Source organism: Hippopotamus amphibius, chromosome 7, assembly GCF_030028045.1.
Source record: "Hippopotamus amphibius kiboko isolate mHipAmp2 chromosome 7, mHipAmp2.hap2, whole genome shotgun sequence".
Taxonomy (NCBI): domain Eukaryota; kingdom Metazoa; phylum Chordata; class Mammalia; order Artiodactyla; family Hippopotamidae; genus Hippopotamus; species Hippopotamus amphibius.
This window is the reverse complement of record NC_080192.1, coordinates 38,190,087-38,478,444: the sequence shown is the minus strand read 5'-3', so window position 1 is coordinate 38,478,444 and position 288,358 is coordinate 38,190,087. Positions and strand designations below refer to the sequence as shown.

At 36.4% G+C, this 288,358-nt stretch overlaps 1 protein-coding gene across 2 annotated transcripts; it reads left to right on the top strand.

Moving 5' to 3' along the window:
* The first annotated feature begins 141,284 nt into the window (after positions 1 to 141,284).
* OTOGL (otogelin like) lies at positions 141,285 to 284,199 on the top strand. 2 transcript variants are annotated; one of them, XM_057742452.1, is made up of 58 exons: positions 141,285 to 141,363; positions 142,444 to 142,483; positions 143,441 to 143,489; positions 148,026 to 148,092; positions 149,762 to 149,860; positions 150,912 to 151,066; positions 156,365 to 156,486; positions 159,619 to 159,824; positions 164,609 to 164,736; positions 165,100 to 165,206; positions 168,941 to 169,047; positions 169,816 to 169,941; positions 171,177 to 171,285; positions 172,385 to 172,431; positions 172,922 to 173,067; positions 174,183 to 174,306; positions 175,782 to 175,959; positions 179,100 to 179,224; positions 185,173 to 185,382; positions 187,220 to 187,385; positions 188,146 to 188,220; positions 190,720 to 190,772; positions 192,384 to 192,546; positions 196,436 to 196,543; positions 197,298 to 197,436; positions 211,822 to 211,956; positions 216,656 to 216,805; positions 218,907 to 219,026; positions 221,696 to 221,812; positions 222,715 to 222,871; positions 223,536 to 223,562; positions 228,203 to 228,370; positions 230,174 to 230,452; positions 233,753 to 233,870; positions 238,083 to 238,162; positions 238,470 to 238,538; positions 242,373 to 242,449; positions 247,231 to 247,408; positions 247,648 to 247,790; positions 248,035 to 248,058; positions 248,153 to 248,245; positions 250,239 to 250,428; positions 253,487 to 253,701; positions 257,716 to 257,857; positions 263,534 to 263,719; positions 265,144 to 265,356; positions 265,834 to 265,938; positions 266,539 to 266,646; positions 268,366 to 268,467; positions 268,976 to 269,080; positions 269,164 to 269,204; positions 273,409 to 273,472; positions 274,539 to 274,717; positions 275,176 to 275,280; positions 277,601 to 277,720; positions 278,919 to 278,964; positions 283,370 to 283,449; positions 283,999 to 284,199. In XM_057742452.1, the coding sequence occupies exons 1-58, from the start codon at positions 141,285 to 141,287 to the stop codon at positions 284,197 to 284,199; spliced, it is 7,065 nt and encodes a 2,354-aa protein (XP_057598435.1). The 2 variants fall into 2 exon arrangements, with proteins under 2 accessions (XP_057598435.1, XP_057598436.1); XM_057742453.1 differs by lacking the exon at positions 211,822 to 211,956.
* Positions 284,200 to 288,358: the final 4,159 nt, after the last annotated feature.

Below are 288,358 nucleotides of genomic sequence, written 5' to 3'. Positions count from 1 at the left end.
GACTGAAGAATGGTCCTCCTCTATCAGGGAAGGTCGTCCTCTTCGACCGAGTGCGCAGCTTCGGGAGGGACGCACATGGAGCGGTGAGGGAGGAAGGGGACACCTGCCTAACCAGCCAGATCAGCCGAATCAACCCTGGCGATCAATGGGGTGACAGATGTCGCAGCCAGATCGCCCTCACATCCTAAATGTATCTTTTTGAATTAGAGTTTTCTCCAGATATATGCCTAGGAATGGGATTGCAGGATCATATGATAACTCTATTTTTAGTTTTTTAGGAACCTTCGTACTATTTTTCCATAGTGGCTGCACCAATTTACATTCCTACCAATAATGTAGGAGGGTTTGTTTTTATCTACACCCTCTCCAGCACTTATTATTTGTAGACTTTTTAAATGATGGCCATTTTGACTGGTGTGAGGTGGTATCTCATTGTAGTTTTGAATGTTAGTGTAATTTTAAATAAGACAAGTGTTCTAGGCTGAATTGTATCCCTGTCCCCTCTCCCTGCCTCACAAATTCATATATGGAAACCCTAACCCCCAGTACTTCAGAATGTGACTGCATTTGCAGATGGGACCTTTATAGAGATGACTGAGTTAAAATGAGGCCTTTAGAGTGGGCCCCAATCCAGTCTGATGATTCCTTTCTCAACTCCTGGCTATGTCAACTTGTTTTATTGTAGGACCACACTATTGGTCCCTAGACTGTGGCGTGTGGATTAGAAGCATGGATTTGGTGTGAGTGTTTGATCTTAATTCCAATTTTGGACAATCCACTGACTTTTAGTAATCCAGCCTACCCTCACAGCTTTGAACAAGGCCATCTTAATCCCCCCAGGCCTGCTCTAGGCGTGCCCCATGCTCTGATTCCACTTATTTGTGGTAAGTTTAGTTAACCTTTTCCAGAATGCTGCCTTAATTGACCTTTCTTTTGTTGGGGTGTACCACACGCCCAAAAATTAAATCTTATAAAAAGCAAAAATCTTCATCTTTTTGAAAGTTTTAACCTTTGTCACCACAGATAACTTTCTTAACCTCTGTGTATCTTCCTTCTTATACCTTTAAATGTAAATGTGGCTATTGTTCCAAGATGCAGAAATAGGCAAATATTTTTGAATTTTTGCAATTCAATAAAAGTTCATTTTTCTCTCTCTTTAGAACACGTTCTTAATATTAAAGTTGATATAGGATAGGTGGCCTTTTTTGGATACCAGATTATCAGGAACTCTCAAAGAATTAAGACTAAAAGTATTGATTGGCTTCTCTTAGAATTGTGGTAAAGTGTTGGATGCTTGTTAAGTCCAGAAGCTGGGTGGAAAGAATAGTGCTCCAAAGTAATCACAGTTCATAAAGGCATGAATGAAAAGCTGAGTTATAGCAGGGTATTGGTATCAGCTCACAAACACGTGTGTAAGAAATGTAACGTGTAATTTTTCTGTGATTGAAATTAATACTCATTTTGAGCACTAGTTACATGGAGTGGCTGAAACATCACCTCAGTCTGGGTTTCACCACCGTTTTCCCCAAGCTTGTGGCCAGTTCGCAGCACCATTAACAGAGTATCAGTGCAGTAGTGAGGAGCTTTTACACCTGGATTGTTTTAACCAATTCACATGGGAATGTACTGAGGTGGACATTATCTGGTCCTGTCCATCAGTCCTTGCAGGTTGCTACTAAACTGTCTCTTGCTCATGGTCTAGTGGGAAGGAGAAATATTTGTTGCTAGTTGTCTTCTCTATGAGCTATACGATCCTTATGAGCTGTCTTAGCCTCTTTCTGCCTGCATTTTCTCTTTAGCCAATACAACTCCACTGGTCCTGCACTTTACTGAACCCTAGAATTTCAGAGTCTCCCTGTTTTCTTTAGTATTTTCTGAGAAAGGGAACTCCAAGCTTCTGTCATTCTCCATCTTCCCTGTTCCCCTGCCCCAATCCTAGAGTTGGTCTGTGGGAAGAGTTAGGACACCAGACTCCTACAGAGACCCAGAGTTCACATTCTTTTCCCTCCATCCTTCGAATCATTATCTTTCTCAGACCTAATTTCCAAAGAGAGCCCTAAACACTGCCTCTAACTGATAATATGATCTCACAAAGATATTCTTTATAACATATATTTATGCCCTGAGCTCTTTATTTAGCTACTTTTGAAGTTGTATAGCTCAGGTCCCAGAAACTCAAAAGTTAAAAATGTTGACAGTTCTTTGTTCTGAACTGCCTCAACTGCTGCCTAAAGGGAGAATGGGTCATATGTGAACAGGAAGTATGGAAAAACGAAATCAAATTAAATCAACCAAAACACACAAAGTTGGTGATTTTAACAAAACTAGAAGAGTGCATAGAATTGAAACTTAACTACTAATTCAAATCCATGAGCCAAAAATTTAAAATTTCAGTTGCCGTAACTAAGAAGATAGTTCAAACACCAGACAGGTTATCTATCTATCTATCTATCTATCTATCTATCTATCTATCTATCTATCATCTATCTATCTATCTATCTATCTATCATCTATCTATCTATCTTTTAAAATCCATGAGTCTAGAAAGATTTAAAAAGGTATGAATTGAAAATGAGGTATAGTGATCAGTGGCAATGAGAGAGGACCAGAAGGAGGCCTAGAATAATTTTAAAGGTTCTTTAAAGGCAATGACTTCTTGCCTTTTATTTATGTTCAGGTCCTATGGGTCATGGGTGAGGGGCATATTCTTTTTTTTTTTTTTTTAACACAGACCTTTTTTCCCCAGTTTTATTGACATGTAATTTGACATACAGCAGTGTATAAGTTTAAGATGTACAGCATGATTTGACTTCATGAAATGATTATCACAAGTTTAATGAATATCCATTATCTCATATAGATACAAAATAAAAGAAAAAGAAAAAATATATTTTCCTTGATAAGGGGTAAGTTTTGAGTGGTTAAAAGCAAAGAATGGATAGACGCTCTGGCTACCATATCAGTCTACAAATGTCCAGTGGAACTGACTTGGATCCGGATATGACTATAGCAGTGCCTGAAAGGGGTTCACTCTTTTAAGCTCAGAACTTTATAATGACAATACAGTGGATTGAGAGTGGCTGGAAGCACACTGAAGAATAGATTACATACAGTTTACATTGACTGTAAACTGTAACTCAAATGATTATAAAAATGGACCCTAATGTTCTATATAGCTTGGGCTAGAATCTCTGTTTTATCACTTACAAACTTTTTCATCTTGAAGAAATTACTTTGCCTCTTTGAATTTCTGTTTCTTTATGTGCAAAAATGGTAGTTACAATAGTAGCTACCTAACAGGGTAGTTGTCAAGATTCAAAGTTTGAATGAATGAGTTCACTTAAGATACTTTTATAAGTCCTCAATAAAATTTAGCTATATTATCATCATTATTATTATATATGATCCTTATCATTATTGTATGATATACTATATATTCACAACATTAACTTCCAACCCTCCCCAGTAGAATACTGGCAAAATTCTCATGGAGGTGTCATTAGGAGAAATTTGTTGACTTTTTTTCTGTATTCTTTTCTAAGTTAATTCCCATGATTCTCAGCCATTCACTGATTCTGTTCCAATACTAGTTCTTCATCCATTCTTGTTTGTGTCTGAATGGTTACTCTGCATTGCTGGAAACATCCCTACCTCCCTCCTGCTTACAGAGGATTATCTATCAGGCTTTCCATAAGCACTTGCTGAAGTTTCATCCTTTCAGTTGTCCTCAGCATCACTTGTACTTCTGTAGCTCTCTTCCTGCTTAGGACTGTCCACATCTGTGCAGTTCCTGAAACTTATAGAGGTCAGAGCTCATTCACAGACTCCTATTTTCTCATCTATAAAAGGGACCAGTAACTCTCACCTTGATTGGTTGCTTTAGGAAGAGAGTTGATGACGCTACAGTAACTGATGCAGTGCCTCAAAGTTACCCCGCAAAATGGAACGTTATATTGAATTGTGCAGTTGATTCTATCATCCTATTGCTTTTGTTCCTGGTGCTATAAAAATCTATCAACATTTATTGACTATTTGCCATGCAGTTTCTGGGCACGATTCAGAGATTAAGAGAAAATATCCAGATGGCATTACCCTTTGGGTCAAGGAAAACCAAGGAAGAAAAAAGAGAGAGAGAGAGAAAGAGAGAGAGAGAGAATGAGAACATAGTAAGAGAGATCATAATCAGGGACTTTTTTTTGTTGTTATAAGACTTAAAAGCCCAGTCAAGCTAGCTTAAAGCAATATTAATTTATTATAAGAATTCTGGGATATCTTAAAGGATCCAGGGTCAGAAAATATATCTGCTGCTTCATGAAGAAATGGAAAGATATCAGTAATTAAGAAAGATTTGTTCTCTCTTATATTCTTGGTTTTGTTTTTGCTTTTTCTTGTCATGTGGCCTCATGCCTCTGCCTGTTTCTGAATCTGTTATTTTGCTTTTTTCTCTCTGAAATCTGATTAATTCTGCTTCCTCATCAGCATAATTACACCCAAATGGCCACTCTTATTCCTGACACTACAGTATCTTTTTAGCTCCAGCTGACTCCCAGTTACTGGGTTCTTAGTTCAAGTTCTCCGGTGAGAGGGTCTGATGTGACCAGTTCAAGGGTCAGATGTCCACTCTTATCTAATCAGCTCCCGGCCACGGAGGAATGAGGTCGAGTGATATAAACAGCTGGGACTGTAGACGGATGAGGCAGCTCTCAGAAGAGGGCATGAGCTGGGCAAGCACCCTAGCTGTGTTGATGACAAGCAGTAAGCTGAATACCCAGGACAATTTTAATTCAGAGTGTGGTTGCTGAGAAACCATTTGGAAAAACAGCTTATGGCAGAGGTTCCAAATGGGGTGTGTGTGTGTGTGTGTGTGTGTGTGTGTGTGTGTGTGTGAGAGAGAGAGAGTGAGAGAGAGAGAGAGAGAGAGAGAGAGAGAGAGAGAATACAGAATTCTCATTATAGAAACCCGGCCTAAACAGGAAGGAAACTAATCTTCAAGATACCAAAAATGGGTCTAAGAACAGTAGGTTATCCTAGAGCTGGAGGATGGAAATTGTTTAGACTATCTAGAAAACTGAACCTGGAGGACAGTACCTAGAGGCAAAGCCTTCTGAGGGGTGTGTGTGTGTGTGTGTGTGTGTGTGTGTGTGTGTGTGTGTGAGAGAGAGAGAGGCTCTTAATAATAATTTCTTAGTGCAGCTTTAGCTTATACATGTACCTAGAATGGGGTTCCTGTACCTCTAAGGGACTTAGACCATTCCAGCCCTACAGCCTTTTATGTGAAGTAGAAATGAGAATAAATAATAAAAACAAAAGAAAGTTAATAGAAATAAAGAAATGATGGGGGGAGGGGGAGAAGGAGAGGGAGAAAGAAAGTGGGAGGGGAGGAGGAGACAAAAGGGAAGCAGGGAGAGATTGTTTGGTACTTTAAACTTAGATTACGTTAAGTTCTGGGAAACTGCTTTAGAAACATTAACCTTTTAAAAATGTACACCGAGAAGCTCCCATCTCACATGTTCAGTTAGTTGAGTCCTTGGACTGAGTGCACATGCTGTTCAGAAATGGAAGAATGAAGTACTATGAGAGAAGAGCCGGAAGAGAAAGGTTTGGGTCCAGGGATATAGTTTTTTGCTGGGGAAAAATTGTTCTTTAAAAAGAAAACCTCTTGGTTAGGTGGTAACATTGTGTTGAAGCTCTAACAATAGATGAATTGGGTGTCAAAATCTAAAAGGCCAGCTTCCAAGCAGAATTTAAAAACATATATATTGAGAAGAAAATGTTAGCAGTGATTATTCCTGGGGAGTATGATTGAACTTGAGGAGAGGGTAGGAAGAGGTATGTTACTTTTCATTTTGTACTCCTTTGTCATGTCTGACTTAAAAAAATATTTTAAAATTTTATGATAGAAGAAAACAAAAATATCTATGTTAAAAACTCATGCTAATGGTGAAATACTGCCTCTCAAAATAAAATAATATATTGCAGAATGAAAAAAAAAAACTCATGGAAACACATTAATAGGGACAAATATTTATTTCTAGCTTGATTGGAGTATTGTTTTTCTGTAAGTGGGTTTTGTTGTTGTTTGTTTGTAAATGTCTGAAGTTCATCCTTCTTCAGTAGCAACATTTCAACTATTTTGAGGGAAAATCTCTTTAAGGTACATGCTGCTCCCTTGCCTTCTTAAAAAGAGAATATTTGATGATTCAGGGATATGATGATTAGAGTGTGTAGAAACTCAGACAAAAGGTTACAAAGTTCAGTAACTTGAATTTTATGTGGATTTCTAATTTAAAATAGAAATATAGCCTAACACACAGTTGGAACGTAAGTTATTCTTTTAAGAATACAGTATGTGGTTCCAGGATTCTAAAATAAGTATATGGAAACAATGAAAAAAAATCTGTTAAGTAATAAAGACTTCTAAAGCCAACTGTTATTAAATATTGTAGTATTAAATTGAGAAAAAGGTGACTATTATAATCATGGCAGTAATATTTAGAATGACTAGAAACCAAATCAAACCCAACATGTTGCCTAGTAACCATGAGAAACAAACATTTTACTTTGTTTCTTAAGCTAACTGACATTAAAACACTACCAAAGATTCCTAAAAATACCTGCCTCCAAGTTCAGTTCTTGGTTAATCTTTTTAGTTCTCAAACACAGTTTCTTCCCCATTAGAATGTGACATTAAAATTCCTAAGACGCAATTTAGCAATTATATCGGTAATTTATCAACTTTTAAAATCTTCAAGTTATTTTAAATTGCTTTCAACATTAGTACTCTAAAATGACAAATCAAATATCTGCAAACATGAATTAATAGGAAAACTTTTCTTTCGACTTAATTGTAAGGGAGATGGTGTACAGCTGACAAGTTTTGGTGCTATAGATGTGTATTGAAGAAAGAAGTAATAGTTCTCAGTTGTCTTTTACAAGTGAATTTCCAGTAACTGAATTCATGCAGGAGGAGAGAGTCTTTATAGCTTCATCACTCATGCTGTGTTATTAGAGCAAGATTATAAGACGTTATGACTTCTAGATGAGGACCTTGTCTAAATAGGAAGTCTAGAAATCACCTAAACAAAGAGATGGCTATGTGACTCCCTGGAGGAGAGTTAGTTTATACTCCTGCTATCAGAAATATCAAGTCATTGTTTTTTTGAAAATATATTTTTAAAATATTGAATATCTAACAAGAAAAAATTATCTTTTGTCTCATTTGCTTAGAGATAAATGGAGATAAATCAGGTGGAGAAGATGTAATATGGGTAGAAAGATAACTGCTGTTTATTTAAATTTGGATAAATAAAAATAATGATGCTAGCAAATAACTCATTTTAAATATTTAGAATGAATGGATAGAAAGTTTAAGTATCTTGCCCAAGGTCAACACACAAAATGTGGCAGAACCAGTTTCAAACCTAAGCCTGTCTTGGTTCCAAAAGTCTAGTTCATGCCCATGAAAGTACATTTAAGTCATCATTTATTGTTTGGTATTAGGTAACTCGTCTATATTAATAGGTTTGTATTCTATTTTGAAGTTTTATTAAGATTGCCAGATAGTCAAGAGATTAGCAAATTACTGGAAACTAGACCATTAGTTTTTGTTGAATTTGAGTTAAGGCTATACTCAGTAAATCTTATAATAAAGCAAAGAGTGGCTTCTTGTGTGTGTAGGCTATGTACCAGCTCACCTTAGTTTCCTGCTGTGTTTTATATAATTTTATTTCCCTAGAGCTTAGCTCAGAACCTTAAATATAAGTGCTCAATGAAAAATTGTTGAACAAGTGAGCCTAGTTTATATTTAGCCATTAAATCTTTTATGTGTTGACTATGTCAAACTGTGAATCACAGTAGTAGTAACACATCTGTAGTGTTAATTGCTATGTATATGTTAGCTCATCAAATCCTTGCAATAATCTTATGAGATGTGTACTAGTACCCCTGTTTTACTCTCAGGAAACTGGGGCAGAGAGAGATTAAGACATTTGCCAACATCATATAGCTTGTCAGTAGTGAAGCCAGGATTTGAACTCAGGCTACTTGGCTCCAGAGACTTATGATCTGGATAGCATTAAGAGGAGAAGAACTGAGTAGTACCAGGTTGCCTGGGAAACATCAAAATGTTTTTTCTTTCTTTTTCCCTTCATCCAACCTCATATTCTGCTCCACAACTCACCCCACTTCTTTCCCTCACTCCCAAAAAGTACACTTAGGATGGTCAAACTATTTACCATTATTGAGAGGGACACTTTTGAGAGTAAAAGGTGGTGCTAATTGGATGGAATGCCAGGCCAAAAAGCATAAACACAGACTGTACTGGAAACCTGGATTTTGGGTCATTGTAAATATGATGTGCCTATGTTTCGCCTTTTTCGTTGTTGTTTGGAGATGCATGAAGTAAGCACGATGAAATAGATGTACCTACTTTGATTTTGCCAGCCCCTATTACAGGGTATTAAGCAGTTGCCAATAGTTTGCTTTTTTAAAAAAAAAAGCTGCAGTGTATAATCTTATGCCTTCATATTTCATACCTATGTGTGACTAAATCTGTAGGATGATCTTTGCTGGGCTAAAGAGTATGCATGTTTGTAGCTTTGACAGACATTGCTGTAATTCCCTCCAAAGAAGATGTACTGATACCTATTCCTGTCAACGTGCATGAAAGTGCCTGTTCCCAATATAAGTGCCGACAGAGTATGCATAACTTTAGAGCTTTGCCCGTTTGGTAGGTGAAAGATGACATTTCAATGTGAAGTTTACTTGCATTTCTCTCATTTTTATTTCCTTTTTATAAACTGTCTATTTGTACCCTTTTCCTATTTTTCTTTTCCTGTGGGGTGTATGGCTTTGCTATTTGACTTGTGTGAGCCCTTAATACAGCCCTTTGTGATACTTGTTGAAACGTATTTTCTAAGTCTGTCATTTGCCTTTTCATTGTGCTCGTGATAGTTTTTGCTATGCTGAAAATTTTACTTTCTTATGGTTATATTTATTTGTATTACGTGTTTAGGTTTTTAATTGGACTTAGGAGGTCTCCCAAACTCTAAGTTCGTGTTTTTAAAAAAAATCCCAACATGGTTTCCTCTGAAACTTTTATACTTATTTTTTACATTTTAATAATTTGTCCACCTGAAATTTATTTTGTGTAAAGGTGCTACAGGTAGAATAAACTTGTTTTGCAGATGACTGCCTAGTTTTCCAACACCATTTGTTAATCCATCTTTCCCCACAATTTGTGATGCCACTTTAATTATACACTAAATTCTAGTATGTATTTGACTCTAATTCTGGGCTTTTTGTAGTGTTCCATTGATCTCTCTGTCTAGTTGTGTACAGGTAAAGATTGTTTTAGTTATCATACATTTACAATATGTTTTAAATATCTAATAAGGTTACTTCCTCCACTTTATATCTTTTTTGCAGAATTATCCTAACTGTACTTTTATGTTTATTTTACATATAAACTTCAGAATTAGCTTATCCATTTGTGTGGATACATAAAATTCTTCTCCTGAAGAATGGTGTATAAACACAGACACATACATCTCAAACCCAAACCCACACATAAAACAAGTTCTCTCCTTCCAAAAAACGTTATTAAAGTTATTAGAGTATGTATGTTTGTACACAATATACAGACAACATGTTATTTTATGGACTTGAATATTCAGATAAACAAGAGTATGTAAGGATTCAATATCAAAACCATCACAAATACATTACTATTTGTATATTTCTTTAAGCTATCACAGGGCTTTCCTTCCATTACAGTTAGGCTGTGAGTTGTCTCCAGTTTGTTAGGAAGAATACTTTTTCGGCCAGCTGGTGAAGTCAGGAGAATGTCAACTTAAATTTATTTCCCTGTCTTTTGTTTCTATCTCCTCTCCCTCAGTGGTGTCAAGATATGTCAGTGACATCAGCCGGTATATTCCAACTTCTTTTAGAAGACAAAAGAAGGGAGAGAAAAACAATTACCCAAAAATGCATTATCCAAACTCCTTGGGTCCTTTTAGTCCCAGTGGAAAATTTAGGGAATTGTTTCTTTCTGTGAAATAATCTTATTGGATTGAGACCATATTTACTCAATTTATTCTATGATTAAAAAAAAAGAAATGTCTTTGCTTTCGATAACAACTGTATTTTATCTCACATGATTCCGTAATCGTTGTTGTGAAATACAAACAGAGTTTTGTGTTAAACCGCATGGCTCCCTTCCTACCCACAGTTATCCTGCTTCCTAACACCATCTGACCATTCTTTTTAGTCATCCCTGTTGGACTCACATGGCTCAGTTAAGATTTTTTTCTTTTGCCTTTCTTGGTGACTATACCAGCATGGCTTCTAGAAGGAGAGGTGTGGACACATAAGTGATGTGTCTAATAGTTAGTAGTCTTTTTTTTTTTTTTCCTGAAGCTGGCTTTGTTTAATTTCTGCCCCACAGGAGGTTTTTAGAATATATGAGGAAAATCTCTTTGGTAGAGAAAACAAAATTTCAAAAAAGAGTTTTTCTCATCACTGTCCAACATCTTTGTGATGATTTTGTTCCTGAAGATAACTTTAGAAAATCATCTCTGGACCATGAGAACACAAATTTGTTCTAGTTCTTGACAGCCCAAAGTGTTCAAGATGAGGACTTCTCTAAACAAGTAGCTTAACGTGAAGATAATTATGAATGTTTGGAAATTCCATGCTGGATGTGTGGAGGGGAAAGTGTCACAGTGTTAGGAGGTGAACATTTCTGCTTGTACTAAATGTTCACTAATGTCTTGCAGAGGAAACATTAACTGTGCAATAGCTAGGAATGGAATTAGGATGTGATTTTTCTTTTTAAGCCAAATACTGCCTTAAGGTAGGTTTGGAATTCAGACAGACCTGGGTGGGAACTCTGGCTACACAACATATAAGGGTCATGAGCTTGGGTACACTGCTTAATCTCTCTAGACCTCAGCTTCTTCAGTCATCTTAACTCTGTGTGTGTGTGTGTGTGTGTGTGTGTGTAAATAATAACTTTGTTGAATTTGCTAACATATACAAAAACATCAAACCAACTGCTTAAAAAAAATAGATACTATTTTAAGTTTAAAAATTGGCTCTGGTAAGAGCGTAATATAAACATTAAAAAACCTGGAATGTATTAAGTACCATCCCAGAGTCACTTATAAGTGGAATCTAAAAAAACTGAACCTGTAAAGACAGAGACTAGAATGGAGGTTAGTGGGGGCTAGAGGTTGGGGAAATGGGGAGATGTTGTTCAAGGGTATAAACTTGCAACTAGTGGGTAAATAAGTTCTGGAGATCTAATGCACACCATAGTGATTATAGTCATCAATACTGTATTATAAGCTTCAGAGTTGCTAAGAGACTAGATTTTAACTGTTCTTAATACAAAAAAGAAATGATAATTGCGTGATATGATGAAGGCGTTAGCTAACACTACAGTAGTAATCATATTGCAATATATAAATGCACCAAACCAAAAAGGGGTTAGATAAAAAGAACCAAAATAAGTCTACAAATGGAAATTTATATAACTGATAACATAGTCTTCATCTTTTTGTAATTAGCAGAGTACTCCTGGTTTCACCTCTTACTGGCTTTATTGCTTTGGGTAGGTGACAATTTTGCTATACTTCTTTACATAGCTGTAAAATGGGTATAATGATTGCATATGACTTACCAAAGAGCAAGAATAGAGTAATGGTTAAGAGCATAGCTTCTGGGAGAAAGACTTCCTAGGATCAAATCCTACCTCCACCATTTACTTGTTTGTGGTTTGTTGTGACCTTGGGCAAGTTACTTAATCTTTAGATGGGTGTCTTGGTAAAGTGTATTTGTAAAGTGGTGGTAATAGTAGTATCATCTTATAAGGTTGTCATGCATATTGAGTGAGTTTACGTATTTAAAGCTTTTCACCTAGCAAGCACTATGTAAGTGTTAATATTTATTGTGATGACCTTATTCATTGCAAAGGGAATTAACTAGAATTCGTATCATAATGCCTTCTTCACATAAGCATTCAGTAAACGTTAATTGCTGTGGCTGTTACTGTTTGGGTCTAGTTCCAGCTCTACATTGGTCTTTGGCATACCACAGTCAGATTAATTTTATTAAAGTAACACTTTTGTCATGCTTTACTCATGGTAAACACTCTCAGTGGCTGCCTGTACCTGTAAAGAGGTCCTCCTTAGACTATCTCTATCCTAATCATTTTAATCTATTCTCCAGGCATGCCTCACACGATCACTTCACCTAGTTAAAAGATCTACTCCTCACTCATTGTTCGTCAAGAACTGTGACTAGTCTGAGATTTTAACCTCACTTAGAAGCTAACAAATTAGCCTGCCACAGTTTCATGGATGCTGGCAGAAGACTTGAAATTCCTGGGTTATTACTCACAGCACAGCAAGCAGCATGAGCCTCATGCTTGCATACATTATTCTTACTCCCTAAATCCCCCTGGGGGGTGGGGCGGTGGTGGCGGGGGTGAGGGGATGGGGAATGCAGAAGAGCCCAGGTGGGCACTCTTCATGCAGTGGGCTTGTGTCATAGCTGAGGAACTCCAAGCTTAGGATGCCTGATATTCTTTGATAACAAATCAGGACTCAATAAATAGCAGTTTCATAGAGCTTAGTTGGAATGTAGAATCTGAAACAATGTTTGTTACTATGTTGCATTAAAATTATCTTGCATCTTAAACTAATCTTTCACCCATGTATGATTTTGTGACATACTGGCCTATCGAAAAATATTGATTTCCTAGGTTGTGTCAATCTCCCAAATAGTGACACATTTTCATACACAATATAAAAGATTACATTTGTTAATATCATTATTGACCACAACAGAAAAGTCTTTAAATATTGGGAAGCAATGAGTCTCAAAGAATCAGATATAAGATTTCTAAAATTTGAATTTTCCTAATATCCTAATTATGATGAATTTTATGCTTTTCTAATATTCATGAAAAAAAGTGTTTTAAAAATTCAACCTGAAGCTCAAATATTCACATAATTGCTTTTCTTTGAGACTAGCATTGTTTCAATATGTCAGAAATGCTTTATGTGTACTTTTAATTTCATCCCACAGAATACTTAAAAGGTGGGTACACAAGAGTTGAGATTTTGAAAAATCAATAATTTTTACTGCTTCATCAAAGATATTCTAAAGTTATGGTGGTGAAAAATGCAATAACATTCTAGTATAGTTTGCTGCCACTGACTTATTCATGCTAAGTTGCCAGCAGTTGTACCACCATTGTTTTTTGCACCATTAGTGCAAATGTCAATACAGTGAAAATGGCAAATAACATCTTAGTAGTATTATGAAGGTAATTTTGACCTTGCAGACGCCTGGAAAGGGTCTCCAAACCTTTCCAAATGATCTTGGATCGTCTGTGAGTACTACTGAGGTACAGAGACCTGTTAGGGGCTGTTACAGAGGAAATTAAAGGGAACTTGAACATAGAATGTAGAGCATGAAAGAAAAAACAATTTGAGAAATGGAGCACACTGATTCTAAGCTGTCTGTGGAAAGTTCAGGTACAGATTTCTGGCAGCCTTTAGAAAATATGAGTCTGAATATAGAAAGTCTGATTTAATGATCTATGTAATGGAGGCATCCACACATAGGCTGGAGTCATTGGACTGTGCATAGCATAGTGGTTTAAGGTATAGGCTTCTTTGTTTTAAATTCTAGTTCTGCCACTTTTTTTTAAATTTATTTTTTTATTGAAGTATAGTTGAATTACAGTGTTGTGTTAATTACTGCTGTACAGTGAAGTGACTCAGTTATATATACTTTTTTATGTTCTTTTCCATTATGGTTTATCACAGGATATTGAATATAGTTCCATGTATTATACAGAAGGACCTTGTTGTTTATCCATGCTATATATACCAGTTTGCATCTGCTAATCCCAAACTCCCAGTACTACCCTCTCACACCCCCACCCCCACCCCCTTAGCAACTACCAATCTATTCTCTTTGTCCCTGATTTTGTTTCTGTTTCAAAGATAGGTTCATTTGTGTCATATTGTAGATTCCACATATAAGTGATATCATATGGTATTTGTCTTTGTCGTTCTGACTTACTTCATTTAGCATGATAATCTCTAGTTGTATCCATGTTGCTGCAAATGGTATTACTTTGTTCTTTTTTATGGCTGAGTAGTATTCCATTGTATGTATGTACCACATCTTCTTTATCCATTCATCCGTTGGTGGACGTTTAGGTTGTTTCCATGTCTTGGCTATTGTGAATAGTGCTGCTATGAACATAGGGGTGCATGTATCTTTTTGAATTATAGTTTTGTTTGGATATATGCCCAGGAGTGGGATTGCTGGATCACATGGTAATTCCATTTTTAGTTTCTTGAGGAACCTCCACACTGTTTTCCATGGTGGCTACACCAACTTACATTCTCACCAACAGTGTAGGAGGGTTCCCTTTTCTCCATACCCTCTCCAGCATTTGTTATTTGTAGACTTTTTAATGATGGACATTCTGACTGTCTGCCACTTTCTTAATCAGTTTGTGTGTTGGCATCTTCATCTGGAAAATGGATATAATAATAGTATTTACCTCAAATGGTTGTTAACGAGGAGTACATGTGTTAATATTTACAAAATGCTTAGAACAGTGTTTGACATATAGTAATACACACATATGTATATTAATTCATATATGAAATCCATGTTTATAGTAACCCATGTATATATAATTTTTAAGAATAAATGAAATAAAAAATGGGAGTATGTGAGATTATTCTGGGAGAATATTGGGAAAGAAGAAGGTTGAGGATGATTGAGGGCAACTGGTATCAGTAGAAAAGCAAAAAAAAAAAGGAGCCAGAGAAGGAGACAAGGATGAGAGATGCAGGGGAAAACTCTGGAGAGTGGTCTCCTGGAAGCCCAGGAGGAGTGTAGCAATGTGGACTTAGGCAGGAATGTAAACCTTGAGATGGCAGATGCTGCATCTGCTTTGTTCTTGGCTCTATTCCCTGGACTTAGCATCGTGCCTGATATACAGCAGGTGCCCAATAACTATTTGGTGAATGAAAATTGTTATAGAGAAGTCAGAAAAGAGAAACGCCTGAATATATTCATGATTAGCAAAAAATAGGTCAGTTGGGGACTTAGACCCTCTATATCGTGCCAAACTAACATCAGAATTAGATGTTAACATCTTCTTACTCTGTGATTTAACCCTTAGAGTTGTTGTGTTTTATTACCATGGTTTCATTACAGTTTTATGAAACCAACCTGAAGTCTCATTTTTTTAATAAGTAAATTCTACCCATGATCACAGTAATATTTTTAGTCTTTTTTCCTAAATGCCGGAATTAGTCATTAGATAGAAGTCCTGATCATTAACCAGGCCACCAGATGAGTCAAAATTCCATCAATTTGACCTCATATTGAAAATATGAGGGCCAAACAGAGTTTGTCTGACAAGTAGCACTGCAGCAGTCTTTTCTGCTTTTCAGTTTTACTCTACAAGAAAAACATAATCAGGTCTAAAGCACTGGTTTTCCTTTTATTTGGACCAGTGGCAGTATTTTGCTTTTCACTGAGAGTGAGATGAGATTCACTGAGGTTCTTACTGGCTATAAAAATCTCCGCATGAGGAGGTGGTTACAAATAAATACCAGCACCACATTTTCTTGGCTGCTTAGACCAATGGATTCCATTTAACTGGTGTCAGATTAAATATCCCTAATTATTATGTTAATTTTGCTACTTTCTTGGTCAAAAACTTTCTAGGGCGTGTACATTGAAGCCTCTTTAATCTGGCTACGTTACCTTTCTGAACTCCCCCTGCAGAAAGCCTATACTATAGTCACATGAGGCCGTATTCTTTTCTTTTCTCAAACACTTCATTCCCCTGCTTGTTTAACTGTTGTTAAATCTGTTCTTAGAAATCTTATAGTATTTGTTTTGAATGGAATATTTTTTGTTATTTACCTAATGGATTATTACTGGTGCTTAGGAACGTGTTATCAATTTTTATATGTTACTCTTTTATCCTTAAATCTCCTGGCTTTTAAAAATTGTAATGGCTGAATATAGAGGCTATTGAATTTTCTGTGTAGACAGTCATATTTTCCACAAATAATGACACGTCTCTTCCTTTCCAATTATTCTGCCAAAAAATTTTATTGACTTGCATTTATTAGAACTTACACTAAAGTGTTCAGTAGAAGTAGTGATAGCTGGCAATCCTGTCTTTTTCCAGACATTTAAAAGAATGCTTCTCAAATGTCATCACTAAACTACTTAATGAATAAACGTACATGTGAATCAGCATTGCAAATGGTCATGAGACAGGGCTCTGGACCAATCTGCCTGGGTTTAAGTTCTAGCTCTGTTATTTACTGCTGTGTTATATCGGACAAATTAACTCTGGCTTGATTTCCTCATGTGTAATAGAGAGGATGATAGTACCTAATCATAGGGTTGTTGTGAAGATTCAATGAGTTAAATACTCGAAAAGTGCTTACAACCATCTGGTACATAGCGTACATGATATTGTGTTCCTTATATAAATATATTGAATTGATCATTTGAAATTTCTCATTCAATATATTACTTTAATGTATATTATTATCTTGAATGGCCTTTAAGTTCCTGAGATAAATCATATTTGATTGTGAATTTTAAAGGGAATGTAAATTGGTGTGGCCACTATGGAAAACTGTATGGAGGTTCCTTAAAAAACTAAAAATAGAGCTACCATATGATCCTACAGTCCCACTCCTGGGCATATATCTGGAGAAAACTGTAATTTGAAAAGATACATGCACCCCGGTGTTCACTGCAACACTATTTACAATAGCCAAGACATGGAAACAACCTAAATGTTCATCGATGGATGAATGGATAAAGAAGATGTGGTATATTTTTATAATGGAATATTACTTAGCCATAAAAAAGAATGAAATAATGCCATTTGCAGCAACATGGATGGACCTAGTAAGCCAGATAAAGACAAATATCATATGATATTGCTTATATGTGGAAATTTAAAAAAATGACACAAATGAACTAATATACGAAACAGAAAAAGATCCGCAGATGTAGAAGACAAACTTATGGTTACCAAAGGGGGAAGGGGGGGTCGGGATAAATTAGAAGTTTGGAATTAACATTTACACACTACTATATGTAAAATAGATAACCCACAGGACCTACTGTATAGCACAGGGAACTATTTTCAATATTTTGTAATAATCTATAAGGGAAAAGAATTTGAAAAAATAGACATATATGTATGTATAACTGAATCACTTTGCTGTACATTTAAAACTAACACAGCATTATAACTCAACTATGCGTCAATAAAAATTAATTAATTAAAAAATACATGGTTCACTTCTATTCAATACTATACTGGGGGGTCTAGTCAGGGCAATTAGACAAAAGAAGCAAAAGGCATCTAGACTGGAAAGGAAGAGGTAAAATTGTACCTGCAGATGATGATATCATATACGGAAATCCTAAGGAATTCACACTAAGGAAAAAACCTACTAGAACTAATAAGCAAATTTAGCAAGGTTGCAGGGTATATGATCAATATACAAAAATAAATTCTATTTCTATATATTCAGCAATGAACAATTAAAAAGGAAATTGAGAAAATAATTCCATTTACAATAGCACCAAAAAGAATAAAACATTTAGGAATAAAGTTTACAAAAGAAGTGCAGTACATATACACTAAATACTATAAAGGATTTTTGAAAGAAACTAAGGAATATCTAAATAAATGAAAAGCTATCTTTTGTTCATGGATTGGAGGACTTATTAAGATGGGAATGCTCCCAAAACTGATCCACAGAATCAATATAATCCCTATCAAAATTCCAGCTGCTTTTTTAAAAAAAATTGACAAAATAATCCTAAAATTATGTGTAAATACAAGGTCCCAGACTAGCCAAGCCAATCTTGAAAAAGACCAAAGTTGGAGGACTCACATTTCCTGATTTCAAAATTTACTACAAAGATATAGTGATCAAGGCAGTGTGGTACTAGCATAAGGATAGGTATATAGATCAGTGGAATAGAATTGAGAATATAGATATAAATCCTTCCATTTAAGATCAATTGATTTTTTTAATAGTTGTTATTTTATTATAAGATTTGAGATTGTTTGGTATATGGCAATAGAAAATTGATATCCATTATTCCACATTACAGAAGAATTTATTCATACTTTGTTCCAATTCTGTGGTTTCCTTTTCTTTCTTTCCTTTTTTACATTTAACTCTGACCCATTTGAAATTCACGCATACTAGGAAAGGGTTTAATTTTTATCTTATTGCCTGTAGCTAATCATCTATCTCCACATTAATAATTTTTAAGCTCTTTATTGGAGTATAGTTGCTTTACACTGTTGTGCAAGTTTCTGCTGTACAACAAGATGAATCAGCTGTATTTATACATATATCCCCCATCCCCTCCCTCCCGCGACTCCTTCCCACCCTCCCTATCTCACCACTCTAAGTCATCACCAATCATCGAGTTGATCTCCCTGTGTTATGCAGCAGCTTCCCACTAGCTGTCTATTTTACATTTGGTAGTGTGTATATGTCAATGCTACTCTCTCACTTCATCCCAGCTTCCCCCTTCGCCCCCCACCCCCAGCCCCACGTCCTCAGGTCCGTTCGCTGCATCCTCATCTTTATTCTTGCCTCGCCACTGGGTTCATCACCATTTTTTTAGATTCCATATATATATGTTAGCGAATGGTATTTGTTTTTCTCTTTCTGGCTTACTTCACTCTGTGTGACAGACTCTAGGTCCATTCACCTTACTCCAAATAACTCAATTTCATTCCTTTTCATGGCTGAGTAATATTCCATTGTATATATGTGCCACATCTTCCTTATCCATTCATCTGGTGATGGGCATTTAGGTTGCTTCCATGTCCTGGCTATTGTAAATAGTGCTGCAATGAATATTGTGGTACATGTATCTTTTTGGATTATGGTTTTCTCAGGGTATATGCCCAGTAGTGGGCTTGCTGGGTCATATGGTAGTTCTATTTTTAGTTTTTTATGGAACCTCCATACTGTTTTCCATAGTGGCTGTATCAATTTACATTCCCACCAACCGTGCAGGAGGGTTCCCTTTTCTCTGCACCCTCTCCAGCATTTATTGTTTCTAGATTTTTTGATGATGGCCATTCTGACTGGTGTGAGGTGATACCTCATTGTGGCTTTGACTTGCATTTCTCTAATGATTGGTGATGTTGAGCATCTTTTCATGTGTTTGTTAGCCATCTGCATGTATTCTTTGAAGAAATGTCTATTTAGGTCTTCCGCCCATTTTTGGATTGGGTTGTTTGCTTTTTTGATATTGAGCTGCATGAGCTGCTTGTATATTTTGGAGATTAATCCTTTGTCCATTGCTTTGTTGGCAAGTATTTTCTCCCATTCTGAGGGTTGTCTTCTTGTCTTGTTTATGGTTTCTTTTGCTGTGCAAAAGCTTTTAAGTTTCATTAGGTCCCATTTGTTTATTTTTGTTTTTATTTCCATGATTCTAGGAGGTGGGTCAAAAAGGATCTTGCTTTGTTTTATGTCATAAAGTGTTCTACGTTTTCCTCTAGGAGTTTTATAGTGTCTGGCCTTACATTTAGCTCTTTAATCCATTTTGAGTTTATTTTTATATATGGTGTTAGGAAGTGTTCTAATTTCATTCTTTTACATATAGCTGTCCAATTTTCCCAGCAGCACTTATTGAAGAGGCTGTCTTTTCTCCACTGTATATTCTTGCCTCCTTTGTCAAAGATAAGGTGCCCATATGTGCGTGGGTTTATCACTGGGCTCTCTATTCTGTTCCATTGATCTATATTTCTGTTTTTTTGTGCCAGTACCATACTGTCTTGGTTGATCAATTGATTTTTGACAAGGGTGTCAAAACGACTCAGTAGAGAAAGAATGGAGTTTTCAATGGATGCTGCTGTGACAAGTGGATATACACATGTAAAGGAACGACATTGGAACCCTACCTTACAACATACACAAGAATTAAATAAAAATGAGTCAGTGATCTACATATAAGAGCTAAAATCATAAAAGTCATAGAATAAAACATAGATATAAATCTTGTGACCTTTAATTAGGTAATGGTTTCATAGACATGACATCAAAACATAAGCAACAAAAGAAAAAAAATTACTGAGAAAGTGAAAAGGTAAGCCACAGAATGAAATAAAATATTTGTAAATTATATTTCTAATAAGGGATTACTATAAAGAATACATAAAAATGCTTACAAAGCAACAATTAAAAGACAGATAACCCAATTTAAAATGAGTATAAGATTTGAAGATTTGAATAGACATTTCTCTAAAGAAGATATAAATGGCCAAAAAGCATATGAAAAGATGATAAAAATCACTAGTCATTAGAGAAATGAAATGAAATACCACTTCACATGCACTAGGATGGCTATAATAAAAAAGACAGACAATAATAACTATTGATGAGGATGCAGAGAAACTTGAACACTTGTACATTTCTAGTGGGAAAGTAAAATGGTGCAGTCTCTTTGCAAAAGAGTTTGGCTGTTCCTCAAAAAGTTATATATAAGAGTTACCATATGATTCAACAATTTTACTCCTAGGTATATAGACATTGAAAACATATGTGCACTCAAAAACTCGTTTACAAATGTTCATAGCAACATTATTCATAATAGCCCCAAAGTGAGAGCAACCCAAATGTTCATCAACTGATGAATGGATAAACAAATGTGGCATAACCATATAACAGAATATTATTCAGCAGAGGAGAAGATACTTGCTGCATCAAGTATCAGTAGCAATGGATGAACCTGGAAAACATTATGCTAAATGAGAGAAGACAATCACATAAGGATAATAGCAAATGTCCCGAATAGGTGAATTCATAGAGACAGAAAGTAAATCAGTGGTTTCCAGGGGCTGGGAGTAGGGGCTGGGAGTGACTGTTTATGATATGGGATTTCTTATTGGGGTGATGAAAACATGCTAGAAGTTTTAGAGGTTGTACAACTTTGTGAGTATATTAAAACTGACTGAATTGTATACTTCGGGTGAATTTTACTATATATGAATTACATCTCCTCAAAAATGTTTAAAGAATACATGGTTGAATTTAACTTTTTAGTATTTAATTTAGGATATTTGCATATATGTTTATGAGTGAGATTGTTCTTTACTTTTCTGTTCTCACACTATATTTAGTTTTTGTATCTGAACCCAAATAATCTGACTTCTCTCTTATCGTTATGTATGAACTGTCCTTGTTTCTCTCCAAGTCTAATTCCACTTTTGCACTAATTCCTATCCCTTCTTGCCTATTTAAGGACATAATTCTAGCAAAGTTTCCCTCTCTTCCCTACATCAATAATTTTTCCCTTCTATTTGATAATTCCAAATGAGTATTCAAAAGTGATGCAATATCTCTTATTGTGAAAGCACCTTCTCTTGACCCCACATTCTTCTCTAGCTACTTCCATGTTTCTTTGCTTCTCATGATAGCAAAACTTATTGAAAAATTTACTTATGGTCAGCTCACTTCTTTCCTCTGATCCTCTCTTGGATCCATTTCAATCAGGCCCCTGTCCTCATTTACGTGCTAAAGCCACCAGTTAACTCCATGTTGTTAACTTCTAATGATCAGCTCTCTGTTATCATCTTACATGAACTATCAGAAACATTTTTTACAATGGATAACTCTTTTGAAATATTTTCTTCAGTTTACTTCTGGAATGCCACTTTCTTGCATGGATGATTGAGGATCATGGCTTTTTGCTGGTTGCCAGCTGAAGAGCAAGCTCAGGTGCTGGAAGACCACCCACAATTCCTTGCCATATGGGTGTCTCCAACATGGCCACTTACTTCATCAAGATCATAAGGAGAATCTCTGACCTCAAGGAGAGCCCAGCCACCTTCACCTTATGTCTTTTTGTCTGATTAATTCAAACCCACCAGATGATCTCCCTTTTGATTAGCTCAAAACAAATCAATTTTGGATCTTAATTACATCTCAGTACCTTGACCTTGGCCATATTCTTGGCTAGAAACATGTCACAGGTCTTGCCTAACCCTCAAGGAGTGGGAATTATACCGGGCATGAACACTAAGGGGAAGAAATCATAAGGGCTATCTTACAATGACGCCTACCACACTCATCTGTTTGATCTCTAAAATGGGAATTCCTCAGGACTCAGTTCTTGGGCCTCTTCTTTGTCTATTGTGCTGAATATCTTTCATTTGCCTCTCCACATTTGCCCTCTCTCCTTCTCTTCTTTGATTTGTGCCCTAAAAGGTGATTTGAGTACACTGTATCAACAGATTCCCCGGCCTTTGTCTTCCTCTTGGAGGCTGGGAAGAGAGTGGAGTTGGGGTATTTATTCCTCTATCCTCCTAACTGTTGTGTTAACCTCCCTTGACTAACGGTTACAGCTCTTTCCCTTCAGCCGTCTCCTCTGTGTTCCGGTTAACTCCTCCCTCCCTTACCCCTTTAAGCTTCCTGCTGTTACGGTAGTGCATTATACTTTAGCCTAAAATCTGCCACACCATTTAAATAGACCCTTTATTAAACTTTTCTCAGACTGTATGGCTGGAGTGTGCTGCATGGACTGATGGATAAATCTACATGCTCTCCTTCACTGATCTCATCTAGTCTCATGGATATAAATTTCGTGATACCTCTGATGACTCCTAAATTTCTGTCCGTAGCCTGCACTTCTCACTTGGGATTTCTACTTGAAGTTTCCACTTGGATATCTTCTTTATTCCACAAACTTAACATGTCCCAAGCCTTCAACTCTATTCTCACCTAACTTCCAACCTTAAACATAATCTCTCCACATAGTTTCCAAGTTCAGTAAATGGCAATATCATTCTTCCAGATGTGGAGGCCAAAAAATCTGGAGTCATTTTTTACTTTCCTCTTTCTTTTACACTCACCATTCCATCTAACAGCAATCCTCTTATCTCTATTCAACATATATTCATATTTCAACCACTTATCACCAGATCCACTGCTTCTACCTTGGTCTGAGCCATAATCACCTCTGGCCTGGATTACTTTAATGGGTTTCTAATTTGTTTCCTTGCCTCTTTTCACATTTCACTCCAGCCTTTTCTCAACAAGGCTGTTGTACCCATCTTTTCAATATATGTCACATTGTATATCACTTATCTCCTCAAAATCCCCCAGTGGCCTCTCATCTCACTTGGGAGTAAAAGCCAAAGACCTTAAAATGGTCTAGAAGGCTCTATGTGATCTGGCCTTCTGCTCTAGTTCCAACCTTTGCTTTTACTTGTCTTCTTTGCTCACGCCACTCTTGTCACACTAGTTCCCTTGATGTTCCTTGAACATGTGCTCCTGCCTTAAAGCCTTTGAACTTCTTGTGCCGCCACCTTCTCACCCGTTCTTCTCTGGCATTCTCTATAAAAGAACTTCTTTGCACTTTGGCACGCTCCTTCCTCCTTACCTTAGTTTACTTTTTCTTCATAGTACAATACCTTTACCCTCTGAAATATTATATATTCTTCTGTGTATTTGTGATCTATTTCCCACACTGCCCTCTCCCCTGCAGTTAGAATGTAAGCACAATATGCAGGGACTTTGTTGTGTTCATTCATTTTTCTCTAGCACCTAGAATATTGCCTAGCATGTCATGCTGCTCGATAATTGTTGAGTAAATAATTGAGTAGATTAACGAAAAAGTTTGTGTGATTATGGAATTATCATACTGGTTTGGCAGACCATAGTGATAAAATCTCTAAAGTTGTTTTGTTTTGGGGCTCCTGATCCATGGTAATATTAGGGATAGTACAGATATTGTTATGGAGCTAGAGGGGCTTTGAATCAGTTTCTGGTCTTAAGACTGTCTTTTTTTCCCTACTTTCTCAGATCTAACACGTCATAATAAACCACAGTCCCTAGCAGCATGTGAGTTGTTTTTTAAGCATCCTGCATGTGCATGGTAGTTCCAACCCAGCTGCAGTTTCAGGCAGGGTGCCTGGTTCTGGCTACTCATCTGCCTGAGTCTTGCTCACTGCGTGGCCTTTCTGTTCTGTTTCTGGCCTGTGGAGATATTTATCTTGATTTTGTACCCAGCTAATGTCATAATGCTTTTATCTTTTTATGCATTTCCAATCATGGCTAAGGGTTTGGAACAAAGAGGGCGTGGTAATTTATGAACTCACTAAACCATCGCAATTAGAAGTCCCCATGCATTTCCAAACAATGTTCGAATTGTTGCCAAACTTAATATCCAGGAGACAGCACATAAAAATTCAGATTTACAGTTTATCTTGAAAATTTGGAACATCTGGCAACACTTGGCCTGCATTTCTGCATGTGACAACTGAGGGGAGGTAAGTAAATACTAAGACCCTTCAATGGGTCATGTACTGTATGAGTTGCCAAGTTCTCACCATTGCATATTTTCTTAAACTTGACAGAAAAATGACTTAACTCCTTTGCTTTATCTGCCTAACCCCTGTAGGTATTTTGGTTTATGATCCCTGTTTTGGATACATGATGATCTAAAGCATCAGGTAATTTATTAAGAGGTTAAAAAACAAAAGCCATAAAACAAAAAACGTAGTGATTATTTTGAATCGTATATAAGAAATAGAGCGAGTTTTTTCTTCTATATATTCAGGCCCCAAATTTCCAAACCTACTAAACCTGCAGCTTTTTCATTTTAGGCCAGACTTCTGGCGTTAAATTTTTTTTTTTTCTGGGTTAAACTTTGTATTAGCGAATGCCCTGGTATTGAGTGATGCTGTTACACAGTGACTAACGCAGCACTGAGAATGTCATGCGTCTAATCTTCTGCCAAGGTAAGATCTCTCTAATTCAATAAAGAACTAACTCACTTGATGATACTGACAAGCTTTTCTTCTTAAATTGGACTGAGTAGTTATGACAATCAAATTTTTAATATATGCAAGAATTTAGGTAATCAGTTCCTTTTTGCCCAGCTACCACAGGTATTCTTCCCAGAATAATCTGTGGCCAGTTTCAAATTTTGTTACACTTATTGAAGAATAAATTTCTGGTTTATACTACATAGTGACTTCTGTCTGAAATGTACAGGTGTACAAGACTAACCAGGGAATGGGCGTGTGCCTAATTTATGTGATTTGTAGAGTTTCAGAAAAACCTGTTGCTTCCCATGTTTACCAGCGGGTCATGGTGCCAAAAATGACTATATTTCTCATTTATTCAGGCTGACTCAATTAAGCTAATGTTGAATAGCAAGTAAATCCTCTTATGTTTGTGCCATTTGTCATCTCATTAGAGATTTCAGGTTTGCAACGGCAGTTAACAACAGTGCTGCTTGCTACATCCTAACTACTCTTCCAGAAAACTTATGGCATCTCTGCTTATTATATACACTTATTACTTACCTGTGCGTATGTGAGGGGGCTTGCTTATGGTCTAGAGAGTTTAATTTTTGAAGTATGGTTTGAAGTTATGGTTGTAGCCTGTTTATCTGTTCAGTTGTTGTTTCCCTTCCATGAAAGAACTCTTTCTTCAAAACAAACATTTGCTAGTATCTAATCACCACATTTCCAAGGAAGGGTCATTACACAGGACGAGATTTAAAGAAAATCAGATATTAAGTACAAATTTTAACAATAAAATGAAATACTATCAGTATTTGTTTAATCTGACCTTGTTTTTTCTCCTAAGCTTGAGTTGCATCAATTTACTGAGTGACAAATACTGTTTTCATTTATCATTTTTATTATTTTGTTGTTGTTTGAATACAAACCCTGATGGTTGATTCCACTCAGCATTTAAGGAAATCTTTAGCTGCTTACTCAGACACTATTTAGAAGGCAAGTTACAATTTCTTGGGAACAGTTGGTTTACAGGAAGGGACAGAAAAGTGGATTTTGTGGACCAACCTATATCACCTGAGCCTAAGGTTAGATAATCTCATTTGAACCCTCTAGATTCAAACGTCTTCTCTTAAGTCAGAGTAGGATCTTTCTTTCTAAAAGTTCTAACAGTTTCCATTTCCGTTCCTTACTGTTCACATATGTTTAACTCCAAAACACTCCAATTTTTTTCTTTTTGATCACCTACCCTATCTTTTGGGGCTCTGGGAATTTCATCTTAAAATTCTAATTCAAATAGTTGTTTTTAAAGACCAGTCCTGCCTTTTTACCTTCCTAGTAATAGTGTGGATATCCTTCCCACACTGAACTACCACCTAGCTGAACAGGACCAGCAACACATCTCCTTTAGTTAGATTTGCTCCAAACCAAGACAGAGAGTCATTCAGGCAATGTCATGTGAATGGGCATATCCTGGAAAGATGTGAGGGGATGAACATCAGTAGAGGGAGCCTCCTTAGCAGCTGTACAGAGTGTCCTTCATGGAATCTCATTCATCGTTGTTCAGTGTTCAGCTACTGCAGCTCTAGTGATCTAAAGCATCTTTGGTAACCTGGTCATTTGCCTACCCACAGAAGTGGGCATCCATTGGTCCTCTCAGATTTTAATGCCTCAGCTTTCCTTTGTTTCTGCTTCTTTCTTTTTCAGATAAATTGTCCACTTCCTTTTTTCCTATTGTTTTTGCTTTCTTGTGATTCATTCATTCTCTCTCTCTCTCTCATATTCTCAAATTCAAAACTACTTTTAATCTTATTTGAACTTCTAATGCCTTGCTACTCAAAGTCTGGTCCTTAGACCAGCAAATCAGCATTAACTTGGGCCTTGTTATAAACAGTAAATCTAAGGTACAACACCGCCCCCTGCCCCCCCCCCCCCCCCCCACAGAGTTGAATCACATTCTACATATTAACAAGATCCTTAGATCTGGAGAAGTATTGCTCTAATGTGGTAGCCCCTTTACTTTCTCCCAGTCTATCAGCTCCCATCTTTTATCATCATTATTTAATTTAGACCCCACAGTCCTTTGAGTAACACTCTCACCAATACTGTTAACTCCCTTATGCCTTCATCTCTTAAACATTGATTTAAAAAATTTACTGACAAAAGCCGGACTCTGGATGAATGCTTCTATGTGCCTTCTCTATACCTACAACTGAACAGCCTGGCACTGCCAAAAAATTGACTTATCAGACACATTGGTTCCAATACATTGGATTCTTTGTGTCTGCCAATTCTTCCATGTTTCCCTGGTAAATTCTCTCCCTCTATTTTCAAAACTTGTTTTAAACATTCTACACTCTAGTCAAATTTTAAATATTCTTAACTCCTCCTCATTTTCAGCAGATGACTTCACCTCCTACTTCCTGAAGAAAATAGAAGGCATCAGATGGGAACTCCCTCAGCTTCCTGCTACCAAATTCATACAGTTCCATCTGTACTCATGTTCTTCACTTTTCTCCTGTTTTAGTATAGGATATAGTCTCCTGATTATTTAGGGCCAATCTTTCCACCTGTGTTTTGAATCCCTTCATGCCTTATCAAAAATCTTACATTATCAATTCCTCCTCTCCAACTCCACTCTGCTATTTATTCAGCATATCCTTCTCAATTGGATTATTTCCAGTTACCTTTAAACCTGTTCGTGCATTTTCCATCTTAAAAGCAACAACGTTTTCTTGACTCCCGTGTTACCTCTCCAATTCCTTTCAGTCTTTTCCATTTCTTTAAATCTAAGATTTCTAAAGAGTTTTGATTATTTGATAAGTTCATTTTCTCATCTCTAGCTTACTCTTCAGTCTTCTTCAGTATGGTGGTTGTTTCTAGCACTGAACCAAAACAACTGTTGCTAAGCTTACCAATGACCTCCATGATTTAAATCCAATAGGCATTTTCCACTTATTTTTTCTGATCTTCCAGCACTCTTGCCTACTGTTTGCTTCTTAAATATGTTTATTTTGGTTCCCGGGACCCCATGTTATCAAGTTTTTCTGTCTTACTTTATAGTATTTCCTTCTCTGTTACTTTGCAGATTTACCCTTTTCGTATTAGTTAGTTCTCAGTACTTTCCCCTTTCCATTTCGTTCTCTTTTATAGGTTGGGTCCTCTAGATCAAATGTTATGATAGAGTTTGGGGTGTAAGACATTCATTATGAATCAACACCTGGGGAAGGAAGGTTAAGATGTGAGAAAGAAGTTGAACTTTGACACAGTCCTGACAAAGCTTTGGCCAACCTGAGGGTGGAGGGAGGGCATTTTGAATCTTGGATGCATCCACCCTTGGATTAAAGTGTCTGAGCTGCATACTCCTGCCTTACTCATTTACTAGAAATGAGGTGCCCAGAAAAGGCATGAGGTCCTGTGAAGAGGTTCTCTCAGCTGAGGCAGATGCTGAAGGAGCTGAGAGCTGGAGGATGTCTGTTGGGAGATGTGAGTGGTGCATCTTTGTGTCTATTGCATATTCTCTCTCTAGATGGTATTTTCCGTATCCATGGAAATCTCAGTTTTCATCAATTTGCTAATGATTCCCAAATTTATACATCCAGACCGGATCTCTGACCTCCTGACACATACACTCAATTGCCTGTTCAATATCTCTACTTGGATGTCTCAAAGAGTTCGTAAGTTTAACACGTCTAACCCCCATAACAAATCTTGTCAAATTTAACTCCTAAATATCTTGTGAATCCATCCACTTTTCCCCTTTTCTACTGCTACTACTTTAGTCAACACTGCCATTTTCTCTAGCCTGCACTCCTGCAAAGTCATTCTATTTGGTCTCTCCAAGTCCACTCTACCTTTTTCATCAGTTTATTATATTGCAGCCAGAGAAATGTTTTATACGATTTTGAGTACGTTACCTCCTCTCTGTGTCCAACACTCATCCCTTCAGGGACTTGCCATTGTTGTTTTAATAGAGACCAAAATAATGAGCATAGCCCCCAAGGGCTTCTGTGATTTGGCTCCTATCTGTGTCTCCAGCTTAACCTCGCTCTTTTCTTTTCCTCAATCCCTGCATTCCAGTGGCACTGATTGATTGATTGATTGATTGATTGATTGATTTTCTAGTGGGTTTACAAGAATCTCACAATACTATTATTCTCTCTACTAGTAATATTCTTCTCCCCTTCTTCAGCTTGTTACCTCTATTGCACCTTCATTTCTCAGCTCAAGCCATTTTTTTTTGTTTTAGATAAGTCTTCCTTGAGCCTCTCATGTTGGGTCAGGTTTTCATAGCATTGTTTTACTTCCTCATAGCACATGTGTTAGAATATAAACGTATGCTCATTCATGTGATTATCTGACTAATATTTGACTTCCCCTTTAGTAAGCTCCATGAGCACAGAAAACAACTGTCCATTCTTCAGCATCTGCAGCACTTGGTGCCTTGGCCGACCCAGAGTATGTCCTCAGTACATACATGTTGAAGTGTCCAAAGCTAGAGCACCTGATAGGATTGTTAGCCACCATCCAGTTTTTTGCATCATGCAAAAAAAATTTTTTTGTCTTTATTGGAGTATAATTGCTTTACAGTCTTGTGTTAGTTTCTGCTGTACAACAAAATGAATCAGCTATATGTATACATATATCTCCATATCCCCTCCCTTTTAAGCCTCCCTCCCAACCTTCCTATCCCACTCCTTTAGGTCTTCACAAAGCATCAAGCTGATCTCCCTCTGCTCTGTAGTAGCTTCCCACTAGCCATCTATTTTACATTTGGTAGTGTGTATATGTCAATGCTACTCTCTCTACATCCCAGCTTCCCCTCCTCCCAGTGTCCTCAAGTCCATTGCGTCTGCATCTCTATTCCTGCCCTGCCACTAGGTTCATCAGTACCATTTTTCTAGATTCCATATATATGCGTTAGCATATGGTATTTGTTTTTCTCTTTCTGATTTACTTCACTCTGCATGACAGACTCTAGGTCCATCCACCTCATTACAAATAGTTCAATTTCATTCCTTTTTATGGCCATCATGCAAATTTTTCGTTTCAGGCTACCTACAAGGCTCTTGGTTTAGCCCGTTGGTTGCTTCTGGGGAGGAAATTGGTTGAAGTCTGTGTAGTCTAATCACACGCAACCAACCTCAGACAATCTTGCATTAGGAGTTACATGTGGTTGCTTTTTCAGAAGTTACCTATGGATATAGCAGGTCTTGGAGAATGAGAGACACTTTTCTAGCTTCAGACTCCTAGTTTATTTACATTTGAAATTAGATGACATTAGATTAGAGTCTTTGATGGATATAAGAGAAATAAAACCTACCCATACTTCTCTTCCCTGTTATGTTAGTGCCATTTTAAGCACAATTTTTAGTAAGCAAGACCTACTGAATGTGCTGTTAACTCTGACTGAGTAGAGTTGTAGGAAAGTTACCTTAGAAATGTTCATTGTAGCTAATTGACATTGTACAAAATCTAAACATTTTGCTCATATAAGTGCATGAATACTAATGGCTTTCCTTTGATTGGAAAGTTCTCAGTGATTTGCCAATGCACAGAAAGTTCGCCAATACCAGCCAGGTCTGAGACTGCAGTGGGGAGCAGCTGGGGGCAGCTGTTTAATGTAGCATGATTAGGCCTTTTCAAAATGCAAACATGAAAGAATACCTTATTCAACTGAAACTTCAAGGAAAATTTAGAAAGGCAAATGTAATTATGCAAATTGGACAGCTGCCAAAGAAGGAGTTGGCCAACATCTTTAATTTTGCAAAGAGAGCTGTTATCAATTTATATATATAAATCTCCATCTGCCCCTGGAGAGATGAGTCCTCTAGGGTACAAAGTGAAGAGATGTTTTTCATGGAGAATTAGTAATATGTAAACAATAATGTTGATGCCAAGATACGTATAGCATCAGCTATCAAGTAGACAACTATACTGCATATAATTAGGCAATGCTAAGAGTGGCCAAGGTCTAAAATTTTTATTATGCATGATTTTTTATTTTTGTAACTCTGGTGATAATGGACAGAAGAGAAACAAATTACTTAGCATTTTGTGTCTTGAAAAATGGCTTGGAAGAAATCTAATTGGAACACACACAACCAATGTTTAGAAAATAAATGTTAGTAAATATATACTTATAATTTTTCTTACCCCCAAAGTGAAATCCTGAGCTCAGTAAGAGTTCTTTCAGCTTCTCATATAGTCTTCTTTCTTTCTTCAGAATGCAAGGGATCAACTGAAAAGAGTTGATTATTTTTTATATCAAAATTTATAAATAAATTGATTGGTTCATTCAACATGTATTCATTTTATTGAGTACCAAGAATGTGCTAGACAACAGATTGGGTATTAGGGATACAAGAGTGAGCAAAACTAGACTACGTTGGCATTTATAATACAGCAAGTATGATAGACTATAATGAAGTAATCACACAAACAATTGTAAAGCTACAACTGTGTCAAAAGATGTCAAGGAGAGGTACCCAGTACAGTTCCAAGAAAACTGAAAATTAATCTAATGGGTGGATTGATGTGGTCAAGGAGGTCAGGAAAAGTTTCTCCTCCTCTGAAGATGAGCTCTTTGAGCAGAGCTCTGAAGAATGAAAACAGAAAAACTTGCCAAGCAAAAATGAGAGCCTATGTGACAGCCCTGTGATGGGAGGTTGCCTAGTATGTAGGAATAACTGAAGGAAGACCAGGGACGCTGCCGTGGAGGGAGCATGAGGAGGGTATGACATGGTGTCCAGCAGGAGCTGGACTGTGCTGAGCTCCACATGCCATGTTAAGTTGTTTGGCCTTTCCATTCAGAGCAATAGAAAATGTTAGTGTCCTAAGCAGAAGGCAACAAGATCTAATTTGTATTAACTCCTCAGATTAATGTCAATTAAATTTAGACTGCCAATATATATATACTGAAATATGTATGGAATAATATATGTGTGCGGGATATCAGCACCTTTTACTTCATACCATTTCCTTAAATATAGGGAGATAGTTTGAAAATGAATTTCGATACTCATCACCATTTTGAGAATGATTAAATCAATTAAATTAAATTCATTGAAATTCATTGAAAAAGCATAAATGACTTTGCTTTTTAAGTGCTGAAACAATTTTGGTCAATGAAGGATTTAAGAAAGTGAAGATTAATAAGTATTTTGACTGTAGGTGAATAGAGGGTGAGAAGCAAGGAACAGAATGATGGCGTGTATAGAGGAGAAAGTAAAGAATATAAAATTAAGTTTGGGTATTCAAAAATATAGAAAATGTAATGGTAGGTCTGGGCATTGAAGGACATGGTTAGTCTGAATGCAAAGGAGACACTGGACAGTAAAATAAATGAGGATAAGTAATGTGCTTTTGAGTTTTTCCATTTTTTCTGTTTTGCTATCCCACATCTCTTGCTTTTGGAAAAGGAGTCCCTTCTACACTGATAGTTCATGTAATTTGGGTGGAACTGACCCCACCCACCAGCTCTGAGGGTAGCCAATCAGAGTTCTCCATTTCCTGGGCCACAAGATTGATTTAGGAATGGGCCTGTGATCCAAGAAGATACAAAAAGAGTCATTCCTTTAGTAATTTCTGAAACTAATGGGAAAGATGTGCTCTCTTTTTTGGGAAGATGGCTAGTGCAACAATGTATTAAGATTCAAGTATTCTCTTTTGCAATCAATGAAGAAGAATTTGCCTGGAAATGACAACAGAGAGTGAAGCAGAGTCAAGAAGTGGAGAAAAAGACAGATTGCAATTGACAATGGTTAACCCCCTGGAGCCAGATATACTTTGAAGTTTCCATTTATACAGCCTGATCTTTTTTTTCTTTTTAAATAGGTTTAAGCTAGCTTGAGTTAAATTTCTGTCATTAGAAACCATGAGACTTGGCTTTGCACCAAACCTTGCAGAAAACTTATACCTGGATCAATCTAACTGTCTGTCATCTCTGTACACCTGGGATCTTAAAAATAATTGTAGAGTCATTGTAAGAATACCTCAGAGATGTAGAGGACTTCTGGAGCTCACATGAGCTATAGGTTGGTGCTATGAAACAGTCGTGGATCACAGCACAGTTGGGACTTCTACACTGCTTGACAAAACATGTATATATTTGTCTCTCTGGTAAGTGTCTCTCCCATTCTTCTCAGTAATTTTATTTTTATTTTATTTCAAAAAGCTCATTATCTCTATTCTATTAGTTCTGCCTTCACACTTGGTGGATGATGTTTCCTTTTACTTCACTGAGAAAACTGAAACCACCTGGTGAGAATGTCTCTCTATTTACCAATGGCTCAGCATCTGCACTCATTCTATCTTTTTCTCTTGGGACAGCACAGGAAAAGGTTTTCTTCCTCTTGCTTGAGATAACTCTATATTGTGCTTTGGTTTCCATTTTCCTCACCTCCTTGTAGACCTTGCTCTGTTGATCATCCTGTCTCCTGTGTTATCAATCTCTCTCTATTGGTTCTTCATGTGTAGTCTCTCCCATTGAAAATAACCTTCTCAAGACATAAGATGGCCAACAAACATATGAAACGATGCTCAACATTATTAATCATTAGAGAAATGCAAATAAAAACAACAACGAGGTATCACCTCACACCAGTCAGAGTGGCTATCATCAAAAAATCTACAAACAATAAATGCTGGAGAGGGTGTAGAGAAAAGGGAACCTTCATGCACTGTTGGTGGGAATGTAAATTGATACAGCCACTATGGAGAACAGTGTGGAGATTCCTTAAAAAACTAAAAATAGAACTATCATATGACCCAGCAATCCCACTACTGGGCATATACCCAGAGAACACCGTAATTCAAAAAGACAGATGCACCCCAATGTTCATTGCAGCACTATTTACAATAGCCAGGACATGGAAGCAACCTAAATGTCCATCAACAGAGGAATGGGTAAAGAAGATGTGGTACGCATATACAGTGGAATATTACTCAGTCATAAAAAGGAACAAAATTGGGTCATTTGTAGAGACATGGATGGACCCAGAGACTGTCATACAGAGTGGAGTAAGTCAGAAAGAGAAAAACAAATATTGTATATTAATGCATGTATGTGGAATCTAAAAAAATTGCTATAGACGATCTTATTTACAAAGCAGAAATAGAGACACAGACATAGAGAACAAATGTATGGATACCAAGGGAGAAAGGGGGAATGTGGGATGAATTGGGAGATTGGGGTTGACATATATACTCTTTTGATACTATGTATAAAATAGATAACTAATGAAAACCTTCTGCATAGCATAGGGAACTCTACTCAATGCTCTGCTTTCCTAAATGGGAAGGAAATCCCAAAAAGAGGGAATATATGTATACATATAGCTGATTTACTTTGCTGTACAGTATAAACTAACAGAATACTGTAAGGCAATTATACTGCAATAAAAAAAAAAACCTTCTCAATTTCATATCCTCCTCCTCTATCTGTGGCACCTTCTTTATTTATTTATTTTTCCTTTACAGCCAAACTTCTTGAAAGTTACTTAGATATCTCCACTTCCTCACCTCTCATTTGTGCTTTAACTTACTACAGTCTGACTTCTGCTCCTAATTCAGTCGTCTGTTCGGATAAAGGTCACTAGTGACTTTCATATTGGCACATCTTTTCTCTCCTTATCTTTCTTGACCTCTCTGCAGCACTTGACATTGTTGATGGCCCTTGCTTTGAAATGATCTTCTTCCTTATCTGCCATGAGCCTTCTCTCCGGTGATATAACTTTTAACTCTCAGGTTGTTTTCTTCTATAGCTCACCACTAAGGGATCAGCCTGCCTCAAGACATGCACTGATTTATTAAACACATATTTTGTGCCTGGTTCATTAGCTATGTAATTATAAATATTCTTTTAGGTAGGCACTGTTATTATCCATGCTGTACAGATTGGAAAATTGAGACTAAGAGAGGTTATATAACTTGCTTAAGAGAATGCATCTTCTCAGATGTGGGGTCAGGACTTGAATCCAGAGTCTGCTTTGTACTATTTTCACTAAACTTTTTAATAAAGTATAATATACAAATAGAAAAATGGATAGCTTAATGAACTTTCACAAAGTGAACACATCTGTGTAACCAGAAAACAGATCGAGAAACAGAATGTTTCTAGCACCCCCAAAGCCCCCTCATGTCATCACTGCACCTCCATAGGGGATAACCCATGTCTAGACTTATAACACCATAGATATTTTACTTGTTTTTCAACTTCACATAAGTGGATCATGGAATCATTCGTTAAGTTGTGTGTATGAAAAGCTCATTCATTGTTATTACATTATTATATTTTAGTACTTCGTTGTGTAGATATACCACTATTTGTCCACTCTACTGTTGAATGGAATTTGGGGTTGCTTCTTATATTTTTTTCTATAACAAATAGTGCTGCTGTGAATGTTCTTGTATACATCTTTTGATGGACATTATGTGCATTTCTGTTGGCTGTAGGCCGAGGAGTAGAATTGCAGGTCATGAGGCATGCTTATGTTGGTTTTCACAGACACTGACAAATGATTTTCACAACTGATTTTATCTTAATAATTGACTATTTCAGATTTTATATGCTCAAAATAAGCCTGTTATCTTCCCAGTAGAATAGAAAGGTTTTCTTTGTTTATTGATCATATCCCTTACATGTACCCTTCATGCAGGATTTATTTTTATATGTATGAAGGATACTTTATCTGTTCCAGCATCCACATTTATTATTATATTGATAAAATTTTTATCTCCTTTATTAACCCCGAAAGTAGAATCTTGGTCTGAGTAAACTTCTTTTTAGATGTGCTTTATTCTCTTTTCTTTTTATCCAAAAGCAATGGGCGCATTAGCTAGAAGTCACTACATTGTTATGTGCTGTGAATGTGGCTGCCTTTCATTTGCCCGTGCTTAAACGCTGTTCATGGACGTGGTCGTCAAAGACATCATAGTCACATCCTTTACTTAACCATTTTCTCTATTAAGGGGAGGGGGTGGGTTTCGCTTCAGTTAGTGCCACAGCAAGTGATTAGTGCCACAGCAAGCAATTATTACTGCACAGTGCTCTAATTGTTATTCCTACTTGGACCAGCTGAATCAAACCCTAGAAATTCATGTGTGATGGAAAACATACTGCTAACCCAGTGGTTTTCTGCAGAGGAAGCCCATTGTGAGGACTAATTTTCACTGTGCACTTTTGAATAAAGCCTCTTCATTCTTCGAGAGATTCCTCTGTCCCACAGATGTGCATAAGTTAAAGCCTAGCATTACCCAGCTGAAATGTTATGTGAACATATACAAGTAAAAATGCCCTAAATAATATATGCGTGTGTTTGGCTGACTTATATTTACTTTCTCTTCTTTGCCTCACTCATATGCTCTGGCTGTCTCTTCTACCCATTTTATCAAGTGGGGACTTCACTTGTTGGGGTCATCATCTCTCATGGGATAAATAAGTAGATATATACATAGGTACATAATATATTTTTATGGAAGCATATTTGATATATGATATTGTGTTAAGTTTATGGTGTACAACATGTTGATTTGATACATTTACACATTGTAATGTGATTGCCATTGTAGTGATAGTTAGCACCTCTGTCACGTTACATCGTTATCATTTCTCTTTTTTGTGTGGTGGAAATAGCTAAGATCTAGTCCTTTTGCAAGTTAGATGATTATCATCCAATATTATTGTCTATATTCGCTATTCTGTAGTTATTAGATCTCGAGGACTTTACTTTTATTCAAGTCTTTATTGTTTAAAAAAAAATCATTGTCACAAACACATATACATACTTATATGTAGATATACACCTAGGAAGAAACATAAATATGACAAACTGTATCAGTAAACAGGTTTGAAAAATGTTTCTTAAAATGTTATTGTGTACTGTATAAACCTTAAATAAGAAAACTAGGGTGTAAGATAATTATATCCTTCATTTTCACTCTCATTACTGGTTACATTTTTTTTCATTTGTTTGTAGGGCTTATTTAATAGAGATGTAATATTAAATAGTTTCTCAGTACTTTAGAAATATGTAGTTTGTGATCTTTAAACACTTTGGAAAAAATACTCTTTTCTTGAGAATGAATGCTTTAACTTTTTCTATATAAATGATGCAGAAAAATATGTCTCTAGAAGTAAAGGCACTTTTCACCTTTTAAAACTAAGCTTAATATTCACATTTCCTGTGATTCAACAAACCGGTAGGAAGTAAGAAATTTCATGAATTGATTTAATGTTTGATTAGTTTTTTAAATGCTAAAATACTGGCTCAAGGCAGCCATATGGGCAAAAAAGCGAGAGTTATGCATTGACTGTGTTTGTTTTAGTCTAGAATGAATTGGTTGTGTCTGATGACCAGTCCGTTGAAGTTTGCCTTTTTCCTTTTGCATGATGTGACGAGTGTCTATATTACCTGTGTTCTGAGGATTGAGTAAATAGCAAATAAGAAGGATTTTTTTTTTGCCACTAAATTGTTCAGTTCTGTTAAAACTCTGTAATTTTTATTCCCTCTCCTCTTTTCAGTAAGTTATTTGAAAATCTTTAAAATCTCCCTCCACTGTTGTCTTAAAAAAGACTAGACTATTTAGAAGAGTTTTTAGCTCTATTCATAGGGCAAGGTTTTCTTCTTTTTATATTTCAATCTTCCTGAGAAGGCAAAATCTGTTGCAGGTTGATAGTTGGTACAATTAAAACCTCACTTGGATATCCATGGAATCAAGCCATGGTTTAGAGATCCTGGTTCAGTCTCTTTATTGTTTTGTCTTTATGTTCAGCTAACTTAAATCTATCAGATTCCTCATTGGTAAAATAGCAACTATAATAATGGCTTATATTTATTAATCCAGGCACTAGTCTTCATACTTTACATACATTAATACTTAATATTTGTAAGAATTCTTTGTGCAAGCTAATATCAATATTATGATTCCTGATTTAGAGATAAAGGAAAGATACTATTATTATTCCAATTTTACCAAAAAAAGAAATTGAGGCCCAGTGAAGATGACATTAAGTTACTTTCCCAGGGAACACAGCTAGTAAATGACAGAGCTAGAAGCTGAACTGGATTATATACTATATTGTCTCTTACCTGTCAGATCAGGTTGTGAGAATTAAATAGCTAATTCTAGTAAAGCAGGCATTCTTCCTGTATTTGTTTTCTTCATGGCTAAAAATACACAAATTTGTATGCATATGGAAAAATGCATGTTTGACACTCAACTTGGTATATATGCTATGAATAAATCATGTGTATTTTGATATAAAATTCACTAAAACATCAGAAAGAAAATCAATATTAGAATCAATAAAACTTAAGTTTTTATTTTCTTGGAGACAAATTCACCACTGTTACTTTTAAATATCCTCAAACATAAATTAGAAATTCTAATGCAATAGTTTTCTACTAATGTTGGTAATTAACAACATTTATATGTTTATTATATGCCAGGTACTTTCAAGCACTTTCCATATTTTAATTCATTTAATCCTCATCACAGATCTATGGGGTAGTTATTTATTATCCTCATTTTAAGATGAGAAAATTGATTCACAGAGAAGTTAAGTAGTTTTTCCAAGGCCACCCAGCTAGTAACAATTAATTAGTTAATAAAACATTTGGGAAAGCTTTTTTGTGCCAGGCACTATCCTAAGCACTAGGGTACAAAAAAAAAAAAAAACAGAAGGCAATAAAGAATATTGAGGGTTTGCAATTTTTGATAGGGTAGTTGGGAAAATTTTCATTGGAAGCGTGAAAATTTACTTAGATAAACATTTGAAGAAATTAATTAAGGAAAAAAAAAACTTTTTTTGCCATGTGAAAATAAGGAAAAATTCTAGGAATGGAACCCTATAGAGGAGTACTATTTGGAGATGAATCAGGTTGAGTTGATGATTAAGTATAAAATATTTATATCTACTGCAGTGTTTGCATTGGGTATTTTCTTTTTACCCCTCCAGATCCATTGTCTACTATTCTCCAGTCTCCTCTGTGCCCTAGGCACTTGAGAGTATGTGCTATTTTAGTGTCCTTGTCCTTTGGCTTCTGGTTTGGCCAGTGGGAACCCCAGCAAGAGTAGAAAGGTGGGAGGAGAGAGAGGTCAGGTATTTACTGCCTTGTGGCTTCCCTGCGGGGTCCCCATGGGCTGGGTGCTTCCCTCTACCTAAGTTTGTGACCTCCATCAGGTGTCTCTCTCTACAAGCCTCTATCCTTTTGCCTCTGATAACTGCTCCCTCCCCACAACTTCTGGCTTAGGGTGGTAAAGATCTCCACCTGTTATTAGCTATAGATACTGTGCTATTCCTTGTGCTTTCCCTGGACTCCATCCACTCCTTTGGAAAAGGTCCCTTTATGAAACTCTCTCTAAAGATTGCCTAATTTGAGTGTGCTCTCCTCTCCCTGGTGTGATCCTAATGGACAGTCACCATATTAGCTGCATGTATGGTACTCCAAATCCTGTCCGTAAGGATTCTGAATTTGCTTGTCACCATAAATTCCTCCAACCATGAACATAAGTACAGTGTGTATTTATTAGATATCTAATGCACCCAATGCTTGCATTTTCTCTCCATTCAGTCCCATCTTTTAATAAGTATTTATAATTAACTCTGAAATCCCTTTAACTTTTAATCTTCTTTTTCTTCAGAGTGTTTTGGGCTCAACATCCCAGGGCACTGTGGATGGACATTGTTGAAGTAAGGAAGTACTCAAATAAGTGGTCATTTAAAAAAATAAGTAGTACTTTTATTTTCAGGGAGCAATTTTAGGAAATGCTAGGAAGTTGGAGACAAATTATTCCTGAAAAGTAAGAATAATGGACTTCTTATAGAATAGCAAATGTATTGTCTTACCTTAAATACCATCAAAAGGTAAAATTGTGAGAAAATAATTTTTCATATTTGAATAATTTCAGAATCATAGATTATAAATGATATATAAATTACAGAGGCTGTATAATTCAGTGGCTAAGCATATGGGCTCTGTAGACAGAATGCCTGGGATTGAATCCCCTACTCTGCCACTTACTTGCTGTGTGACCTTGAGCAAGTTTCTTATCCTTGCTGTACCTCAGTAGAGATGAGGTAGATGCTCTACCTCAGTGAGATGAATACCTCTTTGCATTCATCTATGCAGTGGGGTTAACTTACCTCAAAGGATTGTTGTGATGAACAAACAAGTTAATACATGAAGAGTAATTAGAATAGTGTTTGGCATTTAATAAACACTATGAGTGTTAGCTATTATTATTATCATAGAGAATGCTGGATATTTTCAGCATTTTATAGAAAAGTCTGAGTAGGAAAAATAGGTTTGAAAGAGACATTTTAAAGTTATACAAATGAAATAATAAGAAAATATGTAGCTACAGAAATCAGAAAACTATAACAGCATTTCAAAATATATTCTAAGGACTACCCGGTGTTGACAGTTTATTTTATTATATTAATTAAATATGTCTAAACATTAAGCTTTATTTAAACTCTCAATGCTTATGGTTCTTAAATGACAGTAAAATTAACACACATGCCCAGAATTATAAAACCAATAAAATGTAAATTAGTGATGTTAATTTAATGTGTTTTGCTGAAAGGAAATTGTCACTTGTTATGTGTATACTGACTATTAAAGGATAGGATCTTTTGAGCTTGGTATGCGTATAATATAACATATTTTATGATGACTCAATTTTGCCACCATTTTTTACATGTTGAACTATAAAGAAAACTTTGTACAGCCTACCATGATGTCATTTGGTCTTCATTTGGCACAGATTCATTATTTAGGTATTAAGTCAATCTCTGTTCTTTTTTCATTGAATAGTGACAATTAAAGCAGTACTCTTTGTTGACAGTGTAGTCGTAAATACAAGCACAAACACAGGCAGTTAAGTTGAGTGGCAGTATTGAGTTATAAGATCATTCAGGTGTTCCACAATCTCTTTTTAATTGTGCTATTTTAACATCAAACTAAACATGTGGCATTAAAGAAAAAATCCACAGAGCCCTCTCAGACCCTTGAAAAGATTCCCAAGAATCAATTTGAAAAGCAATGATTTATAGGATTTTTCTCTCAGAGACTATAGATGTCCTTTAAACTCTTTTTATAAAAATTTATGAAAACATGTCTAACAGCGGTTAAGGTATAAGGGAGCAGGGAAATAATGCATACTTTGAAGGAAAAAAAAATGTGTAAAACAGATTTCCTGGAAAGAATGTCACTGGCCAGGAACACATTATAGCTAATGTGATTTTCTAAATAATTACAAATACACTAATATAATATTATGGTAATATTAGATATTTCAAGATAGCACAGGCACCGTAAAAAATTTTTTAAGGTTCTGATCCCTATTACTGTGTTTCTAGAGTAAACCAAGAGTAAACTCAAATATACTAAGTAAAATGAATCTTTAGTACTCTTTCTGAAACACTGAGTAAGATATTAGTCTTGATTTTCTACCAGGATCATTGTAGACTTTGTCCAAGTGGGAAAAAAGAAAAATAAAAATTGGGTCAGAAAGTTAGACTTTTAACTGATATTTTTAATTTATTGTTAGATTGACTTGCCAGTAAGAGAAATATTCCTAAGATCCAATAAAAAAATCAATACACAACAAAAAGCAGCAAAAATTTCAATATCTTTATCAACAAGCAACATTTCTAACTAGCAGCAGCTCATATTAATTGATTGTCACCGAATGACAGGCACCATGCTAAAGGCATTGTCTGGATTTTCTCGTTTAATCCACACAATAACCCTGTGATTATGTTCTGTTATTATCCCCATTTTGCAGATAAAGAAGTAGAGTAGCTTGACTGAGGTCACATGGTCAGTGAATGACTGAACTGGAATTTGAATCCAGGCAATCTGAGCCTGTACTTGTGACTCTAGGCTGAGAAACTTTCTAAAATACTTCACTGGTTGGACCAATATGGGCAAGTAAAAAATTTTTTCTATCCCCTTAATGACCTCCTTCTCAATTTGCATTTTTTACATGGTTAGTAGCTTAAATAAGGCCTCTACTATTTTTATTTCTTAGATTTGTTATTTATTTCTTAGACTGAAGTACTGAAAACATCATTGCCAGTGAAGTATACGAAATGGCATTCATTCCTCCTATTTACTATATTTAAACAGTAATTGAGAATACTAACTCTTAACAAAAGGGAATTACTGCATAAATTTGACAAGTTGCAGTTACACAGAGAATTAAGTGAATTAATTATTGTTTTAAATAAATTTATTCTAACATTTTGTTAAAATTTTATATTTTTTAAACATTAACTTTGGACACAATGAACTATTAGCTGTGTGGTGAACTATTCCTTTGCCTGAAGTGATTGTCTAATTAAAACATTAACCAGAAGCACTGCAGTGTTGGATGCCAAAAGCAAACCTGGAATGCATATATTTCACATAGTCTAACAAAGAATTCTCAAGAAGATCAACCAAACAACTAAATAAGGTGGTATTGAAAGTACTGAATATAATATATCAACAAAGTAATTTTGAATTGTCTCATAGAATTCAGGGATGGAGATAAACAAGTAGGATATCATGTCTGTTCTTTGCTGGTGAATAAGTATTTTTAAACAAATGAAATGATAAGGAAAAAAATCAAACCAAACCAAAGCACTGTATGTTCTTACTTAGTGTTTTATTTTTTTTAAGCCTATGTGTTAACTTTTGATGGTGATGGACTAGACAGGAGGGCAAGACATGACTGTCATATTAAAAATGTTATATATTTCTTCCTGTTTATAAAAGTAAACTCTGATCCTATACAAGAGTATAGATTTATGGTCTTTCCCCAGGGCTATATTAACTCTCTCACCATCTCTCTTAATATAGTCCAAAGGGAACTGGATCATCCGGACATTCTGCTAAACATCTTCATGGTCCACTACATTGACAACATCAAGCTAATCAGTTAGATGTGCAAACTAATTAGACTGGATGAACCAAACGTGGCAAATGAACTGGAGGCCTTAGTAAGACTCATGCATTCCAGAGGGTGGGAGGTAAAAAGATTCAGGGGGTTCCCACGTCATTGAAATTGTTAGATGCCTAGTGGTCAGAGTCATGCTGGGGCATCCCCTTCAAAGTAAAGGACAAATGATTACATCTGAGCCTCCTACTGCTAAGAAGACAGTCCAATTCTTGGTTGACTTCTCTGGGTTCTGTAAGCACCATCAGAGTGGGCACACAGAAAAGGTCAAATATGATGAAAGGTGCTTATTATTTTTTCCTCTGGGGGTGATGGTTGACACACTGTATTTTCTTTCTATAAAAATAAAGATTATTTATTTCCTTGATTACTGTCTCTTCTGCCCATTAGACTATAAGCTCCTTGAAAGTGGAAACTGTATCTCAGCATCTAAAATTATGGCCAGCACATAGCAGTCTCTCAGAGAAATATATGTGATTGAATGAATGAATGAATATATGTAGAATATAAGTATAATAAAAATATACTCATGCATATATAAATATATAATATACAGTGTATATGTGTAACACATAAACACATACATGAGTGTGGAAGGGATATATCTCTTTGTTTCCTGTAGATTTATGTCCTCCTTTACTTTCTTATTGGTACCCGAGAGTACCCCTGGTTTAGAAACAAATACTCAAAGAAGCTTCTAGCTTAAGTATGAGACAGAAGGATTTTGCCACTTGCCTAAAGAACCATATTTTCACCTCCAAAAATTAGACATGAGGTGGGAGGAAGGGACCAGGGCATGTAGATACAACTGGAGAGAGGAAGGTGTGAAGGGAGTGGAGTTAGAAAGATAAGAAGGAGGAGGAGGAGTTCCCATGGGTGGTAAGGACCAGGGAATAGAGTGCAGCTTTCCTGAAGCGTGGATCACCTGTGGATATCCTGCTGTCCAACAGTCCTGAAAGCCCCCTGAGAGAGGATGGGGATGTAGATGCATGTGAAGGAAGAACCTTCCTCCTTGTTTAGGTTGAAAGTGGACAGGACCCAGGCAATGGCAGGCACACAGCCACTGTTAATAAACATGACCATCTACCTAGAGCACCTACCATGTCCCAGGACTGTAGAAGTATTAGCTTAATAATCATTACAGTAACTCTATTTTGTAGACATTAAAATAAAAAAAGAAGGATCAGGTCAATTATGTAATTAACACAAGGTCATAAAGCCAGCCAGAACTATGTTTTGAATTAAAACTCAGCTGTCTTAATTCCAGAATTAGGTTCTTAACATACCACAGTGTACCACCTCATTGGGCTCCTGGTTCTGGTTTTTTGGATAGGGCTTTCTTTCTCTACTTGGACAGGAACAGTTTCTATGGAAATATGGCTATGACAGTGGATAGCAGTTCAAATCTCAGGGTTCAAAGGGTGAGCTCTTCTCTGATGTGAGCTGGCCTTGATCTCTAAGTGCCTTATTCTAGTGGAAAAGGAGTAGAGGTTTCCTGGAGGCAAGGAAGCTGCATTTATTGACTGCTTATTATTTATTGTGCCAGATTCTTTATATTTATCTTATTTCTCACAAGAAGTCTGTGAGCTGGATAGTATGGTCATTATTTTGAGGAGAGGGGTGGAAAAATGAGACTCAGGAAGATAATTTAGTTGTCTAACATTTACTAGTAGCTAGTAAATGGAGGAGTTGAAAGTCAAGCTTGGGTCTGTCTGACTTGAGAATCGTGACATGGTCAGCTGTTCTGGTTCTGGCCCATCTGTTCAGTTTGAAGCACATCTCAGCCAGTGGTGGAGGGACCAGGACTGTATTTGGTCACATGCCCATAGAATAAGCAACATATCTCTCACATCCAGTTACTCCTATTTTTCAAACATATATGGCTGATTTTACGATTAATAGGAGATAAACATTTCTTTTATAAATTCAGAGTTCCCTTTTGTCATTATATAGCAACAGATTGAAAAAGTATACTCATGGGTTGAAAGCAGAATTGGGAAATGGTTAAGAGCCCAGGTTCTGGAGACAGAATACTTGGCATTTAGATCCTGGCTTTGCTACTTACTCTCTAGGTTGGTGACACTGGGCAAGTTACTTCATTTCTTTAAGGCCCAGTGTCTTTAACCGTAACAGAAAGATATCATTGATTTCATAAGATTACTGTGAGCCTTAAATGAGTTGATCTATGCAAGTTGCTTAGACAGCACTTTGCTCAGAATAAGCGCCTAAGTTTTCTCTATTATCATATCTGGTCTTCTACAGGGACTTAAAGTTTTTTATTCTAAGAGGGAAAATACTTGAAATGGGTAAGAACCTCTACATTAGACTCCAACTTCATCCCTTAGGAGCTGTGACTTGGAAATTCACTTAAACTTTCTCTTATCAATATTCCTAAATAGGGTGGTTTTAATGAGTAAAATGAGATTGTGCACTAAACACAGTGTTTGAAAAATCATTAGTGCTTACTGTGATAAGGATGAGAAACATGATCATTATGATTTACTCATTAGCCATAATCGAAAATTTACTTGGATGAAATCACTTTTCAAAAATATTCATCTAAGGAAATGTGTGACAGAATGAAGACAGCAAAACCACAATTTTTCAGCGAGTTTTATGGGCCTGTCTCTGTGCTAAACAATATTATACAGTAAAAAATGATGAGGTCCCTGTCCGTAAGGAGCTTGCCATCTAATTTGGGATATGATTCACCCACAAATGGGATAATATTTGTAAAGCTCTCAGTACTTTGTCTGTCACAGAGTGGGAGCTCAATCACTGAGAGCTGATATTATTATTAGGTTTTTATTTATCAAAAAAACAAAGAGCTAACCAATATAATACCAACAATTAGAGTCTAAGGTTTTGTATAATAAGAGGCTGACTAGGGAAACAGTATGGAGACTCCTCAAAAAATTAAGAACAGAACTACCATGTGATCCAGCTGTCCCACTTCTGGGTAGTTTATCCAAAGAATACGAAAACACTAATCTGAAAAGATATATGCACTCCTATGTTCATCACAGCATTATTTACAATAGCCAAGATATGGAAACAGCCTAAGTGCCCATCGGGGATGAATGGATAAAGAAGATATGCTATGTACATATATACATACAATGGAAATACTACTCAGCCATAAAAAAAGATGAAATCTTGCCATTTGTGACAACATGGGTGGAACTTGAGGGTATTATGCTAAGTGAGATAAGTCAGAGAAAGGCAAATACCATATGATTTTACTCTTATGTGGAATATAAAACAACAAACAAACAAAATGAACAAACTAAACCAAGCAGAAATGGACACATAGATATAGAGAACAGAGTAGTGGCTTCAGAGGGTAAGGAGTGGGCAGGAGTGGGAGGGTGAAAAGGGTAAATGGGATCGACTGTATACTGTTGAACTAAATTTTTGGTGGTGGCACGCAGTAGTATATACAGAAGTAGAAATGCAATGTTATACACACGAGCCTCGTATAATGTTATAAACCAATGCTACCTCAATAAAAAGTAAATTAAAAAAAAAAACCAAAACGAAACAACCAACACCCTCACCAAGGACCGACAAGTGGATCTCAATTCCACTGTAGACAGTAGTAGTATGTAATCTGTTAAAATTTTATATATAAAATATAAAATAAAAAATATAAAATAAAATAGAATGTAAAAAAATAAAGACACCTTGTTACCGACCAGGTCCATCTTCCCAAGTCTCAGATCCACCTCCCTGATGGTGAGGGAGTAGGATTTTTATGGGATAAGCAGGGTGGTCCTAGGCATGGGGAAAGGTGATTGGAGGTAGGAAAAAAGTGAGGTAATTGGTGTTCTGTGCAGGTGCAACTGTGTTACGTGTTTCTGCACATTTTAAATTGGTGGCACTTAGTACAATCGAGGGTGGAGTTTTCCTCCCTCTGATGTCAAAAAGCCAGTCGTTGGACGTACTCACAGGCCCAGTTTGAGGGTCCGTGGTCCCAGCTATCCCTAGCCAGCTTGCACTGGGCAGGAGTTGACTCCAAGTTCCTGCAAAACAACTGGGCTTCGTGAAGCTGTGAAGGTATGCAGTTAAAGACAGGGGAAAAAGGAAGAAAGGAAAAACAAAGCAAAGCTGAGCTTAATCCATGAAGGCAATTTACCAGTAAAGGGGTTTTAACAAGCTGTTTCCCTATCTGGTGTCCTGTAAGACAAGCTCACAGACTTATTAGTTATCAGTTTCTGTTAACTCTGTGGGGCATGATTTCCACCTCATTTAATATATATTGTTGATTCATGAACATTGACCTCACAGCCAAAATAGCACTATAACTCGTATCTGAATGAAGACAGTCTAATGTGTGTTCTCTCTGTAAGGCATCACAGCTTGCTAACACTTAGGAATACTAGACAGCTTTTTAGTACTGTGCTTGGGGGTTATTTTAAATGGCAAAATCACCAACAAAAAACACAAAAAGGCAAAAAACATGGCATTAAATAGATGACAAAAAGGACATGTTTACAATAGAACAGCTGAAACAACAGGTATAGTGTTGCCTTGTTTGACCACAGCTGGGAACATGCTGCTCTGTATATGTCATAAATGACTGAAAGCATCACAGCTATTGGTTTCAGGGCTACAAATAAATTTTAGCCAGCACTGTAGGTGAATTTGCAAATACTGAATCTGTGAATAATGTATATTGTGAATCTGGAGGACTTACTTCATAGAAGAGGGGAGTTTTGAGGTAAGCCTTGAAGAATGAGCAAATAAAGGTGGGAGAGATAGGGTGGGGAGAGATACCAGCCTTTATGGGGTCTAGTTTCAGTCACCCTCTTACCTTCCTGACCACAGATTCTTTGCTTACTCTAGGATACCATGCTGGTTTCCCAGGCTGAATCTTGGAGCTTTATAATTTCCTGTGTTTTAAAGAAGCAGTTTAATAAACACAGTGAGGCATCTAATTTACAGAATAAAGTATTGTTAGAAGTCTCTCTATATCTAACTTTTTTTTTTTCTATGAATGAAAATAGTCTGGAGATTTCACACTTGGGTTTTTAACTGATAGTTAAAAACTGGCATGCAACTAAATCTGCAGTCAGGACAGATTATTGTTATTATTTTGTTGTCTTACATCTACATTAGGCAGAGGAGAGATGGAAAATTGTGGTTAGGGTGACCAAGGAGAGCTTTTCAAATCTTATAATGCTTCCCAATACCCAAATTAACATATGTTGCTTTTGATTGTCTTTAAGTGGAAAAAAATGATTTCCTCTTAATCCGTAATTCAAACATTGTCTTCTCAAAAATGATAAAAAGAGCATGTAGGTATTAGTCAAAGATTTGCTTTTGCAAGATTTGGCTGAAAACCAGACTAAAACTTCCATGTGCTCCAATAAACCCAATGTTTCTCATAGGTTGCTATTTCTAATCCTTGTTTCCATGGAAATGGACTTTACATCAGCAAAAAGGGGATGAGGTACTGAGTGATTTATACCCACTGTTTGGTGTATTAAGTGATTCGCCACTGTTCTTTTCCTTTTCTGTAGAAATTGTATAAGGATATTTTCCTTGTAGAGCTCTTAGACCTTCAGATTAAAGGAGCTCTAGAAATATAACCCTTAAGGGGTAAAGCCACAGCTGGTACCTTCCTGATAAGACAAGGTGGGGGGGTGGGGGAACAGAAGATGATGTGGTTGTAAGAGAACAAACCTAGAAGCCATGGTATTTGGCTGCTGTACTCAAAATGGTTTAATGGAAATGGGAGATTTACAAAGCATTTACAATATATCCTACAACAAGCTAGGATAAAATTATTATTAAAATCAGTAGTTTAAAAATGACTTATTTTTCCCCTGTAGGATAATCCTGCCTTTGATAAATCCAAGAATCCCTGGGGCTCATTCGGTTGCAAGTATCAGTGGTTTGGTTCCAGTCACCTTCCAGAAAGGAAACTGGCAATTCTGACAGGTCTGTTGTGGACCTGGGCTCTGTGGCCATTGTTGCTGTTGCTCCTACATGAATGGGAATAATTCATTAATTAAAACTCAGTTCTCAAAGGGTCATTTACACCTGCTGCCTGCCAATTTCCTTTTTTTCTTAGACTATATTTCCCTGCTTCCTGAGTCTGGAAAGTAGGGATCCCTTGACAGGTTGACACTCTCAAAGTTTGTTTAAGAACTCAGGACTTTTAGCTGCCCTATTGGTAGCACTATTTTTTTTTTAAATTTTTTATTTATTTTTTGTTTTTATTTTTAAGAACTTTTATTGAGATATAATTGACATACAGTGAACTGCATATATTTAAAGTGTACAATTTGATATTTTTTTCTTATTAGTAATGTATATATGGCAATCCCAATCTCCCAATTCATCCCACCCCATCCTGCCCCGCTTCCGCCCCTTGGTGTCCGTATGTTTGTTCTCTACATCTGTGTCTCTATTTCTGTCTTGCAAACTGGTTAATCTGTACCATCTTTCTATATTCCGCATATATGCGTTAATATACGATACTTGTTTTTCTCTTTCTGACTTACTTCACTCTGTATGACAGTCTCTAGGTTAGCACTATTGTTAATTTTAAAATATTGTTTATACTAAATAGTGAAGTCCAATATAGGCTCCTATAGTCGATGTCAACGTTAAAGAAAACACATGGTTTTTCAAACTGCTAGAAACTGCCTGACTGAATTCACTATGTTAACCTGTGTTCGAGTGTTATGGGAAACTAGTAACAAGCTCACTATTTTACAGGAGTTAACCTTTTTTCTTTTTCCTTCAAGCTGGTGTTGGTGAGCCATTCTTACAACTCTAGAATGTTTATGCAAAGGAAGAATGATTCAGTCTGACTGTAGTCATTGTGCTAAGATGAATAAATCCTTTCCTACTTTTGTTTTTCCAGTTCCTCTACTTTCACTTTTTCCCTCGGTGGCTGTTTCCCATTTCAAATGGAGAAAATAATAGTACATTAGAAAAAATTCCTTTCTGTTACCAAGGCAACTTTTTTTTAAACTCCTCTCTCCAGCACGGAAGCTCCTTGACATTCAGTAATTATTCCATTTTCTTTACATAGGAATATATTTCTATAGCACTAGGTTCAGAGTTGGCTTTGATAAAGCATTAAACGAGAGCTTGAAGAAAATTTTATAATTCCTGCATACTTATGAATAAACATCCAATGAATGGCAAAATGGAAAGCCCCAATTTAAAACAGTGAGTGTCTCTCGCTGTGATTCGAATGTTTTCTTTAAAAGCACTTAAGAAGTTCCTGCAGAATCTCTTGCTCTCTCATTTTAACAAATCCTACTTGCTCCTCCTGCATGAAAGGTTGATGTTCCACAGGAGTTCAAATAGAATGGTGTGGTACAAGTCAGTACATGGCAAATGCCTCTAAGTTCTTTTTGTGGCGGTAAGTGGGTAGAATACATATCCAGTTTTCTTAACGCAGAGAATTCTAAGTACTTTGAATATTTCAGCGTAAGAATCAAGGTAACAACGTACCTCCTCATTTTGGAACGTTTTCCTTCTCGCCACTCCTTCCCTACAATGTCCTCCTTTCTGATGTTAAGGCTCTTGGATGCTCTCCAAAAACACGGCTGAGTGGAGACTGTTATCACCCCTCTTTTACAGTGTATGCTTTCCTACAATTGCATTATAATTCTGTTTATATAAAATAAGCAAAATAATTATTTGTAGTAATAATTATTCATCAGGAGGCCATGTGTAGAGAGACTGTAAGAAGGGATGGTTTTAAAAAATAGTGCCTAATCTTGTGTGTTTGTTATGTCATCTAATCATTATAAGTGTGGAAGCAGTTAAAAAAAAAATCGACACCTAATAGATGAAAAAACGGAGTCTCACGCTGGTAAGGCAGCTTTCCAAGGGCACAGAGCTAGTTATAAGGGGAACTTGAGGTTGGGCCACATGTTTATCTGAGTCCCTACCTAGCATACATGTAAAGGGGGTACTGTTATAGGTAAAATGATGTGATATTGATGTCTCTAGTGCAATGTAACAGAAAGTCATTTGGGAAGGCTCCAAAATTAATCTGCTCCATTTCAAATTTTTTATCCTGGAGAAAAAGGGTATTTGGTCTCCAAGGACCAACTGAAATTAAGTACAGTTGATGCTTGAACAACATGGGGGTTAGGATCACCAACACCCCATGGAAAAACCCTGTATAATTTTTGACTCATCCAAAATTTAACTACTAATAGCCTGTCATTGACTGGAAGCCTTACCAATAACATAAACAGTCAATTAATACATAATATATGTATTATATACTGTATTCTTACAATAATGTAAGCTAGAGAAAAGGAAACATTATTAAGAAAATCATAAAGAAGAGAAAATACATTTAAAGTACTGTACTATATTTATTGATACCATAAATAAAATTGATATCTTGTCTGTTTACAAGATAAATCATCTGTTAATACCTACATTAATATTATCTTATATGATACAAAATGCTGTGTTATACATATTAATAACACTAGACATCAAAAATAGAGAGAAATGAAATGAAAAGATAATGTGAAAAAGAAATTAATATTTATTTACAGGTGTAACAAACAATTCATGTCTTAATAATGAAGAAGCAGCAATATGATTACTTTGTGGTAGCTTAGTGTAATTGATGGTACCATGTTCAGTCTGTAAGTCTGTAGGTAAGTTTTGGTAAATTTTAACTATTTGTTATAGATTTATGTATATTTTATTGGAGTAAATGATAAAATAGTATCTACATATATTTTATGCATTCATGACATATCTTTTTCTTAAATTTTTTGGTATTTCTAGGCTATGTGGTTGGTTTGTGAGTTTTTTCAAATTGTTGCAAATCTCCCCCCAAATTTCCAATATATGTATTGAAAAAAATCTGCATGTGAGTGGACCTGTGCAGTTCAAACCTGTGCTGTTCAAGGGTCAACTGTAATGTTCTTAACTCTGCAACACAATCTTATGTTCTCTGATGTAACAATGTATCCAAACCAGACTTCTATTAATTCCAGACCTCTGAATCTACTTGTCATTTCACAAACTGGCCCACAAACAGAGAGGCAAAGAGAGACCAAAGAAAGAGTCAGGCAACTCCTGATTGGTAGGTGGAAGTATTAATAAGCAAGGGAGGCTTGTCCTGGGTGGCTGCAAAATACATGTATCTCTGCATCTGCCCACTGGAATCTTAAAAGTTTACATAGGGGCCATAACTGGGTTTGATCACATATTTAGCCCAGATGGTCTTAACACCAGTAGTGTTAGAGGAGGTTATTGAGAAGATGTGACTGTCAGTTGACCCATGAACTGGACCAGGACAACTACAGGCTCCTTATGCCCAACCTTATCCTTGGAATGTAACTTCCACCCACCATTCCCATATCCAGAGCTGTGGACAAAATTTCAAGGACACAGCCTTGAGAGAATAAGTTGTTGTTTAGACCATCTGAAGCACTTGAGAATCCAGATTCAGTAATTTGTGGTGGGGCCAGGATTCTGACTTTTTAAAAAGCTCCCCATGTGACTTGCATAGTTACCCAGATGTTTTGGGGATCAGTGTTTTGTGGCTGACGTTAATAATATTCTAAATCCTATGTATGACATTATGTCCTGGCAGGAAGGGACCACAAGACAGGATTATTTTATAAATGAAACAGTTCCTACATTAAGTGTGCATGCAATAAACAGATATTTGTTGAATGTTTATAATGCCATCCCTTTAATATTGTGGTAACTAGCCTCCTTTAAATGGGGCACAAGACAGATATACCATGTGAAAGCTCAAGGCTAACGTCTGCTCACCAAGAAATGTCACAGCTCCACAGCTCTCCCGTGATCCAGACTCTGTAAAGGGGTGTCAGAAAAGCCACAAGCATGTAGCTCTTCCATTTCTCAGCATTCACTGCTCATTAGAATCAGCTGGGAGTTCTAACAAATTGATACTTGGGCTCCAGTCAAGACCAGTTAAATTAGAGATGCCAAGAGGGGCATATTCTGTGCTAATTGTGGCACAGAGCACTTACCTAACTTGGGGAAAGACCTAACTCTGTCAGCTAGTTGGGACCAAGGATACAGTTAATAATAAAATGGCCACAGTGTCTTAATTCTTCACTGCCTTCTTTATTCCTTCAAGAAGGCATACCTTGGATCAGGGAGGTGAGAGCAGGGTTGTGAGTGGGGTTGAGGGGAGCTGTCTGATCAAGCACATCTTAAGGGCAAGGCATTATTTTAGGTGTCTATAGATTATGTCACACAAAAGCTTTAGTAATAATTGTATGTTATCAATCTTTTAAGAAATCTGGTGAATTCATAAAATTCAAAATTATGAACAAAAATGTTAGAAAATAAAACTAAAAATAAAATTAAGAAAATATGCTGAGAAAATAGTTGTGACTAAATCAGAAATTTCCTCTTAGGATAAAGTTTATTTATTTAGAATTATTCTAAGAACATATGCAATAGAGGTAACTGTGGGTTTAAAACGTCTGTGAGACGAAGTCACATCAAAATGAATTTAATTTTCACTCAGTTACAAAATGCTAGAGGTAAAAGACATCTGGGGTTCATCCTTCATTTTAAAGTGAAGTTAGGGTACTTGTCTAAGGTCACACAGCTAGCTATTTTGGGAAGTTTTCTCATATACCAGCTAAATTTCTAAAGGAAATGGAAATAGTGATACCAATTCAGAAGGCATTCTTTCAAGATATCCCACAAATTGTCTTTGCATTGAATATTTTTTATTGTTCTCCGACAGTATTCAGATTTTTCTAATTAAGACTTTTTCCATCTGGAGAGTAAAAATAGTAAAAGTATTAATGTTTTTAGCCTAGCCAATATAAATGTTTGACTATATATCAGGAATTGCAAGTATTGTGAAACTTTATTTTAATAATTGATAATAACATTTTCTTTCCTATTCCCCAAATCCTGTCTCTCCTTACCACACCTGCCTTTTTTACCCAGACTTTATGATTCTGGATAAGAAGTGGTAAATTGATATCCCTGGCATGACTGCATTTAAATAACTATTTCTGAAGATGGTTTATGGAAAAGTTTGCAAAGCAGTGGAACTTGGCTGTGAATACATGAGGGTATTGACAATGGAAATCATGACTGTCTTGGTTCCAAAAGGTACTGGGAAAAATAACATTAACCATTTGCAGATAAAAACATTTCCATCACAATATGAGCAGACTATTTTTTGGATGTGTTCAGAGTTAGTCATAAGACCAAATATCTTATCATATGGTTAAAAATAAAAAGAGAATCATTCCAAGACCCACAAGATTGGATGGATGCAAATTGTAAGTGCTGGGGGTTATTAATGAAAACATTTGCTGCCTCCAAGGCCATGGTGTCTCGTCAGTTGTTAAATTCAGATGTCATCAGTCACTGTGTGTGTGTGGCAAAATTTACACATGAGCCAGTGAAGGAAGATTCTTCAGCTCTTGTCAGCTTCATCTTCTTATGATATCATCACTTCTTCCTGTCTTCTTTTGGAACAGAATGGTCTTTACATCACCAGGAACAACCTCTTGCTGACACTGTTGTATCTTCATGGTATTCACAGACTATGTCCAGGGTCCCATGTCACTATGCTAGTAATCTGGTTTAGGTTTATTTCCCAATAGATTGGTGACCACCTTTGTGTTTGTTTTATCTCTCCAGAGGTTGAGTGTCCACCTTCTTTATTTCCCTTTCCTTTATCTTTCCTCTTCTTTTCACCATATATATATATATTTTTTACAAATTCCTTCTCCTTCATGTATTGCTTCAGCTGATGCACATTCTCAGATTTTCAAGCAGCTGGTACGTATTCTACAGGGTATGAAGATTTTGCAGCCATCTTGTGAAAGATACATATGCACGTGCATATTCACATGTACAATGCCTCCCCCCGCCCCAAACACACATGACCCTATTCTCCATGCCTCACTTATTATGTATGATACTTAAGATTGAGTCATTTCTTATTTTATAACTTCTTTGGCTGTGTTTGATTTATTCATTACTGTACGGAAGGCAGTAATAGTGGGCATTAAACTCTTATTTGTAGTTTCTATCATTCTACATATAGTTTTGAAACATTTCATTTTACTTCAGTGAAATTGCTAAAAATTGTGTTGAATTACCAATCTGACAGATTTACCAAGTGCTTCAGTTTACCAAATATATGCATCTTTTAACTATTTATAAATGTTATAGCAATGTATAATGTGTAAGGTGGTTTAATATCTGGCTGATATTGGCTAGACTTGCTTAAGTGTCTGAGCTCACAGAACCGCTTGCGTGTAGACTGTACAATGTAGACTGTAGAATTACTGTATTTGTTCCCTATTGTTGCTGTAAAAAATTGCCTCAAATTTAGTGAAATGCTATTCCAGTAGTTAAAAGAAACATACTCTTTGTAAATTGCTAATATTGGGAAGTTGGCAAGTGGACTTTTAAAATTTAGCCATTTAGCTGATTGAATTTCAGTGAACTGGCTTTAGAAAGTTTTATTTTTGGCATATTGATGTGCTTTCCTTTCAGATACCTTACATGACTTGAAATTGACAGTAATTCTGATTTATTATTCTGCAATCATTCTGAATAATTTTTCATTTGTAGTGCCAAGTAGGTGGAGTCATATCCAGTGTTCTTAACACAAATTATTCTAAGCACTGTGAATCATATCAGGATGCACACATATTGCCAGTTTGTCCCATAATTGGTGATATGAAATTTGATCTCTTGGCTAAAGTGGCATTTGCTAGTTTTTTCCATTGTTAAGGTACTTTTTTTCCTTACTGCAAACCATGGCAATCTATGTGAGAGATGCTGTGAGAATATGTAAATATCCTGTTCAGCAAACTTCCACCCAATGGTTTTAGCATCCATTGATGATTTTGCTTAAATCAAGTATTACCTTGTTGATTGCACAAAGGTGTTTTTCTTTCCTTTCCTTTCCTTTCCTTTTCTTTTTTCTTTTTTCTTTTTTTGGCCATGCCTAGTAGCTTGCAGGATCTTAGTTCCCTGACCAAGGATCGAACCTGGGCCCCCAGCAGTGGAAGCGTGGAGTCCTAACCACTGGACCACTAGGGAATTCCCACAAGGATGTTTTCTAATTCTAGTATTCATTCTACATTTATTAGCTGGCATTTTTCTATAAAGAAGTTCTCTCCCACTCCTCTTTCCTTAGTATTACTTTGGATAAATGGATTTTTAAAAATAATTCACTATAATCATTATTCTTCCTGAGCTGAAATTATCACAAATTTAGCTTTAGGTTAGCTCTTGTGTCCTCTCACTTGTCTCTATCAGTTTTTGAGCCTTTCTCTGTTTTATAACATGATAAAATACTCAAGGCTCATCTTGTACTCTCTCTGCCCCAGATCTGGAACCACTAATTTCTTTGAGAAGACTGAGCATGGAAAGGTGTTTAGAAACAAAAATCTAACACTAAGTGTTTTCATTGCTACTTGGCTGTTGCTTCTAGGCCCTTGCAGAGGTCAGAAGTAGAAATATATTAAAATTAAAAAATGAGTTCATATTGATACCTGTATTTAAAATCAATCAAAATAGGGTTCTTCCTTAACTTCTTCCACTCCACACTTGCATTTTCTTTCTCCCTCAGTGAAAACTCTGGTTCCCCAACCATTAATATATTTATTTATTTGCTTTATCATGCATTTTTAAGTTTATCATGTCTTCTCTAAAACAAGTCCTTTTTCTGACTCTAATTTTTTCATTAATGGCATTTGAATTGTTCTTGTTTAGGTTTAAGACCTTGGGGTCATCTGTGACTCCCGCTTCTTCTTACTGTGCAATGGCTGTTAAAATCCTAGTCATGCAGAGCCTAACTCCACAGTGGCTCTTGAATCTGTTATGTAATTTCCATTTCTAATGCCATCACTTTAACTCAGGCTCAGCACATTTTGCCTGAAATAGCCACCCGATGTTTTCTGTACTTCCCACTTCTTTCTCTTGTTCACTCTGAAAACAGCTTGCCAGAATAATCTTCCTAAAGCATCTGATAATGCTTTTTCTTCATAAAGTCAACTGCTTCCAAAATTCTATCAAATTAAATTTAACTTTCTTTCTGTAGGGTATAGAACAATCCACAAATTAATTAAACCTGCCTTATCTACCTGGTTCTGTTTTGCTAGTATCCATGTACCCAATTGCAACCAAATTAAATTTCACAGGTTTTTGTGGACATACTGTACTTTCTTGATATTATTCCTTGCTCATATTTCCCTCAATCTTTTTTTAAATTGAAGCATAGTTGATTTACAATATTGTGATAGTTTCAGGTATACAGCAAAGTGATTCAGTTTATCTATCTATCTATCTATCTATCTATCTATCTATCTATCTATCCTTTTTTAGATTATTTTCCATTATAGGTTATTACAAGATCCTGAATATAGTTCCCTGTGGTATACAGTAAGTCCTTGCTGTGTAGTCATTTTATATATAGTGGTGTATATCTGTTAATATATACAACAGCGTATCTGTTAATCCCCAACTCCTTAATGTATACCCCCCACCACTTTTCTCCTTTGGTAACCATGAGTTTTTTTCTATATGTCTGTGAATCTATTTCTGTTTTGTAAATAAGTTCATTTGTATCATTTTTTTTTAGATTCCACATATAATATTTGTCTTTGTCTGACTTACTTAACTTAGTATGATAATCTCTAGGTCCATCCATGTTGCTGCAAATGGCATTATTTCATTCTTTTTTTTATGGCTGAGTAATATTCCATTGTATATATGTACCACATCTTCTTTACACATTCATCTGTTGTTGGATATTTAGCTTACTTCCATGTCTTGGCTATTGTAAATAGTGCTGCTATGAACAGTGGGGTGCATGTATTTTTCAAATTAGAGTTTTCATTTTTCCAGATATTTTATCAGGAGTGGAATTGCTGGATTATATAGTAACTCTATTTTTAGTTTTTTAAGGAACCTCCATACTGTTCTTCATAGTGGCTGCACGAATTTACCTTCCCACCAACAGTGTAGGAGGGTTCCCTTTTCTCCACACCCTCTCCAGCATTTATTATTTGTAGACTTTTTGATGGTGGCCATTCTGACTGGTGTGAGGTGATACCTCTTTGGAGTTTTGATTTGCATTTCTCTAATAATTAGTGATGTTGAACACCGTTTCATGTGCCTGTTGGCCATCTGTATATCTTCTTTGGAGAATATTTCCCTCAATTTTAAATGCCCTATGCCCTTCCTGCTACTGCTTTTTATTTCAAAATATTCACCTTCCTTCCAAGCACATCTTTAAAATTATCTCCTTCAGGTAGACTGGGCTGTATCATCAAGCCTTCTGTTTTTATCACCACCAGTAGCCAATCTCTTGCTTGGGTGTTCTTCACTTCTTATTTGGGCTATGTTTTACCTTCCTTTAAGGACAAGTGTGTATGTGTTGGGGGCAGTGTATGTGTTGGGGGCAGTGTGTGTGTGTGTGTGTGTGTGTGTGTACATGTGCCTATTATATTATCAGTGCCACACTCTGCGTTGCTGTCCAATTTAAGAGCTTAGCCCAAGGGAGGGAAGAGGAGAACTTGGCAGGCTCAGATGAGGAAAATTGGAGGCGATTATGCAGCAAAGATACCATGTTCTGTACTCCTAGATTAGCTTTTTGATCATACAAGTCTATGGAAAGATCTTTCTCAGCTTCTTGATCATACAAGTATATAGAAAGGTCTTTCTCAGCTGCCACCAGGCTATGAAGCATGAGTGAGACAGATTGATGCTGACCAGTTTTGCAAAGACAGTAAACTGCATCTCTGCTGTTTGGGATAATCTGGCAGGACTGGGAAAGTGTCAGAAGAAATGTCTTCTTTCTTCTGATGGCTTAGGAAGGTGAAGGGGACATTGAATCTCATGTGCCAAAAATGTTTAATTATAAACAAACCCTAAATTCAATTACGTTTATAAAATATGGTAAACAATAACTCAACCAATAAATCTCTGCCACAGTCCTTTAGAATAATGTAAAATATTGTTTGACACAGTTTCAAACACTCAAATATCATCTGCTTTATTTGGGTGGAGTTATTTACTAACAAGAAACTTGGGGAGAAATGACATTGCATATAAGCTAACATTTTGTACTAGTGAGAGTATATTTTGGTAGGAAAAAGATGATGGCTAAAAATAGCAACCTGGAAAATTCATTTTTATCAGGCAGATTCTGACTAAGAGAGATCCTGAAACCCTTGTCTTAAGAAGTGTTTAATCTTAGATCTATTTTTTTGGTCATCTTAAGAAAAGGAACAGGATTGTCTCTTGATATTGATATTGGATATTAAACAAGGTTTCTGGTTTCAAAGTAAATAGAATTTTATTTACCGAGAACAGGCCTGCTTATGAGGAGGAAGCTGGCTAATTTTGGCCCATTTCTCTGGAATCACAATTTCCTATCTGATGGGAATGTGAGGAGCATGATTGTTTATACTCCAGAAAAGACAGTGGGAAGAAGAGAGGAAACAGCATCAAGGGACTAACCTTTTGACCCAGCTGACAGCCAAAGAGTCCAAGATATTAGAATTAGGATTGCAGTGCATCAGGGGTGCATCTTCCTAAGGCAAATGAAATATGATTCTGAGTTCTGTGAAGAATGCAGGACTCTCTCCCAACTATCTCTTAAATCAGTTTTCTCCTCTTCATCATTTCTCCACAGGATACATGCAGCAGCTTCTTAGCTGGTCTCTTTGCCATCAGATTCATCTGGCTTCAGTTCATCCTACAGTTTGCTACTAATGTTATTACTGGAGTCATAGAGATTGTCTATCTTGTTCACCAAGACAGTACCTGGCAGTAACAGATAAATAAAGACATTAAAAAAATTAATGAATGAATGCATTTTCCAAAATAACAAGTTCACAAATTTGTTCTTGGACTCTGGGGTCCTTAGGCAGTGGCAGAACAAAGGATTATTTGAGGCTAAGGAAAAGGGATGGCCTTTAAACCCTCTAAATCTTTGTTATCCACCCCTGTCAGGGATACTGTGGTTCATTCCCCAGATCCTGCCTTCACCACCAAGACCCTCATTCCCTCAAGGGCCAGGAGTGTTGGCTGTTGAGGGTTCACAATTGATTCCTTCCCTAAAAATTTATTTTGGCTGCCCAAGGTTATATCCCATTCCTGGGGACATGTTTCCTATGATTAGTTGGTGGGGATGGACAGGGTGTGTGAGTAAGGAGTGGGAAGAGTACAGAGACCCAGTTCATTGTTTCAATTCAGGTCATATGTGAGGGGCCATTCTGGCTTCAGAGAAGTCCATGGGATGGGATGAGGCCTCTGCTGCAACTGCATTGCAGTTCAACTTCTTCCTCTGCCCTATTCTGCTTCCCTTACTCCCTTACAAGTGTTGTTCTTTGAATACTGCCACAATAAACCATCTGTATGCAAGTCTTTGTCTCAGGAGCCAACTCATGACAACCTTTAAAGCCACCATCAAGTAGACACTTAATCTAAACAAAACCAGAATGATTTCTATGGTATGAAGCTTTACAATGAGACTTCTAGGCCTGCTTTTAAATCAGACTGTTGCTCCTTAAGCACCTCCATCAGATATTCTAGAAGAGAAACTCTTGACTCAAACATAATATAGGTATTAAATATCTGCAACAGCCTCTTCATCCTTGGAAACCATCTTATAGAAGTCTCTCTTCCCTCCCTACAGGGAAGGATGAGAGTACACAGAGTGATTTCAACCAGTTTAGGTAAGAAAAAAATCATAGCAGCAGCTTGAATGATCTGTTTGGTTTTCTAAACTGACCAGGTAAATAGAATAATTGACACTAAAACTCTTTGCTTTGTGTCGTGTAGATGGTCTAATATTATGATATCTAGACTTAGCTGACATTATGAGGATGATAGGATAGTATATATCCATAGTGGGAGGTTCCCTGTGGGTTTATGTGGGACTAATGACCAATCCTTTTACCCCTCAGTAATCTTAAACAGGAACAATTAGTACTGAGTTACAGTAATCAGAGGTGTGCTTTAGTTGCTGAGGAGTAAGACTTCAAGAAATGCACAGAGAATATATGGGATGACACACACTTATAGTTTATACTTAGTTTCAGATCATGATTTTATAAACATAAGAAAGCAATAATTGCAAAACTATCATACAGCTAGTATAAATAACTCAGGCCAAAAATTCATCTGAGGCTCAAATGAGCTTATTTAAATCACTTTAGATTGATTCAAACAAACAATTGTCAAAAGCATTCTTTTCTTTTGAGTTGTGTAGGTAGCTAAAAAGAAAAAAGAAGTACTTGAGATCACATTTAAGATTGACATACAGACACACTTCTACATTATGAACTTAGTTCTAAGATAACATTCCCATAACAAAGAAGAAAAAAATGCAGTCACCCAACACTAAAATAATTTTAAGTGCCTCTGTGTTCCCTCTGCATGGCCATCATGACATATCTTGATAATCAGTGGAAGGCAAAAATTATTGTCCTTGTTTATTTCACAGGGCTATGGCAAAGCTAAAATGAGACTAGCAGGCAAAGAGGAAGTTGAAAGTAAGGGATGATACAATGTATGTTGCATTGGTAATTTTAGCTTATTTAATGGAAGAGGGGAAAACTCTCCTAGCTGGTCAACATGTGGCAGTGGAGAAAAAATCCAGATGTAGCTTCAGAAGATAATTTCTTTGCATAATCTTTGCTGACTATGTTTATAGAAGTAAATGTCAAGGTAAGCTTGGCAAGGAACAAAAGAGATGAGTCACATTTCTCCAGTCTCATTCCTGAGATGTTATCTTTTACCTTTCTGAGTATGTGCAAGGCTGACATTGGGTTTCTGCTCCTTTATGGGAAACAGTATGCAAACACTCAAATAAGAGCAGGACAGTCATTTTTCATATATGCTTTGTTTTCATTTCTATGACTTGGAAAGAGCAAGTTTCCAAACGTAGAAATCCATGTAATTGCCCTGCAACTCAAGTCCTTGCTTGCGCTCTGGACTTTATAAAGCAATTAGTTTTAGACATGCTCTTGGAAGAGAGTATAAGCTTTGAATTAAAAACCATTTTCTCTGTGTCTTGCTTTCATATCAAACAAAACCAAGTTCATTTAGAAAGTAGAAAGGTATGAATAAGACTTGTCAGTACCTCAGTCTTTTTTGGTTTTAAGTATATTTTCCTATGTTTCTAAAACAGCTTCTATATAATCAACTATTATGTCATAACCTGCCAAGCCAACAGGTTTTAACAGCAAGAAATTGTGCCACTTGCTTTTAGGATGCATTGACTTTTATGGTTAAAATCTTGACTTATTATACTAGTAGCAAAGACTACTTTACAGTTTCCGTATAGCTTTATAATGAGGGTGGCATGGCCCTTCCTCAGCTTAGATATCTTGGATCGTTGTCTCATTTTTTGTTTCTTTTACTTCCAAACTTCCTTAAAATATTTTATATTTGTCACCTCTATTGCTTTCCTATTCATTCTTTGTTTCCTTATAGTCTGAATTCAGCCCCGCTACTATCCTAAAATTTTCTTCATAATCATTAGTAACCTTTTAGGAAATACATGTAAAGACTTTTAAAAACTGACTCATTTTTTAGACCTTCCTATAGTGTTTGCCTTGCTGATTGCCCTCACTGCCTTAAACTCTTCCTTTGTTCTCTTAACTTCTGTGATGTTGTACAAAACTGATTCTCAAAACCAGCAGATATTCTCAATTTCTCTATTTTGGTCATGGCTTAAAACCATAAAGTTATTTTGTACTCATCTCCATCCCTTTTCTACTAAGTCTTATCTATTTTTCCTTTGTAATATTCTTTCTCCTTTTTTCCTTCCAAATCCCACTGTTACCACCCTTGTCCAAGTTCTATGTCATGCTTGTTCTTCTTTAACTGGCCTCTTTGTATTCAGTTTTTCCTCATTCCAACTGTTACTAAGCTACTGCTAGATTTTTTCCCCCAAAACACTTTTTTTTAACAGGTCACTCCATCATTCTTAGTGCTTAGAAGTGGTTGGATTCAAGCCAGTTGGGAATGCATCTGTTCTGATGACGTATTTCTCTTAAAACTAGACAAACAGTTACAGTGACGATGCAGAGAAAACACATCAGTGGTTGTCTTGGATGTGAATGCTGAGGTAGGCCAATTTATTCTGAAGCTTGGAGTTGGATTTCATAGGCTAGACATCAGGGCTGTGCAATCAAAGGCAATTTAAAGGGTGAAATGTAGCCTGTACAGAAATGTGTTGAAGAATATTAGGGGCTTTAAACCAGAAAGCACAGGCCAGTCTGAAGACAGATGAGGATAGATGTTATGGCAGGTATTCAAAGGAAATAGCCAAACAATGGACTAGGTTGAATAAATTTTGGTTCTTATACTATTAGAGATGATATGGAGATGAAGGGGGAGTTGTCAAACTGAGTTCTATAGTTTCTGCCGTGCTTTTTGCTTACAGAGTAAAGTTGTGCTCAGTGGCCTTAGGAAAGAGGCTAAAGAAAGAGGCTAAGGATTTCCTAGGCTGATTTGCTAGAGGGTGAGTCTTCCATAAATTCCCTTATGTGAACCTATTGTTTTAACCAAATGAATGTAATAATTGTTTCTCAGCCCATTCTCACATTTCTGCTATATTCCCTGTCACGCCATGATCTTTCTTCTCTACTTTCATGAATTCTACCTTTCCTTTAAAATTCACGTGTTTCATCTATCAGATTGTTCTTTGTTCAAAGAAATGACAGTGAACAATGGCTAACTGAAGCTGTCCCTTCCCCTCCTACCCAAAAAGGATGGCGAGTTAGAATTTCCTAGAAGGACTCATAGAAACCACAGAAGGCTAGGTGTTAAGGATTGGGACAGCTGGAACTAAGGAAATTGTGGAAGGTCAAGAAGCAGGAGACATAGCAAGCATCTCACAGCAAAAATAGCCTGGTAAGGACTCCATCACTGCCACTGCCACTGCCATGACCCTGACCTCCAACTATCCCTTATCATTCCATCCCCCTCAGAATTCCAAGACCTGATATAGAGCATCCAGTTGATCCAGACTAAGTCACATGTCCACTTGTTTGGTCCAGTTTGATCTCTGTTTTCATAGTGTACAGAGAATACTAGCTCCAACCAAGAGTATACACAGTGGGGGCTTTCCCCCCAAAAGAGTGAATATTGCTAGAAAAAGGAGGGTCAGATGCTGGAGACCCCCCAAATGATAAACTCCCACTATCAAATTCCTCCACTAATTGCTCCTGTACCCCAGCTCAAAGTGACTACTGCTGTCCCTTAAAGCTTTTCTTTTCCTTCTCTGCTACTCATTTGGTGTGTAGTTCCCAGCAGTTAATTCCATTTCTATAGATCCTTTTTTCGTAAGAAGATGTAAAGATCTTGAGGGCAGAAAACTTATCTCTGTATTCTAGCACTGAAAAAAGGACTTTGCACACAGCATGTACTAAATAATTTTTTTAAAGGATGCTATTGATCAACTGTTTCATTTCCAGTGGAGGGTAGCCTATGAAAATCAGCTTCATGTTTTACTTGGTCTAATTTGGGATGAGCCAGAAGAGGGCAACTTGCATTAACCTCACACTTACTGTGTGTTAGGTATTGTGCAGGATATTTTCTCTTGTAATAATAATGGCAACAATAACAACTGGCCTTTATTTAGCTTTATTGTACCATGCATGAAATGAAGTGATTTACATACATTATTTCATTTAATCCTCATAACGACCATGTGAGATAGGTCTCATTATTTTGGCCATTTTACAGATGATAATACTGTTGGTTAGAGAAGTTTTAATTTTCCCAAAGTTTCACAGCAGGTAAGTGTAGAGCTAGGACTCGAAAGTCTTCCAGTCTGATTCCAAAGCCCTTTTACTGTATTGCATTGCTTAAACTGTAAGAATAAAGTTTGAATGAATATACAATTTCAATAAACATTTCATCTCTTTCTTTATTAACTACTCCAGTTTCTCAGTATCACTTGGGAACTTGTTTGAAATGCAATTTCTCAGGCCCCACAACAGACCTGCTGAATCAGAAACTCTAGAAGTGCGAGCCCCAAATCTCTTTTAAGGAAAAAAGACCTGGATGATTCTGATATATGTTAAGGTTTGAGAACTGCTAACCTATCTTCTCTCTCACTGTCAACATCTTTGTGTGGCTCTACACCTCTATAAATCCTGCTGAATGCCTGCTGTTTATGTATTGTATTCTATTGTATGCCATCATTTAAATTGTATTTGAATTTTCTCTTCTATTTTCCAATTCCTATTTTTAATTTATCCTGTGTATTCTTTGAGGCTGCTCTTGGTGAATGAGATCTCACATAAAAAATACAAAAATATATGTAGAGTGTACTTATGTGAATGCCAGTTACTATGTTTTGGTATAAGCCTCAGGTCTACTTCCCCAGGGTCCTAGACGTTTTGTATCTACTGGGAGGGAAACATAATGAGAAACAAAACTTAATCCATGCAGGCAAGATTTATCTCTGCCACTTCATGTCCTTTGCCAGGGGAGCTAAATGTTTTAGTCATTGATTTTACATTGCCTTCTCTTCCGACCTTTGCTGGAGCATCAGTAAGGATGTCAACATATAAATTATGATTCTGCATCTCTCAAGCTTGCCTGGGATTTATTGGAAATCTGCCCAGATGCTCAAGATTTGATGATACACGAGTTAAATGTTCATCCTGTCTTCTCTAAAACATAATGATTGTCTGCTGGCCATTTTAGCCATCACAGGGCCAGGTATCCATTCCAAGTGAATGAAAGTTTCCTGCACTGCTCTTCTCACCTGTATCAAGCAGACTGAAACTTATGGAGGTGGTTTCAAAGATAATGTTAGGATTTATGAATGTTTTCTCCCATTTTCAACAGGGAAACGAGTCAGAAATGGCAAAATGACTAGTTACTTTCCCTTCTCTTTATGTGTCTTTCCTGTTACATTTATAATAAAAGTGTACTTTACTTGAGTCTAATTCAGTTCATTTATTCTCATCTTTGAGTTTAAAATACAAGTAAAGTGATTAAACTAGTTTAAATTGCCTAGATTATGTTTTAGTTACTTCTTTTTCATGTATCTTTAAGAAAACCAACCCTAATGTTTATCGCTTGGATCTTGCTTCTGTATTTAAAATTTGCTTAATAAAAAGATTTTCTTTCTTTTTCCTCTATCTCTCCTCCTTCATCTCCCCTCCTTCCTTCCACAGCTCCTGGCTCCCCTTTGATTATTAAAAAAGAAAGGAAAAGCCAACAAAGCCATTTGTTGAGCATTTGCTCTGTCGTAGGAACTCTACTCACTTGTTCAAATTCTTTTTTCAATCTATTTTACTCATGGTAATCTTTTCTACTCCCACTGGTTCAACCATCATCTTTCTACTGAGACTTTCATTCCCTAGACAATGTGTCACCTAGTTCTAGTGACTCAACTTCATAAACCTCCCTTAAATCTATCCTTACCACTCTATCATCACTGACTTACTCAGCTTTCAGCCTGAGTATCTAAATGAACTAACTGGTTTCCCTGACCTCATTTTCTCCAGCCGTTAGTGCATGTATATTTTTATCACTATCAAAATAATCTTTCCAACATGCAAATCTAGTCAGTGATTCATTCAGCAAAAATTTATTGTGTGTCTACTGTTTTTCCAGATGCTTTGTGCTGTGAATACTCATGAGAATATGACAAGGTTTAAAACCTCAAAATGTTTCCTATTTGGCAGAGGAGACAGATGTATAGTTGGACAATTACTACAGAATGTGATATGTAAAAGGATAAAAATTTATGCACAGTAATAAGGAAGTACTAAGGAAAAGTATGAATCTTGGGCAGTGAGTTGGCGGAAAGATTTAGGAAAGACTTGCTGGGCAAAATAATTCCTGAAAGGCATTTTGGAAAATAAATAGAAGATAATTTAGGGAGGAAGATGAAGGTTGGGCTGGGCATGGGTGCTAGAGGAAAAGGACATTCTGAACCCAGGGGTAATCTTAAGCAAAGGCAACAAAAAAGAAATAAATAGCTTGATGTTTTCAGAACTAAAGATATTCTGTTTATTGTTAGTTTAAGCTGCTAATTTGGGGGATAGTATGCAGCAATAAATAACTAATGCAGCAACTGAAGGGCTGTTTACAAAAATAGTACAAAGAAAATCTAAACTGGATTGGTAGCTGTAGAGATGGAGAGAAAGATGGGGACATAAGAAACCCATAGGAATTAAAATCTTTAGGATATGGTGTTGACTGGATGGTAGTGAGGGTGAGTGAGAAAAGAGAATCAAGGAAAACTCTCCAGATAAGTTCCAACTTGACCATGACATAGACATTACTCCCCTGTACTTAAAACCCGTTAATGGTTCCTCGTTATTTCTAGTAAAAATATCAAACATCAGCAGAGACTGCTCTGACCTCTACAAGCTTGCTCTTTCTTACCTTACCAACTTTATCACCAGTTCCCCTGTTTCACCCCCCCGCCCCACCCCTTCTCATGCTATGGATTTTGGAACATATGCTCTCTTGCTTTTTTTTTTTTTTTAATTTGCTTGTGATGATTCCTCTTCTAGGAATATCTTTTCTTTTCAACCCAGCCTCAACTCTTCACACATATTTCAACCACACAAATCACTCTTTTAAGAATTCCGTGTTTCTCCCATCCCTCCACTCAAGTCAAAGTTGTTAAATATTTGATCTGTGTTACTGAAACATTTTACATTTATCTCTATTGTCATGTTACATCATAATTATTTATTTACATGTCTACCTTTTCTTCTGGACTCTTCAAAAAATGCTCAATCTTACTTTTTTTGGTGTAACTGCCTATACTAGAACCTGATATATAGTAAGTGTTTAACCAATGTGTATTGAATTTATAAATGAAAGAATATCTTCTAAATCAATGAAATATCATTATATCTTTCCTGAATTTTTAAATTCTTCACTTTGAGATATATATTTGAGATGTTTACACATGGAATTTACCTGAAAATTAATGTAGCTTTACAGAATCTGTGATCACCTGTCCTTGATCTCTCCACAGCCTAATCATTCAATCAATTTTTAATTGGTTTGTACTTTTTTCTTTTTTTTTCATTACCCAGCGTAAAATATTTTCCATTTCTGTCATTTCTTCATATCCCAGTAGTCCAAGGAAGATGAGAGGCACATGGAGCATCCCTGGATCCAATTTACAGCTTGGACCTAAACCCAGTAAAGCCTAGGCTACGTTGGTCAATCCCTAGACAATGCACAGATGTGTGATCAAGCAAAAATATTGCTTTTTAGAGCCACCAAATTTCAGCATTGTTTGTTAAATAGCATTATTGCAGCAATAGCAACTGATAAAATCAGTTCCTTTCTTTCTTTCCCTTCCATTCTCAATGCTACCATCCTCTTTCTTTTATTATTCACCTGGAGTATTGCCATAGACCACTGAGAAAAGTCTTCCAACCTTTCATTTCTTTTCCTCTCAACTCATTTTATGTACCACATCAGATTAATCTTCCTGTTCTAAAACATTCAATGGTTTCATATTATTCTTCAAATAAAGTCTAGATAAGTAGTCTATCCCCATTTATTGAAATTCTGTCTGTCCTTCAACGTCCATCTTAAATGCCACTTTCTTTAGAGACCAGTCTTCCTCCCAGCTGATGAGCTCTCATTTTTCCTTTGGACTTTAGCACCTCTCCAATTCTCCCTTGCCTCAGCACCTAGTAACCACCATCTGTTCTCTGTTTCTACAAGTTTGGCTTTTTTAGATTCCACATATGGGTGAGATCACACAACATTTGTCTTTCTCTGTCTGGCTTATCTCACCAAGCATAATGCCCTCAAGATTCATCTGTCAAAATGGCAGGATTTCCTTTTTTTGCTCATGAAGGATGCATGTATTATATATTTATATATATATATATACATACACATCTCCTTTATTCATTTGTCTGTCAGTATCTCCAACTTCTAAATATTGAAGTTCTCCCGCATTTAGTCAATGAAAATACTCTATTTTTTGTTCATTCTGCTTAGAACTTTTGATCTTCTTGAATCTATGGATTGATATATCGCGTTAGGTTTGGAAAAGTATTGGTTATCACCTCTTCAAATATTGCTTCTGCCCTCTATTTGTAAATCCAGCTATATCTGTTAGACTTCACAGTGCGCTCTAGCCCTCTTACCACATGCCTTGGTTTTTCTTCTCTGGATTATTTTTTTCTGAGCTTTTCCAGTTCCCTGTTTTTCTTTTCAGCCTAATATAATTTTCTTTTAAATCCTTCCACAATTTCTTAATCTTGGTAATTACATTTTTAGCTCTTTTCAAATTTGCGATGACTTCTTTTTATAGTTTTCAGTTGTCAACTTCCCGTAGTCATGGTTGTCTTAAAGTCTAATTATGGAAATCCCAACACCTGGAGCTCCTATGGATCTCTCTGTTGTCTGCTGTTTCTGCCATATCTCCTTGTGTGCTTTATTATCTTTGATTGTATATCAGATATTATTTGAATTTGGTTGTAGGAATACTTTGAGGCCTACATATATGTTATACTTGTATTATACTTGTATTCCAAGTTCTTGAGGGCACTAGCAATCTAGTATCATCTTAATTTAGTGTCAGTTTTGAGATTTTATGGATTACTCAAAAGATTTGAAGTCTGAATTTTTGATGCTTTTTTGAAGATATGGATGTTTTTATAATTAGATAAGCATTTACTTTTTCGCAAAAAGTATTTTGTCTACCTTCTTGTTATTCTTACTCTCATGCAATTGTATAAAACCTCATGGATTTAAATATTCTCAGCATATATGTTGGTGAGGCATGTTTTTTTATCCTGGACTTCTCCCTTGAATTCCAATCTTGTACATCCAGTGTCTTCTCTATGCCTCAATTTGGATGTGTAACAACAATGTCAAAGTAAACCTGCCAGAAAATAAACTCTTGCTTTTCCCCAAAGCATGCTCTTCTTGAAGTCTTTTCAGTCTCTGTTGATGGTGATTCTATCCTGGATACTTAGTTTACAAATCTTAACACCATCTTTTTTTCTCTTTCTTTCACATTCTATTTCAAATCATTTGGTAAATTCTTTTAGCTTTACAGTTAAAATATATTTAACTGAGTCTCGTCACCTTCATCACCATTACTCTGGTCCTAGCCAGTATCCCTCTTCACCTGGATTAGTACAGTTGCCTCTTACCAGGTCTCCCTGCCTCCACATAGAGAATAATATGATACCTTTTTGACCTCATGAGGTATGTACCACATGATATATTTTTGACCTCTTCTGCTACTCAGTTCCTAGTTCTTAGCTGGTTTTCAGACATTCCAGGAATGCCTCAGGCTTTTGGACTTGCTCGTCCATCTACCTGGACTGTATTTTCTCCAGATAGCCACAAAGGAAGCTATGGGTCTTTCTTTGTTCAGATGTCCCCTATCAAGGAGGCTTTTTTTCTGACCACCCTGTTTACAGTTGCTGTCTTCATCCCTTTCTAACCCTTCCCAATATCTCATCATTCCCTGTAATTTTTCTCCTGTATTATTTTTTAAATAGCATTTATTAGCCTCTGATATACTACGTATTTTATTTATTTATGTGTATTTCTCATTTTTCTGTCTCTCCTTCCATTCCATTAGAATGTAAGCTTCACAGGATAGGGATCTTGATCTGTTTTCTTTACCATCACACTCTCCACACCAGGAATATTGTGTGGCACATGATAATGGGAAATAAGTACTTGTTGGCTGGGTTAATGTTCCCAGTCAGTGGAAAAAAGTGCACATTTTTGATCAGTTTCAGAACTGAAATCCTATTAATGCAAAAGGCTATTTTCCTTTAGAGTAACAAGACAGGATTGCTTAAAATATAATCAACAAGAAATATTTAATCTCTCAAATTTAATCCTATTAAATCAATTGTAGATGTCCAATTTATAATGGAATGGCAGTAGTTACTGTAATTTCATGTTATAAAGGAATTTCTAGGGAGCACATTAAAAATGTTACTGAATTGATATCTACCAAAAATTTCAACTACCATCTAGTTCCCTATGCTTCTGGCATAATCAGTTGTGAATACTTAATTTTTGTGTTTACACAATGGAAGACATTGGTGTGGTGTTTCACATGGATCACTTTAACCTGCCTAGACAGTATTTTGATGAACTTGTGAGAAATGGCAGTGACGAAAATCTCTTGCCAAATTAGATATTTGACCCAGGACACATCAGGACACTGATTTGGATGTTTTAACATTATTTTACTCACGGCTTATACCTTAATATGCTTTCAAAACATTAAATGCTAACTAAGTTCTGGGAATTTATTTTTAATCCTGATTTTACAGATGAGGAAACAAATGGGGAAGAAGTTAAATGGCTTATTTAAAGCTGCGTCACAAATTAACAGCATACTGGGACTTTGTGCCAGGCATTCTTGTCTCATGTTTCTAAGTTTATTAATGTCATGATCTAATGCCAGGATAATCCAGGAATCCAGGCCTGAGGGACATAATTTATCTTCTGGGGATGCTGCTGTGATGACTGGAGACTTCCCCGTTAAAATTCAGGGTCTGGAACGAGACTTGGTTCACGTTGATAAAAAATGGAGCTCTAATGTCTATTTCTGTCCTTTGGGAAGAAGTATCATTTTGGTGTTTCCCAGCCTTTTAGATAGAGGGGCTAAAATAATAGGCTTAATGGAAAAATAAAGAGTTACACATGTTTTGATGCTAGTACAATGGAGTATTATGGTTTAGAAATAGAGTTAGAATTTCCTTCTCCAAAAGGGTAGAATTAAGTTAGGTATCACTTTTCTAGACAACCACACACTCAGTTATACATATGTGGAGTAGCTTGTTGTGAATCAAAATGCATGAGTTCTTTATTGGGTATAGGGGATTCTTACTGCATCTTGTCCTTGGGCAAGGACTCCTTTCTTTATGTTAGAAAGAGGGGCTTAGAAGTATAATTATACTTGGTTAAAACTGCCAGTTGGTTAATATGATTATTTTCTTATTCTCTCATATTCTTAGTTTCCTCATCTGTAAGATAGTGATCACTGTAGAATCCCTCTAATAAAGTTGTTATAAGAATTAAATAAAATAATCTAAGTTGAGTGTTTGGCACAGTGCCTGGCACATGACAAGTGCTACATAATTGTTAGTGTTGTCATTCTTCTCCTCTTCCTCCTTCTCATTATTACCATTATTAAATGATGATGATTATTAAATGAGGATAAGAACATATGTTCTCCAGATGAGTGTGATGGGGATAGTGAGGAATTCTTTTCATCTCCTATATTTCAAAGACTGGCTATGAGAGCTTTTGCTACCAGATGCAAGATAAGAACATCAACTACTTTAGTAGTCAAATGACTCCAATATGGGAAGCCAACAACTAAATTAGCATTTTAAAGCAATAAAAGCAAATGTCAGGAAAATATTAAGTCATTTTTACTTAGATTAAAGAAATGGCAAGAGTATAATAACAGACTGTAGTTGAATAGTTAATTGGTGTGTTCTCAGAGAATAGAACTTAAAGTGAAGGTAGAAATGTAAAACTAATGTTGATTAGTTAGTGACACATTGTTAACACAGAAATGTTTTTTGGGTAAATGAGTAAATGAATTGGTGGGTGGATGGTTGGTTCCTAGCCTAATCACAAGTCTCTGAAAATGTCCAGTGTGGCAGACATAGTAGATTGTCTTACCCACATCTTTTCCAACTTTCTTTTAGTGTGTCTTTTGTATTGCAGAGATTGGAAAGCGAAAAACCTTATCTCCCAGATTATTAAATGAGGATGCCAGATGTGATTTAGGCCTTGTCAGTCAGGTGAACTCACATGAGATTTGAATTTGGACCTGAATTATGCCATAAAAAGAAGGGCAAGAAGTATCCATTTTTCTGGTTGAGATTGTTGTAGAGGTGGATGGTACTGGGGCTGGCATTGAAAGTGGCTGCTCCTTGATTGTGGTAGGGAAAGCAGCTGTCTTGGAAGTCCATTCCTGCAGTGGGAACTTGGGAGTTGTTCCTGAACACTCTGCCCAGAGTTTATTCATTTAGTATTTCCATTTACTCTGTGAACCTTTTAATACCTGGGATTTATAGCAATCCCTTCTTATTTAAAGAAGCCGGTATGGATTCTGTCCTCTGCAACTAAAACTTAACTAACACAGTGGTTCCTTCTACCTCCAATGCCACAACTTCATCCTTCTTATTCTTTTTCTATCTTGCCTTTGTGCCATGCTGCTTCCTTTCTTAAATATTTCCTGATCTCCCCAGCTAATGGACTTTATTTGATCCACTAGAAGGTTTTGTGTTTCTCTTATGGTTTTTGTAATATTCTGTCTTGATTTCCAGAGTTAGTCTTCTTACTCTGAATGCAATTTTTTGAGGAGGTGTAAAATTAAAATATGCTTCAAGGCCTTTTTGAATTTCCGCAGTGCCTTAGATATAGTAGGCACTTAATGAATATTTGCATGTTCAGGAACATCTGAATGTTCCTCTCACAACCTAAGACAAACACTTCCCAAACTGAATTTATCATCTGTACCCTTAACCCTGCCTTTCCTTCCCAATCACAGACTGATCTTCATGGAGCAACTCTTGTCACATTCTTTGAGTTCTTTTTCAGCTTTACCATGATCTTCTTTATTTCACCTTTAGTGTCAATGCAGCTACGTGTGAAGTTCAGAGGTAAATTACTGGCTTATATGGTTCATTTTGAGAAACTATACCTAGAGTCCAGTTTTAAGGCTGATTTTGATGTCTGCTCTGTTAACTATTTGTGCCCAGTTTTGCCAGTAGGATGTAAGTTTTCAGACAATCTTACCATCATTAATTAAACAAATAAATCACATCAAGTGTCATCTATTATTATTATTTTGTTAAGAAGCAGAGTACAGTGTTGAAAAGTGAGGGCGTGGAGTCAGCATTAAGTGGGTTGGGATCACCCAGGTTCTGCCTGGTGACCTTTGGCCAGTTTCGTAATCTCTTTGTGTATCGGTTTCCTGATTTTGGAAAATGTGGGTAATGATATCTTCCTCTGAGTGTTGTAAGCATTGAAGAGTCAGTATACATAAAGTACCTAGAATGGTGCCTCGCCTGGAGTATGTCTGTGGCATCAGCTATTATCTTTCCTATTTATTAAATGTGAATTTGAGCTTTTAAAGTATCTAAATGATGTGATATGCTGACGAGTCAAGAGAGGACAACTAGTAATTCTAGGAAAATATGTGGACTTCAGTGATTTTAGTAATTGAGTAACTTTTCTCCCCATTTGTGAAATAAACATACATAAAATAACTTTTTTTGAGTTCCCCTAAAAAAGCAGTGTACATAGATTAAATCATCCAGATAATTATTAATATAAAGTAGTTTGTTCCACAAGTCATAAAAAAACCCAGTAATATTTCTGTAGCTCTTGCAGATGTTTATTGGAACTTAATGATCTTTTTTATTCTTATACCTTTTTTAAAAAAGAAGTAGGTAATTAATACTCTGTCACATTTCCTGAGTTCTTAAATTATATAAAGTAGGGTGGTGATTTCAAGGGAAGAAAGGCGAAGGTGTATTTTATTAGCTATAGAAATAAAAGTAGGCTGTAGAATAAGTTTTCTCTTTTTTTGGTCTTTTAGCCTAATTTGTGGAACATTAACATCTATAGTATCTTATCTTTATTTTTCTCCTCTAATGGAAAGATGACTATTAATGATTCATTTTTCAAACATCAAGGTATATCATCAGAAGGTGACAATGTTCAGGTATGGATACATAGGAAATCAGGCACTTCTTTATTGGCATTTGCTGTTGAGGGGAGAAGAAGTCTGCCTCCAGAGAACTTGTGTGTTCTGAGTACCCTGCTCAGCACTCACACTGCTCCACTCCTGGAGGTGCTCAATACAGATTCACTGAGTGAACAAAGAGGTGAACTTCTTATAACAGGCAGACTTGTTATATCAGGCCTTGTCATGCCCTGGATGAAATCTTCCTGAAGGACATCAGCTGCCTTTTGCTTTCCTTCTCCAGTCTTGTTCCTAGGATCTCTGAGACTCAAATAGAGGATAAGCCACCATTCAAGATTTTTTATGTCAGTTCAACAAAGGAACATAAAAGTCAAGAATTTCAGGTCGCTCATATTCTATGGAGAATATTCAAAGTTAATGACTGATAAATCTATTTTTCTATGTGTATATTTGTAGTAGAAAGAATATTTTTATATTTTATGGTCAGCAGCAGAATTCTTTTTTGGGTAAGGATAGACTCTGTTTAAGAAAGTACCCTGAGAGCCACTCTGAGAATGATATGGGAAATTGTCCCTGACACTCCCTCCTTCTCCTCCCTTCCTTGTTTCTCAGGTGGGCTTCGCCAAGGTAGGATTGACTGAGATCAGGAGGGAGCTGTATTGCTTGCTTCTTATGGAATGGGGGAACTTTTGTGTTTCTGAAAGAAGATCAAGAGAGACAAGGAGAGAGACTCTTAAGAGGGAGGAAGAGATGAGAAAGATTTATATCAGCACTGTCCAATAAAACATAATGTGTCGTATAGTTATATGATTTAAAATTTTCTAGTAGCAAGGTTTAGACAGAAAAAGAAACAGGTGAAATTAATTTTAGTAACATATTTTACATTAACAGCATGTCCCAATTTGGACTAGCCAAATTTCAAGGGCTCAGTGGCCACTTGTGGCTAGTGGTGATTGGCAAATGTTTTTTTCTCTCTTTCCCTTACCAGCCTTCATATCTTTCATTCTTTGCTGTTTGTCCTCTACCTCCTGAAGTCCTGTAGGGTTGTGTATGGTTCTCCACATAAAATTCTATGATTGTTGGGTAGCTGGGAGAAACTCTTGAGTCTCAAAGTAAGAGATGTTAATCAAAAGTTTACCTCAGAGGTTTTTTTTTTTTTTTTTTTAGCAAAAGAGATTGTTGGACTCAGGTTGATTATGTTTAACTGAGTGTGTTGCTTGATCTTAAAGGCATGTAAAAGGTAGAACATGGGCAGTAAACATGTGCTTGACGTTATGCATCAGTCACTATTTTATATTTAGCAGTGATTCTGATCCTGTTGGAAGAGTAAGCTATTCAGATATACTACCTAAATCTAGAGGTTCTTTCATCTAAAAGAGCTAATAGTACTCTAGATGGGGCTAATTTATGTGTCTTTAAAAAAACTTTATTGAAGTACAGTTGATTTACAATGTTGTATTAATTTCTGCTGTACAGCAAAGTGATATACATACACATGTACACACACACATTCTTTTTCATATTCACATCCGTTACAATTTATCACAGGATATTGAATATACTTCCCTGTGCTATACAGTAGGACCTTGTTGTTTATACATTCTATATGTAATAAGCTTGCATCTGTAAGTCCCAATCCATTCCTCCCCAATCCCTCTCTCCCTTGGCAACCACAAATTGGTTCTCTATGTCTGTGAGTCTGTTTCTCTTTTGTATATAAGTTCACTTATGTCATATTTTATTTTATTTTATTATTTTATATTTTTTAAAACTCTTTATTGGAATATATTTGCTTTACACTCTTGTACCAGTTTTTGAGGTACACCAAAGTAAATCAGCTGTATTTATACATATATCCCCATATCCCCTCCCTCCCGCGACTCCCCCCCACCCTCACTGTCCTGGCCCTCTAAGGCATCTCCCATCATCAAGTTGATCTCCTTTTGTTATACAGCAACTTCCCACTAACTATCTATGTTACAGCTGGTAGTGTAAATATGTCTATGCTACTCTCTCACTTCATCCCAGCTTCCCCTTCACCCCTCACCCAAGCCCCATGTCCTCAAGTCCATTCTCTACATCTGTATCTCCACTCTTGTCTGTCACTGGGTTCATCAGTGCCATTTCTTCAGATTCCATATATATGTGTTAGCACACAGTTTTTGTTTTTCTCTTTCTGGCTTACTTCACTCTGTATGACAGACTCTAGGTCTATCCACCTCATGACATGTAGCTCCATCTCATTCCTTTTCATGGCTGAATAATATTCCATTGTATATATGTGCCACATCTGCTTTTTTTAAAATTTATTTACTTATTATTATTTTTTGAGGTATACCATGATCAGTCATCTGTAGTTATACACATATTCCCGTATTCCCTTCCTCCCTCGACTACCCCCCACCCTCACCATCCCAGTCCTCTAAGGCATCATCCATCCTTGAGTTGAACTCCCTTTGTTATACAGCAACTTCCCACTGGCTATCTATTTTACAATTGGTAGTATATATATGTCTATGCTACTTTCTCACTTCATCTCAGCTTCCCCTTCACCCCCCGCCACCCCAAACCTCGAGTTCTCCAGTCCATTCACTGTACCTGTGTCCTTGTTCTTGTCCTGTCACTGAGTTCATCAGTACCATTTTTAGATTCCGTATATATGAGTTAGCATACAATATTTGTCTTTCCCCTTCTGACTTACTTCACTCTGTATGACAGACTCTAGGTCTATCCACCTCATGACATATAGCTCCATCTCATCCCTTTTCACAGCTGAGTAATATTCCATTGTATATATATGCCACATCTTCTTTATCCATTCATTTGTTGATGGGCATTTAGGTTGCTTCCATGTCCTGGCTATTGTAAATAGTGCTGCAATAAACATTATGGTACATGTTTCTTTTGGGATTATGGTTTTCTTTGGGTATATGCCCAATAGTGGGATTACTGGATCATATGGTAGTTCTATTTTTAGTTTTTTAAGGAACCTCCATGCTGTTTTCCATAGTGGCTGTACCAACTTACAGTCCCACCAACAGTGCAGGAGAGTTCCCTTTTTCCCACACCCTCTCCAACATGTATTGTTTCTAGATTTTGTGATGATGGCCATTCTAACTGGTGTGAGGTGATACCTCATTGTGGCTTTGACTTGTATTTCTCTAATTAGTGATGTTGAGCAACTTTTCATGTATGTGTTGGCCATCTGTATGTCTTCTTTGGAGAAATGTCTATTTAGGTCTTCCTCCCATTTGTGGATTGGGTTATTTGCTTTTTGGTATTAAGCTTCATGAGCTGCTTGTATATTTTGGAGGTTAATCCTTTGTCCATTGCTTCATTGGCAAGTATTTTCTCCCATTCTGAGAGTTGTCTTCTTGTCTTGTTTTTGGTTTCTTTTGCTGTGCAAAAGCTTTTAAGTTTATTAGGTCCCATTTGTTTATTCTTGATTATATTTCCATGATTCTAGGAGGTGGGTCAAAAAGGATCTTGCTTTGATGTATGTCATAGAGTGTTCTGCCTATGTTTTCCTCTAGGAGTTTTATGGTGTCTGGCCTTACATTTAGGTCTTTAATCTATTTTGAGTTTATTTTTGTGTATGGTGTTAGGAAGTGTTCTAATTTCATTCTTTTACATGTTGCTGTCCAATTTTCCCAGCACCACTTATTGAAGAGGCTTTTTTCCATTGTATATTCGTGCCTGCTTTGTCAAAGATAAGGTGCCCATATGTGCTTGGGTTTATCTCTGAGTTCTCTATTCTGTTCCATTGATCTACCTTTCTTTTTTTGTGCCAGTACCATACTACCTTGATCACTATGGCCTTATAGTATAGTTTGAAGTCAGGAAGCCTAATTCCATCAACTCCGTCTTTTCTTCTCAAGATTGCTTTGGCTATTCGGGGTCTTTTGCGTTTGCATGCAAATCATAAGATTTCTTGTTCTAGTTCTGTGAAAAATGCCATTGGTAATTTGATAGGGATTGCATTGAATCTGTAAATGGCTTTGGGTAAGATAGTCATTTTCACAATATTGATTCTTCCAATCTAGGAACATGGTATGTCCCTCCGTGTGTTTGTATCGTCTTTGATTTCTTTCCTCAGTGTCTCATAGTTTTCTGCATACAGATCTTTTGCCTCCTTAGGCAGATTTATTCCTAGGTATTTTATTCTTTTTGTTGCAATGGTAAATGGGAGAGTTTCCTTAATTTCTCTTTCTGTTCTTTCATTGTTAGTGTATAGGAATGCAAGAGATTTCTGCGCATTAATTTTTTATCCTGCTTCTTTACTAAATTCATCGATCAGTGCTAGCAGTTTTCTGGTAGAGTCTTTAGGGTTTTCTATGTATAATATCATGTCATCTGCGAAGGGTGACAATTTTATTTCTTCTTTTCCAATTTGGATTCCTTTTCTTTCTTTTTCTTCTCTGATTGCTGTGGCTAAAACTTCCAAAACTATGTTGAATAATAATGGTGAGAGTGGACACCCTTGTCTTGTTCCTGTCCTTAGAGGAAATGATTTCAGTTTTTCACCATTTAAGATGATGTTGGCTGTTGGTTTGTCATATATGGCTTTTATTATGTTGAGGTAATTCCTTCTATGCCCATTTTCTGGAGAGTTTTTATCATAAATGGATGTTGAATTTTGTCAAAAGCTTTTTCTGTGTCTATTGAAATTATCACATGGTTTTTATCTTTAAGTTTGTTAATATGGTGTATCACATTGATTGATTTGCGTATATTGAAGAATCCTTGCATTCCAGGGATAAACCCCACTTGATCATGGTGTATGATGTTTTTAATGTGCTGTTGGATTCTGTTACCTGGCATTTTGTTGAGGATTTTTGCGTCTATATTCATCAGTGATATTGGCCTGTAATGTTCTTTTTTTGTGACATCTTTGCCTCATTTTGGTATCAGGGTGATGGTGGCCTTGTAGGATGAGTTTGGGAGTGTTCCTCCTCCTGTTACATTTCGGAAGAGTTTGAGAAGCATAGGTGTTAGCTCTTCTCTAAATGTTTGATAGAATTCGCCTGTGAAGCCATCTGGCTTTTGTTTGTTGGGAGATTTTTAATCACATTCTCAATTTCTGTACTTGTGATTGGTCTGTTCATATGTTCTATTTCTTCCTGGTTCAGTTTTGGAAGATTGTACTTTTCTAAGAATTTATTCATTTCTTCCAGGTTATCCAATTTATTGGCATATGGTTGTTTGTAGTAGTCTCTCATGATCTTTTGTATTTCTGCTGTGTCCGTTGTTACTTCTCCTTTTTCATTTCTAATTCTGTTGATTTGCATCTTTCTCCCTCTGTTTCCTGATAAGTTTGGCTAATGGTTTATCAATTTTGTTTGTCTTCTCAAAGAACCAGCTTTTAGTTTTATTGATTTTTGTTATTGTTTCCTTCATTTCTTTTTCATTTATTTCTGATCTGATCTTTATGATTTCTTTCCTACTGCTCACTTTGGGGTTTCTTTGTTCTTCTTTCTCTAGTTGTTTTAGGTGTAAGGTTAGGTTGTTTATTCGATATTTTTCTTGTTGCTTGAGGTAGGACTGTATTGCTATAAACTTCCCTCTTAGGACTGCTTTTGCTGCGTCCCATAAGTTTTGGGTCATTGTGTTTTCGTTATCATTTGTTTCTATGTATTTTTTGATTTCCTCTTTGATTTCTTGAGTGATTTCTTGGTTGTTTAATAGCATATTGTTTAGTCTCCATGTGGTTGTATTCTTTACAATTTTTTCCCTGTAATTGATATCTAGTCTCATGGCATTGTGGTCAGAGAAAATGCTTGATATGTGTTCAGTTTTTTTTGAATTTACCAAGGCTTGATTTGTGACCCAAGATGTGATCTATCCTGGAGAATGTTCCATGTGCACTTGAGAAGAAAGTGTATTCTGTCATTTTTGGATGGAATGTCCTATAAATATCAATTAAGTCGAGATGGTCTAATGTGTCATTTAAAGCTTGTGTGTCCTTATTTATTTTCTGTTTGGATGATCTGTCCATTGATATAAGTGGGGTGTTAAAGTCTCCTACTATTATTGTGTTACTGTCAATTTCCCCTTTTATGGCTGTTAGCATTTGCCTTATGTATTGAGGTGCTCCTATGTTGGGTGCATAGATATTTACAATTGTGATATGTTCTCCTTGGATGGATCCCTTGATCATTATGTAGTGTCCTTCCTTGTCTCTTGTAATAGTCCTTACTTTAAAGTCTAATTTGTCTGATATGAGTATTGCTACTCCAGCTTTCTTTTGGCTTCCATTTGCTTGGAGTATCTTTTCCCACCCCCTTACTTTCAGTCTATATGTGTCCCTTGGTCTGAATTGGGTTTCTTGTAGACAGCATATATAAGGGTCTTGTTTTTGTATCCATTCAGCCAGTCTGTGTCTTTTGGTTGGAGCATTTAATCCATTTACATTTAAGGTGATTATTGACATGTATGTTACTATTACCATTTTCTTAATTGTTTTGGGTTTGTTTTTGTAGGTCTTTTCCTTCCCCTGTGTTTCTTGCTTAGAAAAGTTCCTTTAGCAATTGTTGTAAGGCTGGTTTGGTAGTGCTGTATTCTCGTAACTTTTGCTTGTCTGTAAAGCTTTTGATTTCTCCATTGAATCTGAATGAGAATCTTGCTGGATAGAGTATTCTTGGCTGTAGGTTTTTCTCTCTCAAGACTTTCAATATATCCCGCCACTCCCTTCTGGCCTGCAGAGTTTCTGTAGAGAGATCAGCTGTTATCCTTATGGGTTTTCTCTTATATATTATTTGTTGCTTTTCTCTTGCTGCTTTTAATATTTTTTCTTTGTGTTTAATTGTTGTTAGTTTGATTAATATGTGCTTTGGTATATTTCTCCTTGAGTTTATTCTGTATGGGACTCTCTGTGCTTCTTGGACTTGATTAATTATTTCCTTTCCCATGTTGGGGAAGTTTTCCACTATAACCTCTTCAAATATTTTCTCAGACCCTTTCTTTTTTTCTTCTTCTTCTGGGATGCCTATGATTCAAATGTTGGTGCACTTAATGTTGCCACCAAGGTCTCTGAGACTATCTTCCATTCTATTTATTCTTTTTTCTTTTTTGTGCTCTGTGGCAGTTATTTCCCCCATTCTATCTTCTAACTCACTTATTCGTTCTTCTGCCTCAGTTATTCTGCTGTTTATACTATCTAGAGTATTTTTAATTTCTGTTATTTTGTCATCTAGTACTGTTTGTTTGCTCTTTAGTTCTTCTGATTCCTTATTAACTGTTTCTTGTATTTTCCCTATTTTGTTATCAAGATTTTGTATCATCTTTACTATCATCACCCTGAATTCTTTTTCGGGCAATTTTCCTATTTCCTCTTCATTTATTTGGTCTTGTGTATTTTTACCTTGTTCTTTCATCTGTGGCGTATTTTTTTGTCATATCATTTTCCCCCCACTTTGGATGGGCAGGATTGTGTTCCTGCTGGGTCTTGGTGTTAAGGTGAGAACCTCTGGGAGACCTCACGGTAAAGGATATTTCCTGAGAACTGGATTTCGCCGTTAGTCCAATGTTTTGGACTCAGAGCTCCCACCTCAGGAGCGCCGGCCTGACACTGGGCTTGTGTATCAAGATCCCACAATCTGTGTGGAGCAGGGAAAACAAACAAAAAAATAATTAAAAAGAAAAAAAAAAGGTAGGAGAACAGGAGAACAATAGCAAGCTAAAAGATACAATAGTAGGAAACTAACAGATGTGTTAGAAAAAATTTAAAAAAAATGATGGAGCAAAATCTGGAAGGTAAAACAACTGCAGTATCCTAAGTGAGCGGGTGGGAAGAAAAAAAAAAAGAAAATGAAAAAAGAAAAAAAAAAAAAAAAAAGCCAGAAAAGGCCTTGGCTGTGGGGACGGGGCTTAGACAAGGGCTGGGGTGGGGGGGGTAGTTAGACAGTGGGCAGAGCCTACCCTTAGAGAAGGACCTGGGGATGGTGGGAAATGGGGCTTAGGCCCAATGAGGTAGAAGGGCCCAGAAATGCCTCTGGTCCTGGGAGCAAAGGACCAGGTCAAGGTACCCAGCGGGCTCCCTGAGCCCAAGCTGGTGGGAGAGATGCAAGCACCTCCCCTAGTCCTCCAGTCTCAGAGTGTCCCTCCCCCTTGGGTTCTCTTCTTTCCCACCCCCTCTCTCCTATTCCTGTAGAACCCTTACAGCTGCAGGGGGCACTGAAAGGCAGGAGACCAGACTCTGACGCCCAACAGGCTTCCCAGGGCCAACTGGGCTAAGGTAACACCTGCTGCACTTCCCCACATCTCCCAGTCTGGTAGGGTCCCTGTCTGCCTCTCTTCCTCTCCCCAGACCCCCACTCTCCTAGGTTCTAAGCAGCTGGAGGGGGCCCGGAGAATGAAGGACCATGTCCAGGAGCCCAGTCAGCCTCCCTGGCCAAGAGAGTAGGCGAAAAGCCCTCCAGCCTCCCCCGTCCCCCAATCTCAAAGCTCCCACCCCCTCTTGTCTGCCTCTCCGCCTCTTTGCCCCTCCTCCCTCCTTCCCACACCCCCAGGACCCAGGCAGCCCGGAGGGGTCCTTGGAGGGTGGAGGACCTCACTGGGGAGCCCAGCAGGCCCCCAAGCTGGGGAGCTCAGCAGGCCCCCCAGCCTCCTGGGCAGGAGAAACCCAGTTGCGGTTTCCCTGATCTCCCCAGCCCCCAGCAGTCCCTCCAGGCAGGAACCTCACCCCTCCCCCAGCCAACCCCCAGGAGCGCCAGTCCAGTCAGGCTTCCCCTTCCCCGCCCCCCCTGACTTCCCCCAGGTCCTACCCAGTTGCTGCGGCGTTCCTGCGGTCTGCTTTGGCCTCACGTCCCCCACTGGCCTCCGGTAACTGTTCTATTTGTGGGGAGATGCAATCTCCATGTCTTCCCATGCTGCCATCTTGACTCCGCCTATGTCATATTTTAGATTCCACGTATAAGTGATTAGATGGGGCTAATCTGTACTCAGAGAATAACTTACATGGCCAGAGAGATGTGTATATTTCTTCTGTGTATTCAGAGGTATCCATGATGTTCTAATATTTTGTCTGTCTTTATTTTTATTTATTTATTTATTAAAAAATATTTATTTATTTGGTTGCACTGGGTCTTAGTTTCAGCAGGCACACTCCTTAGTTGTGGCTCACTGGCTCCTTAGTTGTGGCACACGGACTCTTTATGGGGAGCACATGTGGGATCTAGTTCCCTGACCAGAGTTTGAACCCAGGCCCCCTGCATTGGGAGGGCAGAGTCTTAACCACTGTGCCACCAGGGAAGTCCCCTGTATCTTTCTTTATGTAATGTCTGATACAAACTATAGACAGGAGTTTGCTCTCTCTCAAATAGAGAGTCCTGCATGACCAAAAGTCTTTGTTCCCCACAAATCTCTCCAGATTATTTTTTTCTGTTTATCTTACTGAGCCAAACTTCTTTCAAGAATTATATCTCTCCTGTATGTAATATTCATTTTGAAAATGCTTCTCTTTCTGTGCAGCTATGACAGAATAATGTGTTCCTTGCTGAAGAGAATGCAGAGTAATTTCTTATCCAATAAAAATGAAAAAATGAAGCTGTTCAAAAGAAACTTCTAAATTGCCCTGCAAAGGAAACTGCAGAGAGATACCCCAGTAAGCTGGGAGATCAAAGGGTAACAGTCAGGACTCATCCATTTGCATTTATCTTTCATCTGGGCAGCGAGTGATGTGCCAGTCATTGGCCTTTTGCTGTTTCTAAGGCAGCAAACAAATATTGCAGTTACTGAAGAAAAGACCTACAGTCTTGTGGTTGATAAAAGAAAACTCAAAAGTAGGCCTTAAGTTCACAGACATCCTTTGTGATTGGTTTTCAGTCAGAGACCATACAGAGCAGTAATTATTGGCCAGTGCTGAGTCATGGATTATCACAGAAGGGTAAGGACCCTTTCCCCAGAAAGATGCATGCACACACAATTTTATATAATTCAGCTGTAAGTGTATGGATTCTCTGAAGCCTATGTCTGTACCCCAGAGTAAGTCTAGAGGGAAAAGCATAGAAAGCAAGTATAAATATATGTTTAAAATTTTTTTTAACATTTAAAATCTGTTTCTGGAAAATGATGCTTTGTTTTGTATTTGTATCTTAAAGGAATTCCTAAGAAAAAGTAATGTTCAGTTATTTAATTCTGGAATCATATGTGGCTGAAAGAATAGATAATAGGAATCACAATAAGATTAATTTCAAAATCCTGGCGGGACAAACCATCTTGAGATTTTTCCAAGGTCTAAAATGTCAGCTTATCTGGAGACACTAAAAGAAGAATTTCTGTCCGAGAAGACGCTGTGGAGTAGAGTCACCTTCCTTATACCTGAATTATTATTGCCCTTCCACAGCATGGATTTGGACCTTGAAATATTTGCTGTCTCCTTTAGATAGGCTTCTTGTAGACCGTAAATGCTGCAGACTAGAGGGAATAATGGGGATGGGAGGTAGGGGAAGCGGTTAACCAGTTGGTAATATTATTGTGAATGGCTCTCCAACTTTAAAGACATTAAAGAATTACTGTTAACTAAAGAGCATCATGAATTCCGTACCTTACAGAGTCCAACAATACTATATAAACGTTAACTTTCTAGGGCCTTGAAATTCATTTTATGGGCAATTTTCATAGCTATTATCATATTTCATTCTCTTTACAACCATTTATGGTAAATAGTATTACCATTCTTATATTTCGAATGAGGAATTGAAGGTCAGAGAGGTCAAAACTTGCCCTCAAATCCTAGTTGTGATAAATCTGGGGCTTCAATCCAAGTTTCTGATTTCCCTCCTTTTGACTCAATCAAGAACAATACATTCCACGTCAGAGTCACCTGGCACTGCCAAGTGTTGGTCTGGTTATCACTATCTGTGAGAATTTGTAAAATGACACTGATTTCTTCTAGGGCAAGAAGAACCAGGGTCACATGGGTGTACTAGGCTCCTTGTCATAGAGGAGCATGGAACAGTGGGGCATGGTGGATGGGGAACACTGGCTCTTGGGGTCTGGGAGTTTGGTAGCAAAGAACATAGAAAATAGAATCCTTACTTTCCAGTTCTCTCAGTCTACTCCAACATAGCACAGTTTGGTGATGACGTGAAAGAAGTCTTTAGGAATGAGAAAAAAATAAAATAAAAAGCAGAGGCCCAAACAACCTTGTGCTTCATTCTTTGCTAAGGAAGATGCTAAGGAGATTTTCCCTCCCAAATTCCAGTTTGAAGCTGAAAGGTCAGAGGTACTAGAACAAATAGTGACCAAGGCACGGTATGTTCTAAACCTAATGACAAAGTAGATGCAAATAAATAGCTGGAACTGGAGGGCACTCATCCAAGAGTGCTGAAGGAGCTCAAGAGTAAAAGTCTGTGGGTCTAAGGCAATTTATAGTCACAGATCACCCTTGAGTGTTCCTCGAGTTTGAGGACAGGTAAAAAATCCAGTTCCCTGTTACAAAAAATTCAACTTTTGTCATTGATTTGTTTTTATTTCTGCGTTAAAAAGTCAATTCACACATGTTCATTGAGTATCTAGTGTTAGACATTATGACATGAATATTTTTGACTTTTTGAATTGATTTTACTAGATTTCCAGAGAGCTCAGCCCATACCTAGAGGTTCCACAAGAATCCTTGTAGACTTAGCAGCAGCCTATTCAGGATTTTAATCTGTTATAAGTTAAACAGCAATAATTTAGGGAAATAAAATCACAGACAAATACCCAAAACCCATAGCATAGTTGACAAACAAAACTGGATTCTTCTTTCAGGTAATTTAAAAGATGATATTTTGTGTACATATTCTAAATAGGAATGATAGTTTTTGAATGGGGTTTACAGGAAAGTATATGTTTATTTCTTTTCTGTCCTGCTAAACTAGAAATGATTCTCTAATTTTTTTTTATAGAAGCATGGAATGGCTTTGAATTGAAACTTTTAAGTCCTTTAATTTCACACTTTTCAGTCAACCTGCAAAACAATCAGAATCAGAAAAAGAATTTTGATAGAATCTTTGGGAGATATTCCCCCCAAAGAAAAGCAGGATGTAGGTGAAAAGGTACTTTTGCTGATGGTTGTAAAAATGCAACAAGTCAGGCAACTATAGAAGTTGCAAACTTTGTTTTTTTCTCCTTAAATAACACTGACTTGTGAAAGACAGCTGGATTTCTGCTCCCTCCTCTACCTTTCCGTGACTTTTAACTGTCAAGGGAAGACTGAGGACCTATAGAGAAGAAGAGGGAAGGAAAGAAAGAGTCACACTTGGGTATTCTTAATATTAGTTGAATTACAGCCCCCTGACTGTTACTGAGGCCAGGATAACAATAGCCATAACCAGTCTTCAATATATTTGTATATCTTTTAATTTTGGACCACATAGTATGATTGTACATTCCTAGAAAACTCCGTGTAATGGTGGGTCATTTAGTAATAAGATTCTATTTTATCTTTTTCATTATATATATTACCTAGCTTAAGAAGTGAGTCTGCCTATTTTTCTCTCAGTATGTTTTTCATTGGTATTCTTTCTTCCTCCTTTTATTGTAAAGAGAAGGAATTTAGACTTTAAGGAATTAGAGGAGGGCTCGTTTGACCTTCCTAAATCATATTCATTCTCAGAGACTTGTATTTTATAGATGGTAAATAAGGTTTTTCTTATATCTGAAAATTAATGTTGGCCTTTGAGTGAGAAATTAATATGCTCCTCAGAAGTTGCTGCTACTTATCCGGCAGTTTCCCTCACATGGAACAAGGAATCAACATTATGTCTAAATGTAACATGAAGATGGAGTTTATGAATGTGCTTGTCATTGGAACTACCGTCAGAATTATGGAGGGTCAACACTTGTTTTTTTCTGCTCTCTGAAATACTGGTTGAGCTGAATAGCATTGAGTTGAACAGTGTTCTAACTTAAGGCTTTCGTTCACATTTGTATCTCCAGACTCCACCCTAGAAAGTGTTCAATAAACAAACATCTTGAGCATCTATTAAGTTCTGGGATGTGGTGATATTTAGGAAGATAGGCTCTACATATAGAACTAGATTGCCATTGTGGTTCCACTGCTAACTAGCTGTATAAGTTCTTAACCTCTTTGTATCTCAGCTCTTTTATTTGTGAAAGAAAATAATAGTGCCTTCCTTATAGAAGTGTAAGGGTTAAGGAACATGATGAATACTATCAGGCTAGTTTGGGGATTGTTTGCATTCAAATCCATTCCTCGCCCTTCCCCAGCTCTATTTTATGTCACAGAGGGGCTAACTCCTCTGAGCTGCATTTCCTTAGGCTCCTGTGTCAATAGACTTCTGGCTGGTAAAGAATCGAAGGGGTAGAAAAAAGGGAGAAGTCAGGGCATTTCCCCCGCTCCCTCTCTACTTCAGGGATATTCTTAAGCAACAGCTACACCTTCTCCATGGCACCAGCTCCTGCTGGACAGACCCATCTGTCTTCCTAATTTCTTCAGGTGTCCCCAACCTCTGGGCTCCCTCCTCCTCATGTCTCTCCATCCTATGGGTTATAGTGGCTTCCTGCCCCTGGTGTTCCTTGGCTCACCTCACTCTTCCCCATTCGGCTCCCAGTTCCTCCAGTCACTTGTACAACTAATTCCCTGAATTAATTTCTCTGTTGTAAATTCTTGATGTAGTTTCTGCTTTCCTGGTAACTTCTTTATTGATGCATGTATATAAAATATTTAGTATAGTATCTGGGCAATAGTATGTTATCCTTGATGATAGGCATAAACAAATATAAACCAAGTAGAAATTAGTAAATCTGTAAACATTTTAAGTATAAGGAAAAAAAAAGAAAACCACAGCATCCTTATCCATAATTCCAAAATCTATAAACATCTAAAAACTTGAGTTTTTCAAAAATAAGTTTGTGGCAAATTTATTTAATTGCAAATTCTGACTTGAATTGACATGGAGTATTTATTTATCCCACTTAGGGTGATTTTATTTATGCTTTATTGCATAAAAATGGATATGTTTGATCTCAGAAGACTGGTCAGGCTGCACTGGGAATGTTAGGTAATAAATGATATGTGCATATATTCTTTGTATAAACTCCCCAAAATTATGCATTTAGAAATTCATTGGACCTGGACTTCCCTGGTGGTGCAGTGGTTAAGAATCCGCCTACCAATGCAGGGGACACGGGTTCGAGCCCTGGTCCGGAAAGATCCCACACGCCACGGAGCAAATAAGCCCGTGCAACACAACTACTGAGCCTGTGCTCTAGAGCCTGTGAGCCACAACTACTGAAGCCCATGTGCCTAGATCCCATGCTCCGCAACAAGAGAAGCCACTGCAATGAGAAGCCCGTGTACTGCAACGAAGAGTAGCCCCTGCTCGCTGCAACTAGAGAAAGCCCACGCACAGAAGTGAAGACCCAACGCAGCCATAAATTAAAAAAAAAAAGAAAGAAAAGAAAAGAAAAAGAAATGCATTGGACCCAAGGGTTTGGAACAGGGGATTGTATGGCTGTATCAGATTTCAGAAAAAGTTGAACGGCTTTGAAGAATGGAAGAGATAGGAGATGGGGAATTGTGAGTAAAAAGGCAGTTATAAAATTGTGGAAAAAAAGGAAAAAATGAGGTGAATGTGAAAAATAGTAAGTAGGAGGAGGAGAAATAGAGAATAAGTAGGATACAAATTATACAAAAAAATCTTCAAATGTTGGATTTTATTGTTAAGGAATAGAGAACCCTTGAAGCATTTAGAGCAGGAGAGTAATTTAAATGATACTATGCTAAAAGGGACATTAAAATAGGTAGGCTGGCATAAAGGAAAAAACTTTTTGGAGATGGAGATACATTTAACAGGCAACTTTAATAGGATGAGTAAGTGCAATTGAAGTGAGGTAGTGGTGTGCCAAAGTACAAATATAGAATCTACAGGACTTGATAATTAACTGGATACGGGGGAAGGGAAAGTGTGATGGTTAATTTTATGTGTCAACTTGACTGGGCTAACAGATGCCCAGATAGCTGGTAAAACATTATTTCTGTGAGGATATTTCCGGAAGAGATTAGTATTTGAATTAGTAGACTGAGTGTAGAAGTTTGCCTTCACCAGTGTGGGTGGTCATCATCCAATCCATTGAAGATCGGCTAGAACAAAAAGACCAGGGAAGGACAAATCTGCTCTCTGCTTTCTTCTCCGGCCCTTCGACATTTGCGCTTCTGAATCTTAGGCCTTCAGACTTGGGCTAGGACTTACCTGCTGTCTTGGTTCTCAGACCTTTGGGTTTGAATTGAATCTACATCACTGACTTTCCTGTCCCTTCAGTTTACAGATGGCAGATGGTGGACTTCTCAGTCTCTATAATTGATCTTTTTCTGTATACCTTTATATATCCTATCAGTTCTGTTTCTCTGGAGAATCTTGACTACTACAGAAGGGTATCTAGAATAATTAAGTTCTTGCCTGGGCAAGTCAAAGAATAGTGCTGCCATTAGCAGATATATGCAAGGCAGGAGGAGGGGCAAGTTTGTGCAGAAGATAGAATGTTTAAGTTTTGACATACTGAGAGACTCAAATATTAAAGCCATCTGGAAATGATAGAATGTTTATTCAGATGGCAAGTAAATATCAATTTTGCTAGAGTCATTTATGGATTCATGAGATTTTGAGAAAAGCAATTTCAAGTATGCTCTTCATTTGAAATTAATACGTAGAAATCGGACTGCAGAACTGATGGATTTACTTTGGTAAAGCTCTTCAAAACAAAAGCCTTGCCAATGCTAGAATTTAAATAAATACACTTTAAATAAAACTAGAAATTTCTATTTTTATATTAGCAATTCACTTCCCTAGCAAATATGCCACAGTTCCAGAATTACAAATTCAATGAACACATAATTATGAAAAAAATTCCAAATTGACTTTTATGGTTTTTCCTTCTTGTGAATTTGGAATTACCATTTTAAGATATGAAAATTCTTATTCTTCAAAAGTAGCTTATAAAATGGACATTTATCTCCTTTTTTTTTTGTGAAATGTGAATCACAAAACCACAGTCATATTTCATCATTGCTCAAGTACCACTGACATTGTGGTGTCATAGAAACAGATGCATTTCTCTAATTATAGAGAACGTGCCTTGCTTAAAGGCAAACAGTCTTCACATTTACAACTAGCTCCTTTTTATTAAGTAGGTCTCCTTGTGGCTGGAGTGGGATTAACTGTGGTAAGTGTACACAGACACCTGTATTAGTTTGCCAGAGCTGTCATAACAAAATATCACAGACAGAGTGGCCTAAACAACAGAAATTTATTGTCTCACAGTTTTGGAGGCTGGAAGTCCAAATCAAGGTGTGAGCAGGATTGGTTCCCCTTGAGGTCTGTGAGGAAGGATTTGTTCCAGGCCTCTCTCCTTGGCTTGTAGATGGCTATCTTCCTTATGCATGTCTGTCTGTGTCCAGATTTCCCCTTTTATGAGGACATCAGTCATATTGGATTAGAACATATTCTTATGATCTCATTTTAATTTGATTACCTCTTAAAGACCCTATCTCTACATAAGGTCACATTATGAGGTACTGAGGGTTAAGGGTTCACTATAGCTTTTTTGGGGGGACACAATTCAATCCATAACAACACCTCCTCATAAGTAAGGTATGTTCCTATGACTCAAGGACCCCTAGGTCCCACTTTAATACAGAGAAAGGCTATGGAGTTTCTTGAGAACTAGATAGAAAGCTAGCTGGCAAGCAGATGTAGGGACCTCCTGGTTGGTAGGCTGGCACAGATCTTTCAAGGAGGAAAATTAATAATAATTGAAAGATGATTATTTGCTTACCGAGTCCTCTTTACTTTTGGAGTAAGGATATTATCTCCAAAAAATTAGAGCCTGGATGCAACATAATTGTCTACCTATGAGTAAAAGCAATAACTTTGATATGGAAAAATTTTTGAGAGGTACTTTTATTTAAGTATTTGTCTTAATTAACTTTTATTTACTTAATTATAAGTTTCTGTTGACAGGGCTTTGTCTTATACTTGACATGTAGTAAGTTTGTCAAATGAGTGAATAAATTAATGAGAAAATTATATTGTTATAAAGCATTGCATTATCATTTGGGGAGAAGAATAGGGAAGAGGAAATAAAAAAATGGAATAATAGAATCCCCTATAAATAGAATTAAAATTAAATCATAGAACATTATAACTTAGAGACTTTGGAGATCCTTGTAAAAGAAAAGTTTAGTTCTTCCTTTTACAATGGAGTTTCAAAAATGTCAATGTTTCTGGGGCAGGGAGGGTGGGGGGGACTCGGGGGGGGAGTCAAGGAAGGGAGGGAATACGGGGATATGTGTATAAAAACAGATGATTGAACCTGGTGTACCCCCAAAAAATAAATTAATTAATTAATTTAAAAAAAAAAGTCAATGTTTCTGAGATCACAGGACCAAATTAGCAATGTGGTGTAGTGGAAGAGCAGGCATTTTGAAATCAGAGTTTTTGTTGTTTCTGTTTTTTTAAACAGTTATCATTAATTTGGCAGATCTGTAGGTCAACTGAAGATTGGCTGGTCTCAGCTGGACTTGGTTGGTGGCTCTTTTGAGATTGTCTGGCCTCTGCTCACATATCTGGAAATCAGCTGAACTAGGCTGCACTTGACTTTGATTCCCCCTCTTCAGTGAAAGGAGCTGTGAAGTTACATGGCAAATGCCGTGGATGTGGGGGGCAAGTTATGAAGAATTGGGGCTTTAAAGTAGTTCAAGTGATGAATGTTGGGGAGTGTGAGATAGAGGGTGGGAGTTTGTGACTTTTTTTTCTTTTTTTTACCAAGAATAAGGCACACAATCTTGGCTTTACTGCATAGCTTTGAGAAAATTGGCTGTCCTCAGCTTCTTTATCTATGAGCAGGGATTAACAATATCTGTATTACTGGACAATTGTGAAAAATAAAGAGGCAACACTTATAAAACATTTGTTATGCAGTATGTTTTGAACAGAGGTCCCTTCCCTCTTTTTTAGAGTAATTTCAGGGTGTGCATCCCTAAAAACCGAGAAGACCCTCATAAAGAAAAAAGCAAATAAACATATAATGTACTAATGCACATTAGTGCATTAGTGTAGAAGAGGAACAAAATAAGGGAAAAGTTTCTTGGCCTGAAAAGGATATTCAATGAGGATTAGTAGAGAGGACTGGAGAGGGTATTCCAAGGGTAGAGGGGAATAAAACAAAACGTGGGGGTGATGTCAAAATGAATATATTTAGAAGATCGTCTCACTACAGTGTTTTTCCCCATGTGGGAGACTAGAGAAAGAGACCTGTCCCAGGTGGGTCCTTAAAAATTTTTTAAAAATATCGCTTCTCTCACTTCCATCTGGTCCCTCCCTTTTTGTCTCCCAGGATTTTTTAGAGACTTGTAAAAATGGAGAGAGGACCCAGGGAGGCTAGGGTTAGATGTGCTTTGCTTTTCTCCTGTCTTCTGATCTTTTCTCACTACTTATTCTAATCTTTGCTAAGAATGGACGTAGCATTTTTTTTTTATTGTAAAGCATGTATTGATGGCCAGCTCTGTGCAAGGCACTGTATTTGATGCTGAGTAGAGGTGATGGAGTAGTGGTGGTGGGATGTGTTACAGAGATGTATGAAAAGGGTTTCTGCTATCAGAGAGCTCTATATTCTCGATTTGCCCTCACCCCCGATAATCTCCACTCTTTTCTCCCTGCACTGTGTCTCAGCCTGGCCTCTGTTGCCTTCTGGCTTCCATTGGAGTTCAGTCATTGAACCACCAGCAGGAGGTTAGAGACTGGGAGATGAGAGTTTGGTTCCTGCCCTGCAGTTTTGACAGTTGGCATTGGCTACACTCCTAAGAGTCATTGCTCCTCTACCCTTTCCTAGAGCTATGGATCCAGCTTCCCCCACGTTCCGGTAACTGCTCCTTCTTACCCCTTTAGGCCGAGAGCTGGTAATAGCTTTCCAGTGTTACTAGTCCTGGGGTGCTTCATCAGTACTTGTTGGTTTCCCTTAATCCATCCACACGTTTGTAGATACCCCTTCACTTCTTCAGTTACTCCTTCTGATTATGCCGTCTGTGTTCTCTCAGGACCCTGACTGATACCTTCCTACTATAAAGTCAACATGGGAATTGAGAGGCAGGTGGTTCTAATGTGCTTTCTTTCCAAAAGGAAGCTTTGCTGGATTAGTGATATCCTATTTTTTAAATATATACTTCATACATTTGCCTTTTTGCTTGGAAATGCTTTCATTAGGGCTATTTGTCTTCTCTGAGATACTGAAGATAGCATGTACTCTGTAGTATAGTGGCTTTTCCCCTCTCTTCCTCTACTTTTCCTTCCTCCCTTCTTTCCACCCATCTTTCCACCCTTCTTCACTCCCTGCTCCCTCCCTCCCTCTCCCTTTCCCCTTCTTTCCTCCCTCCTTCCCTCTCTCCCTTTATTTCTCTCTTTCTTTGTCCCCTTCCTCCCTCCCTTCCTTCCTTCCTTCCTTCCTTCCTTCCTTCCTTCCTTCCTCTTCCCTCCCTCCCTCCATCTCCTCCCTCACTCCCTTCCTTCTTTCCTTCCTTTCTGTTTACTTGCTATGTGTTTGAAGACAAGAGAGACAACATTTGAAATCCAAGCAATGTTTGGATGAAACTATAGGGCTGGTGTTTTGAGGAAAAGGATACCACTGAAACCAGATAATTTGGTTCCCATTTTATATTAGGAAAAATTAAAATGCTGGCATTTCTATTTATGCATTATAACCTTCTCATGACATACTTCTAAACTAAATACCAAACTCTCAATAACCACCCTGCCCCCTTGCAGTCTAGAGCCAAATTTTATATATATTACTTCCACGATATCTCAAGAATTGATTTCTTTGTTTCTGTCTGTACTATACATTCTTCTTAAAATCTTACTCTATGGTACATTTGAAATAGACACAAACCTGAGTGTATGATGGCTTAATTTAATTTTTCTTTCCATAGCCAAACTCAGCTTAGCTCATGAATCCCATGTACAATTTTGGCAGAAATTCATTCTTGTTAATTCAAGGTTAATACAGTCATGCCGTATATTCCTGGGTGGAATATCAGACAAGGGCCTCCCCCAGTGTCTGGATTCTGCTTGCTTTGCTACCTGTCTCATCCTCTGATGTTCAGTCACTGTTAACATGGGGATAGGCTGGACCACTTGCAGTTCTTCAAACAGTGTATTTATTTAATGCTTTTTCTTACCTTTGTTTTCAAACATGTAGTTCTTTTAGCTGGATAAGCCACGTTGCCCTTTCTCTCTCGTCACCTTCTTTACTTCAAGTGAATGAGTAAATGTCTAGTCTCTTTATTTGACCTCTCTTTCAAAAAATTCAGTAAGTACCTAGCTTATAAATGTCCTATGGAAGTAAAGTTATTTCCAGTCCAAAGATAGAGAAGTTGATGCTCAGAGATATGCCCAGCATCATAAAATTGATAAATATATGAGTTGTGCGGATGGAGTGGAAATTTCTATTTCTGACTGAATTTTGGGTCTCACTCTCTACCAGAATAACCTATTTATTCATGTAACAGATATTTGTGAAACTCCTAATATGTATCAATCACTGGGATACAGAGATCGTTTAAAAATTCTTACAGTTCACTGGATATGGTGTGTAAGTGGAGAGAAGCATAACACCATTTGGAGAAGAATTAGAGGCAGTAGAGTTAGAGGCAGAAAAAAGTAAAAGTGCCACCCTCTGGGAAGGTGTGAGAATACCCTCAGAGAGATAACATTTAAGTTAGTCTTTAAATATGCGTAAGACTTTCCTAAGCAGAATGAAATTCAGGCAGGGGTAACTGATACTTTATTTAAAATTCTGGTCGTTTGTTTATTATGCATTTTTTTTACACTGACAGATTTTTAAAGATATTACATTGAAATATTTGTCTTGATTTTTGAGTTTTTTTGGTGCCCCTTTAAACTTTGTGTTTTAAGCAGCTGCTTTGCTTTTCTCATCCTGGTCCTTTTCCTGTAACAGTCATGGAGTTGGAAAAGGTATACTTTTCCAGTGAAAGATGACAGTATAGACTTGGTAGAGTGAAAGGTGTGAGTTGGTGTCAGTGGTGGGAAGGTGAAGACTGTCCAAAGAAATGGCTACTGCTGGATTGTGAAGTGGCTGAGTAGCAGGCTAGAAATTCTGGTTTTGATTTTTTAAATGAGTCTTTGGAAGTCTTCCTAAAAAATTGAGTGGTAAAGTCAGATTTAATTTTTGAAAGATCTTTTCTAGAGTACTTAGTGGAGGGGGCAAAACTTGAATGTTGCAATAAATTAACAGTTGGTTTCATCAAACAAGATAAATATTGAAAGTCTAAATAAAAGCAATAAAGATAGATATTGTATTGGGAGTAATATGATCTTATATTTAATCTTTAATTAAAAATTTATCTTACTAATTATATAATTAATTTTTTTCTTCAAGGGATGCTCATTTGTCCAAGATTTTTAAAAGAAAAATCATCTTATCTTCTACCTTTTAATATTTTATTGGCTCTAGCTAAGCTATAAAATGATGGTGAAGTGCCACTTTACACTTTCACCCCATAATGCCTTGTCTGATGAACACTGCTTTATGTGTTCTCAAAAAAATCAACAGCAGGAAACTTTAGGGTTGATTTTGTTTAGCACTTCACCACCTAGTGAAAAACACAGACACACACACACAAACACACACACACACACAAAATAAGTGCAAAAAGCCTGAACAATTGAAAGTATCTCCCAGTCACTCAAGAATTGCCTCTTATAGTACTTGACAAACCTTTTCAGCCCTAATAAGGAGAAGGCTCCTCCACCACATGAATGTTTAACACATTGTAGTGTAGTTTTTTCATTTGTTGACTTAGTAACAGGCTTTGAGAGTTAAAAAAGTAGGCTATAAGGAGTAAACATTGATTTACCTAATCAAATAAGCATCCTCGAAGAAAATTAGTTCAAAACCAGGTCATCCAGGGTATGTCATGTTTTATTAAATTGTGCTAATTTTTTTGAGAGGGGTCTCAGAGTAACTATACTGGGGAACTGAGATATGAAAATGTGACGGCATTTAAAGTTCGTGATCAATTTGCACCATGTCATCAATAAGAGTCATAGCTATAAAAGTATGAAGGTAAAAGAATGGGGCAAAGGCTAAGGTTAAGTTTTGTCCTGGAAAAATATGAATTACTCTGGAAGGTAATAAGTAAATTTATTTTGGCAGTGACTTCTGGCCAACTTGGAGGATATCATTTAATAGATTTTTCTGAGTGTTCCTAATAGGGCATCTTCATCATCAACCTCAATGCTAAGTGCCTTATCTTGGAAGTTATCATCTCTTCTTTCAGTGGACAGAGAAAGATCTGTTAAGAAGCCCCTCTCTAATTTGGTAAATAGACCATATTTAAGCAATTAGATAAAAGGAATATCTATCTGTAACAGATGTTAGGCTCTGTCATCATCTTCCCTTCCCCCATCTTTTGTTTTCTTTCACAGTTTTATAGTTTTATATTTTACATTTTGGTCTGTGATCCATTTTGAGGTATTTTTTGTATAAAGTGAGAAGTGCAGGTTAAGGTGTTTTGTTTTGTTTTTTGCATATGGATGTCCAGTTGTTCTTGCATCATTTGTTGAAAAGAAATCCTTTCTCTATTGAATTGCTTTTGCACATTGCCAAATACCAGCTGACTATATTTGTGTTTATTTTCCATTTCATTGACCTTTGTTCTTTCACTAACATCACCCTGTTTTGATCATTGAAGCTTTATATTGTCTGAAAAATCAGATACTGTGATTCCTCCAACTTTGATCGTCCTTTGTCTTTTAATTGTTTTGGTTATTCTAGTTCTTTTACTTTGTTAAAAGCTTTTAGAATCAGCTTGTTTATATTTTCTGGAAAGAAGAATCATGCTTCTTCTGGTTTTTTGATTGGGATTTCATTACATCTACAGATCAATTAGGGGAGAATCGACATCTTAACAATATGCTATCTTCCAATACATGAATACTGTATATCTCTTCATTTTTTCTCAGATCTTCTTCAATTTCTTTCATCTGTGTTTTGAAGTTTCCAGCATATATATCATGCATGTATTTGTCAAATTTACACCTCAATATTTAATCCTCTTTGGAGTTGTTGTCAATAGTACTTTTTTTTTTTTTTGAGCTACACCAAAGTGCATCAGCTGTATTTATACATATATCCCCATATCTCCTCCCTCCTGCCCTCCCTGTCCAGGCCCTCTAAGCCATCACCCATCATCGATTTGATCTCCCTTTGTTATACAGCAACTTCCCACTAGCTATGTATTTTACAGTTGGTAGTGTATATATGTCTGTGCTACTCTCAGCTTCCCCATCGCCTCCTGCCCCCCAACCCCGTGTCCTCCAGTCCATTCTCTGCATCTGCATCCTTATTCTTGCCCTGCCACTGGGTTCATCGGTACCATTTTTTTTTAAATTCCAAATATATGAGTTAACATACAGTATTTGTTTTTCTCTTTCTGGCTTACTTCACTCTGTATGACAGTCTCTAGGTCTATCCACCTCATTACATATAGCTCCATCTCATCCCTTTTTATAGCTGAGTAATATTCCATTGTATATATATGCCACATCTTCTTTATCCATTCATCTGTTGATGGGCATTTAGGTTGCTTCCATGTTCTGGCTGTTGTAAATAGTGCTGCAATAACCATTATGGTACATGTTTCTTTTTGGATTATGGTTTTCTCTGGGTATATGCCCAGTCGTGGGATTACTGGATCATATGGTAGTTCTATTTGTAGTTTTTTAAGGAACCTCCAAACTGTTTACCATAGTGGCTGTACCAACTTACATTCCCCAACAGTGCAGGAGAGTTCCCTCTTCTCCACACCCTCTCCAGTATTTATTGTTTCTAGATTTTTTGATGATGGCCATTCTGACCGGTGTGAAGTGATACCTCATTGTGGTTTTGACTTGCATTTCTTGAATGATTAGTGATGTTGAGCATCTTTTCATGTGTTTGTTGGCCATCTGTATGTCTTCTTTGGAGAAATGTCTATTTAGGTCTTCTGCCCATTTGTGGATTGGGTTATTTGCTTTTCTGGTATTAAGCTTCATGAGCTGCTTGTATATTTTGGAGATTAATCCTTTGTCCGTTGCTTTGTTGGCAAGTAATTTTTCCCATTCTGAGGGTTGTCTTCTTGTCTTATTTATGGCTTCTCTTGCTGTGCAAAAGCTTTTAAGTTTCATGAGGTCCCATTTGTTTATTCTTGACTTTATTTCCATGATTCTAGGAGGTGGGTCCAAAAGGATCTTGCTTTGATGGATGTCATAGAGGGTTCTGCCTATGTTTTCCTCTAGGAGTTTTAGAGTGTCTGGCCTTACATGTAGGTCTTTAATCCATTTGGAGTTTATTTTTGTGTATGGTGTTAGGAAGTGTTCTAACTTCATTCTTTTACATGTTGCTGTCCAATTTTCCCAGCACCACTTATTGAAGAGGCTCTCTTTTTTCCATTGTATATTCTTACCTCCTTTGTCAAAGATAAGGTGCCCATATGTGCTTGGGCTTACCTCTGAGTTCTCTATTCTGTTCCATTGGTCTTCCTTTCTGTTTTTGTGCCAGTACCATACTGCCTTGATCACTATGGCCTTGTAGTATAGTTTGAAGTTAGGAAGCCTAACTCCACCAACTCCATCTTTCCTTCTCAAGATTGCTTTGGCAAGATAGCTTCCTCCACAAGAGGGCAGACAGCAGTATCAAGCAGTATCAGCAGTATTTCGTCTTGTGGAACTGAAAACCACAGCCACAGAAAGAGGGAGAAAATGAAAAAGCAGAGGACTTTGTACCAGATGAAGGGACAGAATAAAACCCCAGAAAAACAACTAAATGAAGAGGAGATAGGCACCCTTCCAGAAAAAGAATTCAGAATAACGATGGTGAAATGATCCAGGACTTTGAAAAAAGACTGGATGCAAAGATTGAAAAGTCTACCAAAGACCTAGAAGAATTTAAGAGCAAACAAACAGAGATATGCAACACAATAAGTGAAATGAAAAATACACTAGAAGGAACCAATAGCAGATTAACTGAGGCAGAGGGCGAATAAGTGACCTGGAAGACAGAATGGTGAGAATCACTGATGCAGAAAAGAATAAAGAAAAAAGAATGAAAAGAACTGAAGACAGCCTAAGAGACCTCTGGGACAATGTTAAACGTGCCAACATTCGCATTATAGGGGTCCCAGAAACAGAAGAGAGAGAGAAAGGACCCGAGAAAATATTGGAAGAGATTCTAGTTGAAAACTTCCCTAACATGGGAAAGGAAATAGCTACCCAAGTCCAGGAAACGCAGAGAATCCCAGGCAGGATAAACCCAAGGAGAAACATGCCAAGACATATAGTAGTCAAACTGACAAAAATCAAAGACAGAGAAATGTTATTAAAAGCAACAAGGGAAAAATGACAAATAACATACAAGGGAACTCCCATAAGGGTAACAGCTGATTTCTCAGCAGAAACTGCAAGCCAGAAGGGAGTGGCACGATATATTTAAAGTGATGACAGGGAAGAACCTACAACCAAGAATACTCTACCCAGCAAGGATCTCATTCAGATTCGACAGAGAAATCAAAAGCTTTACAGACAAGCAACAGCTAAGAGAATTCAGCACCACCAAACCAGCCCTACAACAAATGCTAAAGGAACTTCTCTAAACAGGAAAGGTAAGAGAGGAAAAGGACCTACAAAAACAAAAACAAAACAATTAAGAAAATGGTAATAGGAACATACATATCAATAATTACCTTGAATGTAAATGGACTAAATGCCCCAACCAAAAGACACAGACTGGCTGAATGGATACAAAAACAAGACCCATATATATGCTGTCTCCAAGAGACCCACTTCAGACCTAGGGACACATACAGACTGCAAGTGAGGGGATGGAAAAAGATATTCCATGCAAATGAAAATCAAACTAAAGCTGGAGTAGCAATAGTCACATCAGATAAAATAGACTTTAAAATAAAAAATGTTACAAGAGACAAGAAAGGACTTTACATAAAGATCAAGGGATCCATCCAAGAAGAGGAGATAATTATAAAAATATATGCACCCAATATAGGAGCACCTCAATACATAAGGCAAATGCTAACAACTATGAAAGAGGAAATGCAAGGCAGAAATAGAGACACAGATGTAGAGAACAAACACATGGACACCAAGTGGGGAAAGCAAGGAGGGTTGGGGGGGAATGAATTGGGAGATTGGGATACCAAATTGTACACTCTAAATATATGCTGTTTATTGTCTGTTAACTGTATCTCAATAAAAGTTATAAAAAAAAAAAGATTGCTTTGGATATTCGGGGTCTTTTGCGTTTTCATACAAATCACAAGATTTCTTGTTCTAGTTCTGTGAAAAATGCCACTGGTGATAGGGATTGTGTTGAATCTGTAAATTGCTTTGGGTAGTACAGACATTTTGACGATGTTGATTCCTCCAATCCAAGAACATGGTATGTCTCTCCATCTGTTTGTATCATCTTTGATTTCTTTCATCAGTGTCTTATAGTTTTCTGCATACAGGTCTTTTGCCTCCCTAGGCAGGTTTATTCCTAGGTGTTTTATTCTTTTTGTTGCAATGGTAAATGGGAGAGTTTCCTTAATTTCTCTTTCTGCTTTTTCGTTGTTAGTGTATAGGAATGCAAGATTTTTCTGTGCATTAATTTTGTATCCTGCTACTTTACTAAATTCATTGATTACTGCCAGCAGTTTTCTGGTAGAGTCTTTAGGGTTTTCTATGCATAATATCATGTCATCTGCAAAGAGTGACAATTTTACTTCTTCTTTTCCAGTTTGGATTCCTTTTATTTCATTTTCTTCTCTGATTGCTGTGGCTAAAACTTCCAAAACTATGTTGAATAATAATGGTAAGAGTGGACACCCTTGTCTTGTTCCTGTTCTTAGAGGGAAGTCAATAGTACTTTTAAGAATTTTAGGTTTTATTTGTACATTCATAGTACATAGAAGCAGGGATGAATTTTTATATTGATGTTTTATCCTGTGACACTGCTAAACTCACTCATTGTTCCCGGAGCTTTCTTTGAATACACCTTGGGATTTTCTACATAGAAAATCATGTCCACCACTATTAGAAGTAGTTTTATTTCTTCCTTTCAAACTAAGTGAATACATTTTCCTTTTTATTCTCCTGCTTTTTTCTATGGCTGGAATCTCCAGGAATACTGAAAAGGAATGGTGAGAGCAGACCTCTTTCTTTGTTCCATATCTTAAAGGGAACACACTTAGTTTTTCACCATTAAGTATTATATTACTTGGTATTTTGCAGATTCTCTAATCAAATTAAGGAAGTTTTCTTCTATTTCTATTTTTTAAAGTTTTTTTAAATTATGAATAAAGAGAGAATTTTGTTGAAACCTTTCCTGCCTTTTTTGATATGATCATGTGGTCATTCTTCAGTGTGTTAATAAGATGCATTACATTGATTTTTTTTTTTTATTCTTTACTTTGTCCCAGCTTTCCCTTCACCCCCCGCCCCCCCCGACTTCGTGTCCTCCAGTCCAGTCTCTGCATCTGCATCCTTATTCTTGTCTTGTCACTACATTGATTTTTTGAATGTTGATCCAGCATTGAATTCCCAGGATAAACCCCACTCAGTCATAACGTATTATTTTTTTTTGAAATATTCCTAGATCCAATTTCCTAATCTTTTCTTGAAGATTTTTGTATCTATTGTACATCCATGAGGCATATAGATCTGTAATTTTATTTTCTTGTACTTTGATATAAGAATAATGCTGGCCTACTAAAAGTAGCTTGAAAGTATTATCTCTACTTTTATTTTCTGGAAAAGATTGTGTGGAATTGGTATTATTTGTTCCTCAAAAGTTTAGTAGAGGGACTTCCCTGGTGGTCCAGTGGTAAAGAATCCGGCTTCCAATGCAGGGGATGTGGGTTCAACCCCTGGTCAGAGAACTAAGATCCCACATGCCGCGGGGCAACAGCCCATGCGCCACAACTAGAGAGAAGCCCACATGTGTCAGTGAAAGATCCCATGTGTTGCAACTAGGACCAGATGCAGCCAATAAATAAACAGATAGATAGACAGACAGACAGATAGATAAAAACAAGTTTCGTAGAATTTGGCAGTAAAACCATTTGGGACTGGAATTTGCTTTGTTGGAATGTTTTTGAATTTGATTTCTTTAATAGATGTATGACTATCCACGTTAGCTATTTCTTTTTGAGTGAGTTTTAGTAGACTTCTTATTTCAAGAAATTGGCCTATTTTTATCTAAGTTGCCCAATTTTACGGCATAGTGGTTTCTGTTTCTCTTTTTCTCTTCGTCATTTTGCCTAGTGGTTTATCAATTTTATTGATCTTTTCAAAGCACCATCTTTTTGTTCTGTAAATGCCTTGCATTGTTTTTTACTTTTCAGTTCCATTGCTTTCTGCTCTTTATCATTTCCTTTCTTCTGCTTGCTTTGGGTTTAGTTTGCTCTTCTAGTCTCTTAAGGCAGAAATTAGACCTTTCTTCTTATCCAAGATAGGCATCTAATGCTGTAAATTTTTCTCTAGAAATGCTTTGCTTGCATCTCACAAACTTTGATATATTTTATTTATTTTCATTTTTATTTGGTTCAAAATATTTTCTAATCCAACCTCCCTTTTCAGTCTCATCTTCTAAGACTTCCCTCATGTACCTTGTGTTGCAGCCATACTTGTTTGATTTTATGCTTTTGTTCCTTTGCTTTTGATGTTTCTGTTACTGTGAATGCCCTTTTTATTAGTTCAGTCTATCAGTCTTACCCTCCTCAAATGTCATGTTCTTCACGAAGCTTTCCCTGATCACTTCCTGGGGAAGTGATATCTCCTTCTTTGAGCTCCCAAAGTATATTATACTTTGCTAATGTCATTTAATAACTATTTCCTTATAGTTACTGTCAACTATAATCAATTTTCTTTGGCTCCAGAGGAGGATTGGTGGCCTTACTCTGGATAACGTAAACAATGGTCAGAGGAAACAGTTTTCCAGATTCTTTGATTGCAGTATTTCCCTGAATGGTTTCTTTATGTACTTGATTACTCCTACATGTGCCAATATACCTAAATATGTGGTGGTGGTAGAGGCAGCGTCTACTGACTCTTCTTTGCCAGCTAAACTTATACCCAGAATGCTGAAGAATGTTTAAACGGTTCTTTGCTCAATGCTTCCCGTGATAGAAATCTAGAGTGTATACCTTGGGCATGTTTGTGAAAAATTATGCGTTGCACCTATAGTCTGACTCATCCCCATGTACCAAATAAGAATCCATTTTCTTTCTTTAAGTCTTCTCCTTCTTCCTCTACCACTGCCCTTCCCTGCAACACACTCTGCTTTTGTCCTTTTTATTCCTTCTCTTCTCTGGCTCCAAGTCACTACCTTCCCTCCTGTTCCAGGTCACAGCCCTTCTCCCAGCAGTTAACAAGGCCCTTGCCTTACCTCATGTCTTTCAAATCATACACTACTATGTATAAAATAGATAACCAACAAAGACCTACTGTGTAGCACAGGGGACTATACTCAATATTTCGTAATAACCTACAAGGATAAAGAATCTGAAAAAAATAGATGTATATGTATGTATAACTGAATCACTTTGCTGTACACTTGAAACTAACACAACATTGTAAATAACTATACTTGAATTAAAAAAATAAATAAAGCTGGGGAAAAAACTCAAATCATATGGATAAAGATTTGGCAATGTGGGAGGAGAGAAAAGATGGCGGCGAAGTAGAGAGACGTGGAGTGCATCCCTCTCCACAGATGCATTGGGAATGCACGGAAGGACACAGTCATTCCCACAGAGAACCAGCTGAATACCAGCAGACGGCCTCGGACACCACAAAGGACTGCGGGGAGCCCGACATAGCCGGTAGGGAGGCATCTACGAGGGCTCAAAGAGGGTGAAGCGGCGGAGCTGTGGCAGACGGGAGGGAGTGAGAAACATACGGAGGGTCCGCAGCGCAGCTCAGCGTTCCCGGACCGAGACATCGATCCGCGGCTGAACGGAGGGTCCAGGAGTGGGAGCGTGGGAACCGGAGAGCTGGTTCAGGGGGAGAAACATTGTTGCCGGTAGGGTGACGGACTGAGAGGACAGGAGGGAGGAAGTCCGGGGAGAGGAGTGCCCGTCCCTGAGAGCTGCCTGGCCATGATGGCGGCAGGAGGCTGCAGGCTCACGGGCGGGGGTGGGGGGAGGAGCCGCGCGTAGCCTCTCTCTCTCTTTTGGCGCCTCTGCAACAGGCGGTGGAGAGACGCCCTGCGGGCCACCTAAGGCGCTCAGGGATGACAAGCACCCTCAGGCACTCGGGCGGGGCTAGATTAAAACTCCTTGCAATGCCAGCAGCAGGGAGGCTGCCGAGAGAAAAAAAAAAAAAAAAAACAGCATCAAAAAGAAAAAAAACCCCGAGAGAGGCCCAACTCTAAGACTTTCTGTGTACGCCTGAGCCACCAGCGCCCTCTGCAACAGGCACCTCCAAGCCTGACTGAAGCAACAGTGCGCCACTGCTCACTCACTCCCAGGAGAAGGAGCCACTATTGTACCCTCTCCCTCTCCACACACCAAAGCTTACAGACGAACAATAAAGGAACCTCTGCTGGTCACAGAATAATGCAAAAAAAAAACCCAAGGCAAGGAAAAGGACACTTACAGCTGAGACGCTAAGGAAACAGAAATAGTAGTATCAATACTTATTGAACTGGTCCATTCTGGGATCAATTCTGGAGTTTTTTTTGTGTGTTTGTTTTCTTTTTCTTTTTCTCTCTCTCCCTTTTTATTGTTTTTTTGATTTATTAAATACGATCTTAGCCCTAAGGGATCTACAAGTTTTATAACATAATTTTTTAATGATATTTTTTATTCTTTTTTTTTTTTTTTTTTTTTGCCTTTTTATATACTTCTGTATCTAGCTAAGTTTTTGGTAGTACGGACAATATATCTCTCATACTTTCCTTTCATCCCTATTTTTTATACATTTCTATTCCTTTCTTTTTCTTTGCATATTTCCAACCACATTACGCTCTTCTGTTCCCCTTTCTTCCAGCCATTTTAAGTTTATTTTATCTTAACGTACTTATAAGCAACACTATCAGTCTGCTCAGACTCCTTGCTCTATTCTCCAGATGACACACTGCCTTGGTATTTAATATTAGGCTTTTGTCTTTATCTTAGTTCTTAGTACAGTTGTCTAATTACATTCTGAGAATCTCCATTCTCTCTGGTGGTACTCTGGCTCTTTTCTATATTTGATCCTAGCTTACAAAATCTCCCTGGATTACTGTTTGTATGTGTAAGGTGTTATTTGTTTGTTTGTTTGCTTTTGCTTTTGTCTCTGATTTGTTCTGTTTCAGTTGTCAATTTCTGTTGGGTTTCTCTTTGAATATCTGATAGCACACTGGGGTTCTGTCAGGTCTTTCTAGAGCCTTATGTTCTAACGGATTCAGTAATTGTGTGTCTTATACATGTAGGTGTTTCCTAGACTTAATATTCGTTTAATCCAATACTTGGACATTAGTCTGAGGCTTGGACAGTCTTCTATAAACACCTCTATTGCCAGGACAAGCAACTCCAAAAATTTGGACAACCATGAGGAAACAAAGAAACACCATGCAGGCAAAGGAGCAGGAAAAAAACCCACAAGACCAAATAAATGAGGAGAAATTAGGAAAAATGCCTGAAAAAGAATTTAGACTAATGATAGTAAAAATGATACAAAATCTCAATAACAAAATAGAGAAAGTACAAGAAACAGTTCATAAGAACTCAGAAAAACAAACAGCAATGGATAATAAAATAACTGAAATTAAAAATACTCTAGATGCTATAACCAGCAGAATGACTGAGGCAGAAGAATGAATAAGTGAGCTGGAAGATAGAATGGGGGAAATAAACGCCATAGAGCAGGAAAAAGAAAAAAGAATAAAAAGACTAGAAGACAGCCTCAGAGACCTCAGTGATAACATTAAGTGTACCAACATTCGAATTATAGGCATCCCAGAAGAAGAAGAAAACAAGAAAGGGTCTGAGAAAATATTTGAAGAGGTTCTAGTGGAAAACTTCCCCAACATGGGAAAGGAAATAATTTACCAAGTCCAAGAAGCACAGAGAGTCCCATACAGAATAAACCCAAGGAGAAATACACCAAGACACGTATTAATCAAACTAACGACAATTCAACACAAAGAAAAAATATTAAAAGCAGCAAGAGAAAAGCAACAAACAACATATAAGGGAAAACCCATAAGGATAACAACTGACCTTTCTACAGAAACTCTGCAGGCCAGAGGGGAATGGCAGGATATACTGAAAGTCCTGAAAGAGAGAAACCTACAGCCAAGAATACTCTACCCAGCAAGAATCTCATTCAGATTCAATGGAGAAATCAAAAGCTTTCCAGACAAGCAAAAGTTAAGAGAATTCAGCACCACCAAACCAGCCTTACAACAAGTGCTAAAGGAACTTCTCTAAGTAGGAAACACAAGAAAAGGAAAACACCTACAAATACAAACCCAAAACAATTCAGAAAATGGTAATTGGAACACACATGTCAATAATCACTTTAAATGTAAATGGATTAAATGCTCCAACCAAAAGACACAGACTGGTTGAATGGATACAAACACAAGACCCTTCTATATGCTGTCTACAAGAAACCCACTTCAGACCAAGGGATACATATAGACTGAAAGTCAAGGGATGGAAAAAGATATTCCATGCCAATGGAAGTCAAAAGAAAGCTGGAGTAGCAATACTCATATCAGACAAATTAGACTTGAAAGTAAAGACTATTAAAAGAGACAAGGAAGGACACTACATAATGATCAAGGGATCCATTCAAGAAGAACATATCACAATGGTAAATATCTATGCCCCCAATATAGGAGCACCTCAATACATAAGGCAAATGCTAACAGCTATAAAAGGGGACATCGACAGTAACACAATAATAGTAGGACACTTGAACACCCCACTTACATCAATGGACAGATCATCCAAACAGAAAATAAATAAAGACACACAAGCTTTAAATGACACATTAGACCATCTCGACTTAATTGATATTTATAGGACATTCCATCCAAAAACGACAGACTACACTTTCTTCTCAAGTGCACACGGAACATTTTCCAGGATAGATCACATCTTGGGTCACAAATCAAACCTCGGCAAATTCAAGAAAATTGAAATCATATCAAGCATCTTCTCAGACCACAACACCATGAGACTAGATATCAATTACAGGAAAAAAACTGCAAAAAATACAAACACATGGAGGCTAAACAATTCACTCTTAAACAACCAAGGAATCACTAAAGAAATCAAAGAGGAAATCAAAAAATATCTGGAAACAAATGACAATGAAAACACAACAACCCAAAACCTATGGGACGCAGCAAAAGCAGTTCTAAGAGGGAAGTTTATAGCAATAAAGTCCTACCTTAAGAAACAAGAAAATGATCGAATAAACAACCTAACCTTACACCTCAAACAACTAGAGAAAGAAGAACAAAGAAACCCCAAAGTGAGCAGAAGGAAAGAAATCATAAAGATCAGAGCAGAAATAAATGAAAAAGAAAGGAAAGAAACCATAAGAAAAATAAATAAAACTAAAAGCTGGTTCTTTGAGAAGATTAACAAAATTGATAAACCATTAGCCAGACTCATCAAGAAAAAAAGGGAGAAGATGCAAATCAACAGAATTAGAAATGAAAAAGGAAAAGTCACAACGGACACCTCAGAAATACAAAACATCATGAGAGACTACTACAAGCAACTATATGCCAATCAATTGGATAACCTGGAAGAAATGGATAAATTCTTAGAAAAATACAATCTTCCAAGACTGAACCAGGAAGAAATAGAAACCATGAACAGACCAATCACAAGTACGGAAATTGAGGCAGTGATTAAAAATCTCCCAACACACAAAAGCCCAGGACCAGATGGGTTCATGGGCGAATTCTATCAAACATTTAGAGAAGAGCTAACACCTATCCTTCTCAAACTCTTCCAAAATATTGCGGAAGGCGGAGCACTCCCAAACTCATTCTACGAGGCTACCATCACCCTGATACCAAAACCAGGCAAAGATGTCACAAAAAAAGAAAACTACAGACCAATATCACTGATGAATATAGATGCAAAAATCCTCAACAAAATACTAGCTAACAGAATCCAACAGCACATTAAAAAAATCATACACCATGATCAAGTGGGGTTTATCCCTGGGATGCAAGGATTCTTCAATATACGCAAATCAATCAATGTGATACACCATATTAACAAACTTAAAGATAAAAACCATGTGATCATTTCAATAGATGCAGAAAAAGCTTTTGACAAAGTTCCACATCCATTTATGATAAAAGCTCTCCAGAAAATGGGCATAGAAGGAAATTACCTCAACATAATAAAAGCCATATATGAAAAACCAAAAGCCAACATCGTTCTCAATGGGGAAAAACTGGAAGAATTCCCTCTAAGAACAGGAACAAGACAAGGGTGTCCACTCTCACCATTATTATTCAACATAGTTTTGGAAGTTTTAGCCACAGCAATCAGAGAAGAAAAAGAAAGAAAAGGAATCCAAATTGGAAAAGAAGAAGTAAAATTGTCACTCTTTGCAGATGACATGATATGATATACAGAAAACCCTAAAGACTCTACCAGAAAACTGCTAGCACTAATTGATGAGTTTAGTAAAGTAGCAGGATACAAAATGAATGCACAGAAATCTCTTGCATTCCTATACACTAACAACGGAAGAGCAGAAAGAGAAATTAAGGAAACTCTCCCATTCACCATTGCAACCAAAAGAATAAAATACCTAGGAATAAACCTGCCTAAGGAGGCAAAAGATCTGTATGCAGAAAACTTTAAGACATTGATGAAAGACATCAAAGACGACACAAACAGATGGAGGGACATACCATGTTCCTGGATTGGAAGAATCAACATCGTGAAAATGTCTGTACTACCCAAAGCAATTTACAGATTCAATGCAATCCCTATCAAATTACCAATGGCATTTTTCACAGAACTAGAGCAAGAAATCTTACGATTTGTATGGAAATGCAAAAGACCCCGAATAGCCAAAGCAATCTTGAGAAGGAAAAATGGAGTTGGTGGAATCAGGCTTCCTGACTTCCAACTATACTACAAGGCCATAGTGCTCAAGACAGTATGGTACTGGCACAAAAATAGAAAGGAAGATCAATGGAATAGAATAGAGAACTCAGAAGTAAGCCCAAACACATATGGGCACCTTATCTTTGACAAAGGAGGCACGAGTATACAATGGAAAAAAGAGAGCCTCTTCAATAAGTGGTGCTGGGAAAATTGGGCAGCAACATGCAAAAGAATGAAATTAGAACACTTCCTAACACCATACACAAAAATAAACTCCAAATGGATTAAAGACCTACATGTAAGGCCAGACACTCTAAAACTCCTAGAGGAAAACATAGGCAGAACCCTCTATGACATCCATCAAAGCAAGATCCTTTTGGACCCACCTCCTAGAATCATGGAAATAAAATCAAGAATAAACAAATGGGACCTCATGAAACTTAAAAGCTTTTGCACAGCGAAAGAAACCATAAACAAGACTAAAAGGCAACCCTCAGAATGGGAAAAAAAAATTGCCTATGAAACAACGGACAAAGGATTAACCTCCAAAATATACAAGCAGCTCATGAAGCTTAATACCAGAAAAGCAAATAACCCAATCCACAAATGGGCAGAAGACCTAAATAGACATTTCTCCAAAGAAGACATACGGATGGCCAACAAACACATGAAAAGATGCTCAACATCACTAATCATCAGAGAAATGCAAGTCAAAGCCACAATGAGGTATCACCTCACACCAGTCAGAATGGCCATCATCACAAAATCTAGAAACCACAAATGTTGGAGAGGGTGTGGAGAAAAGGGAACTCTCCTGCACTGTTGGTGGGACTGTAAGTTGGTACAGCCACTATGGTAAACAGTTTGGAGGTTCCTTAAAAAACTACAAATAGAACTACCATATGATCCAGTAATCCCACTACTGGGCATATACCCAAAGAATACCATAATCCCAAAAGAAACTTGTACCATAATATTTATTGCAGCACTATTTACAATAGCCAGGACATGGAAGCAACCTAAATGCCCATCAACAAATGAATGGATACAGAAGATGTGGCATATATATACAATGGAATATTACTCAGTTATAAAAGAAGGATGAGATGGAGCTATATGTAATGAGGTGGATAGAACTACAATCTGTCATACAGAGTGAAGTAAGTCAGAAAGAGAAGGACAAATATTGTATGCTAACTCACATATACGGAATCTAAAAATGGTACTGATGAACTCAGTGACAAGAACAAGGATGCAGATACAGGGAATGGACTGGAGAACTCGAGGTATGGGAGGGGGCAGGGGGTGAAGGGGAAACTGAGACGAAGCGAGAGAGTAGCACAGACATATATATACTACCAACTGTAAAATAGTCAGTGGGAAGTTGTTGTATAACAAAGGGAGTCCAACTCGAGGACGGAAGATGCCTTAGAGGACTGGGGCGGGGAGGGTGGGGGGGACTCGAGGAGGGGGGAGTCAAGGAAGGGAGGGAATACGGGGATATGTGTATAAAAACAGATGATTGAACCTGGTTACCCCTCAAAAAAAAAATAAAAAATAAACATTAGAAAAAAAAAAAAAGATTTGGCAATGTGAGTCATTGTTTTTCTCAAGGCTGGCCCTGGAGAGGTAGATGTTGGCTCAGGAGATGGGGAAGGGCATTGGATTGCCTCTACATTGGCTTGCTTTTCTTCCCCTGTCTTATTTTTTCTGTCTTCCATGAGTATTTTAAAAAGGTGGTAATCTTACATCATTCATGTTGAGTTCTTATAAATAGCTACCTTATAAGATTCATATGTTCTCTTTTATGTATCTCCCAACTCTATTAGCTTAATTGAAAGATACCATGTCTAACTACCTTTTCCAAATTTCTGTGTTTCTTTTCTCCTCCCAAATGACTACAGTGAACAGAAGGAAAGGCACTTCATCACGTATGATATTGTTTGTATACATATATCCACTAGGTTAGAATATTTCTTCAGTGTGTAGATTAATTAATATTTTTTATTCATGTGTTGCCCACTTATCATTACTTACCATGGTGCTGGATATTAATTTATCCTCAATTAATGAATAAAATTGAAAATGAATGAATATAATTAAGGCATGGTAAAAAAAAAAAGCAAGTAGAATGCCTTGAAAATGAAGAAAATCTAATCAGATTTGCCAATCTGTTGAGTCAAAGAATGCAGAAGGATGTCTTATTAGAAATACCAGTTTGGCTCCAAATTCATAGAACACATGAAAGAAGAACAACACAGTCTTCCACAAAGTTGGCAAGCCTATTTCCTATTCTCCAAATAGAATTTCCATCCTCAATGGAAATAAAAAACAAGGAAGTATCTAAGTCACTCATAATAGATCTATATGGTAGAATTCGATGATATGCAGTGCTTAATTTAATACCTATTTATGAAAATTAAGGCTTTCAAAACACATCTATCATCAAAGGGTTAGATACAAATTTCTCATTTTTAGGTGTGAAGCTCTCAGGTGAATACAAGTTGAAAATAGTATTGGCATATTGAAATAACTCAGAAAATTATGTTATATAAAAGAAAAGCTTCTTATTCAGGAAAATGTGCTGAACTGTGTTTCTAAAAGTGAATCAGTGTTGGTCCAAGAGGACTTAATTGAAGTTACCTAGGTCATTGCCTTACTCTATTAGGAGCCTTTCAGATTAAGACTCTTCAGGGAGATTATAGAACTGAAAGGAATAAATATGATCATTTTTATTCAGGGGGACTTGTATTTCTTCACCTAGGAAAGCAAATCCTTCTTTTCATGCATCCTCAGGTTCTGCCTCTAAGTTTTTTTCACACTGAGCTCTTCTTTCATAACCTGTGTCAGACTGGGTGGCTTGGCAACTCCACTTCGGGTGTGGTCCTTGTCTGGGCGTAGTGATGGAACTATGTCAGGGTGACTGTTATCTTGGCTTGCTCAGTTAGCTCTTGTCTATACCAAGATGAAGATTGAAGTTTCATTTCAACAACCCAGACAATTGTATCTATTTTAGCAATGGCCAAGTGAAGTTCTTTAAAATAAGGCTTTGGAATAATTGAGGTTGATTCTGAAGACACAAAATAAGGCTATCAGTAATTTAAAGATGGTTTTAAAATACTAAGTGTAGGCTTGTAAGTAACCAATAACAATATGTACACTCAGTAATCACTCTTCATTAGAGAAGAGAAAAACATTTTAGCCATGGATGGCTAGAAAACAAGGAGCAGTCCCACTTTTTCATTCTGCTGTAATTTTTGTCCAAATTTGAGCAGCTGGTGTTCATCTTCTAATAGAATTATTCAGAGTCTTAGTTTCAGAAATTCTTAGAGCTCTCTGCATTTGCTGAAACACCATTTTACATATATAATACTTTTTGCCAAACTCTGGTATCATTTTTTAAAACAATTTTATTGAGATATAATTGACATTTATTAAACTACATGTGTTTAAAGTATAATATTTGATAAATTTTAACATATGTATAAACCTATCAAGTCATCACCACAAAAATAATGAAAACTTCAATCATCTCCAAATGTTTTCATGTGCCTTTTTATAATCTGTCCTATTCTCTTCAGAACCTTCTTCCCTCTCCCTAGGCAATAGCTTATCTGCTTTCTGTTATTATGGATGTCTGTATTTTCCAGAACTTTACAAAAATAGAATAGCAAAGTATTTTTTTTTTGGTCTGACTTCTTTCATTCAACATACTTTTTTGAGATCTATCCATGTTCTTGCATGTATCAATTATTTTTCCTTTTATTGCCGAGCGGTATTCCATTGTATGGAGACACCTCAATTTGTTGATCCAGTCACCTGTTGGTAGACATTTAGGTTGTTTTTAGTTTCTGACTTTTACAAATAAGTCTAAATTCCATAGACATCCATGTATAAGTTTATGTGTGGATTAATACTTTCATATCTCTTTGGTAAAACCTGGGAATAGAATTGTTGGGTCATATAGTAGGTATATATTTACCTTTTTAAGAAATTGTCAAATTGTTTTCCAAAGTGATTGTACCATTTCACATTTCTAGTAGCAGTGTATGAGAATTCCAGTTGTTCTCCATCATTGCCAAGAATTGGTATGATCAGTCATTTTAATGTTAATCTGCCTTTCCCTAGTGACTGATGATGTTGAGCATCTTTTGATGTGCTTACTTGCCATCCATATATCTTCCTTTATCTTCCTAGGTGAAGTGTCTGTTCAGTTGTTTAGTCCATTTTTTTAAATTGCTTTTTTTGTCTTATTCAGTAATAGAAATATACTTATTACTAGACATCTAGATCAATGTCCTTTTTCAGAAAAATGTTTTTTTAAATATTTTCTTCCAATAGTTTTTGAAGGTAAAAGTTTTAAAATTTGATGAAATAAAATGTGATGATTTTATAGTTTGTGTCTTTTGTATTATATTAAGAAATCTTTGCAAAAACAAGGTGATGAAGATCTCTTAAGTTTTCAGCTGGAAAAATTTAACTCTTAATTTAAGGCCCATAACCGATTTCAAGTTAATTTTGTATATGTTCCCTAACCATGGGGCTATCCAGTTGTTCCAGCACCGTTTGTTAAGAAGATTCTCATTTCCCCATTGAATTGCCTTAGCACATTTGTAGAAAAGGAATTGATCATGTATGTACTGGTCTATTTCTGGATTCTCTATTTCATTTTCCTGAGCTCATTGTTTATGTTTTCAATAATACCACATTGTGTTATCTATTGTAACTTTACAATAGGCCTTGAAATCAAAAGGATAGATCCTTCAACTATGTTCTTTATTAAAGTTGTTTTGGTGATTCTCTGTCCTTTGAATTTTTCCAAAAAAAACTTGTTGAGATTTTGTTTGCGATTGTATTTAATCTATAGATAGATCATTTTTGGGGAAAATGACATCTAAACAATATCAAGTCTTCTGATCCATGAATATGGTATGTCTCCACTTAGGTTGTCTTTAATTTTTGCAGAATGTTTTGAAGTGTTTAATGTACAGGTCTTACACATATTATATTGTTCTTTGAGGTTGCTCTTAAGCTTTGTTAGAATAAATCAGAGCAACCTTTATCCTAGGGTTAATTTGCTTCACTACCGAAGTAATACTCTTCTGAATACTTTACCCAATACCCTGTGGATTACAAGGTTTTGCACTGTGTCTTATGGGAACGTGAACTATTCCTAGCCCTAGGCTGGTTTTATTAGTTTTTGTTGTTTTTGCCAGCATCAGATAGTTTATACTTACATGCATGTACTAGCCAATACTGAACTTCATATTTAAGGGGGACTTTCTGCAGATCTCAGGAACGCTCTCCATTTTTCAGTACTCTGCCTTGCAAACTGGCTTTCTTGGCCTGCTGTATCTTTCAGCTTACCTCCCCAACTCAGAGAGATTACCAGCCTCTGCCTGGGATCCCCTTCTCTACTCAGACACTAAACTGGGGCAATTAAAGTGCTCACCACACTATTTCTCTCAGTGATCACTGTCCAGTGTTGCCTGATGTCCAATATCTGAAAACCATTGTTTCATACATTTTGTACCAGTTTTTAGTAGTTTCAGTTGGGAAGTTAAATCTGGTTCCTGTTACTCCAGTTTTGCCAGAAACAGAAGCAATACTACTTTTAACATCTTCCATCTACCCTTAGCTTTTTGCATTTGTACATTTTTATTTTGAAAGTTATTTCTCTCTACCTAGTATGGAAATTATGACTTCTTAATTTTAACTATTGCTTTTGAAGTGGAAGTTTCAGGTAAGACTTGAATCCCAGTAGAGAACTGAGATATAATATAGAAACTGTTGTGCATTTGGAGGCTTATTACTCACACAATGAGGCTTCTTAAGGAGAGCAAAATAGGCGCCCAAATAGATCTGAAAATGGCTTGAGAGAGCAGGGAAAAGGAGACTGGCTTGGCTTTTATTGTGATTGGGGGGTGGGGCTGCTCACTGGAGCAGGCTTACATGGTTTGAACTTGTGCTGGAGCCAGGGGAGAGCTCTCTTATCAGCTTGCCCACATGTGGGACAGAAGAAGCAGGAGTGATGAGGCTTGAGAGCTGTCAACGGTCAAACATCAAAAATGGAGTCAGACTCTTAATTTACAACTCACTCTGATATTTGACTGATGACTGAAATGGTCATGTTTGAATTTGACCTTAAGTAAGTCGTTATGGCTCTATATAAGTCTTGTAGCCTGAGGTCAGTAAGGGAGGTGAAAGCTTCATTAAATGCCTTTTACAAGAGCCCAACATGGTGTATTTTGAGGAGTGAAATGAGCATCTTGACCACTTTCAGTAATGTTTGGGACTCTGAAGGGGGTAGGGAGTGAGGCCTTGTATTGTGGCTTTAAGTATGTGCAGAAATGTGTGGAATCTTGGTTTATATTTTGGGTATCTATGAGGTTTCCAGAGCTCTTTACTCTAAATAAAGAAAATAACCTCAAGTAAGAAATTGTTCTTGCTGGACTAGGTGAACAGACCGATAACACTGGCTTAACAGCTTTTAAAAACGTGCAAATGGTGCTGAAATTTGGCCAGCGCATCCAGTGCACAAAGTTTTGGATTGTGTTGGCCCTTGGGTCCCATTCATGATTTGGGATATCCTAGTTAAAGCAGGAGCTCTTCAATGAGCATCCATCACATGCTGGTGTTCATAAAATACTGGTCATAAAACTGTTCATTAAACACGTAAGATACAAGAAACCCTCCCTTTGCTATTCACTTAGCTGTTCCCAAGGGACTCCTCAGATAGCCAAGGGATCTTTGAGAAGCTGACTTCATCTAGAAATGAGGCATTTGGTAAGGGATGAAGGGGAGACCACGTCCTCCAGTAGATAAGATATGCCAGAAAGGCCGGGTTTGTCTCTATCCTGTGGTTACCATTTCTATTTTAGCAAAGAGGCCTTGGGGGCCTTGCTGAGCTTGCAGGGTGTTGCTTTCATAACCCAAGGAGTAATGGGTATGGAGGATTATGGTCAAGGTCTGTGAGAGCTTTTGTTTCCAAGAGGACCCAGTGTACAGTCAGTGATTGTCCCTTTAATGGGGCAATTTAATGTGGCTGAGAAGGGCATTTTTTTACCCCAGAAGTCCATGGGCAACTTGTGGCCATCATGGATGGTCCACAGACTTCAACAGGCATTAGAAGGAGTTGCTAAAGCCTCAACAGGGAGGAGTCTCTGGGGGAACACTAAGGAGAGTGCTATAGTATTATAATGTGGACAGATTCTAGAGCTTTTTATCGTGGGGAGTCTCATTCAAGGTGGGTCAGCTTGTGAAAAACAACATAAATGGGATTAAGAAGAATTTAAATGAGGAATACGTTGCCATGAGAACCTAACTAGGCCTAAAAGATGTTGAGCTTGCTTTAGTGATGTGGGTGCTTAGAGGGTTGATAGCTGTTTCTTGACAGTGTCAGGATAGTGGTTTTTAGAAATGTGACAGCAGCATGTACCACAGTGGCTACCCTTCCTCACATAAGTGACCAACCATAAGTAGTCTGTGTACAACATGAGTGGGCCTGTATATTCCACACTGTATTAGCCTTTCTCCTGGGCTCTATCTAGAATTAGAGCTGATGCCTGGTGGAGACATACAACCAGTGGTCACAGGGTCAGAGTCATTCTCCTTAGCTTAGAGTTAGTCACAATTTATGCTGGAATCAAACTCATGATTCAATCTGAGATACACAGATAGGTCTGGTCCAGGATTCATGATCCAGGGTCACTTTTTAAGTAGGACCCCAAACTTATACTCCTGTCACTAAATGTTAGTTTTCAGAACTTTCTACTTAGGTCAGTTAAATCTGACAGAGGCTCAGTAGGACTCAGCAAATGCAGCACAAAGAAGCACAGCTCAAAGTGCAAGCTTGCCAGCAGGCAGCAGCGTAACTCAAAGAACATACTCGACAGCAGGCAGTAGAGCCAGTTAGCCAGTTGTTTGACCCAATACATTCCCTTTATACCAATTTGCATCACCACAGGAAAAGAAAAGTTAAATAGTACATGGTTATACTAAACCAAGGAGCTTCTGATTTAGTATATCAGTTTAAAAAAATAATTGTATTACAATATGATTGGTAGACATAGAGGTAGGATGAAGGCACAGAAGAGTGAAATCATCTTTTCTAGGATACAGAAGGATTTAAATAGAAGGGAACACTTGAGCTGGTCTGGAAGAAAGATTAGAAGTCTTCCAGGTGGAAAACTGGTGAAGTGGGGATGGGTTTGATTGGTGTTATAAGCTGAAAGAATTGCACATGCAAAGATGTGCAATAGTGCATGTAAATAATTATAAGAAACTCAGGGTGGTTAAAGCAGAACACTGACATCAGCAGTTAGGCTAAAGCAGTTAACAGAGGCCTGTGTGTGCCACTGAAGGAAAATCATGATAAAGTTTGCATTTGGAAAGATCAGTGTTGCAGCAGTGCATGAATGGCTTAGAGGAAATGTCTAGAAGCAAGGAGGCCCAAGGCTATGGTCAGCCACGTGGAACTTTTATGCAAATTAGATAATGGTATCCTTTCTTAAGGTACTTTATTTATTGGAAAATATTCATATCACTAATTATAATGGATGTTTTATTGTGCAGTGAGAAAGTTTTGTAAAAAACATATAAATCTGTAGTGTCCATAAAGTAAATGGTGCCTTCATCCACAATCTCAAGTGTGGTGAGTGTGCAGAGCACAGACTGTACAAACATGCATATCTATCATCCAGCAAGGCCAGTAGCAGCAATTTTAAGATGATATAATCCAAGGGCTTGGTGGTCTATGGTTACTCAGACTCGAAATTCTAGATGTAAAATTTGAAAAAGTAGTGGGACTCTTAAGAAGGCTCCAATCCTGCCCTGTCCTTGGAAAATGGGTAGATAAATATGTCATCCAAAAGATGGGATAAAAAAGGAAACAGGGTGGTGGTTGGAGGGGTATATTGGAAAATGATAATTTGGTTTAGTTTTAGACATACTAAGTTTGTAGTGTTTTTGGACTTATCTACAGGCAATTAGATATATTAATCTGTAGCGCGAGACAAAAGAGTAGATTGAAGTCACAGACTTGAGAGTCACCAACATATTGTGAGTCATAAAAGACATGGGAATATGACATGCCTAATTACAGAAATTGGATGGCTGGAAGAACCAAAAGTAAGCATGGCTTAGTCTCTCTCTCCCATTTTTTCTGATATTGTGACAGGGTTCTTGTATGATTTCATACAGGGAAAAATTGAGTCTCCCAGACAACTGGTATTGGATTGTCTTCCTTCTACCCTGATGTGTGGGGACTCGGAGACAGATTTAATTCAGTTTTAGGGAAATGAAGCAATGTGCCTTGTCTTGAATCTGCTAATTCATATTCTATATATAGAGGCAACAAAGCTTCCTGGTTGAATACACTGGCTCTGGAGGCCAGTGTTCCTTCAACGTGAGAAAGCAGCATCGTAAAGTGGAACATGGCACATGTAGAGAAGACCCAGCAAAATGGGGATAACACAATAATAAGGGCAATTGGACAGAGAGACAGTGGGTGAAGTGGTTAGGGACGTTGACTCTGAGATCAGATTGCCTCGTTTATAATGCAAGCTCTGCCTCTTGCTTGCTATATTAACATGTTAATTCTCCTCATTGGGTCAACTTCCTCATCTGTAAACTGGGATAATAATGGAAAGACCTCATAGAGTTGTTTTATTAATCATAGGATTAAATGAAGTGATATGTATAAAAATTTTAGTTTAGTGCCTACCACATTGGTTTTTAGCAAATGCTAGTGATGTGCATTTTACATAAGCAATCTGTGTGCTTGCTGTCAGTGGCTGTGTCTTTACAGTCTGTATAGAAAAATATTGTAACTATAATTGATTAACTGATGCTTATTCTAATTTATTCACAAAGGGGTTTGATGTGGCACTATCATTAGATACGAATATAAAGAGATTAGAATAAAAGGACAAATAAGTTGGGTCATATAAAGCCAAGAGGACACAGAAACACATGCCATAAAGTCCAACACTATATCCGCAAGTGGCCGTATATTCAGCTGAACAAAGTAAAAAGGGTGAAGTATACATTTTGGGCTACTTCCCTCCAAGATTGTTCCTGGGTTCTTGCCATTCCTGTATTTTCACGCTGCATTCCTTGCATCTGGGCAACAGAGTAATGTTTCACTTTCCCTGGAGAGAAAATGTTTTCCAAAAGATCTTTTCTTCTATCTTCCCAATTTTGGTTAAGTGTCCTACCATATGCCCAACTCTCAGAAGTAAAACTTTGGGCATATCTTGGTTCTTATCTCCCTATATCTACTCCATTAAGGACATGTTTTCCTCCTTTGCAGTGCCTCTCCCATCAGACCTCCCCTTTCTGTTCTCAACGCCATCCCGCTGGTTTAGATCTTCATCACTACTTGGATGTGCTTTCCCTTATTTTCCTATCTGTTTTCCCCTCTGCTGTTTGATCGCACCCTATTTCAATCTCTAGTACATCCCTAGCGGATGCATCAATAGCTGCCCCAAACAGAGGTCTAATCCTGTTACCCACTTGCTCAAAAACTTTGAGTGGCTCCCTAATGCATTCCAAATAAAAGATAAACACTCGACGTACAAGGGATCCTCACAATCTAATCCCACTTTTTATTTCCAGATTTATCTTTTATCATGTTCCAACTCATAGCTGTGTTCTAACTGCTACCCCAGTGCTTTCTTCTTTCCCTGTTCCTGCATGTTTAGAGCGGTGTCTTAATCATCTCTGTATTCCATGAAACACAGAGCGGAGTGCCTTGCTTAAGGTGGAGAGTTCAAGTAAAAACTGGAGTTTTGCTTTTTGTGAATTCAAAACCCATGGAGTGCTGCCCTCTTTTGGTTACAGTAGCCCAGAGTTCATACCACCAAATAGGGAATGATGCTGAATGACTCATCTTTTCCTTTTGGTTAGAACCCTCATGGAAACAAACAAGGCAGGGTGAAATAATTCCATCCTCTTTTCTCATTTTATCTAGCTTCAAAGATTGTTTGTTTAGGGAGATAGAAAGAAGATAAAATTCTGAATAGAAAACTTGGATCTCTACTGATTCAAATCATGTATTATATGTAAACTCAGAGCTGGAGTAAAGCCAATAGTACTTTGAACATTTCCAGAACTCCAAGAATATTCAGGCCTTAACATAGACTTTTATGTAAGAGCTAGGGGATGATCGAAGACCATATATTCCCTAAAGGCTTTGCAAGGCTAAGGACAGCCCCTGGATTAAAGGGATACTGAAGCGAGAAGCAAGGTGGCTTTTTCACACTGGTACTTGATGTTTGGTCAAGTAAGAAATAATGTGGCTTGCCCTAGAAGATAAAGAGTACTTCTTCTTTTTTTACTTTAATTTTTTATTGGAGTATAGTTGATTTACAATGTTGTGTTAGTTTCTGTTGTACAACAAAGTGGGTCAGTTATATATGTACATATACATATCCACTCTTTTTTAGATTCTATTCTCATATAGGTCATTACAGAGTATTGAACAGAATTCCCTGTGCTATACAGTAAGTTCTTATTGATAAAGAGTACTTCTGTAGGACCTTGCTGGGTTCCCAGTTTGTGACTCCACCTGAGCCAGTCTCGAAGCCCCAGCAGAAGTAGAGAGGAAGGATGATTCAGAGTCCAGAAAGAATGACAGTCACATTTTTAAGAAGGGATGACAGGGTGATAGATGCACAGGAAAAAGATCCCAAGTGAATGAGGTCTCTTGATTACGATATGAAGTCTAGGTCTGTTAATTTTAGAGCTTTATAACCATGTCTTTGTTATGAATCACATTGAACCTCACTAGGTATAAAGACAGGGAATAGTAGATAAGCATGCACTATAAAGAACAGGAAGTCTCAATTAAAGCAGGCCTTGAACTTTATCTCAAATGTCTATAAAACCAAACTTCCTTGGATCTGAAAGGGAAAGGCATTCTAAAACTGAAACTCAGCGGGTGACAGGATGCTCCACACCTCTTGGAGAAGGACGGAAAGGTTGTGGGCTGGTGCCTGATGTAATCTTGGCACCATCTTTGATTAGGAGCTAATGTTAGCAGAAAGATCAGGTGTCAGTCATGACCAGAGTTGTTCTTTACTATCTTGAGAAGGTCACCGGATTGCTGCCCCTTCTTTTTTGAAACCTGATCTGGGGACCACAAACAGCCACAATGAGTTGGATCACTGCCATGTGTTCTAAATTGGGCTGACAAGGCTGACTCAGTGCCAGGAGTAGACACAGGATGCAGCTTGAAATATTCAGATGGAAAGAGGGTTGGGTTCTTTTTCATTTTCAGTAAAGTTATTTGAGGAGATAGGATTGTACATGAACATCAAAGAGTAAATTAAATGAGATTTGTCCTGCCTTTGGATAGAGGAGATCCACAGAAGTCTGCCAGTTTTCCATGTTAAATTTTAGGTTGTGGATTACCTTGCTGTCGTGGGAGGCTGCTGTTCCTCCTTTCCAATGTGGTGAGCCTTCTCTTTAACACTGTAAATTTAAAATTTGTTCAAAGGTCCGTAAGAAACAATGGAAAATCCCGCTTGTGAGTAAGGATATGTACACAGCCATAAATATAGTTTCTTTTATTTCTGTGTGAATTTGCAAGCAGCACCTCACTGGAGCTGAACTTTCTCTATATAAATAAAACCATCTGGTGTATCCAAAGAATTTCAGTCTCTAGAGAACAGGATCATAAACAATTGATTCTCCGCAGAACTTTCAGTATGTTAGTTTGAGTGAAGCTTTCCCACAGCACTACTTTAATTATTTTATCTGTCTTTAATATTCTAAGGATTTTATAATTTGGTCTCTTTAATGTTTTTTGTGGGTGTATAAGGAAAAAAGTCTACCCCATCTCTTTTGACAATGTGAAGAAAAATGCATCCTTGAAGGCATTTTGCTGAATGGATCACAAATAGATACTCAGGTTAAGAGAGAGTTTGGAAGACGGAAGTATATTATTCCATTTTTCTGATGGGAAAATGAGACATAGAGTAATAAGTTCAAGGTCCCATGTACCACAACTGTTAACTGCTAAACATGATCCAGATTTTGTGAATCCCAGTTGAATAATCTTTTTACTCAACACTGTCTTCAACTTGATGTTTATTTTCTTCAAAGGATGGATAGCAAGCATGTTTCTTAGTAAAACAAAGAGAATCCAATCTTTGACCAATTGACCAAACAAGACCCACCAGCTGGGAAATTGGTTGTCTCATAAAAGTGAAATTAGCTCTCTTCTGCTTTTCTCTTCTCTTTAACCTCGCCTGCCCTCTTTAGCAGAAATTGTTTAGTGTTATTTCATGGAAGAAATCAATTTCTAGGACGTTTCTGAAACTAGAATATGTTTGTTCAGAAGACCAAAAGGGATTGATCACAAAAGTCTTATCATTGAATGCTGGCCAGAGAGTGTCTCTATCCACAAAGCTGAATTAGACCTTCCTGGGGAGCTTAAAAATGAAACTAATGCCTGAATCCCACACCCAGAAAGTAGCATTTCTTTGGTCAGGGTGGGGCTCTCTAAGATAATTCTAAATGTGCAGGCCGGATTGGAGAACTGCTCTTTGATGCACCTTATTCCACAGGGACAGCGAGCCTATGGATTCCAGTCTTTCTGCTAGGGTGGTCTCCTTGGAAATAATTTTAAGTGAAGCTAAGAAATCAGATGGCAATATGGAAGGAGGATCAGGAGGGATAGAAAACAGCTGACTGTAATGGAAAGACACTACAAATTGGTTTCCGCTTTTCCCTGAGGTTTGCCTAGACCTCCAGTAAAGCTTGGGTGGTTGGAAGTATGGAACACAGATTGACAGTGCCTCCTGACCATGGCTCCTGCCAGAGCTGGCTGCAGCTCCTCTGGCACCATTTTTAGAGCCGGTTGAAATACTATGGACTCTGCCTTTTTAATTTGGATGTATAAAAATGCTGTTGTTTTTATGATTTACTTTGGCACATAATGGCATTAATAGCAAGTATCTTCACTGAAATGTGTGACTTAGGCTGTTCTGTGTGCACACTGATATTTGCTGAGCTATTTGTTTGGGAACAGGATGTGCCCTGCATCTTAAGTGACCATGAGCCTCCCCAGTCCAGTAAAATACACACTTCAACTTGTACAATTTTTAAGTATCTTAATGTTTAGAAGTAATAAAAGAGAAATTCAAAGTATAAAAAAACAAAGCTGATGTCTACTTTTTCTTCTGAACAACAAGGTATCGCTGGTGACAAGTCAATGTTTGCAGTTTGGGAAGAATCTATTCATGAGTTTATTTTGTGCCAAAACCGTGGGCAAAGTGAACCCTTGCAGCTCGGTATAAGAATTAATCCAAGTTTTGTTTAGTGTTAGTATTCTTAGTGGTTCCTCTTTAAAAATAGTTCTTCCTTTACTTTGTAGTTCGTGCTTTTCTCAGGCTGGTGCGGAGGAGCCTGGTAAGGCTGCAGCAAACACGGAAAGGACAACTCTCCACCTAAGGCTTTCTGTCGGCATAAGGGAGTGCACTGGGAGGAGGAGAGGGGAGTTTCATCTGCAGGCCTGAGGTCACTACCTCTTTACTTTCTAGGATAGATCCGTTCTGGCCCTAAGACATACTTTATTTTTATATTGTGGCTTTAAAAATACTAGATATTGCCAGATACGTACCATTTTAGAACAAGGCAGGGAAGTGCTAAGTGAATTAAAAAAACAAAACAAAACACTGAATGTGTTTCTTTCTTATTTATTTATTTATTTTTATTTATTTATTTCATTGGCTGTGTTGGGTCTTTTTTGCTGTGCGCAGGCTTTCTCTCGTTGCAGTGAGCGGGGGCTTCTCTTCGTTGTGGTGCGCGGTTTCCTCATCTCTGTGGCTTCTCTTGTTGCAGAGCACGGGCTCTAGGCGCGTGGGCTTCAGTAGTTGTAGCACATGGGCTCAATAGTTGTGGCTCACGGACTCTAAAGTGCAGGATCGATAGTTGTGGCACATGGGCTTAGTTGCTCCGCAGCATGTGGGATCTTCCTGGAGCAGGGCTCGAACCCGTGTCCCCTGCATTGGCAGGCGGATTCTTAACCACTGCGCCACCTAGGAAGCCCCTTAATGTGTTTCTTAATACGTTATAATTTACTCAAAATAACCAAATATGGTAAGGATTTATAAAGTTTCATTCTGTTTATTATTTCTCCTTCAAAATAAGAATGCCTCATCCAGATAGTTAACCTCTTACTGAGATGGGACATTAAGAATTTTTTTTGACAATTGGTTCTTTAAAGGCTTTGGTGTTAAACTAGTTTATAAACGATTCTGTTGTAACAACGTGAAATAAAAGAGGGATGCTCAGGGCCAGCTAGTGTGAGTGAGTTCTGGTCCCAGCTCCACTGCTCACCAGCTCTGTGACATTGAGCACATTATCTTGATCTCTGTTCGCAAGGCGAGAAAGGGCACAGGGACTGCTACACCAGCTTGAAATACTACGGTGCACTGAAACACAATTTACATTTGAATGGAGAATTTTTAAAATGAAATTTCGTACAGATTTGCTTTCAAGAAAGCATCTCTGTGTGTAAATTATTACATTAGTCATCCCTTAGAAGAACCACAATTTATACTCAAGAATATGTAGCAAATGGTTTGTGCAAGAGATTTCAAGAGGGGCCCCCACCCCCCCCTGCCCCGCCCACGCTTGCTCTTTCCTTCTATGGGAAAAATCTACTTCCCTGGCCTGTGTATCTTGGAAGTTCTGATACATTATTTCATCTCTCTTGGATACCCTCAGGACAGATGGTAAACTTTTTGATGAAACTAGTATAAGTCAGACCCCAGAGCAAAACTTTCTGCTTGGTGATTGTTTCCGTTCTCACAGACCTTGCTGTGCAGCTGTTGTTTTTTTTTTTTTTACCTCCAACAAAACTAGTGCAGTAACGTGAGGGCCCCAGCCTGCTTGTCCAGTCACGGTGGCTGCATTGACCTGACTGAGATGGCCTCAGTCCAGGATCAGCCAGTCCCACCCCCACCCCCGGCAAATTCTCTCTCAGATCCTTATTCTCTCTGAGTCCCTCCTTCTTTGCTTCACCACATGACCTTACTTTCTCACAGAATTTTATGGGAAAACAGAGGCTATGTATGTGCTCCATTTGGTTGAAAGTGAATTTCCGTGCAGGAAATGTTGCTTTCTCTAAAATAAGGTCCTGGATTTTACATAAAAAGGAAGTTTCTCCAAGATTCTGTGAAGCCCTACCCAACTGAAACTCTTGTCCCTATAAATAAAAATAGCATGTTCCCTTGACAGGTCTTTTTGAAGAAAAATGCTATATAATTCTAAGTGAAAAAGGACATGTATATTTCTGTCCAATGTATTATTATATTTTAAATGAGGGGAAATAGCTGTCAAATTAAAAGATTCTGATAATTGGTGAAAATAATTAAAACCTAGTAAGTGATTGTTAGAAATTATATTTAAAAGTTTTTAGCTATGAAACTCCTAAAAGTAAGCACAGTGAGTACATAGTATGTATCCAAATAGGTCATGAATAAAAAGAAAGTTGTTACTTAGACAGTTGAAATTCGAGAAAATGTCTTCTTCACTGTTACACAGTATGGGCTTATTCAAAATGTCATATATCTATATATCTATGTATCTGTATATCTGTGTGTATATATATATATGTTGAGTTTTAGAAAATTATTGGTAGAGTTATCACAGCAAGATTTAGAGAATTGGATATCTGTAATGGACCCTCTCACCCCCTTAATCTGGAAAATACAAAGTGTCCTCTAGATGGAGCACCAGGACTTTTCTTTGTTAAGATAAATAAGTCTTATTTTTGTGAAAGGAACTTCAGAACTACATTTTAAAGAGAAAATCATTTAAAGAACCTATTCTTAATTTTGGCATGTGTTGCCGGGAACGTCTACTATTCGATGAAGGAAATGTTGTATTTCAGACAATTTATCCTTACATGTGCTGGAGTGAAATGTGCTTGATTTTTGATTCTCCAAGTGAGATCCACTGCGTCCTGGAGACTTGCTGTGGCACGTGCAAGAGCCAGAAAAGCAGCAGACGTTCTCTGAAGACTTGAGTATAAGTGAGAGGGAGGGATGGTGAAGGCTAAGAGCCACAAGGGTTAGGAAAAGTCCCTTTGCTAGATGGAAGCATTCTCCAAAGGTAGCTTCAGTGTCTCCGCAAGAAGCACTCGTGAATGTGAATGACAGAAAGGAAGTTTGAAGTCATCTAATGCATTCTTCTCATTTTACGAAAGAAGAAACTGAGACCCAGAGAAGTAGATGTCTTTCTTTTATAGTGGTGCAGTTAGTGATGTCACAGTCAAAACTAAATAAGTAGTTTGGTGAAGCTTTGTGGTTTCAGATGTCTAGCATCCAGTCCCTCTTCCTAAAAACACTGATTTTCTTTTGGGAATTATATTCCCCAAAGTGTATGGAATCTTGCAACGGAAGCTGACGTGCCCCATGAAATTCGTCTGTGTAGCCGAGGGTTAGGCATGTGACCCCATCAGTTTTTGAGGGACTTCAAATCTTGAGCAGAGTTTTTGTGCTAAGATAGGAAACAGTTGGAATTCATTTATCTTTAAGGTAACCTTATAACCTAATATTCATTTTACTAAGCATGATTCTTTTTTTCCCTCAGCTTTACTGAGATATAACTGACTTATAATATTGTGTAAGTGTAAAGTGTACAACCTAATGATTTGATATATGTATACACTGCAAAATCTAAGCATGATTCTTCAGCCTTCCTATTAGTTCTGTGAGATCTCCAATGACCTTCTGATAATCCCCTTTTGCTTAGGTTGGCCAGAGTTAGTTTCTGATACTTGCAACTAAAGAGCCTTGTGATTGCAGCAACTACCATCCACCCGACAATGAAGCAAGACCTTCTTATTATCAATTTAAATCACCCAGCAGAGTTGCCTTAAGTCATCAAGAGTAAATTCAAATTGCCCTGACCACAAACATAATCAGAACACTATGTTCTAGCTCTTTTAAACAATGCCAAATTTTGAAGTCTAATCAGATTAATCTGACAACACTATTGTAATAAATATTTGTGGCCTCAATAAGTTTTCCCTTATATATTATACTAGAGAATACTGTAAAAATATATTTAAGATAGCATTTACATTCTTTTCTGATGATAAAGGTAATACTGATTTATTTTGCTCAGGTTTTTCCCTAAATCTAAAAATTGTATAAAATGAATAAATTGTTGCTTCTTTTCCTATTAGAAATGAGGAAAAAATTCTCCAAACTGGTAAAGTAATACAAACGGTAAGCTATAGAATTATGTGAGTCAGACTAAAATAACAGTGAAATACTATGGCTGCTGAAATTTTTTTACTCATTCAAATTCCTTCTCAAAAGCATTTGGCTTAACCCTGCTATGTAGAAAATGTGTACAAAAACCTCATTTTTCTTGTTAATGTAATTTCTTTTAATATACGCAGCAAGTAATCACTCACTCCCACCCCCAGTATCTCAGAATATAATTTTTAAAGAAGGAGTTTGATGTTTATAAAAGTTTCTTGGCTATTATAACTAATCTTCGGAATAATGCAGTAAAATATGATTTATAAGCTGACAAGTCTCGTGTTTTAACAATGAAATCTACTAGAAACAGGCCATTCTTATCTTAATGATATTTTAAGGCAAAATTTGCAGTTTGGCTCAGCTTGCAAAGCAGGGGAAAAGAATGCTCTGAAGCCTGAGAGCAGGCACATTGGCTTTCAAAAGCGAGCCAGCAGAGGGCTTTTCTTGGCTTGTTAATGGCAAACATAGAGCAACTGAAGAAAAATTACCTCATAAAATATAAACTCAGATTAAAGGGAAATTAAATTTCCTAGATATAAGCTACCTTATTAAATAAAAAGAAAAGAAAAAGGCTGGTTAGTAGATTGAAATTTTTATGATTTAATTCAACCTAATATTTGACTTTTTAATGTAACATCCTTTTGAAGGTCACAGTGTGTGTTTATCAGGTAGAAGTGCAAGTAAAAACTCACCAGATTGTGGGGTCCATCCTATTAGATTTTGATATAGGTTGGGCCCTACTGTGGCTTTAACTGGGCTGCAGTGTAGTGAGGCTGGAGCCAGCTCGTACTGTCTCATGAAAGCCTATTATTAAATTTGCAGAAATTCAGCGAGTCAGTTGGAATCACATTTGTAGCTCAAAATTGGCTGTGGTGGGAGTATTTACACCATGGAAATCTGCACACTAAATCTGGGCCCTCCCCTTCCCCCGAGCTCATTGTTAAGCCCTTACCAGCACATCTCTGGATATAACGAAAAGGGGAGATTTTCTTAAGAATTGTGCCATTTCACACCATTTTCATGCCTGTTCATGCCTGCTCTGTCCAGGCTGGCTGAGTGCACAGAAAGTCATTCTTGAAGGTTTGGTTCTAGTGTCTTAGATATTGAGAGCTGAGTCTGGCTCTTTCTTCATCAACAAGTAGGTGTAATCTGGGGTTGGGGGGGGTGCTCTGGAGTTTCCTCTGGGGTTTGGTGTGCAGGGGGATGAGTGCGGATGAGACACTGAGCACAGGCCTCGGTGTGTCAGTGAGCGTTGGGCTGCAGCCCCTCTCTCTTACCCACTGTTTATTTTCTCCCTTCTGGTCTTTCACAGGATGTAGTAAATGAGATTGTCTCAGGCAAGGTTAACCTGTGTTTCAGTCTGTCTTCAAAAATGCTATAGCCTTTCAGCTTCACACCTCACATGGCATCTGTCATTGCTGATGTAATAATATTGTTATTGATAAATGTGGTGGGGCCTCAGATTTATGAACACCACATGCAGATGTGCATTGAAAAATTAGGTTCTTTTTTTCTGTAGCTGAGCTTATGACCACCATCCACAGCTCTATTTGGTTGGCTCAGGTAAATGTCCTTCAGAATTCCAGTTCCTTCCCTGGCTGGCATCAAGGTGTGGGGTGTCACTTGTCCTTGACTGTCTTTGGGACACTGGCTCTGAGGTCTGTATAGCATTCTCTGAACTAGTGCTGGTCTCTGCTGGGAATGGTTGGTGTGGACTTCCCGGTGGGCTGGCTACCTTTGCTGTACAGTTGGTCTTATCCCTGGTGTTTTGCTTATGTTTGCAACTGCTGATGGAAGCTGCTGTAACTCTTGCTTTGTTCTTCTGGTTATTTTCTCTGATTATTTTGGGCTCTACTTCAGCTCTTACCGGCTTTGTGGGACCCTTTGAAATTTGTGGATCCTTGGCCATGAAGTCCAACCTGCAGACTGCTACTTCTGAGGTGGTTCTTTCTTAAGATAGCTGCCCTCTTGCAAGCTCTGAAGTCAAACTCTCAGCAACCTTCCACAGCATTCCTGTGAAGGCATGGTCTCATTTGTCAAGTGGAATCTGAGGGCTGCCAGGAGAGCTGCACTCAGGTCCTCCCTTTGCTGAATCCATACTTTGCTTCTACCTTCAGCATGTCCTTTGCGGAGCCACCTTCTTTCCTACCTTCGATTCTTTCTCCTCCCCACAGTCTTTCTGGCTGCACGCCATGGCCTTTAACTCCTTCTTCCTCTTACTGCACTGCGAACTCCATAGAAAACTCTAAGACCTAACACCTAAGTCTTGACTCTAAATATATAAGAGGGGAGATAAGTAGTATAGAAAATCTCCTTCTTTGTTGGAAAAGCTTGATTTTTAAATTTATGATCTTTTTGTAGGCAAAATATTCTATTTTGTAGATTTGAAGCTGAGTATTATACTTTCCTTTTTTCCTCTGAATAATGTGAAATCCCAAATGCAGGTGTTCGCCTCATTCTAACTTGGGAGAAGGTCATGCACATAAAATTGCAAAAGAGAAAAAACATTAATATATTTAAAACATTATCCCCATTACATACATGTAACTTCGCTCACCCTCTGGGTTATATGATCCATGAGAAAAGGCTCTCCTACTGCTTAAGAACTGTTCTCCACTTTTTTTTTAATTTAAAAAAAATTAAAAAAAATTTTTTTGGCCATGCTGCACAGCTTGTGGGATCTTAGTTCTCCAACCAGGTAGTGAAAGTGCTGAGTCCTAACCACTGGACTGCCAGGGTACTCCCCAAGAGCTGGTCTCTTTTGAGCAGCCTTTAGTGCCTGTGTTTTTAGTATCTCTCTCTTTGTGGTATTATCCCCATCAGCTCTTAAATAAGTACCTGTATCCCTTTAAATGAACAAACAAGACAACTCTCCATGGACTTCACATTGGTCCAAACTTGCCCTTTCTCTAGTGTTTCCTCTCATTAATGACATCACCACCCACTCAATTTATCTTGCCAGATAACATCATCCTTTACACCTTCTTTCCTCTCATGTCCCATGTCTGATTAACTAGCAAATTCTGTTACTCTACTTACAAATGTTTCTTGAATTAGTTTCTTTTCTCAATTCCGACATCTTTCACACTAATCCTAATTACCCACATCTCTTAACCATCTTTTAACAATGATCTCCTGCAGCTGTTTTCCTGCATTTGCCTTTGTTCTCCTTGAATGTAGAGTGGTATTAAAACAAACAGATAAATTGAAAATGTATCATTTATCACATGCATGTGTATATTTATGTGCATATATTAATATATGTGCATGTATACATACACACATATTATATACACACACACACACACACACATATAAAATCCTGTTTATGTTACTCCTTTGCTTCAAACTCTCCACGTTTCTGTTCTTCTGGGGGTAAAGTCCAAAATTCTTAAAATGGCCCAAAGCACTTGAATGACCTCACTTTGCTGTTCCCACATCCCAGCCTGACAGTGTTCTCTCCCTGGCTCACTCTGCTCCAGCTGCACTAAATCTTTTATTTCTTCAAATCTGCTATGCTTTCTCCTTCTTAAGGCATCTACGTAAGTTGTTTTCTCTGCTTGGTAAAACCTTGGTTCTCTCTGGTTAACTCCAGTTCTCAGTTTAAAAGTAACTTTCTCTTGGAAGTTCCTACTGACCCTCCCCTTTCTTGCAAGACTCTCTCAAGGCATCTTGTACTTTCTTTAAGGGCACATATCACAATTGCAATTAAATAATTTTGTAATTATTTTAATGTTGTTTACTTCATTAAGGAAAGAGGCTGTCATATTCACTTATCATTTTTTTTGCCTAGAATTATAACGCCCACTCAATCAGTTTAAGAGATGATTTGAATATTTTATCTTTATATGTTTTATCTTCATACTACCTAACATAGTGTTTTACCCATAGTAAATGTCCTAGGACTTATACCAATAAGTAGTTACAGTTTTTATTTTCTCTGTTCCTCTCCCCCCTGCCTCCTTCTGTCTTCTCATCTATAGGAAAAGGAGAGTTCTTTGTGAGATATTCCTGTGAAGATCAAAGCAATCAAACTCAAACCAAGAAGTAAGCCAGGTATTAGATTCTGAAATATTGAATTCAACTTCATGTAGCAATTTGCTATCAGAGACCTTTTAAAAAAATGCCACTGGAACTTCTAATGGATCTCAGTTGCCTCCAGGGGCAAGTCCATCATATTCAGCATGGAACGTAAGGCTTTCCATGATCTGGACTTTACCTCACTTTCTAGCTTCATTTCCTATGACACTGCACCCCACCCTCCAATCCTGCCTACGGAGCCCACATATCAGAAAAGGGAGATAATCATCAACATCATTATTACCATCGCCACTAACGATATTTATTGAGAATTAGTTTATAGCAAACACTGCGTGAGGGCCCATGGGGACATACAAAGATGTAGAAGTCAGGATCACAGCTCTCAATCATCTATTACTCTAGTAGAAGTGACAGGTATACTCATAAATGATAAATTGCAATATAAATTAGTTAAATAGCGAGTGCCAAACAGTGGTTGAGAGCAGGAGTGAAATTTCCTGAGATGCCACTAGTGCTCTGCTTTAGTTTTATGCTTCCACAAGTAAATGTGACTCTTGGGAAGCGAGGGAAGGTGGGGAGAAGATATTTAATGTTCTGCCTGTGTCTTTGAGGATAAGTCCTTTGATTTATCCACTTCTTTGTGTAGTCTTCCTTCTTCCTCATCTTCAAAACTATTCTAACGGCAATCTAAATTCAGAATACAAAGGAACAGGTATTTGTCAGTGATAGATAACCCACATCCAAGTCTCCTTGAGCCCTTGGCTCACTGACTTTACAAACTCAAATTTATTAGCCTGACATGTGGAGAGCAATGCTTGGATTCATTCACATGGAGGAGTTAACCTGGTCTACTGGCAGAGGCCATGTGTTAAAATACCAAAAAAAAAGAGGCTTTGAAAACTCTACTTCCCCAAGAGTCTTATAGCAGAGGCATATATTAATTTATTCAGTTAACAAATATTTTTGAGACAATGATGACAGGAAGTGATTAAAATGTGTTCCATGCCCTCAAAAACCCACAGTAGGTGAGACAGATCAGTAAATATATGATCATTGCTCTGAGAGCAGTGACAGTGGTATGTATGGATGATATGTCACATGAAGGACTGAGCACCTTGTTACTGGAGAAAGGCTACCCAGCAGGGGTGATGTTTAAATTTAATCAGGGAGATGAGCAAGAATTAGCTTTGGGAATTCCCTGGTGGTCTAGTGGTTAGGACTCTGCGCTCTCCCTGTTGAGGGCCTACGTTCAATCCCTGGTCAGGGAACTAAGATCCCACAAGCCACATGGAGAGGTGAAAATAATAATAATAATAATAATAAATAATAATAAATTTAAGAGTTAGCTTTGCTCTACCAGAAAAGAGTGGATATTAGGTCCCCTCTGTCGAATCCTGTGTATTTTCCCATCTCTTTTCCTGGAAGTAGTAGTTCTTAGGCATAACCTGTGAAGAAAAGTAGAACTAGATGCTTTCTTCCAGACCTAGTGAAAGACCACCCTGAAGAGAAAGCCCTCCCAAGTGTCAGCCAGGGAAGAGCCATATCACCACCTCTAACTGCTCCACTGAAGCACTGAGCTTACTAATTCTTCTAAATAAGTAAGGTTGATGCTACACTATTGTTGCATATAACTAACAACCCCAAATCTTTTTATTTTATTTATTTATTTATTTTTGGGGGGGTACACCAAGTTCAATCATCTGTTTTTACACACATATCCCAGTATTCCCTCCCTCCCTCGACTCCCCCCCCCACCCTGCCTCGAGTCCCCCCCACCCTCCCCCTCCCAGTCCTCTAAGGCATCTTCCATCCTCGAGTTGAACTCCCTTTTTTATACAACAACTTCCCACTGGCTATCTGTTTTACAGTTGGTAGTATATATATGTCTGTGCTACTCTCTCGCTTCGTCTCATCTTCCCCTTCACCCCCCGCCCCCTCCCAAACCTCGAGTTCTCCAGTCCATTCTCTGCATCTGCGTCCTACAACCCCAAATCTTAATGGCATACTGCACATTTATTTTTCTGGACCACGTGAATCAGCTCTTTGAGGCTATTTTACAGCAATCTTCTCCACGCTTCCTCCTTCTTCTTGGACTAGTGGCAACCCAGGACATATTATTCTTCTGAGGGACAGCAGAAGTGCAAGAGAATAATCCAAAACTCTGAAGCACATGTAAAGCCTCTGCTGGAGGTGTGTCTACTAACATTACATTGGCCAGAGAGTCATGTGACCGATTCAAACATCAGCGGGGAGGGGAAATATACTTCTACTACTCCAGTGGGAGGTGTTGCAGAAGCACACAGAAAAGGGAAGGAGAATATGAACGAAGAACTGGGAACAATAATCTATCCAAGGGTGTTCCTGCCTGTCGTCTGCATACCAGCACATAATTCTTAGATGAAAGCCTTCATCTCCAAGCCACTCAGTGCCGAAAAATGTTTCCCAAACCCCCAATCTTGTCACAACTTCCCTGTGTCATTGAAGTTGCCCTGACTCCTACCAATGGATCGCTGTAAGAGAAGTCTAACCTAGAGGTTCTCCTGGATCTGACTGTTGGATAGCAGAAGAGTAGCTATGTTCAGCACAGTGCTTGGTGATAAAGAGACTATTTCACATTGCCTCATTTCTGTTTCTCTTGGGGTTCTTACAACTTTCATCTCTCTTTTTTCTAGGAAAATGTAACATTTTTGGTTATATATAAATCCTAGTTCTCCAGTTTTTTCCTATGTCTAAACAGATGATTTGGGAACCTTGGAATAGTAAACCCCATCTAATTTATAGTATCTCTTTCTAGAAGGTTATTGCCCCAAGATCTGTAGTTGGCAAGCTAGAGACCCAGGAGAGCCGATGGTATAGTTCTTGTCCAAGTCTGAGTCTGAAGGCAGAAGAAGACCAATGTCCCAGCTCAAAGACAGTCAGACAGAGACAGTGCATCCTTCCTTACTTGCCTTTTTGTTCCATGGAGGCCTCCAGTGGATTGGAGGAGGCCCACCCACACTGGGGTGGGAAATCTGCTTTGTTCAGTCTACCATTTCACATGTTAATCTCATCCAGAAACACCTTCACAGACACATTTAAAATACGGTTTAACCAAATATCTGGGCATAGTCAACATATAAAATCCACCATCACAGGCACCCTCCTTTTTCTCAGTTCCTCTGTCACAGTCGTGGTTCATGGCATGTCAAGGAATAAAATCCTAACCAAGTTAACTCAAGTGAAAAGGAAGCGATTGGATAGATGTAGTCATGGAAACCAAAATGTTGGTGAAGCATCTTCACCATCACTTGTTTCTTTGCTTCCTTCTGAATATCTGTTCCATTCTCCTACTTGTCTTTGCAGAATAGCTTTCTTTGCTTGTGTCAGGTGACTGGAAACTAGCTGCCATCTCTAATTCTGTTTGACCACAAAGCCCCAGGACCCACAGACTTATGACTACATGTGACTTTCCTCTCTATGATTTATATTTCAATACCTGAGAAAGAGAATTGGACCCATTGTTAGGACCACCATATATTATTTTGTTAGTGTCAGGTGCCTATCCCTAGTGGCCAAAGAATGTAAGTGCATTAGTTGCTATTGCTACTGTAACAAATTACCACAAACTTAATGGCTTAAAACAACCAAAAATTATCTTATGGCTCTGCATTCCCTCTAGAGGCTCTAGGAGAGAATCCATTCCATTGCCTGTTTCTGGAAGCTCCCTGGAATCCTTGGCTTGTGGCTGCTTCCTCCATCTTTGAATCTCTCTCCCACTCCAATCCTTCTGACTCCTGCATTCACTGATAAGGGCTCTATGTTTATAGTCAGCCCCCAAGAAATCAAGTTAGAGAAACTGTTAACTTAATTACATCCATACATTTCTTTTGCCACGTAAGGCAAAACTCACAGGTTCTGGGAATTAGGACATGGATGTCTTTGGGGAGCCGTTAGTCCACCTATCATAGTGAGTGTTGTAAAGATGTGATGCTAATGGAGCGGAAGCTATGCAGCCTCTGGGAGGAGTTTCTGCATAAGAAGTGTGGAAAGAGTAGGCAAATTAAATGAGACCCACTTCATTTTCCCAAACAAGGAACTGTTTACTAGTAGGTAGTGAGGCTGGCCCTCAACCTCCACTTATTTTTTCCAACCTCTGCTTCTTTCTCCTCCAGTAGTGCCTCCATATTTGTAATTCACTGGCATTCCTTTTTTTTTTTTTTTTTGTACTAGAAATGGACTAGTTTGGTATTTAATTTCCCCAAAGCTAGATTCTCTATTACAACACAGATGCCTAACCTCCTTAGACTCATGGATCAGAAAACACTGGATGTGATGGAGGTGGGGTGGGGATCTGTGCTTCTAATATACTCCCTAGGTGATTCTTGCATACACCAAAGTTTGAGAACCACCTCTGTATTCTAAGGTAAAGCTGATAACTTATCTTGTTAGAAGAGAAGTCTGAAAAAACCTTCCAAAGGAACTAGGGTGTTTTCACTGCAGCCTTTGGGAGATAATGATTACAATTTTGCACGTAACTCAGTAAGACTCTAATGCAGGCTGGGAGCCAGGGAAGAGGTCCTGTCAAGATAAGGGGGAAACACTTTTTTGCGGCTGATCAGACCTTCATGTGACTCTCATATCACAATGAAGGGCTTAGTTTTTTCTGAGTTATGTTTCCATACTGATTTGTGCTCTGCTAAAACCCACAATGATGCCATGTCTCTAAAGGCAGTTTTTCTGTATTAACCTTGCCAACTTAGAAAAGGGAGCAGATGATAAGCTGATGTTTGACACTCTTGACTGCAGGTTGCAGTGGCTATTGTCATAAATCGTTCTCAGGTGTCTGAGTTAGAATCTTGGTGTTATATGAAGTTATCCCAACCATGACATTTAGGGATCTGGCAGGTTTTCTTTTATATTTTAAATAATTTGATCCAAGTAGGAGATGTTTTGATATGCTTTCTTTATAAATTTATAGTTGTTCGTTTTGAATAACTTGGCTATAATTAGTAGAAGAGTTAAATAAGTATTTACCTGTGAATCATAGACGGCTCAATATCACTAGTTTGTAATTCAGTTGAGAAAGTATGTTGCAAATATACTAAGTGGTAACCTAGAAAATAGGAGCATATAATTTTTGATAGTTGATGGTTCTGTTCTTGTCAGTACAGCAGATTAGATGACCTAAAATTTTGTCAGCTACAAAATACTTGGGCATGATGAATGAAATAAAAATAGTCATCAGTTTAGTTGGTGGATGGAAGTAAGGAATGTCACCAGAGGCCAAAAGCAAAGCAGAAACCAGATTTGGCATTCCCTCACTTTGAGATTGGGATTTGAATTTATACTCAGTATTCTGGGAGCCCTTACATTGAGAAATTAACATGAAATTCCTTGGCGCAATTGGCAGAAGTAGATGCCAACTCTTTTTTGGAGGGGCACATCTTCAACCCTGGCAGTAAAGAATTAACATAGAAAATGTTCTACCAGACATGGACCCAAAATTCAAAATTACAAAACCTACGAAGTAATCCACTCTAAGTGCGGGAAGCAAACACAACAAGCAACAGGGTCAGAACTCTCCTCGACCTGAGCAATTCAGGTAACATTATCCCTTAGGAAGTCTAAAATAAGTAAATCTAAAAAAACTGAAGATATAAAATGGAATTGAAAACATGAGAAACCAACTTAATTTATATTGTCATATATATAGTACGTTGCATATTACACTACATTGTAAGTGCACATGTAATGTGCTATAGTATATAGGTGCTGTAGTAGCTTAGAAAATAAGGAGAACTGTAGGAAATATTGGTTTTATATCTTGAACTTGATGCTAAAATGTTGACAACATGAAACTTTAGTTGTAGGAACATTACTTCTTTCAAGATGAAAGATATTGCAAATCAGTGTCCCCATAGCAACTTGAAAAATGAATGTCCCTATAAAACAAAACACATTAATTTCTGTGGGTGAGCTTTAAACTGAAATCGTGACCACCATAGATAGCACTTACGACACATAGTCTGTATTCAGAAAAGCTGATAGGTGTCATTTGCAAGTGAAATTATATGAAACATTCCAGAAAATGCCACATACCTGAAAGTTGCTACACAACTGAAAGCATAAATAGAATACTGCAAAACTATCTTATAATGAGGTTAAATTCAGAGTGGTTAAAATCACGTCAAAGATACAGGATTCTTTTTGCTGCTCAATGGAAACATAAATTCTGGTTAAAATCATTGAACCTGAAATGTGTTAGATTTAGTAAAGCAAGTGAGGAATAACTGCGTTTCACTAGTAGAATGTGATATGATGGGAATCAAATGTTATCTATTTTAGATTTGATTTCAGTGAATGAAAAATGAATGTTATGTAAGTCACCAAAAGAAATTAATTTTTCTTAAAGATGATGAACTTCATTAAAAATACCCCTCTCTTTATTATTGATATATAAACTGTAAGCCCAATAATTTCCCATTCCTGCCAGCTGTTTTTAATGTGGTGTGTGGAGGCCAATAGGCTGTCAGGTGTCAACTTTCTAAAGATCATATTCCATGTGGGAAAATGTGCCGTGTTCTTGCAGCAGAAAGGGAACTGTTTATCTCATGCATTATGTAGTTGCCTCAGACTTCTTATGAACTTAATATCTCTTCACAAGCTGGGGACTGACTCACTTTTTTCCAAGGTTCCTTTGTCAGAGTAGAATGAAATATAAAAGCTGTCAACTAAATTTTGACAGTAATAACTACATGTAGCAAGTCATAAATTCCTTTCTTTGTGGTTCTGGGTTTAATCTTTCATCTAAACTCTCTATTCTATTGTAGCTATTCATTGAAGTCTATTTTGCCTATTTTCATGCAGGCTACCATTTAATGCAATGAATTCATAATATAGTTAGTTGAAAAGGAACTTGGAATTTCTGGTATTGTTTTCTCTGCCATTGTTCATTCTCCTTTACTAGTCTCCCACCTACTCTAAGCCTGGATGGAGGAGGAATAGAAAGCCCGCATATGCTAAACCTCTAGCTATAACAGAATGGTCACCCTGAGAATTCCCATTATAATTTCTACTGTTTTCTATACTAGACAAAATAATTTATAGGTTTAAATACAGAGTTCAAAATAGAATAACATATATAGATGCCAGATGATATAGCCTTGGAATTTTCAACTTTAATCAGTGAAAATGGCTGTGATGCTTTTGAATCAGACATTTAAAGATACTGTATGAAATTTGAAATGAAAAGTTGAGTTACTACATTTGAATTAAGTACATAAAATATGCAAGTTTATATTAGAAAGAAATACTTTTCACAAGCTTTATGTTGCTATTCACTAATCCTTTTCCATCAAGTTATGGTAGTATTTAGAAATAACTGTAAGTATTATCAAAATGTTTCTTTTTTGAACCATGAAATTTAACTTTGGTTTCCATTTGGGATTTTTCCATAGGTATGTCACTTGTGAAAAATTTTAAGTCAAGCAGCTACAGATTGGGGGAAAATAATGCTAAAATATGATTTACAGAATCTTCATATTTTAGGTTGATTTTTATGGGACATTATGAAGCTAAGAGAAACTGTTATAAATTAAGGAGGGGACTTAGTAATGTATATATGTTTTGTACATTTCCATGCTTTTCAGAAAGAGTTAATGAGCATTCTGTGTAAATAAATTTGGTGTCTTAAAAATTCTTTGGAGGAAAATTATTGTTCTCTAAACAAATTTCCAGCTTCACTGTTAAATTTATTCTGTATTCACATCTTCTTAAGTATCTAGAATATTTAAATTTTGATTGTGGTCGAGTAGACACATAATTTTTAGACCAATAATTAGAATGTAGCTGTAAATAACTAGGCCTATCTATTCAGAATTATACTAATTTATTGTCCAATTAGTTTGAGTAATAACCAATAACCTTTCAATAAATATTTATTAAACACATAGTATACTTAAATTATTTAAACTAATCCATCAAAATTTAAAAATGAATGTACCTGTGCGAGTATGTGTGTGTGTGTATGTGTGTGTGTGTGTGCATGGGGGACTTTGAGAGTGTTTTCATGCTTAAAACATGAATTTATAGGCAAATGTCTTCTCTTGACTCAGAGAATTAGTAATTATGTAGGCAATGGAAAAGCATTAAAATCATGTAAAGCAAGAGTAAAAGATTATTGAGTTTGAGACACAGACAAGAAACTGTTTATATATTAGATGTTGGACATCAGTATATCAGGATGTTAAGGATATTTTCGCAGAAAATACCAGGAAGTCATTGCACAAAAAGTGTCTGAGTATAATAAGATATTAAGAAATGTTGTGTGTTTTGTCTCATAAGGTAGTTCCTGTGTAGTTAGATATTCCTTACTACTGTGCCCCGCTCTGTTAAGTGAGTCTGATGCTAGTGCAGATAACTGATGGGATGTGCTGTAGGAAATGTGCACCCATTGTATAATCATGGTCTTCTTTCATTTATGGGTCTTAGATCATCTGTATGAGGTTCTTTATGAAATGTTAGAGCTGTTCTCTGATGTCAATCCAGGTAGTCAGTCACTTCCAGAGAAGAGTGCCCTTAGTGCTGGATTAAGAAGTCCTTTTTTGTTGTCTAATTGGGTACTTATCACAGAGGATGGAAATACAGGGTGTGAAGGAAGGTTTTCAGGATTAGATGAGTTACTTCATTTTCTTATTAAAGTCAAATATTAGAATATCATCTTTTTGTGTTTTTTTTGCTTCTATTGTAGGATGTTTAACAGAAAGATCTGTGGGGACATGAATATGTCAACTTAAACTACACTGTAATGGGACTGGAGTTGAAAATATATGCACAAAATTTTAGTTTACTTATAGTTCTTAAAGAAAATTTTATGAGAACATCTAGACATTCTAAGAATGATTGATAGGATTTTATTTCTTCTTTCGAAGGACAGCAATTATTTTGTGAATAAGACACAGACTAGATCAACAATTAAGAATAATGTTTATCTCATGAATCAGGAGATAACAGGTTTTTTGTTTGTTTGTTTGATGCTACTGACTTTAGAAGTCATAACAGGCTAATGTTGGCTAAAAAGCCCCATGATGTGCAGGAGTTGGGTAGGGTGTAACTAATACGGGCTCAGGTAAGAAGCTGCCATGCATTGCTAATGAGAGGTTCAGCCAAAGGGTTGCCTGCAAGTTCTAAAGCTTCAGATGCTGTATGTGGCTAGAATCCTGGAATTCCTTTTTGAATTACTTTATTACAAAACTATATTTATAAGAATTTGAGCACTCTACAAATACTCATACTTCTAAGATGCCATCATAGTAAAGACCAACAATTTGGTTACATTTCAGGCAGAAAGGCTATACTGAAATGAACAGTGTGAGAAAACTCAATTTAATGATACCTTGGAGTATATTCTTGCTTCATATCCTACTGTTTTCTTTACAAGGTAAGAACTAATATTAAGCTTTTACCTTATTTTATTGTATTTTAGTCTTTCTTGTAAATGGTAGAAACTGTTTCCTCTTATACTGTAAAACATTTTGAAGTCATTAGAATGGGTATATACTAAATGACACCCAGATCATTTTTGGGGAAATTTTTTAATAATGTAGATAATTTGAAACTTTTAGTTTTCCTTTTCTGAGTCTCTTTTTTAAATGTTAAAATCATGATTTTATCGTGATATGCAGCTGTACTGGAAGAAGGTTTGATTCTAACTTTTTCCTCTTCTAAATAATGACTTTAAATAGTTATGTAATTTAAACATATGAAATTTTATAATAGATAAGGAGACATTGAGTACTTAAACTTTCTTGATTCCATTAACCCAAAGAGTGGTAAAGGGATGTTTTAAGAAGGACTTTAACGTTTGAGGCTAAGAATTGATTTTCAATTATATTATAACAATCATATTTATAAATTAATTTTTATAAAATATTTTTATAGCAGAAAGCATTTATCTACATTCAGTTGTTAACTTTTAATCCCTGAAAAGGGCTGTATATTTTGGTGCTTGTAGAGGAAGTGGGAGAAATTACTGACGTGTAAAAGACTAGCGAGGTCACAGACACTATCTTCCAGTCCTAATAGTGACTGAAACTCCAAGGAGAAAATGTCTTAGAGTATTGAGAGCTGGAGGGGGCTTTGAAGATCAGCTTGGCCACCACCGTCATTTTGTAATGTGCTTGCTTAAGCTTGGCATTTACTAAGTGGTAGGATAAGGCGTAAAACTTGGATCTCTGACTTCAGGACTAGGGCATATTCCACTGTATCATGTCTCTGTATAAATCAAGGCACACTGCCCATTCTTTCTGAATTACTCGTCAACCTGCTGTCTCACAGGGAATTTGCTGGTCAGAATCCACTAGAAAATGTAAAGTAACTAATAGCAAAACTCAGTCTAAGTTTTAGAATTTAGGTTTAAGTGATCTGTTTTATAATCAGAACATGTGACCAAGATATTTGGATAATTTTTTTCATTCTTATCGTATATACATATATGTATGTATTTATTTATCTCCGGCAGGCCATATTTGTACATCATCCATCTTGACAAGAACATCAAAGTGAGTATTTCCTGTTCTTCATGTCCTCTAAAACATAAAGGTAGTGGGAATGAGCAAAGCTCAGCATATCAGCGTATCTGCTTTTGAAAAAATAAATGAAATATTTTACAAAATAAGGGCATGAGATGTAGTTCTTTAAAACATGTCCACAAATTAAAAATTATTAGGCATTCAGTTCCTTATTTATGAAACAAAAATATTTCCATTCATATTAATTACAAGAGGAGTTTTTAGTAGTGTCCAATGACTGTAGATACTAAGGAGACATTTTCACTTCAAAGATTTGAAAAGAAGTTATGTTCAGTAATTTTCTATTTCATATTATTACTAATGTGCATTGTTGATTAGAAATGTGCTGTATTCTTAACATAGAGTAAAACAGTTTTTAATGATAAGAAGAATAAAGTGGTTCTAGAAGTAAAGAATGAAAATCATGTCTTGGACTAAACTGATCTGCTTCATGAAAAGCGGATTTCTACTCGTTTGATTTTGATAACCCACAGTTTGATATGCTTACTCAGATTAATGTTAATCTGCCCTTTAAGACATGGAAAGGGAGAGAATTTAGTCTTATGTTTGAAAAAAGTGAAACTGCACTTGTCGAATACCTATCTCACCAGTTTTATGAAGGCATGTGGAGAAATTATCATGCATTCTGGTGTCACAGTGATACACTATTTTATTTCTCTATCTCAAAGTTCCTTCCTAAAATGCAGTTTACATCAGAGACTGGAGAGATCTGGGGACACTCCCGAGTTTTGTAAAATGAGACAGCACCACCACCCAAATCTAACCCCTCCAAAGAGGGGAGGGGGACCTTTTCAATGTTAAACCAAGAAAGACCTCTTTGATAAAGTGGTGGAAATCAGTAGGAAAACACCAGCTCTCTCTTGGGAAAGGCTTGTTCAGGTTGCCTAGGGGCCTTTGACTATACAAGTTCTTTTTGTTTTCTTCCAGAAACGGGTTTAATGAAAATCAACAGAAAAGAGCTCTTTTAGCAGCCCAGGTAGGTTATGCCTCAGATGGAGAGAGAGGCAGAGAAATAATCCATTCTGCTTTGGGCCTCTGCTGTCACTTCAACAATGAAACCTTTGTGGAGGCAAATAAAATGCTAAAAACAAGACAGGAAGGAGGAGGAAGAGGCAAAGTAACTTCTCTAGTGCTGTTCTGCGGCCCTCCGGTTCAGGCTTATTAGTTCACATTTACCTGTTTGTGGTCAAATGCTTTTTTGCTATTCACCTCAGTTCTCTACTGATAGGTTCCCAGAATTTGTGGGAGATTTAATCTCATTACTTGCCAGAAAAATTTAATTGGTTTAAAAATTAAGCACAATATCAGAGGACAATGATATTAGGACAGTTACAAGCAGACAGAGGCAAAGAAAGGTGTACATGATCTGAGTTAAGAACCACAAAAGGGCATCAGAGGTGTCCTAGTGTCCTGACAAATGGGTTTTATATTATCTAATAAATCTCAATTACAGACATTGGTGAAGAGGTGACCTTTCTTTTTTTAGAGGGGTGGGGTAGCACTGAATTTGGGGAGGCTTTTTTGCTTGGGTCACGTTATATAAAAGATATTGGATAATATAATTGCAATGTCTTCAAATTATGTTTGGAATGTTTAAATGGGTGGATTTTTAAAAATTTTTCTCAAAGATGGATGGTAAGATAGAGAGTCCTAACTCAATATTAAGACGTTTCTTTGGAGAATAGTGTGATTTGAGTATTTATGTAGCAAACTGTGTGTATATTCAAGGTCTTTGTCAAATGCTGAATTGCAATCAATTTCTATTAGGATTTTATGATGGATGCCTGATTTTTTTATGTTTTATTAACTTAAAGAAAAAATAGAAGACAGATTTGATACAGTGTTGTGACAATTCAGAAGACAGAACTAATTTATTCTTATCAAGAGTGGAGATCTTTCTTTGTACTAGAATGGGCAAAGGATTATCTATGGAAGGGAAACTTTTTTTTTTCTTAAAAAGAGTATTTTGTGTACTTAAGTACTTATGTATCATGTGAAGTGGTTAAAATGATTTTTCTCTGAGAAATGTCGAGTACGTTTGCCAGTAGACCATATTAGCCACAAAAAGATATCAACATGACTCAGTAGAAAATCCAGTTTTGAGAAAAACTGCATTCTGGGAGAACCCCCTAGACTGAAGAACCTGTGAAATGTACCCCCACAGTTGTCACATGAAGCAACCTGTGGGTGGGTTTATAATATTGACTATTTGGACGGTTTTAGAATTTGAACAATTTACCCCCGAGAGTTACGTTAATGCCTCCCTTTTGTGAATAAGTGAGGAACACACTTGCCTTGATTTCCCTTTTAGAGAGAATGAAAAGCTGAACACTTGCCCTTCTATTTCCTGTAGCTAGAGAGCATGCACCACCATTATTTGACATCTGAACAAACTTTAAGAGAAGAAATGTTAAAGAAGGGCATTGAGGTCGCAGTCATGCGTTGCACTGTGCACGACTGAAACTTCATCTGTTATAAGGCCGTTCTTGTCCACAGATCCACTCCCCTGCTGCAGGAGGAAGGAGCACCACTGGACAGATAAATGTGCACATAAGGACTCAGAAATATGCTGGCGGTCAGATAGCAATGACCAGAGAAAGGGTAGACACAGGCTTATGTCAATGGTGTATTGTGCGCTGCAGTGCTTTCTCATCTAAAGACTGTATTTCTCACCCTCCTGTGGAGATCTAATCAGCACAGAGGAAGAATGGGTTGTCCTCTTTCATCAGTTATGTGAACATATGCACCCACTGCTTAGAAATTTTTGCATTTGTATCACATTTCAAAATTCTTCTCCTGAAAGCAGGGGCAGATTATTTACTTATTAGAGGTTGCATACAATTTGTATGTGCAGCAGTGAGGGAGAGAGGAAAGGGAGACTTGAAAGGGAGAAAATCCAGCACAGCTCTGTTAAGGGGGCCTTCCTACTTTAGGCATCTGGGGCTCAGTCTTGCTGGCATCCCTTTGAGGAACTGTGTAGTGTTTCTCCAAGGGATGGGGGAGCTGGGATACGTATCCACCAACACCTGCCTCTCATTTGTTGAGGGCAGCTTCGAGGAAGACTTAAATACCCTGAAAGGCATTTATCTTGTCTATCCTGCTTGGACTCTACCCTAAGGCAGAGACAAAAAGAAGCCAGTGCTTGAGGGGCTTGATGTACACAGAAACCCAGATGCAGGTGAAGTCCAAAGTGGGCTGAGAGGATGCGTGGAGGGGCATCAACGGAACATTTTATAGTCATGGTTCTAAACTGCTTTGGGAGGCAGATCATTCCTGGTTGCATAATGTCTATTTTTGGTTCAGTTAGTATTTGTTGACAACATACAAGGGACCATGCTGGAGATAAAACCGTGAACAGCAGTGCTTATTCTCTAGAAATTCAGTGTCTAATGGAAGTAGACCTGTAAAGAAGTCATTTCTGTGTAACTTGTTCATTGAATCTAAGACACCACCAATTTTTTTTGCCATTATTTGTATGACATAAAAAAATGAAAGAGCTCCCAATTATAAATGTAAGATATGCCATTCTGAGTTCAGATCTGTTGTAAAAATAAAAGCTACGTGTCATGTCTTAGCATTAGTGAAATATTGTGGTATGATGCATGGAATGCTTCAGTGATTAGGATGCTGCGGTAACCAGGAGGCTGGTGTGCTAGGTAGTCATTGTGAGGAGGTAGTCACGGAGGAGGTATAGCCTGAGTTGAGTGAGAGGATTTAGAGTCAAAAACAAATTATATATTTTTGCTTTGGTCTAGTGTTGTCCAGTGTGTTCAATTTTTGCTTAAGAATAAAAGTAGGCAACATGTTCACAACAGCTATTAAGTGCCTAGCACTATTCTTTGTGATTTACTTATCCCATTTCACTTAATCCTCACAATTCTGTGAGGCAGTTATTGTTATTCCATTTTACAGATTGGGAAACTGAGGCTGAGCAGGTTAAATAATTTGTTCTAGTTTATAAGCCTGTATGAGACAGAGTTGAAGTCACTATACACTTTCGGTGAGCACTGGCAGTGATTCATTAGTGCCAAAGTAAGAAGAATTTGGTGTCCGATGATATTGGTGATTGTGTTAGATTTAGGCTGTTGCAGACAATATAGCTAAAGAGAGAATATGACTTGTCTTGGGGGAATCCAGGCTCTTGTGAGTCTGACTTAGTTTGAGGAGAGAGGAAAGGGCAAAAGAGGAGATTGAACAGTGAGGACAAAACCTTGGAGGAATGAAAGCAGGAAACAATGAACTTGGAGCCATGGTGTGGGTGAGGGCTTTAGAAAAGAGCCTGGAAGTGATGGGAGAGTGTGGGAGTCTTTTTGTCTGCCGTGGGGCACGTTCGCCTGTTAAAAGAAAAAGTACTGCAGTGCAAAGTGCCAAAGTAAAACTTTACCATGTAGGAAGGAGACCAGAATTTGTTGAAGAAGGGCTTTGTACCCAAAGTCACATTCTTTATCACCCTTTCTTCTTATCCCTTACTCTTTCCAGTTTTTCTAACATCATCTGGTACTCAGTTTGACAGTTACGTGGCAAATTTTGGGAATGTGTGTTCTTCTGCTGGATGTAAAGGTGCTCTTGGAAAGGACATTGCCCCAGACCATACACTAAATTGGCATTAAGCTGGAATAAAAGCCATAATTGATTAGTTTTAATAATCCACAATTATTTGCTACTACTTCATGTTAACCTCTAAAAATCTTACAGTTTTATCTGAGTTGCTTAGATTAATATAAATCTCTTTCTTGCTAACTTTTTATATGTGAGGCATTATGCTGGAATCTTTATATACATTATTTCATTTATTATTATAACTACCTAGTGAAGTATATACGTATCATTGTTCCCATTTTACAGACAAGTAAGAGGAGCCACTCAGCGGTTAAGAAACTTGCCTTAGAGTAAGTAATGGCAGAATCAGGACTCTAACCCAGATCTATTTGATTCTGTAATTCATTCTCTTAATGATTGCCCTGAAGTGCTGTGGGCTCTATGAAAAGATACATATAAATGTTCTATGAACTTTAAAATGTCAGCTCTTTGGAGACTGAGGGTATCACACTCACACTTCAGCAGCAGAGGCGTCTCTGGTGCCTGCACAGATGGGTCTGCAGGCAGCAGGTACATCACTGTCTGTTGGTGCTTCTGTCCCATGCATTTTCTCCAGACCCATCTGCACTTTGAAGTATTAAAAAACTGCTACTTCTGCAGGCAAAGCAGTCAGTTAATGCAAAGATTAGATTCTGACCAGGCTCTTTTCCAAGAAGGGCAGGGAGGCAGAACTGAGGTCAGAGAGGATAAATTCATGTAAGAAACAAAACCAAACCTTGAAGTCAGATCTAACTAAAACCCAAGAGGAGCCCTTTCTGCTTCTCCAAGATTTTGCCTCAGTAACTCAAGGAAATATGGAGTCAGCTCTTTATAATTTCTGTGTCTGTAGCTGTTTTCCAGATTTTCCAATTTTCATGTTTGTCATGAATTAAATAATTTAATTCCCTTGAATTCTGATTTGTTTCTTTTAAAGTTTGAAGCAACTTCTCCAAGATATTTCTTCCATGAAGCTATTAATTGGGCTGACAGCAAAATAAAAGGTCAGTGCTACAGCTGTGTTTTTTTGTATTTGCTTTCTCAAAAGATCCTTTTGGAGGATATAGTGAATCAGCTCTCTATGATTTCCACATAATGCATGAAAGAAACTGAGCCAGGCTGGTAATAGTACTTGGTAATAGTTTAAGCTTACTTCATGTAGAAATTTGAATTATATTTGGAAATAAACAAGGTTAAACAGTTAGACAAAGCTGATAACTATATGGTCAGGAAAGATATCACTGTGTATCAGAAGCTTTTTTTCTAAATCAGTTTCCGGCTCCTCAATTCCTTGACATTGCTATTTTTGCTTACCAGTTTCCCATTTCCATTTAGCAGAATTCTAATGGTAGTTTGAAATTCAATTTGAATTTTTTGTTGCATTTAAAATAATAAGGATCTCTGACTAGTTTTGTTTTGATATCTGTTTTCAAGAGAATAAACAGGGTTGTAAATAAATTTTTGAAGGAGATACATTTGCTTATGTAATTACTTCGACATTTATTGATTGGAAAAATACAAGATTGTGACCTAAGATAAAATTTGAAGATATATATGCCCCCCTAGAAAAAGAAAACTGCATTTAAATTTATGAAAAACATCATTTTTATCTGTATTTATGATCAAAGTTAAAGCAGCTCATTTCTCCTCAGTTAAGACATACTTAGAGAGTTGTATGTCTTTAAACGTAGAGACATTTTAGATCAATGGGTTTTATGGTAAAAAGATAATAGGGTTTTAAAATTCTTGCCCTCTGCAGAACTGTGGTTAAAATATCGCAATTAGATAAGTGCCTTTCATGACCTTACCATATTCCAGAGAGGGCCAATCTTTGGTAAACACTTTATGGTCACTCAAAGATGTTCTCTAGTTCTCTTGATGTGTTGCTTAAATCCCTTCTGCCTGAGTTTTGCCAGTTGTCTCTTGTCCTCTCCTTATTAGAGGAAAATTTTTCACTGTGATTTATTTGCAGTTTTAAAATTCACTCAGGAGTTCATAGTTTCTCTCTTCCTCTTTTCAACATAATCCTTCTCGGTGATTTTTCTTTCTGTGAAAGAAAGAATATTTTTGGTGACAATCAGCAGTGACTTTGGCTTCTGCCCCATTAAAATTAACTATGGGTCAGGAAGAATGCATCATTTGTAATTAAACCTAAGGATTAATACACAGACTTCAAATAGAATGTTTAATCATTCTCTTAAAAAATAGGCGTTTCCTTTTGAATCCTATTATGTATTTTGCCTGATCCCTCGAGCTAATGATGGATGTTTTTCTTTAATACAACACTTGCTCCCGGAGAAGTAGCCGATCAGACGTGCAGCTGGTGCCAAACTCTGTCAAGGGAATCATCTGCAGCTTGTGTATTTCTGGTTCTCATCATCTGGGACAGGGATTCCTTACATGGGAACTTGACCTTTCAATTGCTTGAAGGAGGCTAACCTTTGCTCTCAGGGTAGTTTGAGATGTGAAAGCCTGTCTTTCTCGTTTCACAGCACACATAATGAAATGAACTAGATAGAGACTTGAGGGGCTAAATTCTTTAGCTCATCAAGGCAGTAGGCCCAGGGTTCTGTTTGAGTTAACAGAGGTTACTGTTAGTCCAAGCCAAATCTTGACAGATTATGTTTATAAGAACTGATGCACACCAGAAGATAACATTTTTTTGCCCTTCAGGTTCTTGTCCTCATGAATGCCTTAACGGAGCTTTCTGTTCTAAGGCTGGTACATGTGACTGTCAAATATTTCAGGCACTTGGGACACGGTGCCAGATTGGTAAGTGTCAGGGATACTTATGAGAGAATTATGAGTTGCTGCAGAGACATGAAGGCATAATTTTCTGTATTAGTGTTCATCCTTTGGGAGCTGGTATGATCATATTGTGTATTAAGTAGAGTATCCACAATTTATTTCCAGTAATTTTGAAACAATGCGAAAGAAAACTGGAATGCCAACTTTAGCTTCTCACTGAACTCTACTATTTCCTCAAATGTTTTTTCTTTTCTGTTTTTAAGTTTTTATTTAATTTTTAAATTATAGTTGATTTACAATATTATTATTTTTTCATATTCTCTTCCATTATGGTTTATTATAGGATATTGAATATAGTTCCCTGTGCTATACAATAGGACCTTGCTGTTTATCCATTCTACATATAATAGTTTGTATCTGCTAGTCCCAAACTCCCAATCCAGCCCTCCCCCACTCCCACCCCCCTTGGCAACCACAAGTCTGTTCTCTATGTCTGTGAGTCTGTTTTTGTTTCATAGATAGGTTCATTTGTGTCATATTTTAGATTCCACATATGAGTAATATCATATAGTATTTGTCTTTCTCTTTCTGACTTCCTTCACTTAGCATAATAGTCTCTTGGTCCATCCATGTAGCTGCAAATGGCATTATTTCATTCTTTTTTATGGCTAATATTCCACTTTGTGTGTGTGTGTGTGTGTGTGTGCACGCACACGTGGTGACCTTTCTTTCTGAGCCCTTATATTTGCCTTATCACTATCACCTTCTTTTACTTTATCATTCTCTCCTCTCTTCCTCTCTTCCAGAGTCTTTGTTTGGAAGCAAAAATTAAGGAAGTTTCTAACATAAATCTTTTCTTCAAAACAACTTGGACACCATGTTTTTCTTCAGGGGAGTTGGATAGTTTTGAGAACAGTTGGTAATTTTATGTTAGGTATTTTCCTCTGTGATATTCTCCACCAAATAAGAAAATATTTATTTTAATGAAAATTAGAATCACCTACCATGATTGAATCTTGCCAGAAACAGGTATAATTTGTTTTATTCTACTAAATAATATCTCATTTCTTTTCAGTGCCAAACATGGGCAATGGCAGAGATGGGATCTGCAAAACCTGGGGACAGTACCACTTTGAAACTTTTGATGGCATCTACTATTATTTCCCAGGAAACTGTTCTTACATTTTTGCAAAGGACTGTGGTAATTTGGAGCCTCGGTACACTGTATGGGTAGGTGACCCTAGAACATAATTAACTTAAAAATTATTTCTGGCCAAGTCTGTATTTTTAAAGTACTGGACAAATGATGGAAAGTATATAGTAATCATAGCATGAATACTGAGGGCCCTAACTAGGGAAGAAGAGGGGCTGGTTCTGAATGAGATGGTCCAAATCTGTAGCTATTTTGAGTCTGTTTCTATCAAGATGGGGCCTAGAAGAAAGGTTTGGATCCATATGGTAGGGACATGTAGGCAATGCAGAAATGATTATATCATGGATGTCATAATATCAACTCCAGATGATATACTAATTCTTCAGATTTTATTTGATCATTTTGAAGAGAGGGTACGTGCAGGCATCAATCATATTACTCATATATGTTTCCTTCCTGGTGTGTGCAGTGTGATGGCCATCTGGATTTTTAAAAATGACATACCTTAGTCTGAACTGGAGGCTGGAATTTATGAAATGGAGTGTATGAATTACATAAACACAGGCTAGAAGATGTGGAGACAGGCAGCTAATTTCTAGCTAGATTGATACTATACGATTGAGCTCAGAGAATTAGTTCTTCGTTGCAGAGTTCTTGCTTCAAAAGAATTCTTAGGAGACATCTCAAAATGTAAGCTGCAGAATAGCTCTGGTTGAAAGAAGGAAGCCAGGGACCTCTTTCCTTGCCTGTTGTCTTCCTCTGAATTTTCTGGTGTCTTAAAGCACAACCTGAAACCTCAGTGCTGCCCTGTTCTAAAGCTAAAACCCTCCATAATCATCATTTGCTTGAATCTCTGTTGTTGAATCCTTCTGACTTATGTTGGAGTTGCCTAAATTTTCCTCCTCTCTTAGATGAGGCAAATATTAAAAAGTGGGCCCCAAAGCTTTTAATAGCAACAAATTCTTGTGCCCTCAAAAAGAAATGAAGTCTATTGAAAGTTCACTTATGGGACATAAGGATAAAAAATTGGAGGTCTCTTTAGATAGGTGAGTTAGTGGCATGCATTTTTAGTTCATAAAGGGCTCAGTCCCCCATTATCCTTTACTCGTCCACTCTGGGAAGGAGTTGCTGGGTTTATCACTCAAATACCTCTGCATCTTTCATTGAAATATTCTTGTCCAGTGTCTGACCATTTTGAGGACTAAGGTGTCAACTAGATAATTATGTGATAATAACATACAATGCTCAACTGTGCTTCCAGAGTTAATAGATATTGTTTCTACTTGGCTCTGTTTCGTTGGTGGAATTTGCTTTCACATCGACAAATCCATTTATTTTAAATGTCATCTTTCCCAATTGTAAAAGTTGTTCTCTTTTGTGGAAAATTTGAAAAAATTCAAAGAAGTCCAAAAAATACTATTAGCATTGTCAGTCAAGATTTACCAGTGCTAATGGCTTCATATATTTCCTTCTAAATTGTTTCCTCTGGATTTTATACACATTGCTAAAATTGAAATTTTAGTATGCATAATTTTCTTTCCCACGTTTTCGCCTAATATTATATTAAGAACTTTTTTCCATGTCAAATGTTCTTGACAAACACAAATTTTAGTTAGCTGTATTTGTTCCAACTATGGAATACTGAAATTATTTAATTATATCCTGTTTTAGAAATTCAGATTTAAAAAATGTTTTCAGTATTTTAAAAGATGTGTATTAATAAATATCTTTATGCATATATCCTTTTTTATACTCTTGATTCCTTTCTTTTTCTTTACTAAATTCAGTTTTATTTTTGTGAAAGTAATACGTGTACTTAGTTTAAAAGATTTCATCAAGATACATGAAGCCAAAAAATAGCCCCTCTTTCCTTCAGTCCTTGACCCCAGCTGAAGTCTGACTGCAGGCAATTACTTTAATTTTTTTAGCTATTTCTTCTGGCTTTTACCTAACATGTCACAATGTGCTATTATTTATTTTCAAAGTTAGGACTCATTTCTTCACTTCTTACTATGGAAAATGGGAAGTCATGTCTTACATCATCCTTCGTGTCCCTAACACACACACACACACACACACACACACACACACACACACACACACACACACTTTCCTTCCTTCCTTCTAGTAGAGTTATATCACTGTTATTGGTTAAATCATATGTGGTTTTTATATTATTGTCATTTACATATTGTACATATATGAACAATATTTATATATTGTTGAGAGATGAGCCTAATATGTTATTGTGATTTTATTTCTCGTTACACAATTTTAGAGTTAACAGCTATCCCATTTTTTGTTTGCTGCATTTTCTATACTTCAATCATTTTTTCCCTTCAAACTATCTCTATGCAACTCTTCTCAATATGGTCAGAAACATCAGACGATCTCTCAGTTTCTCTTTCCTTCCCATGAGATGTCCCTTCCTCAGTTGTTCATTCTCCTGTTCCAAATGAGACTGGTTGCTTTTGAGCCTACAGTACGCCTAGCATTCAGGATTTTTTCCCACCATCCTCCTGGAGAATTTCATTCTTCTCTCTCGTGTATTGGTTTCCCTGTTTCTTAGGTCCCATGAAATGTCTAGCAATCCTCGAAGCTTGTTCATACTTCATATAGGCTCTGAAAAGCTAACTGGATGCTCTGATCACGTGGACAGTGCTTGCTTGTAGTGCTTTCTGGAAAGGGAAGATATTTTCTTGGAAAGAGTGTTGCCAAACCAGGTTCATTTTACCCAGCTCACAACAAGTCAAAATGCTGAGGTGCTGGGGTTTGCAGCAAGGAGAGGGTTTACTGGCAAGGCAGCCAAGCGAGGATACAGGAGAACAAATCTCAAATCTACTTTCCTGTAGGCAAGGGTTTTTGGGTATTTATGGGCTAAAGGATAAAGAAGCAAGGCTGCCTGAGGCTTGGGAGCCTAGGGAGAGGTGACTGGAAAAAGGTGTGGGGAACGTAGTTCCAAAATGGAGGCACTTAGCATGATCTGAGGGTGTTTTCAGCCCTCTGACGCCAAAAGGTCACCACACTTGCGCGTGCCCAGTTGGAGTGGATGGGGTCCTCTCCAGTCGTAACCAGCTTAGCTCACACTAGACACCCCGACTCCAAGTTCCCCGAAAACAGCTCAGGCAAACATCTTACTGTTTAGGCTATGAGCTGCTTGGAATACGTGCAAGTCTTTTGTAGCAACAATTAAAATAACCTTGGTTAGTGAAGGCAGGTGAAATGGCTTTGACTAATCATTACCCATATTTCAAGAGGGCATAGAAGGGAAAATTTGGAAATCTTGATTACAGTTTGGAAATCACTTTCAGAATTTTGAAATTCAATTCATTCTGATTTCTGATCATTTTGCTATGGTCTTTTAATATTTTCCCTCTCTTCAGAGAAATTTTTAGGTCCCTTTATCCCCAGTGTTCTGAGATGTCATTATGTGAATTGTTTTCTTTTTTTTCATTTATTGTTCAAGGTACTTAATGAGCCCTTTCTAGCATTTCAAACCCTTCAGTTTTGGAATAATATTTCTTTGTTAATTTCCTCTCTTTCTTTCAGAAATTCTGTAATTTAGATATTGGAGCTCCTGAACTAAGTGACTGATTCCTTAATTTTCTCATTGGTTCATTTCTCTTTTCCATCTTTTTGCTTTTTTATTTTACGTTTTGGGAGATTTCTTTCCAACTCTTAAATATTTATCTTCCAGAAGTTCTATTTCAGTTTTAATTTTTTCCTATCATATTGTCAATATCCAATCACTTATTTTTGTTCCTTGAATTTCACTTTTAACATCATTTTATTCTTGTTTCATGAATGGCATTATCTTACTTTTCCCCCTGAAGATATTAGTTATGGATTTTTGGAAGTTTATTTTTCTGACTTATTTTTGATTCCTTTGATCTCCTTTCTTTTTGTTTATTTGGCGTCCGCCTTTCACGTTGCAGACTTTTATCAAATGATCCATGAATGTTTATTCTCATTTGAGAATTAAGCTCTAAAAGCTGGTTGGAAACTCAGAATGTAAGGATGGTGGCTTGCTTACCTAGCGGGATATTGAGCAGGGAGCCTCTGGTTTCATTAAAAAAGCCCCAAATATTAGTATCCATATGTCTTTTTCCATTTTGTTTCCTCAAGGAGAAATCCTCCAGTATCCTGCCTGGGGTCATATGTCTGGATTCCTGGATACTGAGAACATTTTAGTTATACTCCTACTTTAGCCTTTTGCCTTACTATTTCCTTTGCCTAGAATGGTCTAAATATCCATCTGGCTTGCTCTTATACCCCCTTCATCTTTACTAGGATTTCCCCTTCTCAGTGAGGCTTTTGTTGGCCATTCAATCTAAAATTGCCCCCATGCCCCCAACAACCCTTGATATACACACTATCTCTTTTCTCCACTTAATGCCATTTAACACAGTACATATTTTAGTTACATGTAGTTATTATTTTTTTTTATTAACTGTTTTTCTCTAGTGGAATATGTTTCATGGAGGCAGGTATTTTTGTCTGTTTTGTTGACTGCTATATCTCTAGAATCTAGAACAGTGCCTGGTACATAATGTGATCAATAAAATTTGCCAATTAATCACTAAATTAATATATATTACATTCTTGCAATATTAAAAATCTATCTTATTGGTAATTTTTCATATCACTTTTATGCTTTGAACGTTCTTTTCCATCTATATTGTTATCTATATTTTCTTTCAGTTATTTTGTGGTGTCGTTATTTGTACCTTTTGAAATTTATTTTGGTGGTAGGGTAAGAGAATCTAACATTCCTCTTCTCCTTTCTTATTTTCCTCCTCTCTTTTCTTCCTTGCTTTCTTCTTTATTTTTACAAGTAAACTAATTTTCCCATCAATTTTTTGAGAAATAATTTCTCTTCCCTAACATATCTGGACAGTTTTTTCTTTAGAGTTATAGTTACTTTTGCAACCTTTCAATATTACTTTGTGTAGAGCTCCATTTGAAACTCTGTTTCATGATTTTCTGTTTCATGAACAGGTAAAAATTATGGACATGAAAATTACAAATGTGTTTCTTTGTGGTGCTATACTGTCTTCTTATCAGAACTATTTTTTCTGATATACACCACATAGTTTTAGAATATTAACATCCTACGTGTAAAGATTCTGATCATTTAAATAAATATACTAAAATAACTTGTACTTTATGAAATTAATTCTGTTGTCTAATTTCTGAGATAAATATCTTTTTTTCTCTTGAAAATCCTAAATGTAGTTATAATTTTGTATCATGTCGTGGGACTAATGATGCTATATAACTTTAGACATGCATTGTGGATGTAGTAACTCAAATGAAGGCATATGTGTGTTGTTGTTGTTGGTTTCTATGCTTTCTCTTGTTTTTCTCCCTTTAAGGTTCATAATAGTCCCAAGTGCCTTGGTTCAGTGTATTATTGTTTTCGGTCGATCAGCTTGTTCTTTTCAGACCAAGAGGAAATTCGAATTTATGGGCATGAAATAAAAAAGAATGGAATCAGGTAAGATATGATAAATGGTATAATGAAAATAACATAACAGATTAACAGAATTTCTAAACATCTCGCTCTGGAAGTGAATGTGGAGAGTAGGAAAAGAGGATTTCTTCAACAGTAACCTTTAAATTATAACATACAGACATCAAAATTTTAGCAAACTCCAAAGCCAACCAGGTGGCCAGGAATCTAACAGTTTAGCTTCCCTAATGTTTGTGCAGGATACAAATTTACTTACATAAGTAGAGGTAAGATTATTACATCTACTTGTAAGAGGGATTCAGGAGAAATCCTCATAGTTCGACTCAAATTATTTTTGCCCTCTTTCTTAAATCTTTCCTTGTTTTTATTTTAAACAGAAAATCAAAATAAAACTAAACCTCTGAAAATCCTCTCCAGATTTGTGTAAATGAGGTTTGAGTGTCACTTAGGATTTTCCATTAGTGTTCTGGCAAAGAGTTAGAATCAATAAATATCTGGCCTTCTTGAATAGTTAAGAGGGGCCCACGTCTAAAACTGAAACTTTAGGGGAAGTGGGTGTTTATTTATTTGGTGGAAGGTTTTGTACATTTTAAACTAGAATTACTGTGGAATAATCTACCTTCCACTCTAAATAAGTACAGAAATACTCAGTTTTCAGTTGCCCCTCCAACCCTTGACACACTCGCTATCCCTTTTCTCCACTTAATATTTCTCCTTCATGTCATATATATTTTAGTTACATTTCATCATAAATTTTATTCACTATTTTCCTCTAATAGGATATATTTCATGAGGGCAGGTATTTTTTTCTGTTTTGGCTGACTTATGCCAAGAAAAGAAAGTTGTGTGATAGAACAATTCTATCCATCATTCAGAATTCACTGGCAAGTATTTGAACCACGGGGATTCTTTCGAGTGCAATGGCTGTACCAACCTAAGTGCATTTTTCTCAGTTTAGATTCCTCAAGAGACAGCAGGGTGATAGCAGAAAGGGCTTTGAATGAAGCACCAGGGCAGCCAGGCACTGACTCAGGCTTTGTCATAGTCAGACAACCCCCCAAGTAGCCCCTCTGCCTCTCTTGGCTTATTCTCTTCATCAATTGAGTTCTGTACTTTTCATTTTCTTATAAAGGAAAGATTATCCATTTGAATGGGAAGGTAATATATTTACATATGTATTTCTTGGAGCTGAATTTAAATAGTGGTTTAGGATTTTTATATGGTATTTGGGGTAACATAGTGGGTACTTAAAAATTATTGTTTTATAAAACAAAGATGCCATTTAAGTGGATCTTCAAGAATACTAACCCTTTGTTAAATCTAGGACATAATATTTAAATTTTAACTCAGATAAAATATTTCTTTGAAAATTTCCATTTGTGTAATAGAAAGAAGATGATTTTCTTATTATTTAGCTAAATTGCTTGTAATAATGCTATACCTGGCCTATCTCATAGCAGGGTTAGAGAAATGTTTACCAAAATGAAGTTAAATGTGTGAGGCTCTGCACCTCACACCTTACCTTTCTGGACTTCAGTTCTCTCCCCTGTGTAATGAAGGGTTTTGGTGCATATGAACCTGTGAATAATTTTCAGTATTCATCTGTGCATTCATTTTAGTTTGCATTGTTAATTTTTCCTGCATAAGTTGCATGGAGTTTTTCTTAAATTTATGGGAGATGATCTAATTTTTAGTATCATTGCCCATCTCTACTAGCATCTCTTTATATATAGATGTTTGGATAATCACAGTTATGCATCTTTTGTTTTCAAAAATTGTGTATTTAATCAAAATTATTGTGAAAGAGATCAAGTGACAAATGACCAAACCAAGGAATACCCACAAAAGAACAACTATACCTCCCTGCAGTGAACATCCCCTTGCTATGGAATATCTTTATAAAACAGGACTCACTTTTTTCAAGTATAGCTTTTATAAACTTGCAAACAAACAGTATTATTCATACTAACTTTTACTATGAATTTAAAATGAATTTCTTGTGTTCATAATTTTTAATAAGGATAGATTATGACAGAAGAGTCTTCTTATTTATTCTCCAATGTAAATTTTGCCTATTTTCCTATTCTTATGACTAAATATTATGACTAAAAAATTATCTGCAAACATACTTGTGCAAATGATGGCAGATATTTTGAATTGTTTCTTTGGGGACTATCCCTTTGTTAACGAGTGTATTTAATTTTATGATTTTTATTTCATGTAGCCATGTTCTTCCTGGAAAGGAACTCACTAATTTGAAGTTTTGGAGAGAAATGTATGAATGTACCTACTAACCTCTCACCTTACTCACATTATTGTTTATAATTTTCCATTAGCATGGCTAGTTTTCTTCAGTTCTTGTATGTCTCGTACTTCCTTTGTATGTGTACATGGTTGTGAAAAATGGGAAGACTAGACATTGGATCAGGAGTTTAAATATTCAATGTGACCCTTGCTTAAATAGACCAAATTGTATGCAATTTAAAAATTATGAGTATAATCCCTATGCAATACTGTATGGACAGTATTTTTTATTCCTAATAATATACTTTGTAGCATTAAAAATGTAAATTATAATTAATCATGCCTAGACATTTTTCTTTTGGAAAACGATGACTTGTACCTAGGTGACATTTTGGGGATAGAAGCTCTTAGTTCTTTACAGCCAAGTTTAAAACAAAATGAGACAAAGTCATCACTCAAACAATGTGTTTATTGCATACTTTGAGCGTTGTTCTTACTTCAGAATTGTTGAGCAATATGTTTAGATTATCTTAAACTCTCTAGATAAAAATATAAATACATTTATCTCTCATTCTAAATAGACAAGGTGATTTTCCAGATTTTAAAAATCACTGATACTTAGCAGAAGTGTGTTTTTGGTTGGTTGAAAGAAGCATCCAATTATAAGTATAACATCTTAATCAGTATGGGGAAATAGGTATCATTTTTGCTGTCTTTCTATTTCAATATTAAAATTTCAAAAATGTTGAGATTTCCTATAGGTTGGTTGCTTGGGAAATGTAACTGCATAGTTTATTCACTAATTTTGAATAATGATTATCTTTAATTCTCAGTCACTTCAAGAAAGAAATAAATCATCTGTAATTGGTATTTCATCATAATTCTTGGATTGCCTTTGTTCTATTTTTCAAGTTTAACATTGCCTCAGACAATTGGACAAGTTTTCATTGAGAAACTAGCCGACTATATTCTGGTGAAAACGAGCTTTGGTTTCTCACTGGCTTGGGATGGAATGTCTGGAATTTACCTGAAGCTGTCTGAGGAGCATAAAGGGAAATCATGTGGCCTATGTGCAAACTACAATGGCATTCAATCTGATGATTTCATCATTCAGCAAGGTGAGAGGAGCAGAAGAAATGGGTAGGCACTTCTGAGGTCTTCTTCCTTCACTGATCACTCTGTTATACCCAGAAGGGCACAACTTGTCCTACGTTGGGTAAAAATGGTACCTATCACTTGCCTGCTTATGTGATTTAAAGTGAAGCTTGAATAGGAAAATATTTTTGTGTCATTCCTGAACGCCATGAGCTAGTTTACATTTGCTGAATTAATACAAGTCAGGTCTTATTCATGTAACGAATACTAATTGAGCATTTACTTTGTGTCTGGCACTGCTGTAGGAGCTTGGGATATAACAGTGAATAAAAAAACCTTCTCCCTTCTTGGGCTTTATATCGATGTTTCAGTGATTCAAAGCCATTTTGGGCAAACTTGCCTGCTTTTGGGCAAAAGATATTTTGCTTCCAGTCTTTGTAGGAATAAATTAAATGACTGCCACATAATAGTTTTGTAAATATAATAAAATTATGAACAGAATTCATAAAAGTTGAATAATAACTTGGAAAGGTTTTTATCATGTATAATGATGTACATATCATTCATTCATCTATTCATTCTAAGTCATAAAACTAATCTCAGTGAGCTATTAAAAATGGGTTCTGTTTCAATATGGGTACTAGTTTGCAGTGGCAACAAAATAAGAGAATTACAGGACACAATCATGATTTAGCTCCACATATAAATGTGCAATAAAAAAAAATACTGTTCTTAGTACCAGCAGACCTGGCTTTGAATCTTGTTCAACTTTTACAAGTTTTATAATTTGAGGCATCTCAATTAATCTCTCTGATACTCAGTTTCTCCAGCTGTAAAACAGGAATGAAAATAACTTGGAACTCAGAGCATCGTTAATAATAATAGCATAGCTTGATACTATTTATAGTAATAGTTAATATGAGTACATAGCTATATTATTTCCAACTTTCACAACATCCTGTAAGGTGGGTGGTATTTTCTTAATTTTACAATGAGGACGCAAGGTGACGTGCCCAGTGTAACACAGCTTGTAAATGGTGTTATCAGAGTTGAGTTACAGATTCAAGTGGCTCCCAATTCTATTTCCTAGATAAATTTGAGAGAAATTGACTTTTAATCTGTAAAGTACTATACAATACTTTCTGTTTTATATTATAAAATTAATAGAGAAGAGTTGCCCATATGTTGTGTTATAAGGGAATAAAAATCCTACTTAGAGTGTGAGTTCTGAAGTCAGACTGTGGGATTCACATTCCGCTTTGCCACTTGTTAAACTTTCTAAGTGTAATGATATACTGTGAGGTAGCGTACACCTCATAGAGCTGCGAGGATTAAATGAGATAACCCATGTAAAATACCCAGTACAGTGCCTGGCTCGGCACATAGTTAATGCTGAATACATTTCAGCTAATTTATAATCATCTCCAAGTGTTCTCAGTGAGCCTATAATGGTGCTAAACACGAAAGTGTTTGATTAAAGACATTGCTTTAAGAGGCCCTTGTTAAAATGCAAACATTTTCCCAGGATGGATAATGCTTCATCAGTATTAGTTTACTGGTAGCTAAAGAGTAGGGTTTCAAGGAGTCAGTTTTCTTATATGCAAAATGGAGATAATAAAGACCCTGAGAGCTTCCCCGCCTGTGAGGATCTAATGAGAAAATATAAGTGAAAGTGTTTAAAAATCTGTGAGTACAGTACAAATGTACAGTATTGAGATCATCATGAAACAGTGTTTTGCTTCCAGTTGGGTGTTTAGAATGAGAGAGTTCACAGACTTGGAATCTTGAGACTATGTTAGGAAGTAAGGTTTTGGACCTAGGCAGAACCAATCAGATGGCAGTGACTGATTTCTTTTTCTTCTGTGTCAAGGCTTTATGAAAAGAATAATACTCAATTCAGTTCTCAGAGTTAGAGAAGACTGCTATGGGCAACTTCCCCGGGGACATCTAGGGAACATGGTATAAAAGTTGGGATAGAAACTAGCATCTGCTCTTGTTTGAGGCAGAGAGACTCCGATTAGGATTCGAGTTAAAGAGTCAGACAGACTTTGATAACATGGAACATAAAATGATTGCTCTCAGTGTGATAACTGAGCAGCATGCCAAGGGGTGTTAGCAGATTATTTGTGGGAGGAGACCAGCAGGAGGCAATTTGACTGAATTATGGCTCAACTGGCAGAAGGACCCTGGAAAGTATATGGAAGGAGCCTAAAGAGAGATTTCAGCTTTTTCACAATGTTATTTAGTGTGCAGTATAAAGCAGAGTGATAAAGAAAACTAACATGATAATTTATAAGGGTGCGACTAGAAGCTGCCTTCCAATTTTCTCTCATATGGTAATAATGCAATAATACGTCTACAGGTGAGCTGTATTACCTTTAGCTTTAAGATGCCTAGTATTTTCTTGAAACTCAGCCTGTGCTTTGCTGACTAGATAAATCTTTAGAGGCAGAGAGGTAGTTTGATTGAATGCCATCGAATTAATAGTTTCTTAACAGTGATTAAAACTGTATTTCTTTCTGCATGCCTATGCATTCTTCAGGCATGACTTCACAAAGAAATGAGCCTTTTCAAAATTTCTGTAGATATAGAAAGATTTAAATTTGTTGTCTAGTTGAGATTCTGGTTCCATAATTCATGTCTATAGCTAGCTACACATCATCATAGAAGCCCTGATTTACTCTTGTTTTTCCCAGCATAATAATTAATAGTGCCTCTCCTTCACTCTCAGAAATGTCCCAATATGGACAATAAATTACTCCATTTGTAGCACATTTTATATGAAACATTTTAATTTTAGTTTTGCAGGCTCTCAGACCACCAATTGATATGGATTTCGTCTCGTAGTAACCAACATTTGTGACTTTTTTATTAATGCAATGTAGTGAAAATAGCTAAATATGTGGTTAAAAGCTAGAATTAAAGTGAACTCTAAGGGATTGCTCAGGTTGCTCGGTTACATTAAAATTTGTGCCCAAATAGGGAAATATGTGGGCCTTTAGGAAATATATTGGATTCTGCAGACCATTAAAATATGATGATGCTTTGAAATGAAGTGTGACTGTAAATTTACTTAAAAGGAACATCCATTTTTTCTTTTAAAAATAAGTATGTTAGACCAGACCCATACTTGGTTCAGTGTGTAACATTCCAACAATATCAGAGACAATGAAGTGGACCTAACATCTAAGATTCTAATAATCTATTTAAGAAATATGGCAAACTCCCTTGTATTTATTTGTTCGCTTATTTAGCAAATATATTTTGAGCACTTACTCTATAACCAGATAGTAAACTAGGGATCCAGCGGTAGGACAGCTTAGACAAGCTCTCTCCCTTCATGTAGTAGAAGGCAAAATAAATAAAGAGACAAATTAAAATACAATTTTTGTGAGCAATAGCATCCATGAAAAAAAGGGGAAAAAGGAGACTAAGTGATAGAACAGTGTGTTTCGTGGGTCTAGATCATGTGTCAGAGAAGGGTTCCCTGAGGAGGTCATATTAAATAGATGCCCACATGAAGTAAGGGAGAGAGCAGAAGGAAGATTGGTGGAAGAGTTATTTTGAAGGAGGAGATGCAAGAGCAAAAGCAGAAGCAGGGTAGAAATGAGCTTAAGTGAAGAACAATATAAAGCCTGTATGATTGAAGGAGGCTGAGCAAAAATAGGAGTGGAAGATGTAGGAGAGGTAGGGTTGGGTAAGGGAGGGTGAAAGAGGTGGGGAGTTGGGGGAGTACAGAGGCCAGATCAAAAAAGTCTTCCAGGCCCCAGTAAAATTTGGGATTTTATACTAAGAGAACAAAGTGTTCTTACAGATGAACTTTTACAGTCTTCCCCAAAATTGGTAGTAGTAAGTAGACATCTTCCCATCTTGAAGATACTGAGATAGAGTGGTGAACCATTTGGCTTGCGATTTTTGATTCTACTGGTGCAGTAGTTCGTCATCAATGGTGGACCTGTGGCTGTGTAAGTCTTGGTGGTGAAGAGATTTACTCAAACATGAAGGCTATCAGATGGAACTTTGAGATGCCATCTTGTTCGGGTCTGCTAAGTCCTTGAGATTTAGATTCAGCCCTTGTCTGAATGTGGGGCAGGATTAATTTTCATGTCAGGCCCTGAACTTGTCCTCAGGCCAGGCAGAAGGCCCAGAGTGCTCACCACCAACTGCCTGTTTGTTGCTGCCGTGTATTAGCTCCTGAATCTTGCCTCTGAGTAATGCTGGGATGATATCAGGATTCTTAATCTGTCCTGAGCATCTTTAGAAACACTATTCATCATATTCCGATGAAATGAATTCACTTCTTAGTCCCCTCTTCTCCAGGTGTCTTTTGCATTTTTTCATTGCCTGTGTGACTGTCCTCTGAAATCTCCACAAGGGCTCTGGGTACCCCAAAAATTGAGCTACAGTTTTAGTAAGGTTCTGACTAATGTCATATAGAATGAGAGGGCTGTCTGAAAATTTTCATACCAAGCTTTTACTTATGTTTCTTAGTTTCACGCGTATTTTTTCTCTTCTCTACAATATAAACTGCAGGCCTTACTGGTGTGCATGTTGTACCACTCACTTTCAACCATTTTGCTTCAATGAAGTTTGCTTTTTCTCTCCAATGGTATTAACTTTTATTTGGTACTTAAACTTTGTTCAATTTATTTTTATTATGCTGAAGTAATGTCATAGTCTAATATCCTTGGTAATTATAAAGTTATTGAGTTTAACTTTTTGACCAGGAAGTTTATGTTGGTGAACTGTGTGTTTGTGGAAAGTGATCCTATTATACGAATTTTTTGTATGTGTTTGTGTGAAACAGAGGACTATACAGAAGACATTGCTATGTTTGCAAATAGTTGGTTGGTGCAAACTCCAGATGACACCAAATGTGTGCCCACACCCTCAGATTTTCCAAATCCATGCTCCAGTGGAATGCCAGCATTTGAGGTAAATGTGACATGAAAAATTTAGGCATGTTGGATACACCACATATATATTGTACTTGTATATTTAACACTAAGCATTTTTAGCATAAATACTATGTAATTAAATGCTATTCATTTCAGGAAATGTAATGCAACAAGAATAACTCTATGATCATTTCAAAAACTGTGAATGCAATGAGCTTCCTAAAAGTAGTACTCATTATAAAAATATGTAGTTAGAAACATGTTCTTTAAAATTTATAAGCCTACATACCTTCTCTTTCCTGGAAGAACAGAGAGCCTTGCAAACAGATCAGTGGGAAAAAAAGAGAGTACACGGATATCATTCGGTATGCTCTGCTGACTGCCCTCTTCTTCTGCGTAGGCAATCTTCTTCAAGTGTCAGATACTGCTGCAGTTTCCCTTTTTGAGCTGCCATGAATATATTGATCCATATTTATATATTGCCAGCTGTGTTAATGACCTTTGCAAGTAAGTGAAATGATTCTTTGCAATAAAGTTTTCTTTATCCGAAAAGAAGAGCAAACACCATTCTATAACTTTACCATCTCAGCAGTTTACGAAATGTAATGGGAAATGTAAAACATAAACTGTACTAACAGCTATTAAAAACTTACTGGATAACAGGTACAGCCTGACTGTTTTATATTAATAGCATGAACAGAATACAGTAGTTCTTATATACTTTTTGTGCCACTGATCCCTTTTGGGAATCTAGAGGTGCTATAGGCTCTTTTTCAAAACAGTTTTGGAATGCACAAAATAAAACATAACATTAAAAAGGAAACTAATTATTTTGAAATAGAGTTACCAAAATAGTAAAAGAGATGAATTTCTGATTTATGTGCATTTTTTATACACATTTCAGGTCTAATTAGCTAATGTAGTTTGATATGATGATAAGTGTAAACAATATTTTGAGATATCCGCAACAATTAAATGAGAAATGAAAATATGAGAAAATGAGATATGTTATATTGATGACAAAGTTACAAATTCTGCTAAGAACATGGTGATGTGTTGCCTGTGTGTGTAACTGAAAGAAATGCTAAATATCAGCTGGAGATCAGTGAAAATAAACATGTAGTATTTTTCACATCCAGGGTCACAGACTCCTGCATTCACTCCCAGGTTAAGAACACCTAGACTAAGATGGTTGTCTAGGGAACAAATTCAGTGACACTCATCATATTATGTTCATTAATGTAGAACTTATTATAAATTACCCATTATTGAAGTCCTTTTTATTCTATTTTTTCAAAAATTTTCCACGTGAAAGATACATGCACCCCAGTATTCATAGCGGCACTATTAACAATAGCCAAGACAGGGAAGCAAACCTAAGTGTCCATCAACAGATGAATGAATAAAGAAGGCGTGGTATATATATAAATATACACACACACACACATATATATACATATACACAATGGAATACTACTCAGCCATGAAAAGAATGAAATAATGCCATTTGCAGCAACGTGGATGGACCTAGAGATTATCCTACTAAGTGAAGTAAGTCAGAAAGAGAAAGGCAAATACCATATGGTATCACTTATATGTGGAATATAAAATATGACACAGATTGACTTATTGATGAAACAGAAACAGACTCACAGACATAGAAAACAAATTTATGGTTACCAAAGGGGAAAGTGGGTGGGGAGGGATAAATTAGGAGTTTGGGATTAGCAGATACAAAATACTGTATATAAAATAGATAAACAACAAGGTCTTACTGTACAGAGCAGGGAACTATATTCAATATCCTGCAATAAGCCATAATGGAATAGACTATGAAAAATAATATGTATATACATGTATAACCGAATCACTTTGCTGTACACCAGAAACTAGCACAACACGTAAATCAACTATACTTCAGTTAAAAAAATTATCAAGTGTATGTGATTAGCTATCTTGAATGTTCGAGAATATCTCAAATTTTTAATATGTTTGCATTTTTTAAGTATCCCAAGAAGTGTAAATGGTACATGGTAACGTTGTTGTAAAAGACCAGACTAATTTTTGGTTGAGTAAAACCACTGAAATTATATCTTGGGTAGCTTGTTAAGAGGGTTAAGTTTATCAAAGGTGAAAACAAAGAGGAAAGGTTTAGGTAGTATGAAATTATGTACTTTATAATCACTCTGCTTTAATTAAATTAAGATTATTATAAAAATAATGAATGTAATGGCATTTTCCAGATATTAAAATGAGGTTGCTTGGGATACTTGTTAGATTTGGGTGAAGTACAGTTATACCTTTATTTGTATGAACAGTCTCTAAATTTCAGGGATTTCTGAACTAATGCAAGAGCTTTGAAAGAGTACTCCCCCTGCCTAAAATTTTGAGTACTGACCTTTCTCTATGTTTTACAGCATTCTGTCCTCTATTTGGTTTAATTTTTCATTTAAGTGCTGTATTGCTATATCTCTGTTCTATCACTTAGTCTCTTTTTTGAGGATCTCTGTAGGTAGTCCATTGTCTTTATTTAGCCATCTATATGGAATTAAAAATTGTTCTTATTCCATGGTGACTCATTCTGGAACCATTCTCCCATAGTCTTTTCACTTGTCTTATCATCTTTAGCACCCATTTCTCAAGTAGGCTGAAGTGAAGGATCATTTGGCAGATCCAGAAAAGTCATTCTCTATTTATTAGTTGGGATATTGTTTGGTTGCTTCAATTGCCAAAGTACCAATGGCTTCAATTAAATTGAATGCTTGAATTTCTCTCACATGAAATCCAAGCTGGCAAGTGGTCTTGGGTTTGTACCATGTGTCTGTTCCATGAGTTTTCCATTGACTCAGTGATACTATTGTTATGTCATCCCCCAGGGCCTAGGGTATTATTCTCAATTTCATTGTCAAAACAGGCTCACTGCTGCCACACCCATATTTTAGCCCCTAGGAAGGGAGAAAAGGAAATAGAGGGCTGTCATCATTTTTAAGGAAGTGATCTGGAAGTTTCACGCACATTCTCACTTTTAACCCTTTGGCCAGAACTTAGAAACATGGTCATACCTAGAAGTAAGCACAGCTGGGAAATTGCTTTGTCTGGGCAGCCACAGGCCCAGCAAAAACTTGCAGGTTCTAATGCTAAAAAGAAGAAGAGGGACCTGGGCACAAAATGTAGCCTGCGATACCCACCCACAGTTCTAACTTATACTGTTTTTCAGAAACTTTTCTGGTTTGGAGGTTTAGAATATCTTCTGAGCTTCTGAAGTTTATATGCTCAGTCTTTTTTTGCTTCTAAAGCTCAGTTAATTGGACTAGATAAGCTGTATGACTTCAATTACAGTAGCACAGGATAAGGGCAATTTGATATGGTGGCTTTTACAACAGAGATACTGAAAATGCTAAGGTTCACAAAATACAACATTCTTAAGATTATTATCTTGAAAGATACTTAACTATTTAATTTTGAGTTTCAGTTGGGTTGAGAAACAAGGCCACTACCTTATAAACCCTGTTTATTTTATGGATGCTTTGGGAATTGGCAGACCTCTTATATTTGTTTGGGGGAGTTTCCAAGGTGATTATAAGAAAATACTTAGAGATTACTCTTGGCAACATTATAAAAGTAAGTAGCTTTAGTAATTTAAACCTGAAAGAATTAAAAATCTTCTTTTAAATCTTAAATTAAATTCTATCTCTTTAATCTTTCAAAAGTGCTGCAGATTATTAGTATTGGTTTTATTCCAGCATGTATACTATCAAGAGCATGTTATCTTAGAAATAATTTTCATATTTGTTGTTTTTGTGATAGAGTTTTAATCTGCTATAAGATTTATTAAATTCTGAAAGGTCTGGGATGCTTTGTGTGGGAGCAAAAAAATACATACAAGGATTCTGGAAAGAATGTCATAATTAAAATAGAAACCTTTTTCAGTATAGATTCTCCCTTGAATCAAAAGAAAAGTGGCCAAATTATTGAAAGACTTAGATGAAAGAATTTACCTAGGCCTTTTTAGTTGGGGTCCCCTGTTTATCTGTTTTCTGCATTATTGTACATAATTATAATGTATTATATTATATTTTATTATATTATATATTATATTATCATGTATTATATACAAACTGACATCAGCTAACATGACAATATTCACTTCATACTCAGCATTTCTTGAGATCAGGAGCGCAAAGGCATGGTTTCTGTCAATATTTCCTGTGTGATATCAGATCTGTCTTTTCACTTTCCAGAACTCATGATGATGAGACCTATTGCCGAGCAGCCACCGAGTATGCTAGAGCCTGTTCCCATGCTGGCTACCCTATTCAAGACTGGAGGGATGACTTTCCAGCATGCAGTATGTTTCATTATTTTCCAGCCCTGTGACTTCTATTAATTTTAGGTTTATCCTAGTACTCAAAACTTACCCTAGTGCTCAAAACTAATGAATTGCAAAGACTTGCTATTGATGCAGTAATTTTGGTAAACTTTTGCATACTTTTAAAACACTGTAACCTTTGTCTTTCTCTGTCTGGCTTACTTTATTTAGTAGGATAATCTCTAGGTCCATCCATGTTGCTGCAAATGGCATTATTTCATTCTTTTTTATGGCTGAGTAATATTCCTTTGTGTGCATATATATGTGTGTGTGTGTATGTATATATATACATACCACATCTTCTTAAGACAAATACCATATGATATTGCTTATATGTGGAACCTAAAAGAAAAAAAAAGACACATATGAACTTATTTCCAAAATAGAAAGAGACTCACAGACACAGAAAACAAACTTATGGTTACCAAAGGGGAAAGGGAGGGGGGGAGAGGGATAAATTAGGAGGCTGGGATTAACATATACACACTACTATGTATAAAATAGATAACCAACGAGGACCTATTGTATAGCACAGGGAACTATACTCAATATTATGTAATAACCTATAAGGGAAAAGAATCTGAAAAAGAGTATATATGTGTATATATCTGAATCGCTGTGCTGTACACCTGAAATTTAGACAATATCAATCAACTATACTTCAATAAAAAATTTTAAAAAGCCCACTGTAATCTTTTGGAGAGTTGAATAAAGTTGACTTACATCTCGCCTGTTTGCCCATTTTAGTTGATAAATGTGATGACAGCTTTGTCCATCGGGATTGTATCAGTTGTTGCCCACCAACCTGCACGTTTGAGAAACAATGTCTTGGGAGCAATCTCCATTGTCTTGATGGATGTTACTGCCCAGATGGTAAGTGCTTCATGAAAGAAACCATGTCTGCACTCATGGAAACTAGTACCCTATGATCCAAGAATCTTAATGTCTTCTCTCAGGATGTTAGGGCTGTTGTGATTATCTACCCTTGTAGGATTTGATCTTTGAAGTGATTAGAAGGAATGGCTGCTTTTCTTTAATAAGAGGCTTATTCCTTTGTAAATTTCCCAGGAAGTTTGGAACTTTGTCTTGAAGTTACCCATAGCAGATATTTTGTTCTCTTGAATATTTAAAGATATTTAATAATTTATATATTTTCATTTTTTAAAGATGAAATCAAGTTCAGAAAAAAAAAGCCTTCACATTTTGGTAGTATAAGATGTTAGTCTTGATGCAGTTTTAATATTTGAAATTAGAAGTAACATAGCAAGTGATAGAGGTGGGATTTAAATCTGCTATACTGATAGACATTGATAAGAACATTGAGGATTTACTCAAACCCTTTTATTTTTACAGATTAAAAAAAATAGAATCCCAGAGATGTTAGGTGATTTTCCCACTGTCATATACTTAATATGAGTGAGGACTACTTGTAATCAGATCTGTTGATCTCAGTCCATTGTTCTGTCAGTGCTACTCCAAGTACTTTGGACCAGTGCCAGGCCTGAACTGTTTGTTACCAGCCAATGATGAGATAAGGAGTTTGCACCAGAATATAAATCTATGCACCAAAATATGTCAATGCTTCTTTCATCTAGAAAGTCTTGCTCTGAAGAAAGATCAGCTGAATCAAACAGTGTGCTTAGTAACACTGGTTCAACCATCTTTCCTCCTCAGAAAGAAGTAACAAATGCGGTTCTACTGTACTAGCGCTTTGAGAAGCACTGCTTGGGTGTTTATTATCTGTGTGATGATAGTGTAACATAAACAGAAAAAAAACCAAGAAGATACTTTCTCCCTCCTCTCCTCCCATCTTCCCTCAACAGCAAAGAGACATTAGTTGCCCTAATTCTGTCTGTGAATCTTTGAGTTTGTGATGGCAAATCATGGGAAAAGAAAGTTGAAAACCACTGAAAATAGACCCTTATAAGGTGGCTACTGATTGAGACAGAGCCAGGCTGTTGGTAATCCCCCTGAAAAGTAAAGAAACTTGTATTTCCAGCACCTAGTGTAAGCAAATGTTCCAATAAAACTTGGTTGAATTATTATACTCAAAGAATACAATCTTTATTATTTCTTTTGTAAATTTGATATATATTTTTCTTAAATAGGCCTCATAATGGAAAATGGGACTTGCATCTCCTTGGAAAATTGCCCATGCAATTTTCATGGATTAGCTTATTCAGTTGGTTCAAAAATTGAACAAGAATGTACTGAATGGTATGTGATTAATGTACAGCTGGTTGTTTCTGGGTACCTGACTAGTTGACAATTTTACCATGACATATGTTTAAAGAAATATACTTTTTATTGATTTTTCTTCCAAAAATTCTGAGACATGGTTTTCATTTTATTTAAAGCCTGTATAGGGACAGGGTGGTGGGGGGGACCATCTGTATTTCCTTTTATGATGTAATTCTTCTCACTTCCCTTGGTATTTCTATACAATCTTATATCCATGTAATGAACTGTTGAATTGTCTTGTTATTCATAATCACTAATTTGCACAAACTTTTACTCTTAGAACTTGATGATTCTCTTGGCCTTCTCTATTGAGTACTTTAAAAAGGGACCATCCATATCACCAATTTTTGACCATGATTAGAGACTTGTAGAAATTCTTCTTAAATTGGCTGGCTTAGACTATTATAGCCAAAGATTAAATCCCTGCAGGGTAGTCAGAAAAGTAATAGAGGTGTAAATGTCATTAGGTAATTTTTCTCTTTGGTGTCTGTGTATATAACTGAAATGCAATTGAAAACTAACCCTTTTCTTAGATACCAATTTGAGTTCCTGCGTTTCACAGACTACTTCTGTCCTCCAAAATTCATATCTGTTTCATGATAGACGGCAGAATTTATCTTACAAAGGAACATCTTTTCTCTCTCTTTAGTGTGTGATGATCCTCAAAGCCAACTTTTAAAATTTTTAGATGAGTTAACTTGTTAATCTTAACTCTGTATATGTATATTTCTCTGATATATGGGTAAATATTTTATTGTGTGTGATCTTTTTTGGTTTAAGCAATGAGGGAAGGACAGAAACAGAAGTTCTTTGCTTAGTGTTTTTGTTCTTGACTAATCTGTACTCCCTTTGTATCATCTTTATTGATTTTTAAATATGGCATGCAATAAATAATAATTTAGGTGTTTGCCAGTCCAAATATATCAGTTAATTGAACTTTTGGAGAGATATTTTTCAAGTCAGATTATTCTGAACCTAAAAAAATATCGTTTTGGTACAGTTACCAATACATTATTGCAAATATTCATACAGTTTCTCTATACAATTAGATTAATATTTTTATCATTTCATTTAGTGTATGTGTTGGTGGAGTTTGGAACTGCACTGAGCATGACTGCCCAGGTAATCTTTAAAAAAAATTTTTTTTCTAAATGTCTTGATTTTCTTGAAATTGAGGAGGAAGAGAGCACTGATTTTTATAAGGTCATCTCATATATAACAAGAGATGTAATGATCTCTAAATCCAGATGTTCAGAGGATAAGTGGAAAACTGAATAAATGATAGCTCTGAGAAAGCTTTGGGAAAAAATTACTAAAATAGTACGAATATTATTAAAAAAATATGTGGGACAGCTACCATTTAATGAATTTTAAACTAAATCCAATAACATAATTTAGTAAGTTTGTCAAACTAATAAATTTTAAACACCGTAGCTACTCTTTTTGATATTTGAATATTTACCCTGTTGACCTATTGCTTTTTAAGAATAAACATTATTTCTTTCTCCTTCTTTACCTTTTCTCCTTCTTCTTTTCCTTCTCCTTCCTCCCCCTCCTCCTCCCACCTTCCCTCCCCTTCCTCCTCCTCCTCCTCCTTCTTCTTTTTTGGTAGTTCAATGCTCTGTTGTAGGTGATTCTCATTTTACTACTTTTGATGGTCGACATTATTCTTTCATTGGAATGTGCCAATACATCCTTGTAAAAGGAACTGGAAAAGATAAATTCACAATTACTTTACAGAAAGCTCACTGTGAGCAGGTAAGAACATTTCAAAAAGACCAAAGGAATGTTCATTTTGTTTTCTGTGACTCAAATTTCTTTTCTAGGTTAAGAATGGTAACAGGAATGGGTATAGTTATTTTCTTCAAAAATAAGACACTATTGATTGTTAAGATGCATCATTATTCTATATACTGCAAAGAAAGAAAACGTGTTGATTAATCTGTTATACTATTAATTATATCATGCATCCTGATTGCAGAGATATTAAAATATGAAAAAATATAGCTTAAATACTATGTATTTATTGCACTTTCTTAAAAGTGGTATTTATTTATATATAGCTTTTTTGGAACATTTCATGCATGACTGAAAAATAGACAATAAGTTTTTCCAAACTGCTATCTTAAAGCTGATTTTTGACAGAATTTAACAAGTTTCACCTCATTCTAAGTAGATATGATGGATTTTTTAGCATTCTGGAATATTTATTTTAAAGATCTTTTCTTGAAGGAAACACAACTATAATTGGTAAACAAAAACCCAGATCTTTCATTCATCTCTCTCTAAATCAAGTAGTCAAAATTTTGCCAAAATCTTTTTTTCTACTTTTATTCCCACATAAAATGGTTGTTTCCAACAAAATTCCAGTCTACTTTATTAACTTTTTAGTTTGACTTCTTTTCCTTTGCAATATATCAGAGTCTCAGTTAACCCTCTGCATGGAATCGTAATTCTCTTCGTTCTTTTCTACACTGAATTTTTAAAATACTTAATATACCACAAGTGAATTTGTAAAGATACTTTAGTTATGTGCATGGAAAACATAAGTATTGGCACTTTATTGAAAACATTTGTATTTAATAATCTGTGTAAAGTTCATGTAGGTATATGGTGTATTTAAGGTACTATGTAAAGATATGTTTTATCAGTAATGGGGCTACATAAGGTTCACAACGAGATGTAGTAACTACTTTGTTATATTGCTTATTCTCGTCTTCTATATACCAGAAATTTTTATCTATGTGCACTCTCTCCCTTCTTTTCTCCTTTCTATCCCTCATTTTCTCCCGTTTCCCTCTCCCATTTTCCCTGTCCCTTTCTATGTCTTTCTCTCTCTCATTCCTTTAACTGATCATTTGATTTTTATGCAGAACCTTGGCTTGGTCTGCCTTCAGTCTGTAACTCTAATTCTGGAGGATGATTTTAACAAACAAGTGACCCTTAGTAGGGGAGGACAAATCCTCACCAGTCCTAACCAAGGCTTCAATCTGAATGGTAAGAAACAATGCTAATGGTGTACTTTTCTTACATTAACAACAACAGCACAACTTTTCCCATTAGCTGATTAACCTAACATTTATTGACTGCCTATGTGTCACCAGGTCCTCAGCCAGACTTAGTGGAGACCACCATGTTTATGGGACCTAGTGTTCATCTCAAGTGGCCTAGAGTTTGGAAGAGGAGAGATGCAAGTAAACAGCCACTTAAAAATATGATAAACTCAAAGATATGCATAGGGACTTTGGGGGTCTAAATGATTAGGTACAGTTCACTCAACACTGCAGGTATGGTCAGGAAGTTTTCTTAAGGAAGGGAATATCTCACTGAGCATTTACAGCAGAGGCACTGCCAGGATGAAGGAGGTGGGGAAAGTGTTCTAGGCATAGCAAAGAGGAGAACTATGTAGTATGTTTAGGGGGAACTGTAACTAATTTGGCATTGCTACAGCATGAAGTTGGTACATATAGAATGTCCAGGAATGAGAATAAGGAAAGAGAAGGGGATGAGAATGGAGAGGGCCTTATTTTTTTTTCCTTTTTTTTAAGAACTTTTATTGAGATACAATTGATATACAATAAACTGCATATATTTAAAGCATACAATTTGATTTTTTTTTCTTATTAGTAATGTATATATGGCAATCCCAATCCCCCAGTTCATCCCACCCCAACCTCCCCCCCGCCTTCCCCACTTGGTGTCCATATGTTGGTGGAGAAGGCCTTATTTTTTTTAATTGAAGTATAGTTGACTTACAATATTATATTAATTTTAGGTGTACAACATAGTGATTCAATATTTTTATAAAGTGTACTTCATTTAAATTTATTTCAAAACAATGGCTGTATTTCCTGTGCTGTACAATATATCCTTCTTGCTTATCTGTTTTATACATAGTAGTTTGTATCTCTTAATCCCATGGGGAAAGCCTTATATACAGGGCATCACATTTTGTGGTTTTCCTGGGGGGCGCTGTTCATACCTGTGTTCCAGTATGGTTACTAATAACAATCTGTTTTGCTTTCAGAAATGTCTTGATTTGTGTTATAAGTTACATGGTCATACTCAGTGTTGTGCCAAGGATGTTGACTGAACTTGATATGAAATTGAATATGCAGTTCTTTTTATTTGACAGTTTTTATGTACAAAGTAGGCAATCTCATATGCTTCAACCAAATAAGCAATGAGTTTTAATGAGGAGATTAACTTAGTCTTTTTTTTTTTCTTGGTAGACCACTATAGCAACACTATGGAAATGGCTTTGAGAAATGTTAGGAGACACAGAGAATAGTTAGGATGTTATTAGAGGAGGGCATACAAGGAATGAGGAGGTGGCAAAAATTGGCCCTGGAGCATAGGGGCAGGAACTGGGAAGAAGTCTTTTGGAAGAAGATTCCCGAATTTGTACATTAGCATTTCAGAATACTGCCTGTGAATCTCAAAGCTGATTTATGTATGTTCTTTTCCTGCAGGAATTGTTGAAATTCAAACTCTGTCATCCTTATTTATTCTTTTAAAAACCACGTTTGGTTTAAAGATTCTGTTTGCTATAGATGGGGAAAGAATTTATATTCAGCTCACTAGTGTGTGGAAAAGAAGAACGTTAGGTCTGTGTGGCACGTTTAATGGGAACATAAGGGATGATTTTCTGTAAGTATGATCTCTGTATAGCTAACGTAATTTAATGGCTAGTAATTTAGAGGATATAAATTCTTACATTAAAAATGTTTACTTAACTAATAATAGCTTAGTCCTCACTGTCTCAAGAGCTTTACATGGATCATCGTGTTTAAATTTTGTAGCAATCCCCCGATTAGTGTCTCTGTTTTATAGATAAGGAAGCTAACTGAGGCACCAAAATGACAAAAAAGTAGCTGAGTCACTTAGCTCAAGTACAGTGGAGCTGGACTGTGAATTTAGGCAGCGAGACTCAGAGCCTGAGGGCTACCCACAGAATAACTTCCCGTTATTCTCTCTCTGCCACCTATCCTATCAAGCTTAACAGTATTTTATTTTAAAAAAAATGTGCTGCCTTTAAAAAATCTTAGTATCATTTGGTATGAATGATATCTCTAAAGCAACATTGGGGCATCTAAGTTAATTGGATTTTGTGATAGTTGGTGTTTCATTAGGAGAAAGAGCAATAAAAGACATTTATAGCCCTTGTATTGGCAAAGCACTTTCACCTACGTGTGAAAAGACATGCTGTATAACTTAGTATAAATGCTTTGAGCACCTGTTATTGCGCTAAGCACTGTGGAACAATTAAGGCAGTAAGGTGTGGTTCCCATCCTCAAGGAGCTTATATTGCAGATTGGGAGGGGACAGCCATCTTTAAGAAATAATTTGTTCTAGGCAAGGTGTTAATCACAGTATATATAAAAAAGTACTGAGGTAATTAAAAAAAAGTTAAGTGTTGACCTGTGTGGTTGTGGCTAGAAGCACAGCAAAATTTTGAGTAGGGCAGTGTGGGCTGGGTAGGCAGGGAAACCGTTTCCTGGAGAAGCCATTCTCCAAATGCCATTTTAGAGAAAACACGTCTGCAAAGCCTTCCTGCTTTGGGTTCTTCCCCCTTCCTAATCATCCCCATTAACTCCTATTTATTTTTCAAACCAACTTGGTCATTGTTTGCTTCACAAAGTGAGTTTGTATCCCACCAAAGTTAATTTTGACTCTGTTATCTATGAAAATGTCATTTATCTGTCTGGTTTCCACTTAAAACTGCAAGGGCTTTGAGAATAAAAACCATGTCCTTAATCCTTATATTCTTAAGAACTAGCATAGAACCTTATATGCACTAGATCATTGAACTGAATAGAGGCAGAACTTTTGATGCAGCACCAAAAAGAGAATCTGGAACAGCCAGGAGAAAGGGCATTTACATTTTTTAATTTCAAAAGAAAGTTTCTTTTATCTTTTCTCCTGTGTAATTAATTTGCTTTTAGGTCATTTAGGGATTTGTTTGTTTGTTTCATTTATTGGTAGGACAGAATATTGATATCTTTATCACATTTGTGAAACAGAAACTGTATTAAGTGACTTGGTTAAGATTTGCAGAGAAGACATTAAGCCTTCTTTCCCTTCCTGCTTGTCAGAAGGGGTTAGTAGTCAATGTTTAACAGATGGCAGATCTGTCTGCCTCTTTCTAAGGCACCGGTCTCCTCCATGCATAAACATTCAGGCCTGATAACAGTGCAGGATAATATTTCAGAGTCAGAGATAATTTTCAAACATTGTTTAGCTTTCCAGCATAAACAGTTAAAATTCCTTACGTCACAAAAGTTAATGTGAATCTGCAGATATAATGGAATGGAAAATATTAATTACTTCAAAATTTATTTTGTATGCCTTCGTTTTAGTAAGTTAACTATGGTGAACTGAAAGGCAATTTTATAAAATGAATGCAATACATAAATGGGTCTACATTTTAGCTCCTTTTTTTTTTTTGTGTTTATTGTTTTAAGTGAATAAGAGAGCCAAGCTCTGAGTCAGTTCCTCCTGGGAACCCTGAGCACACCCATCACCTTGACCTATTGTATTGTGCTCTGTAAGGATGAAGAGGGATGGACAGGGAAAGAATGAGAAGAGCTAGTGCAAGTCATGCAATTTCAGCAAGTCTTCGTGTCTCATCGGAGCAAAATTAGATTTTGGATTGGGTGTTTGTTATAATTCTATACAGTTCTAGAATAGTTTCGTTTTGAGGAATAGGAAAAAGAAGGAACGTGTGGATACAAAGGACGAGCACTATGGAGTGGCTTGTGTGGCTCCTTTCTTTTCTCCTGTCTCGGTCATCCTGGTGAGAAGCTCCATATAGCTTCATAATGGTGATTGAGATAAATGGTAAGCAAAGTATTTATGTTTATTTGGACCCTAAGCCAGAAAAAATGCTACTCTACTATTCAGCCTGTTGTAGCAATTAATGCAGTTATGGCTTGCATTAGTGAAGTTTTGCTAGGTCGAAGCTTTCTACAGGAAACCTAGTCCAACCTGATTCTCTAAGTAGGTGTGACAGTGTTTGGCACAACTCCAATAGGGATTGTCACTCAGAACTGGCTGATGAGTTAATAAATCTTGATGACTGCTGGAGGGGGCATGTTAGTGTCTGGCTCTTAAACATTGTTGTGGTTTATAAGCCTGAGGGTAGACAGTCTCTTCCATTTTGGTTTGCTGAGGGAGCTGAAGAAGTGAGTAAACATGGATGAAGAGTGCCACATATGCCATTTCTCCTCAGTTGTCACTTGGTTTGTTTGCCCAACTTCACAACGGAACCTCAGTATTTCAGGCCTCATAATGAAAATTGAAATATTGAACCAGAAGTATAGACTATTTAAGACATTTGTCTTAAAGACATGAAAAGAATCATGTGAGCTCCCCACCTCTACCTCCCTAATCTACACACACATTAGTGTTTTGGTTGTGTAAATGATATTTCATTAAATTGGTGTGAACTACATTTGAATCTCAGCTCTGACACTTAGCAGCTGAGTGAATGTTAATATTTCTCCAAGCTTCTGCTTTGCCTTCTCTCTAAAATGGGGATAATGGTGTTTTCTTCACAAGGCTGAAATGATTATTAACTAAAACCATGTATGTCTACAATTTGACACACTGTAAAGTCTTAATAACAGGAAGTTAATACAATGTATATTTAAAAATGTAATAAAACATTTCAAACTCCAAGATTTCTTTGTAAATTAAAAAAAGCAGTATTCTCTTTTTTCAATATTTGAAGACTGTGAAGGAAGGAAATGAATGGGAGAGACTAAGAGAATATTATATTTGCTTTCTAGTTCTCCATCAGGCATGATAGAAGGTACCCCACAACTTCATGCAAATGCATGGAGAGTTTCCTCCACTTGTTTTGCACCTGTTCATGTTCCTATGATGGACCCCTGCAACATTAATCAACAAAACAGTAAGTCTTTCTGCATGCAAACCTAGGGAAAAGTTCTCTTTATTACTGTAACTTTGTAAAATTAGATAGTAATTTTAAATCCTGATTTTCTTCATTATGTTAAAATCAATGCTATTCCTTATGTAGTTTCGTTTAATATGTATGCCTCTTTATGTAATTTAGGTTACTTTAAAAAAGAACTCCAGAAAGTGGCTATTTTATTTACCACTCTGAATTCATAAATTTACTTATTTTAGGTGTTCAGAAACCCCTCAGTTGTTCCCAAATGTGAGCTAGCATTTTGGATATTTTAGATTCTTTAAATGCTAAAGAAAAATCTCTGAAAGTATTCTAATAATGATCGAATGGTCTTGGGGTCTTCAACTTCGGTTCCATAGTGTGACAATGAGTATGAATTTTCCTGTTTGTTACTGTCACATGATGGGTTCCTACTCACAGAACATATTATGGCTTCATAAGCAAGAAGCCAGTGATCCAGAGAAGCTGTGTGCCATCAGGTGTGCAACAGTTTGAGATGGTCATGCTTCAGAGTTCCAGTTTACAATGAGAGTGCAGCTCACATGCTGAGAAGTTTTGGTTGTATTTTTCTTTTTTACTAAAGCCACAGAAGACCATGTGAAAGGCTATTTTACTGTTCGGTAAAAGAAGACTTTTTTTTTTTTTAAGATAACTTTGTGAAAAAAAATTAATGTGCATGCATAAATAGATATTTTTATAGTGTAAATTTGTTCCTTTAATTATTTTGGCCAGTTTACTGTTTTTCGATAGTTTTAAAAGTTTGTTATCACGAGGGTATGTCAAAAATTATCCACACTCCAGTTATGTTAAAACTTCTGTTGGCCGCACTGTCTTATCAGCGCTTTCTGTTCAAGGCTACTGTCTGCCCAGTCACTGCTGTGAAGGTGTGAACATGTTACATCAGTTCATTTGTAACTGTGGTGTAAGCAAAAATGGTTGCCCTACTTGTGATTTGCATGAAAGAAGAGCAGCGTGCAGTGATTCATTTTTTGTGGCCTGAGGGTTACCTGGTGCCATTATTTATCGAAGACTTTGTGTGCAGTATGGAGAAAGTGTTTTGTCGCAAAGAAGTGTGTATGGATGGACAGAGATGCTTATTGAAGAGCTGAAGCCTAAACTTCAGATTAAACACAGAGGACTGCTATCCAAGGGTGTTGTGATCTTGCATGACAATGCACGTCCGCACACTTCTGCCCACACTGTCAACACTCTGTAAAAACTTCATTTTGAGGTGTTACAGCATCCACTCTATAGTCCTGATCTTGCTCCATCGGACTTTCACCTGTTTGGCCCCCTGAAAGCAGCCCTACGAGTATGAAAATTCACCTCTAATGAAGTGAAGACAGTGGTGCATTCGTGGCTGACAGCTCAGTCTAAAACATTTTTTAATGAGGGAATATGAAAGCTTGTTGACAGATGGACAAAGTGTATTGAAAAGCAAGGAGATTATGTCGAAAAATGATGTATTTGTCTTTTCTAAAAGTTAATTAAAATAAATTCCACAGCCAGAGGACGGATAATTTTTGACTCTCCCTCCTAATATTGGTTGAGTACCCATTTCTGGATTTTGTAGTGGTTGTTTGGAAGATTTCTGTTTATTGTTCTATGGTCCTTATTATTAACTTACAGTTTTAGTGTCCTGGAAAGAACACAGGATAATCTTGCATTTAGTGTTATCTTTTTATCTAGGCCAACTTCTAAACTTAAGGAAGATTGTTAACCTCTTTGGTAATTTTTCCTATCTATAATAAGAGGACTAGACTAGAGTCTTTTGGTTTCTATGATTCAGTGCTTTTAACCTCAGTCCCATTTAACAATACTTTTCCCCTTTGCAATTCTGTCCTCAACTTTTTACTAATAGATCTAATCCTTCACCCTCAATTCTTCTCACTCAGTTTGTTTCTAATTTTCTCAGTTCCCACTTGGATATTTCAATAAACTTATGTTTTTAATAACATGTAAAAGTTGGATTGAAGTCCAATTGATAAATTTAGTTTTTCTCTGGTTGTTTTGTAATGACCTCTTTTATTACCTGTTTTTTTGTTTATATATATATATCACTTTTGTCCCATATTTTATGTCTTCTGTGACATATTTTAGATATTCTTCTTCTTCACCTTTGCCATGAACTATTTTTTCTTAACTTCAAATAGGTAAATTCAAAAAGATTCCCCAAAGAAAGGAAAATAAATAGATAAAAGTCAATTCTGAGGTGGATTCTGAAGGATATATTTTTTTAAATTTTATTTATTTGTTTATTATTTTTGGGGGGGGTACACCAAGTTCAATCATCTGTTTTTATACACATATCCCCATATTCCCTCCCTCCCTCGACACCCCCCCCACCCTCCCTTGAGTCCCCCCCATCCTCCCTGTCCCAGTCCTCTAAGGCCTCTTCCATTCTCGAGTTGAACTCCGTTTGTTACACAACAACTTCCCACTGACTATCTATTTTACAGTTGGTAGTATATATATGTCTGTGCTACTCTCTCGCTTCTTCTCAGCTTCCCCTTCGCCCCCCGCCCCCTCCCAAACCTCGAGTTCTCCAGTCCATTCTCTGTATCTGCGTCTTTGTTCTTGTCACTGAGTTGATCAGTACCATTTTTAGATTCCGTATATGTGAGTTAGCATACAATATTTGTCTTTCTCTTTCTGACTTACTTCACTCTGTATGGCAGACTCTAGGTCTATCCACCTCATGTCATATAGCTCCATCTCATCCCTTTTTATAGCTGAGTAATATTCCATTGTATATATATGCCACATCTTCTTTATCCATTCGTTTGTTGATGGGCATTTAGGTTGCTTCCATGTCCTGGCTATTGTAAATAGTGCTGCAATAAACATTATGGTACATGTTTCTTTTGGGATTATGGTTTTCTTTGGGTATATGCCCAGGAGTGGGACTACTGGATCATATGGTAGTTCTATTTGTAGTTTTTTAAGGAACCTCCATACTGTTTTCCATAGTGGCTGTACCAACTTACATTCCCACCAACAGTGCAGGAGAGTTCCCTTTTCTCCACACCCTCTCCAACATTTGTTGTTTCCAGATTTTGTGATGATGGCCATTCTGATCGGTGTGAGGTGACACCTCATTGTGGCTTTGACTTGCATTTCTTGAATGATTAGTGATGTTGAGCATCTTTTCATGTGTTTGTTGGCCATCTGTATGTCTTCTTTGGAGAAATGTCTATTTAGGTCTTCCGCCCATTTGTGGATTGGGTTATTTGCTTTTTTGGTATTAAGCTGCATGAGCTGCTTGTATATTTTGGAGGTTAATCCTTTGTCCATTGTTTCATAGGCAACTATTTTTTCCCATTCTGAGGGTTGCCTTCTAGTCTTGTTTATGGTTTCTTTCGCTGTGCAAAAGCTTTTAAGTTTCATTAGGTCCTATTTGTTTATTCTTGATTTTATGTCCATGATTCTAGGAGGTGGGTCAAAAAGGATCTTGCTTTGATGGATGTCATAGAGTGTTCTGCCTTTGTTTTCCTCTAGGAGTTTTAGAGTGTCTGGCCTTACATGTAGGTCTTTAATCCATTTGGAGTTTATTTTTGTGTATGGTGTTAGGAAGTGTTCTAATTTCATTCTTTTACATGTTGCTGTCCAATTTTCCCAGCACCACTTATTGAAGAGGCTCTCTTTTTTCCATTGTATATTCTTGCCTCCTTTGTCAAAGATAAGGTGCCCATATGTGTTTGGGCTTACTTCTGAGTTCTCTATTCTATTCCATTGATCGTCCTTTCTATTTTTGTGTCAGTACCATACTGTCTTGATCACTATGACCTTGTAGTATAGTTTGAAGTCAGGAAGCCTGATTCCACCAACTCCATTTTTCCTTCTCAAGATTGCTTTGGCTATTCGGGGTCTTTTGTGTTTCCATATAAATCGTAAGATTTCTTGCTCTAGTTCTGTGAAAAATGCCATTGGTAATTTGATCGGGATTGCATTGAATCTGTAAATTGCTTTGGGTAGTACAGTCATATTCATGATGTTGATTCTTCCAGTCCAGGAACATGGTATGTCCCTCCATCTGTTTGTGTCGTCTTTGATTTCTTTCATCAATGTCTTAAAGTTTTCTGCATACAGATCTTTTGCCTCCTTAGGCAGGTTTATTCCTAGGTATTTTATTCTTTTTGTTGCAATGGTGAATGGGAGAGTTTCCTTAATTTCTCTTTCTGCTCTTCCATTGTTAGTGTATAGGAATGCAAGAGATTTCTGTGCATTAATTTTGTATCCTGCTACTTTACTAAACTCATCAATGAGTGCTAGCAGTTTTCTGGTAGAGTCTTTAGGGTTTTCTATATATAATATCATGTCATCTGCAAAGTGACAATTTTACTTCTTCTTTTCCAATTTGTATCCCTTTTATTTCTTTTTCTTCTCTGATTGCTGTGGCTAAAACTTCCAAAACTATGTTGCATTATTATGGTGAGAGTGGACACCCTTGTCTTGCTTCTGTTCTTAGAGGGAATTCTTTCAGTTTTTCCCCATTGAGAACGATGTTGGCTTTTGGTTTCTCATATATGGCTTTGATTATGTTGAGGTAATTTCCTTCTATGCCCATTTTCTGGAGAGCTTTTATCATAAATGGATGTTGAACTTTGTCAAAAGCTTTTTCTGCATCTATTGAGATGATCATATGGTTTTTATCCTTCAAGTTGTTGATATGATTGAAGGATATTTTTAAACAAGGATTTTCTGAGTCACCCTTTCACTTAATGTCAGTAGGAATGTTTTTTGATCTAAAAATCCTTAGGGAATGCAATAAAAGTGCTTGCTTGGAGATTCTGGGAATTGGGACTGTGTGTGCCAATAGTATGCTGTTACAGTCGAAGTCACTCGTTTTCATATGTTATGTGTGTAACAATGCAAAAATATAATACTCAGGTAATTACTTAGATAATTACCATGTGTTTCCAATAATAAATGTGTTTAAAATACTCAACAAAATAAGTTCAGTATCATTCCTCAGTAGTGAAAAAATTCTGATCTCTAGCAGCTCATGTTGTCTCTCAAAGACCGCAACAACTCAAAGATTAATTTTATCTGTGAAGAAATCAATGCAATCAAGGTCCATTGCACCAACAAATCACAAGACTGGGCTTTTTCAGAAAGATGAAATCTAGATTGTTTTGTCAAACTTGGTTAATCCCATAAAGAATTATGTCTGATCAGTTGTTCTCAAGGAACCAGTCAACAAATTTCAAGAAATGATTGCAGAGATCCCCTCAACTGGCTTGGTAGCGATAGCTCATAGCCTTTAGAATATGTTCCATTACCAATTTCTAGTCATTATTTATTTTTTTCATGTATTCATAGATTAATTTATCAAACATTTTTGAGCTCCTAGTATTTACCAGACATTGTGCACTGTGCCTTGTGCAGATGTTGCATTCAATGACTGTGTGGCATCTGCCTCACTACCATTAACCTCGGAGACTCCATTGGAGTGAGATGACTCCCAATCCTTCCAGGATAATTGTGTATCCCAGGGAGTCGCCATAACATCCACAATCCGGCACTACTTTTATTGTGCATGGATGTCTGGAAACAAACCTTCTGATACTCATCAGTTCTTTAGAGCAGAATTGAGGTGATTTCCTAAGGTGATCCTCAGGCAATGGGGTAATTGAGGCCACTTCTATCAATTAACCCTTCTGTTACTCACTTTATTCAGGTATAACGTAATACTTTTTTTTGCTAATATTAAATATGGGTTAAGTGCTGTTACCAGTATTACCAAAAGTAAAAACAAATCCCAAAAAAGTATAAGCTAAAAATGTTGGCTCTTATTGAAAGTAATATGCAAGTATAGCGTATTTCTAGGAAAGCAAGATGCTTGGATAGTGCTGGAATTTGATACTTTGTGGTATTTGATACTAGCTAGACTAGTAGACGAAGTGCTAATAGGGTTCTCTGTCTGTTAGTTGGATATGCAGCACACTGTGATGTCATCCACCAAGAGCTCTTTGCTCCTTGCCACATCTACATCAGCCCTGGGCTGTACTATCAACTATGCCGCCACGACGCCTGCAAGTGCGGAAGTGCCTGCCTATGCAATGCCCTTGCCCACTATGCCTACCTCTGTGGCCAGCGTGGTGTTCCCATCGATTTCAGAGCTCAGATTTCATTCTGTGGTGAGTATGATGGCATTGGCACTGATAAAAATGATCAAATAACACTTTAGGGATTTTTGCATTTGTAATTACTGCTATTTTTAAAAAAATAAAAACAATATTTGCTTAAGTTATTTGAAACATTATAATGTATAAACATGAAAAAAGGTGAAATGCTTTATTTATAAAAATTGGAACTCTGCTGGATAAGACTGATATCTTTTGACTTTTTATCGTAAGCAAAATTAGAGTGTAGCTGTATGGTTTGAAATATGCAACAGAAATAATTTGAAAATTTTGAAAAAAATTCTTATAGACATGTCCTATCTAAGTATTGGAAAGTATGGGAAAGCGTTATGTGATATAATTACACAGTTAAATAGGTAAATTACTCAACATGGCAGATTGTTTCCTTTCCTTATTATTCTATAATTTTCTTTATGAACTAATCTTTCTTTATCAAGGCTCCCCCCATTAGAATCTTCTGTGAGCTGGGTTTCAAGAGCATCATTCTCTCCACCTCTCTTCATCCTTCAGTGGTTTCAAAAACTTTTCCCTGTTACTCCAGGAGTATAACTGGCCAGTTTTGATGTTACTGTCTCAGCTTGGGCTTTCTAAGTCAAAAATAATGTAAATATAAAAGTAATGTAAATTCATATACCAAACCTGTGCAGGATGTAAATCTGGAACTTGATTTCTCAGAGGATACTTTATTTCATCAGAGACCCCACAGAGTTAGAGAAGTTTTCCTGGAATCTCCCTGTACTGTGAGCAGGTTTCTTCTAGTCCAGAAGTTGGCAAACTACACCCTTGGGCTTCCTGTGTTTTTTGTAAATAAAGTTTACTGCCCATATGTTTGCATATTGTCTATGACTGCTTTTGAGCTACTAGGGCAGAGTTGAGTAGTTGTGACAGAGACTGCATGGTCTGAAAAGTTGAAACTATTTACCATTTAGCTGTTTACAAAAAGACTTTGCTGACTTCTGCTGTAGTCCATCTTTTTAACTGAAGATGGTGACTTTTTTTGGAGCTCCATATTAAGGGGCTCCCAATTCCTTGCCTTGAAAAGGACCAACTTTCATTTTCCATTTCCTAAAGAGTTGAATATCAGGTCCAAGATTACTAGGGCCCATCCTTGCTTCCTCTCCTTAAAACTTCTGGATTTTATTTCTCTCTTTACTTCTGGCATCTGGAGAAGTTACACTTCACCCCCATTTTTTTCTCACAAGATCAATTACACGGTTACTATTATTTCAGCTGTGTTTTATGCAGCACTTTTGAGGTGTTCGTACACATGTGTTTTTAGATTATTTTAGCTTGCTTAAATAATCAGTTCAGCTTGTTCTAAAAAGAAATTGGAAGGGTTTAGCAAAAAGTGTAAACATGATTAAAAAGGCAAAAAACAGAAGCTGTGAGTATAGATCAATAAAGTCAAGTTTTGTGTTATTTGTAGGTGAGTAAAAGTTTACTTAGGATTAAATAATATCATTAAGAAGATGGTGTCAGTAAGTAAATGTAATATAGCAGTAAATAAATTAAAATGTGAAGACGGGAAGTTTATTTAGGTGGATAAAATACCTTAAATATATTAAAATATATATATAGCACAGGCTGTAAAGAATGTTACAAATGTCACACAAATAAATTTCACATAGAAATTTTATTCTTCTGTTATACTTCTGTTGAGGCAAAGAATTGTTTGTTTATTTATGTTATAGGATTATGTAATGTTGTAGGTTTATTGATGCAAGATATCTTCTTTTTTCATGATTTATGTCTATCATAGACTTATGACCCAGCATAAAATGCTTCTGGGCCCTGTGGAGATCTTTCTCAACTGATGCTTCTTCATCCTCAGGGGTGGTATGCCAGAAAGGCATGATGTACCATCACTGCTCCTCCTTCTGTCGCCGCTCCTGCATCTCTCTCTCTTCTCCAGAACAGTGTAACGATGACTGTGCTGAAGGCTGCAACTGTCCTGAAGGCAAATACTATGAAGACACACTTAGCTTTTGTGTACCCATGTAAGTCACAGAAATGGGTTGACAGCATCCAGTTTTTATCTCTTTTCTCCCTTGCAGAATAAATGGGCTATCATGCCTGTTTCTTTTCTTTTCTTTCTTTTTTTATCTAATTGACTCAGCACCATACATTTTTTCCACTATTAAACAGTCACTTTTTCTATAAAATAAGTGCATCTGTATGCAAAGATCTGCTTGTGAGTTGTTTCTTTAATATTTCTTAATGTCTTTACCTTTATTTATTTATTTGTTAACCCTGTACGTGTTCACAAAATTGCTACAGAAAGAGCTAAGGAATCTGCTGGTTAATCCAAAAGTTTATTCCCACTTGCTTTTGCCATATCAATAAAAATAGCAAGGTTTATGTTTCACTGTCATGTGGCAGATTTTAGTAGCAGGATTGTTGTGTCTCCTAGTGCTCAGAAATTTCTCAAATCTCACATGACATAAAGACTTTTGTCATCTAAATGATATACAGGTTGTGTTTTTCTGAAGTGCCTTCAGGGACTTTTTTTGTGTGTGACAAAAACAACACAGTCTGTACTGTGACTAAAACAATACAGAGTTTGAATTTTAGAAAACAAAATCTAAAGCTGCACAAGGCTTCACATTTGTATAATAGAATTGCACGGAATCTCAGAGAAATGTCATTGTTAGACTGTGTCTTAAAATTACCAATACAGACCATATGGTCTGCTTGAATTTCAGTGGGTTTTTTTTTTTGTATCCTATTTTGTTGGTTTAACCTTTTTTTTCCTTACAGATTTCATTGCCGGTGTCATTACAGAGGCAGCGTTTACCAACCTGGGGAGCTCATCCCAACACCCTCAGGCTTATGGTAGATTTCAGGGATGGTGATTGGTCTTGATAAATAACATGTAGTCATATAACTTCTTAACCAAAACCATAACTTGAAATATGACATCTGTAATTTGAAAAATACAGATAACCTTAATATATAAACTTTTAAACCATATATATTACATTTATATATATTAAACCTAATACATATATTAAACCATATATATGTAAATATACATATTAAATATATATATGTGTGTATGTGTGTGTGTATATATATATTACATTTCAACATGGAATGCCTAAGTCTTGTGCTCATAACTGCAGAAAAGTGCTATGAATTGAAGTGTCAAAGAGTGAAATGTAAAGCCTTTGATCAGTTTGGTTCTCAAATAAAAGTTAAGGGTGAGATGAGTGTTCAAATACTGTAAGTTACTGAGGGGTTTCAGTTTTGTGGTTTATCCACTGGCTCAGAAAAAGCACTTTAAAAATGGAATTAACCATGTCACACTCCGGAGTCAGAGTGCTGCCTCCCAGTGGACAGCCATCCTAGTGAGATAACACGTATTCATAGGATAACAGTCATTCAAGTCGTAACCTGTTAAAAATGCAGACCTGTCCATGCAGCAGCCCTCGTCGATCTGTACTGGACTCCTAACCTCTCTCTTTTAGTTGCACCATAGGAGCACACAGATAATAATACACGTTAGGTAATAGTAACAATAATCCCAACAGTGATGATATCTAACCTTTACTGTGCCCTCTCTGTAGTCCTGGCACCGTTTGAAGTGTTCTATATCTTATTAAAACACTCCTCTGTAACCCTAAGCGATAGGTGCCATTGCTACAGCCCCAGTTTACAGGTGAGGAAATGAGGCATGGGCAGTTAAGCAACTTGGCAATTAAGCTGGGATTCGTTACCAGACAGCCTGGCTCTGCAGTGCTTGCTCTGTTGCCTCTTGGGCTCTGCAGCTCATTTCATATTCATGGCAGAATATTGTTTATGCACAATTTATATGTATTGTCATTTCCATCTCCCTTCCTGCCCATCAATCAAGATACAAAGGCAACCAGCTGTTGGATCGATCTCCAGTAGATTTACTATGAGCAACAGTTTCCCAAGCCAGAAATCTGGGGGTCATCTCTGACTCCTTCCTTGTGTTCAACACCCCTATCCAATATAACCCCAGTGACTTTGGATTTTATTTTCTACATGTAGTTGAAATCCATCGCCACTGCCTTAGCAATGTTTCTCGGCATCTCTTGCCTGGACCTTTCTACCTGATCTTCTTGTCTTTAGTCTTGTCTCCTTCCATTCTACCAGGATGTCATGTCACTCTTGAATTTAGCATAACTGAATTTATTTAAGTAAACTTGGCAAAAACAAAGGAATCTTCCCACCTTAGTAAGAAAAAAATTCCATTGGCGTCATGATCTCATTTGCCGTCCTTCTCAAAAAGCCTGTGTCCCAAAACAAGTATGATATGAAAGACCTGGATCTGTGACCTGAGATCTCTCTGTCTCAGTTCCTCTCTGCCATTCACAGTGTGAGTGAATCACATCTCTGAGGGTCATCTTAGTATTAGATGAGGCAGAAGCATATTTTTTATATGACGTGGCCCTTCTCTGTTAGTCAGCTTCTTCATCTGGGTTCAAATATGGAAAACATGATCTAGTCCAGAGGTGGAGACAAAACTGTTTATGTTGGGTTTATTGAGAACTGGTGTGTTTTTCCTTATCATAATACCTCCTCAAGGGATTTTCAAGATTCATATTGCCTGAATTTGATTTTTGCCTTATGCCCTGACTTTGGAACTCCAGTTCCAAGATGTGACTCCACTCTGTTTTCCACACTGCTGCCAGAATAACTTTTCTAGAATTCAAACCAAGCATATCACATCTCTGTTTAAAGTCTATAATGACTCACTTCAGGGATAAGTCTTAGTGACTTAGGATCCGGCCTTGACTCTTTGCCATCTGCATCTCCTGTCACTTCCCACATGGCACTCCGTGGCGTGGAAAGCTGTCCTGCGCCTACGTGGCTTTGTACCACAACTCCACTCACTGTGAGAGCCTTCCTATTTTATCTATATTGTAACCTCTATCCCTTCTTCAAAAATTTCCAGACTTTATCTTCTTTGACTGCCTTGATGTCAACTGTTAACAGATTTTTAAACATTTTTTTTTGTGCTTTACTTCTATATCTTAAACATTTCTGTGTTGCATGTCACACTGGCTAAATTGTTTATTTATGTGTCTCTGTCTCGTACTAGAATATAGTAGGCACTCAGGTAAAGACGTGAATTTTGGTCTTTGAATTCTCCATGCCTATCACAGTGCCGCACACATATATGAGTGTTTGATAAAAATGAGTTGAACTGAAATAGCTCTCTTCAAACCTAAACCAGTAACTTATTTGTAAAAAATTCTGTGGAAAAATTCGAATTTTCCAATTCTTGCATGTTATATTGTTTTTGAAGTACAGAAAAACTTGAGGTTTGGTTTCATGAATTAACTATTTGTTTACTTCTACCAGCCAGTGTTCAAATGGGACTGTGAAATGTGATGAATTAGCAACGCCCTCTACTGGTAAGATCTAGATAGATGTTTTCCTTAAAGAGAATGTGGCTCTAGTACTGCCCCTACTCTTAGGGCAGAAGTTCTAAATCCATCACAGCCTTCCTTGCCAATGTGCATGGAGGAATAGCCTTAGGAATGTTTCTCAACATGGTGCTCCTGTGCTTCCTAATGTTTTTCACATTCAGAATTATAATATGTGTAGGACAGTGTGGGGTGAACCTATAAGGCTGCTTAGGAGCAGAGCTGATCAACCCAGGGATGCTGTCTTGATGCTGCCTACCCCAGCGCCACTCCAGGTGCCCCAAAGGCTTTAGAGATATGTATCCAGGCACGTGCTGGAACTCACTTGTGCAACAGCAGTTGGGAAACCCTACTCCAGACTAGCACGTCTCAGATTCCAGTGTACACACAGTCACCTGAGGATCTTGTTGAAAAGCTGATTCTGACTCAACGTCAGGGGTGATGCCTGTGACATTTCTGTTAATGGCCGCAGTGATGCTAATGCTACTGGGTCCTGGGCTACATTATAAGTAGCAAAGCTTTAGTACTCGCAGCCATCAATTTAAAAAGTCACGTAAAGTGACATCAACGGAGGTCTCTCTTGAGAATATCATCTTACGATTGCATATCATTCCTGAGGATCTTATATATTACGAGACCTTTTATATTATTTATTTTCAACACACAAAAAGCCTCAAATTTTTGGTTACTGTGAAAAATTCTAGGCAAATACTGAACAAAACTACCTTTTGTTGATTTTAATGGATAGGAAGAGTGTAGGCTGCTAAAACTGCTTGTGAGCTATTGCTTTGTTGTTTATTTGCACAGTTGTGCAATGTATTTTATAAATTAGCTTTGAATTATATGCCCTGGATTCAATTTATGAGGATTCAGGCTGTCTAGGGCTTCTTGACAGTGTATATTCATGGACCACACACGTATTCGGTAGCTACTGGGCCCTCCCTGCCTTGCCCCATTTGGTTCAGGGTGGCTCGGCATTGAAGAAAAGGAAGCCCAGGTGGCCAGACTTCTCACAGAGGAATCCCTGAGAGTCCTTTTAACCCCAGATAAAGGGGTGTTATTTAATCCCTCTGAGCTCAAAAGTTTCTGGAGCAATATGTAGCCCCTACCCTGCCTATAATTACGTTTATTCTCTGAGCTTTTACATTATAGTGAGGACTGATGTAAATAATGACTCAGAGGTGAAGCAGGATCTAAAAGTATCATGTGTTTGTTGTAAACACATAGCTTTGTAAAAGCTTAAATATACTGTACAGTCAGTCCTCAAAAATTGATAATGTTTTTTCGGATTAATCAAAATACCCTGTTTCTTGATCTCAGAAAATTACATACTAGTTGTTTAGTTATTGCCGTATGGAAGGCAGCTGAAGTTTTCAAACTCAAAATAATTTGGAAATTTAGGTGCTTAAAAGAAATCTGGCTAGGGAATGTTTTGTGAGCTCATGAACCAAACATCACAGAGTAAGATCAATTATTACTGGTAAAATACACTGTATTCTGTGGTGAATTGTGTTTTGACAACAAATGCATGTCAATAATATTGTGTGTATGGAGCAAATACAAAGTTAAGGGTATTTTATCTGTGCCTTGTCCCTGAAGTTCACGTATGCCCCGAGGGAAAACAGTATTTCGACTGTAGGTTTCCTGACCCTGAATTACCAGCTGGTGGTGTAAATTGTGAAACTACATGTGCAAACCTGGCTATGAACTTCACCTGTGCCCCATCATCACCTTGCATAAGTGGCTGTGTCTGTGCTCCAGGGTAAGCCTCTTTTTCTTGATAATACAGAACGTTTAGGATTTTATAGAAAACACAAGTACTTAAAAACATTATAGAAATAGCTAAAATTGTGTTCTGGCTGGTAGTTAACTAGAAGACTGTTGTAATTATTTTTCTGTGTTCATGGAGCATATCACATATGTTACGTGTGAGATGCATATCACATGTAACACATGACTAAATAATGTCACAATTCGTTTGTATGCAATATAATTAAAGTAATGCAGTGAACTGAGGACAGAATTCATTTCAGGATGGACTTGGGACTCACCCCCTATTTCAACTGCAATTTTGGGGAAATGAAAGTGAGCCACTCTGCATTCAGAACACTTGAAGTGCATATCTTTTCTACATTCTATTATGCTGTTACTGTTGTTGATATTAAGTTATATTATTGATGCGAACTGCTTTATCTAGTGGATGTTACAGAAAATTGCATGTTGAGGCTACTTAGGGCAGTGGCTCACAGTGGGAGATCTAGCTTCAGACCCACCTATTTCAAATCCCATCCCTGCTGATATCAGCTGAATGATTTTTCTGCAAGTTCCTTTAAAGTCTCAATTAGGCATTTTGAAATGTGGGGTGTGTGTGTGTACACTCAATAAGTATGGGTCACTATTTTATGGCAGCATAATTTACTCTTATCTTTGTACATTTTCTTTAGTAGCAGAAACGCCTAGTGCACATGGAAGGCAAATACAGAATCTGGTAGCTATTTGCTTCCTCGCCGGCACACGTGGGGCCTGGCCTCACTGGCCTTCCCTCTTCTGGTAATGAATAGAGGCAGTGCACAGAGGGAGGGCCACCTGAGGCAAACAGGTCACCCATTCTTTCTCAATGAACATATTCACACAAAGTGATTCCTGGGCTAAATTGTATAAACCAAGAGCAAAGAAGAGAGAGGTTTTGTGGGGCGTTTCCCAGGAGAGTCACATTTGTCTAAATGGTCCCCATCTAGAATAGGTTGAAGAGCCAGATAACTTGGGACTGCATCAATCTCTTTAGAAAGAAAGGACAAAGAAGGAGTGTGAAAGAACAAGGCCTCGCATGGGAAAATGAAGGCAGGTAGAAATCAGGCCATAGAGCTGATGAGCAAGGACGACATTTTAGTAAAAAGGACAAGCGAATAAAACCTTTATTATAGTAAAATAAGTGAACCCTGCAACATTGCTTGATTTATTTAGTTTGATTATGACTCAGGGGTGCATGGCTAATTAGATAAAGCTACATCCTAATTTTGTTTCATATGCTTGTGGTTGATGCTATTATTTAAAAAAATATCTATTTGCTGTCACTTTTGACTTTTAGTTCAACAATGATTTATTAATTTACTGGTCAAATTTTGCAAAATTAAAGTAATTTCCTCCCACCTTCTCTTATTTTATTGAAACAAATATAGTTGGAATTGACTAAGAGGCCTCTGACTGTTTGAAAATAATTTTGTTACATAGAACTTTCTATTATAAAGTTGTTTATGGTAACATGGTTTGGATTGACTTCCAGGTGACCTTGGCTGGCTTATTTTAGGACAATAAGCCTGGTATCTCCTGTTTTCATAGGACTCCTTATAGTGCCAGCAGTTCATCAAGTACAAATGGACCGCATACCTTAGTTAGAAATCACTGTGGATTAAAGAATGGAAAGCAATAGAGTGTAAAGAGTCATATAGAAATGGGTGAAAATTCTGGCCCTCTTTCTTATTAGCTAAAGTACCTTGGGACAGATCTTAACCACTTGGAGTCTCAACTTTGTCTTTTTAAAACGAGTATAATAATACCTACTTCATAGATGGTTGAGTATGTGCAGCACACCAGTCATATGATAGGCTCAGGAAATGTTTATTTTATTACTAACCCTGCTTCCCAAACCTGCTTAAAGCAGACAGTTCACAGTGATTTACCGCTCTCTTCCTCCTTCTTCCGGTTTTGATTAGTTATGAAAAACTCATGTCATCAGCATAACCATTTAAAATCACTACTTCGGCTGGTTATATAAGAATTGTGTTTACAACATTTAATAGAGTATAATCTGTAAAAATACTGAATCACTATGCTGTACACCAGAAGCTAATATAATATTATAAATCAACTATATTAAAAATTTTAAATGTGAATAGTATTTTTAAAAATAAAAGAAATGAGAACTGAAAAAAAAATTGTGGTTCATTATCTACACAATTCAGCATCCAGTGTTTATGAAGCACCTAGTGTTTGGGACATTGTGTTGACACAGGGGTGATGGTACTAAAATACATACAAAGATAACAATAGAATCTACCTTATGGAATTGTCACTAGGATGAAATGAGTCAATGATATATTTAAAGTGGGTAGAATAGTGGCTGGGCCATAGTTAACACTCAGAAATACTAGTTTTGGTACTGTTTTTATTTTTTCTGTAAGACATTTAATGAGTTACTTGCAGTTCATTGTGGTGAACCCTCCAATAAAGGTTTGTACAGATCGATATGTACAGGGAGTGTGGTACATAAAAGACTGCACTGAGAAGATTGCACTAAATTGAGTCTTGAGTGATAAGGGAAAAATCTTTTCGTTTCCCAGGCAGAAGAGAGGAACAATGCTCAGAGAAAGTGGCTAGAAGTTTGGGAAGGTCGAGGAGAGAAACATGGACTCTAGGGCACTGTTGTCTGAGAGAAAGAAATCTGAATGAGATGACGCATCATGTCTATAGATAGTTTCATTTCTTCACCTTTACTCAACAATTGAGTGTCTGCTATATGCTAGGCATTTGGAACACAACCATTAACGAGCTATTCATGGTCTTCCGGAGTGAAACTTAAAGTCAGATGGACAACGTGCACACTGAATAAGAAATCACTGTACTGTGTTAGATGAACTATGAATGAGGAAGCAGGGCACTAAAGGAACATATGTGATTATTTCTATTTGAGAGAAGAGGCAAGAAGTCAGGATTCCTGACTTCTATGTTAATTGCGATAACATTGAATTCTCACATTTTAAAGCAAGTTCAGGAAAACACTATATATTCTATTTATTTTTATTAGCTAGTTTTGAATGTTACTATTACTATACATTATTTATTATTTTAATTCCTTTTATTATTATATTGTGTTATACTATTATATATTTAAATTATTGTATGTATTGAAATATTTATTATATATAATGTGTATTTAATCTTCATATCAAAATATTTTGATAATACACCCTAGTTGATTTTTCCCTGAGATTATAAATAATGATTTTGTTTTAATTTTTGTATTCAGAGATGTTTTAAGATACTTTCTTATGGGGTAATCTTTCAGGAAGGAGATTACATTTTGAAGGAAACCAACATTCAAAACTTGATATGTTAATAATAAAATGTGAAACACCTCAATATAATGGCTTCTTAATCAAGACACACCTAAACTAAAGTCTCATGGTTTTAACTTTCAGCACTCATAAAAGAAGCTTTTGATTACGCTACCCTGTAATAGAAAATATTATCCAGCTCATACTTCACTATTTTATAAAAAAATCCTTCGACTCACAGACTCTTCTCTCAAGTAGCAAATGTTGAAGGGAGCCTTACTTCCTCCATAATTGTTTCTTCAGAATATCTTACTTTACCTAGAAATTTAGGCTCCCGTCTCCCTTTTATTGTACTAAGTGATAACAAAAGGTTTAAAATATTGCATCCAGTCATTTGCCTGACATTTATTTATTTCTGTGATGTGAAAGGTACTGTGTAGTAAAATAGGGATTCAGCCCTTCCATAGGTCAGATAGAACATGCTTATTGCAGCTGTAACAAATATAGATGTTTTGAATATGACAAGATTGTGGATTTTTTTAAAAAAACTGAAATTAGTAGTTTATATTAAATAGCATTTACTTCTTCACTTGAAAGAATGGCAGAGCACAAAGGAAACTGTTATGTTCCTGAAAGCTGTCCATGTATCTGGAAAGATTGGGAGTACCTCTCAGGAGAAGTGATTTCTACACCGTGTTATACCTGGTAATGAGATCTCTTTATTTCACAGTTTTCCTAAGAAATTGTGTTAGTTTCCATCATCTTGTATTTACTTAATGTGACTGATTTCAACAAAAAGCAAACCAAGTCTGAGCAAATAAGATTTTAAAGGCCTTTAGGAGTTGGTGGGGAGCTCCTAGATACAGGGGGATCATTATTGTTACTCCTATATTTTCACCCCAGGAGAAGGAAATGAACTATGAAAATTTGAAAATTTGATAGGGAAAACATATCTCAAGTTTATAAGAAAGTGATAAATGTTCCAAAGAGAAGGTCACATTTGATGGAAAGTTTTCTGTTTGGAAATAAGCCAAAAGAATATCATAAAATAAAATTGAAATAGAATGTCCTTGAAATGTGGATAAAAATTCTAAGCTCATGAACAAGTCCTGACTAAGGTAGTTAAATGGACTCAAATAGAGGAGATGGCATTGCAGTCTTTGGGGTGACCAGCAAGCATATGTTTAATTTTTCATCCCATCACCTGTTTTCAGTGTGACCCAGGCACAATTTCTAGGCTTGGTTGTGATGTCTGATAATTTATTTAGACAAAGTGGTAAATATATGCCTTATCTATCACTGTAATAAAATGTTAACAGAACAAATTGGCCATATTTATGAGCTCTTGGCTCAGTGAAGGCTCCTGAAAGAAACCTTCCAATATTTACACTGCTTGAAAAATACTAATAAGAGTCATGTTTCTTAGAACGGTGACAGTGTTTGTATTATTCTCTAACAGTGTTTGTCGACGAGGAATGTTCAATTGCACATATTATCCATGCCCAGCAGTCTGTACAATATATGGGGACCGGCATTATCATTCTTTTGATGGACTGGAATATGATTATATCAGCGATTGCCAGGTATTTTTGATAAAGGTATGTCATAATTACTTACTTTTATTTACAATTATGTAAAGACAATGAAAAAAACAAGTATGGTGGACCATAGCATATCAAATCCACATATCATTAGTAAAACCTATAAAAGTTATAGCAATTTTAAATTAATTTCCTTGACTCGTAAAGTTTTATTGTTTATAGGCAATGAGCTAATTCATAAACTTTCTGTGCCTTTGTTTTCTCATTTGTAAAATGAGGATAATAATTGTACCTATCTCCGGGGGTAGTTCTTAGGATTGAAAGAGATAAATATATGTAAAACTCTCAGATAGTGCTTGCTATTTAGTAACTCCTCAATAAATGTCAAACATTTTTATTTTTATTGGTTTAGTTTGGTGAATACAAATGTAAGACATTAAATCATGTATTGGACCATGTATTGTTTATGGTTTTAGCAATCAAAATAACATTATTCTCAATTCTAGGCATGCTATTTACATGATAAGCTTTGGTAAACCCTGGGCTTTGTATATCTGATAAAATCCTTAAAATTTCTCTTATCTTTAATGCATTTAGATTTTCTGTATCCCTAAATTTTATTTAGACATTATGGATCCCAGAATTAAATTTCTAAATGTAAGCTTTAGGAAGAAGTTGTATAAGAATAAGCAAAATAACATCTTTTCCTCCAGCAAGGTAGCCTGTGATTATCTTGAATGTGTGTTTTTTTCTGGGTAAGGCTTTTATGTTATTAGAGGTTTGTGTATGATTCTGTACTTTAAGCATGTCGAGAAAGTAAACATTCCCATTTTGTATTAGTTATATTAAATAAAAACAAACAGTATAATCTATAGCCTTCCAAACTTAAACAAAGCTCCTGCTTATGTTTCAAGTGAAACAATTGAGATTCCCTTTCAGTACTATTTTTAGTCTCCTTTATGAACAATTTTAAGTTTCTTAAAGAATAAATCCCTGGGAATGGATTTGGCAGTTAGATAATTATAGAAGATGATGAGTTGCCTATAGGGGTTGTGTGTGTGTGTGTGTGTGTGTGTGTGTGTGTGTGTGTGTGTGTGTGTAGTTTTGATACTTTTTGAAACATAGAGAAGGCACAGTGATACATATATATACATATATATACATATATACACATACATACATTCTATGCGTGTTTGTCCTCTTAGGACAAGCCTTCTTTAGCAAACAACTTTACATGAACATTTTCTTGTCCCCTGAAGTTTAGGTTGTAAATTGAGAAGCTTGGAAAAGTAAATAACACTTTAGAGATTTGAGTACATAAACCGATGCTGTTTTTTCACAGTGTATCAGACTGATTTTCTACCAAATCCTTGCTTCCCTTGATATTTAGGTGTCTCTGACATTCCTTAAGATCCCTCTTCCTTGGACTTTCTGGATATTATGCTCTTGGAGGCCTTCAGTGTCTCTTCTGGTTTCTCCTTTATCTCTTCATTGCCTTTTCCTTTTGTATAAGTCCCAGACCATAGATGACTGAGCTGGCTCCTTCAGGGCAAGGACCAAACCTTAGTCACCATTGTTTTACCAGTATAGAGCACTGTGCTGGGAACATAGTTGTTTATTGAATGTTGACTGAACTGGATGTCTGGTCTTGGCTGTCTTCCCTTTTCTCCTAATGCTTTTGGTGTGTTCATCTACCTCTATAATGTTAACCTCATCTACAAGCTGATGAATTCCAAATTAACATGAACAGCTCTGACCTTCAATTTCTAGGCTGTCCTCTGACTCAAGTTCATCCTTATAACAATACATCTTTTTTTTCATTCTGTTAATCTTTCTAAGACTCACATTGCTATCATGTCATTGCTTTTTAAGAACTACAGTTGACTCCCAATTATCAGCTTCCATAAACTCAAACTTCCCATTATAGTCTTTCAAGGGTCTCAGTTAGCTCCACGCCTCCTCTAAGTCTTTTCTCAGAGTATTTTTCTGTACCTGATTGCCTCTACTCCCTCAAAATGACTTTTCTAGTTCACATTTATCTGTTCTGTTCCTACACATCCTATTGTATTTAATAGTCATCATGTCAAAAGTAAGAAGCCCATTTTATTCTGATTATTTTATATGTGCTCGATTAGATTGTGTATCATTTTATATCAGAGTTCTGTGTTAAACTTCCTAAGGCTAGCACAATTATGGTTGTATTACAAGAGCTGAAAAATTACTTGCTCAGTTTTTTAACCTTTTTTTAGAGGGTGGAAATCACAAGCTTACACTTAATGTAATATTTGCTATAAAGGCATGTACATGCCTTCAACATGAAATATGTAGAGAAGTGCTTCTTAAACTTCAGTATGTATGCTCATCACCTGGAAATCTTGTTAAAATATAGATTCTGATCTATATTTTGTTTGGAGCAGTGTCTTGGATCCTGCATTTTATAATAAACTACTCTGATGTTTCATGTCTATAGTCCACTCTTTGAATAGCAAGGATGTAAAGCATTTTATTCTTTAAAAAACTAATTTTAACTGTTTTTGAAATTCTCCTCTTCTTCTGAATAGTACACTTTGTCACATCTAGCAAAAACAAAGTATCATTGACAATATTGTATCAAACATGGTATGTTCCCATGGGGTATGTCATTGGGGTTAATTAATGATGCTTTTTTGGTTTCATTTTAAGTAGCAAAACAAAAATTCTGCCAGACTTTGTTTTCATTTTGTGTATGGAAAAAATTATTTACAAGTACTTACTAAAAATATTTTAAACCTTGTCCATGTATCACCATCTTTGCAAACATTTTCCAGTGTGACAATGGTCTTTGCTCATGCATTATCATTTCATTTATTTAATAAACAATTTTAGGGCCTATTAAATACAAACTGTGTTAGCAAAGACATGCCTTCTCTATACATTAGGATAGATTTCTCCAAGAAAATTCTAAAGTTTTGAAAACAAGGATCATGCCCTACATTTCTTTTTTCTTCCCCCTAATCATTTTGCAAAATGCTGGGCATTTGGTGAACTCTTTAAGAAATACTTATTTGATCCACTGGCTTTTCCTTAACTCCTCATTTGTCTTTGCAGTAGAGAAATTATAGTATTTACCACTGAATTTTCAAACAATGATTTTTTTTAAAAGTGAAGTTAATTTACAATGTTTTGTTAGTTTCAAGCGTACAGAAAAGTGATTGTGCAGAAAGTAGAATATTTGTCTCAACTCTGATTCCTGACAAAATGAAAGTATCTTCTTATGTTTAATGCCAAATTATGATAGCAGTCTTTTTTTTTTTATTGGTGCTTCAGTATAACAGTGCCATTTTATATAGCAGGCAAGAGCCATTAAGGTTTGGCTTCTAGGTTTTGTAAACCTGATTTCCTATCATCGCTTTAATTTGCTACTATATCCTTCTGTAAAAAAGCATACTTCATGTTCAGTCTCAGATTTTAATGGGATATTTATGCCTACCTGTATATGAGAAGACATGTTGCAGGAAATATTACTCCAGCATTTGGATCACTAATTAAATATCTGAGTTAAGATCTGTCATTCGGGTTCATGTGGTAAAAATAAAATATAAAGAATATTAAAAGTCTAAAGTTTCAAGTTTTAGAATTGTATATGCCTTTTTGTTCTGCTATAGCAAAATTATTCTTTTTTTCTTTAATAATGTACTTTAAAAAAGAAAGTGTGTTTACAAAAAAAGTCTTTGAAAATTAAAGAGAAGAAAACTTACATTAATAATTAATTAGAATTATACTAGTGAATTATTGATTGTATTGTAATGGGCATTTTTACTGAAATTAATAAAACCAGAACCAGGACCCAACAATGATTGGGATAGTTTGACCAATATATACTTGATAAGCCAAGAAAGATTTTATTTGACCATGAGGTAGATGAATATTTTAAACCAAAGGCAAATTAGTGATTAACCAATGCATTCTAATAGTCATGGTTTTGAAATATTATCATGCCAGATAGTAAATTTCACAACACTTGGAAATTTTCTGCTGCAATTTTTTTTTTTTTAAGAATCAGCATTTCCTTTGAGAAGGATAGAATGGCTGCCAGCACCATTCATTTACTTGCTGCTTTTTCAGAGGCAGGAATCACTTCTGTGAATAACATATTTAATTCCTTGTCAAGCAGCTTTCTTTCCTCCCTGTCTTGATTGCAAATTCCAGGCTTTATCTTTGTCATTTGTAATGCACTTTTATCCGGTAAAACTTATCATTTATTTTTTTGGACCCTGTGAAGGATCTAGTAATCTAATTCATAAAAATTTCCCTTTTATTTGCCAACTGGACTTTTAAAAATTAATACTTACTCAACTTTATCTTAAAAGTATAATGTTACTTAACTCTGACATAATGAAGGAACAGTAAAGTTTTTTTGTTTTTTGATGTGGACCATTTTTAAAGTCGTTTCAAATTTGTTACAATATTGCTTCTATTTTGCATTTTTGGTTTTTTGGCCACAAGGCATGTGGGATCTTAGCTCCCTGACCAGGGATCAAACCCACACTCCCTGCATTGGAGGGTGAAGTCTTAACCACTGGACCACCAGGGAAGTCCCTGGATTATGGAGTTTTAAATGTAATCTAGTTCCAGCGAATACTTACCCTCTCTTTGTTGACGTTTATCAAACTATAAAAATTCAAGAGGTTGCTGGAGGCCAGTGGGGCACCTGAGGCCCAAACAGACCACAGGAACCCTGGAGCAACTGGCTTTTGGGATCCTGATTCACAAGCCCAGGGTCAGGCCTGAGCTCCTGAGGTGGGAGCTCTGAGTCCAAAACATTGGACTAAGAGTGAAACCCAGTTCCCAGGGAATATTCATCAGAGTCAGGTCTCCCAGAGGTTCTCACCTCAACACCAAGACCCAGCTATACTCAACAGCCTACAAACTCCAGTGCTTGAAACCTCAGGCCAAACACCCAGTGGGACAGGAACACAATCCCACCCATCCAAAGTGGCAGGAAAATGAGATGACAGAAAAATATGTCACAGATGAATGAACAAGGTAAAAATACACAAGACGAAATAAATGAAGAGGAAATAGGAAAATTGCCTGAAAAAGAATTCAGAGTAATGATAGTAAAGATGATACAAAATCTTGATAACAAAATACAGAAAATACAAGAAACAGTTAATAAGGACTCAGAAGAACTAAAGAGAAAACAAACAGTAATAGATAACAAAATAACTGAAATTAAAAATTCTCTAGATGCTATAAACAGCAGAATAATAGGCAGAAGAACGAATAAGTGAGTTGGAAGATAGAATGGGGAAAATAACTGCCACAGAGCAGGAAAGAGAAAAAAGAGCACCAATATTCGAATCATAGGCATCCCAGAAGAAGAAGAAAAAAAGAAAGGGTCCGAGAAAATATTTCAAGAGATTATAGTGGAAAACTTCCCCAACATGGGAAAGGAAATAATTAATCAAGTCCAAGAAGCACAGAGAGTCCCATACAGAATAAACCCAAGGAGAAATACACTGAGGCACATATTAATCAAACTAACGAAAATTAAACACAAAGAAAAAATATTAAAAGCAGCAAGAGAAAAGCAACAAATAATATATAAGGGAAAACCCATGAGGATAACAGCTAATCATTCTGCAGAAACTCTACAGGCCAGAAGGGAGTGGCAGGATATACTGAAAATCCTGAGAGAGAAAGACCTACAGCCAAGAATACTCTACCCAGCAAGAATCTCATTCAGATTCAACAGAGAAATCAAAAGCTTTACAGACAAGCAAAAGTGAAGAGAATTCAGCACCACCAAACCAGCCTTACAATTGCTAAAGGAACTTTTCTAAGCAGGAAACACAAGAGAAGGAAAAGACCTACAAAAACATACCCAAAACAATTAAGAAAATGATAATAGGAACATACATGTCAGTAATCACCTTAAATGTAAGTGGATTAAATGCTCCAACCAAAAGACACAGACTGGCTGAATGGATACAAAAACAAGACCCTTATATATGCTGTCTACAAGAAACCCACTTCAGACCAAGGGACACATATAGACTGAAAGGAAAGGGATGGAAAAAGATATTCCATGCAAATGGAAACCAAAAGAAAGCTGGAGTAGCAATACTCATATCAGACAAATTAGACTTGAAAGTAAAGACTATTAAAAGAGACAAGGAAGGACACTACATAATGATCAAGGGATCCATCCAAGGAGAACATATCACAATTGTAAATATCTATGCACCCAACATAGGAGCACCTCAATACATAAGGCAAATGCAAACAGCCATAAAAGGGGAAATTGACAGTAACACAATAATAGTAGGAGACTTTAACACCCCACTTATATCAATGGACAGATCATCCAAACAGAAAATATATAAGGACACACAAGCTTTAAATGACACATTAGACCATCTCAACTTAATTAATATTTATAGGACATTCCATCCAAAAATGACAGAATACACTTTCTTCTCAAGTGCACATGGAACATTCTCCAGGATAGATCATATCTTGGGTCACAAATCAAGCCATGGTAAATTCAAAAAAATTGAAATCATATCAAGCATTTTCTCTGACCACAATGCCATGAGACTAGATATCAATTACAGGGGAAAAATTGTAAAGAATACAACCACATGGAGACTAAACAATATGCTATTTTTTTTGGGGGGGGGGTACACCAAGTTCAATCATCTGTTTTTATACACATATCCCCATATTACCTCCCTCCCTCAACTCCCCCCCCCACCCTCCCTTGAGTCCCCCCCACCCTCCCCATCCCAGTCCTCTAAGGCATCTTCCATCCTTGAGTTGGACAAAGGGATTCCAAGAATACGCTATTAAACAACCAAAAAATCACTCAAGAAATCAAAGAGGAAATCAAAAAATACATAGAAACAAATGACAACGAAAACACAATGACCCAAAACTTATGGGATGCAGCAAAAGCAGTCCTAGGAGGGAAGTTTATAGCAATACAGTCCTACCTCAAGAAACAAGAAAAATATTGAATAAACAACCTAACCTTACACCTAAAACAATTAGAGAAAGAAGAACAAAGAAACCCCAAAGTGAGCAGAAGGAAAGAAATCATAAAAATCAGATCAGAAATAAAAGAAAAAGAAATGAAGGAAACAATAGCAAAGATCAATAAAACTAAAAGCTGGTTCTTTGAGAAGATAAACAAAATTGATAAACCATTAGCCAAACTTATCAGGAAAAAAAGGGAGAAAGATGCAAATCAACAGAATTAGAAATGAAAAAGGAGAAGTAACAACGGACACAGCAGAAATACAAAAGATCATGAGAGACTACTACAAACAACCATATGCCAATAAATTGGATAACCTGGAAGAAATGGATAAATTCTTAGAAAAGTACAATCTTCCAAGACTGAACCAGGAAGAAATAGAACATATGAACAGACCAATCACAAGTACAGAAATTGAGACTGTGATTAAAAATCTCCCAACAAACAAAAGCCCAGGGCCAGATGGCTTCACAGGCGAATTCTATCAAACATTTAGAGAAGAGCTAACACCTATCCTTCTCAAACTCTTCCAAAATGTAACAGAAGGAGGAACACTCCCAAACTCATCCTACAAGGCCATCATCACCCTGATACCAAAACCAGGCAAAGGTGTCACAAAAAAAGAAAATTACAGGCCAATATCACTGATGAATAAAGAGGCAAAAATCCTCAACAAAATACTAGCTAACAGACTCCAACAGCACATTAAAAAGATCATACATCATGATCAAGTGGGGTTTATCCCTGGAATGCAAGGATTCTTCAATATACACAAATCAATCAATGTGATACATCATATCAACAAATTGAAGGATAAAAACCATATGATCATCTCAATAGATGTAGAAAAAGCTTTTGACAAAATTCAACATCCATTTATGATAAAAACTCTCCAGAAAATGGGCATAGAAGGAAATTACCTCAACATAATAAAAGCCATATATGACAAACTAACCGCCAACATCGTTCTAAATGGTGAAAAACTGAAAGCATTCCCTCTAAGAACAGAAACAAGACAAGGGTGTCCACTCTCACCATTATTATGCAACATAGTTTTTGGAAGTTTTAGCCACAGCAATCAGAGAAGAAAATGAAATAAAAGGAATCCAAATTGGAAAAGAAGAAGTAAAATTGTCAGTCTTTGCAGATGACATGATATTATACATACAAAGCCCTAAAGATTCTACCAGAAAACTGCTAGCACTGTTCGATGAATTTAGTAAAGTAGCAGGATATAAAATTAATGTACAGCAATCTCTTACATTCCTATACACTAACAATGAAAGAGCAGAAAGAGAAATTAAGGAAACTCTCCCATTTACCATTGCAATGAAAAGAATAAAATACCTAGGAATAAATCTGCCTAAGGAGGCAAAAGACCTGTATGCAGAAAACTATAAGACACTGATGAAAGAAATCAAAGATGACACAAACAGATGGAGAGACATACCATGTTCTTGGATTGGAAGAATCAACATTGTGAAAATGACTGTACTACATTTTTCACAGAACTAGAACAAGAAATCTTACAATTTGTATGGAAATGCAAAAGACCCTGAATAGCCAAAGCAATCTTGAGAAGGAAAGATGGAGTTGGTGGAATTAGGCTTCCTGACTTCAAACTATACTACAAGGCCATAGTGATCAAGACAGTATGGTACTGGCACAAAAATAGAAAGGAAGATCAATGGAACAGAATAGAGAACTCAGAGGTAAGCCCAAGCACATATGGGCATCTTATCTTTGACAAAGCAGGCAAAAATATACAATGGAAAAAAGAGAGCCTCTTCAATAAGTGGTGCTGGGAAAGTTGGACAGCAACATGTAAAAGAATGAAATTAGGTCACTTCCTAAAACCATACACAAAAATAAACTCAAAATGGTTTAAAGAGCTACATGTAAGGCCAGACACTTATAAAACTCCTAGAGGAAAACATAGGCAGAACACTCTATGACATCCATCAAAGCAAGATCCTTTTTGACCCACCTCCTAGAATCATGGAAATAAAATCAAGAATAAACAAATAGGACCTAATGAAACTTAAAAGCTTTTGCACAGCGAAAGAAACCATAAACAAGACAAGAAGGCAACCCTCAGAATGGGAGAAAATACTTGCCAACGAAGCAACGGACAAAGGATTAATCTCCAAAGTATACAAGCAACACATGCAGCTTAATACCAAAAAAGCAAATAACCCAATCCACAAATGGGTGGAAGACCTTAATAGACATTTCTCCAAAGAAGACATACAGATGGCCAACACACACATGAAAAGATGCTCAACATCACTAATCATTAGAGAAATGCGAGTCAAAGCCACAATGAGGTATCACCTCACACCAGTCAGAATGGCCATCATCCAAAAATCTAGAAACAACAAATGTTGGAGAGGGTGTGGAGAAACAGGAACTCTCCTGCACTGCTGGTGGGAATGTAAGTTGGTACAGCCACTATGGAAAACAGTATGGAGGTTCCTTAAAAAACTACAAATAGAACTACCATATGATCCAGTAATCCCACTCCTGGGCATATAGCCAGAGAAAATCATAATTCAAAAGGAAACATGTACCATAATGTTTATTGCAACACTATTTACAATAGCCAGGACATGGAAGCAACCTAAATGCCCATCAACAGATGAATGGCTAAAGAAGATGTGGCACACATATACAATGGAGTATTACTCAGGTATAAAAAAGAGTGAGATGGAGCTATATGTAATGAGGTGGATGGACCTAGTGTCTGTCATAGAGAGCGAAGTAAGCCAGAAAGAGTAACACAAATACTGTATGCTAACTCATATATATGGAATCTGAAGAAATGGTGCTGATGAACCCAGTGACAGGGCAAGAGTGGAGATGCAGATGTAGAGAATGGACTGGAGGACATGGGGCTAGGGTGGGGGATGGGGGGTGAAGGGGAAGCTGGGATGAAGTGAGAGAGTAGCATAGACATAGATACACTACCAAATGTAAAACAGATAGCTAGTGGGAAGTTGCTGTATAACAAAGGGAGACCAACTTGATGATAGGTGATGCCTTAGAGGGCCAGGACAGGGAGGGTGGGAAGGAATTGGGAGGGAGGGGATATGGGGATATATGTATAAATACAGCTGATTCACTTTGGTGTACCTGAAAAGCTGGTACAAGAGTGTAAAGCAATTGTATTGCAATAAAGAGCTTAAAAAAGAAAAAAGAAAAAAAATTCAAGTTCTGTGATATTTTATTCATTTTGGAGGCTGTTTATGCTATGCTGTATATATTATATGGAATATAGCACATTATTTTTTAAGTATGTTGAAGCAAATCTAGGACAAAGTTCACAACTGTATTTCCCAAGGTAAGACTTTAAGAGTAAAAAGACTTGAGAAACCAAACAGCAAACTTGACTTGAAATATAAGTTCAAAGAAGGAGAGAACACTGGATGTTTTCAGCAAAGGTGGGAAATTTAACATTCCAACTGCTAGATTTCAGAGCCAAACTCTACTTCCATTATCTATGACAAGCCCCAGTCACTGCTAGGTTTCTTCCTGTAACTTGCTCTAGATTAGGTTTTTCGACACTTTGTTAAGCTGATATCTCAAATTTTGATGGTTTCTTCAAGTCTCTGAAAACCCTTGTAATTTCATCGCTCTCATTTTTATACCTTGCATCATTTTTCATATCAGTATTTCTTGTTGATTTCTATGTGTCAGGCCCTATACTGAGAGGTGGAGGTACAGAATGTGCAAACATGGATATGTCTTGCCTCCTTTGAAATTTAGGCTGGTAGTGGAGAGTTATTAATCACCAAATCACAAAATTCATGTAAAATTATAACTCTAAAAGTTAATGACGACCTATGCAAAATTCGGTTAAACCTTTTCAATGTTTATCTTCCTTTTCTGAAGTGACGGCATTTAAAGTTCCTGATCAACTTGCACCATGTCATCAACAAGAGTCATAGCTATAAAAGTTTGAAGGTAAAAGAATGGAGCAAAGGCTAAGATTAAGTTTTGTCCTGAAAAAATATGAATTACTCTGGAAGGTAATAAGTAAATCTATTTTGGCAGTGACTTCTGGCCAACTTGGAGGATATCATTTAATAGATTTTTCTGAGTGTTCCTAATAGGGCATCTTCATCATCAACCTTGCTTTGTCTTCTCTGAGGTGATTCTACTGCTTCTGCTGGTCTTTGTCTCTGACAACTTCAGTCTCATCTGGTGGCTTCTTTCTCCTCTGGTTGCTTCAGTCTCCTTGGTGAACACTGGGTCTCACAAGTTCCATATTTCATGTCTGTCTCCTCGATAAAAACTCTTAGTTGCTGGTTATCTCATAATATCTTAAAGATGGCCCCATACGCATTTATGTATGTATGTATGTATTTATCTGTCTGTCCGTCCGTCCGTCCATCCATCCACAGGAAATGAAAACAGATAGGAAAAGAAGTCGAAGGAAATCATTACACTCTATTTAGGCAAATATAAAGATCTAGATAGAACTAGATAGAGCTTTCTCTGTCAGATAAGAGTAAAATGTAAATTAATGGCATAGTAATTATACAATGGTGTGGCATTTCAGGAAAGAAAAGAAAGAAAGAAAGGAAGGAAGGAAGGGAGAAAAAGAGAGAGAAAGAAGGAAAGAAAGAAGGAAAGAAAGAAGTAGCATGTAAAAATTAGATGAAGATTTCACTCTGAATAAAATTTATCCCCCATAAAATAAAAATATTTTCTGCCTTCCAGAAGTTAAGAAAGAGGTGATGGGATTAACTAATAAGAATTTAAATGTATGTTAAGGGAGTAAAAGTAAGTGAAAAAGGAAATGGTAGAATTAAGGAACAAATTAAAGCCCAAAACACGTTACAGAGTTGAGATATAAGCATTTCTTTTAAAAAAATGATAAGCATACTGTCTTTTGTTTACCTTCCCTTCCTTTTGGTTCAAATGTGAGAGAGAATTTAATTGGCTAGAGTTGTCTCTCTCTCTCTCTTTTTTTTTTTTTTTTTTTTCGCCTGCCTTAAATTCCCTTTGCCCATCAAAGATGTGCTGCTTTGGGGCCATTCAGCTGTGGAACATAAAGCATGACTGCCTGAGGCTACTGTATCAGCAGGGACTTTCTGTGGAATGGTTATCCGTAAAAGGGGCTGGGACTATGACAGGTCTTAGACTGATTTGCCAAGTAAAATAATATACCACCTTGAGAGGTGCTGACATTTTATGTTTTGGAATCACTTGGGAGAATATTCTCTATCAGTGTTTTCAGTAGCTGAGCATAAAGGGTTTGAGGAATCTATGTGGCACATGGCTATTGACCTTGTTCCTCTAGCTTTGTAATCATTACTCACTGTGTTGCTTAGCAACTCTGTAGCATTATCTCCAAACCTAATATTAACTTGAAACATATTAGAAATGGAAATTGAAGAAACGTGACTCTTAGGAATTGATGTTGTTTCCAGTTACTGTCAACATAACATGATATTACCAGGCAGACCATACAATATAGAATATTCCTTGGCATTTCTCAGTTAATATAAAGGCTGAAGTTAACATTGAGGCACTTTAATAAATAGTAATAGAAATGTAATGGCAATAGAAATACTTTCAGCCAGCTTTTCACATCCCTTAATCTAAATAACTCTCCCAAGAGGAAGAGCAAAACAAAACCCTGAATTATATATATATTTCTTTGAAAATTGTTCATAAAGGCAGAAAAGTGGCATTATTTTTTTGAGTACTGCAATGCCATAATCATCTTAATGACCCTTATTATTCTCCTTTTCAAAATTTAGGCAATGCTTTGGAAAAGAATTGTTTAAGAAGAAGCAAAAGCTCTTGGTTCCTATGAAGTAAGGAAAATTGGGTCACAGAGGGATACATTAATTACTCTGTCAAAAAGCATTCATTGAAAACCTATCCTCTAGGCACTATGTTATAGTAATTACTAATAAGACAGGAATATATTGGCCAAACCAAGAAATATATTGAGCTAGTGTCCATATTGTTGGTGATATAAAATACTAAGTATGGAGAATTTACATCAAGACCTATGTGATTTCCAAACATTTAAGAACTTTTCTTACTTTGAAAATAAACCCTGACCTATATATCTAAAAATTAAAAAGATTCAGGAAATGTATGTGAGCATTTGAAAAGTTGGAATTTGAGTTCAAAGAGAATTGTCACTTTCCTTTTGATGAATTCCCACCTAGTGGGAGGACTCTTTGAGCAGAGTGATTTTAACTTTGGAGACAATAAGGACCACTTCAGAAATTTGATGAAAACCATGGACTTTCTTCCTAGAAAAATATAGATACTCAAAAACAACATTTTACAGTGAACTTCCAGAGTCTGTAGAACTATCGATACTCATGTATTAAACTGGGATGCAAAATTAGAAACCCTGTTTCCAGAGAGTGAGTTCTTAGTGGATGGAGAGGGGAATGGCTGAAGGAAGGTGAGGGTGAGGTAACAAGTGAGAGGTTAGATTTAGAGTGTGTGGGACTAAATAATATTCTCTGAAATTAAGGATTTCCTATAACCTACAATTGAATTTTCTCCTCAACCATTACTAAACTCTTCCTAGTTTCTCTATAGATGGCATTAAATAAAAGAGGGTTTTGAATTCTGTCTCTGCCCTTATTTAGCTAAGTGACTTTGGACATTCACTTAATCCTTCTTAACCTCTGTTTCTTGATCTGTAAAATGGAGATAATACATAATTCAAGAATTATCATAAGAATTGGGGGGCAGGGAGATGAATCGGGAGATGGGGATTGATATATACACACTAATATGTATAAAATAGATAATCAATGAGAAACTGCTGTATAGCACAGGGAACTCCACTTCACTGTATGGAAGAAACTAACACAATATTGTAAAATAACTATACCCCAACAACAACAAAATAGAATTATCTTAAAAATTAAGACAATGCATGTAAAGTTCAAAGGAAACCCTCAAATGATATGCATTATTTTATTTACTAATATGGTATCAAGGTTTTATATTTATTTCAATTTTATCTTGTAAGCCAATGATTATTTAGCCAGAAAACTCCTTAAAATAAAACAAAAGATATTGTCTAAAATGAAACTACTTCTTTTAAAATTCCCCTAAATGACATGTCTTATTGGGTATTTGATGAAAAGAAACTGGTTGATAAATGTGAGCTATAATAATAAAATGGAAAAAAAGCTTTGCTGGAACAACATTTTAACAGGAGATGTTATATATAAATATTTAAAGGTTGAGCTATCTTGGTATACTTTTATTAAATTCTTCACATTATTAGATCAAAATGATTTTTATTTTAGAGGTAACTTGTATTTCAATATCAATACAATTTATTGTAAATATTGGACTTCTTTAAGATTTGTTAATGAAAAATAAAAATTATATATAGTATACATTTGTATTAATATACTATTTTGCCATTTCAGAGTACAGATGATTCAGATATATCTGTCATTGCCCAGAACAAGAAATGCTTTGACAACGATATTGTTTGTTCTAAAAGTGTTTTAATTTCAGTTGGGGACACTGAAATTTACCTGAATGATACTCCTTACAAACAGGTTAGTGAATGATTTCTTGTAAAATCATTTTGACTTGTCCTGAGGATACTGAAAATAAAATGGAAACAGTTTGGGCTACTTTTCTTTATAAGTGGTTGCTAGGTTTGAATTTTTTTCTTTGTCATTTTATGTAGCTTCAGTAAACCATACCTGATTTGTCTCTTCTGTTGACACTCCACTTCTCCACTTGCTGGTTCTTTCCTTGTCACCTGTTACCTGGAGTACTTCACAGTTCTGCAAGCCAGACGCCTGGCCTCCAGTCTTAATTTCCCCCCTCTGATCCATCCTGCCATGCTGCAGCCGGGGTGGTTTTTCTGAAATGGAAATCTAATCTCCCATCACCCTCGTGCTTCAAAACTTTCAAGTGACCTCCCATTGCTCTTACAAAGCCTCACCAGTCTGGCCATTGCCGCCTCTCCTGCCACACGTCTCATCACTTTCTGCTTCAAGCCCAGATTCCAGAAGTTGGAGCTTTTATTAGTTTTTCAAATGCACTGTATTCTTTCTCTTACCTCTGGTTCTTCATGAATGTCATTGCTTCTACCTGGATCAACCTCTTCATTTAATTTATTCTTATGTGATAAGTCTCATCTTATCTCCTTCAAGGAGCTCCTTCTCATGCCCTCAAGCGCCCTATCAGGACACGCACCACACTTTAGTGAAATTGCTTGTGTGGTGATCTGTCTTTTCTGTTTGTCTGTGAGTTCTGTGAGAATCAAGGCCCTGTCTTCTTTGTTTATTCTTGTATACTTGGAGCCTGTGCAATTTGAAAGAATGAATAAATTTCATTCATTCATTCCTTTGGTCATTCATTTATTTGTAATGTCTACTTTGTACAAAAATGTGTGTTAATTTTTGGGACTACAACAGTGAAAAAAGGCACTGTGCTTGCCTTTAAGGAACTTATACTCAGGTGAGGGATACATTTGAAGTAAATGAGGCTGTACAGTGTGGTGTGCTACGGTAGGAGTGTGTTTAGGAAAGCAGGAGAATCCCTAAGAAAAAGACCTAAGCCAACCTGGGACGTTCAGGGTAGTTGTGAAGAGCATAGACTTTGGAGTCAGTTAGTACTCACTTAGAACCCCTGTTCTGTCACCTGCTAACTGTGTCACTTTGGGCAGCTTTATTTAATCCCTCCAAGCTACAGCTTTCCCATTTGTAAATTTGGGATGATTATGGAATCTACTCCTGAAGTTCATGTGAGGGTGAAATGAGAGAATGAATTTCGGGAAATGGCTCTCCTCCTCTCCTTCACCCTCCTTATTTTTGAAGGCTCAGAAGACATGCTTTGGGGGAAAGGATTTGAACTGAGTCTTAAAGGATGAGCAGGTATTAATTAGCCAGGTGAAGAGAGAGAATAGAAAGGCAATCAGTACAGAGGAACAGTCACCTGAAAGGAACAGAGTTGAAAGATAAAATGGCATGTTTGGAGAACTGCAAGCAGTTTAGTTTGGTTGTAGGTGGGCATAGTGGAGGGAGGGTGAGACAAAGAGATTCGGGGCAGAGTGTCCAGACTGATTTTCATGCAGGAAGCTCAGGGACAAGGGCAGTAGGCAGGGAGGCTATGTAATAGATTTAACTTACTTTACAGGGAAGAAATTTTGGAATTAAGTGACATGATCTGACATATGGCCTTTATAAAGTGGCCTATCTTTTGAGCTTTTAGACTAGTGTTTCTCAGTTTGGTTTGCAAAACTTCTGCATTGAAATCAACTGGAATATTTATTATAAGAGCTGGTTCCTAGACTCCACCTCAGGAATTAGAATGGCTGCTGTTGATGACAATCAGTGTTATAATGGTACCCCAGATTCTGCACACTAAAGTTTGAGAATCGGCGCCCTACATCATGGCTCATGTCTCAGTAAGAAATGTGGAAACCAACCCGGGCAGCAATCAAGATTTGAGCAAAACAGTTTGTACAAGTCATGTTGACATCTTTTTGAAGTGATTACAGCAGTTTGGTGTAGCCATCAGCTGGATATTCATTTGTAGGGGAAAGTTCTCTCTAAGAAAAATGATCTGTTAAAAAAAAAAAAAAAGAAAAATTGAAGAGAAAATAGTAAATGCTCTTATAAAGACTGGGTTTGACACATTTTTGAAGTGGTAATTGCAGCTCTGTGTAACTTTCAGCTTCCAATTTTCACCTGAATGCAGGTGTTGATGAATCTCCTTCATATCAGTTGTGAAGTATAAAGTAAGATGAAGAAAAATCATAAAGATAATTTGACCCTAAAAAATCTCTGGCTAATATTTTTTCTTGAGCATCAGAAGTGAAAATAAGCACCATTTATTTTATGGCAGTTGGATTGCTCATTCAGGGGAAAGAAAAGAAAGCTGTTATTTTTTTTTTTAATAAATGTACAATTCTAATTTTATCAAATATGTAGGATATAAACATTTTATGAGTTTAAGCTGTATTTTAAAAGTTTTAATTCTCTACTTTTATAACTTATTTTTCTAACATCACTAGAGTTTACTTGCAGTGCTATAATTCTCCTCTAAAGTGGAGGTCTGTATTTTGGGCAATTTATAATACCCCACTCTTATGTGGAGAAACATCTGTACTTCCTAATCTGAAAAGGAAGGAGTACAGTATCTCCTTTTGACCAAAGATTATTGTTCTCTTGTAGCAAACTGCCCTGTCTAATAAAAATGAATGATTTAGCTCTACAGGCAAATAGACCGGATGTGCTTTTACATCAGGATAACTAATACAAAACCAACCTGAAGGAAGTCCAATAATCTTATCCAAAAATTTATTTTATGTTCTAGTGATGTATCAACCAGTCTGAGGGAAGTTTAATAGGAAAATACATGAAAAAGTATTTCATAGATGGAAAAGAAGCTATAAGCCACAAACATTTCACTTCCTTGCTTTGATTATTACTGTTCAGGCTGTAAGCTGAGAACTAAGAACAGGCCAGTGCAGGAACGTGTTAAAAATATATGAGTTACCCTTGATCTAGAAGCTGCAGATACTGCCATAAACTTGACAAAGCACATCTTTCTAGGAGCTAACGTTTACATAGGGTGGAAGATAAATAATAAAGCCAAAGACAAATCAGATAATAGAAAGGTCCTGAAAAGTGTAATCAAAACAATAAAAATAGGTTCTATGGCAGAGAGTGATATGGGGCCTGGCAGGCTACACATTTTATGGACCTAGTGAAAAATGAAAATGTAGAGCCCTTTGATCAAAACAGGGAAAATTTTTTTCCTTTGTTTTTTAATCCTTCTTGACCTGTCATGGTGTTTTTTCTTTATTATTTAATACCTTGCTCACTTGGACACAGGATACTTCCAGGTTGAGTGCAGACCCTCACAGGTACTGAGATCATTGCCCCATAACTCCAACTTGGCACTTGAAAGTAGAAGGGAATGAGGTTAGGTAGAGTCCATTAACAATATATACTGTCCTGTACAATATACTGAGCACTTACAAGTATAAGCTTGATCAAGGAGACTGAAAATTCCTTAGGGATATGACTGAGTTTATTTAATTTGCCCTATAAAATATTTATAAAAATGTGCATTCTAGTACAGTGTTTCCAAATTATGCTTTTGTTATTACTTGGGGGAGAAAAATAACCAAAGGATTTCATATCTCCTTTACAATTTTTATTTTGCTTCTGGTTAAATTTGTTCTTATTTACTTCGACTTAACCATATATTTTTAAAGTTATTATGTGAGTTAATTTCAATGTCAAATTCAGCATAATCTTTTATAGGGTATAGCTCTTGCCCATAAAGAACATTACATATTCTTACTTTAGGTTAAAGGTACTCTTAATTTTCCCAATGGGTTCCATCTCTAGTTTCTCCCTGCTATTATTCTTTCTAGCACACACATTATTTTCTTTTAATATACAAACATGGTCTGTCACTTGACATTCAAAAGCCTTTATCAAGGACATTTTGCACATGGAATACTAGCCATTGGCTGTAATGGGATCTTGATGGCAAAAGGTCTCAGACTATGTTTATCACGAATCCGTGCTCTAGATCTCTGGTGCTCTCCTCAGTACAGAACAAATCTTGAACTTCCTGCCCCTAAGCCTTTATTCAACTGATTCCCTTTGCTTGGAATGATTTCTTCCTCATTCTCATTTCCAGCCCTTTATATCTTCCTATTACGACCTCTTACAGATCAGTAATATATGTCCCACCTCTTGCAAGGAGGCTTCCTAAGTCCCTTTGATGGAAATTCATTTCCCCATCCTCCTTAACACCTATTTCTCTCTTTCTAGAGAGAGAAACTCATGTATTTTTAACACACACACACACACGCACACACACACTTTGTGCTTTTGTTTTTCATTTGTGCAGGTAAAGTCATACATTTTTAGTACTCAGTCGTATTTATTCACCATCAGTATAGAATTTCTGGATCAGCAGGTATATCCCCCTAATGTACTCCATGCCTCATTTGTGCTCTTCTCTATAACTAAAATACCTTTTTCCTTTTGCTCATTTATCCACGTTGAGTCTATCTACCAGTTTATATCTTGTTGCCAATTTTATGTTTTTCCTATTTCATGCATTTGTTCTGTGTTTCACTACAAAATTCAGGGAAGACAGGGCTAAGCAAAAATACTAGTACATAGATACTTATTGATGGATATTAACTTAATTAATGTTTACATTTTGGTGAGAAAGCCAGAAATTCATTTTCTTCTTATTATATTTTTTCTTTTTAAGAAACGATCAGGTTTTTTTCTGGAAAATAAACCAACATACCAGCTTTGGAAGGCAGGGTACTACATGGTAGTACACTTTCCAGAGAAAGACATCACTATTCTTTGGGATAAAAAGACAACCATCCATATCAAAGTTGGACCACAGTGGAAGGTAAGTCAACCTATTCGGTAGGTAAATCCAAATGAGATGCGAAAAATGAAATTACATTTACCTTTTTGATGTTTTACAGAAATAAAATGATTGATGTTTTTCCTTTAAGAAATAAGTTATATTATCAGAATTACTAACTCAGACCCCAGAGAAGAACAACTTTACCATGTGCTGTATACAGCTCATTTTTATCTCAACCTTACAGTATCCACTATTCCAAAGTTACCTAGGTCAGCTTCTTTTTTCCCACTCTCAGCAGCATGGTTAGGTGATATGTTCATAATAGACTCATTTATTACAGCTTGCATTCCATCTTTTCCTCCACATTCTGAACAGTTTTTGTTTACATACACTAAAATTCTAAAAAAATGTTAAATAATTTCCTTTTATGGTCTACAGTTCCATGGATTTTAACAAATGCATGGAGTTGTATATCCACCACCACAATTCTAGATAGAACAGATCCATCAATGCTCAAGCTTTCTCCCGTGTTGTCCCTTTACCGTCAACTCCTACTTCTAGCCCCTCACCCCTGGCAACCACTGATCTATTTTCCATCTGCGTAGTTTTGCCTTTTCTGGATACAGTAGAAATGAAATCATGCCACATATAGGCTTTTGGACCTGGCTTCTTTGACCTGGCAAAATACATTCAAGATTCATCCATATTGTTGAATGAATTAGCTGTTCCTGTATACTGCTGAGTGGTACTCTGTTGTATGGATGTACTAGTTTTATCCATTAATGGTTGAAGATTCAATCTGTGTTGTTTACAATTTTTGTCAATTTATATTTTACATTGTTTTAATTAGTTTACTATTAAATATTGTACTAAATATCATTAAATATTTTTATTATTTTAGATATTTAAAAATTTATTAAACATTTAAAATTTATACATTAAGCTTGTTTTTGAAACGTTGATATAGTTTTAAAAATCCATTTTATGTGAAGTTGAAATTGAGACTCATGGATATAATCTGTGGCAAGTTAGGGAAAAATGGGGACAGTAATAACAAATTTTCATAAAACTATGAAATATACACAGATTTTAAAAGTTAGGCTCTTTCAATCCACCTTCTTCCCCAAGAGTAAAGTTTTTCACATTATTTGAGAAAATGCAATGGATTTTGTTGATGTGAATAATCCATGTGGCACTTGCAGTAACCACTGCATAACCCATAACAAACTTTATAAAAATTAGGTAAAATGTGGATTTCGTTTATTGTGTCTCATGGTGGCATGATATATGAGTATAAAGTTAAATTTTTCTTTAAAAGTTATGCTTTGAGTGTTTTGCCGTTTCAAAGTCTGACCTAAAGAAAGATAAATTATTTTTATGGTTTCAACATTTATAGTGTTACGAAACCTTAAACATAACAAGAGGTGGGTCTTTCATCACTAGCATGTAAATATATACAGAACATGTATATATATGCACACATATGTGTATACACGCAGACATATACTGTAGTATTTGTATACATTTATTTATTTATTCGCTGCATTGGGTCTTCGTTGCTGCACATGGGCTTTCTGTAGTTGTGCCGAGCGGAGGCTACTCTTCATTGTGGTGTGCAGGCTTCTCTTGTTGTGGAGCGCAGGATCTAGGTGCGAGGGCTTCAGTAGTTGCAACACACAGCCTCAATAGTTGTGGCACACGGGCTTAGTTGCTCTGCGGCATGTGGGATCCTCCTGGAGCAGGGATCAAACCCGTGTCCCCTGCATTGGCAGGTGGATTCTTAACCACTGCGCCACTGAGGAAGTCCCGTAGTGTTTGTATTATATTTGTACAAACACTGTAGTGTTTGCGTTATACTTTTCAAAGTTACTTATATTATTGGTTATATCAATGCTAAGACAATGGTAAGTGTGGATAGATAAAATTTGGGGGATGGAAAACATTTTTGAGAATCTAAAATAACTGTTAATTATAATTAAATGACATGAAATTCCACCTTCTTGAAACATTTTTGAATGGTTATTGTGGAAATTCCTAAAATGTCTATTTTAAATCTCTTGAAAATTTTAGTGAATATTAATTAGTCTTTAAATGTTGAAATGAATATAAAATATTTCATGGTAATTTTCTTCTACTTTAGAACAAATTATCAGGATTATGTGGAAACTTTGACAAATGTACTTCAAATGATATGACCACATCCAACAACTTAGAAGTGAGAAATGCCCAGGTATTTGGAGACAGTTGGGCATTAGGACAGGTAAGTGGAATTTTAGAACTAAACAAACGCCTTTTGGCGTAATTATCCACTAAACAAACGCTTTTTGGCAACTAAACAAACGCTTTTTGGCGTATTTATCTACTAAAACATTTTGTTCTTATAAAAAAATTTATTCAGGTATACTATTTTATGTAATATTTGTGTAGTATTTCATTGTTGACAAACTCAAACTTCTTTCACATTTAACTTCTCATGTAATCCTTGTGACAGTCCTGTAACGTGAAGGGTGTTGACTCCATGTTATAGATGAAGAAATTGAGGCTCAGGAAGGTTAAATGTCTTGTCTAATATTACGTATCCAGAAAGCAGCAGGAGTGACTTTCAAATTCACATATTCTAATCTCATGCTTTTCCTTTCATTGCAAAATGCTCTTTCAACGTTATTTGTATTTCTAATGATATAACTTTTGTCAACTCAAGGTAATGAATAAATGAAGGCAGAATTTCTTAACATTTGTTTTCCAGACATCCCCCATGTGGGATGGGGAGGGGTAGGGAGTGGATTTGTGGCCAACTACCTTTGGGAGCAGTTAGAATGAATTAAGTCAGGCGTATTTCTTTTTTGAAGGATTTCTTGAGGCATTATATGCCTCTAAGAGAGGGATGTGTTTGAAGGGATTCCCAGATTTACTGACACAACTTACGTTTTTGTGTATTAGTTCTTAAGGAAATAGTTTTCTATGGGATACAATCTGAGAAATAGTGAAATAACTCAGAAAACAGAGTCAAACTGGAAATTTGTTCCACTTTTTTCTTCTACTTTTTTTTTTAGCCTGTTTTTTTTTTTTTTTTTTTTTCTAACTGAAAGTAGTGTCTGCAACTACAATTTTCTGGTTGGTTACTATCTGGTTAGTTGCTTTACTATTTTGCCTAATTTACTAATATCTAAATCTCTTTAAAAAATTTAAAAAGGATTGGAGTTAAACGTTCACCTAATTTAGTAAAATTTAAGCAGTATTTTTCATTGTGGTCTACCCTGGAAAGTATAAAGATTTTATTTTCAAAATATAAAATGAATTAAGGAATATTTAATTTATAATAATACTTAAATATTTGGACTAATCAAAGAATTTTAGACTCATTTATACCTAATGGACAAAGCTGAAAATAAAAGTAAATTTAATTCAGTACGTTCTAGTTAATGTTTTCCAGGATATATGAACACATAATATTATTAAAACATAGCCACTGCCCTTAGGAATTTAGAGTCTAGTTTAGCAGATGAGGTAGAAAAATTAACAATGGAAATATGAGACAGGTGCTTTGATAGAGGTGTATGCAACATGGAGTTCGTGATGGTCAGAGGAAGGTTCCTGAAGAGGGCGCCATTGAGCAGACTCCTACAGGACTCATAGGAGCTGTAAAAGTAAAGATGATGGGAAGGGGTGTAGCGGCAAAGGAGGGAGCAGCCCTTTAGAAGGTGTCAGGAAGACGAGTCAGTATGGTGCCTAACAGGAGTTTTAAGAAGTTCAATATGGCTCTGGTGGAAGGTTTGAAGTAGGGAATGGCTGGAATGCAAAGTATAGAGCTGCAAGATATGTGTGCTAGGATCTGAGCCCCAAGGCCCTAAACTAGTGACGCTCTTATAATCCAGCTAAGACATGTTAAATCATTGAAGATTTTAAAAATTACCTAAATTTGAGAGACATCTGAAACATCAGCATCTGTTGCAAGGACTGCCTAAGGAAGGATGAATTTGGAGAATTCAGGAAAATCTCCTGTCTTCCTGGCTTATTGGGTAGACACTGGTGCTCTTCCAGGAGGAAAGTGGGTGGTAGGGGACAGTGGGGACAGGACAATGGTATAAAGATAAGTACAGTTTAGAATGTGTTGAGAGAGAAGTGACAGATATTTATGTGGAAATGTCCAAGTTCTGAGATTTCAGAAAAGAGATATGAGCTGGAAATATGGATTTGGCAGTTACTATTATATTCAGGTTGCTAAAGGCATGAGACATGTATAGAATGAAAAAAATAGAGATTTGAAGATCAAGTCTTGCAGAGAAGGGCAGTGGATGGAGGATGGGGAGTAGCAGCAAATGAATTAGGAGGAAACCCAGCAGAAAATGGTGCCACCAGAAACACATGTGAGACATGTAAGGAGGGCTAAGTATTAAACAGAATGAAGGATAGCAAAAGGTCAAGCGAGATGAAGACTGAAAAGTTGCCCTTATATTTAGTAACAAGGAGATCAGTGATGACCTTCTCCAGGCCAGTTTCAGGGAGATGGATTAGAAGAGGCAGAGACCAGATTGTTAAGTATATGGGAGGTGAGCCTGTAGACACTTGCGTATATGCAACTCCTCAGAGGACGGCTTGTGACAGAAAAGAAAGAGGTGAAAATTAAAGAAATGAGAATAATTTGCTTAAGTAATTATTTTAATCATGTAATGCTACACTTGACAGTTTAAAAATTACTTGCCTTCGCTCTGTAATACTTTCATGATTTTAATAGTAAATTTAGTTTCTTTCAAAAATAATATATATTATTAACACTGAGTTGGCTCAGCACAGGTGCATTAGGTAGTCTGTCTAAAAGAATGAGAATATATTAGATATGATTGTAGTGGATGAAGTCAGATTAGGTTACTCTGGTTTCAGCTTCAGAAATCACCCCTTAAAAACTCTCTTCTCCCTTTTTTTCCATAGTGTGAAACCCCAAGTGAATCATTTAAACCCTGTGAGGCACATCAAAACAAATTTCCTTATGCCAAGAAAGAATGCTCCATTTTGTACAGTGATGTTTTTGCTCCTTGTCGCAATGTGGTAAATGAATGCTTTACTAAACTTTCCAATGTAAACAAGTACTGCTGTATCTGTAATATTGAGATGAACAGGACAAATAATTTAGCTACCCATTGGCTTTGCAGGTATACTACTTAACTCTTGTTAGAAGACAAATTTGGTAGTTTGTTTTTCTGTAGAACTGGCACGTTTAGTTGTTTTACATTCTTCCTCACTCTATCTTATTTGACAGCGTACATAATATTTGTTAATGATCTGTTTCAGTTTATGAAACATTTTTACATCCATCACCAAAGCCATACATGACCGATCAAAGACATATATGCTTATTTTTCTTCAGAGGATACTACCAAATGAGCATTCTTCTCCTTAACCCAAAGTATAGTTTCAAAGTATAGTGACACATTTAAAATGGTTTTAGAAGCACATCCCGAGATGGAATGTAATTTACTTAGAAATTTAACTTTCTAAATGTCTTTCCAACGTAATAATTTTAGGTCCCAACAGAAGTTTTAAAAATAGTTTAAGATATTATTAAAAACTAAGTAAAAGTACATTTGGGAAAAAAAAAAAAAGTACATTTGGAAACAGAACATTCTTTTAATGCCATGCGAATATGTCAATAAGGAAAAAATGAGCTTCTACAGATATTAATCTGTTGTATTGCAGATGCTGAAATTATATTTGTTTGTTAGTCCCATTCCCTGTTTTGCTAGTTCTTTGATCTTACATTGGCCTAATAAATTCCTTTTTCCTTTGGACAAATAGAATTCTGAGATATTGAGAACTCTCTAGGTGGCAGTGTTACGCTGATAATAGAAAATTTAGAAAATCTACCAGTTAGTTTTCTTTCAGAAGGTTGAATTTTAATCAATTGTAGTTAGTACTTTTTGAAATTAATTGATCTTTCACTTCATTTTCAGATTGACGTTACTTCTTTTGCCAAAAATTGTCACGAAGACACTTGTAACTGTAACCTCGGTGGAGACTGTGAGTGTTTCTGCACAAGCGTGGCAGCGTATGCGTACAGGTGCTGTCAGGAGGGGGTTTCTGTTCACTGGAGGTCATCTACTGTTTGTTGTGAGTACCCTCTTAGAGCATCGTCATTAGGTGGGAACCTTATGAAGAGATTCATATTGTCTTCCCTTCGCAGTGATACCATGGACTCATGGAAATAGAATTTATTCAAGATGGCTAAGTTTTATATTCTTTTGACGATGCAGATAATTGTAGTGTAGCTAAAGGATTTATAAAAGAAACTTTGAAGTAAGTTTTTCTGTTCTGTGTTTGACTGTTATCACTGTAACATTTGAACTATAAATTATTTATATGCTTTCTTAGGAGATATTGTTCATGACTATTTCTCTTATGGCTGTGAAATTCCACTGTTTTAATGATAAGAAATGTAGTTTTAAAAACGTCATTTTGAATTTGTGTTCGGATTTGACTCTAAACTTTTCATTTACTTGTGTAAATAGTACATCATCTGATGAACAGCTTATGGTTTTAACACTTTTAGTGGATGTTTATAAATTGGCAGATATATTTGCCTACCTAGTAAATAATCTTAGGAAATGTAGTGAATTGTTACACAGCACTCTTAAAGACTCTTCTTTGCTCAGAGAAAATTCCCAAATAATGATGTCATTCTCAGTTTTGGTCATTGATAAACCACATCTTGCACATATTCAGGTAAGTGGTCAGAGTCTTATTTAGTTTAACATTTCTTCTTTTTTCCTTTTAGCCCTTGATTGTGAATATTACAATGAAGGTATGTGACATTTAAAGAGTATCACTATAGTATTCTATTAAATGTATCTTCAGATTCAATATTTTTGAACCATTTTGCTGGGAACAAAGTATGAATAGTTCATAATTTGTCATACAGTTAACCCTTGACCACGGAGGGGTTAGGGGCACCAGCCATCTGTGCAATTCGAAACCCACTTATGATTTATGGTCACCCTCCGTATCCGCAGGCCTGCATCCTCAGATTCAACCAGCCGCGGACTGTGTCGTACTGTAGTATTTACTATTGAAACAAACCTGCATGTAAGTGGACTTGCACAGTTCAAACCCATGTTGTTCAAGTGTCAACTGTATGACTCAGTGAAAGCCATTGCCTTCTAAGATGTATCTAAATTTCTAAGTATTTGTGTTAAAATGTATTGCCTGGAAGATAAAAGTGTTGTAACTAAGTTCTCAGCACCTAGGAGGCTCTCAGTAGGTTTTGAATAACATGAATGAATGAATGAGTAAAGCTAGCTAATTTTTTAGGTAAAAAGGATGAAAGACATATACCAAATGCATACCTTTTACCATTATGAATAAATATGGACATTATTCAAACTTTTATTATGCTGTGGAAATCAAAGAAACAAACTATAATATAGGAATTTATTTAGCCATCATTTTAGGCAAAATAATTATTTATATGTTATCAGAATGAGAACTTACTGATTTAGCAATAATGAAAATCGCCCAGTCCCCCAAGTATTCAGATTTACAACAGCAAGTCTAAGAGGAGGCACTGCCTAAAACTAAGGCATAGATGTAAGAGACAGAGAATTATATCCTCATTGAAAATGCCAGACATTAGAAGAATTAAAGCCTGCTTTTTGGTCAAACCTATTTAATGAGGAAGACATAGCTGCTTAAACATAATTCAGACAAATAAGATGATCAGGGGAGGTGTCCATTTTGTCAGTAACTGGACAAAATCCCACGATGAGTAGGTTAGAGTAGTAGTTATAGGAAGCTGATCCATTGAAGAAAAACCCAAACAACCAATCCAGAGTGTTTTTGGTGACTTATGGAGCCAGGGAGAAGTCTGTCAGCTATAAAAGTGCAAAGAAAGCCAGAAAATTTTAGTAAAATACAGATGATGAATTAAAAAGAAAATGGGCATTTTAGTCTTTGGTTGTGTCTGTTATATCTATGGAAGTTTGAAGAGGAAAAAAATCCAACATTAAAAAAAATTCTATGTTTGTTAAAGAAAATCTAAACCAAACATATTTCCTGTTCAGGATTTTAAACACACACCTTCCCCCCACCCCCACCCACACCCACTCCACATCAGTACTCTGGATTCCATGCTTAAGATGAGACTGATTGCATAATATATATATATATATATATATATATTTTTTTAACCTCCAGTTTCTAAACAAGTTCACATAGTACATTTGGTTGCCGTGTCTCATTTCTGTCTTAATCTCTGAATTGCTTCTCTCTGTGGAGTCTCCCCTACCAACCCCACCCCCGCCCCCCAACTCCTTTGCAGTAGGTTTAAGAAACCAGGTTGTTTGCTCTGTTGAAGTTCCCGTATTCTGGAACATTCTTGTAAGGTTGTATAACTTGTTACCTGACTACTGTGTTTTGTTTTATAAATTTATGTATGTATTTATTTATTGGCTGCATTGGGTCTTTGTTGCTGCACACGGGCTTTCTCTAGTTGCGGCTAGCGGGGGCTATTCTTCATTGCAGTGCACGGTTTCCTCATTGCGGTGGCTTCTGTTGTTGCAGAGCACGGGCTCTGGGCATGTGGGCTTCAGTAGTTGCAATACACAGGCTCCATAGTTGTGGCTCATGGGCTTAGATGCTCCGTGGCATGTGGGATCTTCCTGGAGCAGGGATCGAACCCATGTGTCCTGCATTGGCAGGCGGATTCTTACCCACTGCGCCACCTAGGAAGTCCTGATTGCCTAATATTAAGTACCTAATAATAACAATAGCTTTTGTTGTGTTAACTGTACCTATATTATACAATTTATGCTTCAAAATATGCCTGAAAGACATAATTTATTATTGTTAACACTTTACAAAGGAGAAAATTGAGGCACAGATGACTTAAATACCTTGCTCAAAGTTATTTAGCCAAAATGTGGTAAATAGATTTATAAATAATCTAAGTTCAGAACCAACGAGCTTGATCTCCATGCCACACTGCCTAGTTATGGTTAGCACATTCTAGTCTAGGAAAGATCACCGTACATCGTTATCGTGTGCTCTACACAATGTACACAGACAGCAATGTGAGAAAATGCTCCAGTAACTTCCTCACTTAAGCATTCCTGCCTCACACAGCTCTGCTGTGAAAATCTCCATCTGTGCCTTTGTACTTGTACTGGAGTTCCTTCTGCAGTCCCTTGGAAACAAGCAGAATTTTCTATGAATATTGAATTTCTACCTCTTGCTGCTTGGTACATTTTGCTTTTTGTCAATAAGTCTGCTGCACTTCTAGTGATGGTTCTTTTTTCTAATGTGTTACAAGATTCTTTAAACCAGTTCTTCTAGTTTCATTTGTAATATTGTATTGTTAGTATTCAGAGGGTGAACACAGGGCATTTGGCCTTCATGAGACCTGTGAGTGACAGAGATTCTATTTCCTATGATCAAAGGAATAGGGAACAGAGTCAACCTGCCAAGAAGAGTAAAAGATTGTGAAAGTAATGCAATGAAGGTAGATAATTGAAGGGGAATAAAGAATTGTGGAAATTGTTGACAGTAATAAAAAGAAAGTCATTTTAAATGAGTATTCTTAATTTGTTTCATCTCAATTTCACAACTATTGTAAACCTACCTAGTCTTCTTTGGACATTCATAGCTGGCATTTTTCTCTGGACACTATGTTATTAAAATACTTAAATTATTCAAAGCAAATGCAGAGAGAAACGATCGTGGTTTTGTAGGAGGAAACATTTTTTAAAAGTAGGAAAATTCAGAGGTTACTGCTAAGAAAAGTTCAGTAATCCTTTACAAAATGATTGTCTATAATATCCTCATTTTTAAGGCATGTGTTAAAAATATAAAGATTCTATTGCTATAGGAAGTAAGGACTTCAAGATCCCGCTAAAAATTGTTATACAAGGTTTAAGTTCAGAGCGATTTTATTAGATCAGATATGCTTAATTCTGTGTTTAAATAATCACTACAGGAAATGATTGCTTTTAGTAGACAGTGAAATTATAATTCTCCCAGCAGAAAATTAATGATAAAGTCAATGACTTTTGCCTCTCAATTGCTAGTGAAAATGCAGGAAAACAATTCAGACACAACTGGGAGTCAATTCAGAAGCTTTTAATTTTTATACAAATGGATTTCTCAGATGCCAGTGGTCTCTTCAGGTTGCTGTAGGAAGGTACTTGTGCAGTAGGGGAGAGAATATTTTGTTTCATAGTCTATCTCCTTTCTTCTATTCATCTCTTGGACATATGTGAGGGTGCTTGAAGCCCACAAACTGTAGTTGTATATGTCTTCTTCATTTTGAATTGTATCTCGTAATTTACATGTTTATATACCTATTTTTACATTATTTACATATTCACATGAGTCTAAATTGTATATTTTCATCTTGAAAGTTTATGTTACTCCTGTCTTTCTTAGAAAATAGCTAGTAAGTGGTGGAGACTAATGCTATAGCTCTCTTTGGATGCTGTAGATTTTGGCTCGTAGAGAAACTGTGCGTGGTATATATTTGTAACAGTGGTGGGGAGTCCATTGCTGCTAGGCTCATAGGAAAATTCTTCACTGTATCTGCTCAATTCCATCTTGGTGTGGGGGCAAAGTTTTTCAAATCTCCAGGTGTACTTAAGGTGTCTGAGTCCCTCCTAAAGCTCTTTCCTCATGGCTTAGAAGTGTCCCTAGCTGCTCAATGGTGAAGTGTCTCAGGCGATGAGTCAGTGGATGGGACAGCACTTGAAGATAACTCATCCTATAATCCCTACCCCTTCTCCTGGTCCTCATGAGGGAAATTTTGGTTCTTGCTCTCCTTCCTCTAATTCAATTATTTTCTTCCCTTCTCTTAGGCCTGGTCTTCATCTTGAAAGGGAAAACACCCAGGTTGCAGATTTCTTTGAATTTTTTTCCCTCCATCTCAAGAGTAGGCTGCGAAAGGGAAACTGTCCTTGAGATTAGAGAAAAGAGGAACGGTGATATTCTCTGAGAACCACCAGATTGATCTTTTATGAAACCACCTGTCACACCTATACTAGCATTTTATGTAACCTACAACATAAATATCTACATATACCTGTAAAAAGTACACAGCTAATAATTATGTAATTTAGATAATTCAGAAGAAACCTCAAAGTTTTATATTACCTCACTTATTTTAAAATATTAAACGTCATAGAGATTGGGTTGAAGGTAAATCGGACCTATTATCATAAAATTTAAAGCATCAATTTATTTTAAATATCAGTGAATGTTAAAAATAATTTATACACTTTTCTTTATAAGATGAAGTTTGTTTTGATCGAGTTTCAGGTTTGGTTCTACACTAACTAGTTTTTTTACTATAATAAATATTTTCTACTTTATATGAAACCATTTAAGTGCATGGAAATAATAGCATAAGTAAAATGACATTGTATATGCCAACTTATAATTCTCTCATTTGCATTTAACTAGGGCTTGGAGAAGGACCGTATATGCTGGCAAGTTATGGGCAGACTGGCCTTATTCTGGGGGCCAATATGACCAGTAGAAGCATTTTCTCTCTGCCAAGAGCTAGTATTCATGGCAATTTATTTTTTAATTTTATGATCACGCCAGGCCTTTTCAAAGAGAAGGCATCATGTAAGTATAATTTCCAACTGAAAATAAGAATTTAGTTTCCATTGACCTTTTTTTCACTTATTCTCTCAGTAAATACTAATTGGGGAATCTAATATGTTTATGGCATTTTTCTAGGTGCTCTAAAGGATTTGAAATAAAATAAGGTACTGGTACATGAACCAGCTGTCTCTTTTGTATATAAAATCATTTCTTTGTTTATCTATTGGCATACATAGGTGCAATTAGAATTGCAATTGTTCAGTCGAGTTCTTGGTCCCAAATAAAGCACAGCTTCAATTTTCATAGTATTAAACACAGAACTTAATTTGAAATTTTTGAAAAATATTCTACTGATAATTAACATGTGAAAGATTTTAATGCCAGATTAAAATAAAAGAAAAAAGTTGTGATTTACTATCAAGGAAGTTAAATTAAGAGAATGATCAAAGTCTAGATAGTCACTGACAGTCTGTTATACTTACATGGCTTTATCTGTCTTGGTACCTGGCCCCACATTTATTGGTTTGCCCCATAGATCTATACTGGTCGTTTCCACTTGGCACCTATTCTGTCAAGTGGTTAGTGGGTTAGTGTTCCCTTCTGATCCATGATGTTCAGGCTACATTGTTACTGTTCTAACCCTACTTAGAACCATGCATGGTGTGTTCTACAAACTTAGGAAATGAGTGAATGAATCCGACTTAACTTTCACTTATTCAGAGAAATCTCCTGATTTTCCAGTTAAAATAAATTGCTTAATTCTTACAAAAAGAGCTCTTTTAGTTCTTTTTAATCTGTGAAAGCACCTATCACAGTTCTAATTTATATATTAGTTATATATTTTTTCTCTTATAAAATTTTTTTTATTCTTTGCATTTTCCAGTGCTCAGTCTCAAGTTCTAATTTATATATTAGTTATATATTTTTTCTCTTATAATATTTTTTTTTCATTCTTCTTTGCATCTTCCAGTGCTCAGCAGAGGGGTTTGTAAGTTTTAGGACACAATAAATGCCTTTGGGATCATTTATTGGATTTGAGAGAGCTCTTTATTGTATAATTTATAATAATTAATGTTTTTAATAGAAAAATCCTAATAGATTTAAATTAAGGAATTAAGTCCTGAAGAAATTAAACCTAAAAAATCTCAATTAAGAAACATACTGTGGGTTTTACAAATATAAGGGAAACTTGTAAAGCACATAACAAAAAAAGCATGACACTTCTCAAATGCTTTGTCGTTGTTCATTAGCTTTTTCATCATCTCTTGGGAAGTAGTAATGTTGAGCAAATAGTCTTTTCTTAATGCAGTAAAATCACTTGCAAGAACATCTGCTCATTAAGAACCCAGCAATATCGAAATGCAGTGGCATGTCTAAATTGATCTGTTTCTCTTCTTTTTCTTTTCTATTATCCAGTTTAGCCGTTTGTCGATTTTGTACATTTGAAAATGTTAAAGCTTGCAAGAACAAATGTATGTCCAATTAATTTGTTCAACTATTTCTATGAAATTGTACCTTCTGAGGTTCTAAGTTGATATTTACTTTTTTTCCCCAAGGACATGATCAATTATTTAAAAAATAGAACTATCAAAGACTGATTCTTTTTGGAGCTGTCACTTTATGCATTGCATTAAAATACTGTTTTTTCCTTTAGAGATCTTATAATTCATTTCTGAAATCTTTGAGATTGGCATTAACTATGTATGACAATTGTGCTGTTCTATTTTTGTCAACTTTGTAAATGAATTTTATAATGCCAGTGCTGATGGCCCACCTTCTCCAGAGAACCCAGGGACTTGTCAAACAGACTGCTCTGTGTTACAGCATTGGCACTTGTTTCCTTGGAATCTGCTGAAAGGCCAAACTACTTTCTCTACGTCCACGACGATGACACTCTCGGTTTGAAACTGTGGGAGGCGAATTCAGCCTTTCATCGAAGAGCCACATTTTTTCACCATCAGGGCCTCTGGATTCCTGGTTACAGTGCTTTTGAGTTATACTGCAAGAAAGGCTTTTTCATCACATTGACAGATTCTAGTGCCAAAGCATCAAAATATGATGATTCTGAAGAATTTAAACAATTAAGCAGCTTCAGCATAGAAGGTATGTTTCCTGAGATCTTCAAATACAGATTAAGTAGATAATTTAAATAATGGCAGAATATTTATTAGGTTTTAATTTAAAAATCATTTTTAATGTGTATAATTAGTCATATGACCTTTTATGACCTTAGTAAGTTTCTTAACTTCTCTGTCCCTCAGTTTACACATCTGTAAAATGGGAGAAATAATGATACCTACTTTATAGGGTTATTGTATTGTATAAGTTAATGTGGTACTGTTTAGTATAGCCTTAAATGATGTTATTTTTTTATGATTGCCTCAATGATTACTTTCATTGCTGGCTGGGCTTTGGAAATAGAGCTTACCTATATCTCCATGTTGTCTAGTTTTGTATCTACTTTTTCTTTCATAGAAGGCAACTTCTCATATAGTCTGATTCTTAATGATAAAGACAATGGGTTTATCTCTGTTCTTTGAATGCTATGGAGTCTGGTTCCACTGACCTCTAGAAGATGTTTCTGGTTCAGCAGAATCCTGGTCTTATTTCTAGAGATCCTTACAGTTTTATAGCTATTGAATTTTCTAAATTTCAGAGAGGAATCCTCACTGCCTCATCCAGTGTTTAAAAGTCATGCTTTATTTTCAAAACCTAAGTGCTCAATATCTGCCTTGGGTCTCCCAAACAAATTTTTTTCATTCTAACCAACTCTTCTAAGTCAGTCTAAGAGAGCTAATCATTTACCTTTTTTGTTGTTGTTATTGCGGATAAATTTCTATATATCTCTTTGGATTTTAGAAAATTCAAACTGAGCTTCAAATTTTTGCCTGTTGAATGGGGTTCCTGGACTCATGAGAAAAAGAGGCACTGACATGCCTATACAACATTCTATAGAATGAGTGTGATATTTTTACTTGAATTTACTTAACACCTGAATTTTGCAAGCCTCTATTTCCCCTCCAATATGCAAATCTGCTCCATTAGAACCAGACCCAGTGGCCCTACCTGAGCTTGGGACAATTGCAGCCAACAGCATCATCAAAATCTCAGAAAATCATCTTTGTGGGCTTCCCAAACCTAGGAGACACTAGGGGTTTGTTCTAGTCTTGGAACCAACCTTCTCTCATGACCCATGATTCTAGTAACGCAGGTCTAACGATTATCTTAATATTTATTTATTCATTCATTTATTTTTAATTGTGATAAGGAAAAAATTTTTTTTATAACTTTTATTGAGATACAGTTAACATACAATAAACTGCATATATTTACAGTGTACAATTTGGTATCCCAGGCTCCCAATTCATTCCCCCCCAACCCTCCCCGCTTTCCCCACTTGCTGTCCATATGTTTGTTCTCTACACCTGTGTCTCTATTTCTGCCTTGCAAACCGGTTGATCTGTACCATTTTTCTATATTCTGCATATATGTGTTAATATATGATATTTGTTTTTCTTTCTGACTCACTTCACTCTGTATGACAATCTCTAGGTCCATCCATGTCTCTACAAATGTCCCAGTTTCATTGCTTTTTACAGCTGAGTAATATTCCATTGTATATATGTACCACATCTTTTTTATCCATTCATCTGTTGATGGACATTTAGGTTGCTTCCATGTCCTGGCTATTGTAAATAGTGCTGCAGTGAACATTGGAGTGCATGTGTCTCTTTGAATTATGGTTTTCTCTGGGTATATGCCCAGTAGTGGGAGTGCTGGGTCATATGGTAACTCTATTTTTAGTTTTTCAAGGAACCTCCATACTGTTCTCCATAGTGGCTGTATCAATTTACATTCCCACCAACAGTGCAAGAGCGTTCCCTTTTCTCCACACCCTCTCCAGCATTTACTGTTTGTAGATTTTCTGATGATGCCCATTCTAACTGGTATGAGGTGATACCTCATTGTAGTTTTGATTTGCATTTCTCTAATAATTAGTGATGTTGAGCAGTTTTTCATGTGCCTCTTGGCCATCTGTATGTCTTCTTTGGAGAAATGCCTGTTTAGGTCTTCTGCCCATTTTTTGATTGGGTTGTTTGTTTTTTTTGATTTTGAGCTGGATAAACTGTTTATATATTTTGGAGATTAATCCTTTGTCTGTTGATTCGTTTGCAAATATTTTCTCCCATTCTAAGGGTTGTCTTTTTGTCTTGCTTATAGTTTCCTTTGCCGTGCAGAAGCTTTGAAGTTTCATTAGGTCCCTCCCACTTATTTATTTTTGTTTTTATTTCCATTACTCTAGGGGGTGGATCAAAAAAGATCTTGCTGTGATTTACGTTGAAGAGTGTTCTTCCTGTGTTTCCTCTAGGAGTTTTATAGTGTCTGGCCTTACATTTAGGTCTTTAACCCATTTTGAGTTTATTTTTGTGTATGATGTTAGGGAGGGTTCTAATTTCATTCTTTTACACGTAGCTGTCCAGTTTTCCCAGCACCACTTATCGAAGAGGCTGCCTTTTCTCCATTATCTATCCTTGCCTCTGATTATCTTAATATTTAGATGCATAGATGTCTTCTAGACAGCCTTCTTTTCCTTCTCATACCTTGGAATTGAATTCTTTATCCAAAATCCAAGAAACACAACCTGTTTCCTGGGCTTTCTCCCTTATGGAGCTCTTGGCTTCAGAGATAGTTTTGGACTGCTGCCAAAGGCCTGGTCTATGATGTGGGAAGGGGAAAATATTAGCAGAGTTTCCAGGAGAAAATCAATCAAGGAAGGTTTTTATAACTGCAAGCATGTATTATTAAAACCTATTCATTCATTTTTGTCATCAAATAATACTTACCACGTACAAGGCAATGAGCTAAATTCTGTGAGAAGAACAAAGGAGTGTTCTCCTCAAGTCTGATGTTAGGCAGTGTGTCTTTGGCCTTGCCATTTTTCTAATTGTTTGACTTTGGCAAGTCACTTGTCTCCTGTTAGCCTCAATTTCTTCATTTATAAAATGGAGATAATACCCACTCCACAGGGTTGTTGCAAGGATAAGATAAAATGATGAACAAAAAGTTATTTTGCAAAAATTAAAATTCCAAACAAGTGTATGCTATTATCATGATATGTAGATCAATAAACCCCTAGTAAACATAAAGAAAGGAAGAAGATTTAGAATTTTCCTTGGCCTCCATCTCTCGCTTTTTTAAATATTTGAAGATAAACTAACATTTTGATATTTGAGCATGAAATGCTTTGATTACCAAGCAATTACAAGGCTCTCCCCCCAGCCCTGTCTTTTCCATAGCATTGTAATCAAAGAAGGATCAAACCCTAAATTTTACTGTCATAAATCATTATTTTTCAAGCTGTCCACTAAAAATATACACAATCTAAATTTCATTTTTCTCCAGAAATGCAGGCAGCAGTGCCTTACAGGAGGATGTGTGAATGGAGATACGAACCTTGTGCCACTCCCTGTTTTAAAACGTGTAGTGACCCTGAAGCACTAGCGTGCAAATTTCTTCCACCGTAAGTCATGTTTAACCATTAATTGACAGATTCTAGCATTAGTAGATTCTGGTCTCAGTGATTTTTTTTAGATTAAAAAAATTCTCAAAAATAATTTGTTCTAGGTACTCATTCATGAATTTATTTCGTTTTATTCACACAATAGTTATTGAGTGTCTGCTATAGGCCAGCAATTCTTCTAGCTGCTAGGGATACACTACTGGACAAAGTGTTTACCTTCTGTAGCTTACACATTTTGTTGCAATGAGGCAGAGAATGAAAAATGAAAATGTAAATATATAATGCAATATATTGTTAGATGGACTCATGTATTATGGAGAAAAATAAAGGAAGGGAAGGGAAGCAGGGAGCATAGGCAGGTGTGTGTGTGTTTGCTCCTGAATACAGGGTGGTCAGAGAGGAACGGGCTGACAAGGCGACATCCAGTAAGAGACGTGAAGGAAGTGAGGGGCTAGCCACGTAGGTATCTGGCGAAAGAGCCTTGCAGTCTGAGGCAAGTGTAAAGGTCCTGGGATGGGAATGTGTTTGGTGTATTTGAGGATGAGCAAGGAGGCCACTTAGTTGGAGCAAAGTGAACAAACTTGAGAGAGGTAGGAGAAGAGACCAGAGAAACATGGTGGAGGGCAAATCATATAGGGCCTTGTAGCCTGTTGTGAGGATTTTGTCTTTTTCTCTGAGTGATGTCCTGCTGTATTTTGGGCAGAGAAGTGACATGATCCTTTACAATGTTTACACTGGCTATTGCACTGACTTTTGGAAAGGGGAAGAACAAGGGCAGAACTGGGCAGTAATACACACAAGACATGAAGGGGATTTAACTAGGTTGGTAGCCCTGGAGGTTATGTGGGAAGTGAACAGATTCTGGGTATATTTTGGACTTAGGGCTATAAAGGATGCTGATAGATTTAATGTCAATTATGAAAGAAAGAGGAGTTAAGGACTCCAGGTCTCAGCATTTTGTAGGTTTCAGAATCATATGAAATCACTATTTTTTTGTGGTCAAAACTGGTCAAATATCAACAAACCTGAATGATTCGATTTAATGGAAGGGCTGAGTTGCCATTTACTGAGATAAGGAAGATGTTAGGAGGAGCGGCTTGGAGGAAAAGTCAGGAATTTGGTTTTGAGGATTTTAAATTTGAGACTGAAAATTGTGCATTGGATTTGGTGATCTGGAAAATAGGCAGAGGCAACATGGAGATAAGCAATGTAAGAGCTTTTTTTTTTAAAGGAATTTTGTTGTAAAGGAGAACAGAGAAATGCAACAGTAGTAGGAGGGAATATTTTTAAAAGAATCATTTTCCATTAGTCATTTATGAGCTTCTGCTCCACAACAAACACTGCACTACAAAAGGTTCTGACATATAAATAAATAAGATGGAGCCCCTACTGCAAGGAGCTCACAGTCTTTAGGAAGAAGACAGGAACAATAGCAGATAATTGACAATACAGGGGAAAGAGGGCTGGAGGAATAACCACTATAGCAACTAGCACATTGAAGTATTTGCAGCATGACACACACTGTGCTAAGTGATATAAAATCAGGAATCTCATTATTCCCGTTTTCAGAAGAGAAAACAAACCAAGGCACAGAGAAATTAAGCAACTTGCCTCAGACCACACAGTTTGCAGGCAGCAGACCCAGAGTTTGAACAACTACATCCTGCTGGGTAATAAGTGCTATAGAAACAAAGAGAAGGAAATGATATTTCTGTTTATTTTCTTAAGAATAAAAACAGCCAATTCTTTCTGAAAAGAAGTCTTCAGCATTCCCTGGGACCCCTCACATTCACAAACCTATTTCCTGTCTCTACCGGGAGCCATCAGGAAGAGCGGGAGTAAGAGGGGCCCCATCGGTAGAAGAGCACATCAGGGAGGAAGAAGGGAAGAGGGGGCAAGGCCAGCCCTGGACTGGGGAGGAAATGGAGCTATATTTTGAAGTGGCCTTTGGCTAGTTTATTTCTTGTGCCATTCCCAGTCTCCAGGGTGGCTGAACCCACATCCTCAGTGCTTCCATTGTTTGGTCTGTAGCGCCCTTGAAGTTTCTTTTTCGGTATGGTTAGAATGCAAGAAGAGACTCAGGATGAGACTTCGCCCCTGCCAAGCTGTTTCTCATCTCTGTCTTCATCAGTATTTCCTTTCTCCTTCTTCCCGTTCCTTGGGCTGAGGCACCTCATTATGGCTCCTCCTGGTCCTTGCAGTCCTGAGGGGAGACTCGAGGACTGAGTTGGCATGTCAGCATAGCCCTGCACCCCTCCTCCAAGTCCCCAACAGAGCCACCACACTTGCTCTGGATGATTTCAGTTTCTGGCACTTAGCACGTGTTGAAAATAAAAATATCTAGTGGAAATGAGAGCTTTTATGAGCAAAGATGCCAACTAGCATACCACAGAGCCCATACGTAAGTAGAGTTGTTCCTATTATGTAATATACCTATTATAAGAACTGTTCTGCATCTAAGGCATATTTATGAGTCAGAAGTCGACTAGATTGGACCCTGCTGTGTGCAACATGACAACATTTTAAAGGAACAAGCTATTGCGTTGATATTTGGAAGATATTTTAAAAGGATAGCTGTGTTTTTGACTTGCATAAAGCAATTGCAAAATGATTGAGTTGCATAAAAAATGATGTTTATTTAATTTGAGGATAACGAACTGGCCTTAGTATTTTCAGTAATCTAGTAACTTTACTTTTTCTGTTTTGCTTGACAGAGTTTAGAGTAGGATAGGAAGATCTTATACTGGTTAAAATTTTATTATTTAAGTTCATTTTGTGAAATAAATAATTGGTCTTGTAAGCTGAGCTGTTAATGTTTTTTAAAAAAATTTGTGAAGGAAGTATCCAAGAGATGGCCAAAGGGTCTCCTGTTGAAAGAGAAATTAGCTTTTTTTGGTTCTGGATTTCTTCCGTGAACAAGTGCCCTCTGGTGGCAACACATGCCCCTATGTCAAGTTAATTCATTTCCACACTAAATTGGAAAGGGGCTGTGAGTATTTTTGGTCCAATATTTTTTACTTATAGATAAGGCAATTGGAAATGTTTTACAATATTAAAAGTAATATGGTAGCCTGCAGATAAGCAATATTTGATTATTTGATAGGCGGATAAGCAAGCCTTTTAAAAACTATATGTACCAAAAAAAAAAAAAAAAGGGCTTCCTAGGTGGCGCAGTGGTTAAGAATCCGCCTGCCAATGCAGAGGTCACGGGTTTGATCCCAGCTCCAGGAAGATCCCACATGCCGCAGAGCAACTAAGCCCGTGTGCCAAAAAAAAAAAAAAAAAAAAAAAAAAACTATATGTACATTAATTCTCTCTAGTATGTATGACTCTCATAATTGGTTGTACATGAAGGATATATTTCTTTTGAATCAGAATAAATGGGACTCTGAGCCCCAGCTGGATAAGAAGGAAGATTTAATCTCAGTCATTATCTTGGCTTCACTCAGAGGAAAAACATTCAGGGTGGTCCTGCCTGCTTTTGGCACACTATTCCCAAGCCCATGCGTCTTGAAATTTGGGCCTCTCGATTGGTCACGTGCCACACAGAAGACCAGATGTTTGGGGGCTTGAAATTGAGTCTCCTTAGGCTCACATACAGCCGTCTCCTCCCAGAGCACTGCTGCTGTTCTGGGCACAGGCCCTGAGGCTCTTGACAGCGGCAGCCGCTGCCATCCCCGGCTCCCTGCCCTCAAGGAAGAGCAACCGTGTCTCCCCTGCATCTCTGCCGCCCAGAGACTTCTACTTACTGTTCAGCGACGTCAGGGCTTAATAACAGGCAGGGAGAGCCACTGAACATTCTGTTCTTGTGCTACCAACATCCTTAGGAGTATTCGAAGAATGTGTCTATCTGCTTATACGTGGGGGAGTATAGGAAAGTAACAGTATAATGAATACAGAGAAAAATCACGAGTGATTCTTCTGCATTTCCACTAATTTATAGAACACGGCCTTAGTGTATCCCAAACGTAAGTGTATGTTTTGAATGTTCTGTGTTCAAATTCTGCCTCAATCATGAATATTGCTTTATCATCCTCTAGCTTGTGATTCACACAATGAGGTATGATGGAATAATAACAAATGGCACAGTCCTTAGTGCTTGACAAGGAGAATAGAAGAATTTTAGGAAAACTGTATCTTAGTTGCATATATTAAATGTAATATATTTTTATATTAAAAGTTTTTCTTACTTTAATTTTTTTTCATGTAAAGAGTTGAAGGATGCTTGCCGTACTGCCCTAAAAATATGATCCTAGATGAAGTCACTCTCAAATGTGTTTATCCAGAAGACTGTAAGTGTGAACCTTACTTAATTTATTCTGAAAAGTAAAATACTTGAATATTTTTATATGGTGGCAAATGATTACAAACAGCAGTTTTAGACAGATAATAAACCTTCATAAGATTCTTCTTCATTGTCCTTTTCAAAGTCTTTTTGTTATGAATTACTTTTTAAACCATGTAAGTCTTTCCTCTAACATTCCTCCTGCATCCTCTCTCCCAAAACATTTTCCTTAAAGTTAAGCATCCTTATATGAACTTTGTGGGCTTCACTTTAAGAAAAACAGATTAAAGAAGAGTATCTTTGTTTCTTTGTAGGCATACCTCTGATTCCCACAGAACCAGCATTAATTTCACCTGGTGAGCCATCTCTACCCACATTTACAGGTATTTTTACAATTTTAGACTCTAAACTTAGCATTATGTAATTTAAATCTTGGCACACTTAACAGCTGCTGGTGTTAGTACTATCTCATCCACTAGAGAACCCAGCAGTCACTTTTGTCTCACTAAGTAGCTGTTCACTGGATCAACAAGCCACATTTTCAGAATGGCTTCTGCATTTGGTCCACCTCTGTCCCATTTCAGTTAGTATAGATAAGAAGAACTTCCCTCACATTTTTGCCTAGAATTTAGCTTTTAATAAATCCTGATTAAATTTTTACAGTGACTAAGTTGACACTGAAGAGACTTTAAGGCAAATGAAGTCATCCGTTAAGCACTTTTATTCTCATTCCTGTGTTCTCGCCCAGCCTCTGGAGGAGGCGTTGTGGGCTCAGACCCTCACTTCACTCCCACACTGTGAAACTCGCCTCAGGAAAGGACTGAACAAATCCACTCACAGTGAGGCTTGACAGACTTAATGTATGATATCTCCTGAGGTTATAATTTAGAAAAATGCAGATATTTATTCTTTTAATTTGTTTGACAAGCTTTAACTGAGTGTCAACACTGCCAGGCACAGTCCTGACACTGGGGGTGGCGAGGGGGGGAGGAAGGGAGAATGGTGAATGAGTCACAGCCCCAACCCTAGAACAGCTAATAGTCCACAGGCTGTTGTGGTATTACAATAGGAGTAAGTACAAGCAGTAAGCAGGAGGGGTCTTATACTTATTTTGGAGGTGTGGTCAGTGTGGGTATTTTGGAGGTGTTGTCTCAGTTGGGTAACAGAAGGTCGGGGTAGATGGCTAGGAGATGGAAGAAGTGTGTGCGTGTGCAGAGGCCTGGAACTGAGAGGGAACCTGTCACACAGAGGGGCTTCAAGCAGGTCAGTGCAGCCTGAGAGTGCAGCGTGGGGGAATTGTGCCAAGAGATGGGGTGGAAGAGATTTTTAGAGGCCAGATCACAAACGGTCCGTGATAGGAAACTTGGATTTTTTTTTTTTCTGAAGGCCATGGCAAACCATTGGAGAATTTTAATAAGTCCTGTAACATCTTCCAAATATTAGTATCACTACAATCATCACTACTACTCCCATTCTTAATAGCTGCCATTTACTGAATACTTACTATGTGTCAGGCATTGGAGTAAGGACTTTGCATGTAATCTTTATGAGAATGCTATGAGAAGGGTCTTGTTATCATCACGGTAGAGATGAGGAATTACTCTACTGCTGTGAAATTTTAGGCATCAGTGAATTTAATATAGTTTAAAGCATATTTTTAGAGGGGCTGGTGGTATTTTCTCTACGTTGTTTAATCTAGGAAGTGAATAAGTCTAGAATAACACTGCATGTACTAAATCTGGGACATACGCTGTTAATTCCTCTAAGTACCACTGTCTACTTTGCATTCTGTAATATCCCCCCAAATCAGTAGTCACTGTATATTTTAAACATCTAAAGCAACTTAGAGGCGTCCTAGGTGGCGCAGTGGTTAAGAATCTGCCTGCCAATGCAGAGGTCACTGGTTCGATCCCAGCTCCAGGAAGATCCCACATGCCGCGGAGCAACTAAGCCCGTGTGCCAAAAAAAATTAAAAAAATAAAATAAAATAAATAAAACGACTTAGAGTACCATGGTCAATATATAGGGGAGACAGATTTTACTCCATGACCCTCAGGAGGAAGGAAACTACCCTGTAAAATTATTTTTATTTGTAAGTAATATGATCGTCTATACAGATTATTCTAAAGAATCCACTAAAACCTGTTAGCACTAATTAATGAGCAAATAGCAATAAATCAGCAAACTTGCAGAAAAAAAGTAAACTAAAATCAATTGTGTTTCTGTGTACTAGCAATGAACAATCTAACAATGAAATGGAGAAAGCAATTCTATTTACAGTAACATAAAAATATGTAGGAATACATTTAGCAAAAAAAGTGTATGACGTGTGATGAAAACTACAAAACATTATTGAAAGAATTAAGAAGATCAAAATAAATGGAAAGTCATCTCATGTTCCTGGAAGACTTAATATTGCTAAAATGACAATACTCCCAAATTTGATTTACAGATTTAATGCATTCCCTATTGAAATCTGAGTTACTTCTTTGTAGAAATTGACAAACTGACTCTACATTCATATGGAAATGCAGGGAACCTAGAATAACCAAAACAATCTTGAAAAAGGACAAAGTTGTAGGACTCATACTTTCCAATTTAAAACTTACTATAAAGCTATAGTTATCAAGACAAGCTTGATTGTTATAATTCTACCCCCAGACAGTGCTTACAACCCATTGATGATTTTAGAAAACAATGGACTACTTAATTGCTGAGACCATTCAAACCCCCAGTTATCAGAATTTTCCATGACTCTGTGCTTGCTCTGGGCTGAAACTTTGACTTCTGCTACTTTACTCATAATGAAGATACTTAAGTCTGTAAAAATATCATATTCTCTAGAAGATACAACATCTAATATATTATGAACACTGCTTACAGGACCACGCGATGGGAATTTTTATTCTACTTTATTTTGTAAGTTAGAAACTATAAAGTAAGTACAAAATTTAGATTATTTATGGAATTTATTTAATAAAAAAATAAAAGTTTTCTCTGATGTCATTGTGGTAGGCTGAATAATGGCCCTCCAAAAATGTCCATGTCCCAATCCCCAGAATTTATGAATATGGGACCTTATATGCTAAAGGGACTTTGCAGGTGTGATGAAGTTAAGAATTTTGAGATGGAGAAGTTATGCTGGATTATCCATGTGAGCCCAGTGTAATCACAAAATCTCTTATAAAACAAAGGAGGGTCAGAGTCAGAGAAGTTAACACTTGTCAGACATCGGAACCAACAGGGAAGGAGAAAGGGAGGGAGGGAGAGAAAGGGAGGGAGAGAGAGATTGAGATTTGAAGATATTATTCTGTGGCTTTGAAGGTGAGGGAAGGGACCATGAGTCAAAGTATTCAGGCAATCCACAGCTGGGAAAGGCAAGGAAACAGATTCTTCTGTAGAGGCTCTAGAGGGAATACAGCCCTTGCTGATAATCTTGATTTTAGGACTTCTGGCTTCCAGAACCACAAGATAGTAATTTGGTGATGCTTTAAACCACTAGATTTGTAATAATTTGTTTACAGCAGCCATAGGAAACTAATACAGTCATTTTTAGATGGTATCAGCAATGGACACTGCAATTATAGCTAGATAAAATTTCAACCATTCATTTTGGCACTTCTATAGTCCTTCAGACTTTGAATATTTTAGAGATACTTTTAGTACTAAAAGCTTTGGAAGGTGTCTTACAAATGTGTTTACCAGTCTCATTTTCCCTTTCCATGGATAATTCCTTCACTACACCCACCATCTAGGGTCTCCAATGGTCCACAGCATCATCTATTCTGCTTGCAAGGAAAACATTCTAGAGATTCACCAGGAAATGAATCAACCTCACTACCTATTTTAAAAATGCGTCAAAATTTGTGACTCCTGAGCAATCTTTAGTGATACTATTGATATTTCTACCAGTTCAAACAGTTGTGTTGACACCATCTAAGCAGTGAAGATATTTATAGAATGGTGCTTAAAAGCCAATGCTCTGGAATCAGAATTCCCAAATTTAAATTCTGCCTCTGACACCAGCTTACCTCTCTACACCTTAGTGTCCTTATCTGTAAAATGACATTAGTATTATTATCTACTTCACAGGGTTCTTTTTAGAATTAAGTGAAATAATCTATATAAAATTTCTTAGCATGGTCTCCATCACAAATGAATTTTATATATGATCAATACCACTCCACTAATGGAGGGGACCTCTTCATTTCCTTCAGGTCCAGAAACGATTACTCCAACAGACTTCACTGTGTTTGACATGCTAACACCAACGACGACAGGTTTGGAGTGTGAGGTATGACTGAGTAATCTCTTCAGCTATTGTCATTTCCTTATTCTGTCTATTCACATTTCTGTATCACTATCCAAATGCTATTAACTTTCTTTTAGTACACTCTCTAGTCTTTCTTTGCTAAGTTAAATAAGCATTACATTTTAACAATTGTATTTCCTTAGCTATCAGATATTCTTATTATTAATTAGATTCCGGTCACATTAAGAAAAACAAATAAAATGCAAATGAAGTCTTAAGGATGATTCCTTAATAATAGTAATTGTGTGATAATTAGGTGTAATAATAATTACATGTGATAATTTAATACTTTTATTTATTGATTTATTAATTGGATAGTTTATTAATTTAATAATAAAGTGTGATTCTTTAATAATTCTTTAATGATAGTAATGCTTTGTAATAATAAAGTGTATATTGTGGGCTTCTCTGTGGGCATTCAAAAATATTTATTAAGCAGCTACCGTATGCCAGGCACTGTGCAAGATGACAGATATACTGGTAAGCAAAAAAAATAAGGTCAGTGAATCCCAGAGCTAGTAATTGTCTTGGCTGAGACTTGAGAAATTATCTCTTTACTCCAAATATGCCACTTTTTCTGATAAACCAATGATTTATTCAACCAATATTTATTCAACACTGTTTCTGGCTAGGAACTATTCAGGTACCATAAATAAAACAATATAGAGGCTTCCTAGGTGGCGCAGTGGTTAAGAATCCGCCTGCCAGTGCATGGGACACGGGTTCGAGGAGCAACTAAGCCCGTGTGCCACAACTATTGAGCCTGTGCTTTAGAGCCCATGAGCCACAACTGTTGAGCCCATGTGCTGCAACTACTGAAGCCCATGCGCCTAGAGCTGGTGCTCTGCAACAAGAGAAACCACGGCAATGAGGAGTCTGCGCACCACAACGGAGAGTAGCCCCACTCACCGCAACTAAAAAAGAAAGCCCACGCACAGCAAAAAAAGACCCAACACAGCCAATAAAATAAATAAATAAATAAATTTATTTAAAAAAAAAACACATATAAAAGCAGGCAAAAATTTCTGCTTTTATGGAATTTACATTTTATTGGGTTGTGAAACAGCCAATAAGCAAAATAAATTGCCAAGTTATATGAAACGCTAGAGCTTGCTGCTCAGAAGAAAAATAAAACTATTGTCAATGAAATGATCCTCACTGATAAAGTGACTGTTACTTTAGAGCAAAAAATCTGAAGAAGTTGAGAGAGTGAACCATGCAAAGAACCAGGGCAACAGCATTCCAGGCAGAGGGGCCAGCCAAGTGCAAAGGCCCTGAACTGAGAATGTACCCAACATGTTAAAACAATAAAGGAATAGCAAGGAGGCCATGCAGTAAGTATGGAGTAAAATAGTAGGAAATAAATTAGATTATGTAAGGCCTTGTAGATGATTGTAAAGACTGTGGCTTTCATTTTAAATGACACAAGAAGAAAAAAGGGAGATTTTTGAGTGGTGAAATTACATGATCTGATTTGTTTCAGGATCATTTTAGCTGCTGTGTTGAGAGTAGGGTGTAAAGAGACAATAGAACCAATTAGGAGGCTGCTGAAGGAATTTAGGCAAGAGATCGATGGTGATCTGGACCAGGTGACAGCAGTGGAGATGGTGAGAAATGTCTGGGTTCTGGATCTATTCCGAAGGTAGAGGCTACAGAAGTTGCTGAAGAATTATTGGGTTGGCCCAAAAGTGCCTTTGGTTTTTAAGTAAAAATAAAAGACACATTTTTCATTTTCACCAAGAACTTTATTGAACAACATATTCACCCTGTTGTTCCACTACCTTCTGCCATTTTTCAGGCAACTTCATAATTCCATCTTCCCAAAACTTTTATCTTTTTTTTTTTCAGCTCTTTATTAGAATATAATTGCTTTACACTCTTTCTGAGCAAGGACCTGTTCTAGGTGCCTTTTACAGTCTTCCAGGGAATTGAAATTTTTTCAACTATGAGAATTTTGTAAAGACTGAAATAAATGCAAATCTGAAGGTGCAATGTTTGGTGAATATGGCGGATGAATCAGAACTTCCCAGCCAAGCTGTAACAGTTTTGCCTAGTCATTAAAGAAACATGCAATCTTGTGTTATCCTGATGGAAGATTATGTGTTTTCTGTTGGCTAATTCCAGACACTTTTCATCAAGTGCTGCTTTCAGTTGGTCTAATTGGGAGCAGTACTTGGAATTAATTGTTTGGTTTTCTGGAAGGAATTCATAATAGAAGACTCCCTTCCAATCCCACTATACACAGAAAAAAACAACATCACCGTCTTTGGGTGAAGACCAGCCTGTGGTGTGGTTGGTCTTTTGCTTGCCCCATGATCTCTTCCATTCCACATTATTGTACAAAATCCACTTTTCATCACCCATCACAATTTGTTTTAAAAATGGAACTTTTTCATTATGCTTCAGTAGAGAATCACATGCGAAAATATGGTCAAGAAGGTTTTTTTCGCTTGTGTGGAACCCAAACCTCAAAGAGATGAGCATAACCAAGCTGGTGCAAATGACTTTCAGTGCTTGAGTTGGATATTTTGAGTATGTCAGCTGTCTATCGTGTGGTATAACGTTGATTGTTCTCAATTAGTGTTTCGATTTGATCACTATCAACTTCAACTGGTCTACCCGACTGTGGAGCACTGTCCAGCAAGAAGTGAAACTTCACAAAACACTTTTGACACGTTCAATCAGTCACAGCATCTTCTCCATACACTACACAAATCTTTTTGTGCATTTCAGTTGCATTTTTACCTTTCTTGAAATAATAAAGCATAATAGGCCAAAAATGTTGCTTTTTTCCTTCCATCTTCAATATTAAAATGACTACAGAAAAACTCACCAATTTTGATGTCTTTTTTTTTTAATGTACACTGATATGACAGCTGTCACATACAATCTAACAAAATTGCTTCAAGTGAAGTTAAAGACAACTCAGTGCTACTAGAGCCATCTTACGGAAAAAACTGAACTAACCTTTTGGCCAACCCAAAAGATGTGAGGTTTGAATGAAAAAGAGGCATTAAGGATTCTAAGAGTTTTGCCTTGAACAACTAAAGGATAAAGTTGACATTAATCAGGATGTGGAAATTGTGGGAAGTGAAGGGCTGGGATGGTATAGCCAAGAGGTCAGTTTTGCCATGTAAAGATTAAAATTCCTAATTAGACATCAAAAAGCTATGGACATAGAGATCTGGTGAACACAAGTGAAATTTAGGGCAGAGATCAAGTTAAGATGAAATTTTTGTAATTCTCAGTGGATAAGTGGTATTTAAAATTGTGGGATTATATGAGATTACAAACGGATTGAGTGCAGACAGGGAAAAAAGAAGGGCCACTACAGCTTCAACAGATTGAGAAACAATGACAAACATGCAAAGGATATTAACCACTGAAATAGGCGAAAATGGAGGAGATTGTAGGTTATCTGGAGCCAAGGAAAGAAAATATTAAGGAAGATGGAGTAATAAACTATACTAAATATGTTAATAGGTCAACTTGATGAGGTGTGAGAACTGATCATTGGTGACCTTGTTAAAGATTCTTTCATTAGAGTGGAAGGTATAGATTCTTTAGGTGGTTTAGGTGTTGTTTTGGGGTTTTAGTTTTCTTCTAACTGCTTCATTTTCTTGATTAAATGGAAAGCAAAATCAGTATCTGGGAGTTGATACAACTTTTACACAGAAAATTTTGCAAGTTTGAAATTGACTATTTGCCTACTTTAGGCTTTTAAATTGAGAAGTCCTCACTTAATAGTCTCACTATTTAGAAAATTATTTACCCTCTCTTAACCTTGTTTTTTGTTTTGTTTTTGTTTTTTATCATGTATAACATTGGAATGATAGAAACTGACCCACAAAATTTAGGGAGAATGAAATGAAAAAAGCTACTTTATTAGTGCATGATATATAATAGGTGCTAAATAGATGTTAATTTTTCTTCCTCCATCCCCTGAGATGCAGTATAGAGTAGTGGTCAAGAGCACTGGTTTTCAGAGCAACGATGCCTGAATTTAAGTTCTTACTCTACTATCTACTAGCTATGAAACTCAGGGCAAGTTAATTTGAACTTAAACCTGATTTTCTATCTATTAGAGAAAAATATTAGTTCCTACCTCAGAGGGTATTTTTGTGGGAATAAAATGGACAAATTAGAACAATGTCTGGAGCATAAGTGGTATAATATTTATCATTGCCATAGTTATTATTATAATTTATATAGAATGTAGTTTATAACAAAATCTAGCACATTTATTTTTTATTTATTTATCTAGAAGTCTGTGAGCTATATATAAAAAATAATTTGTAATGAGTCTATCCAGGTGCTGTCAAACTGATATCATATTTGATTTTTTAATGAAATATTTGGATAATATTAAGTTGTAATTTTTTTAAACTGACTTTAACAGGTCTTAATTGTATAGTAGCTTTATATAACATAATATGCAAGGTTGACTGCTACTGTGTAAGTCTGCTTGCAAAACACTAATCTAAACAATTTAGGATAAGACTTCAGTTTGCTCAGAAGTTGGGTATCTAGGCAATTCTGATAAAGAAATCAATATCAAGGTAAAGCTTAAATGAAGTTCATACTGAGTATTTTAGAGAGGATACCTCAACAAAAAGCTGTAGTAAAATTTTAATTGTTCATCTTTCAAAAGCTTTTGTATTTAGGAAATGTACACTATAGGCAAAGTGAATGGGAAACTTAATTAATTTAAAACACTAGTTGAAAATGGAAAAAAATGTATTAATTTTCTTTTTTATTAACAGCCTCAACAATTTGATCCTGTTTATAATTGTAGCCAATATATATGCCTTAATATGGAATGGAAATTGTACAACTGGTCTCTTAATTGCCCAAAGGACTTGGAAATGCCTGATTGTGGTTTCCGGGGAAGACCTGTTCAAGTGAACACTGATATCTGCTGCCCTGAGTGGGAATGTCCATGTAAGTTTGCATTTCTTACATAGCAATCAATTTTTAATCAAGGGGAGATTGTTATTTTTTTGAAGTAATCACGTCATCAAGCCCCATAAATCATTTGATTTATGATTTTGGTTCCCAATAACTTTTAGAGTTGCTTTTTGTCAAACATAATAAGACTAAAGATGTTTTTAAAGGAGCAGTTATTACTATAATACAAATAATTAGTTAATAGACTAAATTTACTCTCTACCACTTTTTAGGTCGGTGTTCCATGTTGTCAGAACTCAGCATTATTACATTTGATGGAAATAATGCAGCTTTGTATAGTATGGCTTCTTATATCTTAGTAAGAATTCCTGGGGAAGTTATAGTTGCTCATATTGAAAAATGTTCCATGAATCAGGTAAGTCATAATCTATTCTTTTGTCATTTCTTCATAAATCTAGTAGCTGAAGTATGACACAGCATTAGGTATTCCCAGAGTAAGAAGGGATTCAACAACTCACTAAGATTTATCTTCTGGTACTTAAAACAAAATGTGTTTCACGTGAATATACCTACAGGCATATAATATTAATCTAAATAATGCTTTTAAAAGTCAAGTAATATATTTTTTTAAAGTGTTTTTTCTTTATACTTTTTTTCAGAATGGAAACTCATTTAAAAAGCTAGTGAGTATTTGCAAAATGTTTAGTAAATTCTTTCTGTTTGTTGCTAAAATTATGTTTAACTCCATAAAGTTTCAATTCTTTTTTTCAAATTAAGGCTTCTTCTGGAAGAATCTCTGGACTTTGTTTTAAGAAGTTAAATTTGACCACATCTCTACATAAAGTACTTGTCAATCGGGCAGCAAGAAAGGTAGGAACACAAAGTTAAAACATATCCTCACAATAGAGGAAATTGAGAAATTATATAAGCGCAGTTATTTCCAAAAAGAGGGGAAATGAAACGTATCAGTGGATTTTTATTGCTACAATGTCTAATCATTCTTTTCGTGGACAGTTTAAAATGTGTTTCATACTATTATTATGTCTCCTGCCATACATGCCAACTGTTGCAAATGTTTCTCCCCTTTTGAGGTTAACTGAATCAGCCATGTTAGACATGCTAAAGATCTCTTGGGTGATGTGAGTGGCCAAGCTTCTTAGTGTCACAGTTAATGTTTAGTGTTTCAAATTAGACAAAGTGGAAATGATGTGAAAGAGAAGATCGTAGGTTGTGAAGAGTAGCAGCCAAGAATACCCGAATGAAGACCACTGAGAGAAAAACAGATGGAAAAAGTAGTTGTGGAATGTTGACACCATTAATTAAGTGATAGCTAAAATAAGAAAAAAAGAAGAGATATTTAAATTTATAGAAATAAACTGAAGAAGAGCAATGCATCATTAAAAAGTTGGAAAGGAGCCATTTGATTTTAAAGAAAAAACCTTTATCCCAAGGAATTATATTTACCAGATAGGAGTGAGTTATAACCTGGGTGCTTCACCCAGATCTACGTGGGTCTCTCAAAAATATAAGAAAATAACATATAAAGGGTTTGCTCAAAATGGCTGAGACGTTATATGCTTTCTGGAAATAATTTGGTCTTTTAGCACAGGCCATAGATTCTGGACTGGAAACAGTGTTAAAGCGAGCCTAAAATACAGTAAGTATCAGAAAGTTTAATTTTAAGTCAAACTTAAAATATATGAATGTGTCACTTTTTTGGACACTAGAATTTCTATATATACCTTTGATTTTAATGAGGTTGATATACTAACAGGAAGTGGGTGGGAAATAAACTCAAACCTGATCAGTGCCGTTGTTGTGAACACTTAGGTGGATACTTATTTTTGGCCTCAGCTGAACTGATGGCTGGTCATGTATTCAGTTGAAATTTATTCACTTAAAAAATCATTTAGTGAGTTTATGTGATAAAATGACACAGGTCCCGATCTGAAGTAACTTGCAGTTGTGTGTGGGGTGCATAAATGTAATTATTTGCCAATTAAAAGGCAGCAGGAGCTATAGTGATAGAGCGACAACCAAGATATCATGGAAACAGAGATGAGTCATTTAAATGCGGTTTATAGGAAGGAGGGTCAAGCAGATATTTTTAGAGGAGGTGACACATAAGATAAATCTTAAAGAATAAATAGAAATTAACCAGGCAAAGAAGGATGTTTCAGCTTGAGGCTGGAAGTATGAGTAAGATATAAAGAGATTGGATGGTTAGTCAGGTATAACTCTGAGAAATTTACCACTAGTTGCAGCTCATGGTTCCATGTCATCATTGTTATTTAAAGCACTGTTTTCAAAGTAAAATCCTTGGGTTCCTTATATTAGTATTACCAAGAAAACCTGTTAAAAATACAAAACATAGAATCCAATCCAAACCCTGGAAGTAGAATTTATGGAAATCTTAATCTTTACCAAGCTTCACAGATGGTTGTAATGAACATTATAATTAAACAAACACTGATTTGGAAGATCAAATAGAGAACCCAGATTAAAGAAAACATCCTGAAAAAAACCTTTATCATCTTAAATTTATATTAGGAGGTAATGGTGTAATCAACATACATGGGGGAAACATAAAAAATCATATATAACTTAGAAGAAAGGTTTTGAAGAAAAAAGGCAATGAGGTTAGAACAAATATTGAATATAGCAAAACAGCAAAAGAACAATAAAAGAACTTAGGAGTTGTGAGAAACTGTGGCAGCCACAAAGAAATACATTTTTAAACACTTAAAAATAATTTATGTTAAATCAAAAGAAATGGAATAATCTGAATTCTCCAAATTTTTATGAGTGTATATTAAAACATAAACATTGTTCTAATAGGTGTAAATGCATTATGTAATTTTAGGTAGAAGTGGATTCTACTGCTGTGCCTTTGCCTTTTTCAAATCATGATCTGTCCATAGAGGATTCTGGTTCGATGTATGTGATTGCTACTCCAGCTGGACTAATCATAAAGTGGGCTCATCTTACAGGGATTGTAGACATTCATTTTGGCTCTCAATTTAACTTGTCATCCTACACAGAAGGACTTTGTGGTGAGCATTGCTTTTCAAATTTGTATTTCTGCTTGTTTCTTCTGTTCACGTTACACCGTTTTGGCCCCCCTTGCCCCACTTTTTGGGTTGGAGAAGTGATATTAACTTTCAGGTTTCCCATGTGAATACTGAAGGAGGCAATGTCTTTCCATAAATGGACTTAGAAGCAAGAAATAACAGTTCAACTTGGGTATTTTATGGAACTATATGTTTACCACTATTACTACAATACTGTTTGTTTTCCTACCAGCTCATCTTTATTAAGCAGGAATGACGTGTCAGGCATTATTTTACATGCTTTAACTCATTTAATTCTAACAGTAGCCCTAATAAGTAGGCACTAGTGTTAATTTATAAGTGATAAGAATGAGACATAGAACGGTTAAAGACAACTTTGTTTCTTATTTTTTAAGTTTGAAATCAAAGGAAACTTAGTTATCTTGAAAGTTATATACAGGGAACACATGTTCTGAGTATTAGTCCCAGTTTCATTATGAAGTGTAAAGCCTAGATGTACCTTACACTTAGGTTTCATATCACAATATGTTACATAGATACATAGTCATAAGCCAAAGGAAACAAATTAGAACTATTTCTATGTACATAACAAAATAAAAAGAACAATTTGGCTCTGATGTCTGCCAGAGCTATCCCCTTTACAGATGTTTAAGTAAACATCAGTTTCTTTATCTTTAAAACGGGAATAGTAAAATCTACCTTCAAAATTCTTGTGTGAATTGAATGTGAAAGTTAATGTAAAACACTTAACACATTGCTTAATACAGTCAATAAATATTAGCTTAGTACAAATACATCTATTTTAAGCTCACTAACTATTAATTGAGTAAAAGTTCATGGATCAGCTTCTGAGTGTCTGACATTATGTTTGGTGCTGACAACTCAAAACAAATAGACCAAATCCTTGCTCTCAGCAAATTATATGAGGTACCCAAATTTCTTCTTCGAAAATGTAAAGCATTTAGTGGAAAGTTTGGCTAAAATGGTTTACAATTTCCTTGCCTGTTTAGAGCATGTTAAACGTAGCACAAACTTCTATGGTGACTTAGGTTTTCCTTGTGGAAATAGTTGAGTATACATGGTATCGGGTATACATAACAACGCAGTAGATATTATTGAGTAATAACTCAGAGACTTTGGGAATGCATATTTTCTCTTCTATCACTTCTGTGTGCTATGATTTCTATTTGATTTTCATGTTTGTTTGTTTTTTTCCCCTACTCTCAGCTCACGCTTTTATGGAGACAGTCTGCTAACTGGATTCTTAACTAATTACTATAGAGAAGGGGCTAGGGTCACCTTTTTGCTAACAAGAGTCACACCCTAAGCTTCCTGACCTCCACAATGGGAGAGCGGTGGTTTGTTAAAAGTGAAGCAGAGTGCTGGCTGATAGAGTTGTAGTGGACAAGAGTGTGACCCAAACTGAGCATAGACACCAGAATAGGGAGGTCTGTATTGACAACTTGTTCTGCATAGCACTGTGAAGTCTGCAGGAGTGGTGGCTGGAGTTGCAGTGAAATCATATTTTTACTAGCAATTCCCTTTCCCCAGAAGAGTTTAGATTTTAAAAATCGCTGCAATAGTATAGTTCACTTAACTTGAGTTTTATTTTTGTTTTATTTATTTATTCATTTGCACTGTACTCAGTCTCCTGTATATTTACAAATGTGGGGCAACTATAGTGGTAGAAACCCTTATTGATCTTGATATAACTGCTTGAGGGTTGATTTGATACTTGAAAAAAAATGTTTAACTCACATCTTTTATAGCTAGAAGCCTTGGGAATTAAGAAAAAATTATGCCTTAAAGTAGGGTGGGATTCAGGTAAGGTATGATCAGGGATCTAAGTCCATTTCTCTGTACTTCCCTCGGCTTTTCCCTCCACTTTTCCAGATTAGAAAGTAAGCTGTGTCCTCAGTTTGTCCTCTCTCAAGGAAGCTGGAGGCTATAGCAGGTCTTAGTATCATAGAGATTGTCTATGTCCTACCCCAGTCAAATCCTGAGCTTAAGAATGGTTGTTCTAATGTTAAACAAATCTATGTGTCTAGGTGACTGTTATATGTTAGGTAATAGGGCAGAGATAGTTCCTGAAAAGAAAAATTTAATGTTTTCAGGCAGGGGTTTCCTGGGGGAATAGATGCTTAGGAGGCAATCACCAGATGTCTGTACTATTCTGGAGAATACCTTGTCAGGTTTAAGACCAGTGACAGGGCAAGAATAAAGATGCAGATGTAGAGAACGGACTTGAGGACATGGGGTGGGGGGCAAAGGGGAAGCTGGGACAAAGTGAGAGAGTAGCATTGATATATACATACTACTAAATGTAAAATAGATAGCTAGTGGGAAACTGCTGCATAGCACAGGGAGATCAACTTGATGATTGGTGATAACTTAGAGGACTGGGATAGGTAGGGTGGTAGGAAGTTGCGGGAGGGAGGGGATATGGGGATATATGTATAAGTACAGCTGATTCACTTTGTTGTACAGCAAAAACTGGCACAACAGTGTAAAGCAATTATACTCCAATAAAGAGCTTAAAATTTTTTTTTAAAAACTAGTTCTTGAATTAGGAGATAGTGTTAATAGTGGAAGAGAGTAGGGACAGATTCAATCTCCTCTTTCTTTTTCTATGACCTTTTTACATATCTTTTTTTTTAAGCTCTTTATTGGAATATAATTGCTTCACACTGTTGTGCCAGTTTTTGCTGTACAACAAAGTGAATCAGCTATATTTATATGTATATCCCCATATCCCCTCCCTCCCGCAACTCCCTTCCACCCTCCCTATTTTCACCTATCTTGACTTCTAAGATCATGGTTTCTTTCTTATCTGGTAAACACAATTCTACACTATTTTATCAAATAATCAGACACATAATTTTAAAAAATCCATCAACATTAAAGTCAAAGGACATAAATATGGCACCTGATTCAGTAAATAATTTATTCACTTTAAATCAATTACTAAAATTTATTTCTGCTGCCTATATTTGGTTTAAGTGAAAAACTTTTTCCTTCTGAATGTCACACATCTTTTTAGGAATTTGCAATGAAGATCCAGATGATGATCTAAGGATGCAAAATGGCACGATCATTACAAATATGGAAGACATAGAATTATTTATTGAGAGCTGGGAAATTGAGAAATCATTTGAAGTAACAACGAGAAGGCCTGTTAGAAATTGTACCGAGCACGACTGTAGTCACTGCATTGAGTTATTAAACAGAAGCGTTTTCATCCCGTGCCATGATAAAGTAAGTTGAAAGCAACCATAAATCAGAACTGTCACGTTAGACGTGTTGAGAGTAAAAGCCAATAAATTCTTGTTCTTGCCATGATGTTCTTCTACTAAGAATAGTTTATCCCCCAAACTTCTGTCAGTCTGCTTTGGAATTCAAAATCATTTTCTGTTTATTGACTTATAGCACAGGAAAGATAATTCTCTCCCCCTCCTTGTTTTTTTCTGAGCTATATCTACACCTTTCAAGTAAGATGAAATTTTGTCCTATGAAAAAATGTCTCTAGGAGAAAGAGATGAATGACATTTGATAACCCAATATAGAAACCAAGTGAGGCTTTAATCAATTCCCAGCCTCTTAGGTGCATACTTGTAATAGAATCTGTCACCTATTCAATTTAATTGTTCTTTATTAGTCTCTAACTTTCTGACTTAAGGTGACTAGTAGATATTTTAAATACTCTGTATCGTTAAAAAAAAGATCTGTTGTTAGAGACAAAGGACAGACAAAACATTTCATGAATCATTAAATGAAATGCTAGTGAGCATCAAGTACCCACTAGGCACTGTGTTAAACTCCTGTGATACAAAGATGAGTAAGACCTTCTCCTTGTTCCTAGACTCTAGAAGGAAGGCAAATCTGTGAACAGATTAACCACAATACACAATATGGAGATGCACTGGAGCCCAAGATGGGAGAAGACTTCCCAGAGTTTCATACATTTGAATTATTCAGAAGGATGAGTTTGCCAGGAGAGAAGAGGGAGGAAGGGAGACCCAGGCAAAGAAAACAGTGTGACAAGAACAGGGTTGCTGGAAAAGGCCATGTAGGAAAACATTGAAATAGTTTAGTGCAAGACTTATGGAGGAGAAGAGTCTGGGAAGGAGAGTGAGTGAATTGTCAAAACAGAAGGAGTTAACTCTGCAGAACCTTCCATGTTTGGCCACCAAGTGTAGACCCCATAGTTCTCAGCCTGTCCTATGAGTTCTCTGACGGAAAAGGCAAAGGATATGAAGTCATGGGATAAAAATGGTGTTACCTTTCTGGAGCTTCAGTTTTACTCGGAGATTGGCAACAAAATAAGTTTTAAATGTTTACATTTTAAAATGCATGCTTATAAAAATGAAAAAAATAGCAAATGCTTTTTGACTCATTTCAGTGTCGTAATCTGCCTTTTTAAAGCATAACGACTTTCGAAAATTGCATTTTTAACTGGCAACTTAGAAGGTTGATTAAATCAGGAAACTTTCAGCTTGACTCTTCAAGGCATAGTGAGGCAACACAGGATACCATTTAGTCTATGATAGCCCCAGCTTTCCCTTAGGCTCTTCCCAGTGAATTTGACGGCAAAAGAAAGGAATACTCGTCATTTAGTTTTCCCACTTCTAATCTTCATCCTCATTTGCAAATCTCCACACAGTAGGCAGATGATGGAAATGGAAAATGGTAACACAATTGGATGATTTCTCTACCTAAAATCCTTCAGTGTCTTTCACTTATGCTTAGAATACATTCTGAACCTCTCATCAGGGCTTATAATGTCCTTTGTGCTTTGGCCTGCCTACTTTTCCAGCTTCCTTTTGTGCTACACTTTTCTTCCTGGCTAAAGTCCATGTATTTCTGTCTCCTTTCAACTGTTGCACTATTTTAAGGTTTTTCCTGTGAGTGGGCTTTTATGCTTACAGTGTCCTAAAGCTAGAATACTTCCCTCCTCTGATCTATTTCGGCATGGTGACTCCTCTTGATTCTACAGGTAGACTTTAAGTATGAGATCCACAAGGCAGAGAACAGGTCTGATTTAGTCACGTTTACCTTCCTCATGAATAGTAGTATGGTGCCTGATATATAGTTAGGTGCTCAATAAATTGTGGAAGGATGCATAAATGAACGGATGAATGAAAGTGTAGAGAACCACAGAGGACACAGAGGAGGGGTTCGGCTCGACACTATGGTTCCCTATATGATTTAAAATGGAAAAAATATAAGCGTGGTTCTGTTATCCCAACTGAGGCATCTGGAGATATTATATACTAGCATGGATCAGGAACGTCTCCTCTGACAAAGTCAAAAGCAGCAATAACAACTAGCTGCATACTCTGTGAAGCTCAGATGTGTGTCCGATAAACAAAAAGGGGGAGATGTAGAGAACCACAGAGGACACTGAGGACACAGAGGACATTGACTTGGAGTAACAATCCTAAGAGAGCATGACCGGCTACATGGCTGCAAGCAGTTCTGAAAGCAGAACTAGTCTCAAGGAAAACCAATTGAGATAAAGCAGTCATATAGCCCGATGGCTCCAGGCTCCAGCTCCAAGTTAAAGATTAACTATCTTCCCCAGTAGTCATAAAAAAAAGGTGTTCTGCTTTTTTCTTTAATTGAAGCATATACCTTGTGATGTCCATTATCTTGATTTATAATCCAGAATGCTAGAATGCTTTTTCTCAATAAATACACTATAGGAATCAGAGCTCGGGACTCTTGAGTCCCCTGACCCCATGCTTTCCTATACTCTTGTGTGAATTTTCTTAATTATGCCATGCCACTCACATTCAGGTTCGTTCGTGTGGATGAGATCTCCACATGAAGGATACAGGAAAATCAGCTTTTGTGGATTTAGTAGAGAAGGGATACAGTTTTATTTTTTATATTGGACAAGTTAAGTCATGTGGGACTTCAAGGCTAAAATATCCAGAAAAAACTTTGAAGCTATTCTGGATCTCAGAGGAGACCAGTTGAAGCCAGAGATCAGGTTTGGGGAGTTATTAGTATATGGAGTTTTTAAAATAACAATAACTCATGTATGATATTCCGGAGTCTGCTCTGTACACTTTCCATATATAAGCTCACAGCAGTCTTACGTAGTAGTAGGTTTATTATTAACTCTATTTAACTTATGAAGAAACTGAGGTGAAGATACAAATGCCCAAGATGGTGGTAGAAACTGTGGGAATGGGTGAGCCCAGGAAGAGCGTTTGTAGTGAGGAGACAGGGCCACTGAGGAAGGGGTCTAGACACATCCTCAGAATGAGGCAGGAAGAGGAGGCAACGGTGAACAGACGGACAGGCACCAGAGTGCGGTCTCTCGAAGTCAGAGGAGAGGGTTTTAAGACACAGTGGGCATGCCTGGCATCATAGGCCTTTGAGGGGTTGGGGAGGGTTTAGAATATCAGGGTGTTCCCTGGATTTGACAAGTAGGGGCTCTTGACGATCATAGCGAGTATCCCGTGCAAAGTGAAATGGTGAGAAACTGAGGAGATTCAACAGAAGGGACTACAGAGGAAGTAATATCTTAGTTTTTATAGATGTGGACCTTGAGGAAAAAATGATGGGATATGAAAAATATTAAGTATTTTTTACCTGACACTTTGACCTGTGTCTGAATTTAGCACCTGCATGTAGATGCTTACTATGTTTGCTGAATAAATGAGTAGAGACAAATTAGAGTGACTGTGGTTACAAGTTAAATTATCTACATTTCAGGTATCTCTAGATCAAAATGAAACATAATCTGTAGAAAGAGATGAGCTTCTAATTAAGTTGAGGCATGAAAAATTATAGAAATTATTTGACCAATGTTCAATATTAGTACACAATTTTTTGAGAAGCATTTATAACCTCATTTAACGAGCAGTGCCATGTATCATTACAGAAAGCTTTAGGAGCTTCCAGTTTTATCTGTAATAGATCAAAGTCTTATTCAGTATATAGAAAAGAAGCTTGTAACCCAAATGTAATATCAGAAATAGATTTTTACTAGGTCCACATACTCTGTTTCTTTTCCATCTTTATAAGATAGGTTTATGTAGATTAGTAAGATGATATTTATCTTATATAAACTGTGTGCTTAAAAAATTATAAATTCAGAGGTGACATCTAATACTGTGAAGCTTTGAAAAACAGGTCAAAGAGGAGGTATAATGAATATTAACTTGCTACCTTTTGATTCTCCAAATAGTTTTAGTCTAGCTTAGTGCCTTCAGAGAAATAAAACAACATAACTTATCCCAAGGTACAATGTATCTCTAGGTTTCACCACAAGACTTTTGTGAAAAGATGTGGATCAATTATACCTATTTTTGGAACTATGAATGCGATGCCCTTTCTGCGTATGTGGCTCTATGCAACAAGTTTGACGTTTGTATTCCGTGGAGAACACCTGATTACTGCTGTAAGTAGTACACTTCAAACGATATTTTCCAACAACCAAATAACATTCCAGGTTTTTTTTTTTTTTGCATTCACTTCATTCTTTTTCTTTTCATCACAAAATAATAATTTTTTAAGAATTAAATGAATGTAAATGTAACCTGTAGTTAGAGGTCATCTCTCCCACTTAAATAACTTCCGTAATTATCCTGGTCTAAATTTAAAGTAAGGGAGGGGGTTGAGGAGCTGGAGTAGGAAGACCCTGAACTCACCTCCTCCAGCAGACATGCCACAATTACAGTTACTTACAGGGAAGCTATCTACGAGAATGACCGGAAGTCTAGCAGAAAAGATATTCCACAACTAAAGTCATAAAGAAGGAACAACACAAAGATGGGTGGGGGAGCAGAGATGAAGTATACTCAGGACCCACACCCCCTGGTCAGTGACCCACAAGCAGGAGGTATATCACAATTGTAGGCGTCCTTCCTAAGAAGTGAGGGGTCTGAGCCCTACATTGGCCTCCCCAGCCTAAAAGTCCTGCACCAGGAAGATGAGTCCCTAGAACTTCTGGCTTTGAAAACCAGCAGAGCTTATGTTTGGGAGAACTAGAGAGCTACAGGAAACAGAGATTCTGCTCTGAAAGGGCGTGCACAGATTCTCCCATGCTCCAAGTCCCAGGGCAGAGGAAGTAGTTTGAAAGGACACCAGGTCAGAACCGCTTGCTGATCTTGGAGAGCCCCCTGGAGGGGCAGGAGGCAACTGGGACTGCCCCTGGGGATGCAGACGCTGGCAGCATCCATTTTTGGGAGCTAATTCTACTGCAATAACACCAACGCTGGCAAAAGACTGTTTTGGAATCCCCTCTCTAGCCTATTAGTTCCAGAGGCTTATCTGTACTCCAGTGGGTCAGCACGAGCCCCAAACCCTCCAGGCTGTGCAGACAGCCATGCAGAAAGCCTACCCCACCCTACCCTGGCCCCCAGCCACTGGGGCATTGCAGTCAACCAGGCCAGAGGCCAGCCCTACCTACCAGTGCACCCACAGTAATTGGCACTGCCACAACAGAAGTGTGCACACAGCCTGCATAGGGGGCACTCCTAGAGCATACAGCTCTGGTGACCAGAGAGGAGTGTGGCGTAGTAACAAAAATCAGAACAAGACACCAAAGAAAAGAAAATCACAGGTCGATATCACTGTTGAACATAGATACGAAAGTCCTCGATGAAACATTAGAAACTGAATTCAACAAAACAATAAAAAAATCATATATCATGATGAAGTGGGATTTATCCCAGGAATGCCAACAATGGTTCAGTATCTGCCAGTCGATCAATGTGGTAAACCACATTACCAAATTGAAGAATAAAAATCATCTCAATACGTGCAAAAAAGTTTTTGACAATATTCAACATCCACTTATGATAAAAAATCTCTCAACAAAGTGAGTACAGAGGGAACATACCTCAACATAATCAAGACGATATATGAGGGAGTTCCCTGTTGGTCCAGTGGTAAAGAATCCACCTTCCAATGCAGGTGACCCGGGTTTGATCCCTGGTCAGGGAACTAAGATCCCCCATGCCACAGGGCAACTAAGCCCGCGCACCACAACTACTGAGCCCACACAGCTCAACTAGAGAGAGAAAACCTATACACCACAACTAGAGAGAAGCCCTCAAGCCCCAGCAAAGAGCCTGTGCACTGCAATGAAGATCCCGTGTGCTGCAACTAAGACCCCATGCAGCCAAAAAAAAAAAAAAAAGAAAAGAAAGGTAAAATAACGTAAATATTTTTTAAAACTTAAAAAAAACACCGTATATGAGAAAATTACAGCCAGCATCATACTCAACAGTGAAAAGCCAAAGGATTTCCACTAAGATCAGGTATGAAACAAGGATGCCCACTCTCACCACTTTTATTCAGCATAGTATCAGAAATTCTACACACAGCAGTCAGACAAGAAAAAGAGGTAAAAAGTTTCCAAATTGGAAAGGAACAAGTAAGTGTCACTGTTTGCATATGACATAATACTATACCTAGAAATACTAAAGATACCACCAAATATATTCAAACTAATAAATGAATTCAGTAAAGTTTCAGGGTACAAAATTAATATACAGAAATCTTTGTGTTTCTGTACACTAATAACAAACTACCAGAAAGAGAAATTAAGAAAACAATCCAGTTTACAATTGTATCAAAAATAATAAAATACCTAGGAATAAATCTAACCAAAGGAGTAAAAGACTTGTACTTGGAAAACTATAAGACATTGATGAAAGAAATTGAAGATGACAAAAACAAATGAAACATACCATGCTCATGGATTGGAAGAATTAATATTGTTAAAATTATAATTTACCCAAGATAATGTAGAGATTCAGTGTTAACCCTATCAAAATACCAAAGGAATTTTTTATGGAACTAAAACAAATAATTCTAAAATTTGTATGGGAACACAAAAGACCCCAAATAGCCAAAGTAATCTTGAGAAAGCAAAAGAAAGCTGGAGGTATCACCCTCCCTGATTTCAAACTATACTGTAAAGCTATAGCAATCAAAACAGTATGCTGCTGGCACAAAAACAGGCATGTAGATCAATAGAACAGAATAAAGAGCTCTGAAATAAAACCACACTTATATAGTCAATTAACCTATGACAGGAATCAATATGTATTCACAGAAAGAAAGCCTCTTCAATAAGTGGTGTTGGTAAAACTGGACAGCTGCATGCAAAAGAATTAAACTGGACTACTTTCTCAAACCATATACAAAAATAAACTCAAAACAACTACTAAAGACTTAAAGGTAAGACCTGAAACCATAAAACTCCTGGATGGAGATATATGCAGTGTGCTTTTTGACATCAGTTTTAGCAATATTTTTTTGAATATGTCTCCTCAGGCAAGGGAGACAAAAGCAAAAACAAACAAATGGGACTAAATGAAACTGAAAAGCTTTTGCACAGCAGAGGAAACTGTCAACAAAATGAAAAAGCATCTTAGTGAATGGGAGAAGATGTTTGCAAAATATATGTCTGCTAAGGGGTTAATATCCAAAATATAGAAAATAAACAACTCAACATCAAAAAACAACCCAATTAAAAAAAGGTATAGAGGATCTAAATAGACATTTTAACAAAGAAGGCATACAGATGGCCAACAGACACATGAAAAGGTGCTCAATATCACTAACCATCAGAGGAATATAAATCAAAACCACAATGAGATACCACCTCACATCTGTCAGAATGCTTGTCATCAGAAGGACAAAAATAACATGTTGGAGAGGGTGTGGAGAAAAAGCAACCCTCCTACACTGCTGGTGGGACTGTAAACTGGTATGTACAGCCACTGTGGAAAATAGTATGGAATTCCCTCAAAAAATTAGCAATAGAAGTAGCGTATGGTCCAGAAATTTCACTTTTAAGTATTTACCTAAAGGGACTTCTCTGGTGGTGCCGTGGTTAAAAATCCGCCTGCCAATGAAGGGAACATGAGTTTGATCCCTGGTCTGGGAAGATCCCACATGCTGCAGAGCAACAGCCCATGTGTCACACTACTGAAGCCTGCATGCTCTAGGGCCCATGTGCCACAACTAATGAGCCCATGGGCTTCAACTACTGAAGCCCATGTGCCTAGAGCCCATGCTCCACAACAAGAGGAGCCACCACACTGAGAAACCCATGAACGGCAACGACTAGAGAAAAGCCTGCATGCGCAGCAATGAAGCCCCAACGCAGCCAAAAAAAAAAAGGTATCTACCTGAAGAAAACAGAAACAGTAACTCAAAAAGAAATATGCACCCCTATGTTCATTGCAGCATTATTTACAATAGCCATGATGGAAACAACCTAAGTGCCCATCAGTAGATGAGAGGATAAAGAGGATGTGGTATATATACAGTGGAATATTACACAGCTATAAAAAATGAAATATGACCATTTGCAATAGCATGGATGGATCCAGAGGGAATTATGCTGAGTGAAATATGTCAGACGAAGAAAGACAAATACTGTATGACCTCATATATGGAATCTATAAAACAAAACAAACAAAACAAAACAAAAACAGACTCGTAGATATAGAGAACAAATGGGTGGTTGCTGGTGGGGTGTAGTGAAATAGATGATGGGAGCTAAGAGGTACAAACCTCCAGTTATAAAGTAGAGATTTAATATACAGCATTAGGAATATGGTCAATAATATTGTAATAACTTTGTGGACAGTCGGTTGCTAGACTTATGGTGGTGATTATTTCATAATGTCTGCAAATGTCAAATCACCATGTAGTACACCTGAAACTAACATAATATTGTATGTCAACTTATATTTCAATTTGAATAAATGAATGAATGAATGAATGAATTTAAAGTAGGCTTCAATTCTCCCAAAAGAAAACCTAGTCCACAAAATGTTAGTTAGCAAAATAGATTGAAATATAGAAGAAGTTACAGAAGCTTGAAGGGGATTTTAATCTTATGTCCTACCACACACTTTGCTGGTCCCCATTCAACCAGCTTCTTTTTCCCATGCTTGTCCTTATGCATTGTATGTGGAGAGATTGGAGATTTTTTCTCCCCACTTTTCCTTCTTCTTAGCATAATATCTACATCATAGAAACTAATCTTTCTGGCTTTATTTGATTAATATCTAGGTTCAGTATTTTTTCAGATACATGTTTGTATTTCTCTTTTCTTTTATATTTATCCTTTTCCCCTTTTTATAGGGCTCAAGCTTTCTCATCAAGTTGTAACTTTTCATACAAATTTTATTAAACTTTTCACCAATCCTGGGCACATTTTACAGAAAATATTGTTAATTTAATTATAGAGTCATTCAATGGTTTAAATGGTAAAAGATTTTCAGAATGAATGTTACTAAAATGCTCGAAATAAAAGTTTCCATCCCCCCCCAAAAGAATAAAATGCATAGATAAAGAATAACATATCATAGACACCAGTTACATGACTCCACTTCAGAAATAAAGCAGCTCTTGGTGTGCCATCTCCTGTCCCTTTCCTCTCCCTACTCCCCCGGAGGTAATTACTATTCAAGAATGGAGTTGCTTGATTCATTGGGAACATATGACATCTTCAGTTTTACTACTACAGTTGTTTTCCACTGAGATCTTATTAATTTACACCTCCACCAACTGCACGTTCATTTTTTAACAGTATGACTATTTAAGATCACTGAAAATCAACAAGCATTTTCTGAAACATTATTTAGAAACTGCTCAGCAATAATAGTTTCTTTTGACAGTGAAGGATTAAGCCCAAATACGTGGCATTTTTTTTATATAATTTGGTTGACTTGCATATTTAAAACATATTTCTGTGCTTATTCTGAGTGGACTGTTGTATCTCCTCCTACTTCACAGAGCAGAAACTTCATATATTTATGCCAACCAAATTTGGGCTGCCTATTGGCCATATTTATTTTACATAAATCACATGAACTTTTCCTGCTGTAACACAATACTAGCTGTACACCCGGAAGATGCTCAAAAATACTCATTGATTGTTTTGTTTCTAATTTATAGTTACATAATACATGAAAAACAGACTTTGAGGAGACTGAAAATGTGCAAAATTTATTTTCAGAAAGAAAACTAACATTTCTTCCTTTTACTAGAATTCAGGTTAGGTCACTTTTATCATTAGCAAATTCCACAAGTCCTCTATCATTCATAGCTCTGAGTTGCCCGGAGGGGAAGGAGTATCAACCCTGTGTGCGACCTTGTGAAGCAAGAACGTGTCTGAACAGATGGTTCTATGGACACTCTTCAAGTCTGAATTTAAGAGAAGACTGTGTGTGCAAAAATGGAACCATTCTCCACAGACCAGACTCAACTCAGTGCATTCCAGAGAAAGAATGTGGTAAGCAGAGGAGTACAAAATGACATTTTAGGGACCCAGAAAATAAACAAATAACACTTTTTTAGATCTTGGAGAGATGTGCTGAGAAAGATTGATTAAAGGTCATCTAAGTGTTGGAAAGGAAATGAGTATGTAGTTTGATTTTAATGTGATTTCAATTGAACTTAACAGAATTAGGGGCTTTGGTGGTGATACGTTTTAATCTCTACTTATGCCTATATTAACTGGAAAAGAATATGGCAAATTAAGAATGAATAGAATAGTAAGTGGACTGAATTGAAATTTCAGTTATTTCATGTATTAATGATTCAGCTTTACCTCTATGAGCCTGAGCTTATGCATTTGCAAGATGAGGAAAATAATAGGGCTTATCCCACAAAGTTAGTGTGGGGGTACATAAAATAATAGAAAGAATTTTGCAACAGTGCCTAGAGAAAAAGAAGCACACAAGAAATTTCAGAAAGTGTTATTATCTGGGAGAAAACAGTGAGTATTTCTACTTTCATTTTCAAACCATTTTATCCTGACACATTGTCTCCATGGTGATTGTGGATAAAAAAAAAAGTGAGAAACTGAGAGAATTGCAGTACAGTACTTTATCTATCATAGGGCTCATTGTTATGGTCCAAAGTAAAGCTAATAATTAAAGGGAAAGGCAAGTAGAAGTGAAATGCATATATAATTTCAGAAACAAGTTTGTATTTGCCATTGAAGAAAGTATTTGTGGAAGAATTTGAGGATATATAGGCATGCTTTTATTTGTTTTTAGGGACCTGTGAGATTGGTTTGGTAGTAAATAAAGTAAGAGAAGTTCATTGGAGGCTTGGAATATGGTGGTCACTTCACTTATCTTTATTATTCCTTAAAAGAACTACTAGAGGGCCATATTTATCATTAAGTAAAACATTCATAATAAAACTAATATGGCCACTAAGTAATATTTTGCTTGACTGCCTACTTTCTACATTTAGATTTTAAAGCTGAAATGTTTTGAATTTTGATATGACAGACATGTTAATGTGAGGTAGAGACTACCTTGTTTTCTAATACCACTCAGTTTTAATAGTTAATATTTTTAAACTAATTAAAATTTGTTACGGAGTTTGTTCAAGCTAAAGAAATTGTATTAACAAGACAATATGAATAAACAATAATTAACAAATCATCTTATTTATAGAAGAGGACATGCAAATTTACAGATAGCTGTAGACGGGAAAAATATTTTCTGTGGACTACAAAAATTTCATTAAAGAGAAATGTAAGTTAGTAGCTGATAAAGAAAAAGAAGAAGGCAAGAAAATGTAGATAACGTGACGTGTTATCTGTGTCGCTGGGCCAAGTCACAGTCTGAAATCAAAACATCACAGCTTGATTTACTTTCATGCCCAAGTTCTAAGTGATATAACACTGACCATCTTTTTAAGCATGCACTGATAGAGAAGACCAGCCTCGAACTGCTGGGGAGGTTTGGAACGGGGGCATTGACGAATGTGCCCTGTACAAATGTTTGGAGAATGGAAGCATTATTCCCATAGAACCCGACTGTGATGAAGAGCCCTCGCCAATTTGTGAACGAGAAGCTGAAGTCGTCCTGGGCTTCGTTGATAAGTGGACCTGCTGTTCAAAGGAAGTTTGCAGTATGTATGCAGCCTGAAGCCTTACAGTCTGTTAATGCCACAAAATATGCTGACATTCTTTGCAAAAAAGCAGGGCAGGTGTGATGCTTGGTGTTAAAAAAATATGTACGGGGTTAAAGTAACAACGGAAGTATTGCCATAAATGTCACTTACACTTTCTCAAAGCAAGTTACACCTCATTAGAGTTTTGTTGATTTTGCAAATAGACATGCAAAACTCTGGCTATTATAAATTAATAATATTCAGAAATACACAAGGTAAAGGGTCTGGAAATCCTTGACTTAATGACAATCACGGGTCAAAGACAATAATAAGTAACAAATCTGCGGCCTTTTCACATATGACCATTCCGTGAGCTGAATGGGTTTAATTGCAGTGTAAAAACATGCATAGTGAGAATCATTTCCCTGCTTTGAGTTAGAAACACAGGATTTTAATTGCATTCACAAATGTTTTAATACTTCTGTTTATTTCCAGGATGTGACATGGCTTTGTGTGAAACAGCCATTCCAACATGTACAAATAGACAAAAATTGATCGTTGGCCATAGCCCTCTTTCTTGCTGTCCACAGTACCAATGTGGTGAGTAATTAATTAGGAAAAGTAAGAATGAAGTTCATTGTTCACTCAGAGTAGTGGATTAGATTCTCTTTTTTGTGTCTACAAGGAAATTTATTGTAAAATATCGTTTGCAGAGCTGTCTTGCTAAAGGTAGCTTTTTAAAAACCTGCAATTTCTTTATAAATATATATATATGAATTTTAAATCTATTTATTATATAAATATATGTATATATAATTAATTTTAAATATCTTAATTTTAGTGGAAATATGTGTTTTAAATGTATATATTTGTATATTTTAAATATAAAGTCTGCCATTTCCTATATATTTCTGCTAAGATTTTATAGCAAGATATATATATTTACACATACATTACATATAGATGATTAATCATATATATGATTAATAGGTTATATATATGTCTATTTACATATATTGTGTATGTAAAAATATTTATTTTATATATAAATAACCTGGTATTTCCTACATATTTATGTTAAGATTAAGATTTTTTTAATGAGCTAATTATCACTAAATTCAGATAGAACTGAACCACACTATTTCATTCATTTATCATCTCACTCTATACAAATTTCCAAATATCTTTATATTTCTGCAGAATGTGACCCACTCAAATGCCCCAAAATTTCAGTACCAGAATGCAGAGAAGACCAATTCATGATTCAGTTTCAACAGGAAGAACCTTGTTGCTTTTCTCCTCTCTGTGGTAAGTGTTCTGTGAGATTTCTTGGGAAAAGAGAGAGGATTTAGGGAAAATCTCTTATTTGACATGAATTTCATGACCCACATGGTGACCAATATTCTGCTGATATACTCATAAAATTCAACTGAATAAGAATGGTAGAAAAGGAAGTATAGCATTTTAAATGATTCTTGACAATTATTACAGTTAGTATTACTTTTCTCTATCAACAAAGACTATGTATATCAGTCAAAACATGATCAAGATAATATAATCAATTAAAAAAAGACTTAGCACTTAGTTCTTTTTATTTTTATTTTTTAAATTTATTTATTTATTTACTTATTTCTTTATTTATTTGCTGCATTGGGTCTTCGTTGCTGTGCGAGGGCTTTCTCTATCTGTGGCTAGCAGGCACTACTCTTCGTTGCGGTGATGGGTGCTGGCTTCTTTTGTTGCAGGGCATGGGCTCTAGGCATGCGGGTTTCAGTAGTTGTGGCACACGGGCTCAATAGTTGTGGCTTGAGGGCTCTAGAGTGCAGGCTCAGTCGTTGTGGTGCATGGGCTTATTTGCTCCGTGGCATGTGGGATCTTCCCTGACCAGGGATCAAACCCATGTCCTCCGCATTGGCAGGCAGATTCTTAACCAGTGCACCACCAGGGAAGTCCCCCTAGTTCTTTATAGAGAAAAATATAACCCTGGCTTTCCTGAAGAACCAACTAAATAAAGGACTCTGCTAAGCAACATATCTCTTTAAAACTTCATCATCTCCTGTATATCCTGTGTAAGCAAGATGATCTTGAAAGAGAATGGTAGAAATGAAAGGTGTCCGGGAAATGACTGAATTTGAGCTATACATTCTGTCTGACGAACTGGACTTTGAAAAATGAAGAATTCTCTTTTCTGTTGCGTTGAGGAATTATATCGAAGACGTGATTTACGTAGGTTTCAAATGAACCTATGTAGGTCAAAGCACTTCTTTTCTTATTTAAGCTTCTTTGACTGCAGTGACAACAACTGATTGATTCTGACAAGCTTAAGCACAACCAATTATTGGGAGAAATGGGGGATCAAGATTTTGTAGGATCAAGATGAAGCAGAACTGCCAAGCCCTGGGAAGGAGAGAAACTAGCTTCTCTAGGTGGCAGTCACTGATGATTGAGTCTTGGTGTGCCTCTATGACTCAAATGCTGTAGAAAGACATTCTGATTCGTCTCCAGTGGGTTTTTCCTGCACATAGGCCTGGTAAGAGTGAGGCGCCTTTATTAAGAGTCACTCCAAGACTTCGTGGGTAAGGCATTTCCTCAAGTTCATTAAGAGAGTAGTTATCAGAGTTGGAAGAAGGATGCTAAGAGCTCAGAAGAACAGGTGCCTACTACATTGTTCATCCATAAGTTGGAGTAATCAAGAGTAGTGAATTAAGAAAACTTAAATAAGTAAATCAATGGTATTTGATCCAAGTAAGAATAAATTACTCCTGAAATCTTAATGTCCTATATTTCTGGTAAGATGGTTCTTCTATGTCACTGTGCTTAGGAAAGTATGAAGCAATACACTCAGATAGTATTATTGTTTTTATGACCAAATAAGGAGATCCATTTATTAAATCCTTATCTTCCTTGTTTCCTATTTGGTTTTACATAATGTATTTTATTTTGATTTTATATGTGTACAGTAATCTGAACTGATAACTAATTTGTTTTTAGCTGAGCTGTGACTTTGCCTTTTTGTTTCACCTTTAGTTTGCAAATCTTGCACTGAACCTATTCCCCTCTGTACTGATGGGGAATTTCTCACTGTGGATCTTAATACTACAGACTTCTGTTGTCCTCAGTATTACTGTGGTGAGTATATTTTAACTAAGCAAAAATATTTAGATATGTTCAATATTTAAGAAGGCCAGTGAATACTAGTTGTACTGTTATAGCAGACCTTAGTTGAGTTCTAGCATATTAAATATATGTAATGTTTTCATACATCTGAGAGTGTTTCTTGGAAAATATTGTTACCTCCCCGGAATAGATTAGCTATGACTTTTCTCATCATCTTAGACTTTCTAGATATCCAAGTGATTCCATACCCTCTTCATTTCCTTTCTCTTCTTGTCCGCATGTCATTTCTCAGAGCTCTTGACCTAATGACCCTGTCCTAGTTCTACTACTGTTGTTCTATCTGCTTGTGAGTCATTTGTTCTAGCCTTACCAACACATTGCAATTGGGTGGTGGAAGAGGCAGCTCTGGGGAGATCTGAGTCCACGTATTACATCAGTAATGTCAGTGAACTAAATGGTAGCTAGTGAAAACTAGCAATTACATGAAGTTAATCTTTACCCATGTTGTGTTTCTATTTAGTATGTGAGCCAAATCTTTGTCCTACGCCGGTACTCAACTGTGCAGAAGATATGAAACTTGTGAAAGAAAATGTATCTGGTCAATGTTGTCCAACATGGCATTGTGGTAACTAATTTTCAGATTTTAAAGTCTTATTACTGTATTAATATATTCTGATCAATATAAATATGTTGATTTTTACCTTGTAGAATGTAGCTGTGAAAATCTTGTTATGCCAACTTGCAAAGTGGTAAGAACACATATTTTTATTGAATTTTAATATAATTTAAATCAGTTTATCCTTCCTTTATTGCTTTCATTTCTTATTTCTTCTCAGAGTTAATGGAATTATTCTCTTTCGGTCGTACTAAAATAGATTAAAAGAAATCTTCTCTGATATTAGCGAGCAGTCAACATTTTATATTATACTTGAGATAAGAAAGTGCAATATGTTATTTTTTCCCCACTGGTGACTGAATCTACCAGTCTTACATCTAATTAAGTTCACTGGTCTTAAAATGAAGCACAATATTGAAAATATATTACCTCAATATTGAAAGGTTTCCCAGTGCTTCTATAAGAAAGTGCACTAACAATGCACTTGTTTCAGAGGAGGAGGGGATAAAAACATGTAACTAACTGTCTATACCTTCTTAGGGGTTATCTGTGAGCATGCAAACTTTATAGAAATTCCAAAAATTTAATTTTTAGAAACAATAAGTATGACTGGTGTCACTTATTTAACCATTAAATGGAGGTTACGGTGCTTTACAAGTCTTTTTTTTTCTTTAAATATTTATCCTCCATGATATGCCTCTGAGACTTGAGAAAGATAATATATTCCTGACCTTAGTTATCAAAGAAGATGTGTTTTCTTTCACAAAGATTTTCTTTTTCTTTTCTTTCTCAAACAATGTGTATCATTAGAAACTCATTCAGACTTTTCAGGCCATGGCTATATCCTGGGGAATAAATGAGACACTTTTTAAAGTAACAAAACCTCTCTTAGGATGCTGCTGTTACATTTAAAAAGCAGGGTGCAGATTTTCAGTTATGCAGGATGAATAAGTGCTGGAGAACTGTTGTACGGGGTAGTGACTATAGTTAACAGTGCTGTATTGTAGACGTAAAAATTTGCTAGGAGGGTAGATCATGTGTTAAGTGTTCTTATCAATATAATAATAATAATAAAAAATAAATAAGAGAGTAGGAGGAAACTTTTGGAGTTAATGGAGAGGTCTATGGCATGGTGATGCTTTCATGATGTATACTTATCTTCAGATTTGTCAAGTTGTATACATCAATTATGTACAGCTTTCTATATGTCAAATAAATTAATTAAATTGAATTTTAAAAAGCATTACTCTAACATTTACTCTAATAATGAGATACTGTCTGTGATTTGCATAGAATGTTTAGGCTTTACAAATAACTTTCATAAAAATTCTCTCGAATTATTTTGTGTCTTCATTGTATATACACCTAAAGAAAAGAGTGGAATTATAATGTATTTTTCTCAAGTTCTTCACAGTTTACATAACAAGTTTTAAATGTTATTTCATTGAATCTTCACAAAGTAGATATATTTAGCTCATTTTATAAGTAAGAAAACTGAGGTCTAGGGAGAGTAAATGATAGATTGAGATCTTCGGGACTTAGACCAAGGGTTGTGTCTAAATGCCCATGCAAGGCAATTTATTTTTAACACTCCTGGTTCTACAAAAGTATTGACCTGACCCATTGTTCCTGAAATTGCTAAATATTTGTTTCAGTGTCTAAGATGATATATTTTTTAAAATCACATTAGTTTATTCACAGAGACAACAAATGCATTTCAACCTAAAGAGTCTATGTTAGGTCTTTGCAGTATTTCTTTTTTTAGTAATATTTTTATTGAAATGTAATTCACATACCATACAACTCAGCCATTTAAAGTGTACAATTGAATGGTTTTTATTATGTTCACAGATTGTGCAACCATCAACACAATCAATTTTAGAACAATTTTATTACCCTCTGCCACAAGAAACTCTGTACCTTTTAGCAGCCACTTCTTATTTCTCTCAGAACTTCCTACACCTTGGACTTCCTAGGTAGTGCAGTGGTTAAGAATCCACCTGCCAATGCAGGGGACACGGGTTTGAGCCCTGCTCTGGGAAGATCCCACATGCCGTGGAGCAACTAAGCCCGTGCGCCACAACTATTGAGCCTGTGCTCTAGAACCCGTGAGCCACAACTACTGAGCCCATGTGCCTAGAGCAACAAGAGAAGCCCCTATGAGGAGCCCACACACCATGCACCACAATGACGAGTAGCCCCCACTTGCAGTAATTAGAGAAAGCCCATGTGCAGCAACAAAGACCCAGCGCAACCAATAAATAAAAAATTAATTAATTAATTAAAAAAAACCTCCTTCACTGAGAAAATCACTAATATACTTTCAATCTATCTCTATAGATTTTCCTGTTCTTAATATTCATATAAATGAAATCATATAACACATGGTCTTTTGTGATTCCTTTCACTTAGCATAAGGTTTTCAAAGTTCATCTGTGTTATAGCATGTATCAGCACTTCATTCCTTTTTACTGTTAAACAATATTCCACTTTATGTATATAACCGGACATTTGTCCAAATAAAGATATGCAATGGCCAATAGCACATGAAAAGTTCCTTAACATCATTAGCTATCAGCTAAATGAAAACCAGAACTACAGTGAGCTATCACTTCACACTCGCTAAAGCAACAGATATTCATACGTGTTGGCAAGGATGTAGAGAAATTGGAACCCTCATACACTGCTGGTGGGAATACAAAATGGGACGGCTGCTTTGGAAGACAGTCTGGTAGTTACTCAAAAGGTTAACTACATAGTTACCATATGACTTAGCAATTCCACTGCTAGGTATATATCTACGAGAAATGAAAAGGTATGTCCACACAAGAGTCTGAATGTTCATAGCAGCACTACTCATAATAGCTACAAAGTGGAAACACCTTGAGGTGATTTTGCTACTGACTTTAAAGGAGAGGGATGCTTGCTTGAGAGTAAAAAAAATACCATCATATTTGATGCGATATTAAGTATTGGTAGAACAATCAAGGAGTTATTTCCTCTGGGTGAAATTGGGTACGTATGAGGATAAAAATATAACTAAATATGTGAATAAGATCTCAAAGGAAACAAGTTAGGAAGGAAGAATAGAAGATTTAAGCCTAAGCTTGAGAAGACACAGCGGGCATTGTGGCTCTAACTTGAAAAACAGGTAACTTAAAAGAATTAGTGAGAGCTTAATACTTTCTTATCTAATCTTTTGGAGTAGTTTATGCAATGGGAGAGTTTGATTTATTATTATTTTTAATTCCATACTTATAATATTTTACTTTCAATCCCATTGGAATTGTGTAATAACTAAAAGTCATAAAACATCAAATGCATTAATGTTTATGAAACTACTTTACAACTCTTAGGGCACTGTAAAAAGCAAGAATTATTAGCTTATGGAGGAAAGTGCCTTTTATATATTACTGTGAATTTATTTGTTATTTTTGTGTCAAGAATCAAATTAGTTTTTATTACTGATGTCATATGAAAATTAAACACACACAGGAAAAGTTGATGTTTAAAATACAATTCTTGAAACTTTAAACCTGAGTCCTACACTTGAGAAGAACCTATACCATTTCCCTAGTATGGAAAAGTGTAAGCATTGGTCATGACAGCAATATACTAACATCTGAAGGTTATAGCACTTTCTGTACATCAGCTTATTTTAAGCTCTTTACATATATTGATCCATTTATTTCTTTCAACAGTTCTAAGTGGCAGACAGTATTATTATCCCCATTTTACAGATGAGAAAGGTGAGGGTCATGCTGGCTAAGTAACCTGCCTGAGATCACACAGTTATTAAATAGCAGAGCAAGACTGGCACAAGGGTAGTCTTGTTCTTAAGCCTGTGCTATTAATCATTGTACTACACTCTCCTGCTCTTGTTTTATATACCATAGTAGCCTTGCTCTGATACAGACATCAGAGTTCCAGACCACCTCTATAGAGCAGATCAAGAACATTTCATCAAGAGAAGTTTCTAGGGTTAGCAAGAATTTTCTTGTCTCTAATTGCCCACTAGAAGCTCAGAATCAAACAAGATAATTTTAAACTTAGGACAAACCATAAATATCACCATATCCACCTTCACTTAATAGATAAGGAAATTGAAGTTTAGAGAGATTGGTCTATGAGCAAACTTTTTTTGTGCGTTTTTTCATATGCTACTAATCAAATGACCACTGGGTTAATCAAAGTTTGTTCACTCTCAAATATTTTTATGAACTTGCTGGGTAACTGTGGGGTAGGAAACTTATTAGATGTTATATTGTGTATTTTTTCACAATGGTCACATAATACGCCATATTGGTAATCATATAATAATAATATCTTTCTAATAGGGAGAATTTACTGCGATAGACCACAACTTTCAGAGTGACTGTGGATGTGTGCAGTATCTCTGTGGTAACTATGTTTTTTGAAAGTTTTAAATGATAATAAGTATTATTGGTATCTGTTGTTCACTGTGAATAAATTAAAAATAAGTTGAGATGTATTACACATTTTAAGCCGTTTGCCAGTTTTTGAGTATAAAAAGTGAACTTTTCATTTTTAAATTTCCTCTTTTGTAATATTCCTAAGTGTTCTGAGAACCCTGATAACAGGACCTAAAAATGATTCCTTTTCAGAGGCTTCACAGAATTTAAAGTCGATGCCAGGGTTCTTTTCAGTGTACATAATTTAATTTAAAAATAGACAACATCTAAACGTCCAGAGAGTTTTGCTCACTGTTTTATTGCTATTGATGTTAACAGTGCAAAGCATAAAGTTGACTTTTCTATGACATAACAGATCCTCATGTTAAGTATTAGTAGGTTAATAGAAAATGAACTTTTGTTTAATAGCTTAAAACGTTTGTATTTTTATTTGAGAGCAGAGTTAAAGCCAGTGTCGGCAAGGCACAAAGAGTTTCTGAGCTGAATCCACCATCACTATACTCTAAGCCACTTTTAATGATGTGACAGCATGTTATATCAGCTGCTTTCATCATAAAGTATGATTTATATGACTTTATTTTCCAACACAATAAAATTGAAAATTGTCTCTCAAAATAATAAAAAATGAAGTGTTACACAATCCTTTCATGAAGAGACCTATTGTTGATTTAGATTTTGCCTCCATTTATATCCACTCCCCAAAACTGTCATGTTATGTTTCCAGAAGAGAGAACAGCAAGTAGCTTGATGATCACTTTGGGCGAAAATTCTGGAATCTGCTATAATGTATAGTTTTTAGAGGAAGTTCAAACAGTAAATAGCAGTTGAGTTTACAGATCAATTTCTTATTGTATGTTAAGGAATAAATGTTACATTCATTATTAAGTGAACTCTTGAGCTATTAACAGTACACAAAGGTAAAGATCTTTTTTGGTTTTGAAAAAATTGCACATCACAACAAAAACATAGACTTAAAAGTTCCATTGATTAATAAAAAACTTAATATAGTACTTTTTGTTGACATTTTTTCTTAGAAAAGGATGATGTGTGTGTGTTTCAAGAAGTATCAGTATTGAATCCTGGCCAATCTATGATAAAGTATTTGGAAGGGGACTTTTGTTACACAGTAGAGTGTCTGGAAGAAAAGGATAACCATACAGGTTTCCATACTTTGAATTTTACAATGGTGAATTGTTCAAAAGAGTGTGATGTTGTAAGTATTCTTTTTAAGTCATTCTGCTGAGAGTTAATTAATCTTAAAATGGCAGCTATAGAATTTGAACAAGTGAATACTCCATAAGTTAAACATATATACTTGACTAGTTTTTTAATAATCTATTAATTTGTAATATATCTATATAATGCAGTTTCCTTTTCCTTTGTATAACCTTGAGCTTCAGGAGTCTTATAACCTATACAGCTTGTTTGACCTGAGCTTGTTATATCTGCTTGATGAATCTTGGCTGCTAAATGTAAAGGTTAATATCTACTTCACTTCTAATACAGCTATATAAAGTCAATTATTATTAGAAGTGCCTCAAATTCAACCTTAGAGATGCTTATAGGTGTTCTGAGAGAGCATGAGTTATACTGGGAAGCACTTTCAGAAAGAATTCCTTAACAACATCAGTATTGTTGTTGGCTCATTCAAATTATTATTATTATACACAGCACCAGCTATACACTCCCTCTCCAAGTGATTACGATTGTTGTGGTACCTGCAAAAATGTATCCTGCAAATTTCAAATGGAAAATGGAACATCAGTTATATATGAGGTATGAAATACTTCATTCCTAAAAAATGTGTTTCACGGAGAGTAGCTATCTGTGCTATTTTCTAAAAAAGGTGTTCACAGAAATTTGAAAAATGTCACCTACACACTGTGTACTACATACAACAAGCACACGCACATACGGCTCACTTATACACGAGACATAGTTACATTTTAAAGTATCTGATTCCTGTTGTAAAGGAGCATGTTTGAATGGTTTCTCAAACTTATTTTATCATAGATCCTTACTTTCTTTCTCAGATGTTAGGAATGGACTTTGAGAAATGTTGATTTCTAATAATTAGAAGGAAGGAAAAGAACAATGTTATTTTATTCATTCATTTGAAACGAAGCATTTTGATAGCAATCTGAAACAAGCTGTTAGCACTTTATTGTTTCAGGTATCGAAGATTTCATTGGGTAAATATGAGAAAAGATTTAGAATATTCGAAAAAAAATTTAAAAAGAAGATCCCAAGAGTGATGAATGCTATACCACATCTTTCTACCAAAAACAATAAAATAACTATTCAGAATTCTTCCATTATCTCATAATAACTTTATGGAGTAGGTCAGTTTGCAGACTGACCCACTACTTTCTTTTTTTAGAATATATATGGAAGAATGGAACCATGAAATTTTAGTACAGTTGTTAGTGATGTCATCAGATTTAGGAGGGTCACAAATTCTGTTTATAATTTACGTTACCTGAAGGTAGTTCCAATTTATTATTGCTATCCTTAAGTTTTTTCCATTAATAGTTTAATTATATGGAGGTCTTATTTATGGTGTCCTTAATTACATGATTACTCACATACCCAAAAAGAAAAACAGATTTCTCCAATCCTGTGCATTTTATTAAACAAGAAAAATGAACAATTATCTTATTGTTTCAGTCTATTGTTTTATAATTATGTGAAAAATAGTTATTGATTTAAATGATGTTGATATTGTTTATCTGTTTAATCATAGCAATATTTGTTTCATATTATATTTATTTTAAAGAGGCAGTCTTGAAGAAGGAAGCTTATAAAATGATGACGAGACATAGGTGTGAGAGAAAAGGAATCAGAGACTACTTGAAAATATACAGTAATGAGGGGATTTTAGTAAAAGAGCAACATAAACTCTATAGATGTCAATAATCCAGGAAACATTGGTGTATGTAATCAGTATTCACAATGATAGCCCTGAAATTTAAATAAAAGATTAAATAATGTTTAGAATATTTTTGGGGAACACAACAAGTAATGTAATATAGGGAATTATACATCAAGATTCTTAACTTTTGGCTGTTGCAAAGATAAGCTTTAGTTGTGTAGAAATCTACTTCCTATGGAACAACTAATTTTTGATTTCAGATAAATTAGATAGTGCTATTTGAATTGAATATTAGAATTAATATTGGAATTTGAATGTTTTATCTTTTATACTTGGACTTGTAGATCTTTTCCAGTTGAGATTCATAGAAGACCTGAAGATATTTATAAATTAAAATAGAATCTACAGAAAAAGAAGTTTGTCACAATTCTTTGCTGGTTCACAAGGAATCTTCAAGGCAGAGTTTGACTAGCATTTTAAGATGCAGGTTATAAAATTAAAGTATAGATCAACAATTATAGCCTAATAATTATATAATAATTATTTTTAGCTGATTTTATTTCTAACTATTAATTCTGAAATCAGGAATGAAATAAGGAGTTACTATGTTTAAAAATTTGTTAAAAGAATAGGGATATGTTTTAAAATAACAAGAAGGTATAGAAAACTAGAACTATAGGTGAATAATCATTATCATACAAAGATTCCTAAATTTTTGCTGATAAGGGAGTAGAAGGAAAAATAAACAAACCTCAAGAGAGGAGGCGTACTAAGTAATATGATTTGTTGTTTTATAATTAGTGAGGGAATATTAGAGCAAGACCTTTGACACTTGGCCACATTAGATGATTAATTTTGCAGTAGGCAAAGATACCTATTTGCTTCTTTTCTCTCTATTGCTTTGCTTCACATTTACATCTCAGTTCCAGTATGAAACCAAACACACTCCCCAACCCCCACACACACATACCACATATATTTATTTTTAATCATTTTAGATAAGTTTGGGGACATTTCCAGATGGACATTTTATGTCACAAGAAGCTCTCTGAATCTTGACAACTTTTGATTCAGTAGGATAGGAAACATTCTACTTAAGAAATATAGCAGATTTTATGCAGTTTATTGTATGTCAATTGTATCTCAATAAAAGTTCTTAAAGAAAAAAAAAAGAAATACAGCAGATTTTAATAAGCAAACGGTAACTTTCTCTTTTGTTTTTAGGAGGGGAGTACCTGGCACTATAATTGTACCACATTTGAATGTGTTAAAACTGACGAAGGGGCGATGATTCTGAGCTACAGTATGGTCTGTCCTCCTTTTAATGAGACTGAATGCAAAATGGTTTGTACTTTGTTATAGCTAAGAAAATGTAGCATTCAGTATAATTTAGAAAATACACATTAATATTGGGTTGGCTAAAAAGTTCGTTCGGGTTTTTCCGTACGATGTTACCGAAGAACCCAAACGAACTTTTTGGCCAACCCAATATGTTTTCCAAGGTCATATATACATACATTGTGGTTTATTTATTTTGGTAGATGTTTTATTTTCATGTATACATAAAAGCTCTATTATGTTTCCTCAGTTTGACATTTTGAGTTATATATGGCATTCCAAATAATTTTGACTCTCCCTGAATGGATATGATGGTGTGTCTGAGTTTTTAATATGGAGAGCAAAGGATTTTTGAGAAATCTTTTGATTAACCAACTTAGCCTCTCTTTCAATATGGATTAATAAGCTAATCGATCAGAACTTGGTCAAATTTCTCTTTCTTAAACACGTAGCAGATTTATGATGTCATTCGCTATGTGATGCATGCTGGCCTAAGTGAAATTTGCCATTTCTCTGAGCATAGGCCACTGTGAAAGTCAGCACGTGCCTGAGCATTGCTGATCCTTTAGTTTCGCTCTTCCAATTCCCTTTTCTCTCATAGAAGAGTTCATTGGGAGAGTAGATTTTTGAAAGTCACACAGTTTTTAAAAATGATTCTTTGTAGCCTTAATTATTGATATTTAGGAGATAATAATCCCTGATGAAAAGTAAGCTTTATTCTGTTGTGTGGAGCAATAGTTTTCTTTAAGTGTAGAGAAATAGCATAGTTTCACTGACTTTTTTTTCAAGATGTGCCATTTTAGTGATGCTGGTTAGCTAGCTGGCTGGTTAGCGAAATACAATATTCACTAAAGTAATAGAATTTCAACTCCTGAAAGAATCTTAGGCATCATCTTATTTCACAGATTCATTTTTATAGAATAAATTATTCTTTTATTTGAATTACAATTAGCAAGTTAATAAAAGCAATTAGCAACTTGCTGTAAGAATTCCAAAAGATTACTAATGAAGAAATAAATTTTAAACAAAATATCTGCTCCAAATTTTAAAAACAGAAATTCTTATTAGAAATAGTTACATTTCAATCACTTTTCTATAAAGTCTTTGTGAAATTTAGTAAAAATATTGAGAAAGTTAGTTTTCTATTTCTGGTTTAGGAGGAAAGGAACAGTGAATTTTAACATTATTCCTTTTTTCTTTCTAGAATGAAGGGATTGTAAAGCTTTATAATGAAGGCTGTTGCAAGATCTGTAAGTGAAGACCAATTACATACATTAATTTGATTAGTTTTAATTGCTCATGATTATTATTTTTCTCATAAAATTCAGTTCCTGTGTTGCAATGGGGGAAACGAATTTTTTAATGTATATTATTTAAATGTTTTTATGTCATGTGGTTATTTTATAATTTAATCTTTGTCTTCTGGAGCATAAATAAAGTTTTTAATTGAGGTGCATTTTAATTTAAATATTAGAAATGTCTTTACTGTTGCATTTCTCAAAAGTTACTGCACAGGATTTCAGTAGGTTTTAAGTTTGAAAGCGCCCTGTGGTCAAATGTGCTTTGAACGGCTGAACTACACTAAGTAGGTTATGATGCGACTTCAATAAAGGTATAGAAAGTGTGATATTTTCCAGACCTATTTGAGCAAATCTATGGTTCTGTATAATACACTTGGAGAAATACCAATTTAGTGAATTATATTTAAATCATATATATAAAACTTCCCATAATTATTTCGATAAAATTATGTACATGAATATATTTTATATTTATTTGAATTATAAGGTTTATTTTACAGTGCTTTTTTTAATGATTTCAAGGGCTTGAAATAGAATAGAGGGTTATTCATGCAACCATTTTTATTTACGTGTTTATGATTCCATATTTTAAGTGTTCATGAATTCATGTCAAGAAAAAATAAAAGTTTTAGGAAACTTGGCATAAATAGTAATTTTAATATTGTTTAGAGAAGCTTTTAGGAAAAAGGCTACAACACAATTCAGGTTAATAATGCCATTGTGTAGGGTTGGATTCTTAGACATAAATTATCACACCTCTCAAGGGAGATTTCTGAACTTCTTTCATGAAGGGCTAAATCCCATAAATATGTAACAATAGTCTTGTCTATTTAGAGGTGTTAGTCATATTGAAAAGAATATTAAAAATATTAAAATTTGGATGAAACATAATTAAAATATATAGTATTGAACATAATAACAGCTTATAAATCAGAAACTCTCCTGTTTTCTACTGACAATTTATTACTCACACAATTCCAATGATAGGTCCTGTATTTATCCTGATTTTCGGTTTAGAGAGGCTAAATAATTCACCTAAGTCATACCTCTCATGGGATTTCACTCCAGGCCTGATCTCACCGCCTGCTTCTCAACCACCGGGGATATTCTGGAACATCACCGGTGTATGTTTTAGGAGAGGGCAGAGGCTGACTGATGATGTCTGTTCATCAGTGCAGGGCTGAAATGACAGAGACTTTATTTACATGAGGTGCGAAAAATCAAATCCAGCACGTGCATACCCACCCACAACAAACATTCTGATGTCTAACTTGTTATTGTATTCGTTTGCTAGGGCTACTATTAACAAACTACCACAAACTGGGTGACTTCGCAGAAATTGATTATCTCACAGTTCTGGAGGTTAAAAGTCTAAAACACAGATGTCAGCAGGGTTGATTTCCTCTGAGGGCTGTGAGGGAAGGGTCTGCTCCAGGCCTCTCTCCTTGGCTTGTAGATGGCGACATTCATGTTCATGTGGTGTTCTCCTCCTAAGTGGATCTGTTTCCAAATCGCCAGTCATGAGGACACGAGTCATATGAATTAGGGCGCACCCCAGTGACCTCTTTTTCACTTGATTACCTCTGAAAGAAACGCTATCTCCAAATAACGTCACATTCTGAGGCACATAGGAATATTTGGAAAACACAATTCAACCCATAACAGTTACATTGCTGGGACTTTTGTGGATAATAGAATAACATTTATGCATTTTTAATTACTGGGACTCTTAGACACATACTAATTGAAATTTTTTGCTCATTAGAAATAAGCAATTTTTCATTCAGTATTCTCTGAATCAAATGTAAACTAATGTGTATCAAATAGTCACTGTATCAAGAACTCAAGGAGTGAAATTTAGGCTCCAGAATCTAAGGAAGTTTATATTTTTATGCTCACGTCTTTTTCCTTCTGCTTTCTTAGATTCTAGACTCTTCCACACGTATGAGATATAGGAATACAATCATATTGCAGTGTTAAGACCTTGAACTCTATAACCCCAAATTAATTATTAGAGAAGTGAGTACATTTATGTTATCTGAGGGCAGACAGGGGAAGATATGTTTGATTGACCTTATTACTACCATTGATTATCTGCCACACATCGACACTCTGTTAAGCCCATTGCAGACAGCACTACAACCAATCTTCACCACGGTTCTGGGAGGTAGGTGGGGAGGTAGGTATGGTTTCACCCATAGGTGAGGAAATGAAGGTTCAGGAAAGTGGATTACACTAATGAGTAATAGATTAGGCTTCTCCAGTGCCTGGCCTCAAGATCTTTCAATTTTGCCAAGCTCTTTGAAGTTGCAGAATAGTAACAAGCTGCTTCACTTTCTCTCATCTGATGTATAAGGACTTGTGAAATTGTTTCTGCTTTGGCATTAGAGAGCCCCTATCTGTAGCCTTTGCTTTTGGGTGACCAGGCTTTATCAGAGAGACTGTGGATGTTGGATATTATTGCAGGTGCTATGCTAAACCAAATGTGTTACAATAAAGTCTCTAAGGAATAAATAGGAAATGGCTCTGGGCACAAACAAATTCAGCCAACTAACAGTAAATTTATGCTGTCCTAGTTACATTCATTGAATGAATTAACATCAAAAGATTTTTATTGAGTGCTTCTCATGTACCAGACACCCTTTTAGGTGCTGGGACTATGATAGAGTATGAAACAATATCTACATGCATAGTGCATGTTATCAAGAAGGGGGAGAAAGAAACAATAACAGGTAAATATCCACTATTATGTCAGGTAGCGATGAGTGGTATAAAGAACAATAGTGCAGAATAAAATGGGTGGAGAGGGCGGGGAACTGGGTTGCTTAATTAAGTGGGTGATTAGAGAATGCCTCTGTGATGAGGTGTCATTTGAGTAGAGATCGAATGTCCTTGGAAACCAGCCAGGAAGAGTGAAGAGTGTTCAAAGTGGAGGAAATGGCAAAGTGCAATCATAGCACAGGGAGAAAGTGATAGAAGAGGATAAGGACCTTATATATCAATGTTAAAGATGATTTCTTTTTTGACTATTCTTTCTTTTAAAACTTATATGAGAATAGAAGGGCTAATGAAGTAACCACTGGGTGAAAGCACCAGAAGGCACAAAACAGCCTGCCCTCTGCCACCAACACTGAGCCTCAGCCCACACTGTAGTTGGGAGGCTGGGGAAAGGAGAAAGAACCAGCAAGGGAGACTGAGGAGGAATCACAAAGAGATGGGAAGAAAACCAGAGTGTGCTCCAGAAGCCAAGTGCAGAAAGTGTATCCACGAGGAGACAGTGATAGACTGAGTCAAATGCGGCTGAGAAGTCAAGTAGGATGAGAACTGAGATGTGACCTTTGAATATAGCAATTGAAGGTTATGGATGACCTTGACAAAACAGTTTTATTTCAGGCAATCTCTGCTACCCATCTCTGCTTCAACCAGAGTAGCTTAACTTTTATATACTTTACATGTTGGGATTTCATACAAGCATTTATTTTAAATAAAGATTTTGTGACTAAACTCATTTGAAGACTGGAGCTCTAATTCCAGTCTTTTGTAAAGAAGGAAACTCAGCAGAATGACTTAGTGGCTTTCCTAAAGCAACAAAGCAAATTAGTAACAGAGTGAGATGAAAACCTTGGTTGTTCTTGCATCCTGATTGAGGGATTACATCCACTATCATACAGCATTAAATATATATTATTGGATATATTATCAAGTGATAACCCGTCATGCACACAGAGGCATATTAATATATCATTAATTAATACAGTGTTTTCATTAGAAATTGTGACATCATTTCAGAGCCATGAAATCAAGTATGAGTTATCCATACACTTCAGCATGGTTGATAATAATTCAGTTACATTCATGCATAATTTTACATTAATATCCATTAAGATAATGTGATTTTAAATATATCAGTTTATATTTTAAAATATATATATATATATAGGTATGCCTTAATTATGTAATGTATATTTACCTATACATACCATGGTTTATTTTTTATATATTATGTTAAAATATAATGATATATATATATATACACCACACACAGGTTGATATTAGCATTACTCCATGTGTGGAATACGTTTGATTTATGATTATGATAAGAAGAAAAGATAAATATAAAGCTAGAAAATACATGAGATAAGATAAAAAGATAAATATAAACCTAGAAAATATATGAGAAAATATATTTAGAAATTGAGAATATTGAACATAAACTATGTAAGAGTGAAATTTTAACTATCTCTCATATAAATATATTGGTTTTCAATTGTAAATATATTTATATGTTTAATTGAATTAAAAAACAATTTGACCTGGACCTTTTGATGAATAAATACATTCTGTATTTTATCAGGCAAACGAGAAGAAAGAATATGCCAGAAAGTGATAATTAAATCAATCATAAGGAAACAGGACTGTATAAGTCAAAGCTCTGTAAGTAGAAAAATATCATTTGTTACATGAAGGGTATGTGTCTTTCCAGAAGTATATGTGTGACAGCACTGATAAGTTTGTAAGCCAACAAAATGCCAACACTTAAAATATTTAACTTTGAGATAATTGCTACATTCTAATATTAAAATATTGCATTTGTGATGAAGAATGAATTATTCTTGGCATAAATAATCAACAGTTTTGAATGATAATTGAGACCGAGAGAGATGGAAATTTAAACCTAAATATATTTGACCACATATTGTCTTAACTATGCAATTTTAATCAGCAAGAGTAGTCTTAGTTCTAACTTTTCCCACTTGAATAAGACCTGGCTGATTCTGTCGTCTACTTGATGGTGATTAATACAGGTTACGATAGATTCGTTAGCTTGTGATTACTATATTCCACAGATCTCTCTAGTTATGTGTGCACATTTCACACCTTTTATGTCCGATGGGCATCTGGGGCAATCAATATGCTCTCTGAGTGGAATCAATATCACTGTTACGAAGTTTAAGGCTTTTTTCTCATTGTCTCCCCTTACAGATAAATGTTGCATCTTGTGATGGAAAATGCCCATCAGCTACCATATATAACATCAATATTGAGAGCCATCTAAGATTCTGCAAGTGTTGTCGTGAAAATGGGGTGCGCAACTTGACCGTGCCGCTGTATTGCTCAGGCAACGGCACTGAAGTCCTGCACACTCTCCAGGAACCTATAGACTGCACATGCCAGTGGAGTTAAACTCTTGGGTTCCAAGAACTCTATGCAACATCATAAGGTCAAATGGAGTTAACATTTATCACCCTTTTTAAGGCACTGGGCAGATTTATGCTATTTAATAATGATGTATTTTTCAGACTATTGGGATATGGCAATTTAATACCTGCTACAAAATATATACAATTTCTAGGAAAAATTAATTTATTAAATCTATGTTAGATAATCAAATGATTTGAAGGTTTTCAGCTGAAATGCTGTTAGAAGGATGTTTTGCAGAATTCTTTCAGCTTCACTTGATAGTTTTGTTTATTTGAAAAGTCTGCCATAGCTAATCAGATAGTCTTCTATTGCTTTTACTAAGATACTCTTTATTGCTACTGTTTATTCTGGTAAATGTGATCAGTTAACAGTGGCATCTGGATAGTCATAAAAGAGTGGTATGCTTAGAGACACATCATAAAACGATAGGATTTTACACTAGTTAAAGTCTGAATGGATATTAAGGATGTTATTGCAAATTTCCCTTATTCTACAAGTTTATCAGATAACCAGAGAAGCTGTGTGACTTGCATAAATTCATTGGTGTAATGATATAGTGAATTCATGTTAACAGCTGGATTAAGTCTACATCTTTTACATTCCAGTAATATGTTCTTTTCTTTTGAACAGTATGGTAAGGTGTGTATCACAGAACCTTTTATTCTTAAAGAGTTTGCTTTGCCTAGAATTAAGAATTTTAAATTCAATGGCTTTAAAAGAAGAAGGAAAAAATGCCACACATACATATGTATATGTTAGAGTTACCTAAATAATAAGAAACAGGGAAATGTAGCACCAGTTGTTGAATAGAGGAGGGAGATAGTGGGCTTTTATTTTTTGTACCATTAAAACTGTTTTAAAATATGTTGTTATTATTTAACATTTAGTTAGCTATTTACTATCTCATAGAAATGTATTTGCCTAACTATTGAAGTTGCATGCTATTTTTCTGTTCATACTGCTGTTTTGCCAATGAAGGATGAAATAAAATTGTTTGAATGTATTAAAAATAATTCTACAATGGAATGCTGCACTTTTTAAATACAGTAGATTATTGACATTTGCAAGGAATATATTCTGAGACCTTTGCAAACCCCCCAATTCTTTGCCACTTATAGTATATAATTATCTGATTTTCCTTATCTGTAAAAAGGAGAGAATGCCCCACTTGGTATGATTGTTGTGAGGATCAAATGAAGTCAAACATCAGTGAGATAACAGTAAAATTGCATTCAAAAATGAATATGGAAGCCTGATGGACTAGGCTGAGCTAGGTGATTTGCTTCTCTTTCAAAATCATTGTACCCAGAAAAACTACAATAGATTAGATATTTTGGGACTTCCAGGGTTACTTAGAAATGGATGGAAGGATAAAATGAACATAGCATCTGCAAAGCCCCAGTATCTACTGTATATAAAAATTGATTTTGTCTTATTTGTGCTTTATAACACTTATAAGTGTTCTGTCTAGACATTAACATTTCAATATTCGTTGACTTCTGTTAACATGTAGATTGAATCAAATGTTTTTAGTTAAAATATATTAACATTTTGCCTAAGAGCAAATGAGGTACATAATATTGTATATTGTCTACCACTCATTTCTTTATTTTCATGCTCTGCTATTTGTTATTATATTAAAAATATTAAATTATCTTTAAACCTATTTGTGGGAAAAAGGGAAACATTTCATAAATGTTCTCAAATACAACAAATCTATATTGAGTACCTCCTATGTGCCAGGCACTGTTCTAAGTTCTGAGAACATGCAACTTAGAGTCTAGTGAGAAAGTAGGTATTGCGTAAATAAACACACCTGTGGAAAAAGTCCAGAAGGAGAACCCAAAATTCTTTGGAATATAGTTCAAGGTGGCCATCAAATTAGCAGAGGGGTATAAATGGACTTTCCATAAATGGTGTTGGGACAACTGGATAGAAAAATGAATAAAAAGTTGTTAGATCAGAGTACATGGAGTCTGGGATGCGAACTTCTCAATGTAGAATAATATATGTTTTGATTTTTGAATTATGTATGTATCACATATTCCTCATACTTACATTAGTTATGAAATAAGTATAGGGGATCTTAGAAAAGAACAGTCAGGAAAGGAGGCTGAGAAAGAATGGTCATAGAGTTTGGAGTAAAGCCTGGAGCCTTAACGGGGGTCATAGAAGCCATGGAAATAGAAGGTTATAAGAAGGATTGGAGTTATGATCTGTCAAATGCTGATGAAGAGTCATTTGATTTTTTAAAATGGAGTTCATTGGTGTTTCTTATTACAAAGTAAAGCCACAATGAAGTAGTGTCTTAGTTTAGGCTGCTATAACAAAATAGCATGAACTGGGCAACTTAAGAAACAACAGACATTTATTTCTTATAGTTCTAGAGGCTGGGAAGTCCAAGATCAAGGTGCCAGCAGATTTGGCATCTGGTGAGGGTCTGTTTCCCAGTTCAAAGATAGCAGTCTTCTTGCTGTATCCTTTCATGACAGAAGGGGTAAAGGAACTTTCTGGGGTCTCCTCAAAAAGGGCACTAATCCCATTCATGGGACCTCCATCCTCATGTTCTACTCACTGTCCAAGGGGCCCGCCTCCTGATACCATCATATGGAAGGTTAGGATTTCAACATATGAATTTTGAGGGGACATAAACATTCAACCCATTGCAAATGAGTTGAAAGGTGATAAGTAGATGATAAATTGGACTCAATATGTGCACTGCCCCTGATGTACTCATGCCCAGATTCCCTTAGACACATGCTTATGTTTCTGCAGCTGGTGGTGCTGAACCTGCTCCCATCTTCATGATAGTTTCTCCTCCCAGGCAGCCTGAGGCCGCTAGGCAGGAGCAGCACAATGCATATGCAGCAGGCCCAGACTAAGCCATTGGTCACCTTGCCTTACTCTGACTGCTATCTCAGTCTTCTGGGGAGGAAGGACTGCATCCCTCCCCCATGCCTGTCATAGGAGCCCTGGTTTCTCCCACCACTTCTGAGCCTGGAAGAAGCACTATGCCTCCTGATTACTATGAAGAACTGAGTAATGCAGCCTGGAAAAAAGGAGGAATTAACATTCTGTGAGGTAAACTCTGAACAATGAAGGACAGGTCCAGGAGCCAGCAGGTAAATTGCTCACGGTCACTCCTCATCCTCAATGGCTATTCCAAGATGCAGTGGTTCCATTTGGCCTTTCCAGCTATATCTGTGTTTTGTGTAAGCAGTGACCTCCTCTCTAACAATTTGATTTGTATTAGCTTTTGCTTCTTTCCTGCCTTACTTTCCTTAAATCAGTTCCTTGAAGAGTCTTCTTCACCTCATTAAATGACAGTTGTCAAATTTAGTGTGTGTGTCTCTCTCTGTGTTGCATTAAAATTACAAGATGTGATTTTTAGCTTATTAAATCAATAAAGAGTGTTAGCTGTTTACTGTCACATTGGAAGGGAGAAGAGTAAAAAACAAACTCTTTTGTAGTGTTTATAGGATAAAAATAATACAAAACATCCACATAAATAATTTCTATTGTCATTTTGTTTATTTTTGTTTTTCTCCCCACCTATCCTGATCTGGGATTAAATTGAACATAATTGTTAACTTCTTTAAGAATTTTTAGTGAAAGCAATCTTGAGAAAACAGAATAAAACTGGAGTTATCATGCTGCCTTACTTCAGACTATACTAAAAAGCTACAGTAATCAAAATAATCTGATATTGGTACAAAAACAGACATAGATATCAATGTATCAGAATAAAGAGCGCAGAAATAAACCCACACACCTATGGTCAATTAATCTATGACAAAGGAGCCAATAATGGACAACAGAGAAAAGACAGTCTCTTCAATAAGTGGTACTGGGAAAACTGGAAAATATGTGTAAAAATAAAATTAGAACATTTTCTCACAGCATATACAAAAATAAACAAAATGGATTAAAGACCTACATGTAAGATCAGAAACCATAAAACTCCTAGAAGGAAACATAGGCAGTACACTCTTTGACATAATTCATAGCAATATTTTTTTAATCTGTCTCCTAAGGCGAAGGAAACAAAAGCAAAAATAAATGGGACTTAAACTTAAAAGCTTATGTGCAGCAAAGGAAACCATCAACAAAACAAAAAGACAACCTACTGAAGGGGAGAAAA

Excerpts from the sequence above, each read along its gene's own strand:
- OTOGL (XM_057742452.1), top strand. The coding sequence starts at position 141,285 with ATGAACAGTGTGAGAAAACTCAATTTAATGATACCTTGGAGTATATTC. Across the intron at positions 156,487-159,618 it reads ATAAAAAAGAATGGAATCAG|TTTAACATTGCCTCAGACAA; the intron begins GTAAGATATGAT and ends CTATTTTTCAAG. Across the intron at positions 250,429-253,486 it reads CTACACAGAAGGACTTTGTG|GAATTTGCAATGAAGATCCA; the intron begins GTGAGCATTGCT and ends ACATCTTTTTAG.